The sequence below is a fragment of the Homo sapiens genome, chromosome 1, assembly GCF_000001405.40.
Source record: "Homo sapiens chromosome 1, GRCh38.p14 Primary Assembly".
NCBI classification, from domain to species: domain Eukaryota; kingdom Metazoa; phylum Chordata; class Mammalia; order Primates; family Hominidae; genus Homo; species Homo sapiens.
Genome location: NC_000001.11, coordinates 151,588,175 through 151,866,252, shown reverse-complemented (window position 1 = coordinate 151,866,252; position 278,078 = coordinate 151,588,175). Strand labels below are relative to the sequence as shown.

General features: G+C 45.9%; 10 protein-coding genes, 3 long non-coding RNA genes and 4 pseudogenes across 56 annotated transcripts, besides 29 other annotated features; 10 read left to right on the top strand and 7 right to left on the bottom strand.

The window, feature by feature from the left end:
• Positions 5,171-5,978: an enhancer, noted in NCBI's record as "NANOG-H3K27ac-H3K4me1 hESC enhancer chr1:151832751-151833558 (GRCh37/hg19 assembly coordinates)". NCBI's record gives its function as "activates a minimal SCP1, AML or CMV promoter by ChIP-STARR-seq in primed H9 embryonic stem cells {active_cell/tissue: H9 hESC(primed)}" and the evidence as "EXISTENCE:reporter gene assay evidence [ECO:0000049][PMID:30033119]".
• On the top strand, positions 12,541-19,152 carry THEM5 (thioesterase superfamily member 5). Of its 2 annotated transcripts, NM_182578.4 has the most exons (6): positions 12,541-12,810; positions 13,794-13,995; positions 15,062-15,200; positions 17,961-18,071; positions 18,391-18,515; positions 18,839-19,152. In NM_182578.4, the coding sequence occupies exons 1-6, from the start codon at positions 12,688-12,690 to the stop codon at positions 18,880-18,882; spliced, it is 744 nt and encodes a 247-aa protein (NP_872384.2). In that variant the 5' UTR covers positions 12,541-12,687; the 3' UTR covers positions 18,883-19,152. The 2 variants fall into 2 exon arrangements, with proteins under 2 accessions (NP_872384.2, XP_011507723.1); XM_011509421.2 differs by lacking the exon at positions 18,391-18,515.
• Positions 14,718-27,976, bottom strand: C2CD4D-AS1 (C2CD4D and THEM5 antisense RNA 1). Of its 2 annotated transcripts, NR_024237.2 has the most exons (5): positions 27,516-27,976; positions 27,148-27,227; positions 24,222-24,512; positions 22,011-22,208; positions 14,718-16,020 (listed from the first exon to the last, which is right to left on the bottom strand). It is a non-coding gene; the product is annotated as a C2CD4D and THEM5 antisense RNA 1 (long non-coding RNA). The 2 variants fall into 2 exon arrangements; NR_152846.1 differs by lacking the exon at positions 27,148-27,227.
• Positions 17,562-18,329: an enhancer, noted in NCBI's record as "H3K4me1 hESC enhancer chr1:151820400-151821167 (GRCh37/hg19 assembly coordinates)". NCBI's record gives its function as "activates a minimal SCP1, AML or CMV promoter by ChIP-STARR-seq in primed H9 embryonic stem cells {active_cell/tissue: H9 hESC(primed)}" and the evidence as "EXISTENCE:reporter gene assay evidence [ECO:0000049][PMID:30033119]".
• Positions 25,696-28,435, top strand: C2CD4D (C2 calcium dependent domain containing 4D). 4 transcript variants are annotated; one of them, NM_001136003.2, is made up of 2 exons: positions 25,696-26,050; positions 27,033-28,435. In NM_001136003.2, the coding sequence occupies exon 2, from the start codon at positions 27,264-27,266 to the stop codon at positions 28,323-28,325; it is 1,062 nt and encodes a 353-aa protein (NP_001129475.1). In that variant the 5' UTR covers positions 25,696-26,050; positions 27,033-27,263; the 3' UTR covers positions 28,326-28,435. The 4 variants fall into 4 exon arrangements, with proteins under 4 accessions (NP_001129475.1, NP_001381522.1, NP_001381520.1 ...); NM_001394593.1 differs by lacking the exon at positions 25,696-26,050 and adding an exon at positions 26,084-26,188; NM_001394591.1 differs by lacking the exon at positions 25,696-26,050 and adding an exon at positions 26,433-26,589.
• Positions 26,027-26,096: an enhancer, noted in NCBI's record as "active region_1726". NCBI's record gives its function as "activates an Ori minimal core promoter by ATAC-STARR-seq in GM12878 lymphoblastoid cells {active_cell/tissue: GM12878}" and the evidence as "EXISTENCE:reporter gene assay evidence [ECO:0000049][PMID:35858748]".
• Positions 26,637-26,686: an enhancer, noted in NCBI's record as "active region_1725". NCBI's record gives its function as "activates an Ori minimal core promoter by ATAC-STARR-seq in GM12878 lymphoblastoid cells {active_cell/tissue: GM12878}" and the evidence as "EXISTENCE:reporter gene assay evidence [ECO:0000049][PMID:35858748]".
• Positions 27,490-27,579: a silencer, noted in NCBI's record as "silent region_1329". NCBI's record gives its function as "represses an Ori minimal core promoter by ATAC-STARR-seq in GM12878 lymphoblastoid cells {active_cell/tissue: GM12878}" and the evidence as "EXISTENCE:reporter gene assay evidence [ECO:0000049][PMID:35858748]".
• Positions 27,650-27,769: a silencer, noted in NCBI's record as "silent region_1328". NCBI's record gives its function as "represses an Ori minimal core promoter by ATAC-STARR-seq in GM12878 lymphoblastoid cells {active_cell/tissue: GM12878}" and the evidence as "EXISTENCE:reporter gene assay evidence [ECO:0000049][PMID:35858748]".
• Positions 27,780-27,879: a silencer, noted in NCBI's record as "silent region_1327". NCBI's record gives its function as "represses an Ori minimal core promoter by ATAC-STARR-seq in GM12878 lymphoblastoid cells {active_cell/tissue: GM12878}" and the evidence as "EXISTENCE:reporter gene assay evidence [ECO:0000049][PMID:35858748]".
• Positions 34,451-60,182, top strand: RORC (RAR related orphan receptor C). Of its 4 annotated transcripts, XM_006711484.5 has the most exons (12): positions 34,451-34,528; positions 35,121-35,325; positions 36,795-36,824; positions 48,973-49,058; positions 49,448-49,589; positions 50,828-51,340; positions 51,558-51,679; positions 52,633-52,765; positions 52,907-53,014; positions 53,196-53,306; positions 54,819-54,928; positions 58,620-60,182. In XM_006711484.5, the coding sequence occupies exons 2-12, from the start codon at positions 35,124-35,126 to the stop codon at positions 58,779-58,781; spliced, it is 1,719 nt and encodes a 572-aa protein (XP_006711547.3). In that variant the 5' UTR covers positions 34,451-34,528; positions 35,121-35,123; the 3' UTR covers positions 58,782-60,182. The 4 variants fall into 4 exon arrangements, with proteins under 4 accessions (XP_006711547.3, NP_005051.2, NP_001001523.1 ...); NM_005060.4 differs by lacking the exon at positions 35,121-35,325; NM_001001523.2 differs by lacking the exons at positions 34,451-34,528; positions 35,121-35,325; positions 36,795-36,824 and adding an exon at positions 40,157-40,323.
• Positions 35,143-35,830: an enhancer, noted in NCBI's record as "H3K4me1 hESC enhancer chr1:151802899-151803586 (GRCh37/hg19 assembly coordinates)". NCBI's record gives its function as "activates a minimal SCP1, AML or CMV promoter by ChIP-STARR-seq in naive H9 embryonic stem cells {active_cell/tissue: H9 hESC(naive)}" and the evidence as "EXISTENCE:reporter gene assay evidence [ECO:0000049][PMID:30033119]".
• Positions 36,517-37,202: an enhancer, noted in NCBI's record as "H3K4me1 hESC enhancer chr1:151801527-151802212 (GRCh37/hg19 assembly coordinates)". NCBI's record gives its function as "activates a minimal SCP1, AML or CMV promoter by ChIP-STARR-seq in primed H9 embryonic stem cells {active_cell/tissue: H9 hESC(primed)}" and the evidence as "EXISTENCE:reporter gene assay evidence [ECO:0000049][PMID:30033119]".
• Positions 40,464-41,399: an enhancer, noted in NCBI's record as "H3K4me1 hESC enhancer chr1:151797330-151798265 (GRCh37/hg19 assembly coordinates)". NCBI's record gives its function as "activates a minimal SCP1, AML or CMV promoter by ChIP-STARR-seq in naive H9 embryonic stem cells {active_cell/tissue: H9 hESC(naive)}" and the evidence as "EXISTENCE:reporter gene assay evidence [ECO:0000049][PMID:30033119]".
• Positions 43,169-43,668: an enhancer, noted in NCBI's record as "H3K4me1 hESC enhancer chr1:151795061-151795560 (GRCh37/hg19 assembly coordinates)". NCBI's record gives its function as "activates a minimal SCP1, AML or CMV promoter by ChIP-STARR-seq in naive and primed H9 embryonic stem cells {active_cell/tissue: H9 hESC(naive and primed)}" and the evidence as "EXISTENCE:reporter gene assay evidence [ECO:0000049][PMID:30033119]".
• Positions 43,669-44,170: an enhancer, noted in NCBI's record as "H3K4me1 hESC enhancer chr1:151794559-151795060 (GRCh37/hg19 assembly coordinates)". NCBI's record gives its function as "activates a minimal SCP1, AML or CMV promoter by ChIP-STARR-seq in naive and primed H9 embryonic stem cells {active_cell/tissue: H9 hESC(naive and primed)}" and the evidence as "EXISTENCE:reporter gene assay evidence [ECO:0000049][PMID:30033119]".
• Positions 50,812-51,312: an enhancer, noted in NCBI's record as "H3K4me1 hESC enhancer chr1:151787417-151787917 (GRCh37/hg19 assembly coordinates)". NCBI's record gives its function as "activates a minimal SCP1, AML or CMV promoter by ChIP-STARR-seq in primed H9 embryonic stem cells {active_cell/tissue: H9 hESC(primed)}" and the evidence as "EXISTENCE:reporter gene assay evidence [ECO:0000049][PMID:30033119]".
• Positions 56,907-57,407: an enhancer, noted in NCBI's record as "H3K4me1 hESC enhancer chr1:151781322-151781822 (GRCh37/hg19 assembly coordinates)". NCBI's record gives its function as "activates a minimal SCP1, AML or CMV promoter by ChIP-STARR-seq in naive H9 embryonic stem cells {active_cell/tissue: H9 hESC(naive)}" and the evidence as "EXISTENCE:reporter gene assay evidence [ECO:0000049][PMID:30033119]".
• Positions 60,834-65,989, top strand: LINGO4 (leucine rich repeat and Ig domain containing 4). The gene is made up of 2 exons (NM_001004432.4): positions 60,834-61,023; positions 63,536-65,989. Exon 2 carries the CDS (start codon positions 63,549-63,551, stop codon positions 65,328-65,330), a length of 1,782 nt encoding a protein of 593 aa, NP_001004432.1. The 5' UTR covers positions 60,834-61,023; positions 63,536-63,548; the 3' UTR covers positions 65,331-65,989.
• Positions 65,990-71,850: 5,861 nt separating this feature from the next.
• TDRKH-AS1 (TDRKH antisense RNA 1) lies at positions 71,851-75,504 on the bottom strand. 2 transcript variants are annotated; one of them, NR_146292.1, is made up of 2 exons: positions 75,008-75,504; positions 71,851-72,438 (listed from the first exon to the last, which is right to left on the bottom strand). It is a non-coding gene; the product is annotated as a TDRKH antisense RNA 1 (long non-coding RNA). The 2 variants fall into 2 exon arrangements; NR_146293.1 differs by lacking the exon at positions 71,851-72,438 and adding an exon at positions 74,583-74,818.
• Positions 75,719-99,767, top strand: TDRKH (tudor and KH domain containing). Of its 13 annotated transcripts, none has more exons than XM_047441989.1 (14): positions 75,719-75,848; positions 83,204-83,354; positions 84,666-84,772; positions 86,113-86,302; positions 87,011-87,150; positions 87,247-87,568; positions 89,654-89,814; positions 89,985-90,157; positions 90,369-90,433; positions 90,710-90,861; positions 91,087-91,188; positions 91,447-91,543; positions 91,749-91,840; positions 95,691-99,767. In XM_047441989.1, the coding sequence occupies exons 2-13, from the start codon at positions 83,231-83,233 to the stop codon at positions 91,799-91,801; spliced, it is 1,686 nt and encodes a 561-aa protein (XP_047297945.1). In that variant the 5' UTR covers positions 75,719-75,848; positions 83,204-83,230; the 3' UTR covers positions 91,802-91,840; positions 95,691-99,767. The 13 variants fall into 13 exon arrangements, with proteins under 13 accessions (XP_047297945.1, XP_016855615.1, XP_016855613.1 ...); XM_017000126.2 differs by lacking the exon at positions 95,691-99,767 and adding an exon at positions 94,267-94,685; XM_017000124.2 differs by lacking the exon at positions 95,691-99,767 and adding an exon at positions 92,026-92,769.
• Positions 75,809-76,068: a silencer, noted in NCBI's record as "silent region_1326". NCBI's record gives its function as "represses an Ori minimal core promoter by ATAC-STARR-seq in GM12878 lymphoblastoid cells {active_cell/tissue: GM12878}" and the evidence as "EXISTENCE:reporter gene assay evidence [ECO:0000049][PMID:35858748]".
• LOC100270670 (chloride nucleotide-sensitive channel 1A pseudogene) lies at positions 87,623-88,352 on the top strand (annotated as a pseudogene).
• Positions 94,923-103,284, bottom strand: OAZ3 (ornithine decarboxylase antizyme 3). 3 transcript variants are annotated; one of them, NM_001134939.1, is given in 5 exon segments: positions 94,923-95,176; positions 95,996-96,081; positions 98,020-98,195; positions 98,954-99,090; positions 103,086-103,284. In NM_001134939.1, coding segments are annotated over 5 exon segments (573 nt in total). In that variant the 5' UTR covers positions 103,118-103,284; the 3' UTR covers positions 94,923-95,033.
• Positions 95,792-96,486: an enhancer, noted in NCBI's record as "H3K27ac hESC enhancer chr1:151742243-151742937 (GRCh37/hg19 assembly coordinates)". NCBI's record gives its function as "activates a minimal SCP1, AML or CMV promoter by ChIP-STARR-seq in primed H9 embryonic stem cells {active_cell/tissue: H9 hESC(primed)}" and the evidence as "EXISTENCE:reporter gene assay evidence [ECO:0000049][PMID:30033119]".
• Positions 96,487-97,183: an enhancer, noted in NCBI's record as "NANOG-H3K27ac hESC enhancer chr1:151741546-151742242 (GRCh37/hg19 assembly coordinates)". NCBI's record gives its function as "activates a minimal SCP1, AML or CMV promoter by ChIP-STARR-seq in primed H9 embryonic stem cells {active_cell/tissue: H9 hESC(primed)}" and the evidence as "EXISTENCE:reporter gene assay evidence [ECO:0000049][PMID:30033119]".
• Positions 102,607-102,986: an enhancer, noted in NCBI's record as "active region_1724". NCBI's record gives its function as "activates an Ori minimal core promoter by ATAC-STARR-seq in GM12878 lymphoblastoid cells {active_cell/tissue: GM12878}" and the evidence as "EXISTENCE:reporter gene assay evidence [ECO:0000049][PMID:35858748]".
• MRPL9 (mitochondrial ribosomal protein L9) lies at positions 102,757-106,606 on the top strand. 4 transcript variants are annotated; one of them, NR_125331.2, is made up of 7 exons: positions 102,757-102,926; positions 103,107-103,303; positions 103,753-103,877; positions 104,098-104,148; positions 104,701-104,802; positions 105,354-105,437; positions 106,072-106,606. NR_125331.2 is itself a non-coding variant. In NM_031420.4 (7 exons), the coding sequence occupies exons 1-7, from the start codon at positions 102,774-102,776 to the stop codon at positions 106,201-106,203; spliced, it is 804 nt and encodes a 267-aa protein (NP_113608.1). In that variant the 5' UTR covers positions 102,757-102,773; the 3' UTR covers positions 106,204-106,606. The 4 variants fall into 4 exon arrangements, 2 of the variants coding, with proteins under 2 accessions (NP_113608.1, NP_001287662.1); NM_031420.4 differs by having other exon boundaries at positions 103,107-103,263; NM_001300733.2 differs by lacking the exon at positions 104,701-104,802 and having other exon boundaries at positions 103,107-103,263.
• RPS11P3 (ribosomal protein S11 pseudogene 3) lies at positions 107,821-108,172 on the bottom strand (annotated as a pseudogene).
• RNU6-662P (RNA, U6 small nuclear 662, pseudogene) lies at positions 118,553-118,656 on the top strand (annotated as a pseudogene).
• On the bottom strand, positions 136,448-154,702 carry RIIAD1 (regulatory subunit of type II PKA R-subunit domain containing 1). Of its 5 annotated transcripts, none has more exons than XM_047418094.1 (7): positions 154,256-154,702; positions 151,724-152,784; positions 146,565-146,657; positions 144,091-144,167; positions 138,632-138,678; positions 137,360-137,487; positions 136,448-136,765 (listed from the first exon to the last, which is right to left on the bottom strand). In XM_047418094.1, the coding sequence occupies exons 2-6, from the start codon at positions 151,742-151,744 to the stop codon at positions 137,417-137,419; spliced, it is 309 nt and encodes a 102-aa protein (XP_047274050.1). In that variant the 5' UTR covers positions 151,745-152,784; positions 154,256-154,702; the 3' UTR covers positions 136,448-136,765; positions 137,360-137,416. The 5 variants fall into 5 exon arrangements, with proteins under 5 accessions (XP_047274050.1, XP_047274046.1, XP_047274047.1 ...); XM_047418090.1 differs by lacking the exon at positions 154,256-154,702 and adding an exon at positions 142,015-142,114 and having other exon boundaries at positions 151,724-151,825; XM_047418091.1 differs by lacking the exons at positions 151,724-152,784; positions 154,256-154,702 and adding exons at positions 142,015-142,114; positions 146,981-148,706.
• Positions 144,777-144,846: a silencer, noted in NCBI's record as "silent region_1325". NCBI's record gives its function as "represses an Ori minimal core promoter by ATAC-STARR-seq in GM12878 lymphoblastoid cells {active_cell/tissue: GM12878}" and the evidence as "EXISTENCE:reporter gene assay evidence [ECO:0000049][PMID:35858748]".
• Positions 149,226-149,520: an enhancer, noted in NCBI's record as "tiled region #11691; K562 Activating non-DNase unmatched - State 8:EnhW". NCBI's record gives its function as "activates a minimal TATA promoter and a strong SV40 promoter by Sharpr-MPRA in K562 cells {active_cell/tissue: K562}" and the evidence as "EXISTENCE:reporter gene assay evidence [ECO:0000049][PMID:27701403]".
• Positions 149,450-166,195, top strand: CELF3 (CUGBP Elav-like family member 3). Of its 5 annotated transcripts, none has more exons than NM_001291107.2 (13): positions 149,450-150,377; positions 151,577-151,659; positions 156,462-156,510; positions 156,908-157,033; positions 157,176-157,255; positions 158,318-158,461; positions 158,605-158,746; positions 158,959-159,108; positions 159,519-159,584; positions 159,892-160,029; positions 160,288-160,431; positions 161,085-161,222; positions 162,805-166,195. In NM_001291107.2, the coding sequence occupies exons 1-12, from the start codon at positions 150,233-150,235 to the stop codon at positions 161,210-161,212; spliced, it is 1,395 nt and encodes a 464-aa protein (NP_001278036.1). In that variant the 5' UTR covers positions 149,450-150,232; the 3' UTR covers positions 161,213-161,222; positions 162,805-166,195. The 5 variants fall into 5 exon arrangements, with proteins under 5 accessions (NP_001278036.1, NP_001278035.1, NP_009116.3 ...); NM_001291106.2 differs by having other exon boundaries at positions 156,905-157,033; positions 159,895-160,029; NM_007185.7 differs by having other exon boundaries at positions 156,905-157,033.
• Positions 159,554-160,054: an enhancer, noted in NCBI's record as "H3K4me1 hESC enhancer chr1:151678675-151679175 (GRCh37/hg19 assembly coordinates)". NCBI's record gives its function as "activates a minimal SCP1, AML or CMV promoter by ChIP-STARR-seq in primed H9 embryonic stem cells {active_cell/tissue: H9 hESC(primed)}" and the evidence as "EXISTENCE:reporter gene assay evidence [ECO:0000049][PMID:30033119]".
• Positions 160,055-160,555: an enhancer, noted in NCBI's record as "H3K4me1 hESC enhancer chr1:151678174-151678674 (GRCh37/hg19 assembly coordinates)". NCBI's record gives its function as "activates a minimal SCP1, AML or CMV promoter by ChIP-STARR-seq in naive H9 embryonic stem cells {active_cell/tissue: H9 hESC(naive)}" and the evidence as "EXISTENCE:reporter gene assay evidence [ECO:0000049][PMID:30033119]".
• Positions 166,196-167,172: 977 nt separating the features above from the next.
• Positions 167,173-254,203, bottom strand: SNX27 (sorting nexin 27). Of its 10 annotated transcripts, none has more exons than NM_030918.6 (12): positions 253,741-254,203; positions 227,134-227,365; positions 207,826-208,018; positions 205,391-205,455; positions 203,983-204,087; positions 200,242-200,320; positions 197,618-197,781; positions 182,808-182,897; positions 173,669-173,818; positions 173,214-173,342; positions 172,770-172,829; positions 167,173-172,660 (listed from the first exon to the last, which is right to left on the bottom strand). In NM_030918.6, exons 1-12 carry the CDS (start codon positions 254,049-254,051, stop codon positions 172,652-172,654), a joined length of 1,587 nt encoding a protein of 528 aa, NP_112180.4. In that variant the 5' UTR covers positions 254,052-254,203; the 3' UTR covers positions 167,173-172,651. The 10 variants fall into 10 exon arrangements, with proteins under 10 accessions (NP_112180.4, NP_001317652.1, NP_001424533.1 ...); NM_001330723.2 differs by having other exon boundaries at positions 167,173-171,883; NM_001437604.1 differs by having other exon boundaries at positions 253,812-254,203.
• RNU6-1062P (RNA, U6 small nuclear 1062, pseudogene) lies at positions 236,827-236,927 on the bottom strand (annotated as a pseudogene).
• Positions 246,630-247,130: an enhancer, noted in NCBI's record as "H3K4me1 hESC enhancer chr1:151591599-151592099 (GRCh37/hg19 assembly coordinates)". NCBI's record gives its function as "activates a minimal SCP1, AML or CMV promoter by ChIP-STARR-seq in naive H9 embryonic stem cells {active_cell/tissue: H9 hESC(naive)}" and the evidence as "EXISTENCE:reporter gene assay evidence [ECO:0000049][PMID:30033119]".
• Positions 247,131-247,631: an enhancer, noted in NCBI's record as "H3K4me1 hESC enhancer chr1:151591098-151591598 (GRCh37/hg19 assembly coordinates)". NCBI's record gives its function as "activates a minimal SCP1, AML or CMV promoter by ChIP-STARR-seq in naive H9 embryonic stem cells {active_cell/tissue: H9 hESC(naive)}" and the evidence as "EXISTENCE:reporter gene assay evidence [ECO:0000049][PMID:30033119]".
• Positions 252,885-255,736, top strand: LOC124904420 (uncharacterized). Its single transcript, XR_007066622.1, has 2 exons — positions 252,885-253,062; positions 253,854-255,736. It is a non-coding gene; the product is annotated as an uncharacterized LOC124904420 (long non-coding RNA).
• Positions 253,848-254,287: a silencer, noted in NCBI's record as "silent region_1324". NCBI's record gives its function as "represses an Ori minimal core promoter by ATAC-STARR-seq in GM12878 lymphoblastoid cells {active_cell/tissue: GM12878}" and the evidence as "EXISTENCE:reporter gene assay evidence [ECO:0000049][PMID:35858748]".
• Positions 254,328-254,427: an enhancer, noted in NCBI's record as "active region_1723". NCBI's record gives its function as "activates an Ori minimal core promoter by ATAC-STARR-seq in GM12878 lymphoblastoid cells {active_cell/tissue: GM12878}" and the evidence as "EXISTENCE:reporter gene assay evidence [ECO:0000049][PMID:35858748]".
• Positions 269,261-270,011: a transcriptional cis regulatory region, noted in NCBI's record as "candidate enhancer chr1.8572 targeted for multiplex CRISPR interference". NCBI's record gives its function as "positively regulates S100A11 gene expression in K562 cells {active_cell/tissue: K562}" and the evidence as "EXISTENCE:mutant phenotype evidence [ECO:0000015][PMID:30612741]".
• Positions 270,990-271,490: an enhancer, noted in NCBI's record as "H3K27ac hESC enhancer chr1:151567239-151567739 (GRCh37/hg19 assembly coordinates)". NCBI's record gives its function as "activates a minimal SCP1, AML or CMV promoter by ChIP-STARR-seq in primed H9 embryonic stem cells {active_cell/tissue: H9 hESC(primed)}" and the evidence as "EXISTENCE:reporter gene assay evidence [ECO:0000049][PMID:30033119]".
• Positions 271,491-271,991: an enhancer, noted in NCBI's record as "H3K27ac hESC enhancer chr1:151566738-151567238 (GRCh37/hg19 assembly coordinates)". NCBI's record gives its function as "activates a minimal SCP1, AML or CMV promoter by ChIP-STARR-seq in primed H9 embryonic stem cells {active_cell/tissue: H9 hESC(primed)}" and the evidence as "EXISTENCE:reporter gene assay evidence [ECO:0000049][PMID:30033119]".

Sequence of the window (278,078 nt, the reverse complement as noted above, 5' to 3'; positions counted from 1 at the left end):
AAGACCATCCTGGCTAACACGGTGAAACCCCATCTCTACTAAAAATACAAAAAATTAGCCGGACGTGGTGGCAGGCGCCTGTAGTCCCAGCTACTCAGGAGGCTGAGGCAGGAGAATGGATAGAACCTGGGAGGCGGAGCTTGCAGTGAGCCGAGATCGCGCCACTGCGCTCCAGCCTGGGCGACAGAGCCAGAGACTCCGTCTCAAAAAAAAAAAAAAAAAAAAATGCAAAAATATTATTTGTATTGATACTAAATACAACTTTTAATTGTTAAAATTAAGTGGTCCGGAAACTATCAATCTCGTGTGTGTGTAAAGTGTTTTGTAGATCTTGTTTATTGCTTAGGAGAAATTAAGATTGCCCAGCCAAGGGACCTTGAAAAGATTTCATTTTTTTTTCCATTTCTGCCTTCTCAGGTCCTTCCTAAACATTCCCTTCACCAGCAGAACTTTTTCAAATTCATCCCACTTATCTTTAACTCTGTAAAATCTTACAGTACTATGACCTGAATCTTACTTAATTCTCTAATTTTTTAACAAGCTAATAAACCAAAAAGCTCCTCTGTATGTATGTATGTACGTATGTATGTATCTTTTTGAGACAGGGTCACACTGTGTTGCCCAGGCTGGAGTGCCGTGGCACAATCACAGCTCACTGCAGCTTCAACCTCTCGGGCTCAAGTGATCCTCCTACCTCAGCCTCCTGAGTAGGTGGAACTACAGGCAGATAGCTTGAGCTCAGGATTTCGAGACTAGCCTGGGCAACGTAGTGGCGGCTCCACAGGAGGAGAAAAGATGGCAAACAGAAGCGATTCAAAGTTTTTGGAACGTGTCTAGAAGCACCTAGGTGGCGTGAGGGAGTTGCAGCAGGAGGAAGGAGGGCAGAAAGAGGCAGGAGCAGGGGACAAGAATTGGAAGGGGAAGGGGTTTTGTAGAGTCAGGGCCATGAAGTGGCTCACCTCCAACATGGGCCCCATTCAGCCCCTTTGGGTGGTGGAATCTGAACTGGAAGAAGCGGCCGTGTGTGACCACAACTGAAGAACTGTGTCTGTGTGTTAAGCATCATAGCAATGGGAACCCAGGCCCACCTGGTGAGAGCACCCAGAGGTGAGCCTCACTCTTGGGAGAGGAACTTCTTCTTCACCCCATCCTGAGAAAGCAGTGGTGCCTGTCATCATGGAAGCAAGGGTGTGCTTGGGTGGCCATCACCATGGAAGAAAGACAGGCTCAGTGGAGGACGTGCCTCAGTCACCACAGGGAACTGTTGGAGACATGGCAGAGGTGACAGCAGCACCAGCATCCACAATGGGCCCCTCAGCAGCCTCCCACCCTGTTTTCCATGTGAGGAGCTGGGGCTGCCCCCTTGGCCCTAGTGGCTCCTGGCTTCTTGGGCTGCCTACAGGAAGCCAGGAGGAGCAACCCTGAAGCAGGGTAAGAAATGACACGTTGCCTGCCTGCACAGGTTGGAGGTGGCTTTGCAGCTCATGCACTAAACTTGGGGCACCCTCTGTTAGACCAGTATTCACACCCCAAATAGTGTATGCACAATTATGAATGACTTTAATGAAAATGAAGGTCCCTGCTGGCTGCCCTGGGAGCATGTGCCCAACCTTGAACTGTGGCAGTTCACTCGCCTCCTGCCAACCCTCCCCAGTCCTCACACTTGTGCTTCCAGAGCACAGCAGTCTGGCCAAGTGCAGACAGGGAGGGACAAAAACTGAGGAATGTCAACTTCCAGGGGCAGCTGACCTTAAAGAACCTTTTCATGAGCATATGTGCAATAGATTTAATGCAAGGCTTTTACCCTACTTGAGAGAAGCAGTGTTAAAGAAGACATACAGAGGCTGTTTATGAAGAGGCAGTATCCATCTGCAAGTGAAAAAAAAAGATGAATTGGCCCATAACGCTTCTCTTGAGTTGTTCAAACCTACTGCAATACAAGTAATTAATTGTGAAAAAAAAGTGATAGCTATTACTCAGTTACAGTTTGCTAGGCATTGTGTAAGCACATTATGTGTGTCACTTTCTTTACTCCTTAGATACTATTGATGGCCTCAATTTACATGTGAGCAAACTTTGTGAGGCTTAAGTAAATTCCCAAAATCACACAGCTACTCCATTAAGTAGGTGCTCTTATTATTCCCATTTTACAGATGCAGAAGTTGAAGCAAACCTGGGATTTGTATCTGGGTCCTCCTGGCTTCAGATCCCAAACTTCCAGCATCAGGATTCACTACCCCTCTGTGATGACCAACACAGAAGTGCGTAAAGGTGTGATGGTGTAAGTGGAGACAGATCCTGGAGAAGGCAGAGGAGGAAGGGACATTTCCCTTATCACTGCACTTAAGGCCAGAGTTTCCAATTTGCAATTTTGAAAACGTTATATTTTATAAAGAATAATACCCGATCAAGAAATTGATAAAGTTTTAGGCCAGGAGGCCAAGGTGGGAGGAATGCTTGAGCCCAGGAGTTCGAGACCAGCCTGGGCAACACAGCAAGATCTCATCTCTACAAATAATTTTTAAAATTAGCTGAGCATGGTGGCATGCACCTGTGGTCCCAGCTACTCAGGAGGCTGAGGCGGGAGAATCAGTTAAGTCCAGGAGGTCAAGGCTGCAGTGAGCTGTGATCACACCATTGCACTCTAGCCTTGGTGACAGAGCGAGACTCTGTTTCTAGGAGAAAAAAAAAGAAATTGATAAAGTTTTAATAATAAGGAAAGTTTTGATAGTGGTATATCATTAGTGTCATTTTAGGATCAGAATAAAACTCCTCTAGAATAATAAGGTAATGAGTAAATACAAGTGTAAAGGACTGGGGTGGATGTTACAGAGTGGTCGCTAATTATACATTAGCCTAATATACATTAGCTGAGTCAGGAATAAAAATGAAATAAGTGTTCTAATTTAGGAGACAACACTTGGGCTGTTGATTGCCTCTGAAAAACCTTATTCTTCAGAAAACAAAAAAACTCATCACAGCAGGTGTAGATAAAGGTGACAAAAGGAAAACATACTAGAAACAAGATTCAGGAATAATATCTACCACACCCAAATCTAAAATATAGGAAAAGTGTTTTCATAAAGTCACCCCAGTCCTCAGTTCATTTATAAAACACCCCCCCCCCTGCAAACTTTAGCAATTTTCTAAAGAACTCTAGGATTGAAACACTGAACTGTAGCACTTGGAAATGAGCCTCAGCCAGAAACACCACCTTCACCCCTCCTGTCTCTTATTTTGTCTCTGTTTCATCCCTTCTCTCCCAAAACACAGTCTTCACAATGGGGACATTCCTCCTCCATCACCCCCACCCTATCCATCTCTGGGTCAGAAATGTCTAGGCTATTGCTAAGATACAATCATGGACACCAGTTGTTTTCTTGTCTGTCATCTTCTATCCCTTCCTCCCAGTCTTCTGAAAACAGAACCATGCTGACTTGGCAGAAAGCCCTTAGAGTCAAGCTGGGTGAGAGGACTGCCAATCAAACCTGGCCACTTGACAAGCTTTGATCATCATAGCTCCCCACCCCCTTGACCACAGACATTAGTCCAAGGAGGAGGCACATAACCTAACATTAGAGTCTTCCCTGGGATTTCATATGTGGATGATAGGTGAAGGAGAAAACAGATTGAGATGAATTTTGGAAATGCCATCCATGAGGCTTGATGTGTGGATGGACAAGTCACGTAACCTCAATGAACTTGAGTTTTCTTCTCTTTACGAGAGACTTGAACCAAAGACTCTTGGAGGCACCTCCAGATTCAGTCTGAGGGTTCTGTGGGGCTTCACCTATGATGAGGTCAGTCTGTCTGCTCCAGCCATGCCCTTTCAGGGCCGAGATACCTGGCAAAATTATGCATCCAGGGAAAATCTCTCTTTCATAAGCTCAGATACAGGGTTGTCCCCTTTGCCATCATTTCACCCTTCTCCTTATCAAAATCTACTTTTAGGTTCCCATTTAAACTAAGAAGTAAAATACAATAACTAATTTGATTTTATTATGTAATATAATAAAATAATGTAATATACTCTTACACTATGACCCTTCACAAGAATATTTATACTTTATTTTATTTATTTATTGTAACAGAGATGGGGGTCTCACTATGTTGCCCAGGCTGATCCTTGAACTCCTGGGCTCAAGCAATTCTCCTGCCTCAGCCTCCCAAAGTGCTGGGATTACAGGCATGAGCCACGCAACCCAGCTAGAATATCTACATTTTAAAAGAGAAGCAAAACTTTATGATGAACAATGCATGATGCAATAACTATCAACATCACTATTTATTAAACTCACTCCAAGGTTCCCCCACATAGAAACGTACACACAGTCTTCCTTCCCTTCACAGCCTTTGGAAGGTTTGTGTGTGCTTGTGTGTGGTATTATGGAGTCAATGTGTGAGTGAGCATATATATATGTGAATGTGTGTATGTGCATGTATGTGCATTTGTGTTTATGTGTGTAAGTTTATGTATGTGTGTGAGTGTGCATGTATTTGTGTGTATGTGAGTGTGTGCACGCACTTGTGTGTATATTGTGTAGACGTGTGTGAGTATGCATGCATGCATGTATGTGCGTGAGCATGTATATCCACATCTGTGGATGTGTGAGTGTATCTATGCGAGTGTAGGTGACTGCATGTGCCTGTGCATGTACTAAAAGAGCCAGTTAACTCTGGAGCTGCAGTTGCTGAAGGTGGGGGCAGAGAGGAAAGCCCACAGTGCCAAGGAGTCAGGCCAGCTCAGGCTAACAGAGGGTGCTGGGGAGCGCACAAGGCTTTCTCTCTCACCCTGGCACCAATAAACTCTACACTGGAGCGGTTATAGCTGATGGAGCCACCAAGGCACAGTGGCCATGCCATGTGCCCAGTGCCCATGCCATGTGCCCAGTGCCCAGCTGTGGACAGCAGAAGTGCCCCTCCAAGAAGGCCACACCTCCAGAGTTTCCCTGCGCTGCTGAAGGCCAGGAGCCACAGCCATAGGAAGGAAAGGACTTCCCGATGAATTCTTTGTATGTTTTCATAGACAGAACCGAAGACAGCCTCAGAACCAGACACTTGCAGACAGCCCAGCTTCCATGAGGGAAGGCCATGGTCAGGCTGGTTTAGTATGACCCAATCTTTTCAGGGCACTCAAAGAATGGAGTGTCATTGTTTTCCCTCATCCTCCAGAAGCCCAAAGATAGAGCCCTACCAGCCCCCAGGGGAAAAAGAACCTGTTTTTCAGTTGCTAATTATTCCTGCCTGGGCTCAAATGGGAAGAATTCTGAGAAGAAAGGGAGTCTCCCCAACGCTGACTGAACAGAGGCCTGAGGACTGACTGGGGAGAGGGGAGGTAGAGAACCGTGGCTACGGGGGATCTGGCAGGGAAAGGTGCCCAAAGAGGGAAAGGGCTCCTTGTCTGGGGAGCACAGAGGTAGGGGTGGCTGGGGGAGATCCTTGGGAGGCTCCCCTGCAGGGACAGTGCTCAAGAGCCCCTCAGGAGCCTCCTGGGGCCTGAGGAGGACTTGCCTGCACCCCACCCTCATCCCGGCCACTGCTGTGACTATCAGCAAGGACAATGCCTTACTGGGGCCACGAGACTTGCTCCGTAGCCATCTGTTATACTGTGTGGAACACACTCCACCCCTGGGATGTCCCTGACCTTGAGGGAGGGGGCTGGTTCCTAGGCATCCTCAGCGGCTGGTGAAGTCCACATCACCTGTACTTGGAAGCCTCAGGAGCTTGGCCATTGAGCTGACTCAAGCACCTAAACACCCCTGCTTCAGAGTTCTCAGAGGAGAAAGGGGCTCAGGATGTCAGGGGTGTCAGTCATTTAATATGCTTCTTAACAGGAAAGTGGCCTTACTTTGTACCCCAAGATGGTAAAGCAGATATGCCAGTGGCATTGTGTGGCTGTCCCACTGGTTTGAAAGTATCCCCTCTCAAGCTGTGATCTGGATTTGAAGTGGAGAGGATTGCAGTACAGGGCTGGCCAGGGCCTCTAAGCCCCACCTCAGCACGTGTGTGTGCGCGCACACACACACACCCCTTCAGGATGTCACCACAGCTTTCTGAGCTTGGAGGTCCTGCCTCACTGCCCCTTAGCATTTCACAAATAGGAACTCAGTTCTAGTTGAGCAGTGGTCAGGGCTCCATTTGTGGAATGGCCTCGGGTTTCCCCTCAGTCCCAACACAGTTCCTGTTTCTGTTCCCTGCCGAGACCCCCTCATCAGCCCTGTGATCACACCGGCAGCTGCCCACACAGCCAACACCTGCCTACCAGCTGTGTGGCTCCCCTAGGCAAAAGGTCCCTGTGCCATGGCCCAGGGGGCCTTTCAAGCCCAGCCTCCCAGGGTTCCTCTGGGCAGAGTGCTCAGCAACCATTTATTTTAGCTCCCATCCTGTGCCCCATGTTTTGTCAAGACAGCCTTTTCCCTGGTCGTGGTGAGTCCTCACCAGCCCTGGACTGTCTGAGGGTGGGTTTGTGCCTTTCCCAAAAGCTGCCCATGGGCACCTTTCTCCTATAGCAAAGACCAAAAACCTTAGAACCCAGATGAAGCACAAACCCTGAGGCCCCATAAAGCCAGCTGATTCATTCGTTTCAACATGTAACAGTTACTTTCCTTTTCAAAGAGTCCCCTATGGGTGTCCAGGTGTAAAACAAATCTCAAGAGGATCCCTCCCAGAGGGAACCAGGAAAAAAATGGCTAATCTGGGAAGAGTCAGAGACTAGATCTGGGGCAGCAGATCTAGACAGGCAGCAGACTCCTGGAGGGCCTGGGAATGAGCTGACAACCAGGGGGCAGGACTGGCAGCCCACAGGACAGGATCCAGTCAGAAGCATTTGGTTTGGCTCAGGCAGTATTTTTATAAATTACTACTGCAGCATCTAAAAGTTAGAAGTTTTCACATAAAAGTCTAGATTTGTGCCAGCTTTTCTTGAAAAAGCAGAGGTGCTGGCAGCTGGGCCTGTATCATGGTAACTCCCACATGGAGTGAGGCCAGGTTTGCCCCCAAGTCCCCTTGGGTCTGCCCACCACCCCTATTATGCACAGCTGCTCCTGCCCAGGTTGCCTCCGACCCTTAGCTCTGCAGGTCAAGGAACCCGCCCAGCTTGCCTCTGACCCTTAGCTCTGCAGATCAAGGAACCCAGCTTTCCTGAGGGCAGGGCAGCCTTGGTGGGAGTTTGACAGGGAGCCCTCCAGAAGTTGCCTGTGGTAAGCCTGCGGGGCTGAAGAAGGTCCTTCCTCATCCAGAATGGCCAGATGAGAATCAGCCTGGACGGCACCACTCCAACGTGCTGGGAGTACCACGATCCCATGGGGAGCCAGCCAGTCCACATCAGGGGAGCTCAGCACATGTCCAAGGTGATCTGAGAAGGGCTCCCAGGGCCACCCAAGACAAGGAGGGATTTGGGAGATTTCTGGGAATGTTAATCATCTTCCTGTTTCCTCTTAGTGGTTAACAGTAAATGTCTTTGAACAAAACATGTCCTGTGAATTTGTTTGTGGGGCAACAAAGAGGACAAGGTGGGGAGACTGAGTACTCCATAGTCAGCCTTACAAGGGAAGGAAACTCCAACTTCAAAAGATAGAGAAGTGCGAGTGAGTTTAGATCTGGAAACAAGAGCTGATCTGCTGAACCTACCAAGGCCTTGGTCACTCCTGCTCTTTCACTGTGAGCCAAAGAGTTTGCTCATGCAGTGGTATGCTGGAGCCGGGTCCTACTGGTTTGCAAAAGCTGATTGGGCTCACCTCCTTCCAACTGCACAGTGACTTCATATGGATAGCTAGAAATCAGCCACCATGGGAATATTTACAATGCAGAAATGGGCAAATGCTACAAATCAGAGCTCCCCCCACCTTATCCCCAGCCCCAGGGCAGACTGTTACATGTTTGCCTTTACACCACTGCTGGCTCTGCTGTGGACCACAAGCAGATCAGGCCCAAAACGTGCTTCTGGGCACAGGTCACACCCCAGGAAGAGAAGCTTTCAAACTCAACATGCACCCACATGTCCCAAACTGGAAAGGAACCAGGCCAGCAGTAAGCTAAACCAAAACTCAGTAGGAATTCTCAGTTGTGCTTAATTGGCACTGGCTTCCTCTTTTTTCTGATTGTTTCTCCAGAGACTCCAGGCCTGAGGAGGGCTTTCTTGTCTCTGAGGTGAATTTTCTTTTTTTCCTCTGAGCTAAATTCATACAGAAGGAGAAGGGTTGGGGCTAAAGTTCATGTTGTCACAAAACCCATTCAAAGTATTAGCTGAGCACCTTTCCACCTCCCTGGAGAGTGGACCACTTGACCCACATCCAGAAAGGGCTCTGCATTGCAGAAAGCATCCACAAGATATGTGGAATGGTGGGAGGAGGAGTTGGAAAGGGAGAAAGGAGCACTTTCTCAATAATCCTAATCTTTCTTTTCCTAGATGGCCTTGGAAACCTCCTTCACTCTCCTCCAGCCAGCCTAATTGGGGGCCACATCCATGGTTGTACCATCAGTTATGGATGTTCTTCTCAGATATCCTAATTCTTTCCATCTGTCATGCCCTTGATCCAACTAGAGCTGCTCTGCAGTATCACAGACAGCGCCAGAGCCTCGTCTCTCTTATTTTCTCCCTCCTGGATGCTCTTCCCTCCTAGCAGAGAAGTGAAAGTTGACCTCGACCAGTTGTCAGCTCCTTCCCTTCCCCTGTTTTCCTCTGGACCACATCATCCAGCTGAACCTTGGTAATTATCCACTCAAGAAAATAAAGTGATACAGGAAACAAATGTAACTGTAGTATGTGGCAAGGCTGAGAGCAAAAGTTACATAATCATAATTATGTAAATATTTGAAAGTTGATTTAACCAAAAATCGTCAAACAACCAACATAGGAGGCAACAAGAGATTCAGACCCCACTGGGATCACCATGGGAAAATCGCTGGGTGACAACCCAGCTCCCAAGTGGCACTCAGCCCATGAAACAGCAATTTCCTTTCTCAGGTGCACCTACCAACTTTTTTTCTTCTTTTAATTGAGACAGGGTCTCACTCTGTCACCTAGGCTGCAGTGCAGTGGCACAATCTGGGCTCACTATAGCCTCAAACTCCTGGGCTAAAGCGATCCTCCTGCCTCAGCCTCCTGAGTAGCTGGGACCGCAGGCACACACCACCACACCCAGCTAATTTTTTTTCTTTTTTGTAGAGTCGGGGTCTCACTATGTTGTCCAGGCTGGTCTCGAACTCCTGGGCTCAAGCGATCCTCCCACCTCAGCCTCCCAAAGTGCTGGACTTACAGGCATGAGCCACTGCACCCAGCCACCTACTGACTCTTTATATTTTCTGAGACAGAGTTTCACTCTTGCTGCCCAGGCTGGAGTGCAATGGCGCAATCTCAGCTCACCACAATATCCGCCTCCTGGCTTCAAACGATTCTCCTGCCTCAGCCTCCCAAGTAGCTAGGATTACAGGCATGCGCCACCATGCCCGGCTAATTCTGTATTTTTAGTAGAGATGAGGTTTCTCCATGTTGGTCAGGCTAGTCTTGATCTCCCAACCTCAGGTGATCCACCCGCCTTGGCCTCCCAAAGTGCTGGGATTATAGGCGTGAGCCACCGCGCCTGGCCCTACTGACTCTTCTTAGGAGGACAGCTCTTTCCTCCTGGGGCCACCTTGCTGGAACCAGCTTCCAGCTGTCAGGGCCGCCTGAGGATCCCCTCTTGCTCCCCACTCACCTTTCCTCTGACTTCTCTCCAGTTCACCTATCCTTCCTAGGATTTTTCTTTTCTATCCTGTCTTCTCAAGTCCATCCTTCCAGATCAAGGATGGACCCAGGGAATGAAGGGATGCCAAGTGCCAGGGGACGCCTGGGCAAGCCACAGGCACAGGGTACCAGCTACAGCTATTGTGGTAAACTCAGGACCAGAGAGACAGATATGGAAAAACAGGACGATGTTTATTTTAAGGTAGGCATTGGCTCAGTGGATTCACATCCAAAAAGCTGAGCATTGAACAAAGACTGAGCAGGATTTTTATAAGCAGGCTTACAGAAGCAAAACAGGCAGTTAATCATATAATGACAGGTCACATAATCTATAGCATAACTGATGACTTGGCATAACTTGTGGCTTTGCATAGCTGGTGGCCTTGTAGCTGCGTGGAAAGAAAAAACAAGAACTGGCTAAATACAGACAGACATTTGTCCTTTTTTTTTTTTCCTTCACCCTTGCTCCAGACGGGGGATGTCTGGAGCCTATTCCTTTGGTTTCGACTTCTCGAAGAGCATTATCTTATAATTGTCTTTGAAGTGAGCTTGCTAGGCAGAGAAAAACTTGCTCTTCCTTTCTTTTTAACCTTTGCCTTGCCACATTCTGGGCCTTGGCTTTTACTTCTCAGACTAGGTCACTATGACCTTCTTATAGCCTTGTCTGTTACTTTTCTTGGAGTGAATGAATGTAGTACTTACTATCTTTTTTTAATTTCTGCCTCACAGCAACGGCTGCGGCCCAGGGCTGAAAATGAGTGCTGCCAGATATTCTCACTTATCTGGGGATGGCAACCAACTCAAATATCTTTGCTTAGACCCAGAGGCTGAATCAACCAAAAAAACTTCCAGCTGGGCGTGGTGCCTCATGCCTGTAATCCCAGCACTTTGGGACGCTGAGGCAGGCAGATCAGCCAAGGCCAGGAGTTTGAGACCAGCCTGGCCAACATGATGAAACCCCGTCTCTACTAAAAATATAAAAACTAGCCGGGCGTAGTAGCAAGCGCCTGTAATCCCAGCTACTTGGGAGGCTGAGGCAGGAGAATTGCTTGAGCCTGGGAGGCAGAGGTTGCAGTGAGCCGAGATGGTGCCACTGCACTCCTGGGCAATAAGAGTGAGACTCTGACAAAATAACAACAACAAAAAAAAATGGTTCCCCCAGTCCTTGAGGAAGTTTAATTCAAACCTTTGCAGGAGGTGAGGGGAAATATTTATATTCTAGTCTTCTTCTAGGGCAACCAAATACAGAGGGTGAACCAAATCTTTTAAATTTCCGCATTAAATCAGTTTCATCTTTTGGAACCTGCCAAAATGTCATAATCATCACAACTATTATTATCGTCATCATCACTGTTATGATTCCACCTTTGCACAGTTCTGATTTTTTTTTTTTTAAGACAAGGTCTCACTCGGCCTCCCAAAATGCTGAGATTACAGCCTTGAGCCACTGCGCGAGGACTGATCTTTAGAACATGCTTTTATTTTAGTCAATTTAAAACTGAGACTTTTAATTGAAAATTGGCAGTTTAAATTCAATAGAAGACACACCACCACCAAATCCCACTGCCTTGCAGATGTTGGCTGAGTGTCCCTTCCCACTCAACAAAGCCTCACTGCCGCGCCCACCTCACTCCCAGCACTGCCTGCTGACATGAGCCACTCCCTGGGCACGGGGTTCCCAAAACATGAGAGTATCCCTGCCAAGCTGTTTCCTCCCAAATTATTTTCTGCCCTCCCTGTCAAGCCCTCCCCCACCTCCAACTCCTATCCCCAGCCAGAGACCAGCAGGTGAAACTCTCCTGTGCTAACCCTTGTCCGGGATATAAGAAGAGGTGTTGGCCGGGTGCGGTGGCTCACGCCTGTAATCCCAGCACTTTGGGAGGTCACCTGAGGTCAGGAGTTCAAGACCAGCCTGGCTAACATGGCAAAACCCCATCTCTACTAAAAAAAATATACAAAATTTAGCTGGGTGTGGTGGTGTGTGTCTGTAATCCCAGCTACTCAGGAGGCTGAGGCAGGAGAATCACTTGAACCCAGGAGGCGGAGGTTGCAGTGAGCCGAGATCACGCCATTGCACACCAGCCTGGGCGACAAGATTGAAACTCCGTCTCACCAAAAAAAAAAAAAAAAAAAAAAAAGAGGTGTCTAAGGCTGTGAGTTGGTTTTCTTTTTTTTTATTTTTTTATTTTTATTTTTTTGAGACGGAGTCTCGCTCAGTCGCCCAGGCTGGAGTGCGGTGGCTAGATCTCAGCTCACTGCAAGCTCCACCTCCCAGGTTCACGCCATTCTCCTGCCTCAGCCCCCTGCGTAGCTGGGACTACCGGCACCCGCCACCACGCCCGGCTAATTTTTTGTATTTTTTTTAGTAGAGACGGGGTTTCACCGTGTTAGCCAGGATGGTCTCGATCTCCTAACCTCGTAATCCGCCGCCTCGGCCTCCCAAAGTGCTGGGATTACAGGCGTGAGCCACCGCACCCGGCCTGTGAGTTGGTTTTCTGAGTCACAAAATCATACCAGAGTTTTCAGAGTCCGGTATACACTGCAGAGCACATACCAAGAACACTCCACCAGCACCCTCCAATCAAGGGACAGGCTTCCCTTATCCTTCTGGAAATATTCTTGGATTCTCCCTCAGAACCCCCAGGCAGCTCTCCAAGGCTCTATATACCCCATACTATTTGTTTATGTACTTGTTTACTCCTTTTGCAACTCAAGCCAGTCCTGCTGCCTTTTCATGCCCAAGCAGCATCTGTCCCTCCCCAAGCACTGGGTGGGGCTCCTAGACCAGCTAAAGGCGCCGAGCATCTGTGGGTGTTGCAGCACACCAGCCCAGCCTCGCCTAGCTCTCTGAAAGAAAGCCTGCAACAGAAGGGAGAGAAGCGGCCCCAAGTGCAGCTGAAAGCACTCCTTGGGAGTCAGCCAAGACCCTCCATCCAAGCAGGGCTGGATCCTTGCACTTGGCCATGATAAGGAGATGCTTCCAGGTGGCAGCAAGACTTGGCCACCACAGAGGCCTTCTTGAGGCCCCCCGTATCCTGCCCAGACTCAACCCTGCCTCAGCATTTGGATCCTCCACAGACTCCATGGTGAGTTCCCAGCTCAGCCAGATGGGCAGTGTTTTCCCAGGAGCCTAGGGCTTAAGGAGCACCCCAAATCTCCTCTTCCCAGCCCATGGCCAGGGCAGGTGGGCAGTGTTCGGAGGAGCTATTTGATTTGGCAAAGAGAAAGTGCTCTGGGATACCAAGTTGCCCCCATTCAAAACTAAAACTACCAGGAGACCTGCATCTGGCTCTGTGTCTTGTGTGGCCACCAACAAATGACTTTCCTCCTGTGGGACTCAGACTACTGCAGCAAAGCTGGGGTATCCCCAGACAGAGGACCCCATCTGTGGCATTGGCAAGCAGCTCACATGCTGTCTACAGTTGTGACTGGTGTATGAGCAGGTGACGCTACAGAGGACTTCCTTACGTCACACAGATGGGCACATAGTCTGTGCCCCAGCCATGGCACCACACCTCTGTGGGGGCCCAAATGTGTTTCAAAGGAGCCACCCTGCCCAGGCAGGCCCACAGCAGTGGGCAGAGCTGGAGTAGCCCCTGAGGTGGGGGTTGCTAGAATGGTCCTCAACAACTGTGACCCTGCCCTGCAGAGGAGACAGCATCTAGTGCGACCACCAGCTCTCACAGTCACATGCTTGGCAACCTTGGCCGTATTCCCTCAGTTTCCCCATCTGTACAGTGAGGCTAATATGAGCAGTTGTCAACTTTAAAGAACTGCTCACATGTTTTAAGCAGAACAAGGGTAAGGCACCACATCGAGCAGCATGCCCATCATCTCTGGCCCCACTCCCTGCCCGCCCTTCCCTTGCTCTTTAGCATCCTTATGCCCCGTCACCCATAGGGGTCCGCAGCCCCCCTGCAAGGAATATGGGCCCTTTCCCTTGGATCGATACTCTGGCAGAAGGGATTGAGAAGCCCCAGCACCCAGGAACAGCTGTTTAGAGGTCCCGAGCCCAGGCAGCAGCCCCCCTCCAGGATGCTGTCTAGTCATTCTGATTTTTCCTGCCCAGTTCTCAAGATTCTTGCCAGAGAAGACAGACTTGAAGGATTATGCTCTTCCCAATGCCAGCTGGTGTTCGGACATGCTGAGCCTGTACCAAGAATTTCTGGAGAAGACTAAGTCTAGCGGCTGGATCAAGCTGCCCTCCTTCAAGTCCAACAGAGACCACATCCGGGGACTCAAGCTCCCATCTGGACTGGCAGTTTCCTCAGGTAAGGACAGGACCATGAGTACACACACCCCAGCCGCCCTTCCCTGTGTTCTAAGACTGAGAAGCAACTTCACAGACCGCCTTCCAGTTCTCAGCGAGTTCTTCCTGCTGTCCAACTCCACCCCTGATGCTGCAGCCCCAGGCAACAGGCGGCGGGTGTCCTCTCAGGTCTCCAGCTCCCCTCCTCCCATCTGAAGCAGCACACCCTGGTGGGCCCACCTTCGCTCCCAGCCAAGCATGTCCCCACTGGAGGACAGCCAGCCCAGCTCCTGCCCCGACTTCTCACTGACTGCCCCTCCCTAACTATCAAGCCTCATCCCAAGCCTTCCGCCCCAACCCCATGAAAGCCCTTGGACCCCACACCCCTTCCACTGAGGCCCTGCACATCATCCCTGCTGTGCGGGGTCTGGAGCAGCACTCCTGAAACACCTAATGATCCTAATGGATCCTAATGATAGAGCTTCCACCTTCTTGTGTGTGTGTGTGCACTCGTGTGTGCACGCATGTGTATCTCCCTGTCTCTCTCACTCATATATGTTGTCTTCCTGCCTAGTGATGAAGGAGTGGTACAGGGGACAGACTACCCTTGGGTTTATGGCACAAACAAAGCAGGAATACCAACATAATTTTTTTTCAAAGAATTTGATACTTCCAAAAAAGGATGTAGTAGTGGTAGCTGTCTTGGAAAAAAAAAATCAGAACTTTGATGGACTTTTCTGCTCTTATTTTACTGTTTACTATTATTCTTTTGAATTATATGTGAGTTACATGAGTAATTACATTTTCAATTTTCAATGCTTATGGTCTCTTAAAGTCTTGCCCTGGCCCTGATCCTATCTCCATTCTCAGCCAGGGCACTTCCTGCATGTTTCTGCCCTAGACAGAAAGGCTCTGTGAGGACAGCAACTGTGCCTCTGCTCCCAGAGGGAAGGCTCCCTGGGGGTGGACCTGGTGTCCTCTGGTTTTCTCTCCTTAATCTTGTACCAGAGGCAAGACTCAACCAAATGGTGCTGCATCCTGACCATACCCTCCCTTCTCCGGCTGCAACACTGCCTATCTCTCCCCAGACAAAGGTGACTGTCGCATCTTCACCAGGTGCATCCAAGTGGAAGGACAAGGCTTTGAGTATGTCATCTTTTTCCAGCCAACCCAGAAGAAGTCGGTCTGTCTTTTCCAACCAGGCTCCTACCTGGAGGGGCCCCCAGGGTAAGGTCACTGGTAGGACCTTGGCTGCCTCCTGGGCTTGGCTCAGCAGGGCAGGTTCAGCACCCACCAGGCTGGCCCTGGAGTCTCTATCTTTCTCTAAGGGGTGAGGAAGGGAGTGTGGGGCACTAGGCTTCAGCCTCACAATACCAGGCCTGGAAGGACACACAGGGTTATCTGGCCTAATCCCCAGTGTGCAGATATGGGCTTCTCATCAAAGTCTCAAAATTTTCTGGACAAAAGACCTGAGAGGCCACTTTGAGAAGAATGTGGTACACTTGGAAGAGGGCAAGATCCGGAATCTAGACTCTGACTTGGTGTCCTGCCTGGCTGCTGCTGGCTGTGGGACTCTGAGCAAGCAATTGACCCCTGGTCTTTAGTCTTCTTACCTGAAACCTGGGGCAATAATATCTACCTGCCAGGGTGACCAGAGATATGATATTATGGGCCTATGTGTGCGTGCTCATGAACCGTAAAGCACAGTACAGCTATCAGACACTTCTACCCAAAACCCATGTTCTATCCATGGGGAAATGGAGATGCACACAGCTAAAGTAACTTGCCCGAGGCAGCACCAGCAATCAAAGTCAGATCCAGGACTCTAATCTGGGAGGTGAGATTCCAAGTCCACTGTTCTCTCCACTCTACTCTGCTGCCTCCAGACTTGGAACAGACCTCAGGAGGAATGCACACTGGGCATAAATGTGTCCACAAGGGAAATCAGGCTGACCGTGGGTCACCAAGTTCATGGTTGTCCCCCTTCTCTTCCATCCGGATGCCTGCTCCAGACAGTCACTGAAGGCTGGAGGTGGTGCTGGAGCTCCTGCAAGGGAGAGACAAGAGAGGGCAGGAGTGGCTTTAGGGTCCTGAAGCCTGAGAGGGGCTTAACTGGGGTTAAATAGAATCCAGAGTGCTAAATAGATGTCAGGGCCTCCAGAGGCTGTGGATGCCAACTGCAGCCCTCAGTCACCTTGGCCATCCCAAAGGAGTCCTCCACAGGGACACTGCTCCACACACTAGGCTGTGCAGATACTAGTGAATTGCTCAGAGCCCTGCCCAGGCCATGGACTCCCTCCTTTCTGAAGCATGGCTGACTTTTATTTAGGGGCTGATGGAAGTGAGGCCAAAGAGGCAGAGGAGGACCATCCAACACTAAGGCCAGTCAGTGGATTGAGGGGTTGGGGGTCTAGAGAAGAGATTAGTATCCACCAGGCCCCTAGACCATGGGGAGTGGGAAGGAGGAGTTACTCGTTGGCCAAGAGCTACTCTGTAGATCCACATACTGGCCAATGGGTCCCCAGGCTGGCCAGTGAGGACAAGGAGGAGAGAGTTGGTTTCGAGTTCTTTGACACCAACTCTTTTCACTCTCTTTCAAGCAATTTGGGAGGCAGACAGGGAAGTGCCTAAGAAGTGTGTAAATTATGTTTGCAAACATTTGTTTATTTAATCTGCTGAGATCAGAATTGTGAAATTCATGGTGGAAAAACTAAGGCTCAGAAAGGTTTAGCAATTTGCTCAAGATCAAACATGTAGTGAGCTGTGGGACAAGGAGTCCAACTGGGTGGATAGAGACTAAAGAAGCAGGGAGGGAAGGGTCTGGAAAAGCCACTGGTCACAGCAGCAGGAGGGTAACCCATGGCAGTACAGTGTGGACAGCTGATCTGGCTCTGTGGAGAATGGGCTGTGCTTTTGAAAATCAGGAACTCAAATCTGCTTGGTGTTATTTGAATTCTAAAATGGGTGCCTATTTTCCCAAATTAGCCAACCATGAAGTAGCTGACATAAAGCTTGCAAAAGCAAGAATGAACATTTTACGCTTTTTTTTTTTTTTTTAATTTTGAGACAGTCTTGATCTGTTGCCCAGGCTGGAATGCAGTGGCACAATCTCAGCTCACTGCAACCTCCACCCACCGGGTTCAATCGATTCTCATGTCTCAGCCTCTCGAGTAGCTGAGTTACAGGCGCTTGCCACCACACCCGTCTAATTTTTATATTTTTTAGTAGAGACGGAGTTTCACCATACTGGCCAAGCTGGTCTCGAACTCCTGACATCAAGTGATCTGCCCACCTCAGCCTCCCAAAGTGCTGGGATTACAGGCGTGAGCCACTGCGACTGGCCATTCTATGCATTCTAAATAAAGCAAATGTCTGCGGCATTTGAGCATTTCAGCTCAATTTCAGCATTGAGCCTGCTGAAGCAGGCGCTCTGCTTTCTGTGGCAACGCTGCTCAGAAGTGTGTCATGCCAGCCCTTGATAGGTCATAAGTTATGTTTCACATTTACTTATCTTGAGATGTGGGCCCCGCACTGGCTGTAGTGACTGGTAAGGTGAGAAACAGCCCAGGGTTGTGCCTCAAAGACTGAGTCAAAAAGTTCAGGGACTTTTTCATTTCCTGTATATGCCCATCCTTCCAAATTATGGCAATTATTGCCAGCAATTAGGTAATGAACCAGAAAAATGTTTTCTATTAACTTTATCAGAAAAAAACAATTTCCCTGATGAAATAAAATGTTGTATCATTGGCTGCAAACGCATGCTGAAGCAAAACAGAAAAGCTCAGTTGATTTTGACGGGTTTGATCAGATGGGATGCAGCTGTTTCCTTCTTTCCTATTTGGCTGCCCTGAGGCTGAACGTCTGTGTTTGGAAGGGTCTAGGGAAAGGGAAAGGTAGGATCACCACAGGAGGGAGGGAAGGCCCATTGAGGGGGTCTGCCCAGCAGCCCCAGCCCAGGCCTTGCTCCTCACCTTACCCCACCCCCAGGTTTGCTCACGGCGGGTCCCTGGCAGCCATGATGGACGAGACCTTTTCTAAAACTGCCTTCCTGGCTGGAGAGGGGCTGTTCACACTAAGTCTCAACATCAGGTTCAAAAAGTAAGTATGGGCCCCTGGGGCATTGGCCAAAGTCACAGACCTTTTCATCCCTGGAAGTGGCCATCCTCGGCAGCTGGGGTGTAGGAGCCCTGCCTGCCACTCTCCTTCCCCAGCCCACTCCCAAGCAATTCCTCTAGTCCCTGGCCAGGACACAGCCTCTGCTGTCCAACTTTGGGAGCTGACAAAAAGGCCCTGAGCCCAGGGCCACTTCTGAGTCCTCGAGGCCGGGAGGGATGAAGAGAGGGAAGAGGACACAGAGAGTGAAGGGATGGGGAACCGGGTTCACATGAGAGATGGGCTAAGCTGCCTCGTCTCCCAGCTTGATCCCCGTGGACTCTCTGGTTGTAATGGACGTAGAACTGGACAAGATTGAGGACCAGAAGCTTTACATGTCCTGCATCGCCCACAGCAGAGACCAGCAGACAGTTTATGCCAAGTCCTCAGGTAAAGGAGCCCCCAGCCCAGCCCCAGGCCCCGTCCCACCACCACCCACCCCCAGAACAAACAGGAGGAAGAAAAGATGCCAATGATTCATCCCAAGCTGCGGTCCAGCTTCTTTAGGGGTGGGATAGGGCACCTACTAGGGACACAGATGAAGCAAGGGAGAGCAGAACTAGGATTTTTTTTTCTATATATGAGTTATCCAACCTGTAACGAAAGGACAGGACCCAGGTAATGGGTAATTTGCAGCCAAATGCTCAGAGTGTCCATCAAGCTCCAGCCATCTCAGTGCAGCTCTTGCAGCTCAACTCACCCTTCTCTTGCAGGTGTTTTCCTTCAGCTGCAGTTGGAAGAAGAGTCTCCCCAGTAACAGTCACTGTGCCTGCAGGAGAGCCACTGCCTCCCCTGCCTGCCTCCTGCCTCCTGCCTCCCCTGCCTGCCTCCTGCCTCCTGCCTCCCCTGCCTGCCTCCTGCCTCCCCTGCCTGCCTCCTGCCTCCTGCCTCCCCTGCCTGCCTCCTGCCTCCTGCCTCCCCTGCCTGCCTGGGACCCATCAAAGAGCAGGGAGGGGTCCTCAAGCAGCAATTGGTGAGGCGAGGGAAAGGACCCTTTTCTCTGAGTAAATAAAGTCTCACAGTCCCATTCTCGGCCCAGGGCCTTTCTGTGGTTGGAAATCAAAATCCTTCCAGGGCATCTCACATACCCACCTTCCCATTCAGCACCGACTGAAAAGATTTACTGAGTACCCGCCAGGTGTCAGGCACTGTGTGAGGCACCAGGCACCCAGAAGTGAAAGACAGGGCCCCGGTCTCAAGATGCACAATGCGGGAGCCAGGTGCCAAGTCAGAGTGCCCTATCACGCTCCTCCCACACCCACCCTGGCTTCCATCATGAGTGCAGTGTCATCTCAGCGGGAGGAAGGGCTAATTTTACTCTACAAAAGCAATCAGAAAACATCTTCTAGAAGAAGCTCTTCCTGAACTGTCTCAAAAGTTAAGTGGTGTTCATTAGGCAGGCAGGGGAGAGGAGGATATCCCAGGCAGAAGGGAAGTAAGAAGTAAGACAAAGGTGCAGAGGTGTGAAAGTGTACAGGGACTTTGGAGAAGAGCAAGGTGTTGAGGAGGGCAGGCGTTTAGGGAAAGAGAAGGTGGGCAGGAGCAAACCACAGGAAGGCTTCATAATCCCTGATGGAGAGCTGGAACTTTGTCTTGCAGGCAACAGGGAGCCTCCAAAGGGCTTGGGCTGGGGAGTGACAGAGCTTTGTTATTTAGAAAGATGACTCAGTGGCAGTAAGGCGTCAGCAAGACTGAAGGCAGGAGTACTAGTTAGGAGATCCCCACAGGCTTTACACTAGAGACAGTAAGGGCCTGCAGGGGTCAGAGCTGCGAAGCTGAGAGATATGAGAAAATGTTACAAATACAGGAAGTGCAGGACTGTGCCACTAGTTATACAATGTGGATCTGTGAAGACGAGCTCCAAGTTTCTGGCTTATGAGTTTCCAGGTGGTTATCACTGGAAATACAGAAAGAGGTGGGGGTAAACAATGAGCTCAGTTTTACATGCATCGAGCTTGAAGTGCCCATGGAACTTGTACCATGTGGCAAGTGCCAGCAGGAACGTGGATATTGTGATATGGAGCTTGGAGAGATAAGCTACTGACTCAAATCGTGAGCCAATATAAAATGTGACATGAGGCCGGACACGGTGGCTCATGCCTGTAATCCCAGCACTTTGGGAGGCCGATGCGGGCTGATCACTTGAGTGATTCGAGAGTCGAGAGGCTGGTCGGGAGTTCGAGACCAGCCTGACCAACATGGAGAAACCCTATCTCTACTAAAAACACAAAAAATTAGCCGGGTGTGGTGGCGCATGCCTGTAATCCCAGCTACTCAGGAGGCTGAGGCAGGAGAATCACTTGAACCCGAGAGGCGGAGGTTGCAGTGAGCCGAGATCACACCATTGCACTCCAGCCTGGGCAACAAGAGCAAAACTCCGTCCCAAAAGAAAAAAAAATGTGACATGAAACCCCTGGGAATGCCTTACACAGAGTGGAAGTGAGAAGGAGGCAAGGGGAAAGACAGAGGTGAGGAGGGAGGGGGAAAGGGGAGGGAGGGAAGGAGAAGGAAAGAGGTCAAAAATAGAACCAGAACCTTATGTCACACTAAGGCTCAAAGTTGGGATAGAAAACCAAGGATCCACTAAAGAGGCTGAGAACAGAACAGGAGTGACCATCCTTAAGAGGAAGAGGTCAGCAGTATCAAATGCTGAAGAGAAGGCAAGGAAGATGCGAATTAAAAAGAAGCTTTTGAGCCAGGAGTGGTGGCTCATGCCTGTAATCCCAACACTTTGGGAGGCCGAGGTGGGAGGACTGCTTGAGGCCAGGAGTTTGAGACCAGCCTGGGCAACAAAGTGAGACACTCATCTCTACAAAAACAAAAAAGGTAAGAAACTAAAATAAATAAGTGCATAATAAAATTAAAAAGAGACCTTTGGATTTGGTCATGAAGAAAATGTGGTTTCCTTTGCCAGAGCAATCTTAGGAGGTGGGAGAAAAATCCAGATTACAGTGGATGAAAATATGAACAGGGAATGAGGAAATGAATGTAGATGCTTCTTTCTGGGAATGTTGTTGTTATTCAAGGAAAGATATTTGACTGTATTTTAATTGCTAGTGGAAAGAGGCTGAAACTTTTAGAAGAAAGAGGGACAGAGGTGTCATCCAACAGAACAGCTCTCTTAGAGCTGTCTTGGAAGCCATGGGAGAGCGTCAGCATGACTCTGAGACTGAAAGGAAGGAGGTAGAGTGCAGAGCATGGCAGGAAGTTGAGGGGATTCAACCCAGAGTGCTTCAACTTTCTCAATGAAATGGAAGGCAAGGCCATTAGTGGGGAAAGAGGTCTGGAGGAAGGGGGATGGTTTGGAAAAACCGCTGTAGGGATCAGGAAAACAGGTACCAGGTACATGTGTGACCAAGACATCCTGAGCGCCCAGCTGCTGGTAGAAAACAGGTATCTGGAGTGGCACCAATCTTAGGAGAAAGGAAGGTGGGAACCAGCTGGCAAAACCCAGGGGCAATGGTGGATGAGTCAGGTGAGAACAGTGGAAGGGGAGGGAAGACAGCAACATGGCTGGTACACATTTCTAAGAAGAAAAGATTTGCTGTGAGGGAGAAGAACAATGGAGGAGGCAATGGCTATCCAGAAGAAGTCTGTAGCTCCTCTGAGCCTGGGGAGGAGAAGGGTGGCACCAGCTTCCACAGGGACAGCTGTAAGAAGTGTCCTGTCTTGAGACAGCCAGAATTCTACTGAGGCTAGTAGGTGGAGGGGATGTTCAGGAAGAGGTCAAGATTAGGGAAGGTTTACCAAAGAATTAGAGCTTCCCGGGCCGTATCATGAAGGACTTTGTTATTAGGTATGGTAAAGCCAAATGTTGAAACAGATAAGCCTTTAAATCTCTGTAGCTTAACCCATATCTTCAAATAGAATGTATTTCTCACTCACATAAAGTTCAGCCCATGGTGTCTAGCAGTCATTCAGGAACCTGGCTGACAAAAGCTTTGTGATCTCCAACACATGACTCCAAAATCACCCTTCGTGTAGGCATCCAGTTGCCAGATGAGAGAATCCACAGGGAGATGTTCTGGGCCAGGCCTCCACGTGGTTCCATTGGCCAGAATTCAGACACAAAGCCCCACCAAACTGCAAAGAAAGCTGGTTAGAAAATATGGTCTAACCCCAGCCTGGCCAATATGGTGAAACCCCATCTCTACTAAAAATTTTTAAAAATACAAAAATTAACAGGGCATGGTGGTGCTCGCCTGTAGTCCCAGCTACTTGTGAGGCTGAGGCAGGAGAATCACTTGAACCCGGGAAGCGGAGGTTGCAGTGAGCCGAGATGGCGCCACTGCACTCCACCCTGGGTGACAGAGCGAGACTCCATCTCAAAAAAAAAAAAAAAAGAAAGAAAATATGGTCTAACTACATGTTTTTTGTCTGTTTTTTTTTTATAAACTATAAACTTTATTCAGATTTTGCCAGTTGCCCACTAATATCCTTTCTGTGGTTCAGGATCCAATTCAGAATCATATGTCACATTTAGCTGTCACGTTTCTTTAATCCCCTTTAATTTGAAGCAGTTCCTCTTTCTTTGTCTTTCATTACCTTGACATGTTTTTTTTTTTTTTTTTAATTTCCTTTTTTAGAGACAGGGCCTTGCTCTGCTGCCCAGGGTGGAGTGTAATGACGTGATCATAGATCACTGCAGCCTCAAATTTCTGGGCTCAAGGGAGCCTCCTGCTTCAGCCTCCCAAGTAAATGGGACTACAGGCACATGCCACCAAGCTCAGATAAATTTTATTTAATTTTTTGTATAGATGGGGTCTCCCTATGTTGCCTAGGCTGGCCTCAAACTGCTGGCCTCAAGTGATTTGCCTACCTTGGCCTCCCAAAGTGTTAAAATTACAGGCATGAGCCACTGTTTGGAATCCAGTCCACTGATATGTTTCTCAGAGTACGAGTTAGTTGTTTTGTAGCGTGTTCCAAGGTTTGGATTTCTCCAATGTTTCCTCATCATTAGATTCAAGTTATTCATTTTTGTTGCAATATTTCAGAAGCAATGCTGTGGCCTTCTCAGTGCTTCATGACAAGAGAAACGTGATGCTGATTTGTCCCATTAATGCCAATGTTCCCTTTGATCAGTTGGTTACTATGGTGTCTGCCATATTTCTCCACTGAAAATTACCATTTTTACCTTTTTAATAAGTATCTTATTGGGAGGCACTTTGCGATTGTATAAATATCCTGTTTCTCATCATACTTTTGCCCATTAATTTTAGCTTTTATCGATCATTCTTGCCTAAAGCAATTATTACTGTGATAGTGGCCAGTGGTAATTTTCTAATGCCATCATCCCTTCAACATGTTTTCATTCTAACTATATGTTAAAGAAGAAAGTAAAATGGGGGGCCAGGCACGGTGGCTTATGCCTGTAATCCCAGCACTTTGGGAGGCTGAGGTGGGTGGATCATTTGAGGTCAGGAGTTAGAGACTAGCCTGGCCAACATAGTGAAACCTCCATCTCTACCAAAAAATACAAAAATTAGCTGGGTGTGGTGGCACACACCTGTAATCCCATCGACTCAGGAGGCTACGGTGGGAGAATCGCTTGAACCTGAGAGGCGGAGGTTGCAGTGAGCCGAGATCATACCACTGCACTCCAGTCTGGGCGACAGAGCAAGACTCTGTCTCAAAAAAAAAAAAAAAAAAAGAAAAAGAAAGTAAAATAGGTTTGGTGAGTAGCTAGCAGCCGCTGCCTCAGTTTAAGAGGAGGGCCAGTAGAAGATGACAGAGTCTATGTAAAAACTCTTACTCTGGCAAGTAAAATATTCAGCTTCAGGCATATGCTAGGGTTCCAGGATCTGCGGCTAGAGCTGGGGATTCAGGGAATCAGAGAGAATGAAACCCTTTGTGACATGGAACCAGGTCAGAGAGTTGTGCACAAATTCAGCAGCAGCGGTGAGGTAGGTGGGTCAGGCTCCCTCTCTAGTACCTAGACCACATGCTTCCTAAGCCATCAGTCTCGTGACGGGCAAAGGATAGGTGGACATGGATTTGAATGGCCTCAATTTAGTGCCTTCCAAAAGCTAGAGATGTAATGGAGGCCATAGCCAAAAAGCTTATGACAATAAACTATTTCCTCTCCCATATACTCACATAAAAACCTTTTCTCCTTCTGTGCTTTCACAGTGCCCATGATATCTACACTCTAGACCCAGAGTCTAAATCACTGTATACTAAAAAACTGGTTGCTCTTCATTCATGGTCAAGGAGAGTCTAATCTTCATTCAAACACTCCCAGAAGGAAGGAAATACATTCCATCCTTCCTAAGCAGTCAGGAAAAGGAAGAGGTTGGTCCAAGTGCAGTAGTGTTTACAACTAATTGATCACAACCAATTGCAGATTTCTTTGTTCCATCTCCACTCCCATTGCTTCACTTGACTAGCCTAAAGAGAAAAAAGAAGAGGAAGAAAAATAAAACAGTTGTGTTCCCTGGGTCCTACCTACTTCTGGACTTCTTATTATGGAAGTCAAGTGTCCATATTGTTAAGTCAGACTGAGTTGGGTTTTCTGTTTTCTCACACTTTTAGCGGATGTCAGCCTAAATGATGCCCACGTGTTATCTTTAATCCTCATACCAACTCTGAGAGTTTTATTCTTTCTGTTTTCCAGATGGAAAAGGTAAGCCCCAAAGAGATTAAGTTACATGCTAGAGGTCACACAGCTAGTCAGTCGCAGAATCCAGATTCCCAGCCCATCTGACTGATGACAAAGCAATGAATACTGCAGCACTCCAAGAACATGGACCCTCCCCAGAAACAACACCAGGGCTGAGCTGAGTCAGAAGCCACATGAATGGAAGGTCTGGAGGCCACCAGGGATCGCCACAGAAGAAACACTTGCTTTGTTAAAATCTTCAAGTATTAGATGACACAATAATCATTGCATTCACTGGTTTGTTTCATCTTTTTTCCTGCATTTCAGGATTTGTCTTATTGTTGTTTGCATGTTTATTGTCTGTCTCTCCCCTTAGACAGCTCTCTATTCTATGTATCCCCCTAGCACAGTGCCTGGTGCATTTTAGGCACTTCAATGAATGGATGAACAAATTGATTCAAGTATAATTTTGCTTACTACTTCACTCATCAAATACATCCTGACTGAGTACCTGCTTTGCACCAAGCACTGTTTTTAAGATTCTTAGTCTAGTAAGAGAGGTGGACATTAAACAAATAACCACATAAATAGAGGGGGAAAAACTGTAATCAATGCTATAAAGGAAAAGTATGAGGTACTATGAAAGTGTACAGCAGGTGCCCCTAATTTAGATGGGAGGGTGTCAGTGAGGGCCTCCAGAGCTGAAGCATGAAGGAGAAGAGTGGTCCTAGGGGAGGAACTAGCCTTGCTTCCTTTCAGAGACTGAAGGATGGTAGGTGTGTCTAGACTGCAACTGATGGTCTCATCTTGTCTGTGGTGGCCTGTGCTTCCTAAGATCTGTCAGGGATGGAGGACATAGGCCAGCTTGATCCTGACTGTTGGATCCAGCTTTATCTTCAGTGTTTCTAAGTCCAGAAATCCTGAGTCTGGCCACTTTTCCTTTAGCCACAATAATTCAGAGAACTATTAGCCAGAATAATGCAGACAACTGATCACTGCAAGTCACTCTGCCTTGGAGCTATTGGAATGGCTCCAGAACAGGGCACTGGGGGCCAAGGCAGGATTTCAACCAGGAGGGTTTTACAGAAGATGGACTTCACCTGTGAGGGCTGGGGTTGGAACCGAGCACCAAAGAAGTGGCCACTGTCCACTGATGGCCGTCTCCCTCTTCTCTGTAGCCCTCCCCCACCCCTAAGCAGCCCAGCTTCAGCAGAGGAGGCCTGGGCACAGGAATGGATTGTTGCTAGAAACCTGGCTTCAGCTGGAGGAAGTCAGAAGACCGGGCTGATGGCCGCGCAGACAGAGCTGTGTTTATCCAGGAAAAGAGGTAGGACGTAGGCAGCGGAGGCCCCTGCCAGCTCCTCCCATAAGGACTGCGCTGGGGGAGCAAGCTGCAGAGAAAGCTGCTCCCCTCTGGCTCTGAAAGTTTCAGGGCCTGAGGCCAGAACCCAAAAGCGACCCACAGGTGAGGCCAGCACTCCGGGCGCGCGACGGAGAGGGTCGCTAGCTCGGATCCCAGGGCAGAGGGTCGGAACACGGTGCTCTTGGTGGCTCCGCGCAGGGGTGAGGCGAGCGCGTGGTGGCGGAGCCTTCCGGAGACCGCTCTGAGGGTGGCGGAGAATCAATGCTGCCTTTGTGCTCGGTGGTTTCCGAGGGAGAAAAGGAGTGGAGAGTAGGAGGGGCGACCCAACGGCCCGGCCCCGCCCTGCAGACGCGGGATGCGGTAGGGCTGGGAGGCGCGGGAGCTGGACGGTCAGGGCTACTGGGGGTGGGATTCTGTGTCCCCGGGAGGTGCGTCTCCTTGGACCAGCCCAGGGTGTCCTGAGGTCAGCAGCCAGGTGTGTCCCCTGGCTGCCAGGAGCAGAAGTGAGTCCTCTTCTGGCTTGGAGCGACTCGAGGAGGGGAAGGAGGAGCCAGAGGAGGCAGGTGGGGCTAGGACTGAGGGATGGCTCAGGCCAGAGAAGCTTGAGCCGGGGCAGCCTGGCAAAGGGAGGAAGTCCCAAGGGGCGCCAGACTGGATCCCAGAGGAAAACCCAAGTCTTCGAAATGGGCGGGGGAGGAGGGCGTGAGCCCGCCTAGGGCGCAGTGTCCCAGGGGGGTTGGGATCTGAGTCCTTTTGCTATAATGCGGTTATTATCCTATTTGTCCTAATAGTACCCTAGGGTTCTGGTGGATACTATATGGGCCCTCTAACTGTAAGGTGAATGGGGCATCTTTAGTACCAGTGGGAGAATCTGTGTACTTGGTGACGGAGGCCCGTATATGAAAATGTGACTGACTGGCCCTTTGCTCCCTCCATTTCTCCCCAGCCCCCCAGACTGCGCCGCCCTTTCTTTTTCTGCTCAAATAGGGGTCCGCGCTCCCAGTGGGTCCGGAGACCGGGGCGCGGTGGCTGACCGCCCGGTGTACGCCAGCATCACTCACCTCTGACTCCTCTGCGCTCCTCGCCCAGCCCCGCTCCGCCGAGCACTCCCATCTGAGACGGGATTTGGACCCTCTCGGCCCTGCGGAATTCGGAATTCCATTACCCCACCCACCGCATGTGGCTCTTGGAAAAAGCTGGCTATAAGGTGGGGGCCGCGGAGCCTGCGGCCCGTTGGGCGCCTTCCGGCCTGTTCTCCAAGCGTCGCGCCCCGGGCCCGCCCACAAGCGCCTGCCCCAACGTCCTCACCCCGGATCGCATCCCGCAGTTCTTCATCCCGCCTCGGCTCCCGGACCCGGGCGGCGCAGTGCCCGCGGCCCGGCGGCACGTGGCGGGGCGCGGCCTCCCCGCGACCTGCTCGCTGCCTCACCTGGCGGGCCGCGAAGGCTGGGCCTTCCTGCCCGAGAGCCCGCACACGCGCCGGCGGGAATCCCTGTTCCACGGGCCGCCACCTGCCCCGGCCGGGGGACTCCCCGCGGCGCAGTCCCGGCTGCACGTCTCCGCCCCGGACCTGCGCCTCTGCCGGGCCCCCGACAGCGACACGGCCTCGTCGCCGGACTCGTCGCCCTTCGGCTCCCCGCGGCCAGGCCTGGGCCGGCGCCGGGTGTCCAGGCCTCACTCTCTGTCCCCAGAAAAAGCGAGCTCGGCCGATACCAGCCCGCACTCGCCGCGCCGCGCCGGGCCGCCCACGCCGCCGCTCTTCCACCTGGACTTCCTGTGCTGCCAGCTGCGGCCCACGCGCGAGAGCGTGCTGCGCCTGGGGCCCCGCGGCGGGCAGCTGCGGCTCTCCACCGAATATCAGGCCGGGCCCGGGCGGCTGCGGCTGCGCCTAGTGAGCGCCGAGGGCCTGCCCCGGCCGCGGTCCCGCCCCGGGAGCGGCGGCGGCGGCTGCTGTGTGGTGCTGAGGCTGCGGCCCCGCGTCCGGCCGCGGGAGCAGCAGAGCCGCGTGGTCAAGTGCAGCGCCAACCCCATCTTCAACGAGGATTTCTTTTTCGACGGGCTCGGCCCCCCGGACCTGGCCGCCCGCAGCCTGAGAGCCAAGGTGCTAGACAGGGGCGCGGGACTTCGCAGGGATGTGCTGCTGGGGGAGTGCGAGACGCCCCTCATTGCGCTGCTGCCCCCGCTGGGTGGGGGACTAGGTCCCGGGTCATCCCTGGCGCCCACCCATCTCAGCCTGTAGCCTGAGCCCCTGGCTTCCTCAGGACGTCTCCACTGTGTCTGCAGTCCACATTCTTTCCACCCTGCCCGGCTTGTATTTATTTTTGCTAATAAAATGTCCCCTTGTCCTTAGCCAGATATTTCCCCTTACTGGCACCTTACACGCTCGGGCATAGAGCCTACCGATCTTCCCTCTATCCCGGCCATACGCGGGGGGAAGATGCTCATTCAGACGGTCTGAGTAGAGCAGACCTTAAGCAGTGGTTCTCAAGCTTGAAGGAGCATCAGAATAACCAGACATCAGAAATCCTGGAAGAGCTTTTTAAATATGCAGGGTCCTGGGCTCCATCCCTATGAGATGCTCCTTCAGTAGATCTGGGCCAAGTAGGTCCTAAGGTCCCCGGCCAACAAGGCCCCCGAACAATCAGGGAGCCCTGCAATCACTGAGTCACTCTGACAGAAACCAACACAAGCCACCTTCCACTTGAGGCTGCACAGAGGAAATTAACACTCCCTTCCTGTGCCCCTCTAAAACCCACATCTGTCCTGAAGACAGATGAAATTTCTGGCTCTTGAGAGTGAGTCAGGGGATGTCAGATGAACACAGAGTGCCCTTTAGTCTTCCTTCTTCCCTCTTGCCTCTTCCACACCTGTGCGTCCCTTGAGGGGTGGGGCAAGTCTGGAGCCAAGAACCAGAGAGGTGCTTGGGTACCAAATGAATGAGATATAATGTCCCAGGGATTGAAAGGGGGGAGGTGGGGTACTACCAAAGTGTGAGAACTGTTCTCAGGAATGCCAGAAGAGCCTCCTCCAGCCAGAAGGAGGTGGGGGTGGGGGGAGGTGGATAATTGTAGGTCACATTGTGTTTACCTCTACCTGAATGTCCCTGACGTCAGCAGTGACCTTCTTCTCTCTCCCTCCACCTTCCCAGGAGCCGGTTCCTCTGGACTCAGGCCAGGCTTGGAGGAGGGAGGGAGGAAGTGAGGTAGGCACTAGGCTAACCCAACTTCTTTCTCCCTCTCCCTTGGGCCCTTTCTCATTTTTCATGGTGCCAGCTGTGGCCTGCACCAGGGCTAAGCTTGCGGGATCTGACAAAACCTCAAAAGCCTCAGCACCTGGACACGTTAAATTCCAACACACACACACACACACACACACACACACACACACAGAGACACACACACAGAGACACACACACACACACACACACACACACACACACACACACGGCTTCATTCAGACAGCTCTCCAGTTCCTTCTCCCTTCCCTGATTGGGTCCGCACCACCCAGCCCTAGGCCAGAGAACTCTTGCTCCAGGTGTCCACCAGGTGGTGGCATTGACCAAACAATCCTAAGTGCTAACTACTACACATGGATTATAACCACATGAGGAACTGTTCCAACAATTAGTCAAGCCATTTATTCCTCCCAGCACCTTCTATTAGGGTGTAAATACTATTATTATCCAATGGGATCTTGGGCCTCGCATAGCTAGTAAAGGGAAGAACTAGGACTCACATAGCTAGTAAAGGGAAGAATTCAGGGAGTCTGGCTCCAGAGTGTGGACTCTTAATCACTTCAAGATAATACCCCCCACTGCCAGCTGCTGCCTCCCAATCAAGTCACTCTAAAAGGGGCCTCCTTCCCTAAGATGGTAGCTCTGCAAAGGTTTCGTACCCTGCCAGTTTAAAATCCCATGTTTGAATTCTGGGAAGTCTACCTATAGATTTAGGTCTACCCCTAGTACTGGATTTCTATTTCAGCCCCCAAATTCTCCCATAACAACCCTTGGTGAGAAACTGGATTTGATGCCCATTTGAAAGTATCTGGAAAGAAAGTTAGAGGCCGTAGAACCTTCATTCATGCATTCCTTCAACAAATACTTCGGGAAGGTCCATCAGGTGGCAGGCATTGGATACAGCAGTGATTAAACAGACATGGGGATCAGAAAAGTGATAAAATAAGCCATTAAAATGTAAAGAATGCTACTTGGTGATATGTTACAGAGAAAAATAAAGCAAGAAAGGGAATAGAAAAGAGGGGTCAGATAAAGAGAAGGGAAGATTATAGGGACAGAAAGAGGGAGGGAGGAGAGGAAACTTTTTTTTTTTAACCATAGTACTTTGGACCAGGTCCTGAACTTTATCTGTGTTATCTCAGTTGATCATCACAACCACTCAGTAGAGTAGATATTAGTATTCCTCTTTTTTGGGGTGGGGGGACGGAGTCTCACTCTGTTGCCCAGGCTGGAGTGCGGTGGTGCGATCTCGTCTCACTGCAATCTCCACCTCCCAGGTTCAAGTGATTCTCCTGCCTCAGCCTCCCGAGTAGCTGCCACTACAGGCGCGTGCCACCACACCCGCTGGTTTTTTGTATTTTTAGTAGAGACGGGGTTTCACCGTGTTAGCCAGGATGGTCTCGATCTCCTGATTTGGTCTCATGATCTCGGTCTCGGTCTCATGATCCACCCACCTCGGCCTCCCAAAGTGCTGGGATTACAGGCGTAAGCCACCGCGTCACAACCACTCAGGAGAGTAGGTATTATTATTCCCACTTTACAAAGAAAGAAATGGATCAGATAGATAGGTTAAGTAAGCTTGCCTGGGGAACAGCCCTGGCTGGAGGGAAAGGTTCTGACCTGACTCCACCCAGACACCCCCACTGCCACCCCAACTGCTTAGGGGAAGCTGTGAGGAAATCCAAGGCCACTCCTCCCAGGAGCAGTTCACTCAGCATTCACAGCCCTGAGGCTCTGTGATGGGGGCCCTAGCATTGCTGGAGGAACATCCTGGGTAGCTAAAGTACAGAAACATGGGAGTGAGGAGGTCCTAAGAAACCCTCCAGTGTGCAGATTGCTCTGGCCCCAAAGCACTTCTATAAACACTAGTCAGAGGCCAGGTGTGGTGGCTCATGACTGTAATCCTAACACTTTGATAAGTGGATAAATGTGGGAGGCTGAGGCGGGCAGATTACCTGAGCTCAGGAGTTTGAGACCAGCCTGGGCAACATGGTGAAACCCCATCTCTACAAAAAATGCAAAAATTAGTTGCATGTGGTGGCATGCACTTGTAGTCCCAACTACTTGGGGGGCTGAAGCAGGAGGACCTCTTGAACCCAGGAGGTCAAGCCTGCAGTAAGCTGAGATCACGCCACTGCACTCCAGCCTGGGTGACAAAGTGAGACCTTGTCTCAAAAACAAAACAAAACAAAAAAATCCACTAGTTAGGACAGGTATTATTGCCCCATTTTTACTGATGTGGTAGCTGAGGGCTGAGATTTCCCTCAGGGCCTACAGCTAGTAAATGGCAGACCACATTCTTATAAGTGATTCTGCCCCAGCATTTAAACCCTTCTTGCCACCTCCAAGCCTGTGTGACTATAAATGTTAATTGGTAGAGGAGAGGTACAAGCAGGGTCACTGTGGAAAGTTCAAGGCCAGGAGCTAGGGTCAAACTCCCACTGTTCCTCCACCCACAGTGGCCTTTGTGACAAGAAGGGGGAGGGGTGGGGACTGTGAGATCTGGAGGCTACCGAAGGTTACAGAGCCTGGGCTGTCCTTTTTCAACGGTTGAGGCACAACCCATCCCTGAGTCACTCCAGTGGGTTGAGGCGTCCCCAGGCATGGAACCCCCTAGAACCCAAAGAAAAGTGGTCCCTAATCACTGGATCAGGCATCCCAAGGAGAGGGCCCTCCAAGGATGGGGCTGGGGAAGTGTGTGCCACCGCAGACTACCCAGGCTCCACATATTTTCCACCTTGACCCCCAGGCCCTCCCTGAAAGGGCAGATTTGTGCTGAGCTTTAAGTGGTTTCTGTGGTTTAGGGTTGGGGAAGGAAGGAAAGAGATGCTGGGGACTGCTCCCCAGTTCCAAGCCACCACCACCACCTCCCATCCCTTCCAGAGTGTTTGCCCCCAGCATGGAGATTTCCCCAATAAGGGGACTGGGCACGTGGGGATGAAATGATTCTCTGATCCCTATCAGCCCCTTCCTTATATAAGATTGTATTTGAAGAGGAAATAACCACCGCCCTGCTTTGAAAGGACGATTCTTCCAGATAAGGGGCTGTGATTGCAGCAAGAGGGAGAAAGTTTAGACAAGAGGGGGAACTTCCCATAAGGATAACCAAGGGATCTTCTTGCCCTGGGGAGAAAAAAAACTCAAACTATCCATGCTTAGGGCAGGGGAGAGGTAGAGAATGCCTAGGAAGCATGTGACACTCCTAGGCCTAGAGGTCAGGATACTGTCTTCTAAATCTCCAGTCACTTCCTCCCCACCCTACATAGTAGCACAAAGTGGCACAACTGGGGAGTCAGCTGTGCCTGCAGTGTCTGGGGATGCTCTGTGTCCATCCGCAAGCATTCTACGTGACCTCCACTCTGTGCCTGCAATTGGTGGGTTGTAGAAGAGGTAGTCACGAAGGGCCCCTGGGAGACCCAGAGTCAAGAGGAAGAGAGGCCTAAAAAGGAGAAAAGATAGAGAGGGGACAGCTGGAGAAGAGCCACAGACAGGCAGGAGCCAGCAAAGAGAGACAGAGAGATGGGGGATAACTGAGGAGTTCTGGGGAGGAGGGGAGCAGAACGGCATCTCCCCTGCACTCCCACGCCCGGCATGTTGCTGGCTCCTCCTGTCAGCTGGAGGGTGCTGGGGGGGCGGGGGGGAAGGGAGCTGCAAAGCACTTTACCTCTCACTCCAAACCTGCCCAAGGTGCAGAGCCCCCAAACAGACCAACATCCTGTTCTGTGCAGAGATGCATACATGGATGCGTGGGCCCACATTTACCAAAAGAACACGGGGGATAATCAGAGCCTCAGAGGCATAGGCACATACCCTTAGACTCAGTGCAGAAGGTCCCCAAAACTTCCCCTCCTCTTTCTCACTACTCATCCACTGTCAATGACCCTAGGAGTTGAAAAGTCCTTCTCCACTTCTACCTTTATCTCTCAATCTGCAGCCATGGGGAGACTCTGGGAGCTACCTAAGAACAGAGGTGCTGATGGTAGCAGAGTGTGAAGCTCCAGGGTTGGGCAGGAGTGGAGGATGGCGAGACGAGACGGCAGAAGAGGGAAGGGACAGCTGCTTGCCCTCTCCATGCCAGGTGCCACGTGCACCAGGTGGGGGGGAGTGGGCGAGTCACGAGGCTGTGGCATGGCTGACTCCTGCTCTGCTGTTTACCAGCTGGGAACGAGAGCAGGAGGAGGTGCCAGGGAGCCTCTTGCTGCAGCCTGGCCCCTGGCCAGTTGCTTGTTGGGTAACCAGGAGAGTCAGGCCCAGCTAATCAAACTCTGGGCCCAGGCCATGCAGGAGAAAAGCAGCACCAGGATCCCCAGAAGCCTCGTCCTCTTGGCCCCCTTCAGAGCCTTCACTGCAGGCCTCAGTGTGGGCCACTAGGTCTGGGAGCCTCTCCTTCTCCCAATGAGTCCAGTGCAGCATCTCTCCTCTCCTCTTCCCCACCATGGCTTCTCTGCCTCCAGGCACTCCTCCAGGCCTGCCCCTTGCCCCAACAGATGAGGAGCACGTAGAAGCATCAGGGGGTCAGGGAGTCCTGGCAAGAGCAGCAAGGGTTAGGGGCAGGGGCCGAGCAGGCAGAGGCCTCAGGGAACTGAACAGTCACTGGGAGGAGTCTGACTGCATCCTAGAGAAGAGACACAGTCCCCCAAACCTGCCCTCTCCATCTCCCCTATGCCTGTCACCTGTCTTAGGTAGAAATCACAGGATTCTAAAGTCACAAAGACTTGGGTCCAAATCATAGCTCACCCATTTATTGTTCTTGTGTGAGTCCTTGGGCAAAATCATTAATATCTCTGAGAATCCCTCCACTCACTGATCAATCTGGAATAATAATGTTTCCCTGTGGTGGGTGCTGTGAATATTTACACAAAGTAAAAGCATGGATTTACATAAAGTGTCCTGCAAAGGGCCCAGCACACAGTAAGTGATTAATAAATGCTAGTTCCCTTCCTTTCTCCTGTCCTGTTTCTCCTCAAGGCTCCATGCACTGGTCCACTGGTCTCTCCTCATGTCCCCTCCTGGTGCCAGGACACTCTGCCAGCCACTCCTTTTCCCTGCCTGCTGGAGGGCCAGGTGCTCCCGCCTTCCACCCTCCGCCCTCCTCCCTCCCCTGGGCCCTGCTCCCTGCCCTCCTGGGCAGCCAGGGCAGCCAGGACGGCACCAAGGGAGCTGCCCCATGGACAGGGCCCCACAGAGACAGCACCGAGCCTCACGGGGTAAGAGGCCCATGGCCCTGCCTGCAGGTGGAAGAGACTGCTGGAGGTTCAGAGGAGGGCAGAAATGGCAAGAGACTGGGCAAGAAGTGAGGAGGGGAGGGAGGGACAAGAGTGCAGAGGAGAAAGCCCTGGGTTGGCAGGGAGTGAAACTGGAGGAGAAACAGGAGGAGGGGCTGGGGAGATGACAGAGGAGAAGAAATCGCAAAAGGAGAGAAACAGGAAAGAAAGGGAGAAGCGGGAGAAGGAAGAAACAGGTTGGAGGGTAGATGGGGAGGGAAGAGCCAAGTCAGGGGAGCCAGATCTAGACCCAGCGAGGGGTCAGAATGTGGACAGGCCCTCCCAGGTGTGGGCTTACCCCCCAGGAGGCACAGGGACACTGCTTCCTTGATCTGGCCAGGACCCCAGACAGCAGTGGCCGGGAGGCTGGCTGCTCCACCTTCTGTTCATTCACCAGTGGAGAAACCTGTCCTTTAAGGAGTGACAGACTTGGGGAGTGTGGCAGGGGGAACCACACCCTGTCAGCTGCCCATGACCACGTAGCCTGGTCCTTTCCTCGCCACTCACCCAGGGATGTGGGATTTCATCTCTGCAGAGAATGTGGGGCACTGGGCCATCAGCAGGGAAGGACAGAATGTCAGGCCGTCCTTGGCCCCACCCATGGTCCAAGTCAGGAACCCCCTCAGAGCAGGATCGCAGGGCCACAGGCTTGGTCAGCTGTGAGCATGGAGGAGGAAAGTTTGAGGGCCAGAGCCACCAAGCTCCAGGGCCACCTGGTGGAGGAAGAACTGGCTGCCTGGGTGAGCAAGGGGAGCACCCCCACCACAGGACTGCTCTGAGGTGCAAGGCTAGAGGCCAGGAGCCGGTGCCACGTCAGGGAGGAAGCTGGGTGGGGCCAGGCAGGAGCAAGGGGAGGTGGGCGGGGCTGGGTGGGGCCTTGCCACCTCGGGGCAGTCTTTTCTCCTCCCTCACCCCAGCAGAGCCCAGGCCATCAGGCCACTCGCCTCCACACAGCCTAGTGACCACGGCCTGCCAGTGGGGAGCATCTCCCGGGCAGAAGGGCACTGTGTGTGTGTGTGTGTGTGTGTGTGTGTGTGTGTGTGTGTATGTCAGGTGTCAAGACTGAACAGCAGAAGGAAAAAAATAACAGAATAGAGTCAGAGGTTAGGGAAGCTATAGGGGGTATAGGGCATGGTTGAAGGGCTTTCTGAGACAAAAGACTGGCCATGTGTTCTGTGATGAGCTGCTATGTGGATGTAGGAAATGGGCCAAGGTCTGGCAGGGGAATCCTCTTTCCAGGGGCTCCCTGGCTAGGTGTTTCATAGATGTTAACTGCATGAATGGGTGACACCCCCCCACCCACCAACCATGCTCCAGCTAAGGCCCTCCCCTCAACGGCTGCTCCCCCTGGAGGTCCGAGTATCCATGTGACCCCCATCGACCCACTCATGCTCCCTACTGCCCAATCTCCACCCAGACCCGGCCACGCAGCAGCAGCAGAGAAGGGAGGCCTTCCTCTTCAGGCTGGTAGGCCAGGGAAGCCTGGCCCGTGGAAGCCAGAGAGGGGTCTGTATTTGCAACTCTCCCCTCCTCTTCCTCCAAACATCCTCTCCCCCTACTCCCAACCCCCACATCTCTGAAGCCCTGGTGTTTTCAGGCATAGATAAGCAACCAAGAGATTTCAGTCCCACAGAGATTTAACTCTGGCTGTAGGATATTTCTTGTGCACCTCCAATGAAATTACAAAGTAAATAAGACCAACACAGTCCCTGCCTTCACAGGGCTTTACAATTTGGCAGGAAAGACCCATTTCATAGACAATGACACAATTACAGCAGTTAGGTGACAGTTGGTGACATGGTGAGTGCCAGGAAATAAAATGCAAGGAGCTAAATGTGTCAGCACAAGGGCAGGGGAAGGGGGTGTGTGTGGCTTCTCCAAGGAAGAAACATAATCAGAGACCTGAGGGAGAAAGAGAAGTTGGCTAGATTAAGGGGTACAGGAGGGACAGGCATTCTAGGCAAAGGAGCAGCTTGGGGGAGTCCCAGAGGCAGTGAGGAGCCTGACACTTCTGGGTACCTGGAAGAGGGCCAGTGTGGCCCAAGGGCAGAGGAGGAGAGAGGGGCACTGCAGGGGGTGGCCTGCCTGCCCTTCAGACGCCAGGCTCTGAGGGAAGGAGTGCGGCAGTGGGATCCTAGGAGTGGGGAAAGTGTCTCAGCCCCTCATGATCTTCAACCTTTGACGTCAACCCCCTCTCTTGTCTTTACAGAGCTGCTGGCTGCAAAGAAGACCCACACCTGTGAGTAGGGGGTCCGGGGCAAGAAAATGGCTGGGGCATAATGAGATGGAGAATAATTCAGCAAGTGATCTGTGGGGGGACTGAGGTTGGACAGAGGTGGAGGAGTCAGGAAGAGATGGCAGGCAACAGGAAAGCAAGGGGAGGTGCGAGGAAACCACAGATCAGGGCAGTGGGAGGAGATGAGGAAGAAGCCTGAAGCATGAAAGGAAACACTGTAAAGAAACCAGGAGAGAACAAAGGAAAAGGGAACCGCCTTGTGAAAAAAGGCGAGGAGAAATGCTGGACAGAGGCAGGGAGATGGGAGGGGGTGGGGCCGACTGCCAGGCCGGGGAAGGAAGGAGATAGAGGTAGGGGGGTGTGCGGAGGCGGGGTGGCCTCAGGAACTCAGGAACTCAGCGCTGCTGCCAAGGGAGACAGGGAGCCTGCACCAGGCTTTTTTTTTTTTTTTTTGAGACAGAGTCTCACACTGTCGCCTGGGCGGGAGTACGATGGCACAATCTCGGCTCACTGCAACCTCCACCTCCCAGGTTCAAGCGATTCTCCTGCCTCAGCCTCTCGAGTAGCTGGGACTACAGGCACCCACCACCACGCCTGGCTAATTTTTGTATTTTTAGTAGAGACGGGGTTTCACCATGTTGGTCAGGCTGGTCTCAGACTCTTGACCTTGTGATCCACCCCTCTCGGCCTCCCAAAGTGCTGAGATTACAGGCATGGGCCACTGTGCCCAGCCTGCACCAAGCTCTGTGGTCCTGAGCCAGGTTTGGTGTTCATCTCTGTGGTTAACACATCCTGAGGTGTGAACAAGCCTGGAGCCAGCCTGTGCAGGACTAGAGAGCAGGAGAGCTTTATCTCTGTAGGAAACAGAATGGACAGGGGCACTCTGTGTCCTGGGGCCCTGAAAGCCAGACTACAGCAGGTAAGAAGGGCACTAGAGCTCAGAGAGGACTTCCCAGTGGACGCTAGTGAATAAGAATCCTCTCTAGGGACCACTCAGCACATCAGCTCTCCTCTCCTAGTTTGTGGCAAAGGCTAGTCCCCCAGAGAATGCACACAGTCCCAAAGCTATGCCCATCAGGGCCATGCGTGCCCTTCTGTGAGCATGGGTCCCTGAATCGAGAGGATCCCTCCAGGGTAGGAGTGGCCACACCATTTCTCCATAGCCGTCCCTTGACTGCCTTGCCAGTTCCTCCTGAGAGCTCACTGCCATCTCGCCCAATGCCAAAATTGTCTAGAGCCTCCCTGTTCCAAGTAGAGACATCTCAGAGAGCAAAGCATTGCCCTTCTCCATGAGCTGGGCAGCCCAGGGCTGAGGGCCATCCAGGATGCTACCTCCTCCTGGGTGGGGGTTGCTTTGCTCAGCATAATCCTGATCAGTGTCTCGCCTGCCCCTAGCCACAGGGCCCCACGGAAATGCTGAGCAGGGCCCCGGGAGGAAAGCGGGTCAGGGAGTGACGCGGGTGAGCTGGGGGAGGGGGGTCACGGACCTTATGTGGGTGGGGGGAGTAGGGGGACTTTCGGAGCAGCAGGAACTGGGAGAGGTCAAACCCTATTCCTACCCTTAACCCCTGACCTCAGAAACCTCAGCCAGGACTATACCTCCTTATCCCTTTCCCATCCCACCAGTCCTCGTGTCCCCACCCCAAGAGTGTTGTCCTGAGGATCCAGGCTGACAGCCTCTCCCCCACTCCACGGCCCAGCTCCTGAAGCCCCAGGAAGGCCCAGGAAGGCAAGGAAAGGCCTGTGCCTGGATGAGAGGGTCTGGAGTCCCAGCAAGATCAGACACCTCTCAGGAGTTTGCCCCACAGAATCCAGGAGACATTAAGGCCTCCCCCAGGCCGAGAGACTCTGAAAATTGGCTCCTGAATTGAGACAACCCCAAGATGGGGGTCCAAGATGGGGAACCCGGGGGAACTCCCCAGACCAAGAGGGAGCCTGAATACTGAGGGGCCCTGAAGAGGGACTCTCAAAGCCAATGTACCCCACAAAGCACCTAAGAGGCTGAGAAGGTCTCTGGAATTGTTTGGCCCCTGAGAAGGACCCCCCTCCCCCAGGCCAAAAAACACTCCAGAGAGACTCACATACCGAGGGACCTCCCAGGCTGAGACACCCTCAAAAGCAGACTTGAACCAGAGAAACCCTCCCATCCTTCAAGTGGGATCCGAAGCCAGTCTGCCTGGGCTTGAATCCTGACTCTGCCACTTACTAGCTGTGTAACCTTGGGCAAGTTACTTAACCTCTCTGTGTCTCACTTTCCTCCTCGAAATGAGGATAATGGTAGCTACTTCATAAAGTTTTTTTATTTTTTCTTTTTGAGACAGAGTCTTACTCAGTTGCTCAGGCTGTAGTGCAGTGGCATTATCTCAGCTCACTGCAAACTCCGCCTCCCGGGTTCAAGCGATTCTCCTGCCTCAGCCCCCTGAGTAGCTGGGACTACAGGTGCTCGCCACCATGCCTGGCTAATTTTTGTATTTTTAGTAGAGATGGGGTTTCACCATGTTGGCCAGGCCGGTCTCGAACTCCTAACCTCAGGTGATCCACCCACCTTGGGCTCCCAAAGTGCTGGGATTACAGGCGTGAGCCACTGCCCCCGGCCCACATAAAGTATTTTGTGAGGATTAGATTATCCACATAAAACATCGAGAACCATTTCTGACACATAATAGTAAGCACTATTATTATGATTATGAGTATGATGATGGTGATGATGATCATTATCTACACTCCAATTTCAGCAGTTTGGCTCCTAAGGAAATTTCTGGTTTCCTTCTGTGGATTGTGGGTATTTGCCTGGTGATTATTACTGCTTCTATCATTTCCATGTATTCCCTAGCGCAAGATATATGTGGTGTCTGCAGGGAGGAGCGTGGGCATGGGAGTGGTGGGACAGCCCCCCAGGCTGCACCACACTGGGTATGGCTGTTGGCAGTCCACAGGGTGTCAGGTGGCACATGCCACCACCCCAGGCAGACATCCTGTGACTTACCTCTGAAAACATCCCTGTCCCTGAAGTCACCTGGCAAAGAGGGTCAGGCTTGGAAGGTCCTCGGGGGTAGGAGGAGTAGAAATTTGGCTTCAGGCTCGTGTGAGCTCCATTCTGGCTCCCCAGCCAGAACTACCCTGGCGGGTGGAAACAGCTTTTACCGCGTGTGGCTGTCGCATGTGGTTTTGGAATTTTCCAACGCCCCCTACGATTGGCTGCCCCTCCCCTCACACCCTGCCCCAGGCCCAGATTGGCCACGTGGGGCGCCTGTCATCCTACTCACTGCACCCCTTGGGGGTGGGGTGGGGGGTTGTCACTTGGCCACCTGTGTGGTGCAGAGCTTAAACCCCCCAGTCCAGAAGCACTGGGGGAGAGAGCTAGGTGCAGAGCTTCAGGCTGAGGCGCTGCTGAGAGGGCCTCGCCCCGCCTCTGCCGCCAGCTGCACCCCACTCCTGGACCACCCCCTGCTGAGAAGGACAGGGAGCCAAGGCCGGCAGAGCCAAGGCTCAGTCATGAGAAGTAAGTGAATGGGGCCACCTGGGGGCGGGGGAGCCTGGACCCTGTCGTCACCCCTCTGGAAAGGAGGATGTCTTGGGAACAGTGTGAGCAAATCTGAGCAAAGCAGGGTGCGTCCTGGTCAAGGTCAAGATCTGTTGGGAGATGGGTGGAGCAGCTGGGGAGTCCTGCTGGCCAGGCGGCTCCCTGACAGCAGCAATGGTAAGAGGACTGTTGAGGAATTCCTGAGTTCCAAAAAGAACCTCCAAAAGTATCTGAGGTATCCAGGCCCTTAATTTTACAAAAAGACTGAGAGCCAAGGAGGCCGCGTACTTGGCCCAATGTTACACAGCTGGTATCTGATGGGGGCTGGTAATTACTAGGGGCCCTGAACGCACTCTCCTGTTACAGTGTTTCCCTTGTTACGGTGTTTCCCTCTGTGCCTCCAGCCTGCTTGTGAGTAAAAGGAGGCCAGAGCAGTTGCTGTGCTCTGAAGCAACAGGACAGCGAGAGTCAACTGAGGTTGGCAGGCAGCAGGGCACAGAATCCCCGCGTCCAGGCCTCAAAGCCACCAGGCTTTCTGCCCAATCCAGGGACATGAGGACTATGTGGAATCCAGTCAGGGTGCACCCGGGCACATGCCTGCGTGTGTGTGCATGTGTGTGTGTGCGTGTGTGTGTGGGGTGTGTGTGTATGTGTGTGTGTGGTTCTCCAGGGTCAGTCACCCATTTGACCGGGGAAGCAAGGCAATGGAGATGGGATTGGAAAGACCTCGGCCTCACCCTTTTCCTGGCTTGGAGCCCTGGGCCAACAGTTGGTGGGCAGATGTCTGGGGTTCCTGTGCCTTCCAGCAGAGCAAGGGTGGGCAACCTCAGGAAGTCCCCTGTATTTGTTGTGAAGGGAAGCCAGGGAAGCCAGAGAAGCTCTCAGAGCACAAGGTGAAGGAGGAAAAGGGAAGCCCCATGCCCCTGTGGCTGAGGCCTGAAGCAGCCCCAGCTTCAACCTGGGGTCTTCCCACAAGCCACAGAAGGGAGGCCGTATTGAGTCCTGGAAAGACCCCTGGACTGACAGTGTAAGACCAGGCACTTGTGCCGCCTATCACTGGCTAGCCATATAGACTTAGACAAGCCAAGTCACTGGGCCCTGGTCTACCATCCGCAAAACAAGGGAGCTGAATTTTAAGATAGAACAACAAAACCAACTATGGAGAGTCTCCCATTCCAAAGGCCCAGGGCCAAGAGAGAGCCCAGTGCCCTAAGGCAGGCATCCCCAAGGGTGATGATGGAGACTCAGCTCTCCCAGAGGTTAGAAGGAAGGGAAACCAAGGAAAGAAAAGAATTCCACTTCTGTGACAGGGACTGAGGCCACAGTGCAGGCATATGAGCTGGGGTGGATAAGGAGGGCTGGAGAGAAGAGCCAACAGCTTCTACACAGAGGAAAGGGCCCCTTGGAGCTTCCGTTTCCCTTCTAGCTTCTCTCTATTAGCAGCAAACGCTGGCAGACTGGTCTTCCCAGAGATGGCCCCTAATGAGCAAATCAACCCTGGGATGAAATGACTAGGTGTGCTTCTAGCCCAGCAGCGGGGCAGGAGTCCCCAGGAGGGGCTGAGGGAGACACTTGGCCAGCTCTCCATTATTCCCACCCCCACCACACACACACAGCCCCACCCAGGCGGGGAAGTAGGAGAGAGGGCCTCCTCCAACGAGGGGGTCAGTGCCACTGGTCCTTCTCACTTGGACATTTACAGGTATCTCATAGCCCCAAGTTATCTGACCCCAATGAGTGCCAACCACCACCAGCCCCTCCAACCGCCGATGGCAAAAGTCAAAGCACATGGGGCTTGGGACTGTGACACACCCAGAGACCAAGGGCCCGACAAAAGGAGCAGAAACAAATCAAGAAATAAGGAGAGATGCAGAGGCCCAACTCAGAGGGCGAGTTTCTGGAACACCTAGGGAGAGAGTAATGTCCAGCTGGAGGTGTGGTTGGAGAAACACCAATAGAGCCAAACGCATGGAGGTGCAGCCGGGCGTGGTGGCTCATGCCTATAATCCCACTTCAGGAGGCTGAGGCTTGAGGCCAGGAGTTTGAGACCAGCCTGGGCAACAAAGTGAGCCGCTGTCCCTACAAAAAAAGTTTTTTTTAATTCGCTGGGCATGGTGGCGTGTACCTGTAGTCCCAGCTACTCAGGAGACTGAGGCAGGAGGATCGTTTGAGCCCAGGAGTTCAAGGCTGCAGTGAGCTATGATCAATGTCACAGCACCCTAGCTTAGGTGACAGAGCGAGACCCTGTCTCTTAAACAAACAAACAAACATGAAGGTGTGAAGCCCAGAAACAGAGCTGGAATGCAGAAGATCACAAGGCACATAGACACAGGGAGAGGCGGAGAGAAAAGATAACTGGCAGTAAAGGGAAGACAGGGAGACACAGGGTCTAGGCAAGCGGTAAGAGGGAAGTAGGGTGGCTCTGACAAGGATGGCACCAGCACCCTGCCATCCGACCTGCTGCTGTCAAGTGGAGATAATGTGTCTGTACGCCAAAGAGACTCCCAGCCAGCCAGACGGAGGGTAGCCCAGACATCTTCCCCTAAGGGCATGGCCAGCGTGGCGCCAATAGGCACTCAGGCCCTGGCATTTGGTCTGGATGGGGAGGTGGGAGGCCGAGGGGTGTGAGGTCACTGTCTATGAGCTGATCTTTCTTAGGTTTGGTCATGATCATGAGGAACAGTGGGCCAGAAAGGACTCCAAGTCCCCAGGGTACACAGATATCACCCTGAGAGCCCAGGGCCATCTTAGGACTCCGTGAAGGGCTTCTTCCTTCCTTTCATCACTCCAGCACCCTTCTCTTTCCCCGTCTTCCCATTCCTAACAGAAATACCAAACCACCGAGCCCAAGGTGCTAGACTCTGAAAAGACTCAGCTTGTCCCAGCACAATGAAAATATTCGGTCCCTACCAAGGGCTCCTCCCCATCCCCTGCCGCTGTGCTGCTGACTCAAACTAACAGGGAACAGGACTTTCCAAGGGCTAAGGTCTCTCCCAGGCGGGCAGCCCAAGGCCCGCGCTCCTGTTCCCATATAGCTAGTCCTTTCTGAAGTCTCACCTCCACGCCTGCTGCTGCAGTGCAGCCCCTTCCCTGGGGCTCTGAGGCTCAAAAAGGATGGAGATGTCTATTTCGGGGGAGGGACAGTAACAAGGCAGGGCCTCAGGGCCAGAGCCAAGGTCTTTCTGGGTCCACTACCCTCCTGGAGCAGTGAAGGTGCTCTGGGATGAGGGACAGATGGCCCTGAAGGCAGGGAAGGTGCTGATGGTGACGTCTGGGCTCCCACTCGCCAGAGCTTCCTCCTAGTGATTCATCCCCTCCCCCATTCACTGGTTGTTTTCACTCGCCTTTCTCCAGTCCCAGACTGTGGGGGTGGCGGAGGCACCAGGAGGGGGTTTCGGGTGGCTGGCTGGCTGTCATTCATGGCTTTTCAAAACCCCAGACTCTCCCTCGCCCACCTGAGTTTTAGCTTCACTATTTTCTCAGCCCCAGGATCTGGGTGTTTCAGCAGAAAATTCTCACCAGGAGCTGCGGTGAGGGCCCTGGCCTGGGCTGGGGGTAGTGTTCGCCAGGTAGAACCACTTCTCCCCCAGCCCCCACCCAGCCCTCCCGCTCCTGCTCCCCTGTGGTGGCACCCACCACCTTGGTTTCCAGCTTTGCAGAAGCTGGGGGAACTGAGAGCTGAGAAAGGAGGGAGGCTGGTGACAGGTTGGGGTGTGCAAGTGACCCCTGACCGGAGCTGTGGTCTCGGTGGGGATCGAGACAGAGAGTTCTGGCTGTGGGGAGAGGAGGAGCTCAAGCTAAGGAAAGAGATGCATTCCTCTTTCTCACTCATTCATTCATTCTGCAAAGGGAGGCATACCAAGATGTATGGAAACCTAGTCTATACCCTAAAGGGGCTGTGGTGTTCCTGAGGAGTCCCCGGGAACCCTGTTGTTGATATATAAGTCATCCCACTTGGCCTTAGAGAAAGGGGTAAGGGCAGGAGGAGGCTGGGACCTCAGAGGAAGAGTTGGGACAGAGGGAATAATATCTCTTGGGATCTTTATACAAACAGGAGTCCTGGCTTTAGTTCTGTGGGTTTCCTCTGTGAATTCTGTTCCTAGACCACCACAATCACCTCACACTTTTACCCCTACAGCCAAATAACCATGTCCTCTACCCAGGTCTCCGGTGTGCATTTGGGCGTCTTATCCTCATAAAGTATATAGCTTAAGGCTTGAGGGCACTGGCTGCAGAATTACAGAGATCTAGGTTCAAATGCCAGATCTGCCACTTCTGGCTGTGTGACCTTAGTCAAGCTGTTTATTCTCTCTAGGCCTCAGTTTTCTCATCTGTAAGATGAGGATGATACTAGCAGGGCCTATTTCACAGGGTGGTTGTGATCATTGAATGAAAATGCATGTAAAGCCTGGCACAGAGTAAGAATTCAGCCAATGCTTATGTCTATCATTATCCTTTCTCCTTAATCAGTATCCACTGGAGAAAAAGGAGAGAGAAAGAGGAGAGGAAAAGGCCCAGCTCTAGATTGACGAGGCACCAGGAGGAGATGAGGACCCCGGGGTTTCTCTGTGTGAACCCATTCTCTACCATGATGGTGGGGGGGTGGTGGTTCTGGGGTTTGAGAGGAGAGATCCCCCTGGGTTGCAGCCCCTCCCCTGCTCCTACCACTTCCTCTCTGTGGCATAGGGCACCTGGACAGGGCCCAGGGTTGGCTTCCTAAGCTGGCACAGGGCCAGGCTCTGGAAGTACTCAAAGCACTATCATTGAATCTCACAGCTGTGAGAGGCTCGATTAGAGGAGGATGGAGGACTTTGCCTCTACCGTATTTCCCCTCATAGGAGGAGCTACTAGGATGCTCCTGGGGGTACTTCAGTCTCTAAAGCAATTCAGAGGAGATTCAGTTTCTTTTTCTAGTATTGTCTCAGAATGAAGTCTTAGAGGTCACACTGGATGGCAGAAAAGATGCAAGAATGAGCTCAGGAAAAGATCGCCAACCCCAGCCCCACTCCCTGGAAGGAGCAGCCTGGCAAAAAGGCAGGAATAGGGACTAAGTTCTTGCTACTCAAAGTATAAGCTGAAGACCAGTAAGCTTAGGCACCAACTAAGAGCTGACCAAAGTGCAGAATCTTGAGTCCCACCTCAGATCCCCAGGTAATCTTGTTTGAGATGCAGAAAGCCATAGTCATTCAGTCATTAGATGACTTAAGGAGCTGGCGGGTGCATTTGGGCATTTGTCTCTCCTTTTGGAAGATGTGGAATTGGAGTTTTCTTTTGGAGAAAGCTCTCTCTCAGGAGAGAGCTACAGTGAGAGAGCTGCAGGTGAGATGCAAAGATCTTTCCAAGACAGCAGGCGAGGGTAGAGTTAGGGCTGCCATGGGAGCAGTGGTGCAGGGGCTGGTTCGAGGTTCCTGACCTTTGCTTGGCTCTAGTTCCTGGCACTGGCAGGCCCTTAGATGGTAAGTTCCTGGCAGGCCTGGCTCCAGGGCAACAGTTTGAGTAATCCTGTGATTACTCAGCTCCTTCTCCCCAATCTGAGTTCCCACCACCTGCTGCTTCAGGGACGTGTCTCCCAGGGGTAGCTTTTGAAGGTGAGTTATCATCAGAGGTGTTTTCAGCTCCTCTCACCAACCCCCAAGTCTACCAGCCCCCTTCCCGTTCTCCCCCACCCCTTCTCTACAAGTAACACACACCCTCATGTACACAGCACTGGTACTTTCTTTCTGAGGTTTGGGTGGATGGCATTGAAGGGAGTGCAGGTGGCAGGGGAAGGAGGGGGGAGCAGGACTAGAGGGCCTGAAGTGCTGAGGGGGCCATGGGTTGGGCAAAGGCCAGGATACAAGCGTGGATTTTCTGTGTTTCAGTGTTTCCGCAGCCGTCTCTCCATCCCTAGATCTATGTCTCTGTTTTTCCTGGACCCAAACCTCTTGGTCTCTCCAGCTCAGTGAGGCTAGGGGGTCTGACATTCTAGCTCAGAGTCTTTGGCCTTGTGTGTCTGTCTCACTGGGTACTTCTGTCTTGGACTGGGAGGATGGAGGATGGGCTGACCAGGTGGCTGGAGTCCAAGGCTTTGGTGTCGCCCAAACATGGGTATTTGCGAAGGGGGTCCTTGACTGGCCGCATCTTCCTATGAGAAGGTCAAGGTCTTGGTGACACTGTTGTGAGGTTCCTAGGGCCAGGAGAAGCAGTGGGTCAAGCATGGGGCAGGGAGATGTGTCTGGGGTCACCATGTGGTCAGCACACACACGCACGCGGATGTGGCTCTTGGAGAAGGGAAGAGGCAGGGAGGCCTGTGGTTGACTGCTGGGCCAGAGCCCGAGTTCCCACTGCGGCTTGGCCTAATCTCCCTCCCGCTTACTTTTTTGGGTGGCCCACGTTGGTTTCTCCCATCTCTGGTCTTAGGCCACTGAAAAGAGAGATGCCACAGTGTTGGAGGGGGAGGTGTTGGGCAAGAACAGAGTCCACAGGGCCCGAGTGCTCCTCTCAGCCTTGCCAGGCCCACTGGTCTTCTCAGCCTGACCTCTGCTCAGGAGTAACTTGAATACACAGTGCTTTCCATTGGTGATATCATTTCATTACTCTCTGTTACCTACAATCACCCCATGGACAGGCAATAATACTTTTATCCTGATCTTGCTGACAAGAAAACGTAGGTCTAGAGGGAGAATCTAAGTGACTAGAAGTATGGGGGCCCCAACGTTTTCTGCCCCTGTTCCAGACACCCAGTGCCCTCTTATTCTCTCTTCCCCTCCATGTATTAAAATCTGCTCTTAATTTACTGGAAAGAACCTGGAAAACTCACTTACCGCCTGGTCCTGGGGGGACCACAGCTTACAGTGTGAGCACTGGAAGCTTGCTGCTGGGCAGGCACGTGTGGCTGGGGGTTGGGTGAGGAATTGAGTGCTAATGAAGGGATTTCAGATACCCATGTGCCCTGTCCCCGTCAGGGTCAGCTACTGCCTCTGACTCACCTCAAGTCTGGCCTGAGGGATGATGGTTTAAGAATGATGGAAATAATATTTTGGGGAATGGCGGGCAAGCCATGGTCTCCCTGCCCACTTCACATCAACAGGCCCTACATGTGACCAGTGTCCAGGCCAGGGACTGGAGGTGAGATCACAGCAATGTGCATTCGCCCTCCAGAGAGGCTGCCACTTCTTTTGCCCCTTTGGTGGGAGACACGTCATAGATTAAAAGGGGCTTTGGCCCTTCTCTTCACTTTTCTGGCCTGTCCCGCCCCAGGGCTCCCCACTCAGAGGGGAGGCAGCAGGTCAGTGATGGTGGAAAAGAGACCCATGTGCTCTGGGAAATGCTAAAAACACCTACAGTAACCAGGGATCCCAAGCTTTGCCCAGCTACCTTTCAAGGAAGAGCTGGGAGAAGGCCTCCTGTGGTCCCATGAAGCTCAGCAGAGAGTCGTGGGCATTGACAGGAACAGGGCAAAGCAGAGATGAGCTTAGGGCCAGCAGCAAACCACAGGGGTAGGGAAGCAGGTACAGGTTACAGTGAGTTCAGTGGGAGAGAGAACCCGGGGTCCTAGTGCCCCATGAGCAGACACTAACATACAAATATGCACGTGTGGACGCAGGAGCAACCAGATATGTCGTAGGCTCACAAATGACACATACTTTTCTTGCATATGCACACCCACAAGCACACCTTCAAACATGCCCACTGAAATGTGTACCCGAAAAGACAGGTACACAGAACAGCATAATGGAAAGCTCAGGGGAACTGGGATGTAGATCCAGCTCTCAGGCAAACTAGCCTATGACCCTGGCCCAACCGCTTTGCCTCATCTGGCTTAGTCCTTCATCGGTAAATGAAGAGGTTGAATGAGATGGTCTCTAGTCTCAGCCATTTTTAACATTGATGATTCATGTTCACACAAATGGATACAGATGCCTTTGTACAAACATAAGTGTTCACACTCAGACACACGGATGTACACAAAGCCACCCTCTCTCTGCTCTGGGGCCAAGAGCCTAAGAGCCCTGGCTAATTCTTTCCCTAGGCTCTCAGGCATCCAGCAGAGCTGGGGTGTTGAGCCCCCGTTTCCTGGGTTCCTCCCTGCCACCCCCTCACCCTGTCTCTGTATAGCACCTCCCTGAGCCTTCACTGTCTGGCTGGGAAGGACTGGCATCTCTGCCTATCCCCCACCCCTTGTGTACCACATCTTCCTGCTATACCCTACACTTTGCCCATGGGAGCTGAGCCCCAGCGAGGGAGGGAGGCACAGAGGAAGCCCCTTCGGCGGGAAGCAGGTGTTGTGAGGCCGTGAGGAGTCCTATGTCCCAAGGCGGGAGGGAGGCAACTGGAGCTTTTCAACTCGAAGGGCTGAGCAGGTGGCCCCTCTGCAGCTGCTTTCTCTGCCTCCATAGCACTGATACAACTCCCGGCCACCCCTCCACACTCCCCTCCTCTGTGAAACAAACACAGCTTCCTCACACCCTTTGCTGAGAAGCATTTGGCATTTCACTTCCCCTTCCATTTTGCAAGAGGGAAACAGCAAGCTGGAGCTGGTTGGAGAAGTAGTGGAAGCACCAGGTACCTGTATCTGCAGCCCAGGTACATGGTGGTTGAATGCAGAAAAGCCTCCTGGGCTGACCTACTTCTCTTTCTCTCTTCCAGCACAAATTGAAGTGATCCCTTGCAAAATCTGTGGGGACAAGTCGTCTGGGATCCACTACGGGGTTATCACCTGTGAGGGGTGCAAGGTGAGTCATAGGCATGTGTATGCATGCATGTGTGCGTGTGCATACACAAGCGCGCGCGCGCGCACACACACACACACACACAGTGTCTCCTTAGAGATAAACAAGGGGGTTAATGGCCTTTGTTCTGACTCCAGGGATGATCTCCTGGGCAGCCAGGAAAATGCCTGAGTAGCGCCTTCCTGCAGGGCCCTCAACACTGGCAGGGCCCTGTCTTAAGCTGGGGAAATGACTACAGGATAAATTGCAATTACACAAATAGATGGAGGAGAGAGAAAACTGACAGGTCGTGGGATGTAGAAAAGCTGCCAGAGCTTGTGGGCTGGAGGCCTTTGTGAGTGAGCTGGGCCTGACCAGGATAAGCAGTCTTGCCCTCCACCTGCTTTCCCCAGGGCTTCTTCCGCCGGAGCCAGCGCTGTAACGCGGCCTACTCCTGCACCCGTCAGCAGAACTGCCCCATCGACCGCACCAGCCGAAACCGATGCCAGCACTGCCGCCTGCAGAAATGCCTGGCGCTGGGCATGTCCCGAGATGGTGAGGCCAAGTCGACAGCCCCCTGGGGTTTTCCTGGTGTCTCCAGAGGGGCAGCCTGGCCTGCTGAGCTAGACAAGGCTTAACCTGCAAGACGGCCCATCCTCTGGTCTCCTCTCCATTCCTCCCCGTTACAACCCCTTGTCTCCTCCCCTCCAGGGATGGATGGGTCACCCCCATCAAAGTTCTTTGGAGTCCCCAACTTTAGGCTTTGCTAGAACAAACATCCTCTTTCCAAGGTCCCATACCTCTTCATCTCTTCTTACTTGGAACGAATTCTCCTCACTCTGCTGCCCTCTGGCCCAGCTCCCATGCAGCTCTGGCACCTTCCCCTGCTACCCTGTTGTTGTAGTTCTAGCTCTATCTCCTTTTCTAATCCCCCATTCCCATACTTGGACACAGGACTATAGCCAGGAATGGAAACAGAATTGGCCTGAGAACAACCAGAGGGTGGTCGTGGGGGAGGGCTGGTGTTCCTGGTGCCTTATCCACCCTCCTCACCCACCACCTCCTCACCAGTCTCCCTGCACACCTCCACCACCACAGAAGGAGCCTAGGGTGGAGCTGGGGGGGCATGAGGTGATGAGGAGCCAGAAGGAGCCCGTCAGCACTTTTCAGTGCCCAAAATAACAAAGCAAAAGGAAGCACGCAGGGGTGCAAAGGGGCAGGCGGGGCGAGGGGCTGTGCCCCTACACCTGGGAGGGGTGGCGGGGGGAGTAAAAAGGCAGGAAAGAGAGAGCAGAAGAGGATGTTCAGAAACAAGCCGCGGAGCCCGGGTTGGGCTGTGGTGAGTATCTAGGTCACCAGGGAGCCTGCAGGCCTGACCACAGGGAGACCTGTGTTCTCAGCTCTCCTCTTCCTCCGACCCTCCCAAAGAGGCGAGGTGACCCCAATACAGCTTGAGGCCCTCTGCTCGACCACCCCCAGCCCCAAGATCTGGAGGCCAGAATCCCCAGCCTAGACTCATTGCTTGAATTCTGCCATGATTCAAATCTGATTTAGAACTTAGAAGATTTTGCTTAGCAGATTGAAATGGCAGACTGGACAGACCCCAGAAGCAAACAAGAGTGAGAGGTGGACGGGGTCTTGAGCATAAGTTCCCTAAAGGCTAGAGAAGCTGTGCTTGGAGTCAGCCATTCAGAGAGCAGCAAGTTAATCCTTTAATGACCAAATGCCTCCTGACCCTGCCCTGTGCCATGTTCTCCTGCCTCATAAACCCCTGGTCCCTGGACCTCTTTCAGCTGTCAAGTTCGGCCGCATGTCCAAGAAGCAGAGGGACAGCCTGCATGCAGAAGTGCAGAAACAGCTGCAGCAGCGGCAACAGCAGCAACAGGAACCAGTGGTCAAGACCCCTCCAGCAGGGGCCCAAGGAGCAGATACCCTCACCTACACCTTGGGGCTCCCAGACGGGCAGCTGCCCCTGGGCTCCTCGCCTGACCTGCCTGAGGCTTCTGCCTGTCCCCCTGGCCTCCTGAAAGCCTCAGGCTCTGGGCCCTCATATTCCAACAACTTGGCCAAGGCAGGGCTCAATGGGGCCTCATGCCACCTTGAATACAGCCCTGAGCGGGGCAAGGCTGAGGGCAGAGAGAGCTTCTATAGCACAGGCAGCCAGCTGACCCCTGACCGATGTGGACTTCGTTTTGAGGAACACAGGCATCCTGGGCTTGGGGAACTGGGACAGGGCCCAGACAGCTACGGCAGCCCCAGTTTCCGCAGCACACCGGAGGCACCCTATGCCTCCCTGACAGAGATAGGTGAGCAGCTGGGGAGGTGGAGAGGGTGGTAGAGATGAGGGAGGGGTTTCCACCAGTACCCCGTATCAATCAAACATGCGCCTGAGGGAATTGAGGGGTCCAGACGAGGGGCGGAGGGAGGAGGCGGAGCAGGATAGGCCAGGCTGAGAAGTGCCCTTGCATGGGTAGGCGTAGGAGCTGGCTGAGATCAAGCCATGCCTTCCTTCTCCGGCCCCAGAGCACCTGGTGCAGAGCGTCTGCAAGTCCTACAGGGAGACATGCCAGCTGCGGCTGGAGGACCTGCTGCGGCAGCGCTCCAACATCTTCTCCCGGGAGGAAGTGACTGGCTACCAGAGGAAGGTGAGGCCAGGAGACCTGCAGGAAGGGAACGTATCCCACCCCCACCGGGAGAGTTCAGAGATGGCTACCTGCGCACGACTGGGTCCTGGGGCAGGGCGGGACATCACAGACACAGGCTGGCCAACAAGCATGTGCACACCTTTTATGTACAGTTGCGAATGTGTGTATCTGTCTACACCCCAGCAGATGGATGAGCGCTTTTCCTTAGTTCTTGCCTATTAAAATTGTACCTGGCCTTCATCCTACCTCCTCTACCATGCAGACCTTGGTGCACCCTCCTTCCTCCTCTTCCATCAACAATAACAATAATCAGAACCCTGATTACCATTTGTTAAACACCCCTTCTCTGCCAGGCATTGTGCTAAACGCTTTATGTAAATTATCCTCAGCCCCTACCACAACCAACCTATGAGGGTGGCATTTATTCCTACTTTTAACAGACAGAAACTGAGCCTAGAGGGGTTAATAGGTTTCCTCAAAGTCACAAAGTGGTGGAACCAAAGTCAAATTCAGATTCATCAGGCTCCAAAGTTTATGCTGCCTTTTCGATCACACTCTCATACCACCTGCTCTAAACACACTCGTTTGGCACTTCACATTTGCTTCTCCAGGTTATTGAGACCTTGGGCATAACCTTTGTGGGGGAAGGGGCAGCTGTATGTCCTGTTCACCTCAACGAGATATACCTTGTTGGAGGGCAAAGCTGTATCTCATACTTTTTGGATTCCCTCACAACAGCTAACTCGGTGTCAGCAGCCGGTAGGTGCTCAGTGTGTGGGACTCACTGGCAGGAATCTGTGCATTTGTGCTAAGACCAGGCTTTTGAAAATGCTAGTTGAGAACATAGGAGTTCAGAGCCTACCCCTTGCAGTTTATTAGGTGGGGCTCCAGGGCTCAGGAGGATCACAGGGCCACACAGAGCGCTACAGCGGGACCCTCCTCCCTCCCTGCAGTCCATGTGGGAGATGTGGGAACGGTGTGCCCACCACCTCACCGAGGCCATTCAGTACGTGGTGGAGTTCGCCAAGAGGCTCTCAGGCTTTATGGAGCTCTGCCAGAATGACCAGATTGTGCTTCTCAAAGCAGGTGCCCAGGGATGGGTGGGCAGGCCTGGGGACAAGGGGACAGAGCCAAGTGGAGGGAGGTGGCTTAAGGAAATCAGGGGGACAGAGTCAGATCCTGGCTTTGCTTGACACTGTCCCTGCATCTTCTCTCCCCACTGCCCAGGAGCAATGGAAGTGGTGCTGGTTAGGATGTGCCGGGCCTACAATGCTGACAACCGCACGGTCTTTTTTGAAGGCAAATACGGTGGCATGGAGCTGTTCCGAGCCTTGGGTGAGGGGCAGGGAGAAATGAGAGGGAAGATTCTGATGCCAACCCCAGGCAAAGCTTTGTGACCCAGGGCACCCTCTTTTCAGGGCGAATTGCCCCCTCTGCTCTAAACACAATAAGGGCGGTGTCCTCGGGCACCATCGCTCCAGCCACTCTCTCACTTTTCTCATTTCCACTCCATCAGGCTGCAGCGAGCTCATCAGCTCCATCTTTGACTTCTCCCACTCCCTAAGTGCCTTGCACTTTTCCGAGGATGAGATTGCCCTCTACACAGCCCTTGTTCTCATCAATGCCCGTGAGTGTTGCTGGGCTTGGGTGAAGGACATTCAGGTGGCAGGGGCATGGCAGATATTGAAGAAGAGTCTAGACCTTCAGATGTAGTTAAATCTGGGAAATTGCTTTAAATAGCAGAATGAGCCCTACTCAGTATTGCTATAAAATAAAATGAGTTAAAATAAAGATTCAGAGGACTCTCAGAGAGGGACAAGAGCAGCATAAGGTGGGGTTGTGGGAAGTGGGGAGAAATGAGGTTGAGAGGAAATGAGCCACTTTCCTGACAGAAATGTGTCTGATTGTTAGTCTATGGCAGTGATTTCATTGTAGCACACATCAGAATCACCTGGGGAGCTTTAAAAACTATTGCTGCCTGGGTCCCACTTCCAGAGATTCCAGTGTACATGTGCTCCATGACTTATGATGGGGTTATGTCCCAATAAACCTATCGTAAGTTGAAAATATGGTAAGTTGAAATTGCATTTAACACGCCTAACTTACTGAACACCATAGCTTAGCCTAGCCTACCTTAAATGTGCTCAGAATGCTTACATTAGCCTACAGTCTGGCAAAAGCATATAACACAAAGCCTATTTTATAATAAAGTGTTGAATAGCTCATGTAATTTATTGAATATGGTTCTAAAAGTGAACAGCAGGATGGTTGCATGGGTATTCAAAGTATGGTTTCTACTGAATGCAAGTGGCTTTCTCACCAACATAAAATCAAAAAATAGTAAGTCAACTCATCATAAGACTGGGACCATCTGTAATTGATAAGGGGTGCACTGAATTTTAACAGCCACCCCCAGGCCACCAAGATTAAGAATCACTGCTCTGTGTGAACTAATTTTAAGGCTGTATGCCTATAATAGGAAGACTCTGGATATCCTATCCACTCCCCTGGCATGGAGTAGCTGGGCTGAGCCAGATGAATACTAAATATTCAGAGAACCTAGGGAAGTGGGTCAAGCTGCTAACCTGAGTTTGCAGATCGAGACTATCAGTCTTCTGGCTCTGCCAGTGAGTGGACACCTAAATATGCCCTTCAAACTAGAAGATAAAAACTTTAAAGATGACTTCTGGATATTTTATAGAATCAGGGCAAAAGTTAGTCACAGATTGCTGCAAGCCCCCTGGTGCAGGCCTGGGCACCTTCAGGAAGGCCACCTCCTATCAGGAGCCCTTTTCGTACATGGGGGAGCTCTTTTCCAACTCTTGTTACCCCTATGACAGAATCCTAGTGCCTAGCATTGAATGAGCTATGTGGAATATCAGGTTACCAGGGAGAAGGTAGCTTGGAGTCAGGAGATCAGAAATTCTCATACCTTTCATCTCTTCCCAGTTTTCCTTGTAGACAGCTAGCCAAGCCCAACGTCCAGAGCTTACCATTATCAAACCAAGGCACACACATGCACGCGCTCAGCTTAGAAGACCTCTATCCAGCACAGATGTCCACAAAGATACACCCTTTTGTTGGGAGTTAATGTCCATGTTCTTTCTTGTTCTCATTACGGTCCCACCCCCTCCTCCAGATCGGCCAGGGCTCCAAGAGAAAAGGAAAGTAGAACAGCTGCAGTACAATCTGGAGCTGGCCTTTCATCATCATCTCTGCAAGACTCATCGCCAAAGCATCCTGGCAAAGGTAGGAGCAGTCCCTGGGGTAGAAGAGGCCAGGCCCATCGCTAGCTCTGTAACATCAGAGTTTGCGAGGGCCGGGGTCTGTGGGTACAGAGGAGGGAGTGCGGGAGTACCACTCTCTGTTAGAGAGCTTGCATCAGCAGTGGGAACTAAGGGAATGAACAGCTACTTCCACGTGCATAAAGACTGGAAAGTTAGAGGGCCTGGGATTGGGAGGGACCTCCAGGGAACAATTCAGTTTAATATAGCCAGCACTTACCCAGCACCTGCTTGTACAAGGCACTGTGGAAAGACACAGAGATTTGGTCGCTGCCCCCACCAAGAGATTTTAATCTGGTATGAAGAAGAGATCTGTGTATCACTAACTCTAACATAGAGTAGAATGTGGTATGTGATATAATAATAATGCAATTAACAGAGTGCTTTTGCTGACATGCTTTCTCATCCTCATGGCAACCCAGTCAATAGGACAGGTGTTCAAATCTCCCTGTGTAGCAGCCGGGCACAGTGGCTCACGCCTGTAATCCCAACACTTTGGGAGGCCAAGGCGGGTGGATCACCTGAGGTCAGGAGTTCGAGACCAGCCTGACTAACATGGTGAAACCCCATCTCTACTAAAAATAAAAAAAATTAGCCAGGCATGGTGGCAGGCGCCTGTAGACCCAGCTACTTGGGAGGCTGAGGCAGGATAATCGCTTGAAACCGGGAGGCAGATGTTGCAGTGAGCCAAGATTGTGCCATTGCACTCCAGCCTGGGCAACAAGAGCAAACTCTGTCTCAAAAAAAAAAAAAAAATCTCCTTGTAGCTATCAGGAGACTTCAGTGACTTAAATGCAAGATTGAATCCCAGTGCTCTTTGCGCTCTTTCTATCCCTGTGTCCCCTATGTATAACTATAATAAGTGACACCAGGAAAATGTTATGAGAGTATAAAACAGGGATTAAAAATAATTTGGGGGTAAAAGGAGTGGGTCATAAATACTTCCCAGGGAAGATGACATTTATACTAGGCCATGAATGATGTAAGATTTTAACAGGCATTCATGGGGGTGGGGCAGGCATTCCAGGCTTAGGGAACAATAGGAGCAAAACAAAAAAAATGAAAAAAAATCCTTTTCCTGAGGTTTAACCAAAAAAATGGATGAGATGAGTATGAGAGGCTGGGGATAATTGTTTTATGGGATTTGGGTGTGGGACTAGGGTACAATGAAGACCAAGAACAACAGGAGAAAAATAAGGAGGCAAAATAGTGTGTATGTGGAGAATCACTCATGGTACATCCTCACTAAAGTGTAAAATCAGGAGCTGGGATAGACTGGTGGGGCAGAAGAGCACCAGATGATCAGCCTGAAAATTAGGTCAGGGGCAAATCAGAGAGGACTTTCAATGCCATATAAGCGTTAAAGCTTTATTTCTAGGCCACAGGGAGCTCCAAAGGCTAGAAAAATGACACAATCAGAGCTGTCATTTAGGCAATTTACTTTGGAACCAGTATAAAGGAACCATTTATGTAATTATTCAAGCAGGCCTTTGCTATGTGCCAGGCACAGGGCTGGGTGTTAAGGATACAGCAATGACTTACACGGTCTGTGCTCTCAAGAACTTGAACTTTAATCTGCTACAGGATGGATTTGAAGGAGGAGAGACAGGAATCTGGGAGAGCAATTGGAAAGCACATCCGGTTGGATCTGCTTTCAAAATACATCACCTTCCCTACTATTACCACCACCCTGGCCCCTACCAGCTCTCAGCTTTCACTTGGACTTTAAGAGAGGCCTCCTAACTGAGCCCCTGTTCCACCCTCATCTGCCCTGTAGCAACCACACCTACTCCGCACCCACGGTAGCCCTTTTAAAAATGCAATCTCATCATGCCCTACTCCTGTGGTTTTTTTCTTGTTTTTGTTGTTGTTGTTTGTTTGTTCTGTTTGTTTGTTTTGAGGCAGACTTGCTCTGTCGCCCAGGCTGGAGTGCAGTGGTGTGATCTCGGCTCACTGCAACCTCCACCTCCCAGGTTCAAGCGATTGTCCTGCCTCAGCCTCCTGAGTAGCTTGGATTACAGGGATTACACGCCCGGCTAATTTTTGTATTTTTAGTAGAGACAGGGTTTCACCATGTTGGCCAGGCTGGTCTCGAACTCCTGACCTCAGGTGATCTGCCCACCTTGGCCTCCCAAAGTGTTGGGATTACAGGCGTGAACCACCACACCTGGCCTTGACTCCTGTTCTCAGCCCTCCTGTAGCTGCCTGTGATGCCGAGAATCAAATCTAGAGTCTGCGTCATGGTCAAGTGGCTCATAACATGATCCCTGCCTTCTTTTCTCACTTGATCTTCCACTGCCCCTTCAAACACCCATTGCAGCCACACTTGCTTCCTTGCTATTCCTCGAACACATCAAACCCAGTCGCAGGGCTTTTGTACCTGCTATTGTAGTCACCTGGAGGGTTCTTCCCCCAGTTTTCCAAATGGCTTACCCCATCTCTTCATTCGGGAGAGGTTTTTCCTGACCAGTAACCCCATACAAAAAGCTTTAGTTTTCTTTAAAGAACTTATTATCTGATACACTACATATTTATTTTCTGGGCCCCTCACCAGAATGTAAATTTAATCAAGGTACAGATTATACTTTATTGACTGATATATCTGATATATCACTAGAGGCCATCACAGTGCCTAGCTCAGATCCAGATGTGTTCTCAACAAATATTTGTTGAATGAATGAAGGAAGCTATTGCCATAGCCCAAAAAAGCTCAGAATAAAGCAGTGGTGAGGAAGAGAGAGAATCTAGGAGATATGAAGGGATCACACCCTGCTGCCTGCTTTTCTCTGACTGCCTCTTTCCAAGGAAACTAAGCTGGGGGAGGGAGGCAATGGCAGGCAAGAGACATTTTTAAGCCTCTTGGTTGTAGAGGAGACTGCAAGAGATAAATTGTTCTTTCAGCCTTGCTCCAGTGAGGTCTCCCTGCCTCCGTCTGCTCACTGGTTTCTGTGCCTTTTTCATCTCCCCTTTGGCTGAGTGCTGGCAGCATTGGTTTGCTACTTGCAGTGTTAGGTGCCTGCTTAGAAAGTCTGTTTAGTTCAAAGAGTTATTAAGCATGTGCCATGTGCTAAGCATTATGATAGGTACAGAGGAGACAGGGAAAGAGAGACCTCAGCCAAGGAGCTGAAATCTAGGGTGGGAAGGCAGACAAATTGGACCATTTTCCTGCAATGTAGTAAGTGCTACACAGAGGAAAGCCCAAAAGAAGGGCCCTTAATCCAGATGGGAGGCAGTTAGGGAAATAGTCTTAGGAGAGGTGACACTAGAGGGTAAGGATTAGTAATGGGAAGAGGGGAACAACATGCACAAAGGCAGAGGCATGTGACAGCATACAACAAGAGTCACAGACAATCACTCTTATAAAAGCAGGAAGTGCACATTAGAGTCTTTGACAAGGTTCATTCTAGAAGTATTGGGAACATAAATTGAGGGCTTCACCCAGAAAACATTCACCTGTGCCCCACCCACTCTCACTTCCCTCCAGTGTCCTGAACACACACGTACTTCTACCAGTGGGATTTGGCTGGTGCCAAAGTGCCAAGTACATAAGGGGAAGGCAAGGAGGGTTTGTCCTAGCCCAGGAAGAATGAGCGGACTTCTTTGCTCTGAGGAGAGCTGAAGTATTGACCCTCCCTTCCCCATTAACCCATATCCAGCTGCCACCCAAGGGGAAGCTTCGGAGCCTGTGTAGCCAGCATGTGGAAAGGCTGCAGATCTTCCAGCACCTCCACCCCATCGTGGTCCAAGCCGCTTTCCCTCCACTCTACAAGGAGCTCTTCAGCACTGAAACCGAGTCACCTGTGGGGCTGTCCAAGTGACCTGGAAGAGGGACTCCTTGCCTCTCCCTATGGCCTGCTGGCCCACCTCCCTGGACCCCGTTCCACCCTCACCCTTTTCCTTTCCCATGAACCCTGGAGGGTGGTCCCCACCAGCTCTTTGGAAGTGAGCAGATGCTGCGGCTGGCTTTCTGTCAGCAGGCCGGCCTGGCAGTGGGACAATCGCCAGAGGGTGGGGCTGGCAGAACACCATCTCCAGCCTCAGCTTTGACCTGTCTCATTTCCCATATTCCTTCACACCCAGCTTCTGGAAGGCATGGGGTGGCTGGGATTTAAGGACTTCTGGGGGACCAAGACATCCTCAAGAAAACAGGGGCATCCAGGGCTCCCTGGATGAATAGAATGCAATTCATTCAGAAGCTCAGAAGCTAAGAATAAGCCTTTGAAATACCTCATTGCATTTCCCTTTGGGCTTCGGCTTGGGGAGATGGATCAAGCTCAGAGACTGGCAGTGAGAGCCCAGAAGGACCTGTATAAAATGAATCTGGAGCTTTACATTTTCTGCCTCTGCCTTCCTCCCAGCTCAGCAAGGAAGTATTTGGGCACCCTACCCTTTACCTGGGGTCTAACCAAAAATGGATGGGATGAGGATGAGAGGCTGGAGATAATTGTTTTATGGGATTTGGGTGTGGGACTAGGGTACAATGAAGGCCAAGAGCATCTCAGACATAGAGTTAAAACTCAAACCTCTTATGTGCACTTTAAAGATAGACTTTAGGGGCTGGCACAAATCTGATCAGAGACACATATCCATACACAGGTGAAACACATACAGACTCAACAGCAATCATGCAGTTCCAGAGACACATGAACCTGACACAATCTCTCTTATCCTTGAGGCCACAGCTTGGAGGAGCCTAGAGGCCTCAGGGGAAAGTCCCAATCCTGAGGGACCCTCCCAAACATTTCCATGGTGCTCCAGTCCACTGATCTTGGGTCTGGGGTGATCCAAATACCACCCCAGCTCCAGCTGTCTTCTACCACTAGAAGACCCAAGAGAAGCAGAAGTCGCTCGCACTGGTCAGTCGGAAGGCAAGATCAGATCCTGGAGGACTTTCCTGGCCTGCCCGCCAGCCCTGCTCTTGTTGTGGAGAAGGAAGCAGATGTGATCACATCACCCCGTCATTGGGCACCGCTGACTCCAGCATGGAGGACACCAGGGAGCAGGGCCTGGGCCTGTTTCCCCAGCTGTGATCTTGCCCAGAACCTCTCTTGGCTTCATAAACAGCTGTGAACCCTCCCCTGAGGGATTAACAGCAATGATGGGCAGTCGTGGAGTTGGGGGGGTTGGGGGTGGGATTGTGTCCTCTAAGGGGACGGGTTCATCTGAGTAAACATAAACCCCAACTTGTGCCATTCTTTATAAAATGATTTTAAAGGCAAGAAGTGTGTGTGTCAGAGGGTGGGGGAGATTCTTAAATTAGATTACCTGCATGCCTGCTCTCCAGTCTCATTCCTGGGTCAAGACTCAGGTTTCCAGCTCAGCAATCCATCAGCATTATACAGATCCAACCCACCCTCACCCGACCCCTGCAGTTTCTCCCCAGGTGGAGCAGTCCCTCAGTGAGGACTGTGAACGAATCTTCAGGAACCCCCACTGTAGGAGCCTCAAACTGAGCCCCACGGGAGATGCTCTAGACTGAGAACTTCCCATAAATGATACCCACGGGGAACGTTTAGATTTAGAGGTTGCACAGAATTGCTCCACATCTGGGAGACCAAAAGACAGTCCTCTGGAAGGTGGCTGGCCCAAGCTCCCCAGTGGGGGAATCAGGATGTCAGAGAGATCCTCTAGAACCTGCTGTTCTTGCTATTGCATGACCCCTCCCTGGCACCAGAGCCTCCCTCCTGGCTCCCTCCCCTGTCACTTGCCAGCCTGTAGTGGTGCTTGCTGCAGCCCTCCCTGGTTGCTTTATTTATTTATTTTGCACCAACAGGGTTGCTGCAGACTCATTCTTGCCTGGTTTAAAAAGAGAGAGAGAGAGAGAGGAAAAAAAAAAAGGAGAAATGCTTTCTGGCTCTTTTCTCCACCTCAGTCTTGGCAGCAGCGGCCGCAGCAGCAACAGCAGCAGCAGCAGCGGCAGGCAGCAGCCGGGCAGCCAGGCAGCGGGGGTTGAGGCACACAGGGAAGGTGCAGGGGCCTGAGGTGCAGCTCGAATGGGACAGGGCCCCCAGCGCTGGACAGATGCAGTGCCAAACTTGATGCCACCTTCCAGCTTCTCCGGTAAGTGCCCCCACTCTCTGTCCCAAAGATGCAGCCGCCCTTTTCCATAACATTCTCCGAGACAGGCCAGACTAGGGGCCAGACAGGCCCCTCAAGGCAAGAGGGTTTGGGCCCCCACACTGCTAACAATTAATCCTGGCCCCATGGGACTTTGAGGGGGAAACTCAAATATCCCAAGTACCCCTGGGTGGAAGGGCTCCAAGGAGACCTCCCTTCCATCTCCCCAGTGCTTCCCCTTCCTCTGGAAGGGTTTTTCTCCACAATCGGTGTGGATCTTCCAGAAATCTTTCCCCCAGGAACCCTCTCCCCACACAGTTCCCATTTGTCAGTCAGGTGTGCTTTAAAGAGGATACAGGATACCCAGGTTCAAAAGTGTCTCTGGACTGCCACATAAAGACAAGAAAAAGGCTCCCTACCCTTGAGGGGTGATGCCTTCAAGGGTCATGTCTTGGTGATGTCCCCACCCCACTGAAGGGACAAAAAAGTGGTTCTGACATCTCGCTTCCTGCAAAGTGGCCGGAAGCCGGTCCTGCAGCCATGGAGGTTGGCAAGGGAAATTTGTGATTAAATTAGCCACCTTAGAAATAAAATAGGTTGCTCCAGCTCCCTCAGCCCCTGGCCCAGCGGACTCAGGGGAAACTCACAGGAGCAGGAAGGAAGAAAGCTGGGTTACATGCTTCACTGCACTTTTGCTGAATGCAGAGCGAGGATGGGCAGGAACTGCAGCAGTAGTGATGAAGAGCTAGCTGTCAGGTGGACTTCCCAGAACAAGCCTAGGGAGAACAAGGGAGGCTGGGCCATCTTTCCCGGGAGAGCTCTGGGCATGCCACAGAGACCTGTTAGGTCAGTTTGGGGCGAGAAGAGTCTGCTCTGCAGTCTTTGCCCCACGTTATTCTTTTTCATCCCCAAGCCTCACACCAGTTTTCTGCATCCCTCTGCTCTTTTGGCCTCTTTCTTTAGTTTCCCAACTAGGACAATCCTCTCAAGTGGCTGTAGGATAGCCACTAGAATGATCCTTCTAGGAGGTGGAGAGTGGGAAGGAAAGGGGAAGAAATGACCATCTCTTAAACTGCCTCTCCTAAGTTCCACATGAGAAAAAACAGGGCATGTAGTAGAAAGCTGACCCTGTAGAGCCCAGAGAGCCTGAAGCCCACAAGCCCAAAGGTGATCAGGATTGCCGCTCAGCAGAGACTCAGACGCGCTGTATCCCAGAGAGCATCCATGGGCTTTTGCTCCTATCTCTGTAGCCATCCCTTGCCAATTCCAGTACTTCCTCTGCCTTGGGGTCCCTGTTGACATCTAACAGGATGAGTCAGGGGCCCTCATCACCTAGAGGGCCCCTTCTCCTCTGTCACCTCAGCCATTGTAGTCACCATCTTCCTGAGGGTTCCCGGAACCTGGTACCCAGAAACTGACTATAAGTCTACAGGCTCTGCACACTGTCTGTGCCCAGATACCTGCTGTGCCAGCCAACGGCTCCCTTCCTCCCCATCCTACAGCACTTGGTCAGATGCTGTCTCTCCTCACTTATCTATGCTCCCTGGTCCACAATCTGTCTCTTGGGAATTTCTCAGGCAGCTCAGGCCAAAAGGGACAAGAGCTCTCCCTCAGATCCACACACTGGACCAGAATCCAAACACCATTAAGGAGGGATATGAGGGAAGCCCAAGACTGAAGACCAAGCAACAGAACTCAAAACCTGGGCATCCTTTGGGTCTCTCACACACCCCAACTTCAATTGCAGTAGAGAAGCAGTTGCCCCTGGGCTCTTGCAGGGGATTCCCAGCTTCCCAGTCAAGTGCCTCCTGCATCCTATGCCACAGCTAATGTACAGCTTGGCAGTTGTCCACACAGGCATTTTGGGGAGATTGGATCTTGTTAGTCCAGGGCTCAGGCCCTGGGCCAGGCTGGAAGAGGGCTCAGCATGGGGGTGGAGCTGAGGCCTGCATGTTTCCCAGCCTTGGGTGAGCTAGTCAAGGTGAGGACCTCTCCAGTCAGGACAGGGAACTCTGGGCCAAGGACATGATCTCCCTGAGCCTTAAGCAAAACTATGGGTACATAATGTGAAAGAATAAGCGTGAGCAGAGAGGGACAGAGCAGAGCTTGGGAAGAGCAGGTATCAGGGAGAAGGGACCTGAGATCCTCCTGGATCTCACAGACATCAGGAAACCCCATACAGAAAGACTCAGTACCTCCCTGCTGTTCCCTGCCCCATTCCCATAAGCTTTTTCCCCACAGAAATCAGGCTTGGCTAGGGTTCCATGAGCCAGTAAGCACTTGGCTGGTTATCCAGGGCTGGAAGAGGGAGGAAAGCAGAGATTCCCCAAAGAGAAGCTCCAGGAAGCCCCAGGGAGGTGGCACACAAGAATTCTTCCTGGTTCTGTGCCCTACTTATTGGCAATGCTGAGACAGATAGACCAATTTCTCTCCTCTCTAAGAAGGGCCAGGAAGTCCAGGGTCACCGTCATCTGAAGCCACTTTCCAAAAAGGGCCATGTCATCATCTATTCCAGGACTGAAGAGGGAATGGATGCAGCCACAGCTCCAAAGCAAGCCTGGCCCCCATGGCCCCCGCTCCTTTTCCTCCTCCTCCTACCTGGAGGGAGCGGTGGCAGCTGCCCTGCTGTGTGTGACTGCACCTCCCAGCCCCAGGCTGTGCTCTGTGGCCACAGGCAACTGGAGGCTGTACCTGGAGGACTCCCACTGGACACTGAGCTCCTGGACCTGAGTGGGAACCGCCTGTGGGGGCTCCAGCAGGGAATGCTCTCCCGCCTGAGCCTGCTCCAGGAATTGGACCTCAGCTACAACCAGCTCTCAACCCTTGAGCCTGGGGCCTTCCATGGCCTACAAAGCCTACTCACCCTGAGGCTGCAGGGCAATCGGCTCAGAATCATGGGGCCTGGGGTCTTCTCAGGCCTCTCTGCTCTGACCCTGCTGGACCTCCGCCTCAACCAGATTGTTCTCTTCCTAGATGGAGCTTTTGGGGAGCTAGGCAGCCTCCAGAAGCTGGAGGTTGGGGACAACCACCTGGTATTTGTGGCTCCGGGGGCCTTTGCAGGGCTAGCCAAGTTGAGCACCCTCACCCTGGAGCGCTGCAACCTCAGCACAGTGCCTGGCCTAGCCCTTGCCCGTCTCCCGGCACTAGTGGCCCTAAGGCTTAGAGAACTGGATATTGGGAGGCTGCCAGCTGGGGCCCTGCGGGGGCTGGGGCAGCTCAAGGAGCTGGAGATCCACCTCTGGCCATCTCTGGAGGCTCTGGACCCTGGGAGCCTGGTTGGGCTCAATCTCAGCAGCCTGGCCATCACTCGCTGCAATCTGAGCTCGGTGCCCTTCCAAGCACTGTACCACCTCAGCTTCCTCAGGGTCCTGGATCTGTCCCAGAATCCCATCTCAGCCATCCCAGCCCGAAGGCTCAGCCCCCTGGTGCGGCTCCAGGAGCTACGCCTGTCAGGGGCATGCCTCACCTCCATTGCTGCCCATGCCTTCCATGGCTTGACTGCCTTCCACCTCCTGGATGTGGCAGATAACGCCCTTCAGACACTAGAGGAAACAGCTTTCCCTTCTCCAGACAAACTGGTCACCTTGAGGCTGTCTGGCAACCCCCTAACCTGTGACTGCCGCCTCCTCTGGCTGCTCCGGCTCCGCCGCCACCTGGACTTTGGCATGTCCCCCCCTGCCTGTGCTGGCCCCCATCATGTCCAGGGGAAGAGCCTGAAGGAGTTTTCAGACATCCTGCCTCCAGGGCACTTCACCTGCAAACCAGCCCTGATCCGAAAGTCGGGGCCTCGATGGGTCATTGCAGAGGAGGGCGGGCATGCGGTTTTCTCCTGCTCTGGAGATGGAGACCCAGCCCCCACTGTCTCCTGGATGAGGCCTCATGGGGCTTGGCTGGGCAGGGCTGGGAGAGTAAGGGTCCTAGAGGATGGGACACTGGAGATCCGCTCAGTGCAGCTACGGGACAGAGGGGCCTATGTCTGTGTGGTTAGCAATGTCGCTGGGAATGACTCCCTGAGGACCTGGCTGGAAGTCATCCAGGTGGAACCACCAAACGGCACACTTTCTGACCCCAACATCACCGTGCCAGGGATCCCAGGGCCTTTTTTTCTGGATAGCAGAGGTGTGGCCATGGTGCTGGCAGTCGGCTTCCTCCCCTTCCTCACCTCAGTGACCCTCTGCTTTGGCCTGATTGCCCTTTGGAGCAAGGGCAAAGGTCGGGTCAAACATCACATGACCTTTGACTTTGTGGCACCTCGGCCCTCTGGGGATAAAAACTCTGGGGGTAACCGGGTCACTGCCAAGCTCTTCTGACCTTTCCTTCCCCAGTGGGGAACCCACCAAGTCCGCTTCAGATACCAAAGGGGAAGACAGAACCAAGGCTGCTTGAACCAGAACCTAGTCCCGAGCAGCACCGCTCTCCTGCACCTCCCGCCTGCGTTGTGCCTCCTGCCGGAGAGTCTGCTTCCTGAGCTTTTCCGGTCTGAGGATAGCATTGTCATTTCTTCTCTGAGGGTCCCAGGGAGCTGCAGATGCAGACCCCGTCGTTAGTCCAGCCCCTGCTTCACCCCCTCCACACACAAAACAGGAAACATAATCAAAGCGCTAGTCAGCTAGTCTAACCACTAGGCTTTCTTCACACATGCTTATATCCTTTAATAACCAATTGCCAACCACGGCTATAAGATTATTTCAGAGGTGGGGCTGGGAAGTGCCACTTGCTCCTTAGAGTCTGTTTGTCAACCAGGCAGAGTCCCTTTCTTTTCTGCTCCCCACCCCAACCCTGCCCCTATGTACAGGAATAAGAGCAAAGGACCCACAGGCTACAGAGAAGAGGATGGGGACAGAGTGTGGGATGGAGAGGACAGACCATATACTGCACTGTGTTTGCATGAGCCTCTACCACCTTCCTCTATCTACCAGATCATTAAACCTGCTGTCAAAGGGCCACAACAGTAGCAGCCAAAACTAAATGTCATCTCTGGAGTTTTCTTTACTTCAGTCTATTTCCTACCCTCATTTCTGTTATATCTCCCCAGCTCCTTCTCTTTCTGCTTGCCCATTGATTATGTGTCCCAATGGCATTGCCTCCATCTAACCTGCCTGACAAACAGGGTAAGGAGTGCCCCTCCCACCTTCACTTTCCTCACCGCCCTGCACCCCCACCTCCATGCCCGGAGGGATCAGCACTCCTAGCCCCGGTTTCAGCCTCAATCCTTTCCCTTTCACTCCCCATCTCTGGAACTGGAGAAGGAGCGATCCTCTACCTTCCAGGGGACCCCTACATAGAAATTCCACCTGGGACACCCAGTTGCTGCCTCTCTTTCCCATTTCTCCATGGGAGCTCCTCATCATTTTTGCGTCACAGATCCCTAGTGCCCTTGGGGAAAACTCAGAACTCCAAGATAATGACTAACAAACACAAGAATCCGCAGTTGTCAAAGGAGAGAGACCCAGGACACTGCAGAGACTAGGCTTGGAGGAACAGGGAGGAGGGCACAGCAGGCTGTAGTGAGAAGTGGAGGGAAGGGGGAACAGCAGTAACTGCCTGCCTAGTTAATTTCCACCATCCTTCTGCAGCTTCCTCTGGTTCTGTGCTTAGTGCAGCCCCAGTGGGAAGCTGTCTCCGGGTAGAGGTCACTGATTTACAGAGACCCCCAGATGGGGAGGTGGAGTAGGAGGTGAAACTGCTGAGTACCACTGACTGTGCTTCAAATAGAGGGCAAAGCAGAGCCCAAAAAGAAGTAGAGATGCTGGAAGCTCAAGGAACAGAGCAACAGCCTCAGCATCACTGGAAGGGAGGAGTGACAGGGAGAGGAGAGGAGTCGGAGGAGGGACTGAGAAGGGAAGAATCACGTGGCCCTAGGGAGCCTTTCTGCGCAGTAGCATCTACCCAGCGTCCTTAGTTTCCTCCCACCCACCCCTACACCAAACCAGATGCAAGCATTGTGAGCTTTCTAGTTGATTCCTGCTGCTGTTGTCCTTGCTCTGAGGAGACTCCACTCATTAGAAGATTCCCAGCTCAAACTGCCCGACAGATGAGACACTCAGAGCCACTGAGGAGGTGAAGCTGGACTTCACAGGCAGGCCGCTCTTTAGTGGGGCAGAGATAGGAATATGGGGGTAGTACCAGAGGTGAATGTGAGAACCAGGCAGACAGGAGAGTGGGGCTGGAGAAACTGACCTGCTTGAGAAACGAGTTTCCCTGAGCCTGCAACCTCCCCACCCACCATGCACACACAACTCAATCAGCATCCCAGCAACTTCCCCTTCTTTAGTGTATAATGTACCAGACAGATTTCCTGGGGCACAGCCCTCCCGCTCCTTTCCATAACCTTCCACCAGCAGCTTATTAGGTTGGGACTTGGGAGTCAGACGCTGAAGGTTCTCACTCTAGTTGCCCTCTCTGCAATGCGGAAGCAGCAATGCTGTTCAGAGAAATCTTCTCTGGGAAGCCCCTGACGCTCTGGGGAACAGATGACTGTCTGGTGCTGGGACATGCTGCTGCCCAAGGTCTCTGAAGTCTCAAAGTCTCCAGAGCAGAGCTACCCAACAGACACAGAATCTAAGTCACACATGTAATTTCAAATTTTCTAGTAGCTACTAAATTAAAAAATCAAAATGAAACGGATACATTTAAATACTTACTTTATTTAACCCAATATACCCAAACTATTATCATTTCAATATATTATCAATATAAAAATCAATCATAAAATATTTAACATTTTTTCATATTAGGTCTTTAAAATCCAGTGTATATTTTACACTTACAGTACATCTCAACATCGCAATTCAGTTACTAAATTTTCACCAGAAAAATCTATATTTCATACAGGTCACTGTTGAGAAAGTGGATTCACACATCTAAGTTTTTTCAAACATAAAACATTTTCCAATAACTGAATCGAATCTCTGTCTTAAATTTTAAATTAAACAAATTTAAAATTCCATTCCTCAGCTGTACCACCTACCTTTACAAGCATTCAATAGCCACATGTGGCCAATGGCTACCATATTGGACAGCAAAGCTTCAGACATTGCAACCTGGCGTATAGACTAAGGTCTCCTTGGCAGTGGTGGGTGGACAAAGTATCCCTCAAGAAACACATTTAATCTCAAGGAAATGCCTATGGAGTTAGTCCCACCACAGCCCCTTAGTCTCCTTTCACAGCTTTACCAGAACACTTTTGAGGGGTGAAGCCCATTCAGGAAACAAGCTTACTATGATGAGCACTTCCACAGCTTGTCCAAGCGTTAGCATGCCAGTCCCTCATCTTACCTGTCGGGAAGACTGCCCTCAGCTCAGCTGTGATGGCACAGGCTGCTGTGTGTGTGCTGATGAGTGTGCAAATGCAGCCAAGGACATGAGTGGGTGGTGTGTATGCAGAAGTTTTGTGGCCCATGTGCAGGGATGTATGGTACCACATCATGGGGACAATCTAATGGAGGCTCTGCCCAGGGTGGGACAGCAGTTCAAAGAGAAGAAAATAACATTTATTGAGGGCCTATTCTATGTCAGTGGCTTTATATATATTTTCTTATTTAATCCTTACATCAACCCTATAAAGTAGAGAGGCATCTTAGCTGGTGAAACTAAAGGTCAAAGAGAGTAAGTGCTCAAGTGCACAGAGCTAGTTAGTAAATAGTAACTAGCTATTTGAGCTCATGGCTGTCTGATTGAAAACTCCCCCTTTCCACCACACTGCCATCCTCACTGCCATGCCCTCACGGCTCTCTCTCCCAGGGCCTTTCAGTTGCAGGACACGACCTGTAAGAAAGGAGAAATCTTCCAATGCATCCACTCTGAACTTTCAGTGGGGACTGGGCTAAGTTATTGGTCCTTACATTCTTCATTAACTCTAATGCACCTGATTCAGGATGTTGGGGTTTTTCTTTGTTTTTACTCTTTCTTCTCAGTCCCCTCTCCCAATGTCCTTACAGCCTCTGCCTCAGGGACTGATAGAAAGGAGCAGAAATTCCAGGGAGTAAATGGACTTCAGTGAAATGCCTGGCTTCCAGCAAAGGATTCTCTGAAATGGAGGCTTCACATTTCCTAGTTCTTTTCTGGGTTCTAACCTCAACAACCTCCTAGGTTAGAGAGAGGTTGCACAGATTGGTGGAACAATCTGTGAGCTACTTCAGATTGGAGAAGAATTTGACTCTGCCTACCTTCTGCCTACCCCTGCTTGACAGAACCTTTCTGAGGACATTCCATCCTGCTCTCCTTCTACCCCTCTCTCTTCCATCTCAGACATGGTCTTACCTAAGCTGAGAGAGAACTCTGGACCCAAAGATGCTGTGGCACCATCTCAGCACTTCACATTTCCTTCCCCCATACAATCTTTCTCTATTTCTGACTTCTATTTCCTGTGCTGTGCTGGATCCCTGATTCAGGAGATGAGAGCCCGGCTAAGCAATGATCCTCAACTTTTTTTGAGTCACAGATCCCTCTGAGAATCCCTGATGCAAGCTGTGAACAAAAATGTTTGTAAATTATCCAGTTATTCTGAAGCCATCACAGACTCCATAGAATATAGGTTAAAAATTCTGCTATAAGAAGCCACAGGTTGCAGCAGAAACTGAGGCCTCAGGCCACCTTTGCTCCCCAGGGTCCATTAGAGGCAAAGAGAAAAGGCTGAGAAGGACTACCGTTCAAAGTGGATGTTAGCACAGGTAAGAGCAGGTATTACAATGGGCCCAGCAAGAAAACACACAAAAATGCTCCATCATTCTCTCCTCCCCTGTCCCCTTCTCCCACCAGCACCCATCTGAGGGAGAGGCAAGAGACTTTGGGTGGAACTCTTGCTGTAAGAAGTCAGTACGGTGGTGACTCAGGCTGGAGAGTATCTGAAAACAGGGACTCCTGGGTCCTGTTCCTCCAAATTGCTTCGTAAGGGGAATTAAGTAGGAAGATAGAGCTGGGTGGTGGTGGTCAGAGAGGCTGAGGAGAATTCTTTCCTAGGGCATCTGCCACAATTAAATCTGGCCTAAAGATTGAATAGTAGCACCAGCATAAGTGAGGACACTAAGGCTCTGCTCCCAGTCGCTGGTTTCTGGTGAAGAGGCTTAAGTGGGGAGGAGGGGGTGACTCCTACGATGGGCAACAGGAGAGATGAGTGCTGTTTTTCAGACTCAGACAGCTGAACAGCACTTGAATGAATCATTCGTATGTTGTACAGGGAAGGAACTCTGTGGGCAGCCAAGGCTCCGGAGCCAGGCTCCTTGTATTTCAGAGCCCCTCACTGCCCAGATCCCTAGCTAAGATCTTCTTTCCTGCTTCAGTTTACTAAAGGGAACACCTGCTCACTGAACCCTCTGGGAAACCCAGAACTTATCTTAACTCACTCCACCTAATGCCTCCCACAGCCTGTTCAGAACACCCTTCAGGGAAAGAGAATAGACTCTTAGGACTGGAGATGAGAATAAAGAAATTACAATTCACTCAATCCCAGCATCTCACAATTCAATCTTTCAATCCTGATTTGGGATCTGAGAGGAGAAATGAGATGACAAATCCCAAATGTACAGTGACTTGAGGGTGAGTTTGGCATCAGCTCACTCGAAGTTATTTCTTCTGCTCCCCAACCTCCCTACCCAGCAAGTTAGAATTCAATCTGATTTTAAAATAAGATCAAATAAATCTCATTTTAAAATAAGATCATAGTGGCTCACACCTGTAATCCCAGCACTTTGGGATGCTGAGGCAGGTGGATCACCTGAGATCAGGAGTTCAAGATCAGCCTGGGCAACATGGTGAGACCCCATCTCTACTAAAAATACAAAAATTAGCCGGGTGTGGTGGTGTGCACCTATAATCCCAGCTATTCGGGAGGCTGAGGCAGGAAGATCATTTGAACCCGGGAGGCAGAGGTTGCAGTGAGCCAAGATCGTGCCACTGCACTCCAGCCTGGATGATAGAGTGAGACTCCATCTCAAAAAAAAAAAAAAAAAATCCGGGAAAAGTGATGCCACCTGGCTTTTCACTGCTCTGATTAAGAAATTCCTCCTGTGAGGCTGAGCACACTGACTCACTCCTGTAATCCCAGCACTTTGGGAGGCTAAGGCAGGTGGATGCCTTGAGCCCAGGAGCTGGAGACCAGCCTGGGCAACATGGTGAAACCCCATCTCTGCTAAAAAGACAAAAATTAGCCGGGTGTGGTGGTGCATGTCTGTAGTCTCAGCTACTTGGGAGGCTGAGGCAGGAGGATCGCTTGAGCCCGGGAGGTGGAGGTTGCAGTGAGTAGAGATCATGCCATTGCCCCAAGCCTGGGCAACAGAGCAAGACTCTGTCTTAAAAAAGAAATAAATTCCTCTTGTGGTTTAACTATAAAGTGTAACCCCCTTTTTGGACTTCATTTCCTCTTTTTTGCCCATCCCACCTTCACTGGAGCTAGAAGAAGATGGACCCATAAAGTAGGTCTGTATTTTTATAGCAACACTGGACACATTCTTCCTTGGATTTGAACTACCATTTTACTTTTTTTAAAGTAAAAATAGCTATAGCAATCAAGGCACTCAATACCTAGGAATAATTTTAATAAGAAGTATGTAAATTCTACATAATGAAAACTAAAATTCTACTGATGGGGTACCAATGACTTGAATGTATAGGAAGATAGGAAGATTCTTATCATACATTCTCCTTTAGATAATCTAAAAATATGTGATTCCAGCCAAAATAACAGTAACAGAATAGAAGAGTAAATTATGGTTCAATATAGCCTCACAATATTATACCACACAGTAGTCAGAATGAAGGGACTAAAACTATACACAATATGGCTGAATCTCACAGAAATAATTTGAACAAAGGAAGCCAGACACAAAAGAGTACATACTCTGTGATTCTCTTTATATAAAAAGCAAGAACAGGCAAAATTAGTTTATGGTATCAGGAGTCAGAAGAGTGGTTGTCCTTGAGAAGAGCAGTGACTGAGAGGGAACACACAAGTGGCTTCTGGGGCACTAGCAATGTTCTGTTTCTTGATCTGCTGCTGGTTACACAAATGTATTCCATTTGTGAAAATTCATCAAGATATATACTTGTCATTTGTGCATTTTTCTGCATGTATATTATAAATTAATTTTTTAAATTGTGGTAAAAAAAAAAACCATAATGTATACAATTTAAAAAATTTTTAGGCCGGGCGCAGTGGCTCATGCCTGTAATCCCAGCACTTTGGGAGGCCGAGGCGGGCGGATCACCAGGTCAGGAGACCGAGACCATCCTGGCTAACACGGTGAAACCCCGTCTCTACTAAAAATACAAAAAATTAGCCAGGTGTGGTGGTGGGCACCTGTAGTCCCAGCTATTCGGGAGGCTGAGGCAGGAGAATCGCTTGAACCAGGGAGTTGGAGGTTCCAGTGAGCCGAGATCGTGCCACTGCACTCCAGCCTGGGTGACAGAGTGAGACTCCGTCTAAAAAAAAAAAAAAAAAAATTAATGATCAATGGAACAAAATGAAAAAAATCCAGAAATAGACCCAAATACATATGGCAATTTGGTATTATAAAGGTAGCATTCAAAAACAATGGAGAAAACATGGGTTATTCAATAAGAAGGATTTGAATAAAACAAAACAAAATTGGATCTCTATCTCACACCTTTACACCAAAATAAATTCCAGATGAATCAAATATTTACATATACAAAGACACTATCAAAGTACTTTTTAAAAAAACATAGGAGCTTTAAGAATAATCTTAAATAGTGGGAGACTTTACTAAAAATTATATGAAACACAGAAGTTGGCCAGGCACAGTGGCTCACGCCTGTAATACCAATACTTTGGGAGGCTAAGGCGGGTGGATCACTTGAGGCCAGGAGTTTGAGACCAGTCTGGCCAACATGGCAAAACTACTCCGAGTCTACTAAAAAATACAAAAATTACCCAGGTATGGTGGTACATGCCTGTAATCCCAACTACTCAGGAGGCTGAGGCACGAGAATCTCTTCAACCTGGGAAGCAGAGGTTACAGTGGGCCAAGATCATGCCACTGCACTCCAGCCTGGGCGACAGAATGAGACTCTGCCTCAAAAAAAGAAAGAAAGAAACCCAGAAATTATCAAAGAAAATATTGATAAATTCAATTACATAAAAATTTTTAACATTTGCAAAGAATAACCATAAACAGGCTGAGGGCAATGGCTCAGGCCTGTAATCCTAGCACTTTGGGAGGCTGAGGCAGGCTGATCACCTGAGGTCAGGAGTTGGAGACCAGCCTCAAAATATGCAATATACATAGAACAAACTTGGAAAAGGGAAAATACTTGTTATATGTATAAACAATATACATAGAACAAACTGGGAAAAGGGACATACTTTTTTTTTTTTTTTTTGGAGATGGGGTCTCGCTCTGTTGCCCAGGCTGGAGTGCAGTGGCAATCTCGGCTCACTGCAACCACCGCTTCCCCAGTTCAAGTGATTCTCCTGCCTCAGTCTCCCAAGTAGCTGGGATTACAAGCGCTTGCCACCATAACCGGCTAATTTTTGTATTTTTAATAAAGACGGGGTTTCAGCATGTTGGCCAGGCTGGTCTTGAACTCCTGACCTCAGGTGATTAGCCTGCCTCAGCCTCCCAAAGTGCTGGGATTACAGGCGTGACCCACCACACCTGGCCGGGGAAAATACTTTTAACTTATATACAAACAGCAAGTATTAAGAAATGACCCTATAACCAATAAAAATATGAACAGAATATAAAAACAGAGAATTTACAAAAAAATTGCCATTTAAATATATTAAAAGATGCTCAACTTTACTTATAAGAGCAATGAAATTTTATCTTGCAATGAGATAGCATTTACACTATCAGATTGTCAAAAATCAGGAAGTTTAACAGCACCAGTGTGCTATCAAACAGGTTCTTTTCATACATTGCTGACAGGAGACAAAATTGGTAAAATTTCCAGGGAAGGCAATTTGGTAATACTAACTAAAATCATTTTCAAAAATTGCTGGTGGGATTAAAATTATAAAAATCTTTGTGGGAGGAAGGGAATTTACAAAATTTTATCTATCCAAATGAAAAAACAATGCACACATTTCTTTAACTTGGCACTTGCATTTCTAAGTATTTATCATACACATATGCAAGAGGGAAATGAAGTATCCTTGCATATCAATCAAATGTTAAAGGACTGGTTAAATATATCTTCATATATCCCTCAGGCATACTATGAAACTATCACTATGAGGCAGATACGTATATGCTGCTACGGAAACATTTCCAGACTGTATCAAAGAAAGTTGCAAAATAGTATGTATGTTATCAACTGGGTTAAAAAAATATATGTGTGTGTATATATATATACACTTTATATATTACACATATACACACGTTAACTATAGAATATCTTGTGAAATTTTTCACAAGAAACTGGTAACCCTAGTTGCCTTGAAGGAAGGAAAATTTATTCACTATAATAACCTTGTTTCTTCTGAATTTTGTAGAATGTAAATGTATTACTTATTCAAAACGCATACACATTTTTATATTAATAGAAAGCAAAACCTGAGGCCCAAAGGCATCTGCCTAATTGACAAAAGATACAACCTTGCGTTCTTTCAGCAAATATTTATTGCTCATCACCTGCCAGGTATTGTGATGGAAGCTAGTGCGGAAGATCCCCCAATGACCAGGATCGCCCGACCCCTGTTCCCAGGGTGAGCCCCTAGCGCGGAGCGGGGACAGGGTGGACCGAGTAGGGCGCAGTGCTGGTCTCGCGAGGCTCCCTGCCCCACGGAGGCAGTAGCAGGACCCAACCGTTCCTAACCGTCCAGGGACCAGGACAGCGTCTGGAATAAAATCTTCCAAAGCAAACTTCCGCCTGCGGAGACCCGCTCCCTTCCTCGCCCCCACAGAAACGCCCCCCGCCACCACCCCCTCCCCCGGCGTAGGCCTTCACGCTGTCGCCTCGACCCGTTTCCTCGAATCCCCAGGGAAGGGTGGGCCCCTGGCGCCCCTATGGCCCGCCGCCCCCTTACCACCGCGGTCGGAGCCCGGGTCTCACTCTCCTGCCGCTGTTTCGGGCCACACCGTGTGTCCGTGCCTCCGCAAAGGAATAGAAGAGTGGGTCCTCGCTCTCTGCGGCGCACCGCTTGTCCCTTGACTTCCTGTCCATCTACAAAGCCTATTTCATGTTTTCCAGAAAGAAAACGTTTTCCGTGTCTCTTGAGTCCTCATCGCCATATGCGGGGCGGGACCGATCTATGCAAAAGATCGCAAGAGAAAACTGATGGAGCATCGCCCATCATGAGGCTGCTCTCCCGATGGTCACTGAGTTGTGTTGTGGCACTGTCTTTGTACAAAGACACCAATTTTTGCGAACGGTGCCACTCATGATTCAACGCTCTCATGCCTCGGTCCCAGCTGCTGGAGCGCAGATTTTCCTCCAAGGGTTAGAAGATAGAAAACTCCTCGGTAATTGGCCTAGAGGTGGTCTGCGAGGACGCCGGGAAGCTTGTAATTGGCTGTTTAATTCTCAGCAGGTGCGGTCTCAGTTAACAACATCTGCTTTTCCTGGATCTTATTGGCTGACAGGGTGGGCCTGCTTTGGATTCCATCCGGGTAATTGGGCAGCGGCTAGCAGCAGCCACGTCGCTCAGGGGCAGCCCGCGGAAGGATTGGTTGTGACGGGAGAAGGCGATTGGTCGGACTGCGAGCAGGGTGTTGATTGGTGCTGTCGGGCTGCGGGGGCGGGGAAGTGGCGGCTGAAGCGCCGCCGGCGGGGCTCACTGTGGTGGTGTGAGTGGGAGGCGGCGGCGCTGGTGGCTGCAGCTGGGGTGAGGCGCGAGGCGGCGCACTCGACGGCTGACTGGAGCAGCGGTAAAGGCGAGGATGGAGACCGAAGGTTTGGGGAGTGGGAAAGACAGGGTCATGGGCAGCCCTGGCCACTAGGAGACGGAAATGCGGGAGCGAGGGAAGGGAGGGGTCTGGCGTGCCCCGGGGCGAGGGAAGGATGTGGGGCGCAGCGGGGGAGTCAGAGCCCTGGGCTGTGAGACGCCGCTCGGGGGCAACTTGACCCACTGGGAACTCGTAACTGTATCTGAGGAAGATGCTCCAGTCACCCGCTTACGCCACAACGGACCCGGTGCGGGAGCGTTTGTGTTTGCCCTGAGTCAGTTCAGACTCTTCCACTGGGCCTTTTTGAGACTGAGAGCTGCCATCCGTATATCACTTTGCCTTTAACTTTCCCCAGCTTTTTCTTTAGTTATCGCTAATAGGATGGCTGTTTACAGTCGTCAGAATAATACATTGGGGTTTTTGTTTTTCCAGTATCCCTCATTCCTTAATCCAGGTATCATCGTGGGGGTTGGCTGGAGACCCCTATTTCAAAGACTGACTTTTAGACCCTTTCCTTGTTTTGAGAGAAAGGGGTTGACACTTTTTTTTTTCTCGTGAATTTAAAATAAACGTACCAAGGATGAGAACATTGAGCTGCTTCGATTCAAGCATGTCACCATGTTGTAGGTTCTTTGTAGGTTCTGGTTATTAGGAGATACTGGAATGAGTTATCTATGCTTTCATGGAGCTAACAATGTGATTTGACTTCTCATCACATCCTATTTGACTCCTGTCATTTTAAATGATAAAGTAAGCCTTAGCGATGCATATCAGATAGTTTTTGGCAATTGTTCAATACAAATGTCAGGAAATTTCAAAGTTAGCTTTCACTGAAAACCATTATCTAACCACATTCCTCACTGAACAATGATCCTCATCTTCTCTTCTTAGCTTCCCCTAGAAACTGTGGTCTTAAGTTCTAGTATTTTCCTCCTTCCCATTCAATTTTTAAGTAATAAAATCAAACACAAGCTAGCAGTCAGTACTATGCAGTTATCCCCGTTTACATTATATTATTTTCCATTTCTCTTTAAGAGAAACTTATAGCTGAAAGGATATGAAAATTGTGAACAAAACCATAGTGACAGATCAAGTAGAGTCTCATTTTTTGAGACATCAGCTGATAACTCAATTAGCACAAATTCATTTGTAATGTTTGAAGAGGAGTTAGTGAAATTTACCTTTTGCTTCAAATAGAAGTCGGCCAAAACCGCACCTATAATCTCAGCTACGCCGGACGACTGCGGGAGTTCAAGGCTGCAGTGAGCTATTATCATTCACTGCATTCCATCCTGGGTGACAGACCAAGGCTCTGTCTCTAAATAAACAACAACAAACTCTCCAATTCATCTGTTCTCCATCTCCATCATTGACACCTGGACTAGGCCCTGATTGGTCTCCTGCAGCCACGGTTGCTGCCTTCAATTCATTCTCCTCACCACGGACACAGATGTTAATCAAGAATGACAAGCATGGCATGTGTTATCAAGGGATATTGGGGATTCTGTGGAAACCCATAGCAATGTAATTCAACCCAGTGTAGGGGGTCGAGATTGAGGGGCCTTGGCTGCAGAGACCCCTCTGCACTTGATCTTGATAGTGTCAGAACTGGAAAACAAAAGTGCTGCTAGTCCTTTGGGCCTCTGTAAAGAGGTGTGATTATGACTGGCCATCAAAACAGACTTATTTCTATTGCACACTGTATTGTGTAGAAATGACTAATGAGCTGTGTGATCTTAGATCAATCCTTTTCTATCCCTTAGCCGCAGTTTCCCAAATTGCAACGTTATTAATGGAATCAAATAAGTTCTGTAGTCCCTTCTAGTTATAAAATCTTGTGATTTCTATGCCCCATAAGCATCAATTATGGCCAGTTTTTAAAAGCAGACAGCATGAAAATACAGATCCAGTTTATTCTTGTTCACAGGGCTAGATTTCAGTTTCCCAAAGCCCTTAAGACCTAAAGACTCCTGCCTGTCAAGATCTTCCTTGCCAGACAGGAAACTCCATGAAGGCAGCTGCCAAATCTATCTTGACTGTTGTGTCCCGAGGGTCAAGCACACATCAGAATTCGATATTTATTGGCTTGAATAAATGTCCATTTAGTGCAGTTCATTCATGTAGTATAGGTTTGCGGAAGAAAAGTGAGTTGTATTTTAATGAGATGATTTTCAACTATACACCATCTAAGAAATAAACCTTAAGGTTCTAGCTACTTTCAACTGTCGCATTGACCAAGAATTTATACAGTTGTCCCTCCCTTCGTTATTTGCAGGGGATTGGTTCCAGGAACCCTGCAGAACCCAAATCCATAGATGCTCATGTCCCTTGTATAAGATGCATATTATTTGTATATAACCTACACACATCTTGCCCTATACTTTTTTTTTTTAAACCCCTTGAGACAAATTCTCGCTCTGTTGCCCAGGGTGGAGTGCAGTGGTGTCATCAGTTTACTGCAGCTTCCACCTCCTGGGCTCAAGCCATCTCCCACCTCGGCCTCCTGAGTAGCTGGAACTACAGGTGTGCAACACCACGCCTAGCTAATTTTTTTTTTTTTTTTTTTTTTTTTTTTTTTGTAGAAACAGAGTCTCACTATGTTGCCCAGGCTAGTCTTGAATACTTGGTCTCAAGCAGTCCTCCTACCTTAGCCTCTCAAAGTGCTGGGATTAACAGGCATGAGCCACTGTGCCCAGCCTGTTTTGGTGTTTATGTTTCCTAGACTATGAATATTTCCAAGTAGAAATTCTTCTTCCTCCTTCTGTCCCCAACGTGCTCAGCACACAAGAAAGAGCTAGCACTATTTAACCAAGATGCATTAATAATGGAAACAAGCTTTGCACTTTAGTGGTCATATAAGAAAATACCTAAGCCAGGCGCAGTGGCTCACGCCTGTAATCCCAGCACTTTGGGAGGCCGAGGTGGGCGGATCATGAGGTCAGCAGTTCGAGACCATCCTGGCCAATATGGTGAAACCCTGTCTCTACTAAAAATACATAAATTAGCTGGGCATGGTGGCAGGTGCCTGTCGTCCCAGCTACTCATTAGGCTGAGGCAGAAGAATCGCTTGAACCCGGGAGGCAGAGGTTGCAGTGAGCTGAGATCGTGCCACTGCACTCCAGCCTGGGCAACAGAGTGAGACTCCGTCTCAAAAAATATATATATCTAAAGTAATCAGGGGACAAAAGAAGTCAAATTCTTTCTAGACACCAAGAATAAACCATCTCAATGTAGGAAAGTAGCAGTTTGGGAGGTGTGTATTCAAGAATTATTTAAGTCAAAAATCTCCTTTATGAAACAACTTGTTTCCTTTCCTTTGGTATATACAACGATGCTTATATAATACCATCCAAACTTTCAGGATGGTGAAAGCTTTTATTTGCAGTGTATTTAAAAAAAGAGAAGCTTATCCAATGACTTGGGAAAAGAACCTCATAAATGAAAACAAACAGCCTACATTAACCTCAACCCTTTCTGTCCTACATTCTAAAAAGGTCGGGAGAGAACAGTATTCCCTCAGATTGATAGTCTCTAAAAATGATATACTGAATTCACTGAGTAACTAATGACCCAAAATAGACGACACCCTTGAAAAGAGGTACCCATCCCCCACCTCGGGTAGTAAAAGGCCGTTTTATTATTTGCTCAGGCTTTTGAGTCCGGGCAAGAAGGTGGATTAAATTTGTTTAAAACCAGGATATAGAAAAAATAGATTTGGCAAACTTCTGGTAGTTCTCTGAAGAACTTTATTCAGTTCTGTTGATCAGTAAAGCTGTGAGGCCAGATGCAAATTCTGGTCATCTGTATGACAGTGTAGTAGTCTACCCTTCTCCGTGGTTTTGCTTTCACTTACCCATAGTCAATCCTGGTCCAAAAAGATTAAATGGGAAGTTCCATACGTAAACAATTCTTAAGTTTTAAATTGTGCACCATTCTGACTAGCATGGTGAAATCTCCATCCTGGCCCAGACGAGAATCCTGCCTTTGTCCAGCATATCCATGCTGTATATGCTACCCGCCTCTTAGTCACTTAGTAGCCATCTTGGTTATCAGATTGAAAAAACCTATAGTTTTCAGTACTCCAAGGCATCCACTGGGGTTCTTGGAACATATTCCTCGAGGATAAGAGAGGATGACTGTTGTAAGAAATCTACCTCCAGCCTCCCTTACCTGACTATATCTGCTCCTCAGTGAGATTTCGGTGCTAGATGTTCTCCTTTCTCTCTTTACTCTTCCAGATTGACTGTGCTTTCCCTGAAAGCCTAAGTTTTATTCCACAGTAGGTTTTGTATTAATGAGTATGTTTTTAGCCTTACCAGGATATAGCCAGTTTTTCCCCCCAGGGTGAAATACATTTTTGTTTATTATAATTATTTGGGTTGAATTTTTGTACCTGGAGGTAAATTATGGCATAAGTTACATTTACTCATTTTTAAGCAAATCTTATTTAAAGCCAGCTTGCTTTGTTCTACTAGATTGTAATATCTGGAAATACAGATATTTAGTTTTCAGTTTTTTATCACCTATCTTTAGTTTTTTAGTCTTCAGTGTTTTTTTAACCACCTACAGTACTTTCTACCAGTATTAATTTTGAATTGAATATGTTGATCAAAATAAAGAATAAAAATACAGGTGCTGTTACCCTAAGAGCTTAGGTAAAAGGAAGAGTGGGGAAGGATTTCTAAAATCACTTTACAAGGTTTTTTACAAGCAAGAATAACCCAGACTCTGGGTTAGAGATTAGATAACCTCTTCAAGCATGGGTACTCTTCTATGGGATTAATATTTCCTGCCTTACAGGGTTATATGACTGTAAAATAAAATTATGTAATTTGCCTGGCATAGTAGCTACTCAACACATTATCTCTTCATTTTTGTGTCTTTAGTGCCACAGTAGCATCTAGCACATAGTACTTACTCCAGCTCTTGTGTTGAGAATAAACTGAATGGACAATGGCAAAGGCAGGAACGTAATTAAGCAATGCAGTAATCTAGGGAAAAGATAATGGTGTTTTAGAGCAGGGTCATAGAACTGCAAAGAGAAAAAGTGGTCAGATTCTGGATGATTTGAAGGTAGAGCAAATAAGATTTGTTGACAGGCTAGGTGTGCAGTGTGAGAGAGAGGATGACTAAGGGAGTAAGAGAATGCAGTCGAGGCAGAGCACAGTGGTTCACACCTGTAATCTCAGCACTTTGGAAGGCTGAGGTTGGTGGATCACTTGAGCCCAGGAGTTTGAGACCAGCCTGGGCAACATGGTGAAACCCTTTCTCTACAAAAAATACAAAAATTAGCCGGGCATGGTGGCATGCACCTGTAGTCTCAGCTACTGGGAGGCTGAGAGATGGGAGGATTGCTTGAGTCCAGAGGTTGTGGCTGCAGTGAGCCATGGTTGCGCCACTGCACTCCAGCCTGGCAACAGAGAAAGACCTTGTCTCAAAAAAAAAAAAAAAAACGAATTGCCATTTGCTGAGATGGCAAAGATTATGGGAAGGGGGTGAATCAGGAGCTCAGTGTTAAGTTTGAGATGTCTATTAGACATCAAATGGAGATCCATGTAGGCAGTTGAGAAAGGTCCTAAATGGATCTATTAATTTGGAAGTTATCAGCATCTAGATAGGAGTTAAAGCCAGTCCGTGAATGAGACTTGAGATCACCAAGAAAGTGAGGTAGAACAGAGAAGAGGGCGAAGGACAGATCCCTGAGGCACTCCAGTGTTTAGAGGTTAGAAAAATGTGAAGAAACCAGCAACTGGGAGACTGATGGAATAGCCAGAAAGGAAAGAGGAAAACCAGGAGGGTGTGCTATGGAGAATGTGTTTCAGAGAAGAGGGAATCATCAGCTGTGCCAAATACTGTGGGGACATCTGGTAAGATGAAAACTGAGAATCGATCTTTGGATTGAGCAGTATGAAATCATTGGTGACTCTGATGTGAGCAGTTAGAGTGGATTTAAGAAGAGAACTTGAGGACAGATATATTGACACTCGAGTTTTCCTTTAAAAGGAAGAAAAGAAATGGGAAGTAGTTGAAGTGAAATCCAGGAAGGGTTTTCTTTAAGAACAGAGAATGTTTGTCTGCTGATGGGACTATCCAGTAGAGAGGAAAGAAAACGTTAATCATGTAGTAGAAGCAAGGAGAACTTGTGGAGCAGTGCTTTTATGAAAGACTTCAGTGCTAGGAGCAGAGACAGTTCATCTGTGGTCACAGGAGAGAACAGCAAGCATTTAGGCACAGGTGGAGGAAGGTGGGCAAATGTGTAGAAGCTTGTGGATATTTTCTCTGAATGCTCTCCTTTTTTAGTGAAATAGCAAGGACCTCAGTTGAGAGAGGTTGGAGGAGGCAGCACGAGACGTTTGAGTGGAGAGGGAGGCTGAGAAACTATGTGGAATAAGGAAATATAATGAGGAACATGTTAAAATTTGCTTGGCAGCAAAATGAAGATACAGTGTCAAAGAGAAACTCAGCACAAAAGCCTGTAAGAAGTCCACTGCTGTGGTCTAAATAAGATTTGAGCTTCTGAATCAGGCCAGATGCAGCATTGTTGATGTCATTAGCATATAGGTAGTAATTGAACCCACATATGTGGATGAAATGGTCTAAAGAGAGCAGAGTGACATTAACAATTGATGGCACAGGATGAGAAGCCCAAACTTGGAAGGACCCTCCAGGGAAATAAGAGGAAACCAAGAGAAAGAGGGCACAGAAACCAAGGAAAGAGTTTTGTGGAGGGAGTGGCCACCTTCCTGCTACCGCAGAGAGATGGGTGAGATAAGGCTCCATGCATGACCTGTAGGTTGATTATCTGGGAAGTTACAGTTTTGGCGATGGAGCAGGGAAGAACCCCATTTCACTGTTCGTTAAGGAGTAAATAAATAGAAACCAAAAGTAGAGACAGTAAATGAAGACTGTACTTCCAACAAAGATAAATAGTAAGGCCTTTACTAAGCCTGGAATGGCATTTCTTGCAGAGGCAGCAGCTTCTGGAAAGCCCTGGAGGCATAAAAGGACTTAGATAAGTAATTTTAAATAATTTAATATGAAATCTAAGTATATATATTTCAAATATTTGATTCATTTAATTTTTTTTGTCTTTTAAAACTGACTTGGGTGGGGAAAGTGAAGTATGCTTCTATTTAATTCTATGTGTACCTTAGCTAACTTTTAAAAAATACCCTGAGCCCTTTTTATATGAAATAAATTTTGAAATTGCTGAAGCTCTTGAAATTGGAAGGTAGGCAGTAGTAGTCTTTTCAGTAATAATGTGCTCCCATGCCTCTCTGCTATTCATAAAAGGATTGGATGAAACCTCCCTCTTTTCCCTGCTTTGCTTGTTTCAGGATATAAGTCAAAGAGTACAGCAGAAAATGTCTACTGAACGGACTTCTTGGACAAGCCTGTCCACCATTCAGAAAATAGCCCTGGGCCTTGGGATCCCAGCCAGTGCAACAGTTGCCTATATCCTATACCGCAGGTATAGGGAAAGCAGAGGTACGTGAACCCTATGACTGTGTGTGTGAAAATGTTCAGACATGCTCCTGCCTTGTTAAATTGAAAAAAACTCTTTCCTTGCCAGGTATTGTGTGTGTTTTGTTTTGGGGTTTTTTGTGGGGTTTTTTTGAGACAGGGTCTCACTCTGTCACCTAGCCTGGCGTACAGTGGCACAATCTTGGCTCACTGTAGTGTCGACCTCCTGGGCTCAAGCAATCCTCCCACCTCAGCCTCCAAGTAGCTGGGACCACAGGCCTGTATTTTTTGTAGAGATGGGGTTTTCCCATGTTGCCCAGGCTGGTCTTGAACTCCTGAGCTCAAGCAACCCACCTGCCTCGGCCTCCCAAAGTGCTAGGATTACAGGCATGTGCCTCCATGCCTGACCCAGGTATTTTAATTGACTTTCTGTGAGGAATCTTTGACTAAAATTATTTAGTCTTTTTTTTTTCTTTGAGACAGAGTCTCACTCTGTCGCCCACACTGGAGTGCAGTGGAGCAATCTCGGCTCACTGCAACCTCTGCCTCCCGAGTTCAAGCAGTTCTCCTGCCTCAGCCACCCTAGTAGCTGGGATTACAGGCGTGTGCCACCACTCCTGGCTAATGTTTGTATTTTTAGTAGAGACGGGGTTTCACCACCAGGGTGGCTGACCTCAAGTGATCCACCTGCCTCGGCCTCCCAAAGTGCTGAGATTACAGGCATGAGCCACTGCACCTGGCCTAGTCTTTGCTATGTTCTTACATAGCAAAGTAAGCTAGTCTATGAAATGAACTCATTTTATAACTCCATTGATGTGCTTTCTTCAGCAACATCAACACAGCAAAGAGTTCTTTTTTAATTTCTATACTCATCTTTTTTATATATTCCTTTTCTCTAATTAGTTGTTAGTAGAAGGCACTTACCTCAAAGGCTGGATCTAGAGAATAGGACCTAGAGAAATGACTTATGTACCTATCAGTCAGGAGAAGTTCTGAGCCTAATGGACCCCTCAGGTAACTTTTGGCCTTCATTCTTCTCCAGTAGTCATGTCTTGGGAGAAGTAGTTTGCCCAAACCCCAGCACCTGTTTATTGCAGAATCTGCTTTTCCCATTTTAGCATCTGAAACAGTGTCCCAGAGAAAATGCCCATCTCTGATCCTTTGGGACCTTCTAATTCCCATTCAGATGCCACTTTTCCTTGTTGTTATGGTTGAGATCCTCACTTTATCTCTTGGATCAGTGTCTCTTTGACAGCCAGATTCTGGGGAGGACTGGTAGTTATACTAGCTTTGGGTGTTATCTAAGTCTGATCTGATGAACAATGATCTGTGCAGAAGAGCGGCTGACATTTGTTGGGGAAGATGACATTGAGATAGAGATGCGGGTTCCCCAGGAGGCTGTGAAACTCATCATTGGCCGGCAAGGAGCCAATATTAAACAGGTAAGTGTGTGAGTAGGCAGTCTGCTTTCCCAAGGATTGATTCTGTTTATTGATTTCTTGTTTCCTTCCACTGACCCCATATCACAAAACATTCACATGCTCTGTGTGTGTGTGTATGTGTGTGTGTATATATAAAATATATATATATATATTTTTTTTTTTTGAGATGGAGTTTCGCTCTTGTTGTCCAGGCTGGAGTGCAATGGCACGATCTCGGCTCACTGCAACATCCGCCTCCTGGGTTCAAGTGATTCTCCTGCCTCAGCCTCCCGAGTAGCTGGGATTACAGGCACCCGCCACCACGCCCAGCGAATTTTTGGTATTTTTAGTGGAGACGAGGTTTCGTCATGTTGGCCAGGCTGATCTCGAACTCCTGACCTCAGGTGATCCGCCTGCCTCGGCCTCCCAGAGTGCTGGGATTACAGGTGTGAGCCACTGGGCCCAACCACTATGTATATTTTTAAAAGAACAAATAGAGGAACTTTTTAGCTAACTAAACTTTTTAGCTACTTCCCTTCTAGAGAAGAGTACTTCTCCCTAGAGAAAGGATGACTTAGCTTGAAATACGGGTTTTTGACTGGGTGATTGTCAGCATGGTATAACTTGAATTATCCTTTTTTTTTTTTTTTTTGAGACAGAGTCTGGCTCTGTCACCCAGGCTGGAATGCAGTGGCATGATCTTGGCTCACTGCAAGCTCCGCCTCCCATGTTCACATCATTCTCCTGCCTCAGCCTCCCAAGTAGCTGGGACTACAGGTGCCCGCCACCACTCCCAGCTAATTTTTTGTATTTTTTGTAGAGACAGGGTTTCACCATGTTAGCCAGGATGGTCTCGATCTCCTGACCTCGTGATCCAGCCGCCTTGGCTTCCCAAAGTGCTGGGATTAGAGGCGTGAGCCACCGCGCCTGGTCAAATTATCCTTTTCTACTATGGAATTAATGAACTCTCATTAATTGACAGTAAATATTGAATGGCTACCTGGTTCTTCTTACCATCTTCCATTGTTCAGCTGGAATGTCAAGAAAACAAAATATTTGATTCTCTAATCCAAATAAAATTAGTAAGGGGAAAGGATTCTAAACACAAAGATAAATGGGTTTGAATTTACTGCTATTTGGGGTTACATTTGTTACTAATCTCCTTCCATAAAGTGAGGACTGGTTGTATAGATAGTAACTGAGGTTGTATATAAAGTAATTGAGGACTGGTTGTATAGATAGTATTAGCTAATTCCTTTGGCTAATTCTATCTACCTCCAGGGTTTGTTTTAGAGTGTCTGTAGCTGGGCTCAAATGGGAGCTCTTCCAGAATGTACTGCCAAATGTCCTTTTCTTTGCAGCTGCGGAAACAGACAGGTGCTCGGATTGATGTGGACACAGAGGATGTAGGCGATGAGCGAGTGCTGCTTATCAGTGGTTTTCCTGTTCAGGTGTGCAAGGCCAAAGCAGCAATCCATCAGATCCTGACAGAGAATACCCCAGTGTCTGAGCAGCTTTCAGTTCCCCAGAGATCTGTGGGCAGAATCATAGGTACCACTGGATGGCTTCCTCTATTGTTTCCTTTATTCTTTACCTTTGCCCCTCTTTCACACCTTCCCAGGGTTTTTTCTGGCCTAGTTCCCCTTCACCATGTGAGGGGAAAAAAAGGGACATTGAGACCAGAGGTTTACTGTTTGTAGAACTGGTGGTAAAACCAAACCTGTTTCCTCAAGAAGTTGTATGATCTGAACCTTACAAATTGATTCTTTAAGGGTTCTAGTAGATGTATTATATTTACCTTATAATTGATTTTTAAAGGGAAGCTTGGGATGCTCATGTTATCTCAAGTCTTTCAAGACAGTGCTCTAGAGGGTACCTTTTATGCTTTCCCCTAGAGCATTGCTTAGTGCTGCTGTTAGAGGCAGAGAAATGTCCTGTCCTTGATCCGGTGTTCTGACACACTATGTAGCATATCTTCTTGTGACCTGATATGGCCATGCTGAGTGGTCAAAATGAAAATGACATGAAGTTAGCCAAAGTGTAGAGTTTAAATAAAATGGAAAAAGGAAAGAATATGGTATTCTCCTTTTCACAGTAATGATTTCAGTAGCTCCTGATTTCCATTCAACATCTTGTATTTTGTTCACTTTAGAAATGAGAACTGATTCTCTTCTCCTAGTATATACAAAACAGTGATTTCTCCAGTAGCTAAGGTTGGCCAGGAGGGAAGGGCAGGTTTTTATATATTGTTTAATGTAGGGAGAGGCGGCGAGACAATTCGTTCTATCTGTAAGGCATCTGGAGCCAAAATTACCTGTGACAAAGAATCAGAAGGGACATTACTACTATCAAGACTTATAAAAATCTCAGGAACACAGAAGGAAGTGGCAGCAGCCAAGGCAAGTAGCTAATAGACTTGAATTATACCTGAGCATGAGAAGATCCTTTTACTCTATCCCAGGTCAGAATATCATCCTTTCTCTTGTTTTCCACAGCATTTGATACTGGAGAAAGTTTCAGAAGATGAAGAACTTCGGAAGAGAATTGCTCATTCTGCAGAAACCAGGGTCCCACGCAAACAGCCAATCAGTGTGAGAAGAGAAGACATGACAGAGCCAGGTGGAGCTGGAGAGCCAGCATTATGGAAAAACACCAGTTCTAGCATGGAGCCGACTGCACCCCTGGTGACTCCTCCACCCAAAGGAGGAGGCGACATGGCTGTGGTAGTGTCAAAGGAAGGTTCCTGGGAGAAACCTAGTGATGACAGCTTTCAGAAGTCTGAAGCCCAGGCCATCCCAGAGATGCCCATGTTTGAAAGTATGTAACAAAGAGGGAGCCCATTAATCATTGAAGATAGAAATACTGGCTTAGATATTGGAGAGATTAGAAGGAATGCCTTCTCAGTCTGAGCAGCCAGTATAATATGGCTGGGGTCAGGACAGAAGATTCGGTAAGATATTTTGAAGATGGGATGGAGGTAGAATCCACACCAACAGTTGCTGGACAGTTTGAGGGTGCAGATGTTGATCACTGAAAATGATTTATGCAGGTATAAGATTCTGCTCCTAATTGTAGGAGAGAACTTGGTGCCTCTTCCACTCTGAAGCAAAGTTGATGAAAGTCTTCTTCCTTTTCCAAAACCCAACCTGAACTACTTCTTTCTTGAGACAGACTATATTGAGACAAGTTGTTACCAGCAAAAGATAGATACATGACCTTTATTAACAAAAATGAATTAACCAAGAGGATATTTGTAGTTTATTATTTACCCCAAACTTTCTGTGTCTGGGTACCCTCTGAGTAGGCCTATAATTCCTGCCTTCACTGTATGCATTTTATGTAAGCTAGCAGACCTATGTGGTGAGAATGCACAGGAGCTTGGAGGTATAAATAGACAGGGTGGGAAAGAGAGAGCTCCTTTCGCCATGTTTTACCAGCCCGCTCTGTTATAACCTCTTAGGTTATATTCTTTAATTTCCAACCTTTTAGGTTAGTTTCTGTAACAGAACAAATGAGTCTGGGATAAAGTCCTCAAAGTACTTCAAATGGTAATTGTTTTGTTTTTGTAACGGCTTAACAAATAACCTAGGTTTTCTGTTTAAAAAAAAAAGAAATACTGGCTTAGGGCATGGTGGCGCAACCTGTGGTTCCAACTACTTGGGAGGCTGAAATGGGAGAATCACATGAGCCCAGGAAGTCGAGGCTACAGTGAGCTGGGATTGCACCGTTGCACTCCAGCCTGGGTGACAGTGAGATCCTGTCTCAAAAAAAAAAAAAAAAAATTAACTATTTTTTTAAAAAGAAATACTGGCTTAGATTACCCAAAATAGGAAGCAATAAAAAGTCTTTTTTCATGAATACACTTATGTCTATCATCACAGATATTCCTTACTGGTAATAATATTTTACTTGAATTAATACTAAACATAAATATTTTTCTAAATATAAAACAGCTGATGGAAATGGCAAAATAATGCTGACACAGGAAACAAATGAGTAATACATCAAATAATTGGATTTACATGATATTGTTCCTCTAGACATACTTTTTTTTTTGAGACAGAGTCTTCCTCTGTCTCCCAGGCTGGAGTGCAATGGTGCATTCTCGGCTCACTGCAACCTCCGCCTCCCAGGTTCGAGTGATTCTCATGCCTCAGCCTCCCGAGTAGATGAGACCACAGGTGCACACCACCACATCCGACTGATTTTTGTATTTTTTAGTAGAGATGGGGTTTCACCATGTTGGACAGGCTGGACTCGAACTCCTGGCCTCAAATGATCCACCCACCTTGGCCTCCCAAAGTGCTGGGATTACAGGCATGAGCCACCATGCCCAGCCTAGACATACTTTATCAACAAGTAAAATTCTCAGCCAGATTTTATATTGCCTTTTTCATTACTGTTTTTAAAAATCATCACTATTGAAAAGGCTGTGAGCTTTCTCTTCTGTACATAGGTTTTGGCGTGGGCAAAGAGGACCTGGATTCCCAAGAAGCTCACAGACTTGTCCAGGGTCATGTAAAGAGTCAGTGGTAGAATGGGATCTGGAACAGGTCCATGTCCGTCACTGTCCATGTAAAGATTGCTGTCCATATACCTTTTTACTGATCCATGCTGTAGCTAGCATATGGAGGTTTACCTTCTGTATAATTGGTGACCGATTTGACTATGTAGCACATGACAAAGAATGTAAGCTGTTATTACTCAGTTACATGGAAAGGTACAAAGGATAGCTTAGTATCTTTCTTTAGGATATTCTTGTTTGATTCATCCAGTTGCCTCTCCTGCCATTTTAAAATGGTAACAGCCATTGGTATTTGTACCTCTCACTACCCTGGTTAGTCTCTTCATTCCAACCAGAGATGGGTCTGATGTGGCCACCATCCTTATCTCTGTGTTCAGTCCCCAGTCCTGACTTCAGTTTTCATGCTGATGAGTACCTAGAAGTCTACGTTTCTGCTTCTGAGCACCCTAACCACTTCTGGATCCAGATCGTTGGCTCCCGCAGCCTGCAATTGGATAAGCTTGTCAATGAGATGACCCAGCACTATGAGAATAGTGTGGTGAGTTGCCATAGGGACAGGGCTGGGGTTTAATGAAAAGAAGGCATATCTTTTTCATTGTACTCTTCCTTTCCCTGTGGAGCAACTACTTTTCTTTCTTCCTCCTGCAATTCTGTTTATGAGCCTACCACTTTGTAACTCTCTGCCTTTCTCCTCCTCCCCACATACAGCCTGAAGACTTGACTGTGCATGTAGGAGACATTGTAGCAGCACCTTTACCTACAAATGGTTCCTGGTATCGAGCCCGGGTCCTCGGCACCTTGGAGAATGGGAACTTGGACCTCTATTTTGTTGACTTTGGAGATAATGGAGATTGCCCACTGAAGGACCTCAGGGCTCTCAGGTCAGTGCTGAGGTCAGCTCAATCCCAACTGCTGACTCAGTTCTGGCCATAGGGTGGTGAGCTGTTGGCAGTTGTCAGGGGGATTTGGAAGGGAACCTGTTTACAGAGAGCAGATGGTTATCGTCTCATGTTAGTTGGTTCTTTCTGAAAGCAGCAATGTAAGAAGATGTTTTTGGCCCCAGGATTCTAATTTTAGTTTCTTTTACTTCAGGAGTGACTTCCTAAGCCTTCCATTTCAAGCAATAGAATGTAGTCTGGCACGGATTGCTCCCTCAGGTAAATTGGTCATGCCATCTATTGAGCTTACCTCCAAATAGAATAACTTCATACAGTTCATTGGAAGGAATTCTCACATTCCCAGGCTTTTTGAATTCTGGGGACTCAGGTGCCTTTTCCTCACCAGCACTAGCAGCAGCCAGAAACTTGCCTGGCAGACCCAACCCAACCAGAGAAGACACAGGTGCCTTCCTGAGTAGAAAAGGGTAGTTCCAACTTCCCTCCAGGGTATAAGCCCCACCCCTATCAGCAGTAACCCCTACAATCTTTTGCCAGGTGACCAGTGGGAAGAGGAAGCTTTGGATGAGTTTGATAGACTCACTCATTGTGCTGACTGGAAGCCTCTGGTAGCCAAGATCTCTAGCTATGTCCAGACTGGGATCTCAACTTGGCCAAAGATCTACTTATATGATACTAGCAATGGGAAGGTAAGACTGGCATTCACTCACTGCTTGCCATATCTTCAGTATATTTATAGCCTAATTTACTTTTTCTTCCTCAGAAACCCTTATCTGATATTACTCTTACTGTAAGATCCTTCTCACCATCTCACCAAAGGAATGTCTTTAAAGTATCAGTCCTTCTGCCTTGTTTCCTCAAATTTGCCCTTGCTTACTGAGAGAACATCATTCCCTTTTCATTTTTCTTCTCAGAAACTTGATATTGGGCTAGAATTAGTACACAAAGGATACGCAATTGAGCTTCCTGAAGACATAGAAGAAAACAGAGCTGTCCCAGACATGTTGAAGGACATGGTGAGCTATTGTAGTTATATAGGGTGCTGCTTCCAGGCAAATCTAGCACATAGACACTAAGGGCTTCTAGTCCTGATACTGTGTTAGCTTTCCTAAGGACTTTGAGCTCCTCCAGTAGTTGACCAAAGGAGCATTTTGTCCCTCTTGGTAGCCAAATGCAACTGCCTTAACCAGGTCCTATGAGAAGAATGAAAGGGTGGCCTCTTTTTTCCTAAAAGCCAACATGTTCCTCCTTTTTTCCTGTTTTCATCCACTCAGGCCACAGAAACAGATGCCTCTCTCAGCACGTTGCTCACTGAGACCAAAAAGAGCTCTGGAGAGATAACACATACCCTGTCCTGCCTCAGCTTATCAGGTACAAGCAGTATTTCCTCCCTAGAGCATCTTTGGAGATTAACTTTTCTCATTCAGTCTTTCCAGAGTAGGGAGGTTAATTGAAGGCTTGGTTCCTAGTCAGGTCATTGAGTACCAAGAGGTCCATTTTTCTTTTGAGCCTCGCTGGCATTGCCTGCTAGAATAGGGCAGTGTCTAACTTTCTCCTTCTTATTTATCTTCAATAGAAGCTGCTTCCATGTCTGGTGATGATAACCTTGAAGATGACTACTTACTCTGAAGTCTGGGCTTCAGTTTGCTCAGCCATCTGCTTTGCTGTGTGAGTGCAGCTATCATCTATCTGTAGCAACAGGAAAGTAATGAGGGCGACAGTGGGGCACTTGCTTTGATTCCCTCTTTCCCATGCCCTGTCTTAATATACTTCTCTGCAGCTGCTTTCCTGCAGCTTAACTTGCTCTCAGATTGAGCACTTTCAAGCTTTTTGTGTATTTCTGTCTTTGGCAGGATTTGGCATAGGAATTGGTGCATGGAGGAGAGGAGTGTATGATAAAGGATCCATGCAGTCCTTCCTTTATTACACATATAGTCTGGCTTGCTGTGGACCAAATTAATATTCTCCTCCCATCAGACTACAAAAAAATTGGACTACCACGCTACAAGTGTGTCTCCCCCATTCCACCTCCGGATCCCTCCCCAACCCTCCAGTGTTTGAATACTGCTGTGTTACTTCCAGGCCGTTCAACGTCAGGCTCAGTCCCCTCTACCAGTCATGATTCACATTACTACTAGGCTGTATCCTTTTTGAGGCTGGGAAACAGTCAGGCTTTCGTCATTGGAAGTGATTCTGCAGACTTCTGACTCACCTTATCAGGTGACTCTGGTTAAGGAAAGCTTTTGAGTGGTGAACTCAAAGACTCCAGTTGAATCAGGAGGCAAAGGCAAAAATTAGCATAATTATATTTAAAAGCCTCAGGAAGTGGGAAGAGAATACTGCCTCCCAGCCTCAATTGCTGATATGTTATTGGAGACAGGCTTTTGAAACTGCTCCAGCTATTTCTCTGTAACCTTTAGTTAAAATATAAGTAGAAAGGAGACAGGAGGCTCAGGAAATTTTCTAAATTGCTAGTATAATATCTATATGTATACACACATATACACCCGTGGAGAGAGAGGAAGAGTATACAGTCCTGTTTGAATCATTTGGAGGATTTTTTTGCTGAATAAAGTTCTCAAGAAAATTTTCTAAAACCAAATTCTGATTGAATCACAAGGTGGAAGCAGGCTGTGAGCCTAAATCTGGTGAAAACTGCCAACTGCCTCACAGAAAGGATCACATCTATGAAACAAGTGTCCCTCCCATATACACATTCATATTCTTTCTCTAAAGTCACTTCAGAAATAACCATTCACTGGCTGGGCACGGTAGCTCACACCTGTAATCCCAGCGCTTTGGGAGGCTAAGGCAGGCAGATTACTTGAGGCCAACATGGTGAAACCCTGTCTCTACTAAAAATACAAAAAATTAGCCAGGCATGGTGGCATGCACCTGTTGTCCCAGCTGCGTGGGAGGCTGAGGCAGGAGAATTGCTTGAACCTGGGAGGTGGAGGTTGCAGTGAGCTGAGATCATGCCACTGCACTCCAGCCTGGGTGACAGAGAGAGACTCTGTCTCAAAAAAATACAAAAATACAAAATACAAAAATTAGCTGGGCGTGGTGGCAGGCACCTGTAATCCCAGCTATTTGGGAGGCTGAGGCACAAGAATCACTTGAACCTGGGAAGCGGAGGTTGCAGTGAACCCAGATTGCACCACCACACAACCTTGTCTCATAAAAAAAAATTCACTAGGAACCAGAACCAATTTAGGTTTAGGCTGTGTGAGTAAGACCCCACCTATACTATTCAAAAGAAAAGGCCCAGATTAAGATTCTAGAAACCTGGATTCTAGGAGCAGCTCTGGTAAGTAGCTCATGTAGTCTTGGAGGAATCTTTAAGGAGTAGATCTCCACTGTAAACTTTTTGCAAAATTTTAACGTGTTTCCTTATAGCATCTTTCTGACAGTACTGTGAGGCTCAAATGCGAGGCTTGAAGTACTTGAGGTGCTTGAAAGTAAATATAAATGTATAGTAATGTGGATGGTAGAAAAATGGCAAGTGAATTTTTTTTAAGGATAAAGCAAGATAAACTAGAAAATTTAAAACTAGCACATAAGGATGCCTTACACAGGTCTTTTTTTTAAATTTAGGGATTAGTAACGTCTACCTCTATACTACATGGCAACTATATTTTCTCACAACCACAATTCTCAAAATTTATTTTCTCAGAAAAATCTCAGTATTAGCCAGGCACCGGTGGCTCACACCTATAATCCCAACACTTTGGGAGGCCGAGGCGGGCAGATTGCTTGAGCTCAGGAGTTCGAGACCAGCCTGGCACCATGCTGAAACCCGTAAATACAAAAAAATTAGCCAGGCATGGTGGTGTGTGCCTGTGGTCCTAGCTACTTGAGAGGCTGAGGTGGGAGGATCGCTTGAGCCCAGGGAAGCAGAGGGTGCAGTGAGTGAGCCAAGATTGCACCACTCCACTCCAGCCTGTGTGACACAGCAAGATGCTGTCTCCAAAAAAAGAAAAGAAAAATCTCAGTCCCAATTAGCAGAAAGGCTCTAGTGAAGGAACAGTTCTGGTGAGTAGTTCAGGTACTCTTGGAGGAATCTTTAAGGAGCTTCCATTTATTTGATGTTTCAGATGTTGCCTGCAATGAACTCGCTGAAGCATGCTCAGCCCTGGAACTGGTGCTACCAGAGTTCCGTAGGGAACCTTTACTCTTTAGAGGTTCCCTGATATAAATCATTCATAAGACTTCCTACCCTGGAAAATGAGTAATGTCTCATTCTTACCTGCAGTTTGTTACTATGTATAAAAGTCTTTTTCTTTAATATGCCTTTAAGTCTTACCTGTTTACAGCCCATTCTGATGGGTTCTTTGTCATTCTGTTAGTATAACCCAGTACTTTTCCTGCTGCCTGGAATGCCCTCTTCTATGTTACCTATTCTGTCCGTTGAGATCCCCCAACTTGGGCCAAAGCCAAGAGATCTATGTGCCTTCTCTGGTTTTCTCCACATCTATAGCACCTCAACTGAAATATATGGATAAAAACAGCCTAACAAAGCTCAGTCTTTCTGAACTAGGAAGTTCACTGATTAGTGCTCAGTAAATGGTTAGAATAAATGGGGAAATAGTTTGGGGCATGGAGGAAGGCAAAGGGAACCAAAAATCCTTAGGTACTTTCCTCCGTAGTTCAGGTCCCTGTGATCTTTTCAGTGAATTTAGCTCTGTTAAGGTGTATATCCCACTCCAGTCAACCCTATTACCCACCCCCCCAAGAAACCGTGAACACTTGATGATTGCACTACCCTTTATTCCTAGGATGGAAAGTGTCCTGAATCACATCCCGGGCCCCTGATTCCATGTGTCAAGGCTTCCAGCCCCTCAAAGCGTTGGAATAAGCATGTTCAAGGAGGCTCACTGGGCAGGTGGCCAACATCCCTTTCAAGGGGATACACCATAAAGATGACATTGTCCAAGGGAGGGAGGGCAGGGTGATCTGGTCTGACCACCTCAAAGCCCATGTAGCTGAAGGCCCGCAGCAGGGCACCTGTGAAAGGATAGAACAAATGATTAGAACATGCTTTAAAACTCAATACATGTATGCCCCCAGATTTGATTTCTTCCACTAGGGAGTGGCCCTGGGAAGCAGTGTAGTGCAGGCATATAGGATGTGCTTTAGTCCAACAGACCTAGGCTCTAACTCTGGTTTTAACACTTGTTCTGTGAGTTAGTCCTGCAGAACTTCAGTTTCCATCTATAGAATTTTCCATTTATAAATCATAGAACCTTCCTCCTCACAGAATTTAAGATGAAATGAGATGTTCATGAAGTGCTTAACACTAGAGATTAGTGAGGTCTACCTATATACTAATACAATGATGACATAGTAAGCTCTGAAATAGTATCTATCACTTATGAATGGTTATTCACCATCCCTTATATCCAACAGAGTTTGAGCTCCTTGAGGCAAGAGGCTATAGTTTCTGTAACATATGCTCCAGGCATCCGGTTAAATATGTCCCCGTTCCCTTGGCCTTATGTCTGACCCTTTCACATTGTAGGTGCTCCATATGTTTGAGATCCATTTTGTCCTGCTGGCCACATCCCTTGAATGGATTCTGTGTAATTTCACCAGTGCTCCTTCAGTCTGGCCCCTAACACCACCTGCAGGGGCTTCCTCAGAGTCCAGTTGTAACTTGATGGAACAAGTTACAACTTCCCACCTTCGTGGTAGGTGGGAAGAAAAGAATCCCTGAAATGCCTGAGGGTGCATTTTTAAAGACAGGGGAAGAGGGTCTCCTATAAAGGAAAAGGAGTTATCCAGCTGCCTCAGCGCGAAAAGCAAGGAAGAACAGCAGATCCCCACCTCTGTCGTTCCGATCATTCTGGAAGTTCACAAACACAGAGTCCACATTTGTCTTCTCTTCCACGTACTCCAGGGTTGCAGTCAAACTAGGAGCCACAGAAAAACAGTTAAAATGTTTGGCCGCTCCCTCTCCCTCTCCCTCTCCGTCTCCGTCTCCCCATGGTCTCCCTCTCCCTCTCTCTCCACGGTCTCCCTCTGATGCCACCAAAGTTGTGAAAGCCGAAGCTGGACTGTACTGCTGCCATCTCGGCTCACTGCAACCTCCCTGCCTGATTCTCCTGCCTCAGCCTGCTGAGTGCCTGGGATTGCAGGCGCGTGCCGCCATGCCTGACTGGTTTTCGTATTTTGGTGGAGACGGGGTTTCGCTGTGTTGGCCGGGCTGGTCTCCAGCTCCTAACCACGAGTGATCTGCCAGCCTCGGCCTCCTGAGGTGCCGGGATTGCAGACGGAGCCTCGTTCACTCAGTGCTCAGTGTTGCCCAGGCTGGAGTGCAGTGGCGTGATCTCGGCTCGCTACAACCTCCACCTCCCAGCCGCCTGCCTTGGCCTCCCAAAGTGCCGAGATTGCAGCCTCTGCCCGGCCACCACCCCGTCTGGGAAGTGAGGAGCGTCTCTGCCTGGCCGCCCATCGTCTGGGATGTGAGGAGCGCCTCTGCCCGGCCGTCATCCCGTCTAGGAAGTGAGGAGCGTCTCCGCCCAGCCGCCCATCGTCTGGGATGTGGGGAGCGCCTCTACCCGGCCACGACCCTGTCTGGGAACTGAGGAGTGTCTCTGCCCAGCCGCGACCCCATCTGGGAGGTGAGGAGCATCTCTGCCCGTCCGCCCTGTCTGAGAAGTGAGGAGCCCCTCCGCCCGGCAGCCGCCTCGTCTGGGAAGTGAGGGGCGTCTCCGCCCGGCAGCTGCCCCGTCCGGGAGGTGGGGGGCAGCCCCCGCCCGGTCAGCCGCCCCGTCTGGGAGGGAGGTGGGGGGCAGTCCCCACCCGGCCACCGCCCCCTCCGGGAGGTGGGGGGTGCGTCTGCCCGGCCGCCCCTTTTGGGAAGTGAGCCCCTCTGCCCGGCCGCCACACCGTCTGGGAGGTGTACCCAAGAGCTCATTGAGAATGGGCCATGATGACGATGGCGGTTTTGTCGAATAGAAAAGGGGGAAATGTGGGGAAAAGATAGAGAAATCAGATTGTTGCTGTGTCTGTGTAGAAAGAAGTAGACATAGGAGACTCCATTTTGTTCTGTACTAAGAAAAATTCTTCTGCCTTGGGATGCTGTTAATCTATAACCTTACCCCCAACCCCATGCTCTCTGAAACGTGCTGTGTCCACTCAGGGTTAAATGGATTAAGGGCGGTGCAAGATGTGCTTTGTTAAACAGATGCTTGAAGGCAGCATGCTCGTTAAGAGTCATCACCACTCCCTAATCTCAAGTACCCAGGGACACAAACACTGCGGAAGGCCGCAGGGTCCTCTGCCTAGGAAAACCAGAGACCCTTGTTCACTTGTTTATCTGCTGACCTTCCCTCCACTATTGTCCTATGACCCTGCCAAATCCCCCTCTGTGAGAAACACCCAAGAATGATCAATAAATACTGGGAAAAAAAAATTTGGCCAACTCAGAATCCAGAAAGACACCTACTTGGAGCAGTAAAAATATTATTGGTCGTTTTCTGCCCTCCACCCACCCAAGCCAGGAAATGAAAGTTGCTAAACTAGTTTTGGTAGATTTTTCTTGGAAGCCAAGAGATTGCACATCACTGGATGTAAGCCACAGAAGGGGTCTGGGGAGAAAGGACTACTGAGATGAACAGCTAGAAAGTACTTCCCGTTATTCAACTATTTCTGGATCTGAGTCCAGCTTCCCATGGACTCTTATCCCTTGAACCCCAGATCCTGGCTCAGCTCACAGGCTTGTCTGCATGCCAGGTGAATGGATTGCTTATATCTAGCTCCAGAATTAGCCTTATGTACTATGACATGATAGAAGGGTGAAATCCCCTACCTATTCCCTCCCCATTCTCCCATCCAGGCTCAGTCACCTTTCCCGGTTGCCTTGATCCAAGGCCTGATATGGGATATCCAGGAAGAGTCGACGGTCACAGAGAAGGCCGTGCCAATGGGCAGAGGTCTGGGAGGTAAGGCGGAAGTGAAAGTCTAACTGTACTGGGTCCTGGTGGAGCAGGGGGTCAGTAGCCAGCACCGTCAAGTTCCCAGCCTGGAAAAGGAGTAAAAATGCTCCTCTAGTCTTCAAATCAGACCTCAGGCAGATGGGGGTGTGTCCGTTGAAGCAAGGTGGGCATTGATGGGGAGAGCCTGGGAGAATTGGAGCCAAGATCTTAAAGATGCAATAATATCCCTTAGTCCCAGGAACTAATAGCCTATGCCTATTGTGGAGTTCTCCTTTATATCAAACAATCCAGCTGAGGCAGTATTACTGCCTGTTGACTTCAACCCAGGAGTACAATAACCATTTAGGAACTTAGAAATGTTTACATCAGAGAGCTTAGGATTTAAACAAAGCTTTATAATGTGCTTCCTTTCTCACTAATAATTTCCACTTTTTTCATTATATGGGTTTTCTCTAAATTCTTCTATTTAAAATGCCATGGTTACAACCAGGCTTGTTATTGCAATATGATATGTGGGCAAGTTCTGGATTCCAGATCCTGCTTAGCATCTTTAAGCAGGATCTTGGCATAAACAGCTTTATGTCCCAGAAGTCCTACAGAGTTTGTTTTACCTTTGTCCCCACTCCCTCTTTTCCCAATCCTGATTTTCACTACCATCTGTATGACCTTGATTTTACAGTCTGTGGGCCAGAATGCTTGTCTATATAGCAAGTAGCTTTTACACATGCGTTCCAAGATTCCATCTACCTCTGTAATTCATCTTCCAACTTGCTAATGTCCCTCCTCTGCAAGGTATGCAAGAAAAGGGTTGCCCTGTCACAGCACTAGCTCACAGTCCACTTACCGAATACAGTTCTTTAAGCTGGTCGTGGTTACCCTGCTCGGTGCTTTTGCCCTCCTGGAGGCCTACTAGGGACTCAGGAGCACTGGAGGCAGGAACGGGGCTGGAGTGTCAAGTCCTCCTCTTCCTTATAAGTGATGCTGGTTGGGAAAGAGACCCAAATTAGTTTATCTTGGAATCTGAGGTGGGAAGATACACAGTACCAGGCTCTGGCATGATCTTCTGTATTTTCTGTTGTCCAGCCTGTTTCTATGTTCCTGGGCCCAACCAGATGGAAAAATTCTAAAGTTCCATGCCAGCTTTCCACCCCCTATTCTGTTGTTATTTCTTGCCATTTGGGAAATTCTTTCAAATTCTTTTACTTTTTCCTTACATTTTATATAAACAACTACAAATAGAGATGAAAACAAGTACCTTTTATAACAACGAGGCAGCATCTTCTCCCGGAGAGTGATCCGGTACTTGTAACAGTAAAGGTAATAGGCGTATGGTGACCAGATCGGGTAGAGGTAGTTACGTGTTTTTCCCCTCTTGATATAAGAAAGGGAGTAGACAGAGGGGCGACACCTCTTACAAGGCAGTTTTTCAGTTCAGTGCCTCCCTGTGGCAAAGTGAAGTTCACAGGTGGGTGGCAGAGGTTTAGGCAACCTGGTGGCATTGTGACCCAGTGGGCACTATGACATGGATAAGGGGTCAGCCCTTATGTCACCTCAGGACTCCACTCTGCTGCTTATCTACCCTAATCCCTTATCCAAGGCTCATATTCGACTAGTATGCATGTTATGGCTGTATGAATGATTAAAAAATAGAACTTGAAGACTTCTGTACTGGTTGGCCAAAAGCCCTGCCTGAGCACTTGTGCCCACCCACCCTGCTCCTCTGTGGACACTCCCCTTCCCCCAAAATCCAGCAAGTAAAGAGTTGGTATCTGACTCTTCCAAGGCTCTGATCCAGTGGTGACCTGATTAGTTGGTTCCCAGTTCATACCAGTTGAGTATTTTTATTATCATCCCTACCCTTAATAACCCAGGATCCTTGTAGGGTAGGAATTGCAAACTAATTGTCTAGGCCCCTTCAGGGGCCTAGACAGCTTATGGAAATTAGTGGAGTGGCAGGGTAGGGCTGTAGCAAAATAGGAAAGCTCACACGTTATCTAAAGGAAGTCCACACAACTCAATTCCATCCAGTTCCATGCAAGAATGCAGACTTGATGGTGCTGTATCGTATGATTTTTGAACAGAAACTGGAAAGACAGTTTTGTAGTAAATCTCACCAATTTTAAAAAATATCGACTACTGGGCCGGGCACGGTGGCTCACGTCTGTAATCCCAGCGCTTTGGGAGGCCGAGGCGGGCGGATCACGAGGTCAGGAGATCGAGACCATCCTGGCTAACACGATGAAACTCTGTCTGTACTAAAAATACAAAAAATTAGCCGGGCGTGGTGGCAGGCGCCTGTATTCCCAGCTACACGGGAGGCTGAGGCAGGAGAATGGCGTGAACCCAGGAGGCGGAGCTTGCAGTGAGCTGAGATCGTGCCACTGCACTCCAGCCTGGGCAACATAGCGAGACTCCAACTCAAAAAAAAAAAAAAATCAACTACTAAAAAATTGTTGATAAAAAAACAACATTGTAAGCAAAATTTGGTTCTGGGACTGCCACTTTGAGACCTCTGCATATTTATCCATTCAACAAATATTTATTGAGGGTCTACTATTAGCCAGGCACTATTCTAGGTGCTTGAGATGATACATCAGTGAACAAAACAAATCCCTGCCCTATGGAACGTATCTTCTAAAAGTGAGAGGACAAACCTAGAAAATAAACATAGTAAATTGTTTAGTATGTTAGAAGGTAACTGCTATGGGGTGGGGGGAATAGAGCAAGATAAAGGAAGATAAGGAATGTGAAGGGGATGGGTCAGGGTTACAGTAAGAAATAGGGTGATCTCTCACTGAAAAAAACTGACATTTAATTAAACACTTGGAGGATGTGAGGTTGTTAACCAAGCCAGCATCTGAGGATAAGAGCATCCAACGCAAAAGCAGCCAGTGCAAAAGCCCTGAGCAGGAAACGTGCCTGGTGTTTTCAAGAAACAAGGAGGCCACTGTGGGTGGAGCAGTGTAAATTAGAGAGGAGCTAATGGGGTCAGAGTATGTATGGCCTTGTAGACCATCTGATGGCCTTTTTCTTTTACCTTGAGTAAAGGAGGAAGTCATTACAAAGTTTTGGGTGGAAGAATGACATGATCTGACTTATGCTTTAAAAAGATCATTCTGGCTGCTATAAATAAGCTACATAGAATTATAAACTGTAGAGAATTAAGGGATATCTTTTAGGGGACTATTGCAGTAATCCAGGAGAAAGTAGTGTCTTATTCCAAGGTAGAGCATTGGAGGTGGTGACAAGTGGCTGGATTCTGGAAATACAAGTGCTCCTTGACTTAAAATAGGGTTATGTCCTGATAAACCCATCGTATGTTGAAAGTATCATAAGTTGAAAATGCATATAATACACCTACCAAACACCATAGCTTAGCCTAGCCTATCTTAAACATGCTCAGACAACTTATCCGACAGTTGGGTAAAATCATCTAACACAAAGCCTATTTTATAATAAAGTGTTGAATATTTCATGTAACTTATTGATGTCCTACTGAGTGCACATCACTTTCACACCATCACAAACTCAAAAATTGTAAATCCAAGTCAGGGACTATCTGTAATTTAAAGGTAGAACCCACAGGATTTCCTGATGGAGTATGAGAGAAAAGAGTTAGAATGGAAAGAATGGAGTTTCTGTCAACTGAGAGGAAAAAGGCTGCAGATGGGGCAGTTTTGGGGGCGAGGGGGGAATAAATAAATTAGTTTGGGACAGTTAACTTTGAGGTGTCCTTTGGATACGTAAGAGGAAAATGACGAATAAACAGTTGAATATTTGAGACGAGTTTGGGAGATGTCTAGGATGGAACTAGAAATTTGGGAGTCATTGGCTTATAAATGGTATTGTAAGCCACGAGACTGGATGAGATCAACAGTGAGTGTATACTGAGAAGAGTAAAGGTTCAAAAACGGAGTCCCGAGGGCATTCTAAGAAGCGGGGAGAAAAGGAGAAATCAGCAAACGAGACTGAAGAAGACCGGTGTCCAGGAGGCCAAGTAGTGTATTTAGGAGGAAGGAGGACTGGTCAGTATGTTTAAGGGCCAGTCTTTCCATAATCTCTGCCAAATGGACCTTCTTTCATCCAGTTTTTATGGTCTTCTGTCCAGTACTGAGACCCTCCCCAGAGGGAACTGTCGCGGCCTTACCATAGTTGCTTTTTTTTCTACGGTTTACATAGCTTGTGATTTAGAATTCTCCTTTATTAGCTTAAATACTGCAGTATAATGATTAAGGGTCAGGCTCCTCCTGGAGCTGGCAGAGTTTTCCAAGGGATCCCATCCTTTACCACTTTTAGGTAGATTTGAAGTAAGGAAAAGTGAGAGCATCATTCATTCTCCGGTCAGTATCCAGTCATCACAGAACGTTAGAATTAAAAGTTAGCCCAGCAACTGGAGCTACAGCAAAGCCCACACTTTCAAGAGGAAGAGCGTCTTTTCCGGCGTCAGTCCACCTAACACTCATTCCATTATCAGTCAGTAATTCTAGGCGTCCGTCACCTCTGCCAAAAAGCAAAAATAGGCAAGCCGCGGTGCCATCTGTTCCCCGGCCCGCTCCCCATACTTTCGCTCAGCCGTACCGGCGCGCCGCAGGCAGCACTGGCGGGGGCCTTTCCTGCCGCCGACGCCGGGGTCCTCCCTCAGGTCTCATTCTGTGCCTGTGAACATGGCGGCGCCCGTTGTCACGGCCCCGGGCAGAGCTCTGCTGCGGGCGGGCGCTGGACGGCTGCTTCGGGGAGGCGTCCAGGAGCTACTGCGGCCGCGACATGAAGGGAACGCCCCTGACCTGGCCTGCAACTTCAGCCTTTCTCAAAATCGGGTGAGGGCTGAGTCTGGGGTAGGGGGTAGATACGCTCGAGTATTGTTTCTGGAGGCGCACTGGGACCTGGAGGGGGCCGATGTGGGGGTGGCGGGCTTTCCTTGAGGGGCTGGCGGCCGTGGTGGAGGGAGAGGGTGTTCCTTGTGGAGACTAGCTTACCGTCGCTTTCCTGGCCGCCAGGGCACGGTCATCGTGGAGCGCTGGTGGAAGGTACCGCTGGCCGGGGAGGGCCGGAAGCCGCGCCTGCACCGGCGACATCGCGTCTATAAGCTGGTGGAGGACACGAAGCATCGGCCCAAAGAAAACCTGGAGCTCATCCTGACGCAGTCGGTGGAGAGTAAGGCCCGGGCCGAGGCGCTTCCTCTCAGGCTGGTCCGGTTTGGCATCAGCTTTTTCTAGCCCGTCCCCCTCAACTATTTGCCTTGCTTTTTCTTTGTGGAAACAATCCAACTCTATATGTGAGAAGAGGAAGCCATAAAAACTATTGTGATTGTGACACTGGCCTCCAGCATTGAAAATTAAAACATAAAGGCAGCAACATCATTAACAGTGTGTGGGGAGAGGAGCCTGACAATTTGTGCCACAGATACTGAAATCCTCCATGGGACGACAACTCCCTCTATACAGGGGATATTAAATTTATACATCAAGTTCTAAAGAAACTAATTAGCAGTCTCTTAAATCTTGTTCCTAGTGAATATGAATTAGCATTTCTTTTAGGAAAAATAAGCACTGTGAGAAACTAAGAGGTGCTTCTCTTTTTGACATCTTTTCTTTAGGGACTCCTAGATGGTTCTAATTCCCCTGTCTCTGTTCTAATTGACAGATGTTGGAGTCCGGGGTGACCTGGTCTCAGTGAAGAAATCTTTAGGCCGGAATCGACTCCTTCCTCAGGGACTGGCTGTATATGCATCCCCTGAAAACAAGAAGCTGTTTGAAGAGGAGAAATTGGTGAGCTCAAAGGAAGGACAGAGAGACTTGGGGAGATAAAACTTCTTTTCTCTTGCAGCTTCCTTCCCTTTGACATTTAACTTAACTTGAAAATGAAATAGGAACTAGAAGAACAGGAATGCAGAAGCCCAGCCAATGTCCAACATAGGAATAGTTTGATGCTATTTAACATGGGCTCATTTTTCTTTTACTGCTTTTCATCTTTAACTTTCTTTTCTAGCTGAGACAAGAAGGAAAATTAGAGAAGATCCAGACCAAGGCAGGTGAGGCGGTGAGTAGAAACATAAAAAGTGTTTATTTGTCACAAGACTTACCAACCTCACCCTGAGAGTCTCCCTGATTCCCTTGAGGTCTCCTGATTGCAGACCCAAGAGTGGGAGAAAGGGGAAGTGTTGTGGCTGCCCCACAAAACAGGTATGGAGACCTCTTGGGAGATCCCTGATGTGTTGGGTGAAGTGCCTTAAAGTACCAAGGGAGGTCCCAATCTGGGAATCAGGGAACCCATGGAATAGTCTGAGATGAGGGCTCTGCCTTCAAGGATATTTACGTACAAGTTGGAGAGAACATGGACACATGAGAAGATAATCAGTACAGGCACCCGCCACCATGCCCGGCTAACTGTTGTATTTTTGGTAGAGACAGGGTTTCGCCATGTTGGCCAGGCTGGTTTCAAACTCCTGGGCTGAAGTGACCCACTTTGGGAGACCCACCTTGGCCTCCCAAAGTGCTGGGATTACAGGCATGAGCCATCTTGCTTGGCTTGCATACCCTGTGACCCTGACATGTTTCCTCTCCTTTGACTCAAACTCATAATTCCTTTCAGACAGTGAAATTTCTAAAAAGCTGTCGCCTGGAGGTAGGGATGAAGAACAATGTCAAATGGGAGCTGAACCCTGAAATAGTTGCCCGCCACTTCTTTAAGAATGTGAGTGAGTGTTCCCAAAAACCACTCTACCCCTGAGGTGGAAGCTGCCTCTGGAAAGGAGGCCTGGGATTGATCCCTTTGTTAGGAAGGGGTGTGATCATCCAGTTGTAGTTAAGGAAAGTATTCTTGGTTAGTTTGCAGGAATATGGGAAGGAAATGGCTAAGGACTAAGGATGGTCACATAGAATTTGAAGACTGATAGGAAAAGGTGGTGGTTTCCATTTATTTCCTGTCTACCTAGGGAAATGCTGGGGATTTGTGACTCACTGGAGAATTGTTACTTTTGTGGATGAAGTGGTTTTGGCCTCAAGCCCTGTTTCTCTTTGTGAATCTACCTCCCTTTCTGAGAAATCAGAATTGAATTTCTCTACTACCGTCTATGAAGGTGTATGCCCTTCTCTCCCATGGAATCAGCCAGAGTAGACACCCCAGTTTTATTCATCCCTGTGCAGGGAATCCTGTAACCCTCTTTATGAGGTTCCCTAGAGTGGCAGTCATGAAAACAGAGTTCATTTGAGCTGAGATTTTTTTTTTTTTTTTTTTTTTTGCAGCTTGGTGTTGTGGTTGCCCCACATACATTAAAGTTACCAGAAGAGCCTATCACACGGTGGGGCGAGTATTGGTGTGAGGTGACGGTGAGTGTTTTGCATACTTTCTTTTTTCTTTTCTTTCTCCTTTTCCCCCACTTTTTCCTTTTTTTCCTTTCTCTTAAAGACAGGGTTTTGTTTCATTGCCCAGGCTGGATTCAAACTCCTGGGTTCAAGCGATCCTCCCACCTCAGCCTCCCAAGTAGCTAGGACTACAGGCGTTAGCCACCGCACCTAGCACCTACCTCTCCCTTTTTTCTAATTTTTTTTTTTTTTTTTTTTTTTTTGAGCTGGAGTCTCACTCTGTTGCCCAGACTGGAGTGCAGTGGCACGATCTCAGCTCACTGCAACCTCCACCTCCCAGGTTCAAGCGATCCTTCTGCCTCAGTCCCCCTAGTAGCTGGGATTACAGGCACACGCCACCGTGCCTGGCTAATTTTTGTATTTTAGTAGAGACAGGGTTTCCCCATGTTGGCCAGGCTGGTCTCAAACTCCTGACCTCAGGTGATCCACCTGCCTCAGCCTCCCAAAGTGCTGGGATTACAGGCATAAGCCACTGTGCCCAGCCCTAGCTCTCCTTTTTCTGACTGGGAGAAAAGTCAGGGTGAAAAGCTGGGATTAGGTGGTGCTAAATCTTACTTACCTGACTGATCTCTGAGAATTCCCATTGTTTTGTGTGCAGGTAAATGGGCTTGATACTGTGAGAGTGCCTATGTCTGTCGTGAACTTTGAGAAGCCCAAGACCAAAAGATATAAGTACTGGTTAGCCCAGCAAGCTGCCAAGGCTATGGCCCCCACCAGCCCCCAGATCTAAATCTACTCTCCCTCCAAGGCAGCAAAGCAGAATCGGGAGCAGTGGAGCAGAAATGTGCAAGCACCCTGATCTCACTCCCAGCTCTGACCAAATACAGAATTTTAGAGAACATCTGAAGACATCAGACTGCACTGCGTATACATGTTGAATTCTTCATTTTTGCCATCTTTAACTGTCATCACTGGGGCAGGGAAGTCCTGTTCCAGAAGTACCAGGCTGTAGATTTGATAAGCTAGATGCAGTAGACCGAAACCATCCAAAACCTGTTTAGCTTCTTCCTCCATTGGAGTTTATTGGGACAAACAGGAGAGCCAGCCATTGTCTCCAGTACTTGCCTCATTCTCATCATCCAAACTGAACATTTGTATCCCAAGCAGAAATAAAGAGAATATGTTCTTTTTAAGTAAGTGTTGCTTACTGGTCTTGAGTAGATGAGACAGGACATCCAACTGAGATTTCCTTGAGTCACAGAGGTTTGCTGCTAAAAAGGAAAGAAGAGAATATCTTAGACTGCATCCCACAGTTACTGTGGTATGAACAAATTGTGCTGAACAAGTTGATGATGTGTTTGGTCTTAACACTTACTCTTCTTAGATACATTGATGTAGTCATCAATGTGAATAAGCACAATGGATTCTGCTTCTCTAAGACCTGAGTAAGGCCTAAGGGTAATTGTTGGAAAGCTGGGATGAAAGAAGCTTAAAAAGGGAACTTTTTTCCTTGAACCAGCTCCTGAAATTCTGAAAAAGAAGTTACCTTAATTTTCTAGACCAAGATTAAGATAGGGAGCTAGTCAAAAGGTAACTCTGGAATGGATGAATGGATGTCTTGATGGGAGATAAACGAAAGTAGATAGTTTTTTCCTTTTTCTTTTTCTTTTTTTTTTTTTTTTTTGAGACAGAGTCTTGCTCTGTCACCCAGGCTGGAGTGCAGTGGCATAATCTCAGCTCACTGCACCTCCGCCTCCCTGGTTCAAGTGATTCTCCTGCCTCAGCCTCCCGAGTAGCTGGGACTACAGGCATGTGCCACAGCACCCGGCTAATTTTTTATATTTTTAGTAGAGATGGGGTTTCACCATATTGACCAGGATGGTCTCAAACTCCTGACCTCATGATCCACCCTCCTCGGCCTCCCAAAGTGCTGGGATTACAGGCAGGCATGAGCCACCATGCCTGGCCTGAAAGTAGATAGTTTTCTGTAAGTTCAGAGTTTCATTAGTAGAAAAAAACATTCATTTTCAGGTGGATTGTGCCAAGGTCACTCAAATACAATGTGAGGTCATGCAGTTTAGGGTAGTAAAGATGGGATCATTGACTCCTTTGCTATCCATACCAGACATTGGTTTCTTTCCTATTTGAGCTCACCTACCACTCTGAGTCAGTTAAACACTTTCATCCCATCTCAGCTAATGAGAAAGTCTGTCATCAGTAGTTGCACTGATAACTATAGCCAACTTCATACTTGACAGAGCTCTGTAACTCAAGTGTGGCACTGGCACTATCTGAAATTTAGCATTTCTCCCCTCCCCACCCTTTTCTTTTCTTTTTTTTTTTTTTTTTTGAATGGGAAAATAACATTATTTCACATTAGGGAGTAGGCAGGCATCCAGACTCAGAACTGGAATTGCTTCTTGGTGGCATTGGGGACCATGAGCATGTTGAAGTGTACCATCTTGCTCATGCTGGTGCTTACCCAACCATGATGATGTTGCTGATCTGGACATCCCTGATGCAAGGGGATGGGTGCATGAACATGTTCTTGTGCTTCTTGAAGCAACTGTACTTACACATGTAGTGGAAATAGTCTTGGTGGATGATGTTGATCTTTTGCATCTTTTATCTTGGTCACCATGCCAGACAGGATCCACCCTCAGATGGAGATGTTACCAATAAAGGGCAATCAGTGTAAATATAGGTGCCCTCATAGCCTATTTGGGCATATTGAAGCCCAAACTGATTTTTTTTTTTTTTTTTTTTTTTTTTGAGATGGAGTTTCGCTCTTGTTGCCCAGGCTGGAGTGCAATGGCACGATCTTGGCTCACTGTAATCTCTACCTCCCGGGTTCAAGCGATTCTCCTGCCTCAGCCTCCCAAATAGCTGGGATTACAGGAGCCCACCACCACGCCCGGCTAATTTTTTGTGTATTTTTAGTAGAGACGGGGTCTCACCATGTTGGCCAGGCTGGTGTTGAACTCCTGACCTCAGGTGATCCACCCGCCTCGGCCTTCCAAAGTGCTAGGATTACAGGCATGAGCCACTGCACCCAGCCCCAGACTGATCTTATGGTCCTATAGGAACTTCTCATTGCCAGTATCTCCCAGCAGGACCCTCTTGTTTTGAAAGATGGTTGACTGCTTTTGGTAGGTACACTCAGTCTTGGATTTAACAGAACTTCCTGAAAGGTTTGAGCCTCCATTAACTTGCAGAGACCCCAGTATTTAGGAAGCGCTAATCTAGATTGAAGTAGATGCATACACTTCTGTACCCCAGTTAATCCCTAGTGAGTTGGGGACACCCAGAATTAACCCCCAAACTGAAGCACAGAGTTCTGCCATCCTGGACACGCTCCTGAGGTTTGGGGAGGACCTGCAGCCTCGGCATGAGCCCCAAGCCCACTGAAATTTGCCATTTCAATGATCCCCATTCCTATTGTCCTTGAAATGGTAGGCTAATTAAACACACACAGCATCTCTCAACATGACCATCACGAAACTCTCTGAAATTGAGCAACGAGCACACATTTCACACAGCTAACCTTAAAAAGCATTTAAATACCTGCCATAGGTTGAGTTCTTGGCAAAAACACTCTGTGTTGGAGATTCACATGCAGGAAGTTTATTGGGAGGAGTTATCTGCATCAACACCTATTGGGGAGTAAAGGCAGTAGAATTGGGTAGAGGGAGAAATTGAGCTGATGCAGTCTTAACAAACGCCTCAGTCAATCAGGAGCTCAAACTAGGATGGCTCTGCAGGATGCCCCAGTAGGGTAAGTGGGCTGGACCTTATCTCCCCACTTGACCAGGAAAGGGGTATGATCATGAGTGAGGTGGCTAACTTCAGCCAAAGGCGGTCCCTGGATGAGGCACAGGTGACAGCTGTCAGCATTCTTAGCAGCTTCAGTCCTCAAGGGGAAAATATGGGCAGCACACCACAGTCAACACTGCAGTCCACCCTTTGCACTGCTCAGACTGATTTGTTTCATTAGTTCTGGAATGGTTTCTTCAGGATTCTGATGGATCTCTTTCTGGGGAAACTTAAAAGAGGAAGGTCTGGAACAGGCCACAGCCTCTGCTGCTGTAGCTTGAGTTTGCAACTGGCATTCACCTCCCTTCTCTACTACCTATTGTTGATCTTTCCCCAACCCCCTTGAGGGGGTTGTACCTCTGGTTCACGTGGGTTACCAGATGAGGTACCTGGCCATCATGCCCTTCTCAGACTATGACTGCACTTGTTCATTTATCATCAAAATTGGGCAAGGAGAAACATACTCAAGTGGATGATCTGGGTGCCAGATATATTCTTCCCTGTCCCCACTGTGTAATAGCAGCCCCACCTCCTGATAATGACTCATTTCCTTGCCTTGTTTCTTGGTAGTGATTTGGAGTAATCTAGTGCCTGCCATAGCTTAAAGTTTAGTGAGATTCAGTGTGTTCACTGGTGCAAATATTCCCCTTCTGGGAACCAGGACTTCTAAACCCTTAGAGACCAGAGTTGGGATAGAAGGCACAGTTTCTTCAATTGGGTCACTGGGAGTGATGATAATGCGGGCTGCTCCTACACCCACCCTTTGTTCCCCAGAGCCATATATTTTCCTTAAGGATACACTATTCAATGGCTATTGGTCTCAGGTATGTACTGCATCATGAAGGATGATGCCTTCTCCTTACAGGTTATCATCTCCAATCCGGTGCCTTAGCTGTGCTTTTAACAAGCACTCTATCAGGGAGCAGCTTCTGCATAGTACGGTATGTGATTAAAGCCAATCCTACCATCATGTGCCCAGCATTGTACCTCCTTGCTATCAAGTGGGTCTCTTGGTTTGATGCAATGTTACACAAGATTTCAGGCCAATGGATCAAAATTTTGTAAACCTTTGGATGGTGTTGCTGACCGAGGCTGTGCAGGCAGGAAAGGCAAACCAGTACCCATAATATACATCAGTGCCCCTTCAAAATAGAACACTTCCCCTTCCAAGGTAGCAAGGATACAGTGTAATCAACTTACCACCAAGTGGCTAGACGGTTTCCTTGAGGAATGGTGACATCAGGCTAAGTGTTGGTCTCTGTTGCTGGCAAGCTGGACATTCACTGATGCAGTAGTTAGATCAGACTTGATGAGTCCATGACGTTGAACCCTTGCATTTGCTCCACCATGGCTCCTCCGTTCATTGATCACTTTGCCAGCATTGGGGTGCCAGCAACAAAGCCTGGTTAACATTATTTGGCTAAGTCATTCCATCTGCTTGGTTGGTACCTTTTCTGTGGTGGATGTTATCTGATGGGAATTAACCTGCAATACAAAAATCATCACACTGTATACCCATTCTCGGGTATGTTATGTTCCTTTTCCCCACACTTCCTTGTTTTTAATCTTCCAGTTTGCCTTCCAGGCCCATGAGTCTATATATATTCTTACTTCTGGCAGGTACACAGGCCATCTAAGTGGGGCCATAGTGCAGCCACAGTGTATTTCCAGCCTACTTTCACCTAATGAGACAACCAGTACATTAACCAAGCTCAGCCTTTTTCCTCTTCTGTCATCAGGTCATGAGGGATCTCCGATCCATGTGGCTACAGATGTAAACTGAGAAAGCACCACCAGTGCATCAATAGTGGGTGACAGGGCATCTGGGCACCTGCTTATGTAGCTCACTTTTGCCTTCCAGCCCTGCTTGTTCCCAATTCTACATATGCCACTTTCATTTTATGAAGGATGACCGGTCGACCCACCCAGCCTTATGACTTGTGGGTTTGACAGAACCCAGGTTATAATACATCATGACTTAACGTCCCATAGGTAAGCACATTGTCTCAACTAGTACTCGGTAGCATTCCAGGAGCTATCTTTTGAAAGGTATATAATGCTCTGTTTCAGATGGCATGGCATTGCTCCAGCACTATAGGGGGCTGTGTGTGACTTACTATTGGGATTTATCACGAACAGTATATGATCTTTTCTCACCACTGACACCTCTAATATAATATGGTGTCTTGTGATCCAAGCCGCAGGGCCATTTGTACCACAGTCTTGGCCTGCTACAGAGCTTTTACCTGCTCTGGGACCCACTCAAAGTTGGCAGGCTTTTGTGTCACGTATGATATTTGTGTCAAAGCAACATTTCCAAGTATGGAATATGCTAGCAATAGACCCCAAGACATTTGCAAGGCATTGTGCTTTTTAGTGGTGAGAAATACGAGATGCAAAATTTCTCCTTATCATCTTTGGAGGGAATGTCCTGGTATGCTTCAGACCACTGGACTTTTAAAAACTTCACTGATCTGGCAAGATCCTGAATATTTGTAGGATTCTTGCCCTACTATTTGAAGAAGATTTATCCTACCAAGGCCTCTGATACAGGTATCATTTCAGGTTCATCCTGTACAATTACCATGATGTCATCAGTGCAGTAATGGGATGTCCTATGGAATGTCCTAATGGTCCAGGTCCCTTCAGACTATATTATGACAGAGGCAGGAGAGTTTACATGGTCCAGAGGCAAAACTGGAAATGTATATTATTGCTCATCTCAGTGAAAGCAAGCTTTTATGATCTTCCTTTCTACAAGGATGAAAAAGGGTGCATTGTCCAGATCAATACATACCATGTAGGCTGCGTTAATCTTTTCCAGCAAAGATATCACATTTGGAACAGCAGATAGAATTAGCATTATTTGTTGATTGAGATTGCAGTAATCCATACTCATTCTCCAAGATCTGTCTGGTTTTAGCAGTTGCCAGACTAGTGAATTAAATGGCAATATGATGGGCACCACCACCTCTGCATTCTTTAGGTCTTCAAGCAGGGCACTAATGGAGTAATTTTTATTTATTATATTGGTCTGGAATGGTGGAGGCAGTTCCAGACACTTCATGTTGGCCTTCCTCACTATGATATTTCCTACCTCACAAACCAAAAAACCAACCTGGTGGTTCTGCCAACTGTCAAATATGTCTATTCCAACTGTCCATTAAGGACTCATGAAGTAACTACTAGGTGAGTCTGTAAACCTGGTAGACCTACTGAGAGTCAGAGCTGGAGCTGGAATACAATTATTACCTAGCCTCCACACCCTGCAACTCTAACAGAGGTCCATAATGGAGCTTCCAATCCTAGGGTGTCAATGTCAATGGACTCTATCCAACAGTGCTTTAAATGTTTGCATAGTCCTCTTTCTCTCCTGTGTCTTATGAAAATAAAAGGTCATAAGTCCCTGTGGGTTAGGATTGGGAAAATTACTACCTTATATACTTGTCATGGTGTCTCAGGGTCCTTTCTGCTAGAGACGTAGCCTCTTTAACAAGTTGTTTCCAGCTGAAAAATTGGCCCAAGAAGACTTCCACTTCTCCCAAGAAGGAAGTACAGCTACAGAAATTGCCTTCCCACTATACAACTATGAAACCAGATAAAATTATGAAAGAAATATTTATAGACAATGGAAAGCCAGTAGTGCAGAATTGCCTCAGCTTACTGCCTAGAGGCAGTTTCCTGCACTGCAGAGAGGGGAGCCGCAATAGAGTCAGCAGTCTCATTGAGTGGAGAAAACAGAGATTAGGGTTGGTGGAGAATGTGTTGGCTAGAAATTAAGAGGGAAGGCTGGGCATTGTGGCTCACGTCTGTAATCCCAGCACTTTGGGAGGCCAAGGCAGGCAGATCACCTGAGGAAGAGAGTTCGAGACTGGCCTGACCAACATGGAGAAACCCCATCTCTACTAAAAATACAAAATTAGCTGGGTATGGTGGCGCATGCCTGTAATCTCAGCTACTTGGGAGGTAGAGGCAGGAGAATTGCTTGAACCCAGGAGGCAGAGGTTGCGGTCACCCGAGATTGAGCCATTGCACTCCAGCCTGGGCAACAAGAGCGAAACTCCATCTCAAAAAAAAAAAAAAAAAGAAAAGAAAAAGAAAAAGAAAAAGGAAAGGAAAGGAAAAAAGGGAAAACACTGGAGATGAGGGAATGACACCGAGCGCTTTGGAGATCTGCCAAGAGGTCCCAGACCTTAAAACTTTGGCTGAATACTGATATGTACATTAATGAGGCAAAATTCCACAAGGCAGGGGGTTAAAATCAACAACAACAACAACAGAAAATGAAAGGCCAAACAATTCTCAGAACTTACACAGGATTGGGAATATTTTGTTTGTGTTCCTCACAGCCTATATGAATAGATCCTATAATACATGGGGCATTATATAGAGACTTTAAAAGGACTCAGTAGTGGACACTAGAATAAAGGCTACTCTGGAGCCACCATGCAAAGCTTGAAAACAAGCACTGATGATCGAACTGATACCAAGCATGCCAGAACCAAGTCCAACACTCATTAGAGAAATGCAACAAAACCTATCACTGAACAAAATAAAATTCCCAAGGTTTGACATTCAATTTAATATTATTGTACTGGATGTGGTGGCATGTACCTGTAGTCCCAGCTACTCAGGAGGCTGAGGCAGGAGGATCACTTGAGGCCAGGAGATTGAGGCTGTAATACAGTATGATCACACCCAAGAAGAGCCACTGCACTTTAGCCTGGGCAACACAGTAAGACCCCATCTCTTTAAAAAATGATTATAAAAAGAGATAAGAAAACATTACCCAGAACCAAAAGAAACAGTCCCAGAAATGTCAGAAATGGTGGGATTAGTAGACAGGACATTAAAAGAGATATAAATATGTGGTGTTGTTTTTTTTTTTGGAGATGGAGTTTCGCTCTTGTTGCCCAGGCTGGAGTGCAATGGCGTGATCTCAGCTCACTGCAACCTCCACCTCCCCGGTTCAAGTGATTCTCCTGCCTTAGTCTCCCCAGTGGCTGGGATTACAGGCACCCGCCACCATGCCCAGCTAATTTTTTTTAGTAGAGATGGGGTTTCACCATATTGTCCAGGCTGGTCTCTAACTCCTGACCTCAGATGATCCTCCCACCTCAGCCTCCCAAAGTGCTGGGATTACAGGTGTGAGCCACCGCACCTGGCCTGCATGTTCTTAAGAATTAAATAAAGGAAATGAAAGTAGACCCTTATTTCATACCATATATAAATATCAACTCAAAATGGGGAAAAGACGTATATATAAGACCGGAAACAGTAAAACTACCAGAAGAAAACACAGGGGGAAAGCTCCATGACATTGGTCTGAAAAATGGTTTTTTAGATATGAGCCCAAGAGCACAGGCAACAAAATCAAAAGTAGACAAACAGAATTGCATCAAAATAAAAAGCCTCTGCACAGCAAAGCAAAAAATCAACAGAGTAAAGAGACAACCTACCCAGTGGGAGAAAATATCTACAAACCATACATCTGACAAGGGGTTAATATCCAAAATATATAAGGAACTCTAACAACTCAATAGCAAGAAAGCAAACGACCTGATTTTAAAAATGGGCAACGGGCCAGGTGCAGTGGCTCATGCCTGTAATCCCAGCACTTTGGGAGGCCGAGGCAGGTGGATCACTTGAAGTCAGGAGTTTGAGACCAGCCTGGCCAACATGGTGAAACCCCGTCTCTACTAAAAATACAAAAATTAGCCGGGCGTGGTGGTGCGTGCCTGTAATCCCAGCTACTGGGGAGGCTGAGGCAGGAGAATCACTTGAACCTGGGAGGCAGAGGTTGCGGTGAGCTGAGATCGTGCCATTGCACTCCAGCCTGGGCAACAAGAGCAAAACTCCATCTCTAAAAAAAAAAAAGAGAAAATAGATTTTATGTGCTCTTACCACACACAAAAAATGATAAGTACAAGAGGTAATACATACGTTAATTAGCTAGGTTTAGCCATTCCACAATGTATGCATATATCAAAACATCATGTTGTACCCTATAAATATATGCAAGTTTTATTTGTCAATTAAAAAAAATAAAAACAGACCAAGTCAGGAGAAAAAGTTAAAAAAAGGAGTTTGTACTATTAACTTCACCAAGGCGTCAGAGGAGACATAGTATTTTAGTTCTGAACTTAAAAATATGTGAAACTAGGGGTTATAGAAATAAATATTTAGCCATTTTCCTAGTTGTCTTTTTGTAAAGGTTAACAGTTTCATACTGAATTAAATTTAAAATGAACATATTTAATCTATTTGTTAAATAATGTAAAGAAAAACAAAAATATAATGAGGAGAGAAATGGAAGGTATTTTTAAAAGACCAAAATGGAACTTCTTGAGATGAAAAATATAATATCTGAAATGGAAAATACACTGGATGGAACTTCTGCCTCTGGGAGGTTGGGGTAATGTACTTTGACCACTCCTAGAACAACCATAAACCCTGGAAATTATTTATTAAACGTAAGAAGACTTTGAAAGGTGGAGAAAAGAAAGCAGACTGGATAGAAACCTCAAGACCCAAGAAACACCACAGTGGTGAGTTCTCCGAGTTTTCCTTTTGCTTCATTTATTCCACACTTGGAGCTGAAGAAACCAGCAACCAGGAAATGTCAATGGGCACAGACCAAAAAGAAAAAGAAAAGCTCCAACAAAAGCCTGTTTCTGCTAGCCAAAGGCAAGGGGCAGTCTGCAAGACAGGAACTTTTAGCCATGCTACAGGGTGCCTAGATTAAACTTTATTCTGGGTGGTCTGTGAGGTGTTTCTGGATGAGATTAGCTTTTGAATCCATGGACTCAGTAAAGCAGATTACTCTCCCCGGTGTGAGTGGACATCATCCAATCTGTTGAGGGCCTGAATAGAACAGAAAGGCAAAGGGAGGACAAATGTCCCTGTTTTGCTTCCTACCTGCCTACTTGAGCTGGGACATCAATCTTCTCTTGCTCTTGGACTGGAATTTATACCACTGGCTCCCTTGGTTCTCAGGCTTTCAGACTCAGACTGGCATTACACCACGGACTTTCCTGGGGCTCTAGTTTGCAGATGGCAGATCATTGGGTTTCTCAGCCTCCATAATCACATGAGCCAATTTATACATATATTCCATTGGTTCTATTTCTCTGGAGAACTCTATTACCGTGGCCCTACCCCAACCCATGCCAAAACTAAGTGGGAAACCTAGACTTCCACTCTCTCAAGATTGTAACAGGCCACCCCAATACCCTTACTAGAGTGGTGTCACACAAGGCCAAGTAGGGAACTGGGACTTTTGTCCCAGCCAGCCAGTAATGAGCCCTCCTCTCTGTGTGCATGATGGCAATAAAGACCGTGGTGTCAGTGGGGAACCTGGATATCCATCTGGCAGAAATGAGGTACCCCTCTGCTTTTCTGCTCAGTTGGTATCAGAGGAGGCCTAGTAGAGAGTCAGGACTTTAACCATCACCCAGAGGTAATGAGGCCACCTCTACCACAGTATCAGTAGACACCATGTGGGGCTGGAACAAGCAGCCCTATCCAGCAGTAAGGAGGAGACCTGTCCCGCTTGAGTGTCAACAGAGGTACAGTGGGAAATCTGAACTTCTACCTTCACCTGGCAGCAATGAAATGACACCCCCTCTCATGCCAATGCAGTGACAGACAAAGTTAGTTAAAACAAAAGTTTTAAATTAAGATCCAAAGTCTTATAACATAATACAAAAATGTCCAGATCTCAAACTGAATGAAAAAAGACAATAGAGGTCAACACTGAGATGGCAGCTATATTAGAATATCTGACAAAGATTTTAAAGCAGCTATGATAGAAATGCTTCAAGAAGCAGTTATGAACACACTTGAAAAAAGTGAAAAACTATACAACTTCAGCAAAGAAATAGAAAGTATAAGGAAGAACCAAATAGAAATTTTAAAACTATAAAATACAATAAACAAATAGAAAAGCTCAGTGGATAGGCTCAATGCCAGAATAAAGAGAAGAAAGGGAAGAATCAGCATACCATAAGGTAGAACAATAGAAACTACTCAGTCTGAACAACGGAGAAAATAGAGTGAGAAAATGAATAGAGCCCCAGGGACCTGAGAGATGGTAACAAGAGATCTAACATTCCTGTCACTGGAGTCCCAGAAGAAGAAAAAAAGAAGGCAGGGCTGAAAAAGTACACCAAGAAATAATGACTGAGAACTTCCCAAGTTTGTCAAGAGACAAAACATAGTGATTCATAAACATAGTGATTCAAAAAGATGAGGAAGGCCGGGTACAGTGGTTCACGCCTGTAATCTCAGCACTTTGGGAGACAGAGGAAGGCAGACTGCTTGAGGCCAGGAGTTCAAGACCAGACCGGGAAATATGGTAAAACCCCATCTCTAAAAAAAACCAAACCAAAAAAACAAAAACAAAAACAACAAAAAAAAACCACACACACAAAATATTAGCCAGGTATGTTGGCATGCACCTGTGGTCCCAGCTGTGAGAGGATCACTCAAGCCCAGGAGGTCAAGGCTGCAGTGAGCTGTAATCACACCACTGCACTCCAGCCTGGGCAACAGAGTGAGTCTCTGTCTCAAAAAAGAAAAAAAAAGAAAAAATGCTGAGGAAACCTCAACCAAGATAAACCCAAATAATCTGTGCCAAGACACGTTAAAATTAAACTTCTGAAATCAGACAAAGAAAAAAAACTCTTGAAAATGTCACTATAAGGAAACAAACAATTCAGTGACAATGGATTTCTCATCAGAAATCATGGAGGCCAGAAGGAATTGGTACAATATTTTTCAAGGGCTGAAGGAAAATAGCAGTCAACTCAGAATTCTATACCCAGAAAGAAATAGAATTCTATACACAGAAAGAAAAATCCTCCAGGAATGAAGAGGAAACTAAGACATTATCAGAAGTTTTCTTAGGAAAGCAAAAAGAGTTTGTCACCAGTAGACCTACTCTAAAAGTGGCTAAAAGAGATTCTCTAAATGGAAAGGAAACAATGAAAAAAGAAATCTTGGAACATTAGGAAGAAAAGACACAGTTAGCAAAAAATATCGGAAAATCAATAGACATTTCTTCTATTGAATTTTCTAAACTATGTTTGACAGTTGAAGCAAAAATAACAACACTTTCTGATTTTATTCTAAAGGTATGTAGAGGGAATGTTTTTAGAAATTATAAATTAGAGAGGGAAAAGGGACAAAGAGAGGGTTTCCATACTTCACTCATACTGGTAAAATAATGACAGCATAGGCTATAATAAGTTATGTGTATATATAATATAATACCTGGAACAACCAATAAGAAAGCTATACGAATATACTCAAAAACACTGTAGAAAGTGCTCACTTCAGCAATACATACATTAAAATTGGAATGATACAGAGATTAGCATGGCCTTTGTGTAAGGATAACATGCAAATTTGTGAAGCACTCCATATATTTTTTAAATGCCATAGATAAATCAAAATAGAATTCTAAAAAATGTTCAAGTAATCTTTAGGAGGTAGGCAAAAGAAAACAAAGAAACAAAAATTGGGAAAAAAAAAAACAAAACAAAAAATGGCAGACTTAAGCCCTAACATACCAATAACCACATAAAGATTAGTAGAATGAATTAAAAAGCATGACCCAAACTATGTACTATCTACAGGAAACTTACTTTAAATATAATGATATGGGCAGGCTGAAAGTAAAAGGATGGGGAAAGTTATATCATGCAGACATTAACCAAATTAGCTGGGCTTGGTGGCAGGCACCTGTAACCCAAGCTACTCAGGAGGCTGAGGCAGGAGAATCACTTAAACCTTGGAAGCGGAGATTGCAGTGACCCGAGATTGTGCCACTGGACTTCACTCTGGGTGACAGAGCGAGACCCTGTCAAAAAAAAAAAAAAAAGCCACAAGTGGTGGCTCACACCTGTAATCCCAGCACTTTGGGAGGCCAATGCAGGCAGATCACTTGAGGTTAGGAGTTCGAGACCAGCCTGGCCAACGTGGTGAAACCTCATCTGCACTAAAAAATACAAAAATTAGCTAGACATGGTGGTGGGCGACTGTAATCCCAGCTACTCAGGAGATCAAAGCACAAGAATCACTTGAACCCGGGAGGTGGAGGTTGCAGTGAGCCGAGATGGTACCACTGCACTCCAGCCTGGGTGATGGAGTGAGACTCTGTCTCAAAAAAAGACAAACATTAACCAAAGGAAAGCAAAAGCGGCTATACTAATAACAGGTAAAGTAAACTTCAAAGCAAAGAAAATTATCAGAGACAAAAAGGATCATCATATAATGATAAAAAGGGTCAATCCATCAGTAAGACATAACGATCCTGAATGCATATGCACCAAACAAAGGAGCTGAAAAATGTGTGAGGCAAAAACGAATGGAACTCAAAACAGACACAGACAAATCCACAATTATATTTGGAGACATCAACACCCCTCTATCAAAAATGGATAGAACAACTAGACAGAAAATCAGCAGGTATATGGAAGAACTCAACAATATCATCAAACCAACAAGACCTAATTGACATTATATAGAACACTACACCCAACAACAGCAGAGTACACATTATTTAATGCTCTCACAGATCATATACCAAGGTGGACCATATCCTAGACCATGTAACAAATCTCAACAAATTAAAAAGGATTACACTATACAATATGTTCTCTGACAACTATGGAATCAAATTAATAATAGAAAGATAGGAGGGGCCAGGAGCAGTGGCTCACGCCTGTAATCCCAGGACTTCAGGAGGCCAAGGCGGGCAGATCACCTGAGGCCAGAAGTTCAAGCCAGCCTGGCCAACATGGTGAAACCCCATCTCTAATAAAATACAAAAATTAGCCAGGTGTGGTGGTGGGCACCTGTAATCCCAGCTACTCGGGAGGCTGAAGCAGGAATTGCTTGAACCCAGGAGGCGGAGGTTGCAGTGAGGCAAGATCACACCATTGCACTCCAGCCTAGGTGACAAGAGTGAGTAAAACTCCGTCTCAAAAATAAAGAAGATAGGAGGAAAATTTTCAAATACTTATAAGTCAAACAACACACTTTGTAAAAACCCATGGGTCAAAGAGGGAGTTTCAAGGAAATTTTTAAAAAATACCTTGAATGCCCTGAGTGCAAAGGCACAAGCCTGAAGTCTCAGCTTCTCAGGTGGCTGAGGCAAGAGGATTGCATAAACCCAGGAATTCTACTGGATGATTTAAGAAAAAAAAAAAAAAAGAGTTTTGAAATACATTGAACTGAATAAAAATGAAAACACAACCTATCAAAATTTCTGTCACACAGCTAAAGCAGTGCTGAGGGAAAAATATGGCATTAAATGTATACATTAGGAAAATAAAAAACTCCAACATCAATAATCTAAATTCTCACCTCAAGAACTTAGAAAAAGAAGAGCAAACTAAACCCAAACCAAGCATGAGCAAGGAATAATGAAGATACCAAAAAGAACAGGAAATCAATGAGATTTATTTTTTAAAAATCAATGAACAAAATCAATAAAACAAGTAACTGTTTCTTTGGAAAAAAATTATTAAAATTGGCAGGCCACTAGCAAAACTGATGAAAAACAAAAAGATACAAATTACCAATATCAGGAATGAAACAACATATCACTACAAACATCAAAAGGATAAGGGAATACCATGGATCTATACACGTAAATTGACAGCTTAGACAAAATGGACCAAATCAAAAAACACAAATACCACAATGAACACAATATAAAATATATAATTTAAATAGCTCTGTAACTATTAAGGAAATTAAATTCATAATGTAAAACTTCTCCCACTCCCTAGGAAAGGAAATCTCCAGGCCCAGATAGTTTCACTAGAGAATTCTACCAAATGTCTAAAGAAGAATTAACACCAATTCTACGTAATAGAAATAGAGGAGGAAAGAACACTTCCTACTTCATTTTATGAAGCCAGTATTACCCTGAGGGGGAAAAAGACAAAACAGTATAAAATAAGTACAAACCAATATCTCTCATGAGTATAGATGCAAAAAGCATTAACAAAGTATCAGTAAATAGATCTCAGTAATGTATAAAAAGCATTACACACCATACCCATCTCATTCCAAAGATGCAAGGCTGGTTCAATATTAAAAAATCAATCAATGTAATCCATCCTATTAAAACTCTAAAGAAGAAAATCACAAAATAAAATCAAGTAATGCAGAAGACTCATTTGACAAAATAACACTCATTTGTGATTTAAAGAAAAAAACAACTCTCAGAAAAATAAGAATACAGAGAAACTTCCTTAACTTGACAGAGTACCTGTAAAAAGCTTACAGTTAACATTACACTTAATGGTGAAAGTCTGAATGTTTTTATATTCAACATAGTGCTGAGGTAGTACAAAGGTACTACCTCAATTCAATGAAAAGGTACTACCTCAATTCAATTTAAAAAAATCAATTCGCTGGAGGAAAGCTAGCCTTTTCAACAAATGATGTTGGAGCAACTGGACAGCCATAGGCAAAAAATGAAACTCGATCTAAGTCTAATACCTTCTATAAAAATTAGCTCAAAATGGCAAAAGACTTAAATGTAACTTGTAAAACTATAAAACTTATTTTTAAAACAGAAGAACACTTTCAAATTCTAGGATTAGACAAAGAGTTCTTAGACATGATACCAAAAGCACAATCCATGAAAAAAAAATTGAGATTTTGGACCTCTCAAAATTAAAAACTTTTGCCCTTGGAAAGCCCATGTGAAGAGGGTGAAAAGACAAGGTACTGGGAGAAAATATTTGCAAATTACATATCTAACAAAGGACCAGTATCTTCAGTATATTAAAAAAAAAAAAAAACCTCAAACTCAACAGTAAAAACAAAACAAAACAAAAAAACTGCCTGTAATTCCAGTAAAAAAAAAAAAAAAAACCCTCAAACTCAACAGTAAAAACAAAACAAAACAAAAAAACTGCCTGTAATTCCAGCACTTTGGGAGGCCAAGGTAGGAGGATCACTTGAAGCCAGGAGTTGGAGAACAGCCTGGATAACATAAGGAGACCCCATCTCTACCAAACATTTAAAAATTAGCCAGGTGTGGCCGTGCACACCTGTAGACCCAGCTACATAGGAGACTGAGACAAGAGGATCACTTGAGCCCAGGAGTTCCACGTTATAGTGAGCTATGATCGTGCCACTGTACTCCAGCCTGTGCAACAGAGTGAACCCCTATCAAAAAAACAAAACAAACAAACAAAAAACCCCACAAACAATCCACTTAGAAAATGGGCAAAAAACATGAATATACATTTCACCCAAAAGAATATTCAAGCATATGAAAAGATGTTCAACATGATTAGCTATCAGAGAAATGTAAATTAAAACTACAATGTGTTACTACACACCTATCAGAATGGCTGAAATAAAAAATAGCAACAGCACCAAATCCTGCTAAAAATGCAGATAAACTGGTCATACATTGCTGGTAGGAATGCAGAATGAGGTAGGAACTTTGAAAAAGAGTTTGGCAGTTCCTTACAAAGTTAAAACATGCACTTACCATTTAACACAGCAATCCTATTCCCAGATATTTACCAAAGAGAAATGAAAAGTTACTAATGATATGTGAAAGTTCATTGGAGTTTTATTCATGATAGTCCCCAAATGAAAACAATCCAAACATCCATCAACTGCTGCAAAAACAGTGGAATACTACCCAACAAGAGAGAGGAACAAATGATATGTACAACAGTGATAAACCTAAAAGTATAATGAAAGAAGTTGAACACAAAAGACTACATGCTATATGATTCCATTTATGTGAAATTCTTTAAAAAGCAAGACTATAGTGGCAATTTATCAGTGGTTGCTAGGGGCCAGAGCTGAGGATGGGAATTGACTGCAGAGGGTAATGAGCAGCGGTGTCCTGGGAAATGTTTAACAACTGGCTCTTGGTGGAGAGGGAGCCTGGTTTGTAGCATTTGCTGATTTCCATGGTGTAAATACCCCTCCATTGCCAATTTCAAATTACCGATGTGACATGACCGAACATTTAGTAGAGAAGAAAGGCTAGTTAACAGCTGAATCTCCCAAGGTGGCATAAGTGGGATCCAGCGCACCACTGTCCACAAGGAAATTTGGGGGCATGATGGAAATGTTGCATATCTTGTGTTAATGGCTGAACAACTGTACATATCTGTAAAACTCATTAAAGTATATATTTAAAATGGGTGAATTTTAATGTAGGTAAATTGTACCTCAGTAAAGATGAATTTTTTTTTAAGCTGAGCGGGTGCAGAAACAGTAAGGAATTGTAACTTTTTATCAGGGTGGCTGCCCTCCACCTCCTAATCATCCATCCTTAATTTCTTTTTGTTGTTGTTGTTGTTGTTTGTTTTTTAATGCATTGAACAACGTATTTGTTGAGTGCCATCTATCTTGTCCCCAGGAACCCATGCTCTATTAATGATCGCCAAATTTCTCTGCTGGTCAGACCCTGGCTACCTCTCCAACCTTTCTGCTCAGCACAATAATTCTGCTACTTTGACTCTGGCATCCTATTGTCCCTCTGCTACTAGTAAGCCCAGCTCTGTGACCGTATACCCTATGTCAGCCCTGGCCTACAGAGAACAGCCAACCCTGAGCTTCTCTTACCAGCACATTCTTCATCACTTCAAGAAATTGAGTATTCTTTCCACGCCCAGCCTCGCATGCCCACTCTTTTGAGCCTTTTAAAGAAAGTGAATATTCTTTGGGATGTCTGATGAAACATAAGCATTTGGTGAGTTTTCTGACTTTACATATTAATTCTAGCATACCCACTCTTTCTTTTTTAAATAGAGATGGGGTCTTATTATGTTGCCCAGGCTGTGCTTGAACTCCTGGGCTCAAGCAGTCCTCCTACCTCAGCCTCCCAAAGTGCTGGGATTACAGGCATGAGCCACCACACCCGGCCTAGCAGGCCCACTCTTTTGAGCCATTTAACACCTCTTCCACTATATGCCACAGCACTCCTCACACGCCTACTTCACTTAATGTGGGCCATGACTTTCTCCAAGCTTCCCAGAGCCATCCCACTGTAACCAAAACAGGTTCAGTTGCTTGCTGCTTACAGAGTCCAATTAACAAAAGCAAGGTCTGGTATAAAGAAAGCGACTTTTTATTCCAAAGCTAGCTTAGGGGAAGAAGGTATAGCCTCCGGCTTTTAGGGTACCACTTCACTCTTGGAGCAGAAAACAGGTGCTTTTAAAAGGGGACCTGGCATGCTGACATGAATGGCATGCAGGGGAAGAAGCAGGCAGCTGGGGTGCCTGCATACTCGCTTTGGTGCCTTGTCTACTGGGTGGCCGAGCTGGTGACTACTGGCACCTTCATGGGCAGGACTAGGTTGCCAAAGCAGCCAAAAACTCTCCAGGTGAGAGAGTCTCATAGCAGGCATACATTGGCTTGTAGATGGACTTGTAGGTTGTCTCTTCAGGTAACCTCCTGCTTGGGTGAGAGTTCTGCTCTGGGACTTCTAAACACACAGTTAGATGAACTTGCCCTGTAGGGAGTGTCTGGTGAAGAGGAGGTAAAAGGCTATAACTGCATTTCTAAATGCAGTTATAGGGGAAAAGCAGAAAAGAGAAAAAGAGAGAAAAAAATAAACTATCTCTTGGAAAATGGGGTACTCAGTTACACTATCAGAATGTTAGCAACATCTCTTAGGGTCTTTGTCAGAGTACTAAATCCCATATCCTAAGAATGGGCTCCCATAGGCCAGGCGCAGTGGCTCATGCCTGTAATCCCAGCACTTTGGGAGGCTGAGGCGGGGCGGATCGCAAGGTCAGGAGTTTGAGACCAGCCTGGCCAACACGGTGAAACCCCATCTTTACTAAAAATACAAAAATTAGCCGGGCATGATGGCAGGCATGTGCCTGTAATCCCAGCTACTCAGGAGGTTGAAGCAGGAGAATCGCTTGAAACCGGAAGGTGGAGTTTTCAGTGAGCTGAGATCACACCACTGCACTCCAGCCTGGGCAACAAGAGTGACACTCTGTCTTAAAAAAAAAAAAAAGAATGGGCTCCCATATCCATACACTCTCCCTTATCAAACTTTATGTCCCACCCTCCTTGATCCAACACCCTCAGAATCCAGTCCCATACATCTCCAACCTGTATTTGCTAGTTAGGTCCTCTTGAACCTCCAGGGCATGGTGCATTTTTTCTCTTAGGGGAATCTTAGCTGAGTTCTAAAAGTACTTAATCCTAGTTATTGGTTTGCAGATCAGGAGAGGAGGTGGGGTAGGTTTTGAAGGGAACCTGTGTGGTCTTGCAAGCCAGAGGCTTCTCTATCATCCTTAAGCAAGGAAGTAGTGATAGCCTTTACCAGGAACAAGTGGGCACTTTTGCAGGCCCAAAAGATGGAGAATTTAAAAATTCAAGATTTTTTAAAGCATTAACCCAGCTGCCCCCACTCCTATGTCTCAGGGTCTCACTCCTTCTTGCCAGTGTTAAGAATTCAACCTTCTTTGGAGCCCTGCTACTGTTACAATTAAATATTGGACCTTATTCTCAATTTTGGGGGGCCTCTAGATACAAAAGATAAAAAATGTCTTTTAAATTGCTAAGGAGGGCCTTGGGCTTTCACTCTTAGCCTTTATTTGGTGATCAATCACCCTCAACCTTTCATTGCCTTTGTCCAATGCATTGATTGCCTCCAGCTAGCCATCCAATTCCATTGTCTTTATAAAACCTGATATATTTATCAGACCTGATATATTTCCCCCACTAAGCATTGCTTTCCCCCAGGATCCCATCCCAGTTCAGCACTAGTGAAAGCTTTGACAGTTGCACTGATACCTTGCTGGGGAATCTCCATGCTCCACCTACTGCCAGTGGCCCTCCCTGCCAGCGGCCAACAGGTATTTCCAGTTTAGAATCTCATTTTAGAATCTGCTTCCTCAGCACTCTTGGCACTGACTGTCAGGCTGGGTTCCTCGGGAAATATACTCTCAGATGGAGATTTGAGTAAAAGCAGTTCATTGAGTCGTGCTCTCAGGATCAACAACACTGGGAGAAAGTGAAGGCCTTAGAACTGGACAGCAGGAACTCAGGAACTGTTGTGGCCCTGCAGAGTTGTCCCCCACTGAGACAAGGAAATCAGAATCATGCAGGGGAATATACTTCCACATTGACCAGTAGATGCAGACTGTCTTAGGAGGGGGCATAATCTTGAATGAATTTTCACTTAAGGGTAACTCCTGGAGGAAGCCCAGCTGGGAACTGTCAGTCACCCAAATTCTTGGAAATGCTGGTGCAACCAGGAACTGTCAGTCACCCAAAATTCCCAGAAGTGCTGGGGGGAGGACAAGGATGAGTGCTTCAGTCCTGATGGGGGTGGGTATCTGGGTGGCACAACAGTATCCACTATAGTACCTTTTTTTCTTTTCTTTTTCTTTCTTTTTTTTTTTTTTTTGAGACAGAGTTTCACTCTTGTTGCCCAGGCTGGGCTGCTATGGTGCAATCTTGGCTCACTGCAACCTCCACCTCCTGGGTTCAAGCGATTCTCCTGCCTCAGCCCCCTGAGTAGCTGGGATTACAGGCATGCACCACCACAGCCGGCTAATTTTTTGTATTTTTAATAGAGACGGGGTTTCACCATGTTGGTCAGGCTGGTCTCAAACTCCCAACCTCAGGTGATCCACCCATCTTGGCCTCCCAAAGTGCTGGGATTATAGACATGAGCCACCGTGCCTGGCCTATAGTACCTTTAAATATGAGAATTGAGATATATTTTTTGATACTTCTCACCTAGATAAGTATTTTTTAGATATTTCTTACAGCTCTAAACGGCTACTCTTTCTTCCTAGTTGGTTTGGTTGTGGAATTTCACAAGGTTACATTACCATGTTACTTTGCCATTGAAGGGGCATCGCAGAGGAAAAGAAATCATACAGTGTTGTATTTCAAAGCCAAACAGACATTGTGTTTGGATTTTATTCAAGATTAGTCCTGGCTAGGTGTGGTGGCTCACGCCTGTAATCCCAGCACTTTGGGAGGCTGAGGCAGGTGGATCACGAGGTCAGGAGATCGAGGCCATCCTGGCCAACATGGTTAAACCCCGTCTCTACTACAAATAAAAAAATCAGCTGGGCATGGTGGTGTGTGCCTGTAATCCCAGCTACTCAGGAGGCTGAGGCAGGAGAATCGCTTGAAACAGGGAGTCGGAGGTTGCAGTGAGCTGAGATCACACCACTGCACTCCAGCCTGGCAACAGAGTGAGATTCCATCTCAAAAAAAAAAAAAAAAAAATTGGCCTAACGCAGCTATAGCTATTGTATTAGTCTGTTCTCACATTGCTATAAAGAAATACCTGAGACTGGGCAATTTATAAAGAAAACAGATTTAATTGGCTCACAGTTCCACAGGCTGTACAGGAAGCATGGCAGTATGTGCTTCCAGGGGGGGCCACAGGAAGCTTCTAATCATGGCAGAAGGCAAAGTTGGGGAGAGCATCTTACATGGCAGAAACAGGATCAAGGGTGGGGAGAGGTGCTACACACTTTTAAACAACCAGCTCTCACAAGAACTCACTATCACAAGAAAGGCACCAAGGGGATGGTGCTAAACCATTCATGAGAAACCCTCCCCCGTGATCCAATTACCTCCCACCTGGCCCACCTCCAACACTGGGGATTACAATTTAACATGATATTTGAGTGGGGACACAGATCCAAAAATATCATTCCACCCCTGGACCCTTCCCAATTTCATGTCCTTCTCATGTTGCAAAATACAATCATGCCTTCCCAACAGTCCCTCAAAGTCTTAACTCCTTTCAGCATTAGTCAAAAGTCCAAAGTCTATCTGAGACAAAGCTAGTCCCTTCGACCTATGAGCGTGTAAAATCAAAAACAGATTGGTTACTTCCAAGATACAATGAAAGTACAGGCATTTGGTAAATATTCCTGTTTGAAAAGGGAGAAATTGGTCAAAAGAAAGGGGCTGCAGGCCCCACACAAGTCTGAAACCGGGCAGGGCAGTTATTCAATCTTAAAACTCCAAAATCATCTCCTTTGACTCCATGTCTCACATTCAGGGCACACTGATGCAAGAAGTGGGCTCCCAAAGCCTTGAGCAGCTCTGCCCCTAAGGCTTTGCAGGGTTCAGCCCCTATAGTTGCTCTCATGGGCTGGCATTGAGTGACTGGAACTTTTTGAGGTTGAGGGTGCAAGCTGTCAGTGGCTCAAACATTTCAGGGTCTGGAAGGTGGTAGCCCTCTTCTTATAGCTCCACTAGGCAGTGCCCCAGTGGGGACTGTGTCAGGGAGCTCCAACTCCACATTTCCTCTCTGCACTGCCCTACTAGAGGTTCTCTGTGAGGGCTCCACCCTTACCAGCAGGGTTCTGCCTGGACATCCAGACTTTTCCATACATCCTCTGAAATCTAGGCAGAGGTTCTCAAGTCTCAGCTCTTGCACTCTGTGCACCCACAGGCTTAACACTACATGAAAGCCACCAAAGCCTAGGGTTTGCATCCTCTGAAGCAGTGGCCCAAGCAGTACCTTGGCCCCTTTGAGCCATGGCTGAAACTGGAGTAGCTAGGACATGAGGAGTAGTGTCCCAAGGCTACGCAGGGCAGCAGGACCCTGGGCCTGGCCCCTGAAACCATTCTTCTCTCCTAGGGCTCCGGGTGTATGATGGGAGGGACTGCATGTGGAGGTCTCTGAAATGCCTTCAAGGCATTTTCCCGATTGTCTTGGATATTAGCACTTGGTTCCTTTTTACTTATGCAAATTTCTGTGGCCTGCTTGGAATTTCTCCCCTGAAAATGGGCTTTTCTATTCTACCACATGGCTGGGCTGCAAATTTTTCAAAAACTTTTATGCTCTACTTCCCCTTTAAATGTAAGTTCCAGTTTTACATCATTTCTTTGCTCATGCATATGAGATAGGTTGTTAGAAACAGCCAGTCCATATCTTGAATGCTTTGTGGCTTAGAAATTTCTTCCACCAGATACCCTAAATCATCACTCTCAAGTTCAAAGTTCCACAGATCCCTTAGGGCAGGGGCACAATGCCACCAGATTGTTCACTAATATATAACAAAGGTGACCTTGCTCTAGTTCCCAATCAGTTCCTCATCTCCTTCTGAGACTTCATCAGCCTAGACTTTTTATCCATATCACTATCAGCATTTTTGTCACAACAATTTAACAAGTCTCTAGGAAGTTCCAAACTTTCCTTCATCTTCCTGGCTTCTTCTGAGCCCTCCACACCACACTCTTCCAACCTCTGCCAGTTACCCAATTCCAAAGCTGCTTCCACATCTTCAGGTATCTTTATAGCAATGCCCTACTCCTCAGAACCAATTTTATGTACTAGTCTGTTCTCACATTGCTATAAAGAAATACCTGAAGGCCAGGTGTGGTGGCTTATGCCTGCAATCCCAGCACTTTGGAAGGCCAAGGTGGGTGGATCACAAGGTCAGGAGTTTGAGACCAGCCTGACCAACATGGTGAAACCCTGTCTCTACTAAAAATACAAAAAATTAGCCAGGTGTGGTGGCATACACCTGTAATCCCAGCTACTCAGGAGGCTGAGGCAGGAGAATCACTTGAACCTGGGAGGCAGAGGTTGCAGTGAGCCAAGATTGTGCCACTGCACTCCAGCCTGGGCAACAGAGCAAGGCTCCATCTCAAAAAAAAAAAAACACAAAAAACCTACCTGTGAGCAGGTAATTTATAAAGAAAAATTGGCTCATGGTTCCATAGGCTGTACAGGAAGCATGGCAGCATCTGCTTCTGAATCATGGCAGAAGCAAAGATGGAATGAGTATCTTACATGGCAGGACCAGGACCAATAGAGAGTAGGAAGGTGCTACACACTTTTAAACAACCAGATCTCATGAGAACTCACTATCATGAGAACAGCACCAAGGGGATGGTGCTAAACCATTCATGAGAAACCACTCCCTAATCCAATCACCTCCCACCGGGCCCCACCTCCAACATTGGGAATTACAATTTGACCTGAGATTTGGGTGGGGACACAGATCCAAAACATATTAACTATTGAATACATGTAATCAAGAATACACTGTACATCTTACATTTTACTTTTGAAACTGTACTGTAATTATCTATGTATCTATGTATCTGTCTTCACTCACTAGACCATGAGTTCCTTGAGGAGTGTGTCTTATTCCCAAAACTTTGCATCTTGAGTACATAATACGCCCTAATATTTGTTGAATGAGTGAATAAGTGAATGAATAAATGAATGAATAATCAATTTGCAAGGTTTCTCTTCAGATACTTTAAAGAAGTAAACATTGAATGGGTATGGTGGCTCATGCCTGTAATCCAAGTACTTTGGGAGGCCAAGGTGGGCAGATCACTTGAGATCACAAGTCTGAGACAAGCCTGGCCAACATGGTGAAACCCCATCTCTACTAAAAATACAAAAATTAGCTGGGCATGGTGGCACATGCCTGTAATCCTACCTGCTTGGGAGGCTGAGGCATGAGAATCACTTGAATGCAGGAGGCAGAGGTTGCAGTGGGCTGAGATATCACCACTGTACTCCAGCCTATGGACTCCATCTCAAAAAAAAAAAGAAAGAAGTAAACGTCTAAGGTACTCATTGAAGCAGCACTGCCCAGGGCTAAGGCCCTGGTCTTTGTAACATCTAAAGAACTTTCTATTACAGGAATCTGTGTGTTTGTTACTATTTTCCCACTCCCAGCCCAGCCTTGTTTCCTCTTCTCTCCCTCCTGCTGACATTCCACTCAGGCCTTGAGCAGGCATTCTCCAAACAGCATGTCAACTCTGCAGACATGCCCAGGAGAGGGCAGCAGAGACCAGTCCAGCTAGACTGAGAGTGGCCTGCTTTCCAGACATTGCCCTTCCTTCCCACCCCGTGGACACAGCAAGGCAACCACACACTGAGGCAATCCTTACTGCAAGCCTAGGGAGAGCTACTGCTCCAATTTTGAAGATCAGGAACCTGACACAGAGGGGTTGCTGAAGGTCACTAGGTGGCAAAGCATGCCTGCCTGTAGCCAGCTTATTAGCTCGTGTATTTGCTCTCTGGATATCAGATCCAATCTGAGCAGCAATTCCAAGACACTCCTAACTTTACCTTAAAAGTAAAATATATCAGAAGAGATGAAAGCGTCCAATTACTGGATGCTCAAGCATCTCCCATTACAAGAAACCACCCTTGACCCTGCTTCCCCCTCCAACGACTGCCCTTTCTCCATTTCCTCTCCCATCCATGCTCCTAGAAAGCTGTCTTCAAGGGCAGTGTATATCTACTTCCATGTCTTCATCTCCCAATTGCCACCAAGTTGACCGCAATCTGACTTCTGCCTACCCCACTGAAGCTATTCATGTTCACATCACCATGACCCAACTGCAAACTCAGTGGAAAACTTTTGGCCAAAATTCATCTCCCCATTTCCCCTGCCCCTACCTGCTTCCCCTCTGTATTAGTGAATGATTCCAGCATTCCTCTTCTTTCCCATGCAAGAAACCTGGAAGTCATTCTAGAATCTACAACTTCTGTAATAACTCCACCCCATTCAAATTACAGGTCCTGCCAATTCCCCTTCCTAAATATGTCTAGAATTCACCTCCTGTTTTCATGCCACTGCATATATCAAGGCCTCATCCTGCAGTTCAGTCTTCCAACATCCCATCGATTTATCATTCAGCAAATGCGTATTGAGCAGCTGCACGAGGTCAGGAGATCGAGACCAGCCTGACCAACTTGGTAAAAATACAAAAATTAGCTGGGTGTGGTGGCACACACCTGTAATCTCAGCTACTCAGGAGGCTGAGGCAGGAGAATTGCTTGAATCCGGGAGGCGGAGGTTACACTGAGAGTGCAGGAGAGGGCGTACTCTGATTTCAGTTTCTTAAAAGATCATTCTAAAAGATCGCTCTGTCAGCCAGGCTGGAGTGCAGTGGCTCAATCTCAGCTCACTGCAACCTCTGCCTTCTGAGTTCAAGCAATTCTCCTGCCTCAGCATCCCAAGTAGCTGGGATTACAAGTGTGTGCCACCATGCCCGGCTAATTTTTTTTGTATTTTTAGTAGAGATGAGGTTTCACCATGTTGGCCAGGCTGGTCTCAAACTCCTGACCTCAAGTAGTCCACTGCCTTGGCTTCCCAAAGTGTTGGGATTACAGGTTTGAGCCACTGCACCCAGCCTACAAAATTTTTTTTTAAAATCAGTGGTGGCATATACCTGTAGTCCTAGTACTAGGGAGGCTGAAGTAAGAGGACTGTTTGAGCCCAAAAGTTTGAAGTTACAGTGAAGTACGCTGTACTCCAACCTGAGTGACAGAACAAGACTGTCTCAAAAATAAATAAATAAAACTTTAAAAAAAGAATTATCCTAGCTGTTACATGGAAGATGGATCAGAAAGTGCAGGTGGGGCAGATGCTGATTTGGGGCTGACCCAGCAGTTTCCCTCCTGTTCCTGGTCTCTGTTGAGGATGGGCCGCAAGACCCTGGTCTGGCCAGTGAGGGAGAGGTGGGAGACCTTCGGAGAAAGTTTGTCTTTGCTGATAAAAAGGGACACAGTCAGCTGGCGCAGCTCTCTGCCCTTCTCCCTGCCTGAAATGTAAAGAGGACACCTGAGAGTGCAGGAGGCCTCACAGCCATGACGGGACAGGCTAAGGCTGGCAGAGTGAGGACAGAAAAAACCTGGTCTGGGTACTTGTCAACATCATTGACCCTTTGACTCTTGCCTACTGCTGAACTTGTTAGGTGAGAAAAATGACCCCGTATTTGTTTAAGTCACTATAAATTTGGTTTTCTGTTACCTACAGCTAAATACATTCTCAACTGAAATAGTGGACAGAGAGTCAGCAAAGAGACCAGGGTAAGAAGCAACTGAAGTGGTGCAGGTGAGAGAAAATGACAGCTTGGACAATTATAAACAAACAAAAAAAAACAAAAACACAGAATCTCACTGTTGCCCAGGCTGGAGTACAGTGGCGTGATCTCGGCTCACTGCAGCCTTGACCTCCCAGGCTCAAGCGATCTTCCCATCTCAGCTTCCTGAGTGGCTGAGAACACAGGTGTGCGTCACCACACCCAGCTAATTTTAGTGGGGTTTTTTGGTAGAGTCAGGGTTTCGCCACATTGGCCAGGCTGGTCTCGAACTCCTGACCTCAAGTCCACCTCAGCCTCCCAAAGTGCTTAGGATTACAGGCGTGAGCCACCATGCCTGACCAGCTTGGACAATTATGATCGTCTCCCTACAGGTCTTCCCATTTCTAGACTTAGTTTCCCCTAATTTGTCTTCCACGCTATTATACTTTCTCAGTGCAAATCTCTTTATAAATTCCCCTCGGCTTACAATTCTTTGCTGGCTCTCCATTGCCTACATGATGAAAACCTAACCTCCTTTGCCTAGTACACAGCACCCTTTGATTTGTCCTACCTTCTCTTCTGACTTTTCCTCTCACCACCCCTACCCTTGTACTTCATACATCACCAGGGGGCACGCCACTAGCAAACACCTCCCATGCACCAGGTACTGTCCATTCTTTATCTCTAATCCAAACGACCTGGAAAGGTGGGTATTGTAGGTCTTATAGATGAGAAACCCAGTGCTCAAGGAAGTGAAGTGATTTGGACAAGGCCAGACATCTAGTAAGTGGTGGATCAGGATGTAAACTCTGGTTTGATTTTGAAACAAAAGAGATTCACTATTCTCATTTGCCAAGAAGTCTGAAGGTAGGTGGGTGATTTCTGGGCTGTTTAAGTGATCAGAAATGCCATCAGGACCCCAGGGTCTCCCCGTCTTCCCTTTCTGCTGTTTTAGAGGTCTGGCTTTCACCCTCACACTGATTACCTCATGGTCTTAAGATGGCTGCTCAGGCTGAGTGTGGTGGCTCACGCCTGTAATCTCAGCATTTTGGGAGGCCAAGGTGGGCGGATCACATGAGGCCAAGAGTTTGAGACCAGCCTGACCAACATGGTGAAACCCTGTCTCTACTAAAAATACAAAAATTAGCTGGGCATGGTGGCACATGCCGGTAATCCTACTGCTCAGGAGGCTGAGGCAGGAGAATCGCTTGAACCTGGGAGGCAGAGGTTGCACTGAGCCAAGATCGCGCCCCTGCACTCTAGCCTGGGCGACAGAGTGACACTCTGTCTCACGAAAAAAAAAAAAATGGCTGTACAGCTCGAGACATCACATTCAGGTCCAAATCAGAAAGGGAAGGGCTATTCCAACCTAATCTGTTGTCCCCAACTCCGGTTTTTCATTAAGAAAAGCAAAGGTTTTTGTAGAACCCCCAGCACACTTTTACCTCTAGCTTATGAACAAATGGCTACCCCAAGCTGCAAGGAAGCCTGGGAAGTCAGGGAATGCCATTGTTACGGTTGGCCCAGGTCAAATTCCATCCACTACCTGGGGCTGAATCCACTGCTGCCCTCAACAAACCTGGAGTTCCGTTAGCAAGAAAGAAAAGGATAAGGGCGAGCAGGTGACAAACAGGACCTGCCAGCACCATCCTGCTCAGCAGAGTGGAAGCACCAAGGTGCTCTTGACTACCCTCTTCCCAGGTCTACCTGGCAAACTCTTTTTTTTTTTTTGAGACGGAGTCTCGCTCTGTCACCCAGGCTGGAGTGAAGTGGCGCGATCTCGGCTCACTGCAACTGCCGCCTCCCGGGTTCAAGTGATTCTTCTGCCTCAGCCTCCTGAGTATCTGGACTACAGGCGCGCGCTACCTCGCCTGGCTAATTTTTGTATTTTTAGTAGAGACGGGGTGTCACCATATTGGCCAGGCTGGTCTCAAATTCCTGACCGCTTCGGCTTCCCAAAGTGCTGGGATTACAGGTATGAGCCACCGGGCCTGGCCAGCAAACCCTTTCTAATCCATCACATGCCAGTTCTCGTGGGATTGACCTCACCCTCCCAGGCAAACCTGGTGCTTTTTCTTCTACCTCCCCTTATATTATGTACCTACTTCCATCAGAGGTATGTAATTGCCAATATAGCAATTGATGTAATGCGACTGCTCATTCAATTATGCAGGCATCATTTTCTCTGCAAATGCTTGCTGATTTCCTGCTATTTGCCAAAGACTGCTAGGAGTCAGGAATTCAGTAGTGAACCAGTTAGATTTTTAGGTTTGCTCCCTGCCCTCATGGTGCTTTCAGTCAAATAGGTGAGATATTCAGACAGAAAATAAGCCCATCTCCTCAGACTATAAATAACTCTATGGCGGGACTGTCTTTATGTCTTGCCCCCAGGACATAAAACAGCATCTCACACAAAGCAGATGCCCTATGAACATGTGCTAAATTCATTCTTTACTCAGGAAGGCATTGAAATGTACCTTAAGTGTAAATATTTTAAAAGAAATGCATTTCTTATTTCTGCCAGGAAACCACCCCAAGAATGAACCACTATACTCTCCCAGTATTAAATCATGTGCTACAGCATCTTGGAGAACACTTTGCTCTCTCCCCACATTGTTCCAGGTCTCTTTCCCCAGGAAAGGTTCTCGCATTGTCTAATCTAACACTCCACATCAGAGATCCTTAGTAGGTGTGTGTTTTTTGCTGAAGGGTTCGTCTGGATTTTCTAAAGAAGGGTATCTTATTGTCAGTGCCATAGCTCCCGAAGTGTGACTCTGAAGGCACTAAAAATAACTCCTCAGGTTCCTATTCCATAGCTTATTATGTGTAGTTTTAATAGTTCTTTAAACACCCTGTTTTGTTGCCCTTTCTGCTACTGCAAGTGATGGCAGCTAGGAACAAGGCCGACAGAGACAAGGGAAATAAAAATAATACAACCCCTGCTTTGGTCTGGGCTTCTGTTGCTACGGTGATGTTGACAAATAACGCACAGGTGAGAGGTTCTTTCTACAGTGGAGCCAGTGCATCGTGCAGGCCAGAGGGGTAGGACATAACCATGAAAGACCCCCCGCAAGCTCCTAGGCCTGAAAAGGACTTACTGAGGCCATCTGGTCCACTCCCATACCTCTTACCTGAAATCAAGTGGATGGGCAGCAAGTTCCCAAAAATCCTCAAGAACAAAGCCCACAACTCCCAAATCCCTTGTTGGGCACATATTTCACAATATCCATGACCCTGAATGGGTTTTCTGTGGCTAATCTCACATTCTCTTGATGTCCTTCCAGCCCGATTCCTCTTACAATTGCTTCTATGGAAATCAAAGTTAATCATCACCTTACACTCTGTACAGTAACCCAGGAAGTAAGATAAACAAGAAAACAAAACCACAGCTGAAGCATGGACTTGCTTGTTTCTGTGCCCCCGTGATCAGCTGTGTTCTTCCCAGGGGGTGGGCACGACAGCCCACTGACCCAGCAAGAGGCCCCTGGCCGCCCTGAAAGCAGAAACAGGCCGGCTGCCTCACACGTCAAAGTGGGGCACAGCAGCCCTCCCCTGAAGGATGGCTTCCTCCTCTTGAGTGAAATAAAGCAGAGAGAGCAGGAAGGTCCGTGTTTAATGAATATCTTTAAAAGCTTTTGCGACAGTAGACAGAGCCCAAGGCAGCTTGGAAACCCACACTGATGGCAGTAGGGCTCTCATGCCTCCAGATGACCCTGCAAAACAGAAATGGTTCCACCAAATTAGGAGTGTGACCTTTTCCCACCTCACATTTTTTTTTTAAATCCCAGCTTTCAATATCATTTCAGGAATCATTCTGCCTGAAAAACGTGTGGTGGCCTTAATGGCACAGCCTGGCTTGAAGATGAGGCAGGAGTGGGAAAGTGCCCAATCCAAGAAGCAAGGAGGGAAACTGCTCACACCCCTTCCAGAAGCAATGGAACCGTCTCCCCTCTCACCACCAAGGTCACACAGGAAAGGCCACCAGCAGGAACATCATATTGATGCTAATGGCCCCCTCCCCATTTCCCTGTTGCCATCTTTACCCCTGAACTACTGTACTTCCACTTCCATTCCCTTAATCCATTCCACTACATTAAGAAGCTTCCTGCTACTGACATGACAGATCAACCCTGGGCCTCTCTTCACAGTCCCTAATTCCCCAAAACAGTAGAGGAAAAACTAAACATTTACATTAAACTTCTCTTTAAATTCTCCACTTGATTTCTTTCACACCCTGGACCAATAAACCAGAGCTTATTTTCACAAGAGTAAAGAAGCCTCTGTCTGTAAGTGAGGTTAACACCCACCCCGAGGCTGGATTCCGTCTGGTCTCTCCCAACAGCTGAGCATCATGATTTTGCTAATTAAGCCGCTTTCTTGTCTTTAATTAGCTGCATGTGAATCTTGTTGGGAAGTCTTGGATCCGTGAAGTAGTCTGGGATAAAAATCAAAAAGAAGACATCATCTATACCCAAAGGGAAAAGATTTACCCATGGAAGGAGACAGCTTACTCCACCAAAAAGTTAGGATGGCTTGGTACGCAGGACTGCTACTACTGGTGGCCCTGCTTTACAATGTAATATGGTAAAATGAACGGTCACTGCCCCCACCCGAGCAGTTCTGATTCTGCCAGCTCCAACATTCCCAGGAAGGGCTCCCAGAGGCTGGCTGCCTCCCCTCCACGCTGTGCCTGGCCCCACCCCCCACCCCCCACCCCCCACCTACCCCGAGTCGCACCGTTTGCTCCTCCGCCTGCTGACGCACAGAGAGCCATCAGAGGGCTCAGGGATTCTCTGGGTTTTCTGCTCCAGGCCCATCTTGGGGCCCAAATAAATGCCAAGTATTATTCTTGTCTCAGCTCCGCTTGCCAGCTCCTGTCTCTGAGCTATCACGCCTTCTCTGAGAATACCCTCTCAGAGGAGAGCCAGGCTCTCGCAGGATGACGCCAGATGAGGGTTTTTATACACCCAGCATACTGTGAATCAGAGGCAGCATCTGCTGCGCTAGCAAAGGCGTATTGAGATTCTGTTAGCAATGGTTTGAGGTCTGGGATGTAACCAATTCTCAGGACTAACAGGAACCAAGAAATCGTCCAATCCATCCCTTTCCCTCTAAATACCGTTGACCTTAAGGCAGCCAGTCCATTAGAATCACCTGGGGAGTCTTTAAAGCTATGTATGCTGGGCCCCACCCCAGACTAATTAAATAAAACTCTCTGGTGGTGGGGACTGAGCATCAGTAGTTCTAAAAGCTCCCCAGGTGATTCTGATGTACAGCTAGGGTTGAGAACCCTGCTTTAAGATTCCCAAGGGAAAAACTGCCGCTATGTTCCTTTGGGAATCTCAAAATTCTTAACAATCCTCACCATGAGGAAGTTCTGCCTCATTTCTTGTCTGTCCTCATTTTGAGGAAATGATGATGGAGGAAAGAAAAAGCTGAAAAAAGCTCCCTTTGGGGACATCAGGTGAAGGAGTACCCCAGACTCTGGGAGAATCCTGGGCTCATTCAAGTCTAAACTCACAATCATGCTCCCTGCGCTGGCTTTGTCAGATACCCAAAACCGACGCTGCCTTACTCACCTGCAGCAAATTCTAGGATGTTGTCTGGTCTTTTCAAAAATATTTCTCTGGAAAACATTAAGGGATAGGATGGGAGGTAAAGTAGACTTTAACGCAGGCTGTGGCTACTGTTTCAGGTCCTGTACTTTCACAGATGAACCTGAGACACAACCATCTTGGGAGTCAATAAATCCGCAGACTCCTGACAAAGACCCTTTCATTCATGATTTTCCTTCAACTCCGTATCTAAGGCAAGGAGTGAAGCATCCTAAATGGCAATACACTAGGATATTGCTTACGTCGAGAAAGAGCTGTGCTGCAGCCAAGTGGGGCTTGTCATTCCGTCAACAATCTTGTTTATGTGTGCATTTATTTATTTATTTGAGACAGCGTCTTGCTCTGTCACCCAGCCTGGAGTACAGTGGCGCGATCAACCTCCCTGGCTCAAGAGATCCTCCCATCTCCAGCCTCTCGACTAGCTGGGACTACAGGCATGTGCGATGGCTAATTTTTTTTTGTAGCGGCAGAGTCTTACTATGTGGCCCAGGCTGGTTTCTAACTCCCAGGCTCAAGCGATCCTCCTACTTCGGCCTCCCAAAGTGCTGGGATTACAGGCGTGAGCCACGGCACCCGGCCTCAACGATCATTTTCACTGAACCAGATCTCAAGCCAGGGGCAAGAGGCAAAGATGAAGAACATGCCGGCCGGCCCACGAATGGTGGGAGATATGCAGCCCCACAATGTCCTGAGTAAGCTTAACCATGAATTCAAGGGGCAGAGGGAGATACAATAAACAGAGCTAAAAGATGGACCGCAGATGGTTATTGGCCCCTCAGTCCAGCAAGGAGACACTGTGGTAACACCTGCAGGGCCAATGCCACTAGAGAGTTGAAAATGCCTTACATTGCATAGAGTTTTATGGTTCATAAAGTATGTTCACAAATATTGTCTCACTTTACAACAACCCTGTGAAACAACCATTATTATGCCCCCATTTTACATCCAAAGAAACCAAGCCTTCAAAAGATTAATGATTTGCCCAAGTTCATAAACTTGGTAAATGAAGTAAAGAGGGCCCAGGTCTTGTGACTCCAAGGTCAGTGCCCTCTATAATATGTTCTCTTGGCCAAGGCCTCCCAACTCCCCAAGAAGCCCCTCCTTCCTAACCTTCAAGAATTTTGCCCCCCTTCTCCTTCAATTCATTTTGATAATTATTGGGCACAAATTATGTGCAAGTAATTGCACTAGATATGAGTGACTGCTTTTTTCAAAATAAAATAAAATATAGCCCTACCTCAAATAATTTACAGGTAAGTAAAAAGGAAGAGGTTAGTTTCCAAATGTCCAAAAGGCCAAGGAACCTCTGACAAGTGCTAAAGAGGAGTATTAAATAGTGCTCTGGGAGATCAGAGTGGGGAGAGAGGTTACTGAGAGGGGGACCCCAACAATCTTCACAGAGCAGCTGGCATTTGAGAGGACCCTTGAAGTACACATGGGATTGTAGTAGGCAGGATGAGGGTTGAGGGACAAAAACATTCCAGATCCAGGGAAACAGCAAGAGCAAAGGCCCAGAAAGAGAAACAGTTTGTGTTCTATAGACTATGACTTCCTTGAGAGTAGGAAGTGGGTTGTAGACACCTTTCTATCTTGAGTCCAAAAGAGCACTCAAGAGGCATCTGTGCCTGAGCTCCATAGGGTCAGCAGAATGAGCAGAAATGTGGTCTGGCTTGAGTGAGGGACGCATGCAGGGAGTAGTGGGAAACAGAAGAGGTTCTATTACGGAGAGCCTTGAATGCTGGGGAGGGACATTTATACTCAATCTGAAAGACAATGGAAATAGACAAAACATGGCATAACACATGCTGGAATATTATACAGCAGTGAGAATGGAGGATCTACAAGATACGACTGAGCAAAAGGAAACAGGCACAAAAGAGCACATAGTGTAAAATTCCATTCATATAAAATACAAAAGCGCACAATAAATCCGTGCTAGTAGAAGTCAGGATACTGGCTACTGTTTTAAGGGGAGTGACTGGGAGGGGCACAAAGGATGTGAGGTGTTGGTAAGGTTCTATTTCTTCATCTGAACAATAGTACCATGTGTATTTTCACCCTCTGACAGTTCATCCAGCTTAGGATATGTCACTTTTCAGTATATTTCAATAGAATTTTTAAAAACAAACCCAAAAAAGCAACGTTGTGGAACTACTGAAGATTTTTCCAGCCAAGGAAGGACATGATTACTGCTGTATTTGTAATCCCAGCACTTTGGGAGGCCGAGGCAGGCAGATCACGAGGACAGGAGTTTGAGACCAGCCTGGCCAACATAGTGAAACCCCATCTCTACTAAAAATACAAAAAATTAGCCGGGCCTGGTGGCAGGCACCTGTAATCCCAGCTACTTGGGAGGTGGAGGCAGGAGAATAGCTTGAACTCAGGAGGTGGAGGCTGCAGTGAGCCGATATTGCGCCACTGCACTCCAGCCCAGATGACAGTGGGAGACTTCGTCTCCAAAAAAAAAAAAAAAAAAAAGGCGAGGTGCGGTGGCTCATGCCTGTAATCCCAGCACTTTGGGAGGCCCAGGCAGGTGGATCATGAGGTCAGGAGATCAAGACCATCCTGGCTAACGCAGTGAAACCCCGTCTCTACTAAAAAAAAAAAAATGCAAAATAATTAGCCGGGCGTGGTGGCGGGTGCCTATAGTCCTAGCTACTCAGGAGGCTGAGGCAGGAGAATGGCGTGAATACGGGAGGCGGAGGTTGCAGTGAGCTGAGATCGCACCACTGCACTCCAGCCTAAGCGACAGAGCGAGACTCCGTCTCAAAAAAAAAAAAAATACTTTCTACAATTTCATACCTGGCTATCTATCATATCTGCAGCACAAAACCTGAGGTTTCTGTGTACCTTAAAATAAGTCAGATTCCTACTCTTTCCATTTTTCAGGTCCAAAACTCAAGGTGTTAAGAGTTTGGTACGCTGTATTTACCAATATAGGCTGGAGAATTGTGGCTGAATGGCCATAAATCATTAGGATCTAAAAAACCCAAGTGGGGAGTTTGCTTCCCAGAAAGAACCCTTCAGAGCTTCTTTTGGCTTGGAATGTATCAACAGCAGATATCTGCAGAACAGACAAGGACAGGCACGGTGCTCAGGACTCTGCCCTCACTTCTCCCTTCTTCTTTTCTCATAGGAAGGACCATGTGAGGTGGCCAGCAGGGACAGAAGCTGATTCTGGTTCATCCCGGTACCAATCAAAGGGAACAATGACACCAAACAAACAAAAGTAAACCCTAAAACTTCAAACACTAAACCCTCTGCAAGCTCCACCCAGGAAAAGAGGTCAGAAGAATTTCAGGTAGAGTAGCTTTAGGGACAGCAAAAAGAAAAACCTGGTGGCCTACCTGGCCTTGACAGGAACATGGTAAGAAAGGAAAGGAAGTATCTGGGGCTGTTCCCACAGCAGCCAGTCTCAGATACCCAGGCTGCTCCTGGAAACTGTTCCTGGACAAAGAGAGAATCAAGGCCATCTCTGACAGGTGACTGAAACAACTCATTCTTATTCATCAACCCCAAGCATTCTAATCCTGTTGTTTGTGAGCAATGCAAATGTTGATTTAGTTTCAGCTTTTAACTTCTATCCCCAATCTCTCTGCTGGAACTACTACTAACTTGGAGAGCAAGCTCCCCAGGATAGGAACGATATCATCTTATTTCCCTTTAGAAGAAAAGTTGCAAAAGGTGACGGCCTGATCCTCAGGTCTGATATTGACAGAGGATCCCTAAACTCTCTTTTGCCCAAGGCTTATCCCTGGCCAACCTTCATAACTGGATAGGTTTCAGTTTTCTCTGTTTCCTTCCCCTATCTGCCCTCTGAGAATTTGTTGCCACTTGGAGAAACGTCTATAATATGAATAGTGAGTTTTTTTAATTTTTATTTCATGAGATAGAATCTTGCTCTGTCGCCCAGGCTGGAGTGCAGTGGCGCAATCTCGGCTCACTGCAACCTCTGCCTCCCAGGTTTAAGCGATTCTCCTGCCTCAGTCTCCCAGGTAGCTGGGATTACAGGCACGTGCCACCACGCCTGACTAATTTTTGTATTTTTAGTAGAGACAGGGTTTCCTCATGTTGGCCAGGCAGGTCTCGAACTCCTGGCCTCAAGTGATCCACCCCTCTCAGCCTCCCAAAGTGCTGGGATCACAGGCGTGAGCCAACGCATCTGCCTGGCCAACTTTTTTTTGTTTGTTTGCGATGGAGTTTTGCTCTTGTTGCCCAGGCTAGAGTGCAATGGAGCAATCCCAGCTCACTGCAACCTTTGCCTCCTGGGTTCAAGCGATTCTCCTGCCTCAGCCTCTCAAGTAGCTGGGATTACAGGCATGTGCCACCACGCCTGGCTAATTTTGTATTTTTAGTAGAGACGGGGTTTCACCATGTTGGTCAGGCTGGTCTCGAACTCCCGACCTCAGGTGATCCACCCGCCTCGGCCTCCCAAAGTGCTGGGATTACAGGCATGAGCCACCTTGCCTGACCTCGCCAACTTTTGAGAAGACAAGGGAGGGCCCACCTCTGGCTATAAGCACACAGTCCAGAGGGGAAATGGGGACCGACTGCTTACAGCACAATACAGTGGGAAAACCAGGGGTTTGAATCCTGGTTCAGCAACTTTGGGAAGGTACTTCACCTTTCTAAGCTTAAATTTTCTCACTTATAAAATAAAAATGACAATCACCTGTCTTTTGTGGAGGTGCTGGGAGGATCAGCAAAAGTGTTCCAAGATGCCACACACTGCGTGGGCACTGAGAACACAAACACACTCCACAAGCTCGGAGCTTTGGACCAGTAACAGAAGATTGACAGCTCAATTACAATACAGTGTGGTAAGTGCTAATGTAGGGGAACAGCACAATGCCTGGAGATGGGTGCCATTATAATTATTTAAACCTTGTCTATTTGTCTATAACCAAACAGCATTTGAGATAGCTCTATTGTTTTCATCCACTGATGCTCCGTGATTTATTTTTTTAATTCTCCTTCTTCATCCCATTAGGATATGTTTCCATTCAAGCAAATGCCAGGCTGAAAGGAGGGTGGGGGAAGGAAAGAACATATTCCAGGATACGCTGGTAAATTGTCTTCTCTTCCCCAAGAAAAGAGTGGCTTCCAACCCTTGGAATTTTTCTACAGTAATGTTTTCAAGTAGGGAAGGGCCAACCAGACAACTGATTTTTGTTTTAAGTTCAACTAGTGATTTTGTTAAGCTCCTATGGTTGAGAATAGTGTTCTACACCCAGTGGATGGCTGTTGGGTTTCGCAACGCCAAATTCCCTCTTCCAAGTGTCATAAGGTATGTATTTATCCTTATGGTTAAAGTAAATGAATAGACATATTTTTAAGAATTTAGAGATAACTGAAGGAAACCTCTAGAGATAACGAAGAAAACCCTGCGTGCCACAAATCCCAGAGCCTGGAAAACCACCTACCTGAAGAAACCACTTATGAGCCACTCTACTTCTTTGTGGGTCCTTAGGTACTTTTCGTTAGCAATCCGAGTCTGAATCTGGGGGGCAAGAACAAAGGGTCACTTCCATTAGGAGACAGATTCAGGGTTCAGCCCTGGAGATGTGAAGGGCTGCGGGAAACGGCGTGCGCATTTAACCCAAGTCTTTCCCCAGGATGCTTGAAAGTTTAAGCCACCCATCTTCTTACAGATAAAATATCATTCTGCCGCTTGTTCAGGATGAGGGGCCTTTACTAAGGTCGGATGTGTCTGGCAGTAATTTCGGCCCATTTCTCTGGCCGAGTCCCTGAGTTAGTTCTTCCTGCACTCTCAGATGCCCGTCGCGCTCTGTGCTGGGATCAGACGCCTAGAGGTCCGCCGGGGGTCTCCCCTGCGCCCTCCCCACTTTATCAGGGAACAGGCTCCCGCTCCCCTTCTCTCGGCGGCTCTCTTCCCAGTCTGGGGCCCCAGTCCTGGGGCAGCTACACTTTGGTGGACGCTGGATGGGGGCGCGGGCGCACCCACCTTGAATTTTCGCAGCTGCTCCAGCTGCGCTGCGCTAAGCGCCCCGGGGTCGGGCCGCTGCAGCAAGCCTGGCAGCGTCTCCATCTTGCTGCGGTCGTCAAGGCGACCGGCCGCGAGCCGGCGAGGCCCCGCCCCCGGCCCCGCCCTGCCCCCAAGCCCGGCCCCTTCAGCGAAGCAGGGGCTAGGGGCTGAGGGAACTGAGGGGTGAGCTCCGGGGCGGGGGCTTGGGGGGTGGGTCTCTAAAGGATCGCCTTTCCCGGATTGGGGGACTGATTTCTGGACTTAATTGTATGTGGAATGAGCCCTTTTTGACCCCACCCAACTTCAGGGTTTTTTTGTTAGCTCTAGAGTAAAACAGGAAAAAAGGTCTCCCCGAATCTGCTTCCAGACTCCCTCACTTGGACAGAAGCTAGAGGAAGCCTAGTACTGGGGAAAGAGAACCCAAGCTTCTTCCCTTTCCACTGTCCCAGAAGCCAACCCGTCCCTCTGTCCGGTACACATTCGACACTGGAGCCGTGGATTCTTCAAACAACGTGGAAGCACCCCAGAACATAGAGTGAGCTGAGTTCTGCAAAGGAAGGAACGTTCTGTCCGACTAAAGATGCTGGAAAGGACCTGGGGGACATTCTGCCAGAATTTCCCCCTCTTGGACTGACTTTTTTGTGTAGATTAACTTTCTCTTCACCCTGGGCTCCTCATAAATTCTAAATTATTTTATTCCACTCCCAACTGAATACGGGAGGAGAAAGGGAATTTGGTCTTCAAGATTTGTTCTTCTAGTATCTAATTAAGAAGAGAAAGTGAAACATAAAGCCAGAGAGCTGAAAATAGCCACGAGAAAGGGCATGAGCCTGTCTGTCAATACACACATGCCGAGCTCCTACCCCCACAGAGATCGTGCTCAGCAGAGGCCTTCTGAGAAGCAGGAGAAAAAAGGGAGGCTGTCTTTTCAGATTTGTGAACAACTGCCCTAAGGAGCAAGAAAATACCATGAGAAACAAGCTCAGCATTAGGCCCTGGCCGTGGAGGGGTTATCATTGGTCTGCTTCTGTCCTTTCCAGCAAAGACTGAGGAAAAGAAGTGAAAGTGTTGGCAGTTCCCAAGCCAGGGAAAACCACAAGAAGTAAATTAGGTAGTGGGCTACAAGCCACTTCCCAGGAACCCCATCTTGGTTAGTGATCATTTTGGTTGATTGTCTTTTTTTAAGAGAGAGAGTTAATAGAGTGAGAGAGAGATAAGCTGCCATCTGTCAGAAGTGATTTTTTTTTTCCCGGCAGGAGCAAGAGGTTAACCAGAGATAATGGTTCCTCTTGGCCAAGATCTGTCTTTTCTCCCCATACTCCCTCCAGAGAAGCTGGTGGTGGCACCTCCAGAGCTGTGCCAGCCAGTACAGTCACCACAAGCCACCTGTGGCTCTTGAACACTTGAAAAGTGGCTGTAGGTGTTAAATGTGCAGCAAATATAAAATACACACAGGATTTTGAAGGCTTGGTATGAAAAAAATCTCATTAATAACATGTAATTGATTTACATGTTGAAATAGTATTTTGGATATATCAGGTTAAATAACATTTATTATTAAAAGTAATTTCTCTTGTTTCTTTTTGCTTTTATATATGGCTACTAGACATTTTTAAACCATATATGTGGCTTGTATTATATTAGACAATGCCAGAGCCTGGACCAGCAAACCTACACACTCAAACACACACAGGCATGCACAGTGTTCTCTACCTCCCCACCTCCAAGTAGGAAATGATTGATACCCTCCGTCTGCCAATCTGTGATCTTCTTGTGCTTTGATAATCAATCAAGCCTTTCTTCACTGATCACATCCTATGACCCAAATGCCCATGTATGAGAGGGGCTACTTTTTGTTTTTTTAACAGCGTCTCAGTACTCACTATTATGTATTGTGTTGGCCTGTCTTACCTTCCACTTGAGGTGGAAGCCACTTGAGGGCAGGAAGGTTATAGAATCAATTCTTTGTGCACTCTCATAAATTCTGCTGCAGATGTCTTCACTCTGTATTCAATCAGGGAAGCCAGTAAGTACTTCATGACTAGCCACTCTGCCCACACATACCACCACATTTTGCCCTTTCTGAAAAATATCCCAATTATCCAGCATTTCTCATTTCCTAAGAATCTAAAGCCAGGATCAGAGCTCTCCCTTTATAAATTCAATAATCTTTTTATGTAGGGCAGCCTAGCTTTGACTGCAGAGGAATAAAAAAGAGGGTGAGCTTGGGGGTGGTGGGCAGAGAAAGTATCCTGGAAGCCTCTCTCTCTCCTAGAGAGAAACTTTCCAGAATAGGCATCTGAGTCTCAGGGCTCCCCTGCCTTTACCTCACAGGACTCCCATCCCATGGCCTGAAAGAACACCAGAGATGTGTTCACCGTCACTCAGCAAGGAGAGTCTGATGAGTGGTACAACTCTTCTCCTCTAAACCCTGCCTCTTCTCTCAGACTGACACCTTTGGGGACCACAAACTAAGCAAAGGACTGGACGCATTTTGCTGTCTGCAGCTGTCTCCCCAATTACTGACTGGGAGGAGGAGTGAGGGGAGTTCATTTTAATTCATTTTTGTGAATGTTTAATATTTCAATTAATATGATTAGCCCCAAGCCTGAATGAGCAGCAGGGCGGCAGATCTGCTGAGAAGACATAGAGTAATGAGATCAACAGGGCCATAGGGTCTTCCCCTTCTCCATCCTCAGAGGACATGATCTGTTTAGCATCTCCATAAATACCAAGATCAGATTAGAAGGCAAGGAAAGGAGCAGTGGGGGTGGGGTAGGTGAGTGGAAAGTTACTTTCAAGATGTGTGTGCCCTTCTTGATTCCCTGGCTCTGCCGTCATTCGCTTCTTCTGAGCACCCACCACTGAGTCCTCTAGCACCTCCCCCCACTGCCACCCCATCTTAGGGGACCCTACTTGGGGGACCCGGGCATCCATGTGATGAAGTGTAATCAAGTCTACACACATACACATTCACTCAAATGCAAGCACCTGCCAGAGCGTGGCTCCAGGCCACAACAAAAAAACAGGCTAAGGAAGGATGGGAGGTGGTCCACAGAATCAAGCAGTAAAAAGAAAGACTCTCTCTCATCCAGGGCTTAAATGGAGACAGAAGAGGAAGAAAGGCCAGACTTCACCACTGCTCCCATTCTCAAGAGGAATGTTTGATGTGGGAGTTAAATGCGTGGACTCAGGAGCCAGACTGCCCAGGCTCCAGTCTCAGCTAGACCTCTTTCTAGCTGCATGGCTTTAGGCAAGTTATTTCAGCTCTGTGTCTTGGTTACCTCCTCTCTATTTGGAGATGACAAAATCTACATCATAGGGGGGTGGTGAGGGTTTAGGAGTTAGTAAATATAAAGCACTTGGCACAAAGCCTGGGACACTGTAAGAGCCATGTAAGCACTGGCTGTTACTATTATTTCCCTTCCAGAAGAGAAGCCTGCCTGCCGTGATAGCTCAGGAATGGAGGCCCCTGGGACTCAGCTGGGACACAGTTTAGAGACACGAGTGCCTCTGTGGAAACAGCAGCCCTACCCCGGGGGAGAAGAAGGGAATGACAGGAAGACAGGGTGCTCTACAAAAGCCCAGAGCCCCAGGAGAGCCCCCGTTGCTGAGCACTGACAGAAAGCAAGGGCTACCACCACTGACAAGGTTTGATGTCCACAGATAATCCCTGCACTGAGGGCGTGCTCTGAGTGGGCCCAGTGCATGGAGGGGTCACGCTCCCTCCAGATCGTGGAGCCTGCCAATCATCCATAGAAGTATCCATGGTCAGGGGAGCAATGGTCCCCGAATGTGCCTCCCCTGCTCTTCTGTGCTACCTGGCTCAATTTGAGTCCAACTCAAAGAACCCAACTGAAGAAAGAAGCAAAGGAAAGAGTAATTGGGTTTCTGCATCCTAAGGGGAAGCTTGACAGCTGTGGTTCTTCCCACTGAAGGAATCAGGAATCCACTGTTGTCAGAGGTTGTTTGCATGGAGTGTTTGTTAAGCTCCTGCTACGCATGAGCAAGACAGGGTGCTAGACACTGTGAACAGTAAGATGCTGAATTAAACGGTGTCCTGGTCTTCAAGGAGCTTACAAGTGAGAGCGCCCGCGGCGCCGCCTCCGCGGCCTCCCTGCCCACGCACTTATACACACAAACCCCCCAGAGGGAGAGAAGGGGGCATCGGCAAATGCCAGAAAGCTATCGTTTTTCTTGGTTCCTTTTCTGGAAAATATACAGTTCTCTTTCTGCATTCTTCTCATCCTGCTCCTCCTTCTCCACGTCCCTTTCCATTTTTCCTCTCTGCATTTTTTCTTTTTCCCCCAGACTCTGCGACCTGCTTCCCTCTCCATCTATATCTCCTTTCCCTTCAGCCTATGCAACCGTCCTTTCTCATTTTTCTTTCCCCTGATTTCTTTCCTTGACTCTCTACTCTTGGGGCTCCCCAGATGCCGGGCTCCCCTCTTTCCCCGCCACCCCCCATCTGCTGAGTCTTCCAGCACCGGGGACAGCTCCAGCCCCCGGAACAATGGACCCCACTTTAGGGTTCCTCTATAAATTCTCCATCTTAGTGCTTTGCCCAACTCCTGACTGGGGAGTAAGATGGGGGAAGGGTTATTATCAACAGGACCAGCTGCTCTTCTGGGGGCGGGAAGGGAGTCAGGGAGGATGGAGATAGAAAGAGGGCGTGGCTCGTGCCTGGATTGTGCGTCCCTCTCCAGGGTAGAGAATTTGTATTCGACCCCTGAGACTGACATCACTGATGTCAGGGGAAAGGAGGTGGGAGTGGGGAGGGGGGTGTGGAGGGGGGAGGTTTTTGTTGAGGAGAGCGCGGCCGGAGAGCAGAGCTCCGGGACCCAGGTGACCGGGAAAGCAGGCAGCCCCAGCGGCGGGAGCAGCCGGCAGCAGCCCAGGCCCGGGGACTGGGGTGGGGGTGGGAGGGGGGCTGAGGGGAGGACCTGAAGGGGGGCGGCAGGGCAAAAGGGACCCCTGGAGCCCTGCCGCCATCAGAGATCAAGCATCTGGCATCAGGGATCTTCGGACCCAGCAGAAGGATCCGCCACAGGGGAGGTGTCCTCCCAGGGAAGCCAACGAGAGATTCACCTGCCCCACATCAGGAGTGGGCCCCCCTTACTGACGCTGCTGGCAACCATAGCAGGCCCCTTAACCCCTCAGTCTCCTCCCCATCACCCTCCTCAGGCCCTTTCCCCGCCTCCAGCTCTCATCTCAACTCCCAGTTCCCAGCCCTCTAAGCCCTAGCACCCCCGGCTACCACCTAACCCTCCAGGTCTTGGCCATACTCACCCCCATCCTGGGACATTTGCCAGATCTCTGGGAGGGAGATCGTTTGTTTAGGCGATGCCCCCTGGTGGCATGACAGCGTCTGCCTAGACCCCTGACCCCTAGCACTCAACTCCCTGGGCCTCCTTTGTGTGAAGAGCCGCCCCTCTGCTTAGCAGCGTGGTTGGGGGCCAAAGGGAAAGCCAGCCCCAGCTGGGCCCCCGGGCCCCACCACTTATCTCCTTGCTGGGCAGCTCCCCTTGGCCTTTGGGCCTCTCCCTGCTCCCCTCGGCCCCTCCTCCTGGGCCGCCTCAATGAAGGAGCCGGATGCCATCAAGCTGTTTGTGGGGCAGATCCCGAGGCATCTGGAGGAGAAGGACCTGAAGCCCATCTTCGAACAGTTTGGTCGGATCTTTGAGCTGACTGTCATCAAGGACAAGTACACCGGGCTGCACAAGGGTGAGGGGTCGGGCAGGCTGAAGAGGCTTCGGGGTGGGCTGGGAGGCTGGGGGAAGTTAAGCCAGGCTGGAGGGGTGGAGCGGCTGGGAAGGGCTGATGTGGAAGGAGAAGAGTTCAGGCCTGAGGAAAGTGGATGGAGGAGCTGAAAAAGAACTCAGCTAGAGTGATCAGGAAACCCCGGTGAAGGACTAAGGAGGGCCTCTTTTGGCTGAAGAGTTGTCAAGACGGCTGCAAAGATGTGGATCCCAGACATATGGGTGTGTTGATGTCATGGGATGAACTCAAGAAAGAATGGAGGGACAAGAGAGCTGGTTTGGGAGATAAGCAGCTGGGTAGGGGTGTGTGTGTGTGTGCGTGTGCAGCAAGACTGAGAATCTGAGCAGCCTCAGATAATATTGGGATGGGGGTCAGGACACAGGGTCAGGTGTTCAATGTGGAAAGCGTGGAGCTGGACTGGGCAGGGCAGCTCCAGGACTAAAGAGAGGGACTAGGAAGCAGGGCATGAAGGCTGGAGATTGGTAAAGATCTGGAAAGTGTGGGAGGCTTAGAAAGTTAAGAGAGTGGGGGAGAAGGGAGGGTGCTCCTCAGGCCTATCCAAGGGCTGTGCGGCTAAGTGGGGGCGGTCAGGGTCAGCACTTGGAGAGCTCCACACACCGGGGATCCCAGGGGCCACACCAGCTCCCCCTCCACCTGGCACAGGGAAGAGGCACTTCCGGCTAACTAACTGTTCTTCCCTTCCCTTCTCTATTTCACTCTCCGTCCTCCACCTGCCTATGGTGGAGGTGGGGAGAGATGAGGAAATAGGGAAAATGGGAGAAGAGAGGGATGATGGTGATCAAGATGGAGGGAGGTGGAGGTGAGGGAGAGAGGGGAAAGGAGAACAGCTCAGCAGGAGAGAAAGCCACACTACTCTTACTTGTCTGGCGGTCACATGGTCCTTCTCTCCCTACACAAAGCCCATCTCCTGACAGCCCAAGTGTCCTCCCTCTCCCATCACCACCAGTATTTAGGCCTCCAGGTGTCTGCCCCACTTCTGGGGCAGAGAGTCTACCCCTTGGAGACACCTCTCTACCCCAGCAGGCAGAAGATGACAAGAAGGGAAAGCTTCCCAGTCGTCAGTCTTTGGAAGGGAGCCTTTCAGAGAGGGGAGATGGAGGACTCACCCCCCGCCGTGTTTCTCTGCCCCTGCCCCTCCTCAGGATGTGCCTTCCTGACATACTGTGCCCGGGATTCAGCCCTGAAGGCCCAGAGCGCCCTGCACGAACAGAAGACGCTTCCAGGGGTGAGTCCTGCCCTTTGCAGGGCCAGGGGACTGAGAAGGGCCATAGAAGTGGCAGGAGGCTCACCACCCTCCTGACACTGAGCATAATTTCCACCTCCTCTCATCACCAGGAAGTCCCCCTCTCTCTCTGTAGCATCCATCTTTCTTGCTGTAGATGCATGCATTTCTTGTTACCTGGAGAGAAGGAAAGCAGCGATTAGTGGCGTAAACATGACTTTTACCAGGAGCAGATGCAGCCCCTTCCCCACTTCCCAAGCTGCCCATGGGGCAACACTAGAGGGAGGACTCGCTGGTTGGAAGGTGTGGGGAAAAGTCTCTGGACACCAAGTGTGGATCAGGGTGAGCAGGGGGCACCCAGGCACTCTTTTGTCACTCTGGAAAGGCAGGCTGGGTGGCTGTGAGATGAGGGAGGAGTGCCCAGAGAACAGGCAGCTGGTGCCGGCTAGATTGGCATCTCGGTGCTGGTTCTTGAGCTCTCATCTCCCTTCTGTCTCCCAGGAAGAGTCCCAGGAACAGAGCCACAGAGCATCAGGGTAGAGCAGGGCCTGGGCAGGCCTGGGCAGGTCTGGGCTGGAGGTAGGCCTGGAAGTAGCAGGCAAGGGCAGGGACAGACATTGTAGAGGATCAGGCCTGATGCCACCAGGTATGCCCAGGGAGGCAGGGGTGGCCTCAGAGGTGGCCCCTCTCCTGCAAGGTCCTATCTCTTTGTGTCTTCTTCCCAGCCAGCCTTGCTGATTGTCCCAAGCCCTTCCATGGCCTCAACCTTTGAGTACTGCTAGGAAAGCAAAGCCAACTGCGGCAAATCCACCCAAACCCCCACGCCCACCAAAGATCTTATCCCAGTCAGTGTCAAGAATAGGCATTGCCTGTCACAGCCAGAGTTAAGGGCCATGCACGTGTGTGAGCTGCAGGACCCAAGGCGAGCGTGTGTTTGTGCACACAGGCATGTGAGCTCTTGACAGGCCAGATGTGTGGGGTTTGGGCACACGTATCCCTGGGAAGCTTGGTCCCCATCCAGTCCCAACTTGCCTTCCCTGTTTTTCTCTGTGGAGGCCCCTCACAAATCAACAGTTTTCATCTCCATCGCTGTTTGTCTTTTTCTGTTGTCTCCCTATCTCAGAGCCCCTGCAGAAATGAGAGGGGGTCAGAGGAAAAGGTAGATAAAGAGGACTGGAGTGGAGACATGGATGAGAGACAGCCTGGGGATGGGCATGAGCCCCAAAGGTCATGTGTACCAGCTGCAGGTGTCCACCCTAGGTCTGTGCCCCTCCAGCTGCCTGGCAGCTCAGGCAGAGCTCCATCCTGGGTGTGGAGAGGCACCACCTGCCCTTCTTGAGGAAGTCCAGCCCAGGGTGGGGGTGAGGAAGAAGGGCGCCTGGTTAATGATTGTCTAGCCCTTCTCCAGAGCTTCTAGGTGACGCTGAATTCTCCACTTTAGCCCTTGTCCCAGGGGACAGAATCCAGAGGGACCTGACACAGCTTCCAGTAGGAAATGAGGGTTCCATCCTCCAAGAGGGACCCCCATCCAAGGGGTTTGAAGGAACAGACCCAGGGCAGTTGTGGGGAGCAGATGTCTGTGACCCTTTGTCTTCCCTAAGTCTTCTCCTGCTACCTGCATTCTCCCCTCAGTGTGTGTTTGCACGTGTGTGTGCATGCAGTGTGTGTGTGCATGCATGAGTGTGTGTGCATGCACACGCATGTGTGTGCAGTGTGTCAGCTCCTGCATAACTGTTCTTCCTACTGTTTAATCTCCATGCCTTCCTACTGCAGGTTTTTTTAAAAAAATCAGACATTTAGCCCCCTCTCCTTGCTCCCCATCTCTGTCACCCCAAAAATCTAGAAGGTGCTACCATACTAGGGTGATATTTTGGGCTGCAGAGGGAAAGAGAAAGAATGGGGGCTGGGCCTATAGCTGTTGAGCCCCATTTCCTTTTCTCTCCCCTAAGAGTTCCCAGGAGTGGCTCTGCCACAGGTCCCTGAATTTGTCCTCTGAGCAGGGTGTGGCATCATGGAGGTGGTGGAGTGGGGGTTGCCCTCTGTCCAGCTCTTCCCCCTTCACCCTGAACCAAAATCCCACTTGGGGGACATGGGCCTTCCCTGTCGGTCTGCAGTCAGGAAGGTGGATTCTGGCCCCACGGAGAGAACCTGTGAGTGGTCTGGGACGCCGGGAACAAGTGTGGAGCCAGGAGTGGCAGGACCCCAGGCTGTACCCTCAAAAGAATTAGATTTTGTGAGAACTGTGAGGTCTTCTTGGAAGTGGAGTTTTTGCTATTGGCGAGAAAGATGAAGGCCTTAAAAGTGACCGTGGTGGAGGGGCTCGGCTATACTGGGTTGGGGTATAAATAGCCACTCCTTCTTTGGGAGGCCCGAGGGAGGGCTTGTCACCTGGTGGGTAGTAACTAGGGAGGAAAGGTGCTGCGCCTGGTTGCCAGGTAAACAGGGCACAGCTGGACTCAGGGGAGGGGGCAGGTGTGTCTGAGCTGAGCTAACGAAGCCTGAGCTCCCCACAGGAAGTGCCAGGCCACGAAGAAGGAGGCTGGGAAGGGGACACTGGAGCGCCAAGGGTCCTGTCTGTGAGGGTGTAGGGGGAGCCTACCGTCAGCACGGTCCTTGCTGTGGTCTGTACACTTGTGTGTCTCTTTGTGCGAATCCACATCAGCCGTGGGTATTTCTCGAGATGCTATTTTTGTGCCTGGGAGCCTATGCCAGGAGGGAACTGCATCCTTTCTCTCTGGGTCCCAGGTTCCCATCTCCATCTAGAACAGCAAATCCCCAGGCCTGCTGGGAAGGGGGCTAGCGCCAAGCGTAAGAATCCCCCAACCCTGGTTCTGATTCTGCTTCTTTTGGCGTGGGTGTAGGGGTGGGTGCCTGGCTGCGGAGGTGCCTGTGAGGGAATTTCCTGAGTGCTTTGGCTAGAGCACAGGAGAGAAGGAGGTGAAAGCCCATGCACCCTGAGCATCTGCCCCCACGACACGCTTTGCTTGCGCATGCGCACCCGCACACACATGCCTAAGGAGATTGAGCCTCCGATGGGATAATCCCAGATTGGCGGGTGATAAAGCTGGGGGCAGATTGGCTGGAGGATTTGTATGACTGTTACCCTCCCTCCTCACCAGCTGCTCTCAGATCCAGAGATTTGGGGGGCGGGGGTGGGGCCCTGGGAAAGGAGTATCAGTTGAGGTGGGGCTTAGGTTTGGTCCGAGGCCGGGAATACCTAACTGGTGGAGTCGGCCAGACTGACTGGCATGATGCGACACCTGGGTGAGGATCCAGGGTGAGAAGGGGCAGGGGCAACTGTGACTTCTGCACTTCTCGGCGCTAAGTGATGCCACACACAGGATCTCCACATGCTGGAGCCTGGAGCTGACCGGAACCTGATTAGACATCGCCTGGCCCACCCCCTTGTTTTACAGATAAGGAAGTTGAGGTCCAGAGGGGACTAGTGGCTTGTCCAAGGTCGCCCAGCTAGTAAGTGGCAGGGCAGGGCTAGTCCTCAAATCCAGGTCTCCTGACTCCCAGTCCAGTACCTTTCCTGAGGGTACCTCTAGCCTCACCCTCAGAATGTAAATTGAGGTTTAATTTTTCTGGTCACTGGAACTACTGCCCCACCATCAGATGAGTGGGGCAACCAGGTGTGGTTCCAGCTGTCAGAGTCCTCAAGAGCAAAATATTTTCAGACACTAAATACTAAGTCCTTCTCCTCTTTCTCCAGTTCCTATAATACTCCCCACCCTGGTTAAGAAAATCAACCTGCAGGAGTAATTTCCAAGTCCTCTCACCAGACAAGAACATGGAGAGTGGAACTAGGAATTTCTCCATTTCCACTGAAGACTGAACAAAGGGAGATACTGCAGGGGTCGGGGAGAGGTTAGAGCTCTGGAGGACTTCCGTGCACAGGGTAAATTGCGAAGGAGCACGGGACAGCAACTCCTCCTTTAGAGCCCTCCAGGCACCAAGGATTTGCTCTGGAGGAGGGAGGCAGGAGAAGGGATGGGATGGCCCCTGCAGGGCCTGCTCTGCAAGCCTCCCTCCAGAATCAGGAAGGTTTTCTGGGCCCCTCCCCCACCTCCCAGCCCCCACCAAATCCTCCACCCCCAGCATACCCTGTTAACCACCCCCCACCCCACTCCTTCTCTGGGTGTGTGGAGCAGCAGAAGTGATGACGTCACCACGGTCGCCAGGGCGACGGGGACGGATAAATCAGGCTGAGTGGGCGGTTGCCATGGTGCGCATTCTCCCGTTGCCACGGAGACTGGGCATCTGCTCCCTTTGTGCTGCCCGAGTGCCTTCCCCCTGGGGTCAAGGGGTATAGGGGGGCAGAAAGAGAGGCAGACACACCTCTAGAGGTCAGAAGGAAGTCTGGGCCTTTGTGGGGTCTCCCTCAGTCTAGAGTCCTCCTTGGGGCTTCTTCAGAGTGGCCTCTGTTGCGCCCACTTTGTAGAATTGAGGCAATTCTTATTAAATAACTCCTTGGTCGGGCTCTCTCTCAGGCCCCGGGTCCTATGTGCAGGCCCCCTTCTCCCACTCAGGACAGCAGCACCCATCCCTGGCCAAGTCATCAGGAGCCCAACCTGAGCCTGGAGCTGTGCCCATGAGCCTCTCCCTCTACATCCTCTCTCTCTGTGCCTCTGATCCCCTCAGGCCTTCATCCTGAACAGTATTAGGCCCTGTCCCTTCCTTCCCATCAGAAACTTAGAGGGCCTGGGGCTTGCCCCTCTAGTCTCTCTGCAGGGCCTGGCCTGGGAGGGCTCTTGGGTGTTCAGAGGAGGTCCCCAGCAGCTGCCTTCTCTTCTCTCCTTCAGATGAACAGGCCGATCCAGGTCAAGCCAGCCGACAGCGAGAGCCGAGGAGGTAGGTTCTGTGCCTTTGGACTCTGTCCCTCTCCTCCCACCCCCAGGCCCAGGGCCTGGAGTTGTCGAGGGGTAGCCTTTCTTGAGGGAGAAAGCCTGATGATTCTGAAGAGTTCCCAGCTGCGGTGAGATAGGAGTCAGTGTGGCCAGAGCGGGTGAGATCTGGGGCGGGTACAGATGGCAAAACTGAGGCCCAGGGTGGAGTGCGAGTCCCTCAGAGCTGGGATGAGCACCCTCTGCAACTATACCCCATTCCCCAACCATCAGCCCCTACAGCCATTGGACCCTAAGGGTAGCAGAAGTAGTGTTAGGAGCTCCAGGGAAGGGCGGAAGAAGGGCTGGGAAGGCAGCCAGGAGGCCCTGAACATGCCCTCCTCCTGTGCCCTACCACCCAGAAGACCGGAAGCTCTTTGTGGGGATGCTAGGGAAGCAGCAGACAGATGAGGACGTCCGGAAGATGTTTGAGCCCTTCGGGACCATCGACGAGTGCACTGTGCTCCGGGGGCCAGATGGCACCAGCAAAGGTAGTCCACCCACTTCCCCCTTCCCCACCGGGCCCTTCCCCTTCCTGTTCCACCCCCAAGACTCCCTAGGCATCGGGTTCCACCGCGGGGTCCCGCAGGGATGGGTGCTTACCCCTCTCCTCCTCCATCTCAACCTCTCCAGGCTGCGCCTTCGTGAAGTTCCAGACCCACGCTGAGGCCCAGGCGGCCATCAACACCCTTCACAGCAGCCGGACCCTGCCAGTGAGCCCCACTCCCCTGCCCCCGGGCCTCTCCTTCCCACCCTGCCCACCTGCCAGGCCCTGGCCCAGAGAAGCAGTCCACTCAGGATGGGCTATTTGAATTTATTGGAAAGGAATGTCCTGGCAGAAGAACCAAACTGCTTAGGGACACCCTCACATTTCAAATGGCACTTCCCCACCTCCCCACTCCTCCCCTATTCCCCATCCACCTTCAGCCAAATTCCCTCACATCCCTCTCCTTCTCCCTCCATTCCCCAGCCCTCCCTTCACCCCCGTCTCTTCTCCAGCCTTCCCATATCCCCCTACCCTCATTTGCTGGGGCGCCAGGACACTTGCTTAGAGGCCCCACGTGCACCCCTCTTCCCTGCCCCTGCACAGCAGCGTTAGGTCAGTGACCAGTCTAGAGCCCACCTCTAAATTGGAACTGGCTGACTCAGAAGGCTGTGCACTTCCCATAACTCACAGCTCTCCAGCAAAGGCTGGGCAGACATTTCACGGGGCCTTGGTGGAGGGGACACAGCATTGGGTAGAGAACTGTGTCCAATGACCCTATGCCCCTTCCAGCTTTGAGATTCTAGGATTCTACCATCATCCTTGCAAATGCTCCAATTTGGTTTTTATTCAGCTCAGACTAGTATTAAGATTTGAGGCACACCATGAGGACTGGGGTGTGGGGGCAGGAGTCGTGGTAAGGCACGCAGGGCAGCTACAAGGGAAGACTAGCCTGAGATTAAACATTTGCTGTGGCAACCCAGGGTGGGGATGATTTCCAGTTCAGAGTCCTCACAGAGTAGCCAATGATGCCCTTTTCATTCCAGTAGGCTTTTCACTTTCCAAGCATGTGCCTTCACATTCCTCATTTTTTCTTCTAGCCTCTTGCACATCCTAGCATAGGGAGAGAGTGGGATTAATATCTCCCCATCTTTCATACGCAAAATGGTGGCCGCCCTCTCAGAGAGGCCAAGCCATGCCATGGGGGTGGAATGGAGACCAGGTCCTGAGGGCTTTGGGGAGGAGAGACCCTGACCCTGCACCTCTGACCTGTGTGTGGGCCCGTGCCCAGGGTGCCTCGTCCAGCCTGGTGGTGAAGTTTGCTGACACTGAGAAGGAGCGAGGTCTCCGCCGCATGCAGCAGGTGGCCACCCAGTTGGGCATGTTCAGCCCCATCGCCCTCCAGTTTGGAGCCTACAGCGCCTACACCCAGGCCGTGAGCACTGCCCCTGATGCCGGGCCAGCCCTCCTGACCCCCTGTATCTTGCCCCCACCCTCCCGATGCCAAGGCCCCGGGCTGGGAGGGAGCCAGGCTTGGGCACAGGGGGCCTGCCCCACTCTCCTCTCCCCTCCCCCCAGCTGATGCAGCAGCAGGCGGCCCTGGTAGCGGCTCACAGTGCCTACCTCAGCCCCATGGCCACCATGGCTGCCGTGCAGATGCAGCACATGGCTGCCATCAATGCCAATGGCCTCATCGCCACCCCCATCACCCCATCCTCAGGTATGGCCTGGGCAAGGCCGGGCAAGGGAGCTAAGCATGGTAGGGGTAGGGAGGGGCACAGGGCATTGCTCAGGGAAGCCTCGGGGTCTGGGAGGGACTCAGGGGTCAGAGAGGCCTGCTTCCTCCCCTCTGCCCACAGACTTGCTGACTGGTTCTCTGCCTGTGTGTGTGTCTGCTCCTCTGCTCTCTCCCTGTCGCTTTCTCCTCCCCAGGAACCAGCACCCCTCCTGCCATCGCTGCCACGCCTGTCTCTGCCATTCCGGCTGCCCTGGGCGTCAACGGCTACAGCCCGGTGCCCACCCAGCCCACTGGGCAGCCTGCCCCTGATGCTCTGTATCCCAACGGGGTTCACCCCTACCCAGGTGGGACTCTCTGCCTGCCCACTCCGTCCCAGCAACCATCTAAACCACCACTCCCATTAGGGAGGCAGGACACACCTTCCCTCCCAGCTTTGGGGGTACAGGTGCTTCCTCCTGCCCTGCCATCCTGGGCGGGGATGATCCTTCCTGTTGGGCTCGGCCAGGAAGCTGAGGTGTAGAGCAGTGAAGCGACCTGTCCAGGGTTGCAAGACAGTCAGACCCAAGTCTTCCTAACGCTGGGCTCTTTCCCCTCTTCCCACTGCTTTGTGCATTTCTGCCTTCTCACTTCACACCCCATGCCCAGAGAAGCTCTGCTCCCCACCTGCCTGGCCTCGGCCCAGAGGCCCAGAGAGGCACTGAGGGCCCCCACTGTGTGCCAGGTCCACGCTCATAGTCTGTGCTGCTCTCCCCAGCCCAGAGCCCCGCGGCCCCCGTGGACCCCCTGCAGCAGGCCTACGCGGGGATGCAGCACTACACAGGTGAGGCGCCCTAGCCAGGGCCCCTGCTCAGGTGGGAGAGGTGGCAGGAGGAAAAGAGGCCCAGTAACTGGGTCTGGGCTTCTTGGCTCCCTGCCAATCACCCTCTTCAGGCTTTACTGACAAGCCCAACTGTGGGGAGGGGTCTTTAAGGGCAGCACACCCAGGGGTCTGAGGCAGCTCCTTCCCTGACCACCTCTCAGCCCTGCAGGTGCCACTGGCCTGGGCTAGGGGAAGGGAGACAGGGTTGGCTGGGAGGGCTCAAGAAGTCAGGGAAGCCCCATCAGCCTCTCTCTTCTCCCCACCCCAGCAGCCTACCCAGCAGCCTACAGCCTGGTTGCACCTGCGTTCCCGCAGCCTCCAGCCCTGGTCGCCCAGCAGCCCCCACCACCACCTCAACAGCAGCAGCAGCAGCAGCAGCAGCAACAGCAGCAGCAGCAAAGAGAAGGTGCTGGCTGGGGCCTTGGGAGACAGGAATGCCCTCGTTATGGGCTTGGGGACTCCCTGTCACCCCGCGCTGAGCCCAGCTCTTGCCCACGTGTCAGGATGAAAGCAAGTGGGGAGGGAGTGGCCGGAGACTTGGCCCACACTGTCAAGGACTGGGACTGGAGGGCACTCCCAGGATCTGCTTTCCCTGGGACATTTGCTTCTGGGGTGTGTGCCTCCCAGTCACTGAGCTCTTTCTTCTGTCTCTGTCGCCACCCAGGCCCTGATGGCTGCAACATCTTCATCTACCACCTGCCCCAGGAGTTCACTGACTCAGAGATCCTCCAGATGTTTGTCCCCTTTGGCCACGTCATCTCAGCCAAAGTCTTTGTTGACCGAGCCACCAATCAAAGCAAATGTTTTGGTAAGAATATGATATGGCACATTTTTTGCCATACTCCAAATCAGGACAAGGTCTAATATATTTGAAGGCATTTATGGTCACAGTGGACCCAGTATTTGAAATACTGATTATCCAAGAGTACAAAAGAGCCATTTTGACACACCCAACATGCCACACCCAGCTGCTGCCTCGGCCCATCTCTTCTTCCTTCAGCGTTTCTCTTAAAAACTGGCCAAATTCATGTCCCATGAGGTCTGAAATAGGCTTATGGTCTGGGGATGTTTGGTTTGCAAAAGGTGGGCTTGGGGAGTCGGTTTTAGCTGCCTTCACATCTTTGAAAGTCTTCCTCAGGGGAGAAAGGGAATGTTCTTCTCTGCTTCAGAAGCCATTTAGGGTCTGGAAGTGGCCGTTTTCAAAGGGCAGGCTCAGAGCTATCCAGGCAGAGGAAGGGGTCACTGGCACAGAATGCTGGGAAGAATGTGGTAGTTGGAGTGGCTGGACTGGATTCATCCATTCAACCCATCAATCAACAAATTCCTAAGGAATGCTGCTATGTGGCAGGCAGCTTTCTAGGCATTTGGGACACTTGGGAGACACAGGGTAGTGCCAGAGGTCTCCTAAGCACGGAAGAGCGAGGTGGGGCTGGGCCGGGCCTTATGCCCCTCTCACCCCAGGCTTTGTGAGTTTCGACAATCCGGCCAGTGCCCAGGCTGCCATCCAGGCCATGAATGGCTTCCAGATCGGCATGAAGCGCCTCAAAGTCCAGCTAAAGCGGCCTAAGGATGCCAACCGGCCCTACTGAGGGCCCCCAGGTGGGTCCCGCTCCGTTGTGGCCTCCCTCCCCAGCTTCACACACTGCAGCCAGGGCCCTCGATTGGACTACACCCCCAACCCCTGTCCTCCACCACCCTCAGGGATGCCCACCCCACCCTTGACCCTGGGCACTTGAAGCAGGGGGCTGGGGCAGCTCCCTCAGCTGTTTTTCAATAATCTGAGTCACTCTCTCTCTCTCTCTCTCTCTCACACACACACACCCTCCGTGACCCCAGAAAGAGCCAAGTCTTTGTATATATGTGTCCACTCCCTGGACCTTCCACAATATCTGGTCTCGTTTGTCTGGTCAGTGTCCATGTCTGTGTGTGTCTCTTTCTGGTTTTCCTTCGGGTTAGAGTGGAATTAGGGGAACAGGACTGGAGGATTAAGGGGTTGGCTGAGGGTGCCAGAGGGCCCTAGAATCCTTGGCTCCTAGAATCTCTGTTGTCCTGAGAAGTGAGGACATCAGCCCTGGTTTCCCTGGACTTCAGGTGATTTTTCCCATGTAGCAGCAGACCCATGGGGCAGCAGAGTGCACAGGACAGACTGGGGGAGCCCATTTTCAGGCCTCTTGGGAGTTGCTCTGGTTTAGGTGGAAGAGGTTGAAATGTCGCGCCGCCTGTGAAGTTTACTTAGGTCTCCTCCACCCCATTGCTGGCCACCACCTCAACCTCATGGCCACAGAGCTGTGAGCCTTGGTTACTTTCGCACTGTTTAATCTCCTTTGGACCAAACCCTTGAGAAAACACAACCCAAGAAAAATACCCACATTTTCTGTTTCTCCCCTTTCCCCCCAATCCTGGCTGCTTAACTCCCCCAACCCTGGGGGCCCCCCCAGCCCAGGGCCCGTGTCCATTGTCGGCCGAAGCCCCCATCCCCGGACCCCTGCTCCGGGCCCCTGTAAGTTGCATGGAACGAGCGTGTTGTCTTTGGAGCCGATTGTTTGTTCTTTGGGGAGGGGCCGCGGAGGGAAGCACCCCCAAGCCCAAGGTCAGGGCCGGGGGCAGCTCGCGGGACGTGCTTGGTCTACAGTGGTTGGTGACTGTGGTCTGTGTTCTGTGCATTTCTCTTGCTTTCTGTGTTCCTTTCCAAAAAGGAATGAGAGCACTAACTGGGGGCCGGGGGTGGTCTCACCCCATGAGACTCCATCCCTGAGCCGTGACCTGGGCTCTGCCCTGGCCTTCTCTGCGGGTGTTCCCTTTCTTTTTCCAGGTGTCTGTCTCTTACACGCACCCCCTTCTCTGTCTCTCTCTCGATTTCTCTGCCTGCCTGTCTGTTGTCATCTCTTTGCCTCTCTCCCCCTCCAGTCTTTATTTTTCTCATGGGCTATCTATTTCCTTCCTAATACCGTTTGGTTTCCTGTATGGTTTGCCCCCTCCCTCCTGTCTCCTCTATCCCTGCTCTCATGGCTGGGGGTGGGGGCAGATGGGTCCGTTTGGACTGAGGCCTGATGATCTGCCTTCCTCAGGCAGCCCCATCCTAGATGCTGTCACTCACCCCAGCCCCCTCCCCTCCCCCAGAGCCCGTGATCCGCATCGGGGGTCTCTTCCCCATGCTTCACCCATGTTTCTTCCTTCACAGGTCTGGAGATCCCAGAGGAAGGGGCGCCTCACACCCTCTTCCCACGACTGGCCCCGGCCCTCTCCGCACACCTGCCCTGGGCCTTGACTGGGTTCTGGGGCAAACGCTGCTTCGTGGCCCCCGGGGGCACAAGACACCGGCCCCTCCCACCCCCCTGCCTCTCTGAAGGGCCATGGCTATGCTTCCCTGGCTCCAAGGGCCCATTTCCTCCTAGATGCCCTTTTGGCCTTTGTGAGGGAGCGAGGAACAGGCTCGAAGGCTCCGGGGTATCTGCCTTCTGCTGGGCTCCTGTGACAGGCCTTCTGTACCCAGCGTTTGTACTTGCCTCCCCCAACAGTGGGCCTGTTCTACCCGTGCAGGCCCCAGGAGAGCCGCAGGGGCCTGCCACACACTCCCAGCTCACCCTCACCCCAGCCTCTTCCCCACATTAGGGGTTTCTTGGAAGCTGGCTCTCACTCCCCTCCACCCTCAGCTAGAGGTAGGATATCCCTGATTCCTGGGCTCCCAGCCCTAAAACTCACTGCCTCCCCCAAGGGCCCCCTCTAAGGAGGGTGTGGGGGAGCCCTGAGGGCTGCCTCTCTGCCAGTCAGCCACAGAGACCCTCCTCCTTTCACGAGGAAAAGACCTTCCCCTGAACCCCTAAAAATGTTTACAGTCTCTGCTGGTTCCCTCTGTGTAAATACCACTACCACCCGTGCGTTATCCAGCCCGCCCGGCCTGGCCCGGACGCTGCCATCTCTCTTTCTGGGAGTTTAGACAATGTTGCCCTTGGATTTTTTTCTCTCTCTTAATTTCTCCCTTTGCTTTGGGGGGTAATTGGGTATTGGGAGGAGGGGTGTGGGGAGGGGTCAAGGGGTTTATTACCTGATCATTTTCTTTAGGAAGAGGTTTTAGGGAAAAGAAAATGGGGTGGGGGTGGGGGTGGTAAGGGGAGACCGGGGAGTCAGTTTCAGACAGTTCTCTATGCTTAACTTATTTATTTATTGCATTTTACTTTTAAAGAGTTGGTCTTTTCTGTCTAAATAAAGAAAAAAGTTTAAAAGCATCAAATAAGAGTCTTGGAAGGTTGAGGGTAGGGGATTGTTCCCTACCCACACTGGGAAGGGGGAGGGAGGTAGAGAATGAGGTTTGAGAGAGAAAATCCCATCAGGGAAGGCCGGGCCCTTGCTTTTGAGCAGCATCCAGGCCTTGTTCATGGCTTCATGATCCTGTCCTTCAGCCCTTCTTTGGGGCTTAATTCTGGAATGTCCTGCAGAGTTCGGCACAAGGAGATCTCCCCTGTCGGGGGCTCTCCCCTGTATCCAGCTCTGTCCCTCTGAAGGCTGAGGACTTGCAGTCTCACATCTGGACCTCCATTTCTGCACAGAGGCCAGTGTGGATACTGGGAGCCAGTTGTGACACCACCATTTACTAACCACTGCTCCATATGTGATTCTGTTCCAAGTCCTTATTGTGCATTTCCTCATTTTACCTCCTAACAACCTTGTGAGGCAGGCTATAGTTTATTTATTTTACTTATTTACTTTGAAACAGGGTCTCACTCTGTCACTCAAGCTGGAGTGTGATGGTGAGATCATAGCTCACTGCAACCTTGAACTCCTGGTTCAGGGGATCCTCCTGTCTCAGCCTCCCAAGTAGTTAGGACTATAAGCGGCTGCACCACCACGCCCAGCTCATTTTTAAAAATGGTGTTTTTTTTTGTAGACAGGGTCTTGCTATGTTGCCCAGGCTGGTCTCGAACCCCTGGGCTCAAGCAAACCTCCTGCCTTGGCCTCCCGAAGTGCTCAGATTACAGGCATGAGCCACCACGCCCAGCCTAGGTAGGATATAATTTTATAGATGGGAAAAGGAGGCTTGGAAGGTTAACTAACTTCCCTGGAGTCACAAAGCCAGTAAGGCATGGCTGTAGGAGTTGAACCCAGTTTGTCAGATTCCAAAGCCCATGATGTTCTCTTCTTACCTGTTCTTTGACCTGAGGCAAAGATCCCAAGAAGTAGCAAGCAGGCTTAGGAGTGAGTCCTTCAGGTAGAGGGTGGACTGCATAAGCCCTAAGTCCCTCCACTTCCTAGATTCTTCTCTGTGAGCTGCTTTAGGGCAGGCTCAGGATCACACAGGTGTCTTCTTTGACTTCATAGAACATGTGCTTCTAGGCTGCTACCCCACCCTCTGTCTTCATCATTAGTAAGCAGCACCACTAGGTACCTACTCAAGCCAAAACTTGGATTACACCCTTTCTCTCATGTCTCCTCCCCAATCCAACTGCAAAGCCCTACCAAGTCTACCTCTAAAGTATTCAGCTGATTTACTTACTCATGTCTCTGCATCTCCACAGCCATCAACACTGTCCACGTCACATTGCTCTCATCTGTCTCCATGTTTCTTTTCCTGCTCTCCTACAATTTGTTCTCCCAAGAAGCCAAGAGTCATCTTTTAAAAGTTAATTCACCAACATTTACTACCCAGTCTGCTTTGTCCAGCACTGTATCCTGGTCACCCTAAACAGTGCCCCAAATATTAGACATTGCTTAGTAAATAAGAAATGACTGTTGGACATCTATACTGGACTTCCCATCCATATCTACATCATCATAGGGCCAATGCTAAAACTTTCTCCCATAAAGTCCTGACTCATATATTTCTATTTTCTAGTCACATAGACAGAAAACCTCAAGAGTTTTTAGTACTTTCGCATAAACTCAATGGTATTAAATCATTTAAGATTTCACTTCCACAAACTTTCTCATATCATTTCCCTCTTTTCAATTATCACTGCCTACACTTATTAACTGAGTAATCATAGCAATTTCCTAATTGGTCCTTCTGTCTATGTTCTGAAGCATCAATCTTTCTAAACTGCAGCTAATAAAAAACAAAACTTCTCTGCTGCTGTTTTTTGTTGTTTTTCATAGAACACCTCAGCCTGGCATTCAAGGCTCTTCGAAGCCTTACTTTCCACTTCATTCCTACACATACCCAAATAGAACTATTCATTGTTCTCTAGGCAAGTTTGGTCCCTTTTCTCCCATGTCTTTTCATTCCCAGTTACTACAGTGTCTGGCACATAACGGCTCAATAAATGTTTGTTGAATGCCTTCTTGTTGAAATCCTTCTCACACTAAAACAGTTCACCTTAAACACTACTTTCTTCATGAAAATCTTAACGGCCCTCATCCACAGGTCTTTCTCCTTCCTTTTCTAGTCCTTATGGCACTTAAACCTTTCACTGCTGTGTATCATGGCCATGCGTAAGTGTCTCATTCTTCTGTGAGCCTGTAAGCTGGCAGAAATGTTTCTTTCTTTGCTTTTGTGTCTGTTGCAGTATCTCAAACAATCTCCCCACCCCACCCCCAACAGCAGATACCTAATAAATGTTTGACTTTAACCACTGTAACTCTAATTCTGGAATTCCACTTTGTTCTTCTTTATGGATTCTTTGCTTAGGAAAGGTAACACTTCCCCCCTCCATTAGCACAGTAGTGTTTCTTAGATTTTAAATATCCAAAGCTAATGGGTGGGTGAATGAATGAGCCCCTGAACAATGTCTCTTCCCAAACTGCCAAACAAAGTGCCACAATGGTCCTTGGTCTTATGGTCATCAGTTAGGGAACAAAAGCGTGTGATCGGAAGTTGTAAAAATAATAATAAATGAAGCTTTATAAAAAAATTAAAATGTCTCACCCACCACAAATGCTGAGCTTTTCAGACCAGAGTCAGCTCATAAACAAATGTGCAGAGGAACAGATACCCTTGAGAGAAGGTAATTAGGCCCCAGCCCCTCAGATGCCTCTGTAAAAGCAAAAGGCTGTAGGACCACCCTTCTTCTCAGGAGTGTGGGAGCAGGGGAGAGTAAGGCCACCCACAGTGCCTAGTTTTGTGCTGGACAGTTCAATAGTCATAATGTGTTCCTTTCAGTCCAGATCCCAAAGAGAAAAACTTTCCCGATTTACCTGAAAAAGTATATACCTGTTGCTGGGGGTGGAGAGGAGGGTCCATTGCTAAGATCTGTACCAAAGGCTCTGCCAGGCTCTATCTGCATGGCAGAGAAAGGAATCCTGTGATTCTTCAAAGGATTTTTGTGCAAGCTTGCAGATGGGAGGGGTAAGCTCAATCACCTCTGAGATCTGAAGGAGAAGAAGGAATTTTCAAAGGAGCCACTGGGAAGAGAACTGCAAACCAAGGGCCTCCTGTGGCTTCTTTCCTCACCCTTCTCCATTCCCTGCACTCAAAAAACTGCCACACTAGTTACCTGGGAAAACTGGTTAGATGTTTCTTCTTTTCAGACTGACCACTCTGACTCAAATCTCAAAGGTCCCAGTTCACTTCTTCCCACACAACCCAAAGGATTTGTAGTCTAGGAAACCAAAGAAGTGTTTGATCAATAAATCAATTTATTTAAAAGAATATGTTACAATTAATTACACTAAGTGACATTACCAAACAATTTTAGAGTGGTTAGCTCTAGAACAAGGAATGAAAGAAACAATGTTAGCCATTATTGTGTCTGTGTATTTTCTCTTCACATTTCTTAAATCACAAATAAAAAATACAAGATACTGCAGTGAAAATACAATTAGAGTTTCTCTGAAATAAATTAAATGTGCATGGCCTGGGAAAAACTGAAGCCCAGCTCACTGGCTTAAAAGGGGGTCATGATATAAAATTAATGTCCAAGTTTAGCAGGCGGCCAAGTGCCCCCACCCCGTATCACTCCCCTCTTTGATTCTATTCCTTACCACAGCCCTGACCTTCCCACATACCCTAGATTATTGCTGAGGAGTGAGCTGATGCTGTCCTGGCAGCAAAGAGGCCTGGCGTGATGTGCTCAGGTTTAGGGGAACAGGAAGTCAAGAGGTGGACCTGGAAGATGGGGAGCTAGAGAAGCATACCCACTATCTCTCTTCTCCCTCCCTCTCTCTGAGTGTTCTATCACATCATCCTCCCAAAGGAAGCTACTGTGACACAATGAAGCTGGTGAAGAAACAGCAGTATGCTGGGGTCAACAGATCAAACAGCTTCTACTGCTGAATGAATCTAGCCAAACAGTATGATGGCGAGAAGGGAGAGCACAGCAGTCCCTCCTGGTCTGGAAAATTCAGGTCAACTAGGATGCAGTCCCCTTCAAGAAAACTACCTCCTAGGAGCCCAGCCCAGAAGTTGGCAAATTCTGAGATAGGAGAGAGTTTCATCTCCTGTCAGTGCCCTATTTTGCTGCTCCAAGTGCTGGGTTTGGAGCTACAGGAAGGGATAACCCAAAGCTACTGGCCTGGGTAACTAAAGGATGAAACTAAATGGGCCAGGCATGAGGATGTTGGAATATTTATCTAATTCCCCCCTGAGAGCTCAGTCCAGGCCTAGGAGCTGCCCTGAGCATGCACATATCTGTACCTGTGTTTAGGCCTAGGGTAAGGACGGGGTGGAAAAATGGAGAATAGAATAAACATATAAAGAGCAGAGGGCCCAAAGCATGGCCCAAGGGAACCTTTCTGCAGGGACAGGTTTCTCAGGGTCTACATTTTCTCCTGGGCCATAAAAAGCTCTGAGCTTCTACCCCTGAGGATAGAAACCAAGTGTGGAGGAAGGCCAGTGAGAGACCAGGAGGATCCTGCTGGTTCTGCTGGGATGAAGCTGGGGGCACTGGGAGACCCCCTCTTCCCAGGGACAAATTGCAAAAGAAGTCTGGGTAGAAGCCTCCCTGGGCAGAAGCTGGGACTAAGAAGAACAGTAGGGATTACAGAAAGGAAGTGCAGAGGAAGGGGAGAGAGAAGAGTCACAACACTGCTTCATGCAAAGAAGGGCTTGATCCTATGGGATCCACGCAGCCACAGGGAACCCGCCTCCATCACCCAAGGCCGTGCATGGGTGGAAGAGAAGAAGGCGCTGTCCTTTGGGGTGCCCTCCTTCCCCACCTCCTTGCTGCAGCTGGGTGCGTTGTTACTGGGACACTTTCAAAAGGGCTGTTCCTAAATAAATTCTGCCAACAGGCCAACTACCTATAGGGCCCTCACCTAATCTCCAAAGCACCAAGTGAATGCTATGCCAGAAAGGGAACATAACACCATCTACCCATTCTAAGGGGCCTCCAAATCCCTATGTCTCATGTCTGAAGGTCAGCATTCAAGCTGTCGCATGGAATCCCAGCTCTGTTCACTACTGTCCCACTCTGAGCGAGTAGGGGCAAATTGCTATTTTTACAGTTTGAACAAAGCTGGTGCCAAGTCTCTTTAGCATCTAGGAGTGGGAAATCAACATGTCTTCTTTTCAGGGTCCTTTGGCTCATTTTAAATTCATTTAAGTCAAAAGAAGTTAGTTCTGTGTCAAAGTCTTCAAATTAGGGATCCCTCTGCAACTTTACACATTCAGCATTCTCACGTTTTGTACTCTGTGATTTCACCTAGATTTGGAGAAGGTGAGGGAGGAAAGGCTGTCCTCTTTGATCCCATACCATGCAGGGGCAAATGGCTGCCAGCATAACAAAATAAGAAGGAAAGAAAGAAAAGTGGGCCAGGCGCAGTGGCTCACTCCTGTAATCCTAGCACTTTGGGAGGCCGAGGTGGGCAGATTACTTGAGGTCAGGAGTTCAAAACCAACCTGGCCATCATGGTGAAACCCCGCCCTACCAAAAATACAAAAAATTAGTGGGGCGTGGTGGTGTATGCCTGTAATCCCAGCTACTTGGGAGGCTGAGGCAGGAGAATCGCTTGAACCCAAGAGGCAGAGGGTGCAGTGAGCCGAGATCGTGCCACTGCACTCCAACCTGGGCGACAGAGCAAGACTCTGGGAAAAAAAAAAAAAAAAAACAGAAAAAAAGGAAGGAAGGAAGGGGAAAGAAAAGTGGCCTCACAATGATTTGCAACAACAAATTACAAAAAAGAGATGAAAGAAGGAAAGCAAAAGAAAGAAAGAGAAAGAAAGAAAGAAAGAAAGAACGAAAGAACGAAAGAACGAAAGAAAGAAAGAAAGAAAGAAAGAAAGAAAGAAAGAAAGAAAAAGTGGCCTCACAATGATTTGCAAAAACAAATTACAAAAAAGAGACTTTCCAACCACCCCAACACTGCTTAGTAGAATTGACTACAACCAATTATGACTGTCTCCCAGTTAGAGCAAAAGATGCCATCCTAGGAAGGTTTTTGTTTAGAAAGGGGAGAAGGGAAAAAGAAAAGGCTCAAAGATGTGTTTTAGTTGCATCTGAGCCTGACTTGGTGCTTCTTATGCATTATCTACAGAGCTTAGGGGCTGGGAATATTGTCCTACCCCAATTAGCCCTGGCTTCTGATCCTGGGATGCAGCTCTTAAGTCTCAAAGGGTCTAGCTGCAAGATCAGATGAGGAGCTCTTTAACGGACAGAAAGCAGAAAGGTTTTCGTTCAGTCTCCTTTCAATTAAAACTTGGGAGATCCAATCTAATCAACCATATTCCTACTACTCCTTCCTAGGTTCTCAGCTGGCTTGGATGGGGCTATCGTTTGGTTGGCACAGACCACTGACCCACTGCAAGTTTCCCCAAGGCCTTGAAGATACTATTGGATCCCTTCCCATCACTGCTGTTTAAGGAAGTCACAGAGAATGCCGTAGTTATGGGTGGTTATTGGTCAGGAATGGAGGAGGTAAAACCTCATGTACATAGGGCATTTCTTGCTTTCTTTCCTCTATGTAAGTCCAACCTGTGTGCCTAAGGTATCAGCTTAACTCTGGTCCTGAGTACTATCCCTGCTGCAAAAAAGGCAGGGAAGGACACAGTGGCTCATGCCTGTAATCCCAGCACTTTGGGAGGCTGAGACAAGAGGATCACCTGAGGCCAGGAGTTTGAGACCAGCCTGGGCAACATAGTGAGACCCTGTCTCTACAAAAAAATTTTAAGAAGAATTAGCCAGGTGTGGTGGTGCACACCTGTAGTCCCAGCTACTCAGGAGGGTGAGGCGGAAGGATCACCTGAGCCCAGAATTCAAGGTAACAGTGAGCTATGTTCATGCCACCACATTCCAGTCTGGGCGACAGAGTAAGACCCTGTCTCAGAAAAAAAAAAAAAAAAAAAAAAAAAAGGCAAGGAAAACAGGAAATTACTACCATGAAGTGTTTCAGGTTCAGGTTCCCATGGCATCAACCTCCTGAGCCAGGGTCGGTTGAGGGAAAGCATACCGAGGCTCTAGGAAAGCAGGAAGGAGGTGCAGAATGTGGCTAGAAAGCCAGGAGTGAGAGAAATAGATGGATCAAAAAAATTGTCACAGAATCAAGAGCCCATACCAGGACTTCAGGCTCTCCCTGCAGAACTACAGCCTGTTAACCTTGAGAAACACACCTCTTTCTCCTCCCCAGCACCCTCTTGGAAGATAAAGAAACTATACTCCTTGTTCCTAGACTCTATGGCAACCCATGAGCCGGAATCTATACTCAATACAAAAAAAGGGGCAAAAATCCAAGCAGGTTGTAAACTTTTCAAGTCCTTCATGAGGAGAGGTATTTTTCCCTGTAAAATGCTTTTTTTTCCTTTTTAAAGTTTGTTTCAAAAGAAAGAGAGCACGAGGGAGGTCATGGATTCTAGTGAAAGGTGTGTAAAAACACAAGCTAAAAAAGGTACTGCCATCAATATGAAATTTAAAAAGAAATATATATATGTATATACGTGCAGCTAATTTGTGTATATATAATTTTTACATACATACATATATATGTCTGAACAGTGCAAATGGATGAAGTTCATAGTTCCAGTTTTAAAAATATAGTACAAGGAGAGGCTGTTGGTATGAGGCCCAGGTGAAAGGACAAAGATACCTTTGGCAAGTTGGTTGGGCTTATTTCTTTTCCTGCCTTAACTCAGTTGACTTCTGGTGCTGACCGATCTGCTGTTCACTACCACCTCAATTCCAGAGACATGAAATTCAGAGGGGGTTATTAATAATATTTAGTTTAGGGCTTTTGAATATAACGACTTTAACTTTTTCTCTTCTTTTTTGTTAATGGTTACTCTGTCTGAAATGGGACATGAAAGGAGTAAGAGGATGGGGGTGAAGGGAAGGGAAGGGGATAAGGAAAGGCTAGGTGGCCACATCTCTCTGCTGTGACCTCGCCATCTGGAAAATGTTCTGAAAGGAAAAAAAAAAAGAGTTATTGGGAAGGCACATCTCCTCTTATCTGGAGACAACTCCACAAACAGAAGCTAAAAAGGTATGCCTGGATGACTCAATCTGATTGGCCACATCTTTCTTGATATAACTTCTCATCTAGAATCATAGCCTTTTAGAGCCGGAAGGGACCTTGGATATTAATTACGTGGTTCAGTCTTCCTGTTTCACAGAAGAGAAAACTGAAAGCTAGGGAGGCTGATTTACCCAAAATTACACAGAGGGAAAAAAAAGCCAGGAGAAAACCCAGATAAAATTCCCAGAGCCCAATGTTCTTTCTACTGTACTAAAATATAAATTTTCATGTTCTTGACTTGACCTCCTGATTCTTTCAAAGATTTTCTTTGAGAATAAGTAACTAATTATTCAGAATCTTCCAAATTCTGTTCCAGCACTGGCACATACAGACAGCAGTAAAGCAACAGCAAACACCTTCCCTCACACAAACATTCTTGGTTCGCCTAGAAAGACTGCCAGGACTCATCCAGTCAAGACGGCTACAACTGAGGACAGCTTCCCCTGTGGGTCAGGAACAACATGGAGGGTGATCTGATTTAAAAAACTGGCAGAGGAGGGTCCATGAAGTCATGAGAGATGGAAGAGCCTGTAGCCAATGTCCACCCTCTAGACAAGGGAAGAAGCAGGGCTTTTTTGCACAGCCCGTTCACCATCCAGAGGCCAACCTTGCTGGAAGAATGTCCTGGCTCACATGAGATAATCAGTCTCTAACTAATATTCCTAGAAAGACAGAGATGGAGGTGAGGGTCCCAGGTATTTGGCCACAGGCCTATAAATTTTAAAGAAACAAAAAGATGAAAAGGTCAATTCAAGGACTGTTCAGAATTACCTCTTTTCTCCACTTGAGCTCGCAGAACACCCTCTCGAAGCACTCATGCATGTAATTGAACTGAAAAAAAAGGTGGTGACACTCACTAACTTCTCAAGAGCAGGCATCTCAGGACTGTGCCTTTGAACTCCTGTCCCCAGTCATCCCATCTTCCAAACTCAGTCTAGAGAAAAACCCTGACAAGTACCATAAAACCCAGGCCTGGTTCATCCACTATTCTCTAGCTCCTTCTAGTGGTAACTACGAGCCAAGTGGGATAGGAAATTGCCAATTCCAGTCAGGCCTAAAGCAAAAACAGGATGAATCTGGGGGCTCCAGGATTCAAACAGGTTCGGATCTCAAGACAACTACTAGCTCTATCTCTCTCTCCATTTATGCATTTAGCTGAAAAAAAAAACAAAAAAACAAACTAAGTCCCAGTTACTTTCCCCAAATTGCACTCACATATGGCGTGAAGATTTTAACCCATCGGGGCTTCTTCTCTCCTCGTGCATATTCGAAACAGAAGGCCATCCCTTCTTCATCTGTGTCCCATCGCTGCATCTCATCCCATTCAAATGCAATTACCTGGTTCTGGACAACCAAGACAAGGGAGTAAGGTACAGTCTGTGTTTCAGAGTGCTGGGGAACTGAGGTAGGGGGTTCTGAACCAGGAGACAGAAGAGAAATGAATGGATGTCTGCATCGCTTCAGAGAAAGGACTGTGATAGAAGAATACAAATCAGTGGAAGCAGCCAATGAAGTTGAGGATCAGTGTGGATTCCATGCCTGTTTATTTGCCCCAGTCAAAATACAGTTTTGATTTCATTTCCCCCTAAAATGGAATTAAAACGTCACAAGCAAGTGAGCATCAAAGTATCTCCAGTCCTCGCAGCCAGAGCCCTATGCTGAAAACTCACCTCCAGCTGTCCTTCTTCAGTGCAGGCATGCAGTTTAAAGTGCGTGATGCTGATGGCTGTGATAACGTGCCCCTTCCTCCTGGAGTCACAGGCACAGTGGGGAAAGATGATTTCATTGTAGCCCTCACAAGTCCTTAGCATGTTGAGGTACTAAAAAAAAAAAAAAAAAAAAAAAAAAGGAAGGAGAAACAGGAAACAGGGTTACTATGGTATTAAACACAATAAAGAGCTATTGAGATGTGGTGCAAGAAAAAGAACAAAGAGTATTCTCACCCAACAACCTGAAGACCTGGCCTCTGGTCTCACACCCATCTCTAAGTTGGGAAAGGACTCTGAGACAATTCTTTTCTTTTTATTTTTTGAGACCAGGTCTTGCTCTGTCACTTAGGCTGGAGTGCAGTAGCATGATCTTGGCTCACTGAAACCTCAACCTCCAGGGCTCAAGCAATCCTCCCACCTTAGCCTCCAGTGATCCTCCTGCCTCAGCCTCCCAAGTAGCTGGGACCACAGGCACACACCACCATACCCAGCTAATTTTTTGATTTTCTATAGAGACAGGGTCTCCCTATGTTACGCACGCTGGTCTTGAACTCCTGGGCTCAACTAATCCTCCCACCTCAGCCACCGAAAGTGCAAGGGTTACAGGCATGAGCCACCGTGCCTGGCTAGCAATTCTTTATCCCACTTTCAACTTCTACTTTTTTTTGCCATAAGTAAGGAAACAACACCTTCATACTTCTAACCCTCCTTTCTCTACTTCAAAAAGATACAGGCCAGGCGCGGTGGCTCACGCCGGTAATCCCAACACTTTGAGAGGCCGAGGCGGGTGGATCACGAGGTCAGGAAATCAAGACCATCCTGGCTAACACAGTGAAACCCCGTCTCGATGGAGTGCAGTGGCATGACCATGTCTCACTGCAGCCTCAAATACCTAAAAATACAAAAAATTAGCCAAGCATGGTGGCACATGCCTGTAATTCCAGCTACTCGGAAGGCTGAGGCAGGAGAATCGCTTGAACCCAGGAGGCAGAGGTTGCAGTGAGCTGAGATTGCGCCACTGCACTCCAGCCTGGGAGACAGAGCAAGACTCTGTCTCAAGGAAAAAAAAAAAAAAAAAACCAGAAAAACAAAAAGATACACAGATGAAAACCAGAAGATATACTATAACCAGGACTCACAGGGCTAGAAGGGGTCTCACAATTCTGTTTAGTCTGATCCTCTATTTTCATTGTAATCAAGGGATGGGCATCTAATCTATCCTTACAATTAAGAAAGGGAGTAAATATTTCTCTTTTTCTTTTTTGAGACAGAGTCTGGCTCTGTCACCCAGGCCGGAGTGCAGTGGCACATCTCGGCTCACTGCAAGCTCCACCTCCTGGGTTCACGCTATTCTCCTACCTCAGCCTCCTGAGTAGCTGGGACTATAGGCACATACCACCTTCTATTTCACTTTCTCTTTTTTATTGTCCTTCCTAGATCAGTGATAAACATGGATACTGCTTAATCCTGCCATTGGCACTATAAACAAAATAAATCTCTGACTCCTATACTTTGGTAAATATGACAGGGGTGGGTGGTATAGAACAGAACTCTTCTGGGGTTATAATAAACAGCAATGCCTGAAACACAGAGGAGTGAGGAAGAGGCCCAGACTACCCTGGGCTTGAATCCTGGCCCCATTACTTCCATTACTTCCTAACTGTGCAACCTTGCGCAAGCTACTTTAAGGCAGGCAAATTACTTAATCCCAGGTGCCTCAGTTTCCTCTTCCATAAATGGGAAATAATAATAACATCTAAACCACAGTGTGATTTGTGAGCATTAAATACAGAGTATTTGGCTGGGCATGGTGGCTCACACTTGTAATCCCAACACTTTGGGAGGCTGAGGTGGGAGGATCACTTGAACCCAGGAGTTAGAGACCAGCCTAGGCAATATAGTGAAACCCCATCTCTATAAAAAAAAAAACAAAAAAAAAATTTGCCGGGCACCTGTAGTCCTAGCTACTTGGGAGGGTGAGGTGGGAGGATTGCTTGAGCCCAGGAGGTCAAGGCTATGATGGAACCACTGCACTCCAGCCTGGCTGAGACTGCACCACTGCAATCTCAAAATAAGTGACCTGTCTCAAAACAAGAAATAAAAATAAAAAAGATATTTAACATAGTACTCAGCCATAATTAGGCATTTAATAAATGACAGCTAAAAAAAAACTTTTAAAGTATCTGGAAATTACTTTTAAAAATCCCTGGGGTGAGCTTCAAGTCAGTGACAGTAAAACAAACAAACACACAAATCTCCTGAGGGGAAAAAAGCATGTGAGTGAGATAGAGGCAACATGAATGGCAGAAAGTCGAAGGCTATCGAAGCTGGGTAATGGATACAAGGGGATTAATTGTATTTTTCTTCCAACTTCTTTATGTATTTAAAAATTTATACAGCTGGGTGTGGTGGCTCATGCCTGTAATCCCAGCACTTTGGGAGGCCAAGGCAGGCAGATCACCTGAGGTCAGGAGTTCGAGACCAGCCTGGCCAACATGGTGAAACCCCATTTTTACTAAAAATACAAAAATTAGCCAGGCATAGTGGCATGCACCTGTAATCCCAGCTACATGAGAGGCTGAGGCAGAAGAATTGCTTGAACCTGGAAGGTGGAGGCTGCAGTGAGCCGGGATTGTGCCACCGCACTCCAGCCTGCCTGGGCAACAGACTGAGACTCCATCTCAAAAAAAAAAAAGTATATATAGATACAATAAAATGTTAAAAGAAAAAGAACACCCTAGCAACCAGGCCTCTGGCACTCAATCCAAGCCATCTTCCTAACATAGTCATCAGAAACTTTACATGCTCGATAAGCAGCAATTCTGCTCCAGGACACTTAACACCTCTGTAAATGCCAGTGGGTGTCGTTGACCCTTGAAACTAGTACTACTCATGTCCTTTAACAAAACAGGATTACATACAGCACATCTGTTGAGAGTTCTCTTCGTTGAGAGGTACCACTACTGTTTTGACAAATATTTCTGCCACAATCTCTAATTGGGACTTTTACTATAATAGATCTTTTAAAAAGAGAGAAGCATGCCGACAAAGGCAGGGATTTGGGAAAAGAGATCAGAAGAAGCGTGGAGCTCTGAGTACCTTAAACTCTCTCTTTGTGACCTTGAGTAAGTTATTCTACCTGGGGTCTTCTCTTCTGCCATCTGGAAATAAAAGACATTGCTGCTATCCTGTCTTCCCTGATGCAGGGAAAAATATATGCACTGGAGCCTGACAAAAATGGGTTCAAATCACATTTTCAAATTCTAGTTCCACTTCTGAGAAGCTACGTCATCTTAGGTAAGAATCTTAATCTCTCAGACTTCACTTCTCTGTAAAGTAAGAATAATACCTGCAGGGTTGTTATAAGGAGAAAATGAGACTTCATATAAAGTGCCTAGACCAGTCAGGCACATAATACATGCCCTGTCCGTCCCCTCTGAATCAAAAGACTAATTTATCCCTCCATATTCAAGAATGTAGTCCTTGAAAGCAAAAGACCTTCAGGGGACTTCTTAATGGCATAAGCTCTAAAAATAACCCAAGTGAAAACTAAGGGCACCTGTGCCCTTGGTGAGCCGATAAAGGTAAAGTCTCATTGGAAGACAAGGTTTTCAGAGAGCTCAGATTGGGCAGTATTTATCAGCATTAAGTGGGCAGTCTCTACATTCTTGGGCTTGCACAAAGCCTCAAAGAAGAAACATTTAAAACTTTACAGGAGAGGATCAGAAAAAACACCCAGGTAGTATCATGCTTACTACCTGGGTGACAAAATAATCTGTACACCAAACTCCCATGACATGCAGTTTATCTATGTAACAAATCTGCACGTGTCCCTAAACCTAAAATGAGTTACAAAAATTTATTTATATAAATCAAAAATTCGTAAAAACAGGTGAATTTTTTTTTTTTTTTTTGAGACAGAGTCTCACTCTGTTGCCCAGGCTGGAGTGCAGTGGCATGATCTCAGCTCACTGCAACCTCCGCCTCCCGGGTTCAAGCAATTCTCCTGCCTCAGCCTCCTGAGTAGCTGGGATTATAGGCGTGCACCCCCACACCCAGCAATTTTTTGTACTTTTAGTAGAGACGGGGTTTCACCATGCTGGCCAGGCTGGTCTCGAACTCCTGACCTCGTGATCTGCCTGCCTTGGCCTCCCAAAGTGCTGGGATTACAGGCGTAAGCCACCGCGCCTCGCTGAATTTTTGCTTTTAAGCATGTTTACATAAGGATATTTAAAAGGGTATTTGGTATTTAAAACACCAAATCATCCTGCCCATTCTCCTTTCAGGGACTTCCCACTTAAAGTTGACAAATACTACCCAACCTGAGTCTCTCTGACCACCCTGTCTCCCAGTGAGACTTTACTCTGTTGTCTCACCAAGGACACAGCTTCCCTTAGTTTTCACTTTAAGTTTTGAGTAACTATGTATCCCGAATTATCTTCCTTTATTCATGTATCATGTAGAAAGTGGCCCATTTAAGCCAGAGAATTGGACAGGTATAGTACAGGATATTTTATAAATGTTCAATATTCAGCAAGACAAATAAATACAGACATAGGGCAGTTTTTTTTTTTGTTTTTCGTTGTTTTTTTTTTTTTTTGAGACAGACTCCGCTCTGTCGCCCAGGCTGGAGTGAGCGGCGCGATCGCGGCTCACTGCAAGCTCCGCCTCCTGGGTTCACGCCATTCTCCTGCCCCAGTCTCCTGAGTAGCTGGGACTACAGGCGCCCGCCACCACGCCCGGCTAATTTTTTGTAGTTTTAGTCGAGACGAGGTTTCACCGTGTTAGCCAGGATGGTTTCGATCTCCTGACCTCATGATCGGCCCGCCTCGGCCTCCCAAAGTGCTGGGATTATAGGCGTGAGCCACCGCGCCAGGCCGACAGTTTTTAAAGCAGAGACTCAGTGTTTAACAGAGCAGAACACTTTAGGTGAATGGGTCAAGGTCCACTCCAGAGAACTCTCTGTTCTCCCAAACAACCTGCTAAGGGTCAAACCAGGTCCAAAATAGAAGTAAGGGACTGAGAGGAACTTCAAGAGCCAACTCTCCCAAAACCAGAATCAGAGTAGTGATTCTGAAGCACCTAACGTTCCAGAATCACCAGTGTGCTTTTTAAAAATAAAGTTCCCTAGGTCCTACCCCCAGAGATTCTGGCTTAGTAAATGTGGGGTGGAGTCTAGAAATCTGCATTTTAAGCAGCTTCAAAAGTGTCTTCCATGTAAGTAGACTGGAGACCACACTTTGAGAAAAACTGACATACATGCTGCCTTGTGTGAAATCAATACAAATTATGTAGAGAAACACAAAAGCTCTTTATTTATCTGTTCAACAAGGGCAAAATCAGGCCACTTCAACATAAGAAAAGCATAATTTACACATGTCTACTGTTTGTGTGAGGAGACAGAAAGGGAGGGAGGGAGGAAGGAAGAGAAGAGAAAACATTGTTTCTTGTATATTATATTCTCAACCATCCAAATTTGAGATTCAGTCTAACTTTGTAAGTAAGTAAAAAACAAAAATGTTTTTGATCACACTGGGTATTATAAACTATGCACAGACGTGAGCTCTCTTCTGTATTTGAAGATTTGGAGGACAGGGGAACTTACACAAAGCTTATTTATCTTCCAAGAATCTTGGTGTATTTTGTCAAGATTCTACTTAATAGCTGATAATCGGAATATCCCCATTTTACAGAAAAGAAACTAAAACTGAGAAGTTCATTGTGTTGCTGCAGTTCTCACAGTGATGTGACAACTACTAATTGTAGTGACCTGGCCTAATCGTAGGCCTGTTCACCACACTTAGTTGCTATGGTTAATGGCATCAGGGCCTATGGGCTCAGAAGGCCCATGTGAGAAGTTTCAATGTATTGACCATGACCTAATATTGGCTAGGCTAATGCCTTTGAACACTGATACTTGAATACATATTATACTCATAAAATTCAAACTTTGATGAGCCTTTCTTCAAAATCTGACTATCATATCATGTGGCTAGTACACAGAAATATGTTGGCACTAGGTTTTCAAGACAATCTAATTCCACAAATGTTTAAGCATATTTTATACACAATGGCAAAAGACCATGGGGAAACATATCTGTCTATCAACTATACTTGAGTTTTTACCTGGGTGATTACAAAATATAAACAAGTCTAAAAATGACTTCATAATAGATTACTGTGTTTATTAAATTCAGATTTTCTATATTTTGCCACAGCACAATGCAAACCTATGTATTTCTCTCACACCTTGCACTGTGCCTGGCACGTACTTGGTACTCAACAAATATGTTTTGTTGAATACATAGATGGAAAGATAGTGTGTTTGGAATACTATAAATGCAAAGAAACAGTATGTATTCCACACTGGTATTATCAGAAGACCTTATGAAATTATTTTGACTCTATTAACTTTTCAGAAACAAGAAAACTCTGTTGGCTTTAGCAAAGGCAAAGGATTACTGCAGAAGTTGATGGCCTGTTAGTATTTGGCCCTTTTCACCAAAAAGATGCAAATGTATTGGTCAGAATCATGCATTAATATATAGAAGACAATGCCATTATCTTAAAGAACAGGTGGAAGTCGTGTTTTAAAATTCTGTCTCACACATAGCAAAATTCTCCTAACCAAAATTCTGCCAAGATTTAATTACATTTAAAAGATTTTGCATTTTCTATGTCAGCCTGCTGATACGTAGAACATTGGTAAGGTGGCTCCCTGATCTTCGGCAATTTTCTAAGGTATAGAGATTTATTACTTTTCATCACATAAATGATTAAAATAACTAACTTAGCTAGATATAAGATTACAGGCTAAGTTCAATGGCTGACTGGTTTGCATTTTTTGTTGTTGTTGTTGTTGTTGAGACGGAGTCTCACTGTGTTTTCCAGGCTGAAGTGCAGTGTTGCAATCTCGGCTCACTGCAACCTCCGCCTCCCGGGTTCAAGCGATTCTCTGGCCTCAGCCTCCTGAGTAGCAGGGATTACAGGCACATGCTACCACGCCCAGCTACTTTTTGCATTTTTAGTACAGATGGGGTTTCACCATGTTGGCCAGGCTGGTCTCGAACTCCTGGCCTCAGGTGATCCACCCGCCTCAGCCTCCCAAAGTGCTGTGATTACAGGTGTGAGCCACCGTGCCCCGCAGCTGTTTGCATTCTTATTCCAACCCAATTAATGTACATGAATCAATATTCTCTCCTGAAAAGTACACAGAAGGTACAAAAGAATTCAAATGACCTATCAGAATCACTACTAAAGAATGAAAATGATACAGATGGTCACTAACTTACAATGGTTAACTTAATGCTTTTTTGACTTTATGATGGTGTGAAAACAATGTGTGTGCAGTAGACATTGTACTTCAATTTTTTTTTTAACTTTTCTGCTGTCTTTACAAGTACCTCAAATTTTTGTTCAAAACTTTAAATAACTTTAGGCCTGGCACGGTAGCTTACGCCTGTAATTCCAGCACTTTGGGAGGCTGAGGCAAGCGGTTCACTCAAGGTCTGGAGTTCGAGACCAGCCTGGCCAACATGGTGAAACCCCATCTCTACTAAAAATACAAAAATTAGCCAAGCGTGGTGTTGGGTGCCTATAGTCCCAGCTACTCGAGAGGCTGAGGCAGGAGAATCGCTTGAGCCCAGGAGGCGGAGGTTGCAGTGAGCTGAGATCACACCACTGCACTCCAGCCTGGGTGACACAGCAAGACTCAGTCTCAAAAAAAAAACAGTTTAAATAACTTTATTCTAAACTGGGCTTTGTGTTAGATGATTTTGCCTGACTGTAGGGTAATATGTGTTCTGATCACATTTAAGATAGGCTAGGCTAAGCTATAATGTTTGGTAGGTTAGGTGTATTAAATGCATTTTTGATTTAATATTTTCAACTTAAGATGTGTTTATTGGGATGTAACCCCATCGTAAGTTGAGAAGCATGTATAATTGAAAAAACTTCAACTGCATGTGAATCTGCCAAGAGAGAAATTTAAAAATGTTATAATGAGTAGAAATTTTTATGTGTTCTTTACTAATTTTATTTTTGACAATTTCCATCCCTGTATCTATGGCAGATACAAATTGAAAATGAATTTAAAGCCATTTAAGGAATACTCTAGGCAGCCCTGTTCGGCAAAACTTTCAGTGATGATGAAAATGTTCTATACCTGCACAGTCCAATATGCTAGCTATTCACTGTGCACATATGGCTGCTTAGCATTGAAATGTGGCTAGAGCAGCTAGAGAACTGAATTTTAAATTGCATTTAATTTAAATGAATTTAAATTTATATTTAAATACCTACATGAGTCTAGTAGCTATTGAATCAAATAGCACAATTCTAGGATGATATACTAACCAAGAGCACTACGGAGCATAAATGTTTAAGCAACTGCAGAAATGGAAGCTGTAAAAACAAATGATTTTGCTATTGCTAAATCATGACTAAAATAACTCCTAATGTTAAAAAGCTAAATATCAGGTCTTATACAATCTTATCTATATCCTATTGTAATGTTTTACACAACTTTTGTTTTAGCACTTTTTAACCAAAAAATAGTTATTATTAATAATAAAATTATGGGCCAGGCTCAGTGGCTCAGTCCTGTAATCCCAGCACTTTGGGAGGTCGAGGCAGGTGGATCACCTGAGGTCAAGAGTTCGAGACCAGCCTGGCCAACATGGCAAAACCCTGTCTCTACTACAAATACAAAAATTAGCTGGGTGTGGTGGCACATGCCTGTAGTCCCAGCTACTCGGGAAGCTGAGGCAGGAGAATCGCTTGAACCCAGGAGGCAAAGGTTGCAGTGAGCCTAGATCGCGACACTGCACTTCAGCCTGGGCAACAGAGCAAGACTCTGTCCCTCCCCCACCCCACCCCCCAAAATAATAATAAAATTATGTACTAATACACAGTAATTCAAGATCTTTGTGTGTTAAATGGAGAAACACAATGGACTTTGCATCAAGGTCCCTATTCCCCTCCTTTTTTAAAATTAGTTAAGCCACTAACCAGGTTGTAATCCTTTCAAAAATGACTAGGACTATAGGTTTTAAAGGTAGGAAGGGGCATTTTTAAAGGGATTATGGGGACATAAACTTACCATGACCATTTTTCTTTGTTCGTATAGCTTCTGTAATTGATAGGACTTTTCTTCTGCTTTGATGTAACCTTTCTTCACATCATCGACTGCCTATCACCAAAACAGAAGTAGAGCAGAAAGGAGTGTAAAAATCATTATTATGTACATTCTCGATGAAAACAGACACAGACGCATTTTCAGAAAATCTCTTATCCACTTGGACCACCATCATTACCAGTGAACTCTGCCACATGTCCAGGGATATGGTCTGGCTCTGTGCCTCCACTCAAATCTCATCTCAAATTGTAGTCCCCATATGTCGAGGGAGGGACCCGGTGGGAGGTGACTGGATCATGGTCTGGTTTCCCCATGCTGGTCTCATGATAGTGAGGGAGTTCTCACAAGATCTGATGGGGTTTTTTTGTTTGTTTTGAGACAGAGTCTGGCTCTGTCACCCAGGCTGGAGTGCAGTGGCACAATCTCGACTCACTGAAACCTCCGCCTCCCAGGTTCAAGCGATTCTCTTGCCTCAGCCTCCAGAGTAGCTGGGACTACAGGCATGAGCCATCACGCCCAGCTAATTTTTGTATTTTTAATAGAGATGGGGCTTCACTACATTGGCCAGCCTAGTCTCCAACTCTTGACCTCAAGTGATCTGCCCGCCTCGACCTCCCAAAGTGCTGGGATTACAGGCATGAGACACCGCACCTGGCCTAGATCTGATAGTTTTAAAAACAGCAGTTCCCCCTGCATGTGCTCTCTCTCTCGTCACCTTGTGAAGAAGGTGCTTGCTTCCCTTTCACCTTATGCCATGATTGTAAGTTTCCTGAGGCTTTCCCAAGCCATGCGAAACTGTGAGTCAATTAAACTTCCTTTCTTGCACTTTGGGAGGCTGAGGCGGGTGAATCACAAGGTCAGGAGTTCGAGACCAGCCTGGCCAACATGATGAAACCCCGTCTCTACTAAAAATACAAAAAATTAGCTGGGCATGGTGGCAGGCAACTGTAATCCCAGCTACTCGGGAGGCTGAGGCAGGACAATCGCTTGAACCCAGGAGGCAGAGGTTGCAGTGAGCTGAGATCATGCCACTGCACTCCAGCCCAGGTGACAGTGCGAGACTCCATCTCAAAAAAGCACAAACAAACAAAAAAAAACCTTCCTTTCTTTATAAATTACCTAATCTCAGGTAGTGTCTTTATAGCAGTGTGAAAATGGACTAACACATCCAGTAACAGGTATACTTATTGGAATAACTAGCATTTAAAGAATATCTGGCAAGCGCTCAAGCATTCTTTTAGGTATATGTGAGAGATCTGGTTTCTCGTGTCAGAGGACTTAAATTCCAGTTATTTTATACATGTGTAAACAATTAGAGAGCACTGAAAGACAGTATATAATGCTGCATTACAATGAAATAGCAAACATGTATGGTACAGACAGTGATATAGGCAGTCAGAATGGAAGCACTTATTGATAATTACAGTTATCAGGGAAGCCTTAGGTGGATCCCCAAAGAACAGAATGAAGAAGAGAAACTATAAGCTAAAGATAGGAAACAGGAATGAGTCTGTGCTTAAATACTTTGAGAAAACAGATTTGCCTGATTTAAATAAGGGAACAGGAGACAATTAAAGATAATGCTGGATAGGCAGACTAACACTAGATTATGAAAAATCCTAAAAAGTAGGCACAGGAATTTAGACTTAAGGAAATAAACAACAGGGAGCTAAAATAAGCAATAAGAAATGGCTCCTTCTTTATTAAAGAAAGTTTGATTTGTGTTTGAAAGCCACATGAATTAACCTGAAGAGAGAATGAAATAAGGAAGATCAATGATGTTTGGTACTCAAGGTGGAAAGCATTTCCCAGAGTATTTTAAGGAAAGATAGTTGGATAGGCAAATGAGTTCAAGATTAAGTCAAGAGGGCCAGGCGCGGTGGCTCATGCCTGTAATCTCAGCACTTTGGGAGGCCAAGGCGGGTGGATCACGAGGTCAGGAGATCGAGACCATCCTGGCTAACATGGTGAAACCCTGTCTCTACTAAAAATACAAAAAATTAGCCGGGGAGAGGTGGCAGGCGCCTGTAGTCCCAGCTTCTCAGGAGGCTGAGGCAGGAGAATGGCGTGAACCCAGGAGGCGGAACTTGCAGTGAGCCGAGATAGCACCACTGCACTCCAGCCTGGGTGACAGAGCAAGACTCCATCGCAAAAAAAAAAAAAAAAAAAAAAAAGATTGAGAGACTAATTCAACTTCTAGTTCTGTCACCTACCAATGTGTACTTGCATAAGTCATGTAAACCCTTTCACTGTGTAAAACTGGAATATCTCATAGATGTACAAGAAAAAGATGACAGATGTTAAGAGTTTTGTAAAGTATATATCAGTAGCTATTATTAGTATCATTTAGCTATTAAGTTCTTCTAAGAACCGTACAAGGATATGAATGTCCTGCCAGGAAGTGACTAATAGAAAGATTATGCCAGTCTCTCCCCAACCTGGCCATACAAGTGAAGGCTCACTTAGGCACCGAGGATTATAGCCACAGAGGGGATGTTCAAGAAGAACCACGATGCAATGTCAATGTCCTGAAGATCCTGAACACTTTCCTCTTCATCACCAAAACACTGTACTGCTCCAGCCAAATTTAAACCAATTATTGAAAAGCCAGCAGAGAAGTAGAGGGGGGAAATAAATAAACAATACTGGTCTATCCAGTTTCCAAAGAAACTTACAGTGTTATTTAGCTCAGGGAAAAGGCTTTACAACTATTTTTCTTTATTTCTGTATTGTTTCGATGAGAATAAGAATATAAGAATACTGTCTTTCTGTTTTGTTTTTACCCCTAACGCCTAGAACTATGTCTGACTCACAACAGTACTAATATTTGATGAACACTTTCCCAAGGCAGAGGTGGGTCACAGTGATTATCTACTCCAGCAATTCCAAGTGAGCTCTTTTACACATGGGGCAGTAAAAATGGTCTTCTTTCATTTCTAATCAAGAAATTGCTTACCCAGGTGTGGTAGCTCACGCCTGCAATCCCATCATTTTGGGAGGTGGAGGCGGGAGGATCACTTGAGGTCAGGAGTTCAAGACCAGCCTGGCCAACATGTTGAAACCCCATTTCTACTAAAATACAAAAATTAGCCGGATGTGGAGGAGGGAGCAGGTAATCCCAGCAACTCGGGAGTCTGAGGTAAGAGAATCACTTGAACCCGGAAGACGGAGGTTACATCTCCGTGAGCCCAGATCATGCCACTGCACTCCAGCCTGGGAGACAGAGCAAGACTCTGTCTCAAAAAAAAAAAAAAAAAGATTACACTGCTTGACTGACTAAGTGGAAAACATAAATATCACCACCCTAGTTTCCTTTTCTTCTTAAATTTTTTTAATTAAAGTAAAAGATGTATATAATTTAAAAAAACAAAACATATAGTACTAAAAGGCTCCTAATAAAAACAGCAGCCTCTGATCCCAGAGCGTCATTCCACAAAAGCAACTACTTTTAGGCACTTTAAGCAATTTCTTGTGATAATCCCTCCATAATTCTAAATGGCATGCTTACATTGACAATTCTTGACTTACCAATTTTAGACACTGTTGACTTACTGTGTTGAAAATATTTGGTTTTAACTCTCTTGTAGCACCCAAACACTCCCACTTCCTCTTCCCCCAACTTCTCAATAAAAAATTAAATACTCAATAACTGCATTATTATAAATATGTAAACACTATTCACAACTAAGCTATATACTATGCTATGACTTCCTTTCTTGCAAAATTTTTTATTTCCTCTGAGGTTAAATGCCTCGTGTTTTTGTTTGTAACTTCCCATGTACCTATCACCAATTTTTCCTCCACAATAACCAAATATCAAAACTCTTTTACTTAGACATTCATTTTCTAAAAACTGTCAACGGTTGTCATTTGCTGTGGTATCCTCCCTTGTTCTCTTTGTCCTTGCAAGTTTACGCTTTTTAAAATTCCAATACTGCTACTTTTGTGAGCTTTCAGGAAACAGCAGCTTAAATGTGTGTACACTTTGCTAGGTTTAGCCAGAATTTAAATATAAATGATTAATTTCTACCTTATTAATTTTTAAGGAAAAGGTTCATTATTACCATTAGCAACTAACATATAATATCTCATCAATTTAAATGAATACATTATTTCATATTTTAACATTTCTGAAATTGGGATGTATCTTACAATCAATGATGTATCAGTTTAACTGACAGCTTTTTTCTCTTATCAATACATAAAATAATGGTGCATCTTATAATTGATAACATTTTAGAACTGTGAAATTCGTTAAATATTCCTACCATCAAAATATGATACAAAAATAATTGAAATTAAGTAAGAGAAATTTAATATACTTTTCAAAAGATACAGTTGTTTACTTAGTCCATCAAAAAACAGCTGCCAGGCACAGTGTTTGTGGCCAGGTGCGGTGGCTCATGCCTGTAATCCCAGCACTTTGGGAGGCCAAGCTGGGTGGATCATTTGAGACCAGGAGTTTTGAGACCAGCCAGGGCAACATGGTAAAACCCCATCTCTACTAAAAATACAAAAATTAGCTGGGCTTGGTGATATGCAACTGTAGTGCCAGCTAGTTTTATACTTCAAAAAGGCTGAGGCATAAGAGTCATTGGAACCCAGGAGGCACGGGTTGGAGTGAGCCGAGATCATCCCACTGCACTCCAGCCTGGGAGACACAGCAAGACTCTGTCTCCAAAAAATAAAAAACAAAACAAAAAAATAAGTCATTTGAGATGGTGCAGTCACTATGGAAAATAGTATAGCAGTTCCTCAAGAAGTTGAAAATAGAACTGCCATATGATTCAGTAATCCCACTTCTGGGTATATTGAAAAAAGGATCTCAACAAGATATCTGCACACCCATGTTCACAGCAGCATTATTCACAATAACCAAGAAATGAAAGAAACCCAACTGTCCATGGATCAATGGATAAATTAAATGTGGGATATACATACAACATATTATTATTCAGCCTTAAAAAGGAAGGAAACCCTGTTATATACTACCACAACACGTATGAAACTTGAGGCCATTATGTTAAGTGAAATAAGCCAGTTATAACAAAGGCAAATAGTGTATAATTACACTTACATTAAATATCTAAAGTAGTCAAATTCATAGAAACAAAAAGTAGAATGGTAGTTGCCAAGGGGGAGAGGAAAACGGGGAGTTGTTTGATGGGTACAGAGTTTCAGTTTTAATCTTTTGCAAGATTAAAAGAGTTCTGGGCCAGGAGCAGTGGCTCACGCCTGGTAATCCCAACACTTTGGGAGGCTGAGGTAGGAGGATCGTTTGAGGTCAGACGTTCAAGATTATGGTGAGCTATGACCGCAGCACTGCACTCCAGCCTGGGTGGCAGACTGAGATTCTGTCCCCTCCTTTAAAAAAAAGAATTCTGGAGATCTGTTACACAACATTGTGAATATACTTAACACTATTGAACTATACACTAAAAATGGCTTAGAAATTTAAAAAATTATCAAATTGTATACTTTAAATATGTACAGTTTATTGTATGTAAACTATACCTCAATAAAGCTGTTTAGAAATCATTTGAGGCAATAGGAAAGTTCAGAAAAGTTGCTGGATATAAGATACTGCTCCAAAAACATTAACTTTTCTAAATACTTAAATACTTTTGTCTTCTAGTTTTATACTTCAAAAAGCAATTTCACATGCTCTGCCCTCACTTAAATTTTGATAAGCATTAAAAAAAAGCAGCCAGGTGTGGTGGTTCATGCCTGTAATCTCAGTGCTTTGGGAGGTCAAGGTGGGGGGATTGCTTGAAGCCAGGAATTCAAGGCCAGCCTGGGCAACATAGCGAGATACCTTCTCAATTTTTTAAATAAAAAATACATTTAAAATAAAATAAACAAACCCACCTATGAGACACACCACTGTTCCCCTTTAACAGATGAGAAAACAGATCTCAGCAATGTTATGCAAAGGATTTACCCAATGTAGAGCTTATACTTGAATCAGATATTCTGACTCCTAGCTAATGATTTTTCTACTCCAAAAATACAAAGATAAAATATTCCATTCATAATAGCAATAAAAATATAAAATCCTTGGTGATTAATTTAAGGGGGCATTGATAAAACATAAAACCACGTAACTTTTTTTGAGGAAACAAAAGTCAACTTGAATAAAATAGATACTTTATGCATCTATTATTATAATACAACATTTAATTAAAATGGTGATTCTTCTTCAGTAAACTATAAATTTAACAAAATTCCAGTTGGAATAGTAATAGGATAGATACTTTATAAAGTGTTATGAAATGGGTTAAAAATTATTAGAAAACATAAAATGGGAAAGAATATCAAGACTTTTAAAAAAGGAAGGCTTAGCCTTACCAGATATTAAAATATATTATATAGAAACAATAATCAAAAGGGAATACTGAGTCAAAAATAGAAATACAGATTAAGAGCAGAGAGATGCTAAACATAGGCCATATATATACACACACACACACACACACCAGACAGATATAAATTTAATGAAAGACAAGTTAAGCATAATGTATTAGAAATGAATCATTTAATGTATCCTGATGTGCTATGTGGATAGCAATACCAAGAAAATTTAACTTAGACCAACCATTCATTCATACTACACACCACAATAAACCTTGGGTAAATTAAAGCATTAAATATTAAAAATAAAATATTGTGACAAAAGCACACTAAATATAAGTGTGCTATTGTCCTCTTATATTGAGGAAAGAAAATGTTAGTAGAAATCACAATGGAAAAGATAGATAAACATTGTTATACTAAATGTTAAAACTTCTCTAAAACAAAATTCCTGGCCGGGCGTGGTGGCTCACACCTGTAATCTCAGCACTTTAGGAGGCAGAGGCAGGCAGATCGCTTGAGCCCAGGAGTTTGAGATGAGCCTGGCCGATATGGCAAAACCCTGTCTGTACAAAAAATACAAAAATTAGCTGGGTGTGGTAGTGCAAGCCTGTAGTCCCAGCTACTCAGGAGGCTGAGGTGGGAGGCTCACTTGAGCCCAGGAGGCAGAGGTTGCAGTGAGCCGAGATTGTGCCACTGCACTCCAGTCTTGGCAACAGAGCCAGACTCTGTCTCAAAAAAAAAAAAAAAAAAAAAAAAAAAAAAAAAAAAAAAAAAAAAAAAAAAAATTAATAGCACTAAGATAAAAACAAAAACAATGGAACAGAGTAAATATCTATTAAAATGGCAAAGACATAAAAGTTTAACAAAATACAGCAATTTTTGTACAGCAAGGTACAAAAACACAATCAATAAACAGCTGTATTCAAAAGAAAAATATATCTGGGCACAGTGGCTCACACCTGTAATCCTAACACTTTGGGAGGATTGCCTGAGCCCAGGAGTTCAAGACCAGCCTGGGCAACACTGCAAGATCCTGTCTCTATTTTTTTAAAAAAGTAAAAATTAGCTGGACCTGGTGGTGAGCACCTGTAGTTCTAGCTACTTGGGAGGCTAAGGTGGCAGGATCACCTGAGCCCAAGAGGTAGAGGATGCAGTGAACTATGATCACACCATTGCACTCCAGCCTGGGTGACAGAATGAGAGCCTATATAAAAAAAAAAAAAAAAAAAAAAAAAAAAAAAAAAAGAAAGAAAGAAAGAAGGAAGGGAGGGAGGGAGGGAAAGAAAGAAAGAAAGACAGACACCAAAAAGTGATATTACAAGAGTTAATCACAGCATCATTTATAATCACATACTCAAAAAACAACCTGGCTCTAGCCAGGCACACATGTAGTCCCAGGCACTCTACTTGAGAAGCAGAGGTGGGAGGATTGCTGGAGCCCAGGAGTCCCAGGCCAGCCCCAGCAACATAGGGAAAACCCATCTCAAAACAAAACAAAACAAAACAAAAAAACTCTGGAACAAATAACAGGGAATGACTAAACAACATATACTACATTAACTCAGTCATAAATGACATATAAAAAACTGTATGAAAAAGGAAAAAAGAAAAGAAAAAGGTTGTATCTGTATTAGAATTATAACTATGTAAAAATTATACATCCATATAAAGACCTAAAGCCAAATATACATGTAAATACTTGTAGGAAAAGTTCCTAAAAGAGGGCTTCCAATTAGGGATGGCAGATTAAAAACAAGTATCAACTCTTACTTCCTCCTAAAACCCCATTAAAATTTCAGTAAAGGAATAAACCCATGAGATCAAAGGGAAACAATCAGAACAAAATTTTGTAATCTGGAACACGGATATATAAGTAGTAACTTACAAAACCTGAAAAAAAAAAATGGATTCCCTACCTAGTAGTAGGAAAAGTAGAGAACTACTCAAATTTATATGACGAAATTCCCAAAAGACCGAAGAATCTGTAGCACCAGGTGGCCATCTAGGAGAGGTGGTAGATGTGGCTAAAATAAGGAGGACTGACCGAAAGCATATTTAAGAAACAATCAGTGCCGGGCGCGGTGGCTCACACCTGTAATCCCAGCACTTTGGGAGGCCGAGGTGGGCAGATCACAAGGTCAAGAGATCAAGACCATCCTGGCCAACATGGTGAAACCCCGTCTCTACTAAAAAATACAAAAATTAGCTGGGTGTGTTGGTGGGTGCCTGTAATCCCAGCTACTCAGGAGGCTGAGGCAGGAGAATTGCTTGAACCCGGGAGGCAGAGGTTGCAGTGAGCCAAGATCGCGCCATTGCCCTCTAGCCTGGCGACAAAGCGAGACTTTGTCTCAAAAAAAAAAAAAGAAACAATCAAATTCTGAGATCCTTTCCTTTATTCCCTGGAACCAGATGACTGCCCTCTTCAATGCCAGTAGAAGACTAGTGATTTGGCTAGGCACGATGGCTCATGCCTGTAATCCCAGCACTTTGTGAGGCTGAGGAGAGAGGGCTGCTTGAGCTCAGGAGTTCAAGACCAACCTGGGAAACATGGTTTGAAAACATGGAAAAAGATAACTTCAAAATAAAAAAACATCAAACATGGTTTGATGAACCAATCAAAAGTAATAACTACAACAACTTTTCAAGACATAGTACAATAAGGTATATATAAATAGTAACAACAAAAAGTTAAAAAGTGTGGGGGTATATTTAAGGCATGGAGCCTTTATTCGTTTTCTTTTTGCTTGCTTGTTTGTTTATGCAAACAGTGCTGTTACCAGGTTAAAATAACAGATTACAAGAGAGTATTTGCAAGCCTTGTGGTAACTGCAAACCTACAAACATACAACAAATACACAAAAAATAAAAAGTAAGAAACTAAATCATATCACCACAGAAAATCACCGTCACTAAAAGGAAGACAGGAAGGAAGGAAAGAAGGAAAAGATGATCACAAAACGACCATAAAACAAGTAACAAAATGGCAAGAGTAAGGCCTTACTTATCAATAGGAACACTGAATGCAAATGGACTAAACTCTTCAATCAACAGACATACAGTGGCTGAATAAATAAAAAAAAACAAGAACCACTGATCTGTTGTCTACAAGAAACATACTTCACCTACAAAGACACACACAGATGGAAAATAAACGGATGGAAAAAGATACTCCATGACAATGGAAACCAAAACAGAACAGAAGTAGCTATACTTATATCAGACAAAATAGATTGTAAGACAAAAATATAGGACAAGACAAAGAAGGTCACTATATAATGATAAAGGGGTCAGTTCAGCAAGAGGATGTAACAATTTTAAATATATGTGCACCCAAAACTGGAGCACCCTGACATATATTTAATATCTAAAGCAAATATTATTACAGCTAAAGAGAGAGACAGACTCTAATACAGTAATAGCTGGAGACCTCAACACCCAACTTTCAGTACTGGACAGATCTTCCAGACAGAAAATCAACAAAGATACAATGGACTTAATCTGCATTATAGACCAAATGAATCTAATAGACATTTACAGAACACTTCATCCAATGACTGCAGAACACTCATTCTTTTCCTCAGCACAGAGATCATTCTCAAGAGCAGACCATATGTTAGGTCACAAAACAAGTCTTAAAACGTTTTTAAAAAATGGAGTATCAAGTATTATTAATATCAAATAATATCAATATGATCAAGTATCTGACCATAGTGATATTATAATAATATCAAGTATCTGACTATAATGGAATAAAACCAAAAATCAAAAATGAGGAATTTTGGAAACTATTCAAGTACGTGGAAATTAAACAATATACTCCTGAATGACCAGTGGGTCAATGGAGAAATTGAGAAGGAAATTTAAAAATTTATTGAAATAAATGATCATGAAAACATAACATGCCAAAACCTATGGGATACAGCAAAAGCAGTACTAAGAAGGAATTTTATAGTTATAAATGCCTACATCAAAAAAAAGACAAAAATTTCAAACAATGATGCATCTTAAAGAAATAGAAAAGCAAGAGCAAACCAAACCCAATTAGTAGAAGAAAAGAAATAATAAAGATTAGAGCAGAAATAAATTAAATTGAAATAAAAAAATACAAAAAAAGAGCAATGAAACAAAAAGTTGGTTTTTTTGAAAAGTTAAACAGACAAACCTTTAGCCAGATTAAGAAAAAAAAAAGAAGATCCAAATAAAATCAGAGATGAAAAAGGAGATATTACAACACTGAAGAAATTCAAAGAATCATTTGTGGCTACTATGATTAACTATATGTCAATAAATTATAAAATCTAAAAGAAATGGATAAATTCCTAGACATATACAACCTACAAAGATTGAACCATGAAGAAATCCAAAACCTGAACATACTAATAACAAGCAACAAGATCGAAGCCATAATAAAGTCTCCAGTAAAGGAAAGCCCAGAACCCAGTGGTTTCACTGCTAAATTCTATCAGACATTTAAAGAAGAATTAATACCAATTCTAGGCAAACTATTTCAAAAAAAGAGAGGAGGAGGGAATACTTCTAAACTCATTCTATGAGGCCAGTATCACCTTGATACCAAAACCAGACAAAGACATATCAAAAAAGGAAACTACAGACCAATATCCCTGATGAATATTAATACAAAAATCCTCAACAAGATATTAGCAAAATGAATTCAACAATACATTTAAAAAATCATCATGAGCAAGTAGGATATATCCTTGGGAATGTAAGGATGGTTCACAAACACAAATCAATCAATGTGACACAGCATATCAACAGAGTAAAGGACAAAAACCATATGATCATTTCAACCGATGCTGAAAAAGCATTTGATAAAATTCAACATCCTTTCATAATAAAAACCCCTCAAAAAACTGGGTATAGAAGGAACCTCAACATAATAAAAGCTATATATGACAGATCCACAGCTACTACCATCCTGAATGGGGAGAAACTGAAAGTCTTTCCTCTAAGATCTGGAACACAAGGATGCCCACTTTCACCACTGTTATTCAACATAGTACTAGAAGTCCCAGCTAGAGCAATCAGACAAGACAAAGTTATAAAGGGCATCCAAATTGGAAAGGAAGAAGTAAAATTATCCTTGTTTGCAGATGATATGATCTTATACTTGGAAAAACCTAAAGACTCCACCGAAAAACTATTAGAACTGATAAATAAATTCAGTAAAGTTGCAGGATACAAAATCAACAACAAAAATCAGCAGCATTTCTATATGCCAACAGTGAACAATCTGAAAAAGAAATTAAAACACTATGAAAGAAAGGTGAAGAGAGGACACCAACAAATGGAAAAAGTATTCCATGTTCATGGATTGGAAGAATAAATATTGTTAAAATGTCCACACTACCCAAAGCAATCCACACATTCAATGCAATCCCTATCAAAATACCAATGACATCTTCACAAAAATAGAAAAAAAAAACTATCCTAAAATTTATATGGAACCACCAAAGACCCAGAATAGCCAAAGATATCCTAAGAAAAAGAAGAAAACTGGGTGGGGTGTGGTGGCACACATCTGTAACCCAGCAATTTAGGAGGCTAAGGCAGGAGGATCTTGAGCCTAGGAGTTCAAGCCAGCCTGGGCAACACAGCAAGACCCCCCACCTCTACAAAAACTTAAAAAATCAGTCGGGCATGGTGGCATGGGCCTATAGCCCCAGCTAGTGGGGAGGCTGAGGCAGGAGGATAGCCTGTGCCCAGGAGGTCAAGGCTGCAGTGAGTTGTGATCATGCCACTGCACTCTGGTCTGGGTGACAAAGCGAGACCCTGTCTCTGGAAAAAAAAAAAAAAAAGAACAAAACTGGAGGAATCATATTACCTGACTTCAAATTATACTACAGAACTATAGTAACAAAAACAGCATGGTACTGGCATAAAAACAGACACACAGACCGATGGAACACAATAAAGAACTGAGAAACAAATCCACATACCTACAGTTAACTCATTTTCGACAAGGTGCCAAGAACATGTACTGGGGAAAAGACAGTCTCTTCAATAAATGGTGCTGGGAAAACTGGATATCCATGTGCAAAAGAATGAAACTAGCCCCCTAACTCTTGCCATATACAAAAGTCACATCAAAATAGATTCAATAATTAAACCTAAATCCTCTAGCTATGAAACTACTACAAGAAAAAATCAGGGAAACTCTCCAGGACATGAGTCTGGGCAAAGATTTCTTAAGTAATACCCCACAAGCACAGTCAACCAAAGCAAAAATGGACAAATGGGATCACATTAAGCTAAAAAGCTTCTGCACAGCAAAGGAAACAATCAACAAAGTGAAAAAGCAACTCACAGAATGGGAGAAAATATTTGCAAACTACTCATCTGACAAGGGATTAATAATCAGAATATATAAGGAGCTCAAACAACTCAACAGGAAAAAAAAAGAAATGCACATAGAAACTACAATGAGATATCATCTCACCCTAGTTAAAATGGCTTATATCCAAAAGAGAGGCAATAACAAATACTGGCAAGGATATGGAGGAAAGGGAACCCTTGTTTACTGTTGGTGAGAATGTAACTTGTACAACCACTCAGAGAGCAGTTTGGAGGTTCCTCAAAAAACTAAAAATAGAACCATCATACGATCCAGCAATCCCACTGCTGGGTATATACCCAAAAGAAAGAAAATCAGTATTTTGAAGAGATATCCACATTCCCATGTTTGCTGCAGCACAGTTCACAACAGTCAAGATTTAGAAGCAACTTAAGCATCCATCAACGGATGAATGGATAAAGAAAATGTGGTACTTACACACAATGGAGTACTATTCAGCCATAAAAAAAGAATGAGAGTCAGTCATTTGCAACAACATGGATGGAAGTGGAGGTCACTATGTTAAGTGAAATAAGCCAGGCACAGAAAGACAAACATCACATGTTCTCAATTATTTGTGGACTGTAAAAATCAAAACAATTGAACCCATGGAGATAGAGAGTAGGATGGTTACCAGACTCTGGGAAGGGTAGTGGGGAATTGGGGAAGAGTCAGGGATGGTTAATGGGTACAAAAAAAATAGGTAGAATTAATGAATAAGGCCTAGTATTTGATAGCACAATAGGGTGACTATAGTCAATAATAATTTAATTGTACATTTTTAAATTACTAAAAGAGTATAACTGGATTGTTTGTAACACAAAAGATAAATGTTTGAGGGGATGGATACCTCATTTTCTGTGATGTGATTATTACACACCATATGCCTGTATCAAAACATCTCATGTACCCCAAAATATATACACCTACTATGTACCCACAAAAATTAAAAATAAAAAATTACATATATAAAAAGAGGAACAGCTCTGAAAATGTATCCTACAAAAATATGGGAGTAAAGCAAAACAAAACAAACAATGTACTCTCACACTGGAAACAGGAGATGGTGGTAGTGAAGGGCAATCCCAGAAGGCCAGCTGTGCACCACAGTAGAGAGCTGCCACTTCACACGGGGATAGAGGAAGAGACTCCACAGGAGATTTCTTCAGAAAGTGGAAATCATGAACTACCTGATGGGTCTGAACTGAATGTCTTTAGAGGAAATTTAGACAACTGGTGAAGAGTATGGAGCTAAATTAATTGTAAGTACACAGAAAATTAAGCAAATGAAAAAGGAGGGCAATAATTAGCTGGGGAAAAATAAAATGTAAAGAAAGTGAAAAGTAAAGACAGTGTTTATTATATGGCTCTGTTGTAAATCTCACTATTTACAGTCATAATATTGTAAACACTGCATATTGACCTTACAAATATTATAATTTGACTATATTAAGGGGATGGGAGAGATGAAAAAGGTATGGGTATATGGTAGGAATGGAGAAGGAAAGACAGCTGGTGTCTCATCTTCAATAGTGGGAAATGAAGAGATGCTGCTGGAATCTGAAAAATTAAGTAGGAGCAATATAACCAAGTTATAATGGAGACATAGAAGTAAATACCAAACAAACAAACAAACAAACCAATAAAAAACAAGAGCTAAAAGAGGTGAAGGTGGTTGCCTATGGGGGGAGATGGAAATAAGTAGGGGCAACTACTGTTTTTCACAATAAACTGTGTAGAACTATTTGATGCTTTAAACTCTATGTATGTATAATATTGGTGGAAAATTTTTGAACAGGTACACAGCCACAATGCTCATTTTCTATTGTTTAAAAATATTAGAATACATATTTAAAAAATACGTATTTTTAAACTCCAGGATATCTTTACTTCTAAAACTTATCTATTATTTATCTTTCGTGAAATGGGATAGAACATTTTACAAATGTAATTCAGACCCAGGAGCAAAGCAGCCTGTCTAAGGATTTACAGGGAATTGGCAAAGTACCAACTATATTCAAACATAAAAAGAAATTGTGCCTTTCAAGAAGATCAATTCACCTACCTGATGAAAGAAGTAGGTAACAGCAAGGTCATTGTCATTTAAGAGAATTTCTTCTTCTGTTGTAAAAAGCCACTTTCGAATGGTCAAGCAGGTGCCTGGCACAGCTGATGTATAATTCTGAATGTAGAGTTTGTGAGGAAACTCATTAGGTGCCAATTTACGTACTAAAGGAAAGACAAAACACAGAAAGCTGGAGTGAAAAGATATAAGAAACTTCCCTAGTATAAACTATGTAAGGCAGATCAAGAATGGTATGTTATCATTAACCAGAACATCATCTCAAATCCACCAAGGAGTTCTGCCTTGGGAGCACAAAACAGCCTTATCTGTCCAGCCAAATATCCTTTCTAGCTATGGCCATGGCCAGTCAAGTCTCAAGCTAACTGAAACCTATCACTTGAATGACAAGTGCCGTGGTTTGGATATTTGTCACCCCGCAAAGTTCATGTTGAAATTTGATCCCCAATGTTAGAGGTGGGGCCTAATGTGATCTCTACACACACCATAGGTGGAAGAAAACAGCCTGAGGACCTTACCAGATGCCCAATTTTGAACCCAGTCTTAAAGATGTTTGGTAGACATCAGCTGAAAACCAGCAGAATCATGAAACAAATAGACCTTTTTTCTTTATAAATTACCCAGCCTCAGGTATTCCTTTATAGCAACACAAAATGGACTAAGACACAGATCAGTTAACATGACAACTCTGCAAACAGCACCAACTCCAAATTTAGTTAAAATATCTAATCCATTAGCTAGTTACAGCTCATGTCCACTAAACATCTTTTTTTTTTTTTTTTTTTTTTTTTGAGACGGAGTCTCGCTCTGTCGCCCAGGCTGGAGTGCAGTGGCGGGATCTCGGCTCACTGCAAGCTCCGCCTCCCAGGTTCACGCCATTCTCCTGCCTCAGCCTCCCAAGTAGCTGGGACTACAGGCGCCCGCCACTACGCCCGGCTAATTTTTTGTATTTTTTTAGTAGAGACGGGGTTTCACCGTTTTAGCCGGGATGGTCTCGATCTCCTGACCTCGTGATCCGCCCGCCTCGGCCTCCCAAAGTGCTGGGATTACAGGCGTGAGCCACCGCGCCCGGCCCACTAAACATCTTTAAAGCAAGCCTCTCCTCTTACCCAGCTATGGTACATTCAGAGTCTCTCATGTGGCAATTCTCAATGAACTGCTTTTATTGTTAAGGCCAAAAGGTTTTTTCCGCCCACCTCCAAAAATCCTACAGCATTCCTCAAACTGAAAACTGTCTTCTGAGTAATGTTACTTCCTCTTTCTAACAGCCACTCGAGCAGGATAAAAAAACTACCACTTTTAATTTCTAAATTGCCTTTTTGTGGAAAGGCTGAGAGGCTGAGTTTTCTTTTCTTTCCTTTTTTTTTTTTGAGACAGGGTCTCACTTGTTGCCCAGGCTAGAGTGTTGTAGCACAATCATAGCTCACTGTAGCCTTAACCTCCTAGGCTCAACTGATCCTCCTACCTCAGCCTCCTAGCTTGGACCGCCTGCATGTGTCACCATGCTTGGCTAATTTTTAAAATTTTTTTAGAGATGGCAATCTCACTATGTTGCCTAGGCTGGTCTCAAACTCTTGGGCTCAAGCAATCCTCCTGCCTCGGCCTCCCAAACTGCTGAGATTACTTCCTCTCTCAATGTTTACTTGGCTTTATAACACTACAAAAGACAGATTTAATATTTTCCATTTTATAGAAAGTGAAACTAAAGCTTAGAAAAAAAATAAGGTTAGAATCCAGATGTCCTGGTACCTTAGTAATCCTTTGTAACATAATTTACATCTGTCTAGTTACACTGCTGTGAGTTGGGAAGAAAAAAAATATTAGGGAGATGGCTGCTTTAGGGGAATCAAAGTTATTCTACCTGGACCTGAGATAGCAAGGCAACCTAAATCTACCAAACTCTCCCCCTTTCTGGGATAAGGAAGGTCTAATCAACCAATATTATCTATATCAATTTTGGCCTTAGCCCTGTATAAATATATATGACATGGAAGAGACCCATAAACTGTAGGAAATCTATGTCATTCAGAGAGAGCCCTCAGACTCTCTCCCCTTTGTAGTCTCAATGCAACCAATGTGACCACCATCCCTAGCTTTTATAAAATAAAATATAAATTTCCTGTCACCACACAATAAAATTTCCTTGGAAGAGGAAATTTATTCACACAGAAACTTAAATGTATGCATTAAAACAAGGCTTTTAACCAACACATATCTTCCTAACTTCTGAAAACAGAAAGCTACGCTTAAGAATCTTTACAAAAATCCTATAAAGTACACTAAAACAACATGTGGCTAAATAGAACATCCCATTTTTAAGCCTGTTTTATTGGAATATATGAATTTTGAACCTCAGATTTAAAAGAACCTCATGAAAGCATCTTCCGATTCATTGCTAGTTATAACCTATACTTACAAAAGAGGAAAAAGAATCAACAGTGATCAGACATGCTTATGACCTGAGTTTAATGGGATATGCTTGGTCTGATTGTTAGAGACAGTTCTAATGAGTGGGATCTCCCCTTGTCTTCAAGCTCTTCTCTAGGTAAATGTTTCTTTCTCATAGTATTAGAAAACAAAACTTAGTATCAGCCACTGGTACTTACCAAAGGAGTGACTGATCACTTCAAATAAGGCAAAGTAATTCACTGTCGTACTGTCCATGCCAACCTTTGCTGCGATAGCCTAAGGTTAAACAGGATAGATTGGTTTCAAGAAAATTAAGTCAGACAATGCTGTAGGAAAAAGCAGGTGTATGTCTGTGGAGGAGGGAAAGGGGAGAGGTTCTGCCATCTTGGCCTCACAAAAATTGCATTAATGGTCCATAGCTATCCTTCTTTGTATGTATGTGTACATGCATGCACGCATACATATATATGAAAGAAAAGGGAAAAAACACCTGTATCTGCCCCAACAGCTATTATCTCTAAATACGAGCTTCTCCCTTCCAGTGTAAGCTGATAATAGTCTCTCCTTAAATATCAGCTTCCCTCTCTAAAATAACTTCATTCTATTTTTAACACCACTTACAAGAAATGTACTTAATAGCACAGATCTTAAAAAGAAAACAAATTCTTAAATATCCAGTTTCACACATTCAGCCTACATTTAATACATTAACACAAAAAAACTATATATTTGATTCTAGAGTGTAAAATAGTTTGTCAATTATATTCTGGCTAAACAAAATTTTTTTGTTTACTTTTTAGATGATCCATGTCTCATGTTGGGATCATTAGGCACCTCCATTTCCTAAGAATTACCATCATAATATCTACATAAAATAGCAAAATGCTGGGACAATAAAGGCATATTAAACAAGAATCACTCATTCTCTCTAGGAACTCAGGTCCTAATATGACAAATAAAAAAGAAATTGGAAAACTGTGTGCAAATAAATGACAATTACATACAAACAACAACAAAACATAAACTGGTAGTAACAAAATTTCTTTTCAAGATCAACCTCAATATAAGTAAGGTATCTCTTTTTCATGCCATTGTTTTGTTGATAAAACAAAGATAAAACTGTTGATTATTAGTATCTCAGTAAGCCAAATGTGATTATATCCCTTCTTCTCATATCTGCTCACATATGAGGCCTAGGTTCATCCATTATGTGATAGAGGAACTGGACATTATAAGCATTCTAAATTACCATTGTATATTGCACTGGATAGAAATTAAAATGCTTTCAAGGTTTAGAAAATAGTTTATAGCTAGAAGTCTCAGTAACAGAGTTGGGAGGAAAGTGTAAAAAACCTAAGCCTTGCTAGAGGAACACTGGAAAAAAGCAATCAAAACAAAACAAAAAGATCAGAAAGCTGTAAAAATAGTACTTTTCTTGAAATTCCCTACCATTGTATAATTTCATAAATGCCTGAGATCCTGCATATATCATTTGCCATAAAATACAGTGAATGAATAAATGTATGGGGGATAGGTTTTTTAATGTTTGCTACAAAAGAGAAATATAAGCATTAGTACCCAGAAACCTGCTTGTCTCCCTGAAAATTCTGATCAAGTTAGGATTAAAGGCCATTGAAAAGGCATACACAGGCAATGATTACACCCAGCACGCAGATCATGATCTCTAAATACAGTTTCTCACTAAAAGAATAGGACTCCTTAGGGAAATGTCCTATTCTAGATATCTAGGGTAAGAAATATACAAAGATGAGGCCAGGACATCTTATTGTACCAAAAAGCAAGGATAATATGAAAATACTAGGTTGCATCAAAAGCATACAGGAGCAGACATGAAGGAGCATTCATTGGCCAAAGATGGAACAATCTGAGCATCAAAAAGATAATATATGTTATCGATTAAATCACACTGAATCTAAAAACCTGAGACTAAATTATTATATATAATATATACTATTTCATAATGCATTATATATTAAATATATATTATTTGTATATTATTATATTATTTAGTATATTATATAATTATATATAAAGTATATATTGTTTAATATGTAACATATCATATGTTATTAATATATATAATTATATTTATATATAATGATATATTTACTCTGAAAATCAGCAATGAAAGGAAAAGCTTAAATATGTATCCTGTCTTTCCCACAAACTGGGAAATTATCTATTTCAAGATAATTAAATAGCGTTAGTTGACAAGGAAAAGTTATTTTCAGAAGAATTCTAGCTAATCGGTGGAAGAAATGAGAGTATTAGAAAATCAGCACTTTGTAATCTTTAATGAAATCACTGGTTAAGGCAATAATCATCAATGGATCGATTCATTTGATCAAAGATCAGTGGTGAATTTTACAAAGAAAACATCAGATTTCACCACCTAAACCTACTGGTTAACCTCAGTACCACTAAAATGGGATAACCCAGTATTGTGTACTTGTTGTTGAGAAGCAATATAAAGTATACAGGACCAATTATGAAGTATTATCAAAAAAGCAGAACCTGAATCTAATTGAGCCTCTAGAGCAAACTTCCATTTATAGAAAATATAGAGACACAGAAGGACATTATTAAATGACACCACCAGAAAACAAACAGATATATTCAGAATATGGGTCATTCCACAGGACACTGACCCATTTCTGCAACAAAACAATGGCATGAAAAAAAAAATGGGGAGAAGTGGGGACTGTTCTATATTAAAACAAACATAAAAATCAAATGTGAGGCCGGGGTGGTGGCTCATGCCTGTAATCCCAGCACTTTGGGAGGCCAATGCAGGAGGATCATGAGGTCAGGAGATTCAGACCATCCTGGCTAACACAGTGAAACCCCATCTCTACCAAAAATACAAAAAATTAGCCGGGCGTGGTGGTGGGCGCCTGTAGTCCCAGCTGCTCGGGAGGCTGAGGCAGGAGAATAGCGTGAACCCAGGAAGTGGAGCTTGCAGTGAGCCAAGATCGCACCACTGCACTCCAGTCTGGGCGACAGAGCAAGACTCCGTCTCAAAAAAAAAAAAAAAATCAAATGTGATCTAAGGACCTTGTTTAGATTCAGATTTTAACAAACCAAATGTAAAAAATCATTTTTAGACAATTGGAAAAATGTGACTATGGAGTAGTTATTAGGCAATACCAAAGCAATAGTGCTAATTTTTAAGGTTTGATAATGGCACTGTGGTTTTGTAAGAAGATGCATACTGAAGTACACACAGGTCCGATAACATGGGATTTGCCTTTAAATACTTAAAGGAAAAGAAAAAAGACATACATAACGCAAATGTGGCAAAATCTTGATAATTATTAAATATAAATGATTACTATATGGAGATTCATTATACTATTCTGTTTTCATGTGTGTTATGGTTTTTTTACAATAAAAAAAGGAGGGGTTGGCCAGGCGTGGTGGCTCATGCCTGTAATCCCAGCACTTTGGGAGGCCGAGGTGGGTGGATCATGAGATCAGGAGATCAAGACCATTCTGGCCAACATGGTGAGACCCCGTGTCTCTACTAAAAATACAAAAATTAGCTGGGTGTGGTGGCGGGCACCTGTAGTCCCAGCTACTCAGGAGGCTGAGGCAGGAGAATCGCTTGAACCCAGGAGGCAGAGGTTGCAGTGAGCGGAGATTGCGCCACTGCACTCCAGCCTGGGTGACAGAGCAACACTCCATCTCCAAAAAAAAAGGAGGCGTTAATCACAACTACTACAACCTGGGATATTTACCGTACCTTTCTTTTAAGGAGGGCAAAGTACTTTCACATTAATAATAACAATAGTAGCTAACATTTAATAAACGGATTATGTGCCAGACACCCTAAGCACTTTATATGTATTGACTTATTTAATCTATCTTCCTTAGCTTCACACCATCCAATGTCAAGTCTACGTGTTCATTTAATTTACCTGATATACTTGGTCTGTAGTACTGTTCTTTTTAACCCTGACTGTAACCGTTGTTCCATCTGGTAATGCTACTCTCAGCTCTACGTCGGACACACCATTGTAGTTCTGGGGGAAAAGACATAGAGAAATAATTTATGGCCCAGTATATCTTCACTCTCCCTGTAACAAGCTAGCTAGACAATAACCTAAAACGTGGTAGAGAAGAAGTGAGTTCCAATGAAAACGGGAAAAAAATCAATACATTTACAAGTCATAAAGCTGACTTCAGGGCTGCAGCAGAAGTTAATCTTTAAGATAAGCAGGAAGGAAAGAAACATGTTGAAGCCAACGTGTTCACATTTCAAAACAGGAAACTTGCGTGAAACAGTCTAGGTCAAACACAGATGAGATTTTTGATTCGCTTCCCTTTCCCCATTCAGAATTCACAAGTGAGAGGAGAAAACAACTGAAAGCAGTAGTTTCGATGTATATTCTCTGGTATTAATGGTCAGGCATATAGACTGGATCAAGAGATATACTAAGTTTCTTTCTGAACCCTGAAATAATCAGGAGATTGTTAAAAGAAAAAATGGATACCTGAGTCTCATCCATTTTTCCTTTCAAAGTTAGCCTGATGCCCAATTTTCTTCTAGCAAAAGGTAAACAATTCTTACTCTCCTTAATTCAAAAGAAATCCTCTTACTGCTTTTGATGATTAACACATTCTTCTAACCTTGTAATTTTTGACCTTGTAATTTTTACGAGAGAAAATTATTTCAGACCAAGTCCATTTTCATTTACCACTTTTAAAAAAGTACTACTCATTGCCTGAAACAATCATAAGCATTGATTTATTGTAAGCCCTTGCCTGTAAGAAATTTATAATCTAGTGGGAAAACAAGGCATATACATATAAAATAAGTAGTGGATAACACACTACTATATTGGCATTAAATATTCATTCTTCTATTCAATTAATATTTATTAAGCACCTACAACATGCTTGATGCTGTGGTAAGGCACTGGGAATATAAAGATGGTCAAGATTTAGCTCTTACCTACAGGTAGCTCACACTCTTGTAAGCTAAAAATATAAAGCGACTATCTGATTATATGTACAAAAATTAGAGAATGAGATAGCAACATGTGATCACTGAATGGAACTAATTGCAAAAGTTTTTGGTGGAATGAAAAATTGATGAAAACTCATCAGGGATGGTTTCAAAGAGAAAGTGGGCCTGGCACTTCAAAGAGAAAGTGGACCTAGGTCTTAAAGGATAGATAAGTAGGATACATATAAAAAGGAAGTAGAAAAAATGGAGTCCTTTGGAGAGCTTATGGAAATTTAATGCATAATCAATACCTTTAACTTATTTTCCCCCACAAGGAGCCAAAAGGAAAATAATCACTAAAAGAGATATTCACCTACCTCATCGGATTCTGATAGGAATTCCTGCATGATGTCACTCTCACCAATTACTCGTATTGAACACACTGTAGAAAATAAAGATAAAATCTGGCATAAGGCCTTAAAATCAAGAATATAAAGTCAAAGACGTATCAAAGTTTTAAGTTTAAATCATCAGTTTTAAGTTTAAATCATCAGTAGCAGGCAATAATGAGGCAGCAAACCATGTCTGGTATATAAGATTTTAAGGCATGACAAACATTCATCTAAATATGATCAGAACAAAGAAATAATAGAAAATACAAAGATGTAGCTTGCTAAAAATATTAAACATAACCAGAGGGAGAAATAAAAGTTCCGTAAATATAACTTTGCAGTCTTGTGTGACCTATTAACAAGCAGAACAACAGAACATGGGGTAAAGAGGTAGTGGTAGGGAAAGATTAATCAGGAATAAACCAAATATAAAATTGAAATACTAAAGGAAAAATATTTATTTGGCCTAAAAACAGGCCAGTCAGAGAACCACAAAAATTAAAAGCTATTTTGGGAAAACTGGGGTAGGTAATTAAGAATTCACATAATTTCACCTTACTGACTTTAACTTTAGCTTCAAAACAACCACCAAAAAAAAAAAAAAAAACTGGGGGGACGTGATGGGATAGGAAAGCAAGCCGGCAGGTAAGGTAGGTAGCTAATCCTCTAAATTTAAGAAAGTTAATTTCCTGACACTCTCATGAGAATGGTAAATTAAACTGGTGACTTTACTTCGTTTGATTTTTAAAAATTGTACCCTTTCTCATTTCCCAAGGGCTTTGTTCAGAGAGGCCAGTCCATGTTAGAAAAAGCTAAAAACAGATAAAGAAGTTCCACTACCTTCTATGGGGAAAATGGTTTCTCTTCACGATAAGGCTCCCTACAAAAGTTTTTAAAATATTCAACTAGGTCAGTTAGTTACAAGGAAACAGAATGACTACATATCACGTAAAACTGTTATTCTATAAGCCAGTATTTTAGAGAAAAACCTACTGAACAGCTACCAAATAATATAACTTTATAATGTAGCAAGGAAAGGTCTCTTCCCTGAGCCAGAAGATGAGCTATCTTATTGAGGAGATCTGTGTCATTTCCCTGCCTTCCTAGACAAACAAATGTTTCACCATCCACATCCACAGACTCCTGATGTATCATTTGGAGGCACTGAGATAACAAGTAAATTTCAATACAGGGCCAGGTGCAGTGGCTCACGCCTCTAGACAAATGTTTCACCATCCACATCCACAGACTCCTGATGTATCATCTGGAGGCAGTGAGATAACAAGGAAATTTCAATACAGGGTCAGGTGCAGTGGTTCATGCCTGTAATCCCAGCACTTTGGAAGGTGAAGACGGGCGGATCACCTGAGGTCAGGAGTTCGAGACCAGCTTGGCCAACATGGAGAAACCCCGTCTCTACTAAAAATACAAAAATCAGCCGGGCATGTGGTGCGTTTCTGTAGTCCCAGCTACTCGGGAGGCCGAGGCAGGAGAATCGCTTGAACCTGGGAGGCAGAGGTTGCAGTGAGCCAAGGTCACACCACTGCACTCCAGCCTGGGCAACAGAGAGAGACTCTGTCTCAAAACAAAACAAAACAAAACAAAACAAAAAATTCAATACAGAAGTATTAGTATCTACCTTTAGCCTGCTTAGAACAAGGGCACTCTAGATTACCTACAACTCAGCAAACCTATCTATGAATACCTGTAAAATGAATAAAGTTTTCATGTAGGATACAGCAGTAAGCCAAGAATCATTTTAATGAAAATGTCTTAAATATTTAAAATGTCTTAATATTGCCCACTTAGTTCCCAAATCAATTCAGCATATTGCTGAGTCTATATGTGTTTGCTGGCAGATAATATAACCCTAAAAATAAAGGTCCATGTAATCCCAGCACTTTGGGAGGCCGAGGTGGGCGGATCACGAGGTCAAGAGATCGAGACCATCCTGGCCAACATGGTGAAACCCTGTCTCTACTAAAAAATACAAAAATTAGCTGGGCGTGGTGGCATGTGCCTATAGTCCCAGCTACTCAGGAGGCTGAGGCAGGAGAATCACTTGAACCCAGGAGGCAGAGGATGCAGTTGAGCTGAGATCGTGCCACTGCACTCCAGCCTGGCGACAGAGCGAGACTCCGTCTAAAAAAAAAAGTCCATTAGGCATCACCAAATGCATCAAAAACTAAATATTCATTTTTCTGTTGTTGTTAAGCATTCAACAAACCAATGAAACAGGCTACTGATCACTGTACTGGACATTTCAGTTTTGCCTTCAAAGTTCAGATCATTCAATACTTAGTCAGAAACCTGACTTACATTCACTATTGAGGTTCTGGAAATTCAGCTATGCAGTTTAGAAGTTGCATATCTAGAACCTACGTCTACTCAATATAGTAGAGTTTGATGGTTTGGATTACCTTTTTCTAGATATTCTTCCAATCCCCGACGTCGGGCATCTAATTGTTGTTCTGATAATGAAAATGGCCACTTCCCTGGGAGTCGAGGAAATGTAAAGTTGGCAAACTCTCTCTTCAGGTTCTGGTGTAGGATAGCAAACTCCCGGTACCGCTTAGAACACAGCTGCCTCCCTGCCATGTAAACATTATATACCTGGTGAAGGAGAAGAACAAAAGAAAAGCATACTTAATACAAATTAAATCACAAAATCATCTAGTCAGGCTTAGATGATATTGGTTAGATGCATTCTGCTATGCATTTAACAAAGACTATATTCAAGCTCACTTTAAAGTAAGACTTACTTTTGACAAACATGCATAAAGTTATATGCATAAAAAAGGACTACCAAAGGAGCATGATCTTGTTTTTGTTTTTTGGGGTTTTTTTGAGATGGAATCTCACTCTGTTGCCCGGGCTGGAGTGCAGTGGCATGATCTCGGCTCATTGTAACCTCCGCCTCCCGGGTTCAAGCAATTCTCCTGCCTCAGCCTCCTGAATAGCTGGGATTACAGGCATCCGCCACCATACCTGGCTAATTTTTGTATTTTTAGTAGAGAAGGGGTTTCACCATGTTGGCCAGGCTGGTCTCGACCTCTTGACCTCAGGTGATCCACCCACCTTGAACCACCGCACCCAGCAGGAGGAGTGTGATCTTATTTTTGCTATTAAAATGACCTCTAGCATACTTTTAAATATCTTCAAAGGCAATTATCAGTTTTTAAGGTGGATTTTATTTTCAGAAAGTTAAAAGTCATTTGAAGCCAATGTGGTAAATATAGTGAGTCAATAAGCAAGCAAATTTGAAGGGAGCTGAAAACCTAGGGTTGATTATAAAGCAATGTAACTGATACTCGTGTGTGGCCTAAACTGGCTCTAAAGTTGATTCCAAAGAAAAGGCCTAAAAATGATGTAAGCGGCCTGGGCACGGTGGCTCACGTCTGTGATTCCAGCACACTTTGTGAGGCTGACAGGCAGGCAGATTGCTTGAGTCCAAGAGTTCAAGACCAGCCTGGGCAACATGGTGAAACCCTGTCTCTACAAAAAAATACAAAAATGAAGCTGGGCATGGTGGCATGCGCCTGTAGTCCCAGGAGGCTAAGGTGGGAGGATTGTTTGAATCCAGGAGGCAGAGGAAGCAGTGAGCCACGATCCTGCCACTACACTCCAGCCTGGACAATAGAAGGACACACTGTCTCAAAAAAACAAAATGATTTCAGCAACAGTGGAATTTTTGTTAGTTCCTTAAGCAGATAATGTGAAAAGCAAAATAAAAGCTAAGCTAAGATCTTGAAAATAATTTACTTTACACCATATAGTCTCCGCCTCCTCTATTCCACATCCTTATGTCCCTGTTTCTCTGACCGCAAAAAGTTATCATATCCAACCATGTTCATGATTCCCTTGCTTTTCTTTTTATATATTTTTTGCATTTATATATAATCCTTAAATTTTTATTTTTATTCTAATTTTAAAGGATATTTTGGTTTTATAAAAATAGAGTATCAAGATGAATGATACTTCAAAGGACTTACTTTTTTCAGTTAATATTATACTATAGTTTCATCACAACATTATATGTCTTTGTGGTATACTCTGCTGCATACAGCATTTTGTTGTGTGAATATATCATAGTTGCTCGTTTGTTTTTAATCTGTTCTCCCACTCATGAGCACTTGGGTTGTTTCTGGATTTTAGCTACCGTGAATAATGCTGCCATTGACATTTGTATAAATGCCTCCTGCTGTACATGCAAAAGATATTCTTCTGAGTACAACCCTGAGTGAACTGCAGAGTTATATGCATATTCAACCTCAGGAGATAATGCCGAAATGTAAGCTAAAGTGGTTGTACCAATTTATTCTCTTTCAGCAATATATAAAAAGATCCTCTTAATTTTGCCAATGGAATTGGTGTGAAAAGATTTCTGTGATCCTAATTACTAATGATGTTTAATATCTCTTCATATACTTATTGACCATGTGAGTGTCATTTTTTGTAAAGTACCTACTCATGCGTTTTGCCTACCTTCATATTAAGTTTTTTGGCTTTTCTTATTGATTTGATTTATGGAGTTCTTTATATATTGACATAATCTGTTTCATTTGTGTGTATTGTGAATATCTTCTTCCAGTTTGTCACTGGTCTTTTTTTTTTTTTTTTTTTTGAGACGGAGTCTCGCTCTGTCACCCAGGCTAAGAGTGCAGTGGCACGATGTCTGCTCACTGCAAGCTCCGCCCCCCGGGTTCACGCCATTCTCCTGCCTCTGCCTCCCAAGTAGCTGAGACTACAGGCACCCACCACCATGGCCGGCTAATTTTTTGTATTTTTAGTAGAGACGGGGTTTCACCGTGTTAGCCAGGATGGTCTGGATCTCTTGAGCTCGTGATCCACCCGCCTCGGCCTCCCAAAGTGCTGGGATTACAGGTGTGAGACCCGTGTCCGGCCAAGAGCTTTTAATTTTTTGTTTTGTCATTTAAGTCCTTAATCCATCTGGAACTTATTCCTCTATATAATATGAAGTAGAGTTCCACTGGCATTTCTTTTAAAGCCAAGAATATTTAAAATCAACTTTTAATCAAATCATCCCTAAATAAAAAACATTCTCCATTTATAGAACAATCTGTGGACTTCCAGGTGGTAATTAACCTCCCATTAAATACAACCAGAAAACTGGACACAATGTAGGCAACAACTATTTTCAGACACTGGACAACAGGCAGCTAAGAACGGTGATCCCTGAGAAAAGGGAAGCAAACAAGATGATCCCTAACATAATCTCAGCTTTCTGCCTAGAGGTAACTCCTAAACTGCAGCTCAGGGAGGGGTACCCAAACAGAGTTTGGCAACTTCACTGAGTTGAATAAACAGAAACTGAAGTTCGAGGAGGCCAAAGCAGCTACAATTTGCAGGACTAATCATGCAAGAGGGAGCTAAAGCAAGACATAGCTCCAGAAATCTGTATTAAGTTCCCTTGAATTTTGACTGAATAACGATCTAAGGAAAGAACTATTATCAGCCGGGAGCAGTAAATAAACAATTCCCAGAGTTCACACAGGTTATGGAATCATTCAACTTCCCTCCAGCCAGAATAAAGAGACCTCCCTAAATCTGCATGGAATTTAGAAGGGAACTCAAAAAGACCATGCTTTAGGAATGGAGCTAAATTGGTTCTAGAGTAAAAGGTACTCTAAACTACTCAAAAAGAGCTTAAAAACAAAGCTAAAAAGGACCAAAGTAATCTTTAAGTAGCTTAACTGTATGCCAGGAGAAAAAAAAAAATTCCAACACTCTTTAAAGAAATGTAACAAAATCTAGCACCCAATCACACTGCATTCACAATATACAATATCCAATCAAAAATTACTAGACATATAAAAAAGCATGAAAATTTGACCTATGACCAGGATAAAAATTAGTCAGTAGAAACAGGCTCAGAAGTTACCAAGACAAAAGAATCAGTAGACAAGGACATTAAGCAGCTATCATATATTAAGAAGTGGGATTACGAAGTGTATTAAGAAGTGGGATCTTTAAGAGGTAATGGCAAAACTCTCGTGATTAATGTCATTATTGAGGCAGTGGGTTATTTATCTCAGGAGTTTGGGCCCCATTTGCTCTCTGTCTCACATGCACTTCCCCACCAGGGAATGCCTTCCTTCATGTTATAACACAACAGAAAGGCCTTCACCAGATGTGGCCCCTTGATATTAGACTTCTCAGGCTCTAGAACTGTAAGCCAAATCACTTTTCTTTATAAATGACCTACAATCTGTGTTATTCTATTAAAGCAGTGAAAACAGGCTAAGACAGGCAGTAAATCCTCTCATTCAGAGTGCACAGGCAAAGATCCACTTCTTCAGGGGAAGGAGTAAAAGTAAAATACTCTATACCCCTGGGGAGAGGCAGGAAACCATATTAGGCCCAGGTTCCTCCACTGTTACCAAGCAGAGGTCGGCTATAGCTGAGGGAGGGACAGGAAACGCTTTCCCAAGACTAACCACAGATACAAGGCCGAGTTTGGCTGCAATAAGAAGGAAGGGCAAAAGAATCAGGACACAGAGACACAGATTCTGCCTAAGACTAAGGGTGAACTACACAACATCTACCTCTACCATGAGTCTAGCCCAAGTAAAAAGCAAGAGTAGTCTACCAGTAGCAGAGGGGTAAGAATGTAAAGAGAGAACTTGTCTGTGGTACTGGTATGCACAGGTGGCTGAAAGCCTGAGGACAAAACACTGAAAAAAACCCTCCAGGGTCGGCCGGGCACGGTGGCTCACGCCTGTAATCCCAGCACTTTGGGAGTCCAAGACGGGTGGATCACGAGGTCAAAAGATCAAGACTATCCCAGCCAACATGCTGAAACTCCATCTCTACTAAAAATACAAAAATTAGCTTGGCGTGGTGGTGTGCGCCTGTAGTCCCAACTACTAGGGAGGATGAGGCAGGAGAATCACTTGAACCCAGGAGGTGGAGGTTGCAGTGAGCCAAGATCGCGCCACTGCACTCCAGCCTGGTGGCAGAGCAAGACTCCATCTCAAAAAAAAAAAAAAACAAAAAAAACTCTCCAGGCTGGGCACAGTGGCTCTTGTCTATAATCCCAGCACTTTGGGAGGCCAAGGCAGGAGGATCACTTGAGCCCAGGATTTTGAGACCAGCCTGAACAAAATAGTGGGACTCTGTCTCTACAAAAAGTAAAAAAAAAATTAGCCAGATGTGATGACGTGTGCTTGTGGTCCCAGCTACTTGGTAGGCTGAAGCAGGAGGAATGCTTAAGCCAGGAAGTCAAGGCTGCAAAGAGCCATTATTGTGCAACTGCACTCCAGTCTGAGTGATAGAAGGAGAGCTTGTCTCAAAAAACAAAAAATAAATAAATTTAAAAACCTTCAGAACCCCAGCCCTCACTCTAAGCACAAGGTAATAGCAACCCATTGCTAGAGAAACTTGAGGCCTATGGCACAGTAAAGGTAATGATAGCTATAACAAAATTCAAGCCCAGCTTAACTGACTACATTCCCTAACAGAAGAGTATTGCCCATTTCCAAGTTGAAACACTATTTACTTCAGTCATCTCTACTATTATTCCACACATGATGCTTGACATTGTTAAATATTACAGAACAAAAATGGAAAACAAACAAACAAACAACAACAACAAAAAAAAAGGCTGGGTGCGGTGGCTCACACCTGTAATCCCAGCATTTTGGGAGGCCAAGGCGGGTGATCACCTGAGATCAGGAGTTCAAGACCAGCCTGACCAACATGGAGAAACCCTGTCTCTACTAAAAATACAAAATTAGCCAGGCATGGTGGCACATGCCTGTAATTCGAGCTACTCAGGAGGCTGAGGCAGGAGAACTGCTTGAACCTGGGAGGCGGAGGTTGCAGTGGGCCAAGATCGAGCCATTGTACTCCAGCTTGGGCAACAAGAGCAAATCTCCATCTCAAAAAAAAAAAAAAAAAGAAACCCAACATTATGTCAAGAGATAAAACAGTCTCAGAGATGACCCAGATGTTGAAATTATCAGGCAGCATATTATTAGAATAACCGTGATTAACAATGCTAAAGATCTCATGCAAAAGGAAAAGGCAGAAAACATGTATGAACAGATACAGAATTTCAGCAGGTGTGAAAATTACAAGCAAATAACAAATGAAAGTGACAGAAATAAAACGCATGGGCTGGGCGCAGTGGCTCACGCCTGTAATTCCAGCACTTTGGGAGGTCGAGGCGGGTGGATCACAACGTCAGGAGTTCGAGACCAGCCTGGCCAATATGGTGAAATGCTGTCTCTACTAAAAAAAAATACAAAAATTAGCCAGGCGTGGTAGCGGCTGCCTGTAGTCCCAGCTACTCGGGAGGCTAAGGCAGGAGAATTGCGTGAACTTGGGAGGCGGAGGTTGCAGTGAGCCGAGATCACACCACTGCACTCCAGCCTAGGTGACAGAGCAAGGCTCCGTCTGAGGAAAAAAAAAAAAAAAAAAAAGGCGTGGTATCAAAAATGAAGAGTTCCTCTAACAGTCTCATCAGCAGACTGGACACAGCTGAGGAAAAAATCAGCAAACTTAATGATAGGTCCATAAAAATTATCTAAAGAGAAAAATTAGATTAAGATTCAGTTTCCTCTCCCTCTCCCTCTCCGTCTCCCTCTCCCTCTCCCTCTCCCTCTCCCTCTCCCTCTCCCCACGGTCTCCCTCTCCCTCTCTTTCCACGGTCTCCCTCTCATGCGGAGCCGAAGCTGGACTGTACTGCTGCCATCTCGGCTCACTGCAACCTCCCTGCCTGATTCTCCTGACTCAGCCTGCCGAGTGCCTGCGATTGCAGGCTCGCGCCGCCACACCTGACTGGTTTTGGTGGAGACGGGGTTTCGCTGTGTTGGCCGAGCTGGTCTCCAGCCCCTAACCGCAAGTGATCCGCCAGCCTCGGCCTCCCCAGGTGCCGGGATTGCAGACGGAGTCTCGTTCACTCAGTGCTCAATGGTGCCCAGGCTGGAGTGCAGTGGCGTGATCTCGGCTCGCTACAACCTCCACCTCCCAGCCGCCTGCCTTGGCCTCCCAAAGTGCCGAGATTGCAGCCTCTGCCCGGCCGCCACCCCGTCTGGGAAGTGAGGAGCGTCTCTGCCTGGCCGCCCATCATCTGGGATGTGAGGAGCCCCTCTGCCTGGCTGCCCAGTCTGGAAAGTGAGGAGCATCTCCGCCCAGCCGCCATCCCATCTAGGAAGTGAGGAGCATCTCTGCCCGGCCACCCATCGTCTGAGATGTGGGGAGCGCCTCTGCCCCGCCGCCCCGTCTGGGATGTGAGGAGCACCTCTGCCTGGCCGCGACCCCGTCTGGGAGGTGAGGAGCATCTCTGCCCGGCCGCCCCGTCTGAGAAGTGAGGAGACCCTCTGCCCGGCAACCGCCTCGTCTGAGAAGTGAGGAGCCCCTCTGCCCGGCAGCCGCCCCATCTGGGAAGTGAGGAGCGTCTCCGCCCGGCAGCCACCCCGTCCGGGAGGGAGGTGGGGGGGGTCAGCCCCCCGCCAGGCCAGCCGCCCCATCCGGGAGGGAGGTGGGGGGGGTCAGCCCCCCGCCCCGCCAGCCGCCCCATCTGGGAGGGAGGTAGGGGGGTCAGCCTCCCGCCAGGCCAGCCGCCCCGTCTGGGAGGGAGGTCGGGGGGTCAGCCCCCCGCCCGGCCAGCCGCCCCGCCCGGGAGGTGAGGGGCGCCTCTGCCCAGCCGCCCCTACTGGGAAGTGAGGAGCCCCTCTGCCCGGCCACCACCCCGTCTGGGAGGTGTGCCCAACAGCTCATTGAGAACGGGCCAGGATGACAATGGCGGCTTTGTGGAATAGAAAGGCGGGAAAGGTGGGGAAAAGATTGAGAAATCGGATGGTTGCCGTGTCTGTGTAGAAAGAAGTAGACATGGGAGACTTTTCATTTGGTTCTGTACTAAGAAAACTTCTTCTGCCTTGGGATCCTGTTGATCTGTGACCTTACTCCCAACCCTGTGCTCTCTGAAACATGTGCTGTGTCCACTCAGGGTTAAATGGATTAAGGGCGGTGCAAGATGTGCTTTGTTAAACAGATGCTTGAAGGCAGCATGCTCGTTAAGAGTCATCACCACTCCCTAATCTCAAGTACCCAGGGACACAAACACTGCGGAAGGCCGCAGGGTCCTCTGCCTAGGAAAACCAGAGACCTTTGTTCACTTGTTTATCTGCTGACCTTCCCTCCACTATTGTCCTATGACCCTGCCAAATCCCCCCTGTGAGAAACACCCAAGAATTATCAATAAAAAATAAATAAATTTTAAAAAAAAAGAGAAAAATTAGAGCTAAAATAGAATAAAACACCCAAAAGCTCTAGGACAATATCAAACAGTGTAAAACACAGGTAACTAGAACCTCCAGAAAGGCAAGAGAAAAAGAATGGGCTGAAGAAATGTCTGAAAACATACTGGCTGATAGTTTTCCAAAAATAATAAAAGATATCAAACCACATATTCCTCAAGCAGGACAAATAAGAAACAAACACCTAGACATGTAAAAATGAAACTCTGAAAACTAAAGATAAGGAGAAAATGCTGCAGGCCAGGTGCAGTGGTTCAGGCCTGTAATCTCAGTGCTTTGGGAGTCTGAGGAAGGAGGATTGCTGAGGCTGAGAGTGTGAGAATAGCCTGGGGAACATAGCAAGACCCCATCTCTACTAAAAATTTTTAAAATTAGGTGGCCAGGTGCGGTGGCCGACACCTGTAATCCCAACATCTTGAGAGGCTGAAGTGGGCAGATCACTTGAGGCCAGAAGTCCAAGGCCAGCCTGACCAACATGGTAAAACCCTGTCTCCAGTAAAAATACAAAAATTAGCCGGGTGTGGTGATGCACACCTGTAGTCCCAGCTACTTGGGAGGCTGAGGCAGGAGAATTGCTTGACCCTGGGAGGTGGAGGTTGCAGCGAGCCAAGATGGTGCCACTGAACTCCAGCCTGGGAGACACAGTGAGACCCCATCTCAAAAAAATAAAATAATAAAATAAAATATAAAAGTTAGACAGGTACAGTGGCACATTCCTGTAGTTCCAGCTACTCGGAAGGCTGAGTCAGGAGGATCACTTGAGCCCAGGAGGTCAAGGCTGCAGTGGGCTATTATTGCACCATTGCACTCCAGCCTGGATGACTGAGTGAGACCCTGTCTCTGTTTTTTAAAAAGAGAGTAAACTTTGAAGGTAGCCAGAGAGGGTTAAAATAATCCATAGAAAAGACCAAAAAATAAAACAAGCAGGCTTCTCATCAGAAACTATGAAAACCAGAAGACTGGAGTGATTTTGTTTTAAATTGAGACAGGGTTTAGCTCTGTCTCCCAGGTTGGAGTGGAGTGGTATGACCACAGCTCACTGCAGCCTCAACCTTCTGGGTTGAAGTGATCCTCCTGCCTCAGCCTCCCAAGTAAGTGGGACTACCAGCATTGTGTCACCATGCCCAGCTATTTTTTCATTTTTTGTAGAGACAGAGTCTCAGTATGTTGCCCAGGGTGATCTCAAGCTCCTGGCCTCAAGCAATCTTGCTGCCTCAGCCTCCCAAAGTGCTGGGATTACAATGGAGTGATTGTTTTTTTCTTTTGGTACTTTAAAAAAATAAATAAATAAAAATTTAAAAAATCGGCCAGACACAGTGGCTCACGTCTGTAATCTCAGCACTTTGGGAGGCAAAGGCGGGTGGATCACGAGGTCAGGAGTTCAAGACCAGCCTGGCCAACATGGTGAAACCCTGTCTCTACTAAAAATACAAAAATTAGCTGGGCGTGGTGGCGGGCGCCTATAATCCCAGCTACTCGGGAGGCTGAGGCAGAGAATTGCTTGAACCCAGGAGGCAGAGGCTGTAGTGAGCCGAGATCGTACCACTGAACTCCAGCCTGGGCAACAGAGCAAGACTCTGTCTCAAAAATAAATAAATAAATAAAAAGAAAAAGAAAAGAAAAAAACAATCCACCAAGAATTCTATACCCTGAAAAAATCTTTCGAATATAAAGGTGAAATGAAGACTTTTTCACATCAACAAAAGCTAAGAGAATTCATTGCCAACAGACCTGCACTATTAATGCAAGAAATATTAATGCAAGTTCTTCAAGCAGAGGGAATCTAATGCCAGACAGAAACTAGATTTACACAAAGGAATAAAGTGCATCAGAAATGGTAAATATGGGCTGGGCATGGTGGCTCACGCCTGTAATCCCAGCACTTTGGGAGGCCAAGGTGGGCAGATCACCTGAGGTCAGGAGTTCATGACCAGCTTGGACAACATGGAGAAACCCTGTCTCTACTAAAAATACAAAATTAGCCAGGCGTGGTGGTTCATGCCTGTAATCCCAGCTGCTCGGGAGGCTGAGGCAGAAGAATTGCTTGAATCTGGGAGGTGGAGGTTGCAGTGAGCCAAGATCGCGCTATTGCACTCCAGCCTGGGCAAAAAGAGCAAAACTCCGTCTCAAAAAAAAGAAAGAAAGAAAGAAATGGTAAATATGTGATCAAATATAAAATAACTCTTTTCTCATGTTTAATCTCTTTAACGCCAGGCGTGGTGGCTCATGCCTGTAATCCCAGCACACTTTGGGTGGCCAAGGCTGGCGGATCACTTGAGCTCAGGAGTTCAAGACCAGCCTGGGCAACATGATGAAACCCCATCTCTACCAAAAACACAAAAAATGAGCTGGGCGTGGTGGTGCGCACCTGTGGTCACAGCTACTCAGGAGGTTGAGGTGGGAGATCACTTGAGCCTGGGAGGCAGAGGTTGCAGGGTGCCAAGATTGCACTACTGCATTCCAGCCTGGGTGACAGAGTGAGACTCCACCTCAAAAAACAAAAACAAAAAACAAAAAACAAAAAAACCCCGACTCTTTAAAAGGCAATTGTTTTTTTGTTGTTTTTTTTTTTAACTTCTTAAATGCACAAATTTATTTTTTCTCAACAAACACACATCTTAATGCCTTTACAACTTTTATCTCCCCAAATATACCTTGCTTTTCTTTATACATGCTGTATACAGAGTTGTTTTCCTTATATTTAGTAGTTATTGCTTTTTTGTGCCCTTTTGGGTCCTGAATTTACACATCAGGCATAGATCTTGGGACAGGAAAGAGCTGTGAAGCAAATTCCTGGAAGATCAAACCCCTTCCAGCATGGCCAGGTAGCACAGCTGAGCCAGGGATGATGGGGCCATATTGGGTTTGGCTCTGCCTTGCAGCTGGCAGTCCAAACACTGAGGACATGCATATTTCTGCAGGCCTCACTATGGTCATCTGTCCAAACCCCAGAATCCAGAGACTCAAAACGAAATACAGTCATACAGTAAGATATGTGCAAGGTTTCAGGGAGCCCAGCAGCCAGACCTTACAGCTTTAGCTCAATTTAGACAAATCAAGCAAGTTTAAGAAATATTCCAGAAGTAGCAGTTTTATGACCTTAAAACATGTAATAGGCTGGGCACGGTGGCCCATGCCTGTAATCCCAGCACTTTGGGAGGCCAAGGTGGGCAGATCACTTGAGGTCAGGAGTTCGAGACCAGCCTGGCCAACATGGTGAAATCCTGTTTCTACTACAAATACAAAAATTAGCCAAGTATGGTGGCTTACACGTGTAGTTTAGCTATTCGGAAGGCTGAGGCAGGAGAATCACTTGAACCTGGGAGACGGAAGTTGTGGTGAGCTGAGATCTCACCACTGCACTCCAGCCTGGGCAATGAGAGCAAAACTCCAGCTCAAAAACAAAAAACAAATTAAAAAAAAAAAAAAAAAGTAATAGAGATGATGTAAACCTGTCTGTCAGTAGACCCAGGCAAAAACAATTATATTTAACTGACAATCCTGAAGCCTAAAAGGCAATTGTTTAAAGCAAAGATAACAATGTATCATTAAGTTTATAACACATATAGAAGTCAATGTATGACAACAATAGCACAAAGGATGGCGGGGGGAAATATACTCTTGTAAGTGTCTTAAATTATATATATAGTGTGTGTTTGTTTGTGTGTGTGTGTGTGTGTGTCTGTGTCCAGCCTGGGCAACAGAGAGAAACCTTGACACACGCACACACACAGAAGGTATTATGCTAAGTATCTTCTATAACTACAGTGGGGTAAAGTTAGAAATTGGTAACAGAGGGAAAGCTAGAAAACTCACAAATTTGTAGGAATTAACATCTGACGGGGGGACAAAATGGCCAATACAAATATATATTATATATTTATATATTATAAAATTAGATATATTAGATATACTTACCTATATACAGTGTTATACTATATATAATATATATGTACTATATATTATGTCTATACAACTACAAATTCAAATATATAATTTGAAGGTAAATGTTCATAAATTATAGATATATACTGTAAACCAAGAAAAAAAACAAATTATACCTAATAAAACAATAGTAGAGATAAAATAGAATCATTTAAAAATACTCTATCCATCCAAAAGAAGGCAGGAAATGAGGAAAAAAATAAATAATGATACAACATAGATAGCAAAGAACAAGATAGTAGATTTAGCCTAACTATAGCAATAATTATACTAAAGGTAAGTAGTCTACACATTCCAAATAAAAACATTGCCAGACTGGATAAAAAAGCAAGACCCAGCTCTAAGCTTTCTATGAGAAACCCAGTTTAATTATAAATGTATAAATAGGTTAAATGGAAAATATAGCAACGAAAACAATAACCGAAAGAAAGGTGACATGGCTACTAGTGGCTATATGTTAGTGGCTCATATGTTATATGAGAGAAAGACTTCAGAACAAAGAATATTACCAGGGATAAAGACAGATAGATATATTACAGATAGAGACTTATATAAAGAGATAAATAATGTTAAAGGGATCAATTCATCAAGATATAATATTCATTATAAATAAAGAAAAACCTGACAGAACTGAAAACTCCATTTCAAGTAGTGCATACACTTCCTGTAGACCAACCCTTCTGCTGTAACCACTATAAATTCTGGACGAAATACAAAAACAATTATCTGAGGAGTCTGAATTACACACTAAAAGCAGGCAGACTGTGGAGGGGACTCAAAACATGGAGCAATGATGCACAGGGTGGGGTACACTCCTGCATTAAGAGGGCTTTGCCCTGCTTGTGGGCATAAGTTACAAAATAGCACAATTTAAGTAACTAAAACTCAGAAAGTGACGTCTTTCTGACTCAAACATATAGGGAAAAGATTCTAGGTAACCATGGCTGCTACCAGAGTGAGTGGAGAATCCAAGACAAGAGAAAACCAGAGAAGGTGATCCTTAATTCTAAGAATAAACACCACATGTATCTCAGACTAATCCCTTCTTGGATGTATACAGACTCAAAGTAGCACAGCAAAGGCTGAAAGAATTAAACTGAGATTTGAAGTTTAACCCACAGAAGGCGACACAGCTTACAGCTTATTGCCAGCTAAAACAAAAACATCGATACTCCTCAGAGGAATATTACAGAACCCAGAGTCTCCACAATGTAACATTCATAAATATGCAAGATACAATCCAAAATGACTCAATATACAAAGAACCAGAAGAATATGACCCATTCTCAAGGGAAAAGACATTTAACAGAAACCAATCCCAAAATGACACAAATGTTCAGACACATAAGGAACAGACCAATGAAACAGAGTAAAAAGTTCAGAAATAGAACCACACATAGTCAATTGATTTTCCACAATGATGCCAAGATATTTCAATGAGGAAAGAACTTTCTTTTCAACACAGGTTGCTGTGAAACAACTGGATATCCATATAAAAACAAAATCAAAAACAAAACCTTGACCCTGGTCAAGGGCTCACACCTGTAATCCCAACACTTTGGGAGGCCGAGGCGGGTGGATTACCTGAGGTCAGGAGTTTGAGACCAGCCTGGCCAACATGGCAAAACCTCATCTCTACTAAAAATACAAAAATTAGCCAGGTGTGGTAGCGCATGCCTGTAATCCCAGCTACTCAGGAGGGCTGAGGCAGGAGAATCGCTTGAACCCGGGAGGCAGAGGCTGCAGTGGGCCAATATTGCGCCACTGCACTCCAGCCTAGCTGACACTCAAAAACAAACAAACAAAAAAACCTTGACCTTTATATCACAATATACTAAATAAATAAATAAATAAATCCCTCAAAATGGATCACAGACCTAAACGTAAGAGTAAAAACTATGGTACAGCCACTTCGGAAAACAGTTTGGCAGTTCCTCAAAAGGTTAAACCTAAAGAGTTACCATATGACCCAGCAGTTCCATTCCTAGGTATATATCCAAGAAAAATGAAAACACATATCTACACAAAAACGTGTACACAAATGCTCATAACAGCATTATTCATAATAGTCAAAAGTGGAAAGAACCCAGATGTCCATCAATTGAAGAATGGATAAATAAAAGTGGTATATCCATATAATGGAATGTTAAAATGAAGTACTGATGCATGCTACAACTTGAATAAGCCTCAAAAATATTATGCTGAGTGAAAGAAGCCAGTTACAAAAAAAACCATGATTCCATTTCTATGAAATGTCCAGAATACGCAAATCTATAAGACAGAGGATAGATTAGTGCTTTCCTAGAATTGGAGGGGATGGGAGGTTTGGAAAATGATGGCTACAAGGAATGAGATTCTTTTTGAGGTGATGAAAATGTTACAAATTTGTTTTATGCTTCAAAAGTGCTAACTTTGAGTCATAAGACATGTAAGAAGTTGAAATCAAGGTCACATCCTAAAAGTAGAGCAGACTGGATGTTGAGACCTTTTGGGAATTACCTAAAACCTTGGGAACTTGAGAAAAGGAATGAAATTACTAATTGTACTTTTATTTATCTATTTTTTTTTTGAGACGAAGTCTCACTTTGTTGCCCAAACTAGAGTGCAGTGGTGTGATCTGGGCTCACTGCAACCTCTGTGAACACACTAAAAACTAAATTGGCCAGGCGCAGTGGCTCAAGCCTGTAATCTCAGCACCTTGGGAGGCCAAGGCAGGCAGATTTCCTGAGGTCAGGAGTTCAAGACCAGCCTGACCAACATGGAGAAACCCTATCTCTATTAAAAATACAAAATTAGCCGAGCGTGCTGGCACATGCCTGTAATCACAACTACTCGGGAGGCTGAGGCAGGAGAATTGCTTGAACCCAGGAGGCAGACGTTGCGGTGAGCCGAGATTGCACTATTGCACTCTAGCCTGAGCAACAAGAGCGAAACTCTGTCTAAAAAATAAAAAAATAAAAAAAACCCTAAATTGTGCACTTTAGGTGAACGTATGGTATATAAATCATATCTTAATAAAGTTCTTATGGCTGGGTGCAGTGGCTCACACCTGTAATCTCAGCACTTTGGGAGGCCGAGGCAGGCGGATCATGAGGTCAGGAGTTCAAGACCAGCCTGGCCAACATGGTGAAACCCCATCTCTACTAAAAACACATAAATTAGCTGGACGCAGTGCTATGTGCCTGTAGTCCCAGCTGCTGGGGAGGCTGAGGCAGGAGAATTGCTTGAACCCGGGAGGCCGAGGTTGCAGTGAGCCGAGATCGCACCACTGCATTCCAGCCTGGGTGACAGAGGGAGACTCCGTCTCAAAATAAATAAATAAATAAATAAATAAATAAATAAATAAATAAATAAAAGGCCAGGCGTGGTTGCTCATGCCTGTAATCCCAGTACTTTGGGAGGCCGAGGCGGGCGGATCACTTGAGGTCAGGAGTTCCAGACCAGCCTGACCAACATGGAGAAACCCTGTCTCTACTAAAAATACAAAATTGGCCGGGTGTGGTGGCACATGCCTGTAATCCCAGCTACTCTAGGAGGCTGAGGCAGAAGAATCACTTGAACCCAGGAGGCAGAGGTTACAGTGAGCCAAGATCACGCCGTTGCACTCCAACCTGGGCAACAAGAGTGAAATTCCGTCTCAAAAAATAAAATAAAATAAAATAAAACAAAAATAAAAAATAGGCAGGGCGCGGTGGCTCACGCCTGTAGTCCCAGCACTTTGGGAGGCCGAGGCGGGTGGACCACAAGGTCAGGAGATCGAGACCATCCTGGCTAACACAGTGAAACCCCGTCTCTACTAAAAAATACAAAAAAATTAGCCGGACATGGTGGCAGACACTTGTAGTCCCAGCTACTCGGGAGACTGAGGCAGGAGAATGGCGTGAACCATGGAGGCGGAGCTTGCAGTGAGCCAAGATTGCGCCACTGCACTCCAGCCTGGGTGACAGAGCAAGACTCCATCTCAAAAAACTAATAATAAATAAATAAATAATAATAAAGTTCTTACAAAAAAAGATAGCTGAAACTATAAAACTGTAAGAAAACATAAAAGATTGGTGTCCTTGGGTTAGGTAGATTTCTTAGAACACAAAAAAGCATTATCCATAAATTTAAAAACTGATAAACGAGACTATATCAAAATTTAAAATTTCTGTTCCTTGAAAGATACTGTTTTAAAAAATGAAAAGGCAAGTCGCAAACTCAAATATTTACAAAACATCTAAGTCCCTTTTTTTTTTTCTTTTTTGAGATGTTGCCCAGGCTGGAGTGCAATGGCACAATCTCGGCTCACTGCAAGGTCAGCCTCCCGGGTTCAAGTGATTTTTCTGCCTCAGCCTCCCAAGTAGCTGGGATTACAGGCTCCTGCCACCACGCCCGGCTAATTTTTGTATTTTTAGTAGAGACGGGGTTTCACCATATTGGCCAGCCTGGTCTCGAGCTCCTGACCTCAAGTGATCCACCGACCTCAGGTGATCTGCCCACCTCAGCTTCCCAAAGTGCTGGGATTACAGGCATGAACCACTGCGCCTGGCTTATCTAAGTCCTTTTTCAAGCTACTGGAAAATATATCATATATATCTGATATATATATATCTCATATATATCTATATCTGATATATATATCTCATATATATCTATATCTGATATATATATATCTCATATATATCTATAGCTGATATATATATCTCATATATATCTATAGCTGATATATATATCTCATATATATCTATAGCTGATATATATATCATATATATCTATAGCTGATATATATATCTCATATATATCTATAGCTGACATATATATCTCATATATATCTATATCTTATATATCTCATATATATCAGATATATATAGCATATATATGATATATATGTATCTGATATATCTATCTGATATATATCATATGCTATATATATCATATATATGATATATATATCAGATATATATGATATATATATCTGATACATATGATATATATATGATACATATGATATATATATATATATATATATATATATATATCTGATAAAGGACTTGTAGAACCAGAATGTATAAAGAACCCCTACAATAAAATAATAAGACAACCCAATTTTTTAAACGGGCAAAAGAGTTAAACAGCTACTTCATCAATGAAGACACATGAATGCCCATTAAGCACACAAAAAGCAGCTCATCATCATGAGTCATTAGGTAAATGCAAATTAAAACCACAGTAAGGTATCACTATGTCCATGAGAATGGCTAGAATTAAAAAGACTGAAAATATCAAGAGGTTATGGAACCACTGGAACTCTCCACTGCATATGATAATGTAAAAATGATATAGCCACTTTGGAAAACTGTTTGGCAGTTTTTTATAAAGTTAAACTTACACTTACCCTGCAATTCCACTTCTTGGTATATACTCAAGAGCAATGAAAACATATGTCTACATAAAGACCTGTACATTTAATATTATTTCATGGCAGCTTTAGTCATACTAGTCCAAAACTGCAAACAACCCACATGTGCATGAACAATGAAAGGATGAACAAACTGTAGTAAATCTATACAATGGACTACTACTCAGCAATTAAAAAGGGACAAATATTTGGTTTAAATAACAATGTCTGCCAATCTTAAGCACTATACTAACTGAACAAAGCCAGATACAAGAGAGTACAAATGGTATGATTCTACTTATTTGACATTCTGGAAAATGTAAAATATGGTGACAGTAAGCTGATCCGTGGTTGACAAGGGCAGTGGTAAGGGGTGAGGACTAACTGTAAAGGGCATGAGGGAACTTTTGAGGGTATGAAAATATTCTAAATCTTCATGGTGGTGGTGGTGGTTATAAGACTATGTACATTTGTCAAAACTTGTAAAAGTGGAGACTTAACATGAGTGAATGTTAATATAGGTAAACTATGTTCAATAAAGTTGATTTGAAAAGTACAATTAGTGGGCTGGGCGCAGTGTCTCATACCTGTAATCCCAGCACTTTGGGAGGCTGAGGCAGGTGGATTACCTGAGGTCAGGAGTTCGAGACTAGCCTGGCCAACATGGTGAAACACCATCTCTACTAAAAATACAAAACTTAGCAGGGCATGGTGGTGCGCACCTGTAATCCCAGCTACTTGGGAGGCTGAGGCAGAATTGTTTGAACCCGGGAGGCAGAGATTGCAGTGAGCCAAGATCACACCACTGTACCCCAGGCTGGGGGACAGAGTGAGACTTCGTCTTAAAAAATATATATAATAAAAATAAAAATAAACAAAGGTACAATTGGTAGTATTATTCCTTTTCTCAGGTTTCCAAGGTTTTAGGTAATTCCCAAAAGGTCTCAACATCCAGACTGCTCTACTTTTAGGATGTGACCTTGATTTCAACTTCTTACATGCCTTATGACTCAAAGTTAGCACTTAGGAAGCATAAAACTCTAAATTCTGTGTGTGGTTCTAAGACTACAGAAGTCCATGCTGAAATAAAACCTATATGCCATTATCTACAGCTAATTACAGATGCAACCAAGCATTATTTGATCCTCTGCAACTCTTTTAGCTTCCTTGCTTTTCTTATCTCTTCACTAAAAAGAATTTACCATAAATGTTTAGTAGCTCGTTCCTATGCAGAGGATAAATCTCAGTTTTAGAGACTGTAACTTTAGTCAACTGTTAAGCTTTAAAACCTGTAGTCTGTTTGCCAGCATCTAACAGAACCCACTGCATTTTCTACTAAGAATAATGAACATTTCTCATTATATCAACACTCCACAAATAATTAAAGGCAAATAAAGCATATTGCAACCAAAAGAAAAATTAAGTAGACTGAGCTATCAGTGGCAATTAGGCTCTGAAGAACAAAGGCATTCAGCAAAGGGGCTAGCACACATCACTAAAAATTCAAGATGGGCTTTCCTGCATAGCTACAACAGCAACAGATTAGAAATGTGTGAAACAGCTCATGGGAATTGCATTCAGGAAACTCGTGGGAAAAACCACAGTTAATCATTCACACGGATATCTCCAAAGAAAATGAAAAAGAACATGATGTGGAAAGAAGAGTAGAGACATCTAAGTTCTGAAATGGGTGAACCTCTCTATTACCCAAATATCTTGAAGGACACCATCCTTTTACATTAATCTTGCCCTATAGCACCACAGAATCAACAGTAAATAAGATACTATTAGCAAAGAGATACGGCAACCAACAAAAGAACAAACAAAAAAGAAACTAAACAAAAACTCACACGTTTACGACAAACCAGAATGCAAACTTGAAACTATCTAAAAATAAAATGGAATTATACTCAAGCTGAGTAGGACTCTTTTCCACTACTGTAATTCACCCCCTGCAATAAATCAGGGTCAGTGTCTTTTATTTATGTGTGAACTCATCCTCCTGGTAGACAAACTGACCTAGGTTGCAGCCTTTTATCTACCACTATAATAGTTTCATAATTATAAGACTAGGGGAAACAAAGCTAGATGTTCGAGGATCGAGTTGGGCTGACACTCACCACAAACTTCTCACCATTCTGCTCCACATGTTTGTATCTGGGGACCGATATGGGCACTGCTTGCTTTTCTGTGTAATCATAAAATGATTGTCCCAACGAGTCGTCACTGGGATCTAGGTTATCTGCCTCATGAGGAGGTACAGATAACACTGTCAAGATCAATTCCTTCTCGCCTGCTCGAATCAGGTCCACCACCTGCTTGTGTGTCGCCCCCTCAACATTCACGTGGTTCCTAAGGGGAAAAAGGGAAAAAGACAATCCCATAAACCAGAAGGGTCCAAACACCTTGTATCTCCACCCTCCTGCCCAAACTCCAGTGTCACACGGTATGAACCATGAAGTCAAAAGATTAATTTGGTTCCAGAAAAGTTGTTTATGTTTTAACAGTTTCTAATGTGAAAAACTTTGTGAACTTATGGCGGGGGGAAAAATGGAAAGAGGTGAGAAGACCTCCCCTTCCTCTATACTAATATCCCACACATAGCTTCAGGAACGCACATGGAAAGAGGCTGAAGCTGAGGAGGAAACAAAGCTTTTTCAGTCAAACAATCCAATTTCCTCATTCTAACTAAGCATGTATACAATTCAATCAAAGTGGCTTTTGACAGCCCTGCCACTTGAATTGTACTTTGTCCTTTTTAAACCTCAAAGGAATTCTGTTAAAAGAACCTTCACAAAATAAATTCTCTTAATTTGTAAATAGAGACTCAAAAAAAGTTATGACTGAAGATAATTCCTTTACATTTACATCCAATTTCTCTCCATATCTCAAATCAGTCAACTTAATTTTCCTTTATGCCAAGTTTCATTACTTTGGGAGCTAAATGGTATTACTCTTCACATACACTAGTTTCCAATTCAATTAACCTCTTGGGATTCCATCAACTTTTTTCCTGCTCTATGCTATCTCATTTAGAGTCCTGTGTAATCAGTCCAAACTAAAAAATATACACCTATAATTATATGGTCAGCCTACTAATTTTCCTTCCTGTTTTGCTGTGTACAAAAGGCTGAAATAAGGCAAACAAAGTACAAGGTTTAGATGAAGTATTTTGTCAAGAAAGATGCTGAGTCTCACAAGACTCCCTCAGCAAACCAAACTACCTTCCAGAATGCTGATCCAGCTGCTCTCTCAGCAAAAACCACTGGGCAGCAGGCCTGGAGGTTCCCTCCCATGGCTATCCCAAGAGAGGTAGGAAATACACACCTGACCTCTAATCAATTTAACATTTAAAGCTTATCTACCCTTTAGAGTTAAATTCTTTTTCAGTCCTGTTCCAAACCATTAGGGATTTTCCTTCCTGAAAAATGATACTAAATTTAGTAACAAGCCTTCCATAAACTTTTCAGTCACTGAAATTGTCTCTGTCAGAGTCTGGTATCTGAAATATCCATTTATATAAACAGAACAGTCAGGAGACCCCCCAGCTAGCCTCCTGGGATTTAATTTAGGGTTTAACAATCTAGCCAGTAAATTCAGCACTCCTGACATTTCACATCCTACAAGTCTAACTTATATACAAAAAAATCAGTAATTTTACAATAAGCTAGCTATAGAAAAAAATAAAGAGCCCCTTTCACTGATGGAAACTTGGGCTTTGAATTCATTCAGTCAGACCTGTGATCAAAAAACATGATCAGGCGCCGGGCGCGGTGGCTCAAGCCTATAATCCCAGCACTTTGGGAGGCCGAGGCGGGTGGATCACAAGGTCAGGAGATCAAGACCTTCCTGGCTAACACGGTGAAACCCTGTCTCTACTAAAAATACAAAAAATTAGCCGGGCATGGTGGTGGGCGCCTGTAGTCCCAGCTACTTGGGAGGCTGAGGCAGGAGAATGGCGTGAACCCGGCAGGCGGAGCTTGCAGTGAGCCCAGATCACGCCACTGCACTCTGCACTCCGCACTCCAGCCTGGCGGACAGAGCAAGACTCTGTCTCAAAAAAAAAAAACAAAAAAACAAAAAAAACGTGATCAACTCTGATCATATACCAGCATGGTAAAATGGAAAGAAAATGGGCTTTGGAGCTACTTACAGGAGTTTAAATCCTGATCCTGACTATTAGTACCAGAATTGGTCTTGACTGAGTTTTTAACCTTTCTTAGCCTTGCTTTCCACATGTGTAAATGGAGACAATAAGTTCCTAACAGAGTTGCTGTGAAGATTAATGTAATAAAACATGTAGAACAATTCCTAAACATTTATATCAGAAGGTTTAAGAAGTAAAGAGGTACTATGTATATAGATTTTGATTAAAGAAGAAATGGAAATCTTAAGTAAGGAACTGGCAAAAGATTTTATCTAAGTATTTGGCCTTACTAGTTCTGAGAAAATGATTTGATGGTATAAGAAAAAAAATGAAAAAGCAAGTTTAGAAATCACCATACATTCTTATATATCCCTAGGAACCTTAGCTAACTCATGAATATCCTTTTTTTTTTTTTTTTTTTTTTTTACAAAAGTGGAAAAAGCTGACACCTTAAAGACTGGCCAAAATACTAATATCTTGGATACAGGCTAGGCACAGTGTGGCTCACACCTGTAATCCCAGCACTTTAGGAGGCCAAGGCAGATGAATCACTTGAGTTCAGGAGTTTGAGACCAGCCTGGGCAACATGGTGAAACCCCGTCTCTATACGAAATATACCAAAAGATTAGCCAGGCCTGGTGGCACGTGCCTATAGTTCCAGCTACTTGGGAGGCTGAGCTGGGAAGAACACCTGAGCCTGGGAGTTCAAGGCTGCAGTGAGCTAGATCATGCCACTGCACTCCAGCCTGGGTTACAAAAGAAGATCCTGTTTTTTAAAAAATGAAATAAAATAAAATCTTAAATACCAAAACAAAATTTCTGTTAATGCAATCAATTTTATGAAACGCACATTTGTGAAAAATAAAAACTGATGCTCAAATCTTACTTTTCGGTTCCCTGATTTTTTTTCCTTTAAAGAATTTTTTATCTAGGGCACTCTGTTGGTAGACTTGAGAGTCACTGGATCTACAAAATTTGTATGTAAAATTCTTTTTATGTGCCTATTATGCGTTTTTTTCTGGGGAGTTTCCCTAGCTTTCATCAGCTTCAAAAAGGAGTATATAAACTCCAAAAAGATTCAGAACTATTGCTTTCAATACACACCTCCACCCATTCAGTTTTCAAATCAAAATACACCGTTCCTTGGGTCACTCACAAAAATAAACCCTGAAAATCGTCAGAGAAACTTAAGTGAGACTTATACCAAGAGCCATCAGGGAGCAAGGGAGCTCACTTAGGTTTCACTTCTTTATTAGTAAGACCAAGTTTCAGATTGACTATAATTCCAAAAACCTCTTTTAAAAAAAGACAGGAAAAAACTTCCAGTGTCATATTCTAAACAGACTTGCTAATATTTATCTGGTTCAACTATAGAAGGAATGCTATACATTCCATGACTTACTACAAAGTGGGAAATTCCTTCATTCTTCAGAGAATGAAATAAGGTCAGTAAAAACCCCAGGATGTCTGATTTGAAAAAGGGCCCTCCTTCCTGAAGAATTAAGAGGTCTTCACAGTCATAAAAATGTTATATGATATAATTTTTTACAAGAAGGCTACTATACCAGACTCAAATTTGGTGTGGCCCAATACTTTGTATAATTCTGAAGACATAAATTAATGCAAAATATAAATTCTTCAATAAGGAGAAACTTTCAGCAGTACAGACTTCAGGTTCAAAGTATGGGTTTGGGAGTCAAACAGACTTGGGTTTGAATACCAATTGTGCTGTTTAATGGATGAGCCCTTAAGTAAATTACTTTATCTCATTAAATCTCAATTTTCTAATCCATAAAATGGGGTTAATATCATCGGCTAATGGAGTTGTTGTGAAAATTAAAATGAGAGGAAGCTCTAGAACATGGTAACTACTCAATAAATGGTAGCTATTTGTGTTATAGTATTTGTATCAATTGGGCAAACAAGTTGGTAGTATTTTCACCTCCTTGATGATACAAACCTTTTCTACCAGCAATTTCCCTTGCCTTTCAATTCTGTCTTTGTAACATAATCTAGCTGAAATTCATTTGAAAATAAATAATTAAGCTCTCAACCAATGACAATGGGGTTCACAGATAGCCAGCTTCACAAGACCACTGGATCAGTGAAGCACCAATTCTCTTATCACACAAAAGTACTGACTGCCCAGTAGGATCTACCAATATATACTGCTTTTATAAAGAAAGGCAGCAGCTTAAATACATCATCAAAAATGTCTAACACATATGCGATTAAGCAAATACAACAAAATGTAATTATAGAATCTAGGTGATAGGTATACAGGTATTCACTGTACAATTCTCTCAATTTTTCTGTAGGTTTGAAACTTTTCATAATAAAATGAAGGAAAAAATTAAGGGGGCCAAAAATTCCAACAATCCACAAATAAGATGAAAATTTGCTTTAGTTACACAGATGATATCTAATTTATTTTATGTCTTTGGCATTGTAAAGACACACGCGATAATTTTAATAAAATACTTACTTTTACATAAGACCAACATTTGGCCCCAATAGAGAGAGGCCTTAAGCTAGCTAATGGGAGTGGCTTCAAATAAGACTTCTATTCAACCAAAGTTGGCCAGCTAGGGAAACTGCAAAGCTAACATAAACATTTCCAAAAGCAGGAGAAAAAGCTCTAGTCAGGATTTGTATACTACTTGTGAAGGAAGCTATATACAATGAAAACTAGGTATAAATGGAAATATGACAAACCCAATCACTATATATACCACAGCAAAAAGCCATTCTACATAGTAAGCAAAATACTATTTTGACCCTCTGTGACATGCACGAAAGTAATAAAAAAGTAATTAGTCTCTCAGAGGCAGCCCATTAAAAATGGATAATAAATTCCTATAACTGCAAGTGCTAAGACATACATTTCAATTTTGTAGATGGCTATATGCCTACACAATGGCTACATGTCTATAAGAATGGCTAAAATAGAGTGGCAATACCAAGTTTTGCCAAAGATGTGGAACAAGTGCCATTCTTATATACAGCTGATAAGTGCATAAAATAAAAACAATCTAGCAGTTTCTCATAATGTTAAACATACATTTACTACAAGACCCAGCAATTCCACTCCTAGGTATTATCCAAGAGAAAAAAAAAAAACACACATACACATCTACACAAACAACTGTAGTTGAATGTCCACCGCAGCTTTATTCAAAATAGTACAAAACAAAAAACAACCCAATGTCTATCAAAAAGCAAATGGATAAACAAGTTGTGGCATATTCATAAAGTGGAGTATCACAGCAATAAAAGGAAAAAGGAATAAAAAGGAAAAACTACTCATCCCCAACAACATAGATAAATCTCAAAAATACACTCGGCGGGAGGAAAGTGAGACAGAAAAGAATCCGACTCATTTGACTCCATTTATTTGAAGTTCTGGAATAGACAAAACTATTCTTTAGTGGTAGAAATCAAATCACTTGTTGTCTGGAGGGGAGGGGATAGTACTGAATGCAAAGGGGCACAAAGAAACTTTCTTACGTGTCACGCCTGTAATCCCAGCACTGTGGGAGGCAGAGGCAGGGCGGATCACTTGAGCTCAGGAGTTTGAGACCAGCCTGGGCAACAAGGCGAAACCCCATCTCTACAAAAAATACAAAAAATTAGCTGGGCATCCTGGAGCAGGCCTGCAGTCCTGGCTACTTGGGGACTGAGGTAGGAGGATTGCTTGTACCTGGGAGTCAAGGCTGTAGTGAGCCAAGATCTCACCGCCGCACTCCAGCCTAGGTGACAAAGTGAGACTCTGTGTCAGGAAAAAAAGAAAAAGTGATGGAACTGTCTGTATCTTGACTGGGGTGGTGGTTAAATGGATGTATACTTTTGCCAAAACTCAAACTCTATGCTTCATATGTGTGCATTTAACTGTATGTTAATTAAGCCTCAGTAAAGTTTATTGGCCGAGCGCGGTGGCTCAAGCCTGTAATCCCAGCACTTTGGGAGGCTGAGGAGGGCAGATCACGAGGTCAGGAGATCAAGACCATCCTGGCTAACACGGTGAAACCCCATCTCTACTAGAAATACAAAAAAATTAGCCAGGCGTAGTGGCGGGCGCCTGTAGTCCCAGCTACTAGGGAGGCTGAGGCAGGAGAATGGCGTGAACCCGGGAGGTGGAGCTTGCAGTGAGCTGAGATTGTGCCACTGCACTCCAGCCTGGGCGACAGAGCCAGACTCCGTCTCAAAAAAAATAAAAAATAAAAATAAATAAAATAAAAATAAAAATTATTATATAATATCCACATCTGTAAGTGTGAAATAGGAGTCCACCATCTGGGTGAAAAGCATAACCCCTATTCTACTTTTAGATTACTCTGAATGTTTTGCTATTGTGAATAAATTTGTTAAATATCTAGTAGATGAATCTGTACATATCTGCAGCATAAAACTGCTTAAATAAAATATATGCTTTTTCCTTCACCTCCCATGTCTTGTGGAAAATAAGCTAAACTTTGGCTATTTCCAAGTCTTACAAGGTTATTTCATGGAGGTAATGAAAAGAAAATTAAGACACAGCTAGTTTACCCCTACTTCTGCTTTGGCTTTTTTGTCTTAATCTCCTATAAACAATAGGACACATATTTCAAACCTAGTATAGTTAAAAACCTCAGCAACATGTCCAGGTGCGGTGGCTCATGCCTGTAATCCCAGCACTTTGGGAAGCTGAGGTGAGCAGATCACAAGGTCAGGAGTTCAAGACCAGCCTGGCCAACATGGTGAAACCCCGTCTCTACTAAAAATACAAAAATTAGCCGGGCGTGGTGGCGCATGCCTGTAATCCCAGCTACTTGGAAGGCTGAGGCAGGAGAATCACTTGAAACTGGAAGGCAGACATTGCAGTGAGCCGAGATCGCACCACTGCACTCCAGCCTGGGCAACAAGAGCAAAACTCCATCTCAAAAAAAAAAAACAACCTCCGCAACAAATTATAAAGTTAAGTCAGATAACAGCAGCATCTCTCAAGTTTATCAAAGCCATAATGTAAGGGACAAAAGTTAAATTCATCAAACACTGCAAAAATACCATTATAGTGCATTACAAACATAATTCAGATTCTTTTTCTTAGGAGGCCTAGATTTCACTTGTTAGATTTTTAAGGGTCAAGCACAGTGGCTAACAACTATAATCCCAACACTTTGGGAGGCCGCAGTGGGAGGATCACTTGAGCCCAGGAGTTCAAGACAGCCTGAGCAACATGGTGGGACTCCGCCTTTACAAAAAATATTTTAAAAATTAGCTGGGCCTGGTGGTGCACACGTATTGTCCCAGCTACCTGAGAGGATTGCTTGAACCCAGGAGGCAGAGGTGGCAGTGAGCTGAGATTGCGCCACCGCACTCCAGTCTGGGTGACAGAGGAGACCCTGTCTCAAGGAAAAAAAAAATTTAAGCATTTAAGATTGTAAAGCATTTTCTTCTGACCAAGTATTTGAAAAGTAATTTGTTCAGCCAAATAATATCCAACATTAGAGAAACCTTTAAAGACACTGAAGTACATCAAACATATGGACTATAAACATCTTAAAAATATTTATGAAAACTATATGCAAACATGGAGAAGTTCTTATGTTAAATGCAAAAACGAAGATTACAAATTGTTTCTATTTTAGCCCATAAGGCACATTATGTAAAATACAAAAATAGTTGAGTTAGGGTGACTGGAACTATGTTTAAAACTTTAACACAGCTATTATATCATCTCCTCAATTATACAGAGCTTTGTAAATGAACTCCCTACCTTCTCCACAACATATCTTCTTAAAAATTAGGAGATCTCTGAAGTTGAAGGAAAAAAGACCCCTGGCATATGAGAAGAGAGACACTTCCTTTGACTTTTCACTGGTTCACTGCTTAGTTGTTCAGTACAACTGTACTAGAAACTACACTGTAAAGACAAGGAACTACTCCACCAAAATGTAAGGGTCTGTCCTTTCTAATTTTTGCAGTTAAATCATCTGACTGGTTCAGTTTGTCTCCTTTTCATCTAACTCTGCCTCCTTGCTATCTTACTTAGGCAAACAAGTGGAAGAATATTCTTTTTTTTGAGACGGAGTCTCACTCTGTCGCCCAGGCTAGAGTGCAGTGGCACAATCTCAGCTCACTGCCAGCTCCGCCTCCCGGGTTCACGCCATTCTCCCGCCTCAGCCTCCCGAGTAGCTGGAACTACAGGCGCCCGCCACCACACCCAGCTAATTTTTGTATTTTTAGTAGAGACGGGGTTTCACCGTGTTAGCCAGGATGGTCTCGATCTCCTGACCTCGTGATCCACCCACCTCGGCCTCCCAAAGTGCTGGGATTACAGGCGTGAGCCACCGTGCCCGGCCGAAGAATATTCTTACTGACTAATTATATAAGCAATCATACTATACTTTGCCCTTAAACTCTTGAGATATAAGATTAGACATGTGTAAGCAATGAATGCAGCCAAAATAGTTGTGAAGCTTGAACAGATTTAAACAAAATTTCCATTCTGGATCACTAAATATCAAAGACATTTGGAATGTTGTTTTAGAAATAATAATATTTTGCCCCTCACATCTTAGAGCATCTTATTTATTGATGGATGATAAAAGCACAACAAGAGAAAGTAAATGGCCAAAGTTTTCCAAAATGCTTGCATTTTCTAATAAATAGTAAAATCTGGTCAACAACTTTTAAAATAAAAAATTATTATCTTAATTATTTTTAATATCAACTTTTATCATCTAGAATATGAGATGGTTTTATAAATAGGTAAAATCCTTTAGAAAGTAATTTCACTGGCAATATGCATCTAAAGATATAAAAATGGTCATAATATTTTAACTAATAATTGTATTACTGAGAATTTATCCTAAGGCAATGACCAAAATATGAGCTTCGTAAGGGCAAAAATTTTACAATGGTATGCAGAACACTCTCAAGTATTTCTTCTAAGAATAAATGAAATAATCCCAAACACAAAAAAGTTTCTTTTTTTTTTTTTGAGACAAAGTCTCACTCTGTCGCCCAGGCTGGAGTGCAGTGGTGCGATCTCGGCTCACTACAACCTTCGCCTCCCGGGTTCAAGCGATTCTCCTGCCTCAGCCTCCTGAGTAGCTGGGATTACAGGTGCAGGCCACCACGCCCTGCTAATTTTTGTATTTTCAGTAGAGACAGGGCTTCACCACGTTGATCAGGCTGGCCTCACAAAAAAATATATATATATATGGAACAGTGGCCGGGCACATTGGCTCACGCCTGTAATCCCAGCACTTTGGGAGGCTGAGGCAGGCAGATCACCTGAGGTCAGGAGTTTAAGGCCAGCCTGGCCAACATGGTAAAACCCCGTCTCTACCAAAAATACAAAAAATTAGCCGGGCATGGTGGCACGCACATGTAGACCCTCAGGAGGCTCAGGCAGGAGAATCGCTTGAACCCAGGAAGCAGAGGTTGCAGTGAGCTGAGATTGCCCCACTGCACTCCAGCCTGGTCAACAGAGTGAGACTCTGTCTCAAAAAAAAAAAAAAATTATATATATACACATATATACACACACATATATACAAACATATATATACGTATACATGTATATATACGTGTATATATGTATATATATACGCATACATGTATATATACGTATATATGTATATATACGTATATATACATGTGTATATATGTGCGTGTATATATATGGAACACTTCACAAATTTACGTATGATCCTTCCACAGGGGCCATGCTAATCTTCTCTGTATCGTTCTAATTTTACTATATGGGCTGCTGAAGCAAGCGCCTAAACACAAAAAAGCTAAGCACAAACATATCCATTATTATTTAGGTTGTTTCCAAATTTGTTTTTATAAAAAGTCAATAGGGGGATGAAAATGTAAGAAAATTGTAGTACAATAATTTAACAAACTAGAAAGCAATCATGTAAAATTGTAAACATGAAGAACAAAATAATCTAGAAATGTTTGAGCCAATGCTGCCTAAAAGTGGATTACAAAAATACAAATCTACAAAACTTCTAAAAGATAACATAGGAGAAAATCTAGGGGGTTGGCAATGAGATCTCAGCTACAACACCAAAAAGCATGATCCATGAAGGAAAAAAATTGCTAAGTTGAACTTTATTAAAATTGAAAACTTCTGCTCTGCAAGAGACACTGTTAAGAGAATGAAAAAACAAAACAGACTAGGAGAAAATATTTGCAAAACACACATCTGATAAAACACTTGTATCCAAAATATACAAAGAGCTATTAAAACTCAACAATAAGAAAACAAACAACCCAATTTAAAAATGGGCAAAATATCTGGACAGATACCTCACCAAGGAAGATATACAGATGGCAAATAAGCATATAAGATGCTCAATATCATTCATCATCAGGGAACTGCAAATGAAAACAAGATACCACTACACGCCTATTAGAATGCCTAAAATCAAAAAACCTGGTAATACCAAATACCAAATGCTGGTGAGGATGTGGAGCAACAGCAATCCTCATTCACTGCTGGTGGGAATACAAAATGATAGTCATTTTGGAAGACAGTTTGGCAGCTTTTTACAGTCTTACCATAAGATCCAGCAATCACATTCCCAGGTATTTACCCAACTGAGCTGAAAACTTACATCTACACAAAAACCTGCACGTAAATAAATGTTTATGGCAGCTTTATTCATAATTGCCAAAAAACTGTAAGTAACCAAGATGTCCTTCAATAGATGAATAAACAATCTGTGGAAGAGCCATACAGTTGAGTATTATGCCTCTAAAAGAAGAAATGAGCTATTAAGCCAAGAAAAGGTCGGACGCAGTGGCTCATGCCTGCAATCCCAGTACTTAGGTAGGCGAAGATGGGCGTTTCACCTGAGGTCAGGAGTTTGACACCAGCCTGGCCAATACGGTAAAACCCCATCACTACTAAAAATACAAAAATTAGCTGGGCATGGTGGCGGGCGCCTGTAATCCCAGCTACTCAAGAGGCTGCGGCAGGAGAATCGCTTGAACCCAGGAGGTGTAGGTTGCAGTGAGCCAAGATTGCACCACTGCACTCCAGCCTGGGCGACAGAGTGAAATTCCATCTAAAAAAAAAAAAAAAAAAACAGTCATGAAAAGACATGCAGGAACCTTAAGTCCATGTTGCCAAGGGAAAGAAGCCAGTCTGAAAGGCTACTATATATGTATTATTCCAATTATATGACATTCCAGAAAAGGCAAAGATCAGTGGTTACCAGGGGCCTGTGGAGAAGATAAGGATGAATTAGCGAAGCACAGGGAATTTTTAGGGTAGTGAAATTATTCTGTACGATACTGTAATGGTGCATATATGACATAATGCATGTCAAAATCTATAGAACTTTATAGAACAAAGAGTGAACCTTGGCCAGGCGCAGTGGCTTACACCTGTAATCCTAGCACTTTGGGAAGCCAAAGCGGGTGGACTGTTTGAGCCCAGGAGTTCGAGACCAGCCTGGGCATCATGGCGAAACCCCATCTCTATTTAAAAAAACAAAAACAAAAAACACCAAGAACAGTGTGAACCTTAATATATGCAAATATTTTAAAAATCAGTTAGTAGGTTGGAAGAATCCCAGACTGTGACAAGAGAACCTAACTGTATTTCAAAGGTATTTTTAAAAACCTTACTAAAGTGAGTAGAGGAAAAGTTATGGATCTAAGTGACTGTAAAGGAAAAGAGTCCATAAGACTAAACGCAAAAGGGACTACCAATAAGTACTGTACTTTAGTCAATAAAGTTGTTTTCCACGAGGGTACTCGTTAACAATTCTGATACTGCTAAACAAGTGTATTGGAATTGAACAATTAAGTAAATGGGTGGCAGATGGGAAAAGCCAAGTTTCTCACTGTGGAATGGAAATTCACGGAAGATCAGCAAGGGGAGGAGGCTAGAATAATCCATGTGGTAATGCAGTAGAGATGAAGAATCAGAACTCATGTTTAATTTAATATAATACAGAGGGTTACATAGAGAAGTATTTATAGATATGTATATACACAAGAGTTAATATACACACACAAATTTCTTTGCTGTCAGCCGAAATGGCCTAAAAGAAACCACACCCTAATGCCCAGAATGCCCAGATCTTGGTCTGTAAAACCAATAAAGGAACCAGGGACCTTTAAATAAATGGTTGATTCTAGGACTACAGCAGGAAATATACAAGATGAGCCTGGAGCACTTTACAGTATTAGAAAACAAAACAAAACAAAAACTATCTTGTCTCTCTTCAGTCATGATTTAGTGTAACCACTGACCAGCCTTAGCAACTGCCTAAATACAAGTGAGCAGAAAACAACAACCTCAAAGTTATAGGGTCCCAAAATTTCAATCAATTTAAGTTTTCTCTTCTTCATTTTACATTTATTTATTTATTTATTTATTTATTTAGACGGAGTCTTGCTCTGTCGCCCAGGCTGGAGTGCAGTGGCACGATCTTGGCTCACTGCAACCTCTGCCTCCCAAGTTCAAGTGATTCTCCTGCCTCAGCCTCCCAAGTAGCTGGGACTACAGGGGCACGCCACCACACCCAGCTAATTTTTTGCATTTTCAGTAGAGACAGGTTTCTCCATGCTGGCCAGGATGGTCTTGATCTCTTGAATCTCATGATAAAACAGTATTCTCTTCCTGATTTTTAAAACCATTATCATAAAACATTCTTTTAATGCAATAATTCTGACAAATTATTCTTTTTTAGAAAGAGACAATATAAAAGTGTCTTGGCTCAAAATAAGTCCAAAAATAAAAACAAGCCAAAAAAACCTTCATTTAATTCTAATTAGGTCTCATCTTTGGCAAATGTAGGGAAAAACAAAAAAAAAAAAGTTAATCACATACAGACCAAATTGAACAAATTTCCAAGGTTTTATAGAGAGAGCTTTACTTCTCAAATCCTTTGGTACCTTTTTTTAAGTATGGAAAGATTGATTCAATCTTTTTTAATTTTATTTTTTATTTTTTTGAAACGGAGTCTCGCTCTGTCGCCCAGGGTGGAGTGCAGTGGCGCCATCTCGGCTCACTGCAAGCGACACCTCCTGGGTTCATGTCATTCTCCTGCTTCAGCCTCCAGAGTAGCTGGGATTACATGTGTGGGCCATTGCGCCCGGCCCAATCTTTTATTTTTATTTTATTTTTTTTTTGGTGACACAGTCTCACTCTGTTGCCCAAGCTCTGGAATGCAGTGGCCTGATCTCGGCTCACTACAACCTCTGCCTCCCAGGCTCAAGCAATTCTCCTGCCTCAGCCTCCCGAGCAGCAGGGATTACAGGTGTGTGCCACCACACCCTGCTTTTTTTTTTTTTTTTTGGACACAGAGTCTTGCTCTGTTGCCAGGATAGAGTGCACTGGTGTGGTCTCGAATCACTGCAACTTCCACCGCCCCGGTTCAAGTGATTCTCCCGCTAATTTTTGTGTTTATAGTAGAGACGGGGTTTCACCATGTTGATCAGCTGGTCTTGAACTCATGACCTCAAGTGATCTGCCCCTTCAGCCTCCCATAGTGCTCAGATTACAGGCATGAGCCACCACACCTGGCCAGATTCAACCTTTATACCAATATTTTTTTATTTATCTTTTTTTTTTTTTGAGACAGAGTCTTGCTCTGTCACCCAGGCTGGAGTGCAGTGGCATGATCTCAGCTCACTGCAATCTCCATCTCCTTGGTTCAAGCAATTCTCCTGCCTCAGCCTCCCCAGTAGTTAGGATTACAGGTGCATGCCACCACACCTGACTAATTTTTGTATTTTTAATGAAGACGGGGTTTCACCATGTTGGCCAGGCTAGTCTCGAACCCCTGACCTCAAGTGATCTGCCGCTTCGGCCTCCCAAAGTACTGGGATTACAGGCGTCAGCCACAGCGCCTGGCCTACACCAGTATTTTTAAAGCACCTACGTCCAAAAATTTAACACTGGGCAAAAGCGCGTATTAATAACAATAAAGTTTGCCCCTGGCAAAGCTGAGAAACTGAGAAGTATGTTAATTGGCATCTGGTCTTCCCAAAAAGGAAAAAAAAGAATAAATAACTTGTCAAATAAGTTGCTTACCATCACTGGGACTTTTTACCTTTGACCGGGTGTTCTATTTACAAAGAATGCTGCCTGAGGCAGAAGAAGTACAAATAAGACTCATCTGTTCTTCAACCTTAATACCTCCAGCCAGAAGTAACAAGAGTTTATTACTGGGGAAGAAAGAATTACAGATTCCTCAAACCTTCTAACTCCAAGGCAATCAGTATACAAATATAATCAGGTAGATTTATTTCCAAATAAATGAATCATACTTGTCATTCAGAGAAAAAAGTATAATAAGGCTAAGGATTTAAGATATTTAAAAAATAAATATAAAAATATAATCAAGCTGGCCGGGCGTGGTGGCTCATGTCTGTAATCCCAGCTTTTTGGGAGGCCGAGGTAGGTGTATCACCTGAGGTCAGGAGTTCGAGACCAACCTGATCAATATGGTGAAACCCCATCTCTATTAAAAATACAGAAATTAGCCGGGCGTGCTGGCAGGTGCCTATAGTCCCTGCTACTTGGGAGGCTGAGACCAGAGAATTGCTTGAACCCAGAAGATGGAGGTTGCAATGAGCCAAGATCACGCCACTGCACTCCAGCCTGGGCGACAGAGCAAGACTCCATCGCAAAAAAAAAAAAAATACATATATATATATATATATATATAAAATCAAGCTATTCAGAAAAAAAAAGCTCATTTATTATCTGATCATTACCTGAAAAGCCAATGTAACCACTTGTCACCAAGAATAAAAACAAACCTGTCCATTTCACTCTTAGTAGAATACAAAATTCTAGTTTTAGAATTTTAGGCCAGGTGAGGTGGCTCACTCCTGTAATCCCAACACTTTGGGAGGCCAAGGCAGGAGGACGGCTTGAGCCCAGGAGTTTGAGACCAGCCTGGGGAACATAGCAAGACCCTAACTTTACAAAAAAATTTTTAAAAATGAGCTGTGTATGGTGGCACACACCCATAGTCCCAGCTACTCAGGAGGCTGAGGCAGAAGGATCACTTGAGCCCAGGAGATCAATAGCTGCAGTGAGTTATGATTGTGCCACTGCACTCCAGCATGGGTGAAAGAGTGATACCTTGTCTCTAAAATAAATAAATAAATAAATTTTTAAAAAATGTAAGCACAATGTCTTTATCACATGTGAGAGGCTAAAGAATTACCAGTGAGGTCTTAAAGTAAGTTCTGATGCTCCAAAAATATAAAACACTGATTTATTTTGTCTGGATAGGATTTTTTTTTCATTTTTATCTTTAAAAACCTGATCAATATAGAGCAACCCTATAGTTCTAGCCTATCATAGAGTAGACATGACAATGGGTTACTTCTTTGTACTGGAGGACAATAAATGTTAGAAATGGGAAAGGGTCAGGCGCAGTGGCTCATACTTATAATCCCAGCACTTTGGGAGGCCGAGACGGGAGGATCATTTGAATCCACAAGTTCAAGACCAGTCTGGGCAACAAAGTGGGACCTTGTCTCTACAAAAAAAATATAAAAATTAGGTTAGGAGTGGTGGCTCATGCCTGTAATCTCAGCATTTTGGGCGGCCAAGGCAGGCAGATCACTGAGGTCAGGAGAAGACCAGACTGGCCAACATGGTGAAACCCCGTCTCTATTAAAAAATACTGGGCGCGGTGGCTCACGCCTGTAATCCCAGCACTTTGGGAGGCCAAGGTGGGCGGATCACGAGGTCAGAAGATAGAGACCATCCTGGCTAACAAGGTGAAACCCCGTCTCTACTAAAAATACAAAAAATTAGCCAAGTATGGTGGCCCGCACCTGTAGTCCCAGCTACTCGGGAGGCTGAGTCAGGAGAATCACTTGAACCTGGGAGGCAGAATTGCAGTAAGCCAAAATCGTGCCACTGCACTCCAGCCTGGGCGACAGCGAGACTCCATCTCAAAAAAAAAATATATATATATATTAGGCAGGTATGGTGGCATGTGCCTGTAATCCCAGCTACTTGGGAGGCTGAGGCAGGATAATCACTTGGACCTGGGAGGGGGAGGTTGCAGTGAGCTGAGATCATACCACTGCACTCCAGCCTGGGCGACAGGGCAAGACTGTTTCAAAAAAAATAAGTAAATAAAATAAACAAATAATATAAAAACTAGCCAGGTGTAGTACATGCATGTGGTCCCAGCTACTTGGGAGGCTGAGATGGGAGAATCCCTTGAGTCCAGGAGGTTGTGGCTTCAGTAAGCTGTGATCGCACCACTACACTCCAGGCTGGGCAAGAAAAATAAATTAAATTTAAAAAAAAGAAATGGGAAAGAAAGTTGCTAATAGCCATGATGATTTTCCTAAAGTAACTCATTTTCCTCCTACACATTTCTGAGGATCCCCCACTCAGTTGTTCACCACCAAAACACAACTAGTCCTAAATTATTTCCCAACACCAACTCAGTGTTTGAGAGCTGCTACATTTTGAATCATTGTCAACATGGCCAATTTAAATGCTACCCCCAGATGATTTTAACTTGGTATACTGACCACAGTGAAAGTTAATTAAAGAATAAAATATACTTGTTTTATCAATAACCTTGGTTTGCAAGTCAAGTAAATCATCAAAGGAAAAAAAATTTTGATAATTCTGAAGTTCTATTACACTACTATTTCTGAATTACTACATAATGTAATTAAAAACATTATCCCTCACGTGATCTGGTAAATTTGTTCTGGGGCCGCAACCTGAACCCTGAATCTCAACCACCCATTTCCTATATATTCAATTAATCCCAAGTGGTCCTGTACATGAATGTGAACAGATAGTGTAATCTATCATGACAACTGAAAAAAACAGCTGAAATACCTTCATTTATGAAAGACAGTCTTTACAAATTAGTAACAAGATATACTTTTGAAGGGATATGACCCTTTGACGATCAAATACCATCTTTTAATCCAAATTAAATTTGAGCAATTTATTTTGGAAATGAGAAACACAGACTACAATTTCTGTAAGTCTGTAGTCCATTCCAACATATTGAAAGAGAAGAAAGGTACAGTCGGACCTTTTCCAAATGAGGAATATAAAAGATAACTGGGTAAGACAGGGAAATCTAAAATAATCTACTAGCACATAACTCACAAACGAAACTTCAGTGTCACATTTCCTTGATACAAAACCTCAGGTAGAGAGAACAAAACTCATTGCTGTTTCCAAGTAAAGACAGAGGCAGGAACAAACGTTCTAGATGATTAAACTGATCAGCAAAATAAGTAGAAAAAGTTTCCAAAATTCTCAGAGGCCATCATGCTTTCCAAGATCTCCAAATATTCATTTAATCAATCTCCCAATTTTTAAAACATAATAAATAAATATAAATAAAACTAGATCAACACATAGATATAAAAGTACTGTGGTATTTGCGGGTGGAAGAGACAACCTTCCTAGTTAATAATCTTATTGAAAGTTCTTTAAGAGTAATCAGCCTCTTGAAAGCAGCTGGGAGAGCATGCACCAGAGCAGCTGACTCTCTGCAGACTGCCTGTACTTTTCCAGAGGGAAGTAAGCTAATTCCTTGTGTATCAGGCCTGTAGAAAACATAGGCCTATCATTCTGGTCTTGCTCTGAGGTTTGACACAAGAATCTAAAAAGTTTCAGACAGCTTAAGCAAAAACAGACCATTTCTTAAAAGATGTTTTCGTATCAGTGGAAGTTCACTGAGGAAGTACACATAAGAGTACTCAAATACAACTCCTTATTCAGCAACTCAATACCTTGCAGAAAGGCACATTTCCTCAACTATTATGAGAACCTTATTTAGTTGGCAGGGAGCAATAAATAATAAACAAGAGACTACACACATACTACCTAGCATTTGACTAATACCATACCACAAAATTTAACCCTGGAGTACGAATATTATGAAAGAAAGCAACAATTCACTTTGTGATCACCACCAGGTCTTAAACTTATTTGAAGGAGCTTCACATGAATTTTCATTTTGAAGGTAGGTATTAAGTGTAAACTTTAGTACCACATTAAGTTTCCCCCCCGTCTTCAGTCCACTCAGCTCCCAACATGCTGTATGCCAAAATAAAAGATTTAAATTAAAAGAAGCATCTTCGGCCAGGTGCAGTGGCTTATGCCTGTAATCCCAGTACTTTGGGAGGCCGAGGTGGGTGGACTACGAGGTCATGAGTTCAAGACCAGCCTGGCCAGCATGGTGAAACCCGGTCTCTACTAAAAATACAAACAATTCAGCTGGGCATGGTGGTGCACACCTGTAATCCCAGCTACTCAGGAGGCTAAGGCAGGAGAATTGCTTGAACCTGGGAGGCTGAGGTTGCAGTGAGCCGAGATCGTGCCACTGCTCTCCAGCCTAGGCGACAGAGCAAGACTCTGTCACAAAAAAAAAAAAAGCATCTTCAAATCAGAGGAACAGACTTGGAGGAAAGTAGAGCTAGAACACAACAGGCTTGTAGCACACAAGGATGAAAGTTATCAATTGTAAACACAATAGTAAGTATAGTCATTTAAAACAGAAGAGAAAGAGAAAGGATAACTGAGAAGCTGGATTCGATTGTGAAATAAAATACAAACACAAGTTAAAGGCAACCAGCTCCTCACCAGCTGTTCCCAGTTCTGGGTGTCAGAGCTTAGTTGTTCTTAGTTCCCTTCTTTATATAGTACAAGACAGTCCAAGAGACTAGATGGCTCTGAAATTACTCTAATTCTAATAGTGATTTTCCTCTTTCGCCTTGGAAAAGTTATTCAACTTCTTCTGGTAAATAATTATATAAAACTGAATTCACAGGAAGTCCTGGGTATTAATGCACACACAGCTATATTCTGAGCTCATAAAGAGAAAAAAATCCAAACTTCTTGGGATTACATTCAAAGCCATCTTTTTAAAATCTTACTGCAACCTTCCTTTCCAGTTTCTATCATCACAAATGTCTACAGACAAACAGCAACTTTAAGCCCCTTGCTAGCCTAAGAGCTTTTCACATTTTCCCCTCTTTGGTCACAGTTTTCCTCAACCTATAAAATCCTTGCCCCTTCTCTGAAGTTTTATTTGTTCTTCAATCCAGTTTAAAAGCCTTGTATGAGCTGTCTCCCCACCAGTCTTCTTAGGCATATTCACTCCTGCCTCTATACTTCGATTGTGCTTTTCATTTATCTCTATTACCTCGTTTAGCTTTACACACAGCAAATTGTTTACCTTCCCTACTGCAGTGTAAGCTTCTCAAAGGCAGGGATGCAGAGACCCTGTGACTCATACAAGCCAAGCAGTTCTTTATATACAGTGTGTGCTTACTTGTGGAACCAAACTGAGTATGAAGTAATATTTAGCATGCCAATATCAGGAAAAGTGATGCCCTAAATTACTGTTTTTCAGACAGTGGATCACAACCTAATGAGTTGTGAAATTAATGTACCAGGCCACCACCAGCACTCAAAAAAACAGAACAAAGAAACTCAAAATATGAACAAACTAAAAAATACCAGAGTGGGCCCGGCACGGTGGCTCACACCTGTAATCCCAGCACTTTGGGAAGCCGAGGCAAGCGGATCACTTCAGCCCAGGAATCTCAGACCAGCCTGGGCAACATGGTGAAACCCTGTCTCTACAAAAAATACAAAAAATTAGCTGGGCATGGTGGCATACGCCTATGGTCCCAGCTTTCTGGAAGGCTAAGGTGAGAGGAAAAAAGAAACCAAAAAAACTGTATTTACTGGTATCATGCACTCTGGTGTTCAGTTTTGTTTTATTTTTGAGACAGGGTTTCTGTCTCCCAGGCTTGAGGTCAGTGATGTGATCATGGCTCACTGCAGCCTCAACATCCCAGGCTCCAGCAATCCTCCCACCTCAGCCTCCTGAGTAGCTGGGACTATAGGCATGCGCCACCACACGTGGCTAACTTTTGTATTTTTTGCAGAGATGAGGTTTCACCATGTTGCCCAGGCTGGTTTCGAATTCCTGAGCTCAAGTGATCCGCCCACCTCGGCTTCCCAAAGTGCTGGGATTACAGGCGTGAGCCACTGTGCCTGGCCAGTAAACATAATTTTTGTGAAGCTTATTTCAGGTGTTTTTTTTTTTTGCATATATATTAGGTTATAATGTAAAATGTATCTCTTACTATGAGCTGCAATTTTTTAAAAGATATTTTAAAACTGCCTAAAATTTTTTTCCAAATGTGGGCTGAACTGTACCAACCCATCCATGGGCTCTTACTGGATTGCCCAAGAAGCACAGAAAACATCTGTATAGCTGAGGTGGAAGAAAAGAATGAACCTAAATGGCTCTAACCTAAACCACCACAATATCCTTTTGTCAGCAATGCCATCATCTAATGAATGAACCTGCCAAAGATTATGCTCAAAAAGCATTTTGAGCAGTGATCATAAATTGTTAAGTGTCTGCTTGTCAATTAAGTCTCTTTGCTTATCTACAAGGTCATAAGAATTATTCCCAATGGGACTTACCTAGAAAAATAATTATCTTTGAGAGCATGGTAACAGGCCCTCATCTGAAAAAAACTGGTCAGTGGTGGATGGAAAAAGAACTGTTCTTCACAATAAGTTAAAAGACCCAGACAAATTGTTATGCTACTAATAAAATATATTTTCCTGGTTACAGCAATCTGTGGAAGTGATTTCTGAGGGGAAGGTAATGCTATTTTCAAATTTAGTTTTATTTGTTTGCAACCTCAACTACCTGTGAAATTAAAAGGAATTTAAAAATGATTGTTCTGCTGTCTTCACTGATAACCAACAGGGTAAAGATAGCAATAATAAAGGCAAAGAATGCCTGCTTTAGTCCCCTGTCTCTCATCCAATTTAACAATGGGTAATAGTGAGTAAATAAAGATATAAAATAGTTACATTTCACAATAGTAGAACCAAAGTTCAACCACTATCGACGTTTATATGAATGTAACTGAATTTTAAGCAGCCAGGTGCTCAAGCCTGCAATGCCAGCGGTTTAGGAGGCCAAAGTGGGCAGATCACTTGAGGCCAGGGGTTCAAGACCACACTGGGCAACATGGCAACCCCATCTCTACAAAAAAAAAAAAAAAGTACAAAAAAATTAGCCAGGTGTGGTAGTGCATGCCTGTAGTGCCAGCTACTCGGAAGGCTGAGGTGGGAGGATCACTTGAGCCCAGAATTCAAGTACAGCCTGGGCAACATAGTGAGACTCCTATCTCTTTAAAAAAAAAAAAAAAAAAAAAAACAGCTCTAAAAAGAGAAAATATTCAAGATCTAGAATCCAAAGATCTGGATTTAATTCTGGTTGCCATTCATTGGTACAACACTCAGTTTCCATTTCCTGTCTTATAAAATAGGGATAATACTCATATATTCATTTGGCAAGTATTTACTGAAGAATACTTTCCATGGGCCACCAGACATTTGGCTAGGGATACAACAAATACATAGTATTTGATGTAGTCCCTGCCCTTGATGAGCTTATAATCTTCCTATCTCACAGGACTGTGTGAAGATCAGATGTAAAAACACTACAGACTGACTGGGCGCAGTGGCTCATGCCTGTAATCCCAGCACTTTGGGAGGCCGAGGCGGGCTGATCACCTGAGGTGGGGAGTTTGAGACCAGCCTGGCCTGACCAACATGGAGAAACCCCGTCTCTACTAAAAATACAAAAATTAGATGGGCGTGGTGGCACATGCCTGTAATCCCAGCTGCTTGGGAAGCTGAGGCAGGGGAATTGCTTGAACCCGGGAGGCGGAGGTTGCAGTGAGCCGAGATCGCACCACTGCACTCCAGCCTGGGCAACAAGAGTGAAACGCTGTCTCTAAATAAATAAATAAATAAATAAATAAATAAAACTACAAACTATAACACACTATACACGCTGCAAAGCAGTAAAATGATTATTATAACTATTAATATTAACTTGTGCTACCTCTTAACCATCCATCTTTATTTCAAGAGCTTAGCAAGATCCAATAAATAAAGTATAGACGATCAGATAGAACAGTTAGTATTTAACTGATTTTCCACTTAGGTTGGAATTCGAGAGCCTAACAATTCACTATTTGTTGGTATAACCTTAGCTCATTACTCTCAATATAATCATGAAGATAAAATGAACTGAGAATCCAAGGCCTACAACCTACTGCATCACCCTGGGCATGTAACTGAGTATGTGGGTTGCATTACCCACACCTGGCAAAGGAGTAAAAAAATAAAGATTTCTAGGCCCTATGAAAGATCTACTGAATCATAACCCTTAAAAGGTGAGCCTGAGAATCTGTACTTTAGATAAGCACACCCAAGTGCTTCTCATGTACCCTAAAGCCTGAGAACCGCTGCCAAACAAATTTCCTTTGATCAATAACCATGATTTCATTATTTCAAACATTACCAAAATCTACCTAGAAAATATCAGTCAAATAGAATTCAGTTGCAATTGAGAAAGCGGCTTTTGAGACGGTACCTAGTCTGTGTTACATGACTCACACTTAACTCATAAAAATACTTCTTGTGGCACCAGCCTCTTTAATTCATTTTCAAACTCTCACATAAAATGAAGTTAAAAAACTGACTTTCAAAAAACAAATTGATATACACAGTTTTATTTTATCTTATGACTTTAATGAGGGAAAGTTGATGAGTCTATTATCTGGTGGCTATCAAAGAGGAAAGCATATATACTGACTAGCATAAATATATCATGATTTTGAATGCTTGCAAGCCAATCTTAGTGGTCCATGCTTAAACTAATCCTTCAAAAATACAGACAGTTTTATATCCATATCCACCACACACTAAAACCTTCCAGCAGCGTCTCTCGAGAAATCAATCAAGAGTCCTTGGAACTACTTTAACCTTAAGAAAATTAACCTGAAGTCAAATGTTACTTCACATACTATATAATTAGTGCAAAGACATATTTATTTTGGTTCTGTTTGTTGAAAGCATTCTTTACTCATTAGCCTCCAGGTACATACACATCAAAGGGAAAACACTCAGTATATGTTACACTGGGAAAAATTACAAGGTGGAAACCAGCTTTGCTAGTCAAAAAAACTTTCCATCTGCAGTAAAATTTAGAGCCCAGAGGGCTTGTTCATACTGCAGTACCAAGCCCTGTTAGAATCTAGACAGTTTTGAAAGGAGAAAAGGCAAACTGAACCATATGGGCTCCAATTTAGTTTCAGGACTAAAGATTAGGACAGAGCCTTGGTAAGCCGACTTTAAAAGAAACACAAAGAAACTGAAGCTCTTACTTGTGTCCAAGTTTGTATGCCCTTAAATTTCAAAGTTACTCTGTTCTTTCACACCACTGTCAGTTGTCCAAACAACTGAAAAATACGAAAATTGTTACAAAAACAATTTGTAAACACAATAGAAGAATCTAAAATAGGGAAAAGTCTTAAATAGCAATTATCAAGGTCCATACATTCACCTATGACTTGATACAAACTATATCCACACAATGATAATCCACCTATCCCTAATTCTGACCCCACCTGGCTCTTCAGCAACATGCAAAGCTTTCCTGGGACAACAGAGGTAAACTTTAAGAACTTGGAGGACAGACAAAAGCTCTAAGGAGTATTGCCTAAAAAATGCTTTAGGAAAATTAGCATCAACCTAACCAAGATCGAGACAAGTAGCGGGCACAGATATCCCTCAAGAACCACATCTATTTGGTTGCTGATTTCCCCTCTCACTTGAAACCCTAAAGAGAAGGCGCAGACTATCGAAGAAAGGAAGAAAAAAAAAAAGAAAAGAGAAAGACACTGTATAGTTGGGGTCTCACAGAATGTACCACTAGCTTGGCTTTGGGCTGTAATTATCATTACTTCCCCTATAGTACCAAAGAAGGTTCAGAGAATTTGGAAATCAAAATACAGATAGTTGGAAGAGTGAGAAACCAATGCCAGGAAGATTTCTGATTATCACAACCTTCCAGAGAGGTCTTCTAGGCAGAGTATTCTTTTCCCCTGCCCACTAAAAGTGACAAAGTTCTCTACTTACCACAAAGGATGTGCCAAAAAGTAATGTTTTTTCTCTAGAAGGCAAAGATTTCCCAGCTTCCTAGTCTGGAACCTGAGCCTAAGGCAAGTCCTTCTACCTTTCCTAGGGGATTATCTGAGGTCTCCTTTACAGTTTATACCTAGGCTCTTGGGCAGAAGCCACAATAAAGGCAAGAAGCCACTAACTATGTATGTTGGGATGTGTGCGTGTATCTGCAAAGATAGATCATATTAACTATAGTCTCCTACAGAATTATTCTTTTTGGTTTAGTTCCTTTAGATCCTGTGAAGAGTAAATAATGTAGAACTTCATCATAAATTTATAATTATAAATGCTTTAGTTTTAAATTTAAAAATAAGAAGCTGAGTCCAAAATTAACTTCCAAAGGGAAAGGAAAGTGACAATTCTGAGACCTTCTATTGGAAGAAAACATCAGCCACAAATTTTGAGTTATCTAGAAAGAAAATAATTAGGTGCCCAAGTATAAGAAATCTGAAAGTCATTATTGTAATCCCAGCACTTTGGGAGGCCGAGGCGGGCGGATCACCTGAGGTCAGGAGTTTCAGACCAGCCTGGCCAACATGGTGAAACCCGTCTCTACTAAAAATACAAAATTAGCTGGTCATGATGACACATGCCTGTAATCCCAGCTACTCAGGAGGCTGAGGCAGGAGAATCGCTTGAACCCGGGAGGCGGAGGTTGCAGTGAGCCGAGATCGCGCCACTGCACTCCAGCCTGGGTGACGATCAAAACTCCATCTCAAGGAAAAAAAAAGAATATATTGTCAGACAATACTAGGAATACTAGGAAACAGTATGTAGGACATTAATGAAACAAGAAAGCATCTATTTACAGAAAGGACAGAGGAAAGGTATACTGTCTCCAAACACTGGCCTAGGTGAGCAACTATTTCTTTTTTTTTTTTTCAATCAACTCTCCCAGGTTAAAACCAACCATTTCTTGAGGTGGAAGAGGTGAGGAAACAGAATGAGTGGACACCATGGAGTTAAGAATGTCAAGGATAAGGGTAGATGGCACGAGATGAGTAAGAAGGAATGGATTTCTCTATAAGGCAGATTTTCAAAAAACTATCCCTTTTGCAAACCTACTGTTTTACAAGAGGCAACAGAAGGTTGCGGAAATTACAATTAAAATTTATAAAAAATGAGAACGATTTCAAGTGGGCAAATCGAAATATGGAGGGAGAGAGTAAAAGTGTAAAAAAGGAATGCACAACATAGATTCAGTAAGCAGAAACACAGCACTGAAGACTGCTGAGGAGAACGGAGACAACGCGAGCACACACCACCTGCAAGTCAACCGGCAATCACTATCCGAATTTCAATACGAAGTACAAAAAGGCAAATGTAACACCTAGATTAGGGTAATGGAGGCGGTGTGCACAGAGATTGCAAGACAAGGCAGCATCCCGCAAGAGCATGGAGGGATGTGGTGGGGGAGGCGTATGAAGGGGGAGGGACTGCAGCAGGGGAGAGAGGGTGGGCTGCAGCAGCAGAAGGCGCCTTAAAAAACAGAAGAAAGGAAAAGCAGCCTAGGGGAGGGAAAGACTAGGACAAAGTCAAGTGTGGGATCACAGGAGGATAGAGTAGAAGAGGCAGCAGAGACGGGCATGCCCTAAAAAAGCAAAGCGGTCAAAGACCCAAAAAGGGCTTGAAGTAGTTTTGAAGGAGGAGGAGTTACAAGGGGTCTACCATAAACCTGACTAGGAGGAGGCATGAGTATAGAGCAGGAGTGAAGGCAGGAGGCCAGGGAAGGGATGCTCTCAGAGGGGTGTGCTGATGGAGACGCTAGATTCCAAATTAGGGTGTGATACGGGGCCAACCGAGAAGAGAAACTACGGTGTCAAATCCCACGCCCCCCACCCCAAAGGCATGCAAGGGTCAGAAAGCAAGGTAAACTCTTGGAGTAGAAATACAAAAAGGAGGGGAGGAAAGGGGCACACGGTGGGATGGAAAAATTTAGGGGCAGCGTAACCATGAGGAGAGGGTAACTAAGGAAAGAAAAAGGAGACGAGCGGGGAGGGATGGTGTTTCCGGAGGAAAAGTAGGAGCAGACCAGAGGTCCTGCCTACTTGGTCTGGAGGGCAGAAGGGGCAGTCCACGGGGGCGGAGGGGAGTGGTGGAGAACGAAACTGCGATGCTGAAGATGAGAACTTGGGGGGGACACGGTACTGGCTGGATCAGAAAACGAAACGCCGTCAGTAAGGAGCAGATGAGGTTCCTTCTGAGCAAGACGAGGGGGAGTGAGGAGCAGAATGCAGCACGCCAAACGGGAAGGCAAAGGGGCGGAGAAGAGCCCAGAGTAATCGGGGCACAGGGAGGAGCACTGGGGGCGCAAGGGCATCAGCTGGAGACGACGGGGTGGGAGACCGGCGTCGCAGAAGCCCCGGGGCGGGTGGTGGGAGGGCAGCCCACAAGGAGGGGCCCGGCTGCGGAGGCCTGAGGGGCGGGGGTCCGGAGGCCGGCTCGGAGCTCGGGGGAGGTGCGGCCTGGGGGTGACAAGGGTAGCGAGGAGTGCAGGGGCAGGAGGGGCGCGGGGAGGATGGGGCGGCGGGTAGCCCCGATACTCACACCTCCAGGATGCGGTCCCCCTTGCGCACCCCGGCCCGATCGGCCGCCCCCCCGGGCAGCACGGCGCTCACATGCTGCAGCGGCGCGTACAGCTCCCCGTTGATGCTCCGCAGTTGCCCGCCCTCGCTCACTTGGCCCCGCACGTTGAAGCCGTAGCCGGACTCGGACTTGACGATGCGCACGACCCGCGGGCCGCCGCCTCCCCCGCCGCCGTTCCCGGCGCAGTGGAGCCCAGACCCCCCGCCGCCGCCGCCACCTCCGTTCCTGTGAGGGGCTGAGGGATGAATCCCTTCCCCGTCCTCGTCCGCCATCTTGCGAGCAGGCGAGCCGTACCCCCGCCCCCTACGCCTCCAAGGCCTCCCGGCGCGTGCTCGCCCTGCCTGGCAGCCGGACGACCCCCGACGCGCGCGCCCGATCCGCCGGCCGCGGGACCGACTCGGCCACCGAGCTGCTGGCGCGGGGTGAAGAGGAGGCAGGGGGCGGGCGAAAAGCGGACAATCGGGCACCGTGGGGCCTCCTGGGAGATGTAGTTTATGGGTGGCGGGGGCGGGGAGCGGTCTGGGCCTGGGCCTGAGCCGAGGTTATAAGACGCAGTTCGGAAGCAAGGCCTGCCGGGAGTTGTAGTTTATCTTTCATGCTGGGTTAGGAGTTTGATCTGCTGGGTGGGGAGAGTATAACCCAGCACCCAGCGTGGTAAAATGATTCAGTTCTTGATGCGGACCAAGTTTTTCGCCCCCCCCCCTTTCATTTCATAACCTCTAAAAAACAATAATGTTAGAATAACTTAACGTTTGTGATTCAACACAGTCTTAAATTATATCAACTCATTTTTTGGCACAGTAACTTATATGTTGACCAGGGCCCAACAACCTGTGAGGCAACCGGATCACGATTAGCTTCCCTATTTTACGTTATTAGGAAACAACCTTAGAGTGCTCAAAGTCATCCAGCTACTAAGTATCAGGAACTAAGGCCCAGTTATTGTGCAACTTTCTTGTCCTGTATTGCAACTACAGTCATGTGCCACATAAGGACATTTTGGTCTACAATGGACTGCAAACACGAGGGAGGCCCCCTAAGATGATAATGGAGCTGAAAAATGTCTATCACCTAGTGGCACAGTAGCCACCATAAGGTCATAGCACAAGCATTACTCACATGTTTGGAGTGATGCTGGTGTTAACAAACCTGCACTGCCAGTCATGTGAAAGTATAGCACATATGATTATGTACAGTACATAATACTTGATAATGGTAAGAACTATGTTACTAGTTTATGAATTCACTGTAGTTTTTATCACTATTTTAGAGTGTACTCCTTCTACTTTTTTTTTTAAGTTAACTGTAAAGCAGCCTCAGGCAGGTCCTTCAGAAGGTATTCTAGGTATTCTAAGTATTGTGATTTTTTTCCACGTATTCCAAGTATTGTGTTTTTTTGTTTTGTTTTGTTTTTTTGTTTTTTTTTTTTTTAAGATGGAGTTTCGCTCTTATCGCCCAGGCTGGAATGCAATGGCACGATATCGGCTCACCGCAACCTCTGCCTCCCAGGTTCAAGTGATTCTCCTGCCTCAGCCTCCCAAATCCCTTGCGATTAAACGCATGCGCCACCATGCCTGGCTAATTTTTTGGTATTTTTAGTAGAGACAGGGTTTCACCATGTTGGCCAAGCTGGTCTCGAACTCCTGACCTCAGGTGATCCAACCACCTCAGCCTCCCAAAGTGCTGGGATTACAGGTGTGAGCCACTGTGCCTGGCCCCAGTTATTGTTACCATCAGATGACAGCTCTGTGCATGTTATTACCCATGAAGACCTTCCAGTGAGACAAGAGATGGAGGTGGAAGACAGTGAAATTGATGATCCAGATCTGGTGTAGGCATAGGCTATGTTTGTGTTTAAGTCTTAGTTTTTAACCAAAAAAAAAAGTTTAAAACATAAAATTAAAAATTGCCTTAAATAGAAAAAAAGCTTATGGAATAAAGATATAAAGAAAGAAAATATTTTGTACATCTGTACAATGTGTTTGTGTTTTAAGCTAACTGTTATTACAAAAGAGTCCCCCCAAATTTTTAAAGGCTGGGTGTGGTGGCTCATGCCTGTAATACCAGCACTTTGGGAGACCGAGGTGGGAGGATTCCTTGAGCCCAGGAGTTCAAGACCAAACTGGGCAACATAGTGAGACCCCATCTCAACAAAAAATAAAAAATTAGCTGGTGGCTGAGCGAGACTATATCTAAAAAAAAAAAAAAAGCAGCTGGGCATGATGGCACATACCTGTAGTCCCAGCTACTTAGGAGGTTTAGGTGGGAGGATCGCTTCAGCCTAGGAGGTCAAGGCTGCAGAGAGCTGAGATCACACCACTGTACTCCAGCCTGACCATCAGAGTGAGATCCTGTCTCCAAAAAACAAAGATGAGATCTCACAAAATATGGGATGAGGACTCAAAGTCATTATAATTAGAACATAAAAATTAATATGACCTTATTTTACAACCAAGCTAATGAAGAAGGATCTTGACTAGTTACACAATAAAGTTGATATAAGAGTTTTGCTCCAAAATAATAGTGGCATTTGGATTGAATATGAATAATTTGGTTTGAACTGAGCACTGGATGGGGAAAGCAAGGCATCAGAGAAAGGAAAAAGAAGGGAGCCTCCCCTAAAAGAGTTATTTTTTCATTGGTTTATTAGATAAAAATATACTGAATGCCTACTCTGAATTAGATAAAAATATACTGAATGTCCCCGAAAGGCAACAGGACATGGTCAAACTTACAAATACACATATTCCTCAAACTGAAGGCGATTCCACTTCCAGGAGTTCATTCTACTGTTACACTTGCACATGTGTGAAGTGATGTTTTTATGAAGTTAAGTCATTGCAGCATTGTTTGTATTCACAAAAGACTGAAAACAACCTAATGTTTATTTGTTAAATCATAATGTATCCACAATGGAAAATTGAATCAATGTAAACACAGAATAAGGAAGCTCTGTATGCACTTATATGGAATGATCATATCATCAATACTATATATGATTTGGTGAAAACAAAGTGCAGCACAATCTATACAACATGATACTATTTGTATATAAAACGGGAACCATGGGCCAGGCACGGTGGCTCACGCCTGTAATCCCAACACTTTGGGAGGCCGAGGTGGGTGGATCACCTGAGGTCAGGAGTTTGAGACCAGCCTGGCTAACATGGCGAAACCCCGTCTCCACTAAAAATACAAAAATTAGCCGGGTGTGGTGGTGCACACCTGTAGTCCCAGCTACTCGGGAGGCTGAGGCAGAAGAATCACTTGAACCCGGGAGGTGGAGGTTGCAGTGAGCTGAGATTGTGCCACTGCACTCCAGCCTGGGCAACAGAGCAAGACTCTGTCTCAAAAACAAACAAAACAAAACAAATACAAAAATTAGCCGGGCATAATGGCAGGTGCCTGTATTCATCAGAAGGCTGAGGCAGGAGAATCGCTTGAACCTGGGAGGTGGAGGTTGCAGTGAGCCAAGATCACGCCACTGCACTCCAGCCTGGCGACAGAGCAAGACTCCATCTAAAAAGATAATAATAAAATAAAAGGGAACCATATATATTTTTATATCTTTAGAAGTATTCACAAGAAATTGATAACACTGATTGCTGCTGGGGAGGGAGACTGGATAGCTAGGGTGTCAGAGGCGGGGACAGGGGTAGGAGAGAGACTTTTCACTTTATACCTTTATGTAACTTCTGAATTTTCAGTCACATGAGTGTTGCCTATTCAAAAAATAAATTTAAAAATATTTAGAAAGGATCAGGTTGGAAGAAAAGATGATCAGAGCATTAAAATAACAAAAGAAAATAAGACACCATTACTGCTGGTGAGAATTCACAATCTAGCAGGAGAGAAAACAAAAAACCATTGCAATAGAGCATGATGAGAGCTGTGAGGAGAGTCCTGCACAAGCTGCTAGGATTGCACATCGGAGGGACTTCCACGTATCCAGAGGGAGGAGTTAGGGAAGATGACTCACGAAATGGGAGAGCTGAGCTAAGTGATTACAGATGAGAAGAGTTAGCAATTGCGGCAGAGAAGGATAGTGGTGGAAGGGCATTTCTGACAAAGGAAACAGCATATTCAAACACACAGAGATTTGAAAGAACACAGTACAGTGTGAGACCACACAGTTCAGTAGGACTGGAGCAGAGGAGACAGGAAGTGGACAGGGGAGGTGGGCAAGAGTCAGATCCAGGAGGGCTTAAAATATCGAATATCGGCCGGGCGCTGTGGCTCACGCCTGTAATCCCGGCACTTTGGGAGGCCGAGGTGGGCGGATCACGAGGTCAGGAGATCGAGACCATCCTGGCTAACATGGTGAAACCCCTTCTCTACTAAAAATACAAAAAATAAAAAATAAAAAAATTAGCCGGGCATGGTGGCGGGCACCCGTAGTCCCAGCTACTCGGGAGGCTGAGGCAGGAGAATGGCGTGAACCTAGGAGGCAGAGCTTGCAGTGAGCCGAGATTGCGCCACTGCACTCCAGCCTGGGCAACAGAGCAAGACTCTGTCTCAAAAAAAAAAAAAATCAAATATCATGCCCAGGAGTTTGAATTTCATTCCTTATTAGTGAGGGGCCTCTGATTGCTTTTAAGCAGAGCACAGGCATTCACAAATCTGTGCTTCAAAAAGTTCATGCTGCAGGATGTGTGGAGAATGAAGTCAGATAGAAAGATCAGTTATGAAGCATTTGCAGTGATTCCAGTGGGAATTAATGAGGTGCCAACTAGGGCAGTAGTGGTGGGAATACAAGGAGGGGGATGCACAGGAGAGAAGGGACTTGGTGACCACTAGGATCTCAGGTGCAAAGGTAGGGGAGGAAGGAATGACATAAGATTCCTGACATGGTGATGTGATTCCCCAAGACATGGCATAAAAAGGAAGCGGAAGAGGTTTGCAGGGAAAATTAATTTAATTTGTTTAAATTTGTTTGATTTAAACAAGAAGAAGATTAGTTTAATTTGGGGCCTTTGGGAAAGCCCAGAGGAATTGTCCAACAACTGGTTGAACACATGAGTGTGGACCTGGGGAAAGGAGTCTGGGCCAGAACTTAGATTTGGGAGCCATCAGCCCTGGGTGGTGGTAGATGAGAACCCCAAAACATACTGTGCAGTCAGATGAGAAGAGTGCCAAGTCCAGAACGTGGAGAATCTGCTCCCATGGTCACCCCATTTAGGAGACTGAAAGAGGGAGAGCATCCAGTGAAAGAGGAGCCAGGGGGCTGGGGGACCCAGAGAGAGTGGGAGTCAATGATGCTGCTTTCAGAAATAGGATCTGGACCATTGACAGAGCACTTTGCATCCAAGAGCTTGTCTCGTTCTCACAATAACAAAGTCAATCGAAATGGTCACAAGAAGCTAGGCTCAGATAACCAGCAGGTCCCAGTCACACTGCTAGTTAATACCAGACCTGAACCTTGAACCCAAATTTTCTGACACTAAGCCAGGACATTCTCCTTCCCCTACCCAGCTTCCCTTTGGTTCAATAAGAAAAAGTTCCTCCTACCCCTTGTGATCTGCAAGGTCGTCAGGTTTCTGTTACCTTTTTGTGTAGGAATTACTTAGGTGAGAATCCCACCTCCATACTTTTGCTCATGGAGTTCTTTGGTCCTAGATGTTCTGCCTCTTTATTTCCCTTTGCTGAACTAAATTCTACTCTTCCTTTAAGACCTGGCTGAAGTCCTTCCATAAAGCCTCCCCTGGGGACTCCAGTTCACTCTGACATCCCTCTTTTCTAAATTCCTGAGGCAAATATACCTTCAGGTGATCCCCCTCAGTGAGTCATGCTCTTGTGTAATCCCTTCCTCTTGAGTGTGGGTAGAACCTGTGACTTGCTTCTAGGCAATAGAATATGGCAAAGGTGAGGATGTGTCACTCCCATGATTATATGACATTATATAACACTTCTTAGCAGACTAGAGCAGGAGACTTGTGCCAGCCTTGAGGAAGCAAGCTGCCATGTTGTGAAGTGCCTGTGGAGAGGGCCACACAGTAGGAACTGCAGGGCCCTCTCTAGGTGCTCAGTGTGGCTCTGGGCTGACACCAAGAAACTGGGGTCCTCAGTCCTACACCCTCAAGAAATTCTCCCAGCAACCACATGAACTTAGAAGAGGATCCTGGGCTCCACAAAGAAACACAGCCCAGCTGGCACCTTGAAAGCAGTCTTGTGATGCCGTGAGCCAAGGACCCAGTTAAGCCCAGCCCAGACTCCTAACACCAATAGAAACTGTGAGATAGTATATACTTGTTGCTTTAAGCTGCTAACTTTGTGGTACTGTGTTACACAGCAATGGGTAATTTAATGTAACTCTTACTGCATTTAGGTCAGTACCACTCCGTTTAATTTTTTTTTTTTTTTTTTTTTAAACAGAGTTGCCGGGCATGGTGGCTCATGCCTGTAATCCCAGCACTTTGGGAGGCCGAGGCAGGCACATCACCTGAGGTCCGGAGTTCAAGACCAGCCCAGCCAACATGATGAAACCCCGTCTCTACCAAAAATACAAAAATTAGCGAGGCGTGGTGGCATGGTAGCTGTAATCCTAGCTACCACTTATAATCCTAGCAACTCGGGAGGCTGAGGCAGGAGAATTGCTTGAACCTGGGAGGCAGAGGTTGCAGTGAGCCAAGATCGTGCCACTGCACTCCAGCCTGAGACTCTGTACCCCCCAAAAAAATAAAAAGAAATAAACAGAGTCTCACTCTGTCACCCAGGCTGGAGTGCACAGTTTAGACCATAACAATTTAATATCTAGTTTAACTTTACTTTTCCAATCTGAATATAAGCTTCTTGAAGACAAGGAACTGGTCATACATGACTTGTGCCCTGACAGTGTATGAGAATAAGAAGCACAGAGAAGGAGCTGAACAAGTGTTTCTAGAATACAAGTCTAGGAAAGGACAAAAAGTGGCTAATACGGCCATGGTGGGGATCAAATCAGCGATATGTAGAAAATGCCTAGCAGAATGCTTAGCACATCACCTTTTTTTTTTTTTTTTTTTTTGAGACAGAGTCTCACTTTGTCGCCCAGGATGAAGTGCAGTGGTGGCGAGATCTCGGCTCACTGCAACCTCCACCTCCCGGGATCAAGCCAATCTCCTGCCTCAGCTTCCCGAGTAGCTGGGATTATAGGCGTGCACCACCATACCAGCCTAATTTTTGTATTTTTAGTAGAGATGGGGTTTCACTGTGTTGGCCAGTGAACTCCTGACCTCAAGTGATCCACCCATCTCCACCTCCCAAAGTGCTGGGATTACAGGCATGAGCTACTACGCCCGGCTGCTTTTATTTATAATTCTAACAAATATCACATCTAGCCCCATTTGCTCATTTTTTCTGATAAAGAAATATCTCCCTCTACCACTACCCTTCAGAAAAAGCAACATACCCAGCAAGGTACAGCGATTTGTCAAAGGTCACTCAGCAAATCAGTGGCCAGAACTCAACCCTAAGGAGAAAAATTAAATAGTTTAAAAGAGGCAATGAACTGGACACAGTGGCTCACACCTGTAATCCCAGCACTTTGTGGGTCCAAGACGGGAAGTATCACTTGAGTTCAAGACCAGTCTGGCCAACATAGCAAGACCGCATCTTGCCACAGAATTTTAAAAGTTGGCTGGGTGTGGTGGTGCATGCCTGTAGTCCCAGCTGCTCAAAAAACTGAGGCGGGAGGATCACTTGAGCCCAGGAGGTCGAGGTTACAGGGAGCTATGATTGCACTACTGCGTTTCAGGCTGGGCTACAGAGGGAGACCTTGCCTCAAAAAAAAAAAAAAAAAAAAAAAACGGCAATGACACATCCATTATCCATGGGTTCATGGGTTAAAGAGAACAAAAAGGGGGTCCTTGTTTAAGGCCCTTACCCTAATTCTCTCTTCTTTCCTCTTCACTACCTTTCTATACTTTTTCCATGAACACCACATGAAAAATTACTTTTTTGGCAATCTGAGTAACTGACTCACAAGGAGTGAATAATACCTAGAGACTAGAGAGTTTATTAGTCAAGATTCCTTGCAAGTAATTGTCAAGATTAGTTGCAAGTGACAAAAACTCAATTCAAACTAACTTAAGCAAAGAATACGTATTGCTTCACATAGCTAAGGAGGACATTGAGTATTCCAGTTAATTGTAGCTACATAACAAACCACACAGCCAGGTGTAGTGGCTCATGCCTGTAATCCTAGCACTTTGGGAGGATGTTTCAGGAGGATCTTTTGAGCCTAGGAGTTCAAGACCAGTCTGGGAAACATAGCAAGACCCTGTCTCTACAAAACAATTTTAAAATTAGCCAGGCATAGTGGCACATGCCTGTAGTCTTAGCTACACAGAAGGCTGGGATGGGAGGATCCCTTGAGCCCAGGAGTTGGAGGCTGCAGTGAGCTATGATCCCACCACTGCACTCCAGCCTGGATGACACAACAAGACTCTGACTTTATTTTGTGTTATTTTATTTTATTTTATTTTATTTATTTATTTATTTTGAGATGGAGTCTCGCTCTGTCGCCCAGGCTGGAGTGCAGTGGCACGATCTCGGCTCATCCCGGGTTCATGCCATTCTCCTGCCTCAGCCTCCTGAGTAGCTGGGACTACAGGCGCCCGCCACCACACCTGGCAATTTTTTTTTTCTTTTGTATTTTTAGTAGAGAGGGGTTTCACTGTGTTAACCAGGATGATCTCGATCTCCTGACCTCGTGATCCTCCCGCCTCAGCCTCCCAAAGTGCTGGGATTACAGTCGTGAGCCACCGCACCCGGCTATTTTATTTATTTTATTTATTTATTTATTTTTTTTTTGAGATGGAGTCTCACTCTGTCACCCAAGCTGGAGTGCAGTGGCATGGTCTCGCCTCACTGCAACCTCTGCCTCTGAGGTTCAAGCTATTCTCCTGCCTCAGCCTCCCAAATAGCTGGGATTACAGGCGTGTACCACCATGCCCAATTAATTTTTGTATTTTTAGTAGAGACAGGGTTTCACCATGTTGGCCAGGCTGGTCTCGAACTCCTAACCTCAAGTGATCCGCCCACCTCGGCCTCCCAAAGTACTGGGATTACAGGCATGAGCCACCATGCCTGGCCGAGACACTGTCTTTAAATAAGTGAATAAGTAAATAAATAAAGTTTCTAGAAGAACTATGATTATCCAAACCTGGATCCCATGCCCAGGTCATGTGCCTAAGAAGAAAGCTTGCTGGGTAGACGCTAAACAATAGCTAATACAATCAGCACAGGTTTAACTTGAGGGAGAATTTATGTCAGCTTAGCTTGTAATTATCATTCTGTTGGCTCTCTATCAGCATTCTATAGCTGTAGTGTTCCCTTTCCCTGGTCACCTTCATATCATGCCCCTGTCTTCCACTTTGCCATAACATCACCTCTCTGAGGTTCACTGGGTTTCCCATTGGGAAGAAAAGTTCCCTGGCTTTGGCTGAGCGCGGTGGCTCACGCCTGTAATCCCAGTACTTTGGGATGCCGAGGCGGGCAGATCACCTGAGGTCAGGAGTTCGAGACCAGCCTGACTAACATGGAGAAACCCCATCTCTACTAAAAATACAAAATTAGCCAGGCGTAGTGGCGCATGCCTGTAATCCCAGCTACTCAGGAGGCTGAGGCAGGAGAATCGCTTGAACTCAGGAGGCAGAGGTTGCGATAAGCCAAGATTGCACCATTGCACTCCAGCCTGGACAACGAGAGGGAAACTCCATCTCAAAGAGAAAAAAAAAGAAAAGTTCCCTGGCTCTTACAGCCACACTGGCTGGCTTTTTTTTCTGTCATGCCCTCTCACTACATCAGACTGTCATGCTTCAAAGGCCACTCCCAAATATCATTATCATTTTTCACTATCCTTCCAGCAGCAACTATCTAGGCAATTGTCACTCTATTAACTGTGTTTCTCCCTCTTTTCCAGTACTTCCCCCACTTTTTTTTCTTAAAATCAAACTCAATTTTCCAAGGGTCCCTTTTCCTAGAAATTACCTCCCAGGACCAACACTACAGAAATAATACAATAGATCAGGAGACCTCATAACAAATAGACCAATGAGGTTTCTGCATTGTTGGCATTATCCAATGGGAAAATGTGTGAGACTTGGGTCCTCTGCTTTGGTTCCTGTTTAGCTTTCATCTTTAATACGTCCTTAGAATGCTTTTGGCTACAAGCATAGAAAATTCAAAAGTGTAAATAATAAAGAAATTTATGGTCCCACATAAATGTCAGGATTAAAGGTAGAGAGTTCCAGAGTTGGTTAATTTTTTTTTTTTTTTTTTTGAGACAGAGTTTGTTTCTGTCACCCAGGCTGGAGTGGAGTGGTGAGATCTTGGCTCACTGCAGCCTCAACCTCCTGAGCTCAAGTGATCCTCCCACCTCAGCCTCCCCAGTAGCTGGGACCACATGCACATACCAGCACGCCCTGCTAATTTTGTAGTTTTTGTAGAAACGGGGTTTCGCTATGTTGCCGAGGCTGGTCTTGAACTCCTGGACACAAGCAGTCCAACTTGCTTTGGCCTCCCAAAGTGCTGGGATTACAGGTGTGAGCCACTGCGCCCACCCCCAGAGTTGGTTAATTTAGTGACTCATTCACGTAGAAGATCCAGATTCCTTTTCATCTCTCCCCTCTGCCATCTTTGGTGTATCATCTGGGCCATTGGCCAACTCCTCTCACGGTGGCAAGATGGCTTGCTGAACTCCAGGTATCACCAACACACATGGCCACAACACTGAGAAGCAGAAAATAGGAAATTTCTTTTTTTTTTTTTTTTTTATTGATCATTCTTGGGTGTTTCTCGCAGAGGGGGATTTGGCAGGGTCATAGGACAACAGTGGAGGGAAGGTCAGCAGATAAACAAGTGAACAAAGGTCTCTGGTTTTCCTAGGCAGAGGACCCTGCGGCCTTCCGCAGTGTTTGTGTCCCTGGGTACTTGAGATTAGGGAGTGGTGATGACTCTTAACGAGCATGCTGCCTTCAAGCATCTGTTTAACAAAGCACATCTTGCACCGCCCTTAATCCATTTAACCCTGAGTGGACACAGCACATGTTTCAGAGAGCACAGGGTTGGGGATAAGGTCACAGATCAACAGGATCCCAAGGCAGAAGAATTTTTCTTAGTACAGAACAAAATGAAAAGTCTCCCATGTCTACTTCTATCCACACAGACCCGGCAACCATCCGATTTCTCAATTTTTTCCCCACCCTTCCCGCCTTTCTATTCCACAAAACTGCCATTGTCATCATGGCCCATCCCCAATGAGCCGCTAGGCACACCTCCCAGACGGGGTCGTGGCCGGGCAGAGGGGCTCCTCACTTCCCAGTAGGGGCGGCCGGGCAGAAGCGCCCCCCACCTCCCGGATGGGGCGGCTGGCCGGGCAGAGGGGTCCTCACTTCCCAGTAGGGGCGGCCGGGCAGAGGCGCCCCTCACCTCCCGGATGGGGCGGCCGGCCGGGCGGGGGGCTGACCCCCCCACCTCCCTCCCGGACAGGGCGGCTGGCCGACCCCCCCCCCCCCCGCCTCCCTCCCGGACGGGGCGGCTGGCCGGGCAGAGGGGCTCCTCACTTCCCAGTAGGGGCGGCCGGGCAGAGGCGCCCCTCACCTCCCGGACAGGGCGGCTGGCCAGGCGGGGGGCTGATCCCCCCACCTCCCTCCCGGACGGGGCGGCTGGCCGGGCGGGGGGCTGACCCCCCCCACCTCCCTCCCGGCCGGGGCGGCTGGCCGGGCGGGGGGCTGACCCCCCCACCTCCCTCCCGGACGGGGCGGCTGGCCGGGCAGAGGGGTCCTCACTTCCCAGTAGGGGCGGCCGGGCAGAGGCGCCCCTCACCTCCCGGACTGGGCGGCTGGCCGGGCGGGGGGCTGACCCCCCACCTCCCTCCTGGACGGGGCGACTGGCCGGGCAGAGGGGCTCCTCACTTCCCAGTAGGGGCGGCCGGGCAGAGGAGCCCCTCACCTCCCGGACGGGGCGGCTGGCCGGGCGGGGGGCTGACCCCCCCCACCTCCCTCCCGGACGGGGTGGCTGCCGGGCGGAGACGCTCCTCACTTTCCAGACGGGGTGGCTGCCAGGCGGAGGGGCTCCTCACTTCCCAGACGGGGTGGCTGCCGGACGGAGGGGCTCCTCACTTCTCAGACGGGGCGGTTGCTAGGCAGAGGGTTTCCTCACTTCTCAGACGGGGCAGCCGGGCAGAGACGCTCCTCACCTCCCAGACAGGGTTGCGGCCCAGCAGAGGCGCTCCTCACATCCCAGACAGGGCGGCGGGGCAGAGGTGCTCCCCACATCTCAGACGATGGGCGGCCGGGCAGAGACGCTCCTCACTTCCTAGATGGGATGGCGGCGGGGAAGAGGCGCTCCTCGCTTCCTAGATGGGATGGCGGCCGGGCAGAGACGCTCCTCACTTTCCAGACTGGGCAGCCAGGCAGAGAGGCTCCTCATATCCCAGACGATGGGGGGGCAGGCAGAGACGCTCCTCACTTCCCAGACGGGGTGGCGGCTGGGCAGAGGCTGCAATCTCGGCACTTTGGGGGGCCAAGGCAGGCGGCTGGGAGGTGGAGGTTGTAGCGAGCCGAGATCACGCCATTGCACTCCAGCCTGGGCACCATTGAGCACTGAGTGAACGAGACTCCGTCTGCAATCCCGGCACCTCGGGAGGCCGAGGCTGGCGGATCACTCGCGGTTAGGAGCTGGAGACCAGCCCGGCCAACACAGCAAAACCCCGTCTCCACCAAAAAAAAAACGAAAACCACTCAGGCGTGGCGGCGCGCGCCTGCAATCGCAGGCACTCGGCAGGCTGAGGCAGGAGAATCAGGCAGGGAGGTTGCAGTGAGCCGAGATGGCAGCAGTACCGTCCAGCTTTGGCTCGGCATCAGAGGGAGACCGTGGAAGGAGACCGTGGAGAGAGGGAGAGGGAGAGGGAGAGGGAGAGGGAGAGGGAGAGGGAGAGGGAGAGGGAGAGGGAGAGGGAGAGGGAGAGGGAGAGGGAGAGGGAGAGGGAGAGGGAGAGGGAGAGGGAGAGGGAGAGGGAGAGGGAGAGGGAGAGGGAGAGGGAGAGGGAGAGGGAGAGGGAGAGGGAGAGGGAGAGGGAGAGGGAGAGGGAGAGGGAGAGGGAGAGGGAGAGGGAGAGGGAGAGGGAGAGGGAGAGGGAGAGGGAGAGGGAGAGGGAGAGGGAGAGGGAGAGGGAGAGGGAGAGGGAGAGGGAGAGGGAGAGGGAGAGGGAGGAAATTTCATCCTGAGTCTATTGGAAAAGCAAGAAACCCTTTCGAGTAGCCTTGCATCAGCTTTCTCTCATGTCTCATGAGACAAAAGTATATCACATGATAATCTGCTAAACTAATCATTGGCCAAAAAAATGCCATGATTGACTTAAACTAATCAAAACTTACCCCTGGGTCAAAGAGTAGACCCATCCCAGTGTGAGGAGCTTGCCAGTGAATACCAGAACAAAACCGGGGGTCAAAGAAGGATGGGAGTGAGGGGGACAGGGGAGGATGGAGTTGGACAAGCAGCCAATTATATTCAATGCACTTCTCTTTAGTTTGTTCCCTCCAACTATAAACTACAGATGGAGAAATTTCAATAAATATGATTTTGCAGGACATGCTTATCAAAATTGTTTAATTAAAAAACAGTGAGACATGCTGGGCGTGGTGGCTCACACTTGTAATCCCAGCACTTTGGGAGGCCAAGGCGGGTGGATCACCTGAGGTCAGGATTTCAAGACCAGCCCGGCCAACATGGTGAAACTCCATCTCCACAAAAATACAAAAATTAGCCGGGCATAATGGCGGGTGCCTGTAATCCCAGCTACTCGGGAGGCTGAGGCGGGAGAATCGCTTGAACCTGGGAGACAGAGGTTGCAGTGAGCCGAGATCGCGCCACTGCACCCCAGCCTGGGTGACAGAGCAAGATTCCGTCTCAAAAAACAAAACAAAAGCAAAAACAGTGAGACACATGCTACAACATGGATGAACCTTGAAGACATTATACTAAATGAAAAAGCTAGTCACAAAACGACAAATATTGTATAACTCCTTTTATATAAGGTTCATAGAGTAGCCAGATTTATACAGACAGAAAGTAGAATGGCTGTTGCCAGAGGGAAGGAGGAGTGGGCAATGGAGAGTTGTTATTTAAGGAGTTCAGAGTTTCAGTTGGGGAGATGAAAAAGTTCTGGAGATAGATGGTGGTGTTGATTGCACAACAATGTGAATGTACTTAATGCCACAGAACTGTATGCTTAAAAATGGCTAAAATAGGCCGGGCACAGTGGCTCACGCCTGTAATCCCAGGACTTTGGGAGGCCGAAGCAGGCAGATCACGAGATCAGGAGATCGAGACCATCCTGGCTAACACAGTGAAACCCCATCTCTACTAAAAATACAAAAAATTAGCCGGGCGTGGTGGCGGGCGCCTGTAGTCCCAGCTACTCGGGAGGCTGAGGCACGAGAATGGCATGAACCTGGGAGGCGGAGCTTGCAGTGAGCCGAGATCCCGCCACTGCACTCCAGCCTGGGCAACAGAGCGAGACTCCGTCTCAGAAAAAAAAAAGGCTAAAATAGTAAATTTTATGTTATGTATATTTTTCCACGATAAAAAATGTTTAATACAATGGTGAGGCTATTTAAGATATAGAGCAAAAAAATTGTGCTAAACTTGAAAAAATTTTCACTAATAACCCTAATGTTGGGCTTTTGGGCTATTTTAATATGTGAGTGACAGCCATTTCCCAGCCTTAGCGATCACTTCTGTCCTACTCATGTGCCATCCTCTCCTCTTTCCTCAGACCCATGGTTGTTTTGACTAAAGCACAAGTCAAAAAATTCCACCCCCAAGGAACGCCCTGCAAGGGAGTCCCCAGCACGGAATGGAATCAACCATGACACCCACTTACCTTTCCCCTTGAAGGTGACCCTCACCTTTCTTCTTTTGTTGTGTAGTCATCCTTTTTCAATACAGCTGGCTATCCCCATATCCACGCCAAGAGCCTTTGGGACCAGGAGGCAGAGAGAGCCAAAGAGAAGCACAAGCACAGAGCACCAGCTGATACTGGCAGCTCTGGAAAAGTCTATTTACTGACAACACATATGTACTCATATGGACTGATCCCTCCGAAGTTTGCAGATGAGGCTAAGCTGTGGGGAGCAGTACAGAGAAGTGGCAGCCGTGTGTCCAACCTCAACACTCATTCATGGAGGGCCAGGTCATTCCACCTGAAGCTACCAAAGCCCCACACCATGTCCAATGCCCAGAGCGAGCAAGAGACCTATCCAATCCCATTACATAACCTTAAAATCAGAGGTCATCTATTCACATTTCAGCTACTCACTCCACACAGTCTTTTCTGAAAAAATCAGAGACTATAAAGACCTTCAACATTGCAACACCCACCACCCCTTTAACTCATGTCCCAGAGCTTAATCACACTATCAGAAAATTTCTCCTTACATGTCATCTTCTGGGATTAAAATAGATTCTAAACAGCCTCCATCAAATTTTGAATGATGTGTGCCCTCCAGTGCACAAACATTAAACATTAGCATTCAGTTCTCTGCGTTGAGCTCCTGATGCCAGGCAAGTGCCCCAGGGCTGCCTCATGGAGTGATTGTCTTTTGCTCAGTGATCCTGGTCAGCCACCTGGAAAAACACTCTGCTGGTTACAGGAAGGAGAACTTACTTCAGTTCTGCCAGCACTGACTGGGTCCCTACTACCTGCCAGGCACTGGGCCAGGGCTGCAGACATGAAGATGAATAATCAACCCCTTCCCTTAGGAATTCTCAGGCCTGGGGGAGAGGCAGACATGAAAACAAACAAGTAGTGTACATTGTGATAAGTTTTGTGCCAGCTGCTGTGGGAGCCCTGATAAGGGATGATTAACTCTGTCTGGGGATTCTCTGGGGAGTCAGAGAAGACTTCACCAAACAGATGTCATTTGAGTGGGGTTTTGAAGGATGACTAGGAGCTTCTCAGAAGGATAAGGCAGGGAAAAGAATTTCAGGCCGAAGGAAGCACACATGGAAAGGCAGAGAGGTGAAGAAGGACATGGTGTGTCTCAGAAACAACTGGCAAGGTAGCAGAGGTCCAGAAATGAGACTGAACGAGTAAAGCCACAGGCAGCTTAATCCCGACCATGACCCCTCCGTGGCCCAGGGAGAAGGAAGGCAAAAACAAATTGAAGTTCTAGTCCTATTGCTGCTGAGTAAGCAACACTATTTTTCTAGATGAAGATGATATCCTTAACTCTTTGTTCCATGAGTGTTCTAGATCTTCTACAAGATTATAATCTGCTAGTGAGAACTGTCTTCTCAAGGGATCCAGGCCTTCTACATTTGGAAAGGCCATTGGACAGGTCATCTGGAATCTTTTGGGAAGCTGCGTTGATTTGAAATGTCATTATTGCTGATTGGAGCTCTGAAGAACCTGCCATTTGACAGAGGAGGGAACCGAGACTCAGAGAGGTGAAGGGGCCACTTGACCTCATCATGGTAGGATGAGCCAGGCCAGCACCCAGCCCTCCTTGCCACCCTCACTGAGCTTCCTGTCCTACCTTTTTTTTTTTTTTTTGAGACAGAGTCTCCCTCTGTCATCCAGGCTGGAGTGCAGTGGTGCCATCTCGGCTCACTGCAAACTCCGTCTCCCAGGTTCAAGCGATTCTCCTGCCTCAGCCTCCCAAGTAGCTGGGATTCAGGCATGCACCACCACGCCCGGCTAATTCTTGTATTTTTAGTAGAGATGAGGTTTTGCCATTTTGGCCAGGCTGATCTCGAACTCCTGACCTCAAGTGATCTGCCTCAGCCTCCGAAAGTGCTGGGATTATAGGTGTGAGCCACCGTACCTGTCCTGTCCTTCCTTTTATCCCCTTAAGGAGCCCAGGTTGGTGCTCTTTTATTCAGTGGATATGTAATAATTCTGGTTATTTCATCCTCTCCAGAAAAAAAAAAAATAAGTGTATGGTTTGGTGGACTTTCTGGAAACTTCCAGAACCAATTCTTCCTGAGTAAGGGCTTATTAAACATGAGCAGGCCGGGCGCGGTGGCTCATGCCTGTAATCTCAGCACTTTGGGAGGCTGAGGTGGGTGGATCATGAGGTCAGGAGTTGGAGACCAGCCTGACCAACGTGGTGAAACCCCATCTCTACTAAAAATACAAAAATTAGCCAGGCATGGTGGCACGTGCCTGTAATCCCAGCTACCCAGGAGGCTGAGGCAGGAGAATCACTTAAACCCAGGAGGCGGAGGTTGCAGTGAGCCAAGATCGCGCCACTGCACTCCAGTCTGGGCAACACAGTGAGATTCTGTCTCAAAGATAAACAAACAAACAAACAAACAAGCATGAGCAAAATGAACTGAAACTTCCCAAGGAACTCTAGGAAAAGCTGGTCTAACACATGAGCCTTACAAATTAGTTTTTTTTCAATCACCTTTCAGTCTACCAAAATTTTTACCAGTCTTAAAATGCTCCCAGTTCTTTTCTGTTTTTTGGGTTTTGTTTTTTGTTTTTTGTTTTTGTCTGTCTGTTTGTTTGTTTGTTTTGAGACAAGGTTTAACTTTGTCACTCAGGCTGGAGTGCTGTGGCACGATCTCAGCCCACTGCAGCCTCAACCTCCTGGACTCAAGCGATCCTCCCACCTCAGCCCCCCAAGTAGCTGGGACTACAGGCATGCACCATCATGCCCGGCTAATTTTTTTGTATTTTTAGTAGAGACAGGGTTTTGCCATGTTGCCCAAGCTGGTCTTGAACTCCTGACCTCAAGTGATCCGCCCACCTCGGCCTCCCAAAGTGCTGGGATTACAGGTGTGAGCCACTGCAGCCGGCCTAAAATGCTCCCAGTTCTTCTCAAAACTCTGCCTCTGATGATGTGAGCTGTAAGGCAGACTAAACTAGGACACGGACACATTTTCAATTTTTCATAAAATATTTGCTTTCCTAGAATCCAGTATCTTTTTAGGCCTCTTTTTTTATCCTTCTGGTGCTAGGCCTAATTTACAAAATGGCTCCCTCATCTCATCCTAATTTGGCTGGCTGCTCTTTGCTAAAGAACTGAGTTTAGGATTTACAACATGAAAACTACAGAGACCCAGGCAGGTCTGAAGAGACAACTTGCTTGTCTTCCTGTGGGGCCCGGCGGCGGCCACCTGCACAGGTGCTGGAAGACTTGCTGCCCTCTAGTGGCTGCATCCTGGGCGCGCAGGAGTACCTCCACTTCGCAAATGAAAAAAATCCTCGTTTTCAGGTTCACCGGCTAAACGTGCTCTGAAAGCATTGTCTTCCCCTCCGAAGACCCATGGAATTTTAGAGCTAAAAGGGAACTTAGTCCATCCCCTACTTTTCTGGTTTCTCGTTTTGTTTTGTTTTGTTTTGTTTTGTTTTGTTTTGTTTTGTTTTGAAGGAGCCTGAGGATCAGAGAGATTGGGTCCTTCAGCTAAGAACCTGCAACAGTTAGAGAAGTAGACAGGAATAGAATCTCCCCGCTACCCCACACCCTTATTAAAAGACAGGGAAGGGAGAGGAAGTCACCATTTGAAATTTAGAAGTACACAAGATGCAAAAGGGTTGTGTACTCGAGTGAGCCAAGTGATCCCAGGGGATCCCGGAGGGTCTGGCTAAAGGCTGAGCTCTCCCCGTCAGCCACTCCCCTGGCCCGCCCCCTCCCCAAACCGCTTCTGCTTCCCCAGGAAGCTACTTTGTAAGTGCACGCAGGCCTCGGATAGGGACCATCTCTCTGCCGCTTTTTGAACTTTCCTTAGGTCAAGGACACTGCACTCCAGTGTAGATCTAGATTTTTGTCCAAATTTCAACCTAAAGTAATTCACTCCCCCACCCCCGCCATTGGGCCTCGGTTTACTCATCTGTCAAATGAGGGAGTTGGATCGGATGCTTTCTAAGGTTTCTTTTAGCAGTGGTAGTTTATGATTGTCTGCCTCTTGGCATACAAGTGTCAATGAAAAGAGACAAACTATAGAATATTTGAAGAGATTTATTCTGAGTCAAATATGAGGGACCAATGGCCTGTGACATAGCACTCAGGAGATCCTGAGAACATGTGCCCAAAGTGGTCAGGCCACAACTTGGTTTTACACATTTTAGGGAGACATAAGGCATCAATCAGTACATGTAAGCACCCAGCTGATTCCAAGTCTTTAGACAGTAACTTAACTCTTTCAACCAATTGCCAGTCAGAAAAGCTTTGAATCTACCTATGACCTGGAAGCTCCCCCAACCCCCTTCCAGTTGTCCCACCTTTCTTTACTAAACCGATGTACATCCTTACATGTACTGATTGATGCCTTATGTCTCCCTAAAATGTGTAAAACCAAGTTGTGGCCTGACCACCTTGGGCACATGTTCTCAGGATCTCCTGAGTGCTATGTCAGGAATCAATAGAATTAGAATCAATAGAAAGGAATATCTGAGTCAAGATAAGGGATTGTGAGACCAACCTTCTATCATACAGATGAAGCCTCCAGGTAGCAGGCTTCAGAAACAATAGATTGTAAATGTTTCTTATCAGACTTAAAGAGTCTGTTCCATCAGTAATTCCAAAAGGGATGAGGGTTATGATGAGGTATGTCCAGCTCCTGCTTCTAATCAGGACCTGAACTAGTTTTTCAGGTTAACTTTGGAATGCCCTTGGCTGAGAAGACGGGTCCATTCAGATAGTTGGGGAGGCTTAGATTTTTATTTTTGGTTTACACCAGTGTCTGGTGGCACTACTAGACTGGTGGCAACTTGAGAGCAGAGTCTGTGTATCTTTTCCTCTTCACATCCTCAAAGCCATGCCCTATATCTTCTCTGACATTGAATGCTAAAAAAAATTATTTATTTAGTTATTATTTATTTATTATTTGTTTTTGAGATGGAGTTTCACTCTTGTTGCCCAGGCTGGAGTGCGATGGCGTGATCTCAGTTCACTGCAACCTCTGCCTCCCAGGTTCAAGCAATTCTCCTGCCTTAGCCTCCTGAGTAACTGGGATTACAGGCACATGCCACCACACCCAGCTAATTTTTGTATTTTTGGAAGAGATGGGGTTTCACCATGTTGGCCAGGCTGGTCTTGAACTCCTGACCTCAGGTAAAATGCCCGCCTCGGCCTCCCAAAATGTTGGGATTATAGGCATGAGCCACTGTGCTGGGCCAAAAAATACTTATTGACAATTATTAACATATTTAGCATGTGCTACATGCCAAACGTGCCACATAGGATCCCCTCATATGGCTTTGTGCTGGCCACTGCCACACCCATGAGATTGTCAGGCATGGCACTAAGCACAAGTGCTCTGGAATCGAATCACCTATGACCTAGAACTGGTTTGACACTTTCTACCTGTGCATCCTTGGACAAGTGACTTACTATGTCTCAATCCCTCATCTGTAAAATGGGGATTAAATGACAGTGCATGTAAGCACTTGGTAAATGTTCTTATTAGATAGGCATTATTATTTTGGTTTTATAGATTAGGAAATTAAGGCTTAGAGAGCTTAAATAACTTTTCCAAACTAGTATGGCCAGTAACATATCTAAGATTATGAGCAAGATCCAAAGCCCATGCTAACTCCTTAAACTCTATGCTACACTATTCCCCTATTGTTGAATGACTGAATACAAGAACAAGTGAATGAATGCATGAATAAGATTATTTATTGCTGATGGCAATGATAATAGCTGGCATTTGACTCTCCCGTAAGGAGGATATTGGTCCCAGAATCTGTCTCTTCCTCATTCCCTAGGGCCAACTAAGAAAGAAAATGAAAACAATAATTTAAAAAAAAAAACAAACAGAAATGCCTCTTTATGATGAAAAAAATACAGGTTTCTTCTAAATCAGGGCTGTTCAATCTTTTGACTTCCCTGGGCCACAATGGAAGAAGAAGAATTATCTTGGACTACACATAAAATACACTAACACTAACAATAGACAATGAGCTTAAAAAAAACTGCAAAAGAATCTCAATGTTTTAAGAAAGTTTACAAATTTGCATTGGGCCACATTCAAAGCCATCCTGACGCGGCCCAGGATGGCTTGATTGAATAAACTTGTTCTAAATCAGTAAGCACGTATTAACCATCTACTTTGTGGCACTATTAGGGCTAGGCACTGTGGAATTAGAGATATCCCTGACCTTTAAAAGCTTGCAGTCTCTCTGGGGAAACAAACACATGCAAAGTCCGAATTATAATGGAAGACAGTACATTATGACATCCTACAACAGGGTAATACAGATGATCTGTGTTGAGCAGAAAGGGAACACAACACAGGCTTGAGAATTCTGGGAGGGCTTCACGAAAGAGAACACAGGTTAAGTCTTGAAGAATGAGGAACTTTCTTTGATGTTATCTTTCATTATTTCCTCTCCTTTTCTCCTACACCAGTTGGTCAGTCACCAAGGCCTATCAGTTCTTTCCCAGTGACTCTCACACCACCAGTCCCTTTCTTTCCAGTCCAGTGGCCATTATCGCAGTTCAGCCCCTCATTGCTTCATGCCTGGAGGTGCCCTAACATCTATTACTTGTTTCCTTGCTGCCAGCCTTTACCTTTTCAATCCATGCTCTTTGCCTCTTTGGGATTAGCCTTCTTATTTTATCATGTCACTCTAGTGATTCATTCATTCCAACTTCTCTTCAACTAATATTTATTGTGCATCTACTATGTGCCAGGGGCCACTCTTCTAGATACTAGGGATTCAGTGTTGAACAAGACAGGCAAGAAAAATCCCTGCCTTGACAGAACTTACATACTAGTTTAAACAAAAACAAACAAAAACCTCTAATGGAGACCTTTCACTTTAAAGATTAGAGTCCAGGCTGGGTGTGGTGGCTCATCCCTGTAATCCCAGCACTTTGGGAGGCCGAGGCAGGCAAATCACTTGAGGTCAAGAGTTCAAGACCAGCCTGGCCAACGTGGTGAAGCCCTGTCTCTAAAATTACAAAAATACAAAAATTAGCCAGGCATGGTGGTGCGCACCTGTAATCCCAGCTACTTGGGAGGCTGAGACAGGAGAATCGTTTGAACCAGGGAGTAGGAGGTTGCAGTGAGCTGAGATTACACCACTGCACTCCAGCCTGGGTGACAAAGCAAGACACCGTCTCAAACATAAAATAAAATAAAGTAAAAATAAGAATAAAGATTAGAGTCCAGACTCTTCCCAGAAGGCCCACTCCATTTGTCTCTCCTTGCCCTCTTGCCACTTTCCCAAAGGTCTCTTCAGCTGGGCTCACCATCCCCCACATATGCCACATTCATTTCCAACTCAAGCTTTCTTCCTGCCGATCTACCTGCCCAAATCCTTCGGAGCCTAGTTCTAGCTCCACAGCCTCTCCACCCTTCTCTCATATTAGCATTTCACATGTTCCATGACTATTCACCTATTTCACATGCTGCTGTTTTTCTCCCATCCATCTGACAAGTGCAAACTTCTGGAAGGCTACAACCCTGTTCTATATTTTCCATCCAGACATCCCCTACGGTACCTGGCTCAATATCATGCAAATAATAGGTTCTTTCTCTTCCTCCTCCTCCTCTTTTTCCACCTAACAATAACAAGTAACATCTGTGAAGCACTTTACAAAAGTGTTTTCAAATACATTATCTTGCATAAGCTATACAATACCCTTGATTCGATTATCAGTAAATATTTAATGGATTAATAGGTCAAAAGAGGAAGGCATTGCTGGTAAAAGAAATAACACCAGCAATTGTACAAAGACAGGAATGATCCCAGTATGTGCAGAAGGCAGTGAGAACACAGCCTAGCTGGAGAGAGAGTAAACACTCTAGAAAATTTAGATAAAAGAATAAAGGTAACAGAAGACAAAAACAAAGGCAAAACCCACCCCGCTAACATGATTAGCATTTAGGTATATTTATTTCTAGGCTTTCCAGAAACATTTTGTTTTGCAAAGCTGTCATAAATGTTCATAAAATTTTGTGTCCTACTTTTTTCATTTAACATTCTAAGCACTGCTCCCTGATGCGACATAGTCTTCATAACAGCCATTTGTAGTGAATGCATAATGTCCCAGAGTGACTGCATCCTCATTTACTTACCCATTTCTCTATTGTTGGACACATGTTGTTTCCCATTTTATATGATTATAATAAGCACTGCAACAAACCTCTTCTGCAGAGAGAAGAAATGAAAAGAAGCTGGGTATTTGGTGAGACCTCAAGCTTCTCTATGCAGGCTCACTTGAGTCTAAAGTGTCTCTGAACTTTTCTGTCACCTCAACCAGAAACACTGGTCCTTTGTTGTTTAAACCAATTGCAGTCACATTTTCTCCAACTTTTAGCCCATGTTATCCTACCTAACACAAGATGTTTGAGGGCAAGAGCAAAGTTGTATTGTTCGCTGCTGTGTCCCTACCTGAATCCTTGGTCAAAGACACGGTGGCCTGTAGAGAGCAGGAGCTTAATAAATATGTGCATTAAAAATAATACGAATTTATTTACTTATTTTTGAGATGGAGTCTCGCTCGGTCACCCAGGCTGGAGTGCAGTGCCACAATCTCAGCTCGCTGCAACCTCTGCCTCCTGGGTTCAAGCGATCCTCCTGCCTCAGCCTCCTGAGTAGCTGGGACTACAGGCACGCACCACCACGTCCAGCTGATTTTTGTATTTTTAGTAGAGACAGGGTTTCATCATGTTGGCCAGGATGGCCTCGAACTCCTGACCTCAGGTGATCCACCCACCTTGGCCTCCCAAAGTGCTGAGATTACAGGCGTGAGCCACCACGCCTGGCCAGAATATGAATTTTTTGATGAACTATTCTTTTCCTGACCACTGATCTAGTAAAATCTTAGTAATTGTATCAATTTGTTTGAGCTGATCAATAAAAATGTTGCCTGTTCACCACATTTGTCACTAATAATTCTTCATTCTTTGGGCCTTTAGTTTAATTCAGAAATTTTACATTTTTATGAACTAAAAATATGTTCCTTCATGACCTTCAATACTAACATTCTAAATGTATTTCCTTTTGGATTTGATATTCAATTTTATTTTCTTGTAGTTTTTCTACAATTTGTAATATTTAATTAATTTATATAGAATTTAGGTATGCTGTTTAGTTTCTTTTTCCCAATTATTATTCTTATTATTTTGAGATGGAGTCTCACTCTGTTGCCCAGGATGGAGTGCAGTGTCACGAACTTGGCTCACTGCCACGTCTGCCTTCTGGGTTGGAGCAATTCTCCTGCCTCAGCCTCCTGAGTAGCTGGAATTACAGGTGTGCACCACCATGCCTGGCTGATTTTTGTATTTTTAGTAGAGACAGGGTTTTGCCATGTTGGCCAGGCTAGTCTTGAACTGACCTCAGGCGATCCACCCTC

Bases quoted from the DNA above. Each gene is read 5' to 3' on its own strand.
- THEM5 (XM_011509421.2), top strand. From the start codon at position 12,688: ATGATAAGGAGATGCTTCCAGGTGGCAGCAAGACTTGGCCACCACAGA. The intron at 12,811-13,793 runs GTGAGTTCCCAG...TTTCCTGCCCAG, and splicing joins GATCCTCCACAGACTCCATG to TTCTCAAGATTCTTGCCAGA. The intron at 13,996-15,061 runs GTAAGGACAGGA...ATCTCTCCCCAG, and splicing joins TGGACTGGCAGTTTCCTCAG to ACAAAGGTGACTGTCGCATC.
- C2CD4D (NM_001136003.2), top strand. From the start codon at position 27,264: ATGTGGCTCTTGGAAAAAGCTGGCTATAAGGTGGGGGCCGCGGAGCCT.
- RORC (XM_006711484.5), top strand. From the start codon at position 35,124: ATGTGGGGCACTGGGCCATCAGCAGGGAAGGACAGAATGTCAGGCCGT. The intron at 53,307-54,818 runs GTGAGTGTTGCT...CCCCTCCTCCAG, and splicing joins CCTTGTTCTCATCAATGCCC to ATCGGCCAGGGCTCCAAGAG. The intron at 54,929-58,619 runs GTAGGAGCAGTC...ACCCATATCCAG, and splicing joins GCCAAAGCATCCTGGCAAAG to CTGCCACCCAAGGGGAAGCT.
- LINGO4 (NM_001004432.4), top strand. From the start codon at position 63,549: ATGGATGCAGCCACAGCTCCAAAGCAAGCCTGGCCCCCATGGCCCCCG.
- TDRKH (XM_047441989.1), top strand. From the start codon at position 83,231: ATGTCTACTGAACGGACTTCTTGGACAAGCCTGTCCACCATTCAGAAA. The intron at 84,773-86,112 runs GTAAGTGTGTGA...TTTTCTTTGCAG, and splicing joins AAGGAGCCAATATTAAACAG to CTGCGGAAACAGACAGGTGC. The intron at 87,151-87,246 runs GCAAGTAGCTAA...TGTTTTCCACAG, and splicing joins AGGAAGTGGCAGCAGCCAAG to CATTTGATACTGGAGAAAGT.
- MRPL9 (NM_031420.4), top strand. From the start codon at position 102,774: ATGGCGGCGCCCGTTGTCACGGCCCCGGGCAGAGCTCTGCTGCGGGCG. The intron at 104,149-104,700 runs GTGAGTAGAAAC...AATTCCTTTCAG, and splicing joins AGACCAAGGCAGGTGAGGCG to ACAGTGAAATTTCTAAAAAG. The intron at 104,803-105,353 runs GTGAGTGAGTGT...TTTTTTTTGCAG, and splicing joins CCCGCCACTTCTTTAAGAAT to CTTGGTGTTGTGGTTGCCCC.
- CELF3 (NM_007185.7), top strand. From the start codon at position 150,233: ATGAAGGAGCCGGATGCCATCAAGCTGTTTGTGGGGCAGATCCCGAGG. The intron at 156,511-156,904 runs GTAGGTTCTGTG...CCTACCACCCAG, and splicing joins CGACAGCGAGAGCCGAGGAG to AAGACCGGAAGCTCTTTGTG. The intron at 157,034-157,175 runs GTAGTCCACCCA...CAACCTCTCCAG, and splicing joins GCCAGATGGCACCAGCAAAG to GCTGCGCCTTCGTGAAGTTC.
- RIIAD1 (XM_047418090.1), bottom strand. From the start codon at position 151,744: ATGCTCAGTGTCAGGAGGGTG. The intron at 144,168-146,564 runs GTAAGACAGGCC...CTTGCCCCCCAG, and splicing joins GCTTCCACCTCAAGTGGAAG to ATTCAGACTCGGATTGCTAA. The intron at 142,115-144,090 runs GTAGGTGGTTTT...CTCTTTGTCCAG, and splicing joins CTCATAAGTGGTTTCTTCAG to GAACAGTTTCCAGGAGCAGC.
- SNX27 (NM_001330723.2), bottom strand. From the start codon at position 254,051: ATGGCGGACGAGGACGGGGAAGGGATTCATCCCTCAGCCCCTCACAGG. The intron at 200,321-203,982 runs GTAAATTAAATG...GTTTAACCTTAG, and splicing joins CTACAGACCAAGTATATCAG to GCTATCGCAGCAAAGGTTGG. The intron at 182,898-197,617 runs GTAGGTGAATTG...TTTTGGTGATAG, and splicing joins TTACCTACTTCTTTCATCAG to GCAGTCGATGATGTGAAGAA.